The sequence below is a fragment of the Aquarana catesbeiana genome, linkage group LG05, assembly GCF_042186555.1.
Source record: "Aquarana catesbeiana isolate 2022-GZ linkage group LG05, ASM4218655v1, whole genome shotgun sequence".
Classification (NCBI taxonomy): domain Eukaryota; kingdom Metazoa; phylum Chordata; class Amphibia; order Anura; family Ranidae; genus Aquarana; species Aquarana catesbeiana.
In genome coordinates, this window is record NC_133328.1 from 171,969,545 (window position 1) to 172,257,902 (window position 288,358).

At 43.9% G+C, this 288,358-nt stretch overlaps 2 protein-coding genes across 4 annotated transcripts; one reads left to right on the forward strand and one right to left on the reverse strand.

Annotated features, from left to right (window-relative positions):
• Positions 1-18,704: 18,704 nt before the first annotated feature.
• Positions 18,705-116,039, forward strand: LOC141144557 (prostatic acid phosphatase-like). 2 transcript variants are annotated; one of them, XM_073630344.1, is made up of 11 exons: positions 18,705-18,892; positions 44,396-44,491; positions 49,280-49,366; positions 59,441-59,593; positions 67,174-67,272; positions 80,058-80,165; positions 82,735-82,867; positions 90,024-90,106; positions 96,293-96,399; positions 99,511-99,686; positions 115,612-116,039. In XM_073630344.1, exons 1-11 carry the CDS (start codon positions 18,764-18,766, stop codon positions 115,722-115,724), a joined length of 1,284 nt encoding a protein of 427 aa, XP_073486445.1. In that variant the 5' UTR covers positions 18,705-18,763; the 3' UTR covers positions 115,725-116,039. The 2 variants fall into 2 exon arrangements, with proteins under 2 accessions (XP_073486445.1, XP_073486446.1); XM_073630345.1 differs by lacking the exons at positions 18,705-18,892; positions 44,396-44,491 and adding an exon at positions 47,290-47,331.
• A 34,978-nt stretch (positions 116,040-151,017) lies between these two features.
• Positions 151,018-212,311, reverse strand: LOC141144559 (serine/threonine-protein kinase ULK4-like). 2 transcript variants are annotated; one of them, XM_073630349.1, is made up of 4 exons: positions 211,857-212,311; positions 162,739-162,911; positions 154,104-154,203; positions 151,018-152,746 (listed from the first exon to the last, which is right to left on the reverse strand). In XM_073630349.1, exons 2-4 carry the CDS (start codon positions 162,874-162,876, stop codon positions 152,484-152,486), a joined length of 501 nt encoding a protein of 166 aa, XP_073486450.1. In that variant the 5' UTR covers positions 162,877-162,911; positions 211,857-212,311; the 3' UTR covers positions 151,018-152,483. The 2 variants fall into 2 exon arrangements, with proteins under 2 accessions (XP_073486450.1, XP_073486449.1); XM_073630348.1 differs by lacking the exon at positions 211,857-212,311 and adding an exon at positions 181,615-181,976.
• Positions 212,312-288,358: the final 76,047 nt, after the last annotated feature.

Genomic DNA, 288,358 nt, shown 5'->3' on the forward strand with positions numbered 1-288,358 from the left:
GGCATGGGTGGGACTGCAAAGCTTGGAGGCAAATGTACAGGAGGCTTCCGCAAGCGCTCCTTAAAAGAGAGTCTTTCTCTGAGTCTGGAATCAATGAGGATGGCAAACGTGATCAACCTCTCCAGCTCAGTGGGTATATCTCGGGCTGCTATCTCATCCTTGATGGAATCCGAGAGACCATGAGAAAAAGCAGCCACGAGGGCCTCATTGTTCCAAGCAACCTCTGCTGCCAGAGTACGGAATTCAATGGCGTAGTCGGCAACAGTTCTCGTACTCTGTTTGATGGACATGAGGCACTTGGCAGCAGAAGCGGAGTGTGAGGGAACGTCAAATACCCTTTTAAAGGAAGCCATAAACTCAGGGTAGGTCATGACAATGGGTTTTTGTATCTCTCATAGAGGGTTTGCCCAGGCCAAAGCTCTATCAGAAAGCAAAGAAATAATGAAGCCTACTTTGCTTCTGTCCGTGGGGAACACCTGGTGCAGCATCTCAAAGTATATCCCAACCTGGTTGAGAAATCCTCTGCATTGAACTGGATCGCTCCCAAATCGCTGGGGGAGTGGACCGGAACCAGACATACCTCTTACAGAGGTAATATTCGAGGCGGGTGCCTGCACTGAGACTGAAGCAGCAGCACAGGTTGTACCAGAACAGCCACAGTGGGTGGATCCAGGTGAGCAGTGCAAATCAGGAGCGTCTGTAACACTATAGCAAACTGATCCATGCGATGACCCTGCTCATTCAACCTGGAAAAAATATTACCACTAGGTGGATTGCCTGCATCTTCTGAATTCATGGCCTTCGCCTACTGTCAGGAACCATGAATTAGAGAGAGACAGAAGATGCAGTAAAAATCATACCTTTTAATAAAATGGTAAAAATGCTACAAATAGTAAACATAGTCAAAACAGAGCCAGGGATCGGTAGCCAAATCGGATAGTCAGAACAAGCCAGTAAATCAGGAAGCCAGAGATCAGCGTATATTAACTACTTTAAGACCAGGCCTATTTTTCAAACTTGTTGTTTACAAATTAAAATCATTTTTTTTTTTTTTTGCTAGAAAATTACTTAGAACCCCCAAACATTTATATATATTTTTTTCTAACACCATAGAGAATAAAATGGCGGTCGTTACTTTTTGTCACACCGTATTTGCGCACTTTTTTTGGAAAACATTAACTTTTTTTAATTAAAAAATAGGACAACAGTAAAGTTAGCCCAATTTTTTTTTTATATTGTGAAAGATGTTACATCGAGTAAATTGATACCCAACATTTCACGCTTGAAAGTTACACCTGCTCGTGGAATGGTGACAAACTTTTACCGTTAAAAATCTCCATATGTGACGTTTAAAAATGTTTACAGGACCGGGACATCCGAACCACCACCGCGAGGAGGCGGATACCGGCAGCGTGAAAGAGAACCGAGCGGGACCCTCCCTCCCCATCCCGGATCCTCCCGCAGTCTGACGCCACTCCTGGGCCTATCCACCGGCCATCCTGGACTCTGTGAGTACCTGGGCTGTTGCCCGAGCCTTCTCCTGCTCCTGCTCTGCAGTATCTGGCCCCAGAGTCCCCGTTTTTGAGCCTCTAGAGTCCGAGAGAGGACTCCCCCCCCCCGGCCGGCCTCAGCCTTCAGGACAGACTGCGGCTTCGGCCTAGTCCTGGAAGTCGGCGGCCATCTTGGTACTCCTAGTACCCCCACAACACATTCCCTGCAGTTGAATCACCTATTGACTGCCTGTAGACACTATATCCTGCCTCACACCTGCAAACCTTACAGCTGTCATCTCAACACCCCCTGATTCTTAATGTGACCACCTCCAGACCGGCGTGCAGGGAAGCAGACATGTAAGAGGAGTCCTTTGATCCCCGTCTCTTTAAGAGATGCTCCTACAAAACTAACAGTTCCCTATCAATCGCAGGAGCGATATCATAACAAGACATCAGACCCTCCCTAACACTGCATGGGGAAGATTGGTTTCCAGAAGGCAATTTACAGAGGTTTTATCCCACCGCCAACGTCGCAGATCCCTAATACCATGGAGCGCTTCTTATATAAACAGAGATCCCCGATCTCCAGTGAACAACCGAGATCCTCGGACACTGCTGACCCACATTCTCTGCCGGAAGGCATGACCCAAGATGATAACAGATCTCAATCCTCCCTACATTCTCTTCCACCCGATCACCCCGTGGATGTGGTGACAGTAGCTGTCCTAGACACAAAGTTGAACTCATTACTACACGAATTAACCCGCAGCATCGCTAAAGAAGTGAGCAAAATAGCACATGAGTTACGGGGTGAAATCGACCAATTAGGTGAACGCACCAACACATTGGAGAACAAATTTGATGAACTGACCCAATATGTACATGTTCTCGAAGAGGACAACTCCAACCTGAAACATACAGTCTCCCTACTTCAACTCCAACAGGAAGACCTGGAAAACCGTGAAAGACGCCAGAATCTGAGGATAAGGGGAATCCCTGAGACGGTGAGTGACAAGGAAATACGTCCCTACCTTCTAGGCCTATTCGTCACTTTAGCCCCACATATTCCAGACATAGACTGGCGTATGGACAGGGCGCATAGATCTCTGGCCCCAAAACCTCCTCCTACTGCCAACCCCAGAGATATTATTGTCCGCTTCCACTTCTACGAGAGCAAAGAAGCCCTCACACTTGCAACGCGTAACAAGTCACGGATCGACTATAAACAACACAAAATCCAGATATTTAACGATCTGTCTCCAATCACTTTGGCCAAAAGACGCAGTTTCCGTCCTGTCACTACCCACCTACAAAACCATCAAGTTCCATACCGCTGGGGATTCCCCTTCCGTCTAAACGTTTCCAAAGATGGTGTTCAACATTCCCTGAGAGATCTTTACGAAAGTGAAGCCTTTATCCGCAACCTAGGTCTTCCCCCACTGCCTGAAGAAGATTCTATACCCCAAGCTCCAAACCCCAGACCACTTACCACACCAGCCAAAATTTGGACCCCAGTCCAACGAAGATCCCAGAAGAACTTCTCTACCCCACAACGAGCCAATCATCACAGATATCCAACCTGATGTGACTTATTATTTTTTTTTCTTATTTTCTTTTTTCTCAATATTTTTGCTCTTTTTTCCATGGCCAGGAAATATTTACCATGGATATCCTAGTGACCTCATAGTGCTTGGGTCACTTTGTTGAGAGGTCACACCTCCTATTGATGTCTCTGTTAGATGCCTTCTTGGGGTTTTTTTTTTTTTCTGCCCCCCTTAACTTTTCTTTATTTGCTTATATTTACCTCTCTGTCACATACCAGTTTGTCTTAAGATTTATCTACATGTTCATAGTATCATGCCAAACACCCTTGCTCCTCCTGTCTGTTTGTTCTTTTTTGGTTTTACAAAAAACAGAGACGAGGATCTACACACCTCCCCCCTCCTCTAATAATCCCTGCAGGCTAACATGCCCCCCCTCATGACCCAAGGCTTCTGCCTGGGCAGCCTGAAATTTTTTCTCAGGCTTTTCAAAAATTCTTTTTTCTTTTTTCTTTTTTAACATTTTTCGTCTTCCTATGCAATTTAGTTCCTAATTTTTTTGTCTCCTTTGGAGATTTCATATGCAGGTCTTTTTTCTTTTTTTTTCCTTTTGACCTATATATGTTTTTTCAATGTTGTACTTACATTATTATATCAATTGTAAGAAATGTTTGTTTTCAAATGTTCCTTTTTAAGGATGCTCAGATACATGCTCCCAGTCTTTATACTGCATTAGCACTTTTTTGTTTAACCGAATATGGCCCTCAAAGTCTATTCTTGTAATGTTAAGGGATTAAATTCCATAGGCAAAAGGTGGCAGGCCTTAAAAGAATTTAAATCATCCAAAGCAGAGGTGATTATGGTTCAGGAAACCCATTTTAAGCCCAGTGGCTCCTTCAAGTTTGCTTCTAGACACTTTCCCATAGCATATACTGCCTCTGACCCCTCTGGAAAAGCGGGAGTGGCAATTCTTATTAAACGCACAAGCCCAATAAAAATACTTTCCTCCTACCTAGATCCTCACGGTAGGTTCATATTCCTGAAGTGTAGTCACCTATCTACCTCTTTTTCCTTAATTAACATTTATGCACCAAATGTAGGACAGATCGGTTTCCTTGAAAAAGTTTTTGAGAAACTACAACCCTTCTCCCAGCCGTTCATGATCATGGGAGGCGACTTCAACGTGTGCATGTCCCCGACCAGGGACAGGAAAACTCTATTTCAAACCACCTCACAATCTTCCTCTAAGAAATTATCAACATCCTTTCGCAAACTAGTTAGATCCCATAATCTATTTGATTCTTGGAGGATAAAACACCCGACCCAAAAACACTATACATTTTATTCTCATCCCCACAAGTCTTATTCTAGACTAGATTACTTCCTTATTACAGGTCCCCTATTGCCCTATGTAGTATCTTCTGAAATAAATCCTATTACCTGGTCGGATCATGCACCTATTGAACTCGATGTATTACTGGCGAAGTCTTTTACTAAAACCTGCCACTGGCGCCTCAATGAATCCCTGCTTAAAAATCCTTTATCTCAAACTCAACTACAGCAGAAACTAACTGAGTTTTTCCAGCTTAATGATGGCTCTGTCCCAGAGATTTCCACCCTGTGGGAGGCCCATAAAGCCTTTTTTAGAGGTGAATGCATAGCTATAGGCTCACGCCTAAAGAAAGATTCTGTACAACTTAAAAAGGATCTTATTACCCAACTACAAACAGCGGAAAGAATTCTGCTGGCCTCCCCCACGGTGGAAAAATTGAGAAATGTCATCTCAATCCGAGATCGGATCAAGTCTTTCGATATGAATCAAATTTCCAAATCCATGTTATGGGCTAAGCAAAAATTTTACGACTATGCAAACAAACCACATAGGATGCTAGTGAACAAATTAAAACCTCGGCCCCTTCTATCTATACCCGACCACTTGATACAATCTGATGGCACCCCCACATACTGTCCGAAAACTATGTCAAAGGTCTTTGGTGATTTTTATAAGCGACTTTATAACTGTTTAGGCCCCGATTCACACCCTCAATTCTCGCAATCAGAGTTTGATAAATTTATAAATTCCTTCCCACTACCAAAGATCTCTGCTGACCATCTATCCTCCCTTAACGCTCCGATTACTGGAGAGGAAATAGGAGAGGTGATTAAAAATCTTCCAACCCACAAATCTCCGGGCCCTGATGGTCTCCCTTACATCTACTATAAAACCTTTACGCATATTTTAACCCCCTATCTACAATCCCTATTCTCCTCCTTTTTTAAGGGATCCATCCCACATTCACAATTCTTACATGCCAATATAACAGTAATCCCTAAACCAGGTAAGGATCCTGCACTACCTGACAACTACCGCCCAATTGCTTTATTAAACTCAGACTATAAAATCTTCACCAAGATACTAGCCAATAGATTATCCCCACTATTAACGTTCCTGATTCACAGAGACCAAGTAGGATTTGTTCCCTCGAGACATGCTGGAGATAATACAAGAAGAACCATAGATCTGATAGACCTAGTAACTAGAACTAAACGCCCCACCATAGTCCTGAGCTTAGATGCTCAAAAAGCTTTCGATCGATTAAGCTGGCCCTTCATGTTCGCAGTCTTAACCCGATTTGGATTCTCAGGCCTCTTTATACGAGCCCTACATACCCTATACTCCCTCCCCACGTCTCAAGTCCAGCTGTCCTCTTATACCTCGCAACGATTTACTCTCAGTAATGGTACGAGACAAGGCTGCCCTTTGTCGCCCCTACTATTTATATTAAGCCTAGAACCTTTAGCAGCGGCTATCAGATCTCATCCTAATATTAGAGGAATCCCACTACGACATCAGGACTACAAACTTTCTCTTTTCGCAGACGACATTCTGCTAACCATCACACACCCCGAGATTTCATTACCCTTCTTACACGAAACCCTCTCCACATTTGGGTCCTTATCAGGATTTTGTATTAACCAGACCAAAACAGAAGCTCTCCCCATCAATATACCCTCAGATATACTCAGCTCCTTACAAAACAGGTTTAAATACAGATGGTGCCAGACTTCACTAAAATATTTAGGAATTCATCTTACTCCTTCATACCATTCTCTGTATCAAGCCAATTTCCCCCCTATGTTCGCAGAAATTGCTAAACTCCTACAACACTGGTCTTCCATCCCAATTTCCCTTCTTGGTAGGATTAACATTCTCAAAATGTCGGTCTTGCCCAAACTACTGTACCTTTTTCAAACACTTCCGGTCCCGGTCCCTATGTCGCAGTTGAGAAATCTCCAGAGAAAGTGCCTTAACTTTGTTTGGAACAATGCATCCCATAGAATTGCTCAATCGGTAGTCCTTTCTCCTAGAACTAGAGGAGGACTAGCCTCCCCCGATTTTATTAAATATTACTATGCCTCTCATCTTAGAGTATTGACAACATGGACCTCAAGGAAGGCTGCAAATAGATGGCCGAAATTGAAATGGGGATTACTGCCCCTGTACATCTATGCTATCTATTATGGCCTTCCTCTCAGAAATTCATACCCCAACTACGGTCTCTGTGTCTCTCCCCGATGCTTTTTACGCTATCAATCTGGAAAAGGTGCAGAGACAAATTTAATCTCTCCTCACCTTGTTCCCCTCTCCAGAATTTCCTTTTTAACCCAGAAATCCCGGACGGATTATCATATCTGCGAACAATTTCGTGGACACACACGGGGATGTTTCAGCTGCGACATTTAGTTCACCCAGTAACACACAAACTTTTACCTTTCTCAGTCCTTAAAGAAAAACACGCCCTACCGAAATCTACAGAATACTTTTACCTACAAGTTAAACATTTTTTCCAATCTTGCTTCCCCTCCTTATCCTTAGAAAATCCTACTGCTTTTGAATTACTATGTACAAATGGCCCTTACGAACCAAACCTAATCTCATCCATATATAAAATACTCCAGACAACACCCCCCTTAAATGACTCCATACATAGATACATGACTAAATGGTCCAAGATGCTAAACAGATCAATTTCACTATTGGACTGGGGTAAAATCTGGGAGTCGGCTTTTAAAGTTTCCAGATGCGTGGCACAAAAGGAGACCGCTATTAAGATAATATTTCTTTGGTACAAAACTCCTGAGTTGCTACATGCCCAAAATGCGTCTCTTTCTGATTTGTGCTGGAGATGTGGGCAGTCCGTAGGTACACACCTTCACATTTTCTGGGATTGTCATGTCCTAGGTACATATTGGATTGAGATACGAAATATATTGCAATCACTTTTCGCCACGTCTATTCAATTAAATGCCATACATTTCCTATTAGGTCTACCCTTCCCGGGTATCCCTAAATCACTACAGAGACTAGGGTCCTTTGTACTTTTGGCAGCAAAAAGAGCCATCCCTAGACTTTGGCTCTCTACCAACGTTCCCACCTTACACCACGTTCTTTCCATTGTTGCAGATATACGTAAAATGGAACATTTAACAGCAAAAATTGAAGGTAAAATTCCCCAATTCGAAAAAATTTGGAAACCTTGGGATGATTCAAAATATTGTTCGGTACCTTCCATTTCTGCTCCTTTCTGATTCCAAATTACATGTCCTCTTGAGCATCCTTGTGTTTTGAACATGTTATTGAGATAGCAACATAGATACTGTATGGAATTACTTCTTTCTTACTATATATGTCCCAATTCGGGAAGAAGCTGACTCCTATCTATACAGATATCCTCACCATGTTTCTTCTCTTTACAATGTTTGCACTACTTATATTGTGATTGTTTCTATGCAAACTGTCATGACTTTTTGTTATGCTGATATATATTTGTTACAAAAACTTATTGAAAATAAAAAATTATAAAAAAAAAAAATGTTTACAGGTTGCATGTTTTGACTTTTAAAGGAAGTCTAGGGCTAGAATTATTGCTCTCGCTCTAATGATCGCGGTGATACCTCACATGTGTGGTTTGAACACCGTTTTCATATGCGGGCGCTACTCACTTATGCGTTTGCTTATGCACGCGAGTTCGGCGGGACGGGGCGCGTTTAAAACATTTTTTTTAATTTATTTTACCTTTTATTTTTAATTTTTACACTGTTCTTTTAAAAAAAATGTGTCACTTTTATTGCTATTACAAGGAATGTAAACACCTCTTGTAATAGAAAAAAAGCATCTCATATTTACACTACAATGCTATAAAATAAATAAATGCCATTTGAAAAAAATAAATAAATAAGAATGTTTGTTTAAGAGCATTGGGTGGAAGTGACGTTCTGTGTAGCATTTGTGAGGGAACAGGATCCAGAGGGCAGGTGGTAAGGTGGACATTAGCAAGTAGTTTAGCAACTTCGTCTGTAGTGGTGGGGTTGAAAGAGGGAAATGGAGGGTGTCTGCACAGTAGAGATCTCAGCACGAATAGTATCAATCTTCTGTTTGAAGTGATTGGCGATCTCCTGTGCAGTGAGTGAGTTGGCGGGTGGAGGCGGTGGAGGACGAAGTAGAGAGTTGAAGGTGGAGAAGAGTTGACGGGGACAGGATGATAAGTTGCTAATGAGAGTGGTAAAATAGGTCTGCTTGGCAGAGAGGAGGCTGGAGTTGTATTTTTGGAGGGCAGATTTATATTGGTAGAAATCTCTCTGGGACTTAGTCTTACGCCACAGGCGCTCCAGAGCACGACTACGTTTTTTCAGACTTCTAGTATCATCTGTTTGCCAAGGTTGAAGGGGTCTGGACTTGATTCTGTGTGTAGTGAGGGGGGCAAGTGAGTTCAGTGAGGCTAGAAGTGAAGCGTTGTACACAGAAGTGGCTAGGTTGGTGCAGAATAGGGGAGAGATTTTGTTGTAGAGGTTGTTGATGGCAGAGTAGAGAAGAGAAGGGTTGAGATGACGTAGGTTTCTGCGGGTAACTTTAAGGTGGTTGAAAGGAGAGGAGGTGAAGGAGAGGGAGAGAGTGAAACTAATAAGGTGGTGATCAGAGAGAGGGGATGGATAGTTAGAGAGGTTGCATGGAGTGCAAAGGTGAGAGAACACGAGGTCAAGGATATTGCCTTCTGAGTGAGTTGGAGCATGTATCCACTGCTTCAGGTCAAAGGAGGATGTTAGGCTGAGAAGTTTGGAAGTGGAAGGAGTGTTAGTATTAATAGGGATGTTGAAGTCCCTGAGAATGATAGTGGGGATTTCAGAAGAAAGAAAGTAGGGTAGCCAGGCAGAGAAGTCTTCAAGAAAGGTTGATACTGGTCCAGGGGGCCTGTAGATCACAGCTATCCTTAGAGAAATTGGAGTGAAAAGGCGAATACAGTGTGCTTCGAAAGAGGAGAGTGACAGAGAGGGAGGTGGCTGAAGTACCTGAAAGGTGCTATGTGGGGCTAGCAGGATTCCGACACCTCCTCCTTTACGTCCGCGGGATCTGGGGGAGTGAGTCCAGAGAAGACCACCATGGGATAGGGCAGCAGAAGATGCAGTGTCGGATTCGTGGAGCCAGGTTTCGGTAATGGCGAGTAGGTTAAATGAGTTGGCAATAAAGAGGTCATGGAGAGAGGTGAGCTTGTTGCAGACAGAGCGCGAGTTCCAAAGGGCACAAGAGAAAGGGAGTCTGGATTTGGGAAGAATAGAAATGGGAATTAAATTGTGTTGATTGCGGCGGCTGCTGCCAGTGGGTGCAGGGTGATGGGCGCATGGGGTACAGTTAAATGATGGAGGCCCAGGGTTTGGGGATACATCTCCAGAGGTTAGGAGAAGCAAGAGGGTGAGGGAGGTAATATGGGAGTGGGATTTATATGAAGTGACATGCCCCAGGGTCTTGGAGATTTTTAGTGTATGTGGATTTAGAATTAGCAGGAGTTGGTGGGTGCAGTAATAAGGACAGGACAGGAGTGAGGGTGATATATATATATGCTGTGGGGGGGAGAAGAGGGGTGAAGGAGAGATAGTTTTAGGATGGAGGACAGAGTTGTCAAAAGCAGTGGTAGAGAAAGCATGTTCCAAGGAAAAAGAGCTAAAGGAGTAAACAAGTTCACCTGATGTCTGTGTGCTGGTTTTCAAAGTGTTTATCTTGTGTCCTTTCGCTTTGTGCCTTCGCTGAAGTGCTGTGAGAGCTATGATTGGTCAAAGGCAGGGTGCCTTTGGCCAATCATGGCTCAGGGGCTACAGTGCAGTCAGTGTAGAATATATACTACAGTGCAGTCAGTGTAGAATATATATTACAGTGAGTCAGTGCATTTGTCAGGTAGGTGGGTCAGTGTACGTGTCAGGTAGGTGGGTCAGTGTATGTGTCAGGTAGGTGGGTCAGTGTATGTGTCAGGTAGGTGGGTCAGTGTAGGTGTCAAGTAAGTCAGTGTAGGTGTCAGGTAGGTCAGTGTAATGGTAAGGTGGGTCAGGTAGGTCAGTGTAATGATCAGGTAGGTCAGTTTACGGGTCAGTGTAATGGTCAGGTAGGTCAGTGTAGGGGTCAGGTAGGTCAGTGTAATGGTAAAGTGGGTCAGGTAAGTCAGTGTAATGGTCAGGTAGGTCAGTATAGGGGTCAGTTAGGTCAGTGTAATGGTCAGGTAGGTCATTTTAATGGTCATGTAGGTCAGTGTAGGGGTCAGGTAGGTCAGTGTAGGGGTCAGGTGATCAGCATATCCTCGGAGTTACCATAAACTGGGTGTTTGTCCTCAGCAGTAATATCTCTAACCATAAAGGTGCCAAAGAATGGGCAAGAAAAGGCAACTCGAAACAAGAGAGCCCTAAATGCAAAAACAGACAGAGGGCAAAATGGAAAGGATGTCGGTTAAGTTGTGCACAGAAAACAGGTGCAGAGAATAAGGGAAGCAAGTCAGATGTTTCCAGCCATTTTCCTTCAAAATCCTCTAAATAAGAAAACTTTGGAGACGTCCTCCTAGCTGAATAGTCTGAACCAAACAATACATCAGAGGGAGAGGTACCCACTGTCGAACCTGCCACAACTATATCCTGCGGGAAGTGGAGGTAGGAGAAAATATCTAGGTGCCCGACCCCCAGGGGGAAAAGGGAGATTTTGTCGACAGGTGGAGGCACCCATTCGTCTGAAAGTTGTTGACAGGTTACCTGGGAGTTCAGGGAGAGGAGGTACAGAAGGGGAGGGGGTGAGTCAGAAACGAGACAGCATGTCATATGCACCCATATGTCCCTTGGTGAATCTTGATCTTCTTACACCTGGAAATGAGTCTGTCTTTATGGTCCGAATGAGTTCACAACACGGTTTGACTTGTCTTCAGGAGGGATGACCTAAAGGGAGGACATGACGTGGTGAGCTGTAGTAATCGCCGGTCGGCCTGGGATCCTCTGTGTCTGGTATGTGGGCTGAACTTTGGGGTGTCTCATCTCAGCGAGGAAGATGTGGTCATCTGCTTGGGCTCTGTTCACTCGTCCAATCAGGCAACAGAAGCACCTCATCCTGGCATATAGAAGGAATAGAAACAAAAACAACATGAGTATATATACCCCTACTTCCTTCAACCATGATCCGATGGAAATTAAAAAATCCCCAAAGTTTCCCAAACCCTTAAACGGATTCCAACCTTCACTAGCTATAGATCTGGCTTTGCCTTGCAGGGATCTAACCTTATCCATGTGGGCCTGAACTTTGTCACTAGTATCCTCGATCCAGGTACAACAATCTTTTCCTATGAATTCACAGAAACCCCCCTTGGATGCCAACAGATAATCAAGGGCCATCTTTTCCTGTAATAGAAGAATCTTCATGTCATTGTTCCTGTGAGATCTCCCTTAAAGCTTCAACGGTTTCATTGAACATCCCATCCACAATGAATGAGAAATTGTTCAATCGTTTCATAAGTTCAATCCCCCACTCTGTCCAAGCAGGAAACCATGCCCAGATCTGGTCTGAGTTGGTGAACAATTCCCTTATAGCTCTCCCTGCCAATCTTACCTTCTCTCACGCCATCAGATCCTCACGATCATCCGCAATGTAAGATGCTGGGACAAGTTTCACCAGGAAGCATGAACCTCTTGCATTAGCTGAAGTACGCTATAAGACGTAGTAGGGGCCAGTCAGAGTTGCACAGGGGGAATAACTCTGATGGTCACGTGCATTGAGTAACTCTGAATGTCACACTCTTCCTTCCAACAGATGTAATCTGGTCTATTGGTGTTATTAAAAAGGCTGGGGGTTTCATTGGGTAGATTAACTGTTATACCTTCCTTACAGGTGGTGGACCCTAAGAAGTTATCCCCTTTACCGAAACCAAAGTTGAAGCACACCTGTGGACTACCTAGTTGTCCCGATACCCATACTGGTTTTGTGAGGGAGGGGCAAAAGCCAGGGCTAATGTTAAAAATATAACACATTTTACCCTCTGGAAATGTATCGTTAAGTTCTATTGACAAGAGTCTGTTTGGAGTTTTTACTAGTTTTTCAAAATTCCTCATACCAATATGAACATCATATATAACATATACCACCATCATCACTAGGGGTACTAAAGCTCATTGGAGATTTAGAGCAGACCCAGCAATTGGCCCTGTTCGCTTTCTTAGCTAGTTGGAGGTGCACTTTAAACAATAAGTTGGGATGCTTTTCATTGTCACCCTTGCTAAAATACACTAAGCTAAAAACATAAATAAACAAAGATGCTCCTCATTATTTGGTGTAGTTGAGCAGCTTCTGGCAGTGGCTGGCAAGGAACTAGTTGTCCCATTCCTCAAGCTTCTTTACAACGACTCAGTCACCTGGTTAGATAGAATGTAAACCGGTTATCGAATCAGGGTCTGGGAGGAACCCATGAACCCTGTGGTGGACTTTTTGAAGTTCACGTTGCAGTGACTGCATCTATTCCATCAGCTGAGACAGCTGCTGAGGAAAGTACTACCCTGTTTTTGGTTGACCTCCGAGATAACCCAGACATGTGGGAACTCAATGAACCCTTTTGCCCTTTTCACCGACTGTGGTCACTGCATAACCTGTGTGTGGCTTACCATCTGGGGTGTAATACCTGGAACCATTGACAAAAGGTTCTTAGCATCTGGGATGGCAGCCTCCTTCACCAGACTGATGGTTGCTGATTCAAGTTCCATCAAAGAAAAATAGTCGTGGAACATGTTGTCCTACTAGGTTACAAACTTGGTTAGAATTAGCGAATTAGAGAGGTTAATTTTTGCTAGTTTGAAAATTGTCATTCTTACTATTATCAAAGTTGTCATTCTTACCATTATCTCCCCCCCTTTTCTTCCTCATTACAATAGGAAGAAGAGACGCAGGGTTTAGAATGGTGCAGAAAAAAAAACCCCAAAAAAACAATGAAACAGGAGCCTATTATACTTTTACCTTCTCTTAGGCATGTGTATTTATGCATGTGTACAGCTATCTACATACACCTGCTTTATATGTACATACACTTTCAGAATCTCACTGGACCTGAAAAAGATTCTTATAAACAAGAGTTATTACTCTATCCTTTATCTTTAACCTACAAAAAAAGGCAAACCATACATTTGTGTACATTAGTAAATGGTCACTGACATCACTTAACTGACAACAACAAAACAATCTGTAAAAGTCCAGCTGTCCTCCTATATTTCACAACGATTTACTCTCAGTAATGGTACGAGACAAGGCTGCCCTTTGTCGCCCCTATTATTTATACTAAGTCTAGAACCTTTAGCAGCAGCTATTAGATCCCATCCTAATATCAGAGGAATTCCATTACGACATCAGGACTACAAACTCTCTCTTTTTGCATACGACATTCTGTTAACCATCACGCATCCTGAGATTTCATTACCCTCCTTACACGAAACTCTCTCCACATTTGGGTCCTTATCAGGTTTTTGTATTAATCAGACTAAAACAGAAGCTCTCCCCATCAATATACCCTCAGATATACTCAGCTCCTTACAAAACAGATTTAAGTATAGATGGTGCCAGACTTCACTGAAATATTTAGGAATTCATCTTACCCCTTCATATCACTCCCTTTATCAAGCTAATTTCCCTCCTTTGTTCGCAGAAATTGCTAAACTTCTACAACATTGGTCTTCCATCCCAATTTCCCTTCTTGGTAGGATTAACGTTCTTAAAATGTCAGTTTTGCCCAAATTATTGTATCTTTTTGAAACACTCCCGGTTCCAGTCCCTATGTCGCAGTTGAAAAATCTCCAGAGAAAGTGCCTTAACTTTGTTTGGAACAATGCATCCCATAGAATTGCTCAATCGGTAGTCCTTTCTCCTAGAGCTAAAGGTGGATTAGCCGCCCCCGACTTTATTAAATATTACTATGCCTCTCATCTTAGAGTATTGACAGCATGGACCTCAAGGAAGGGTGCAAATAGATGGGCCGAAATCGAAATGGGGATTACTGCCCCTGTACATCCATGCTATCTATTATGGCCTTCCTCTAAGAAATACATTCCCCAACTACGGTCTCTGTGTCTTTCCCCGATGCTTTTTACGCTATCAATCTGGAAAAGATGAAGGGACAAATTTCATCTCTCCTTACCTTGCTCCCCTCTCCAGAATTTCCTTTTTAACCCAGAAATTCCGGACGGACTATCATACTTGCGAACAATTTCGTGGACACATGCAGGTATATTTCAACTGTGACATTTAGTTCATCCAGTAACACATAAGCTTTTACCTTTCTCAGTCCTCAAAGAAAAACACGCCCTACCGAAATCTACAGAATACTTCTACCTACAAATTAAACATTTTTTCCAATCCTACTTCCCCTCATTATCTTTAGAAAAACCCACTGCTTTTGAATTACTGTGTACAAATGGCCCATACGAACCAAACCTAATCTCATCCATATATAAAATACTCCAGACAACACCCCCTTTAAATGACTCCATACATACATACATGACAAAATGGTCCAAAATGCTAGATAGATCAATTTCATTAATAGATTGGGGTAAAATCTGGGAGTCGGCTTTTAAAGTTTCCAGATGTGTGGCACAAAAGGAGACCGCTATTAAGATAATATTTCTTTGGTACAAAACTCCTGAGTTGCTACATGCCCAAAATGCATCTCTTTTTGATCTGTGCTGGAGATGTGGACGGTCCGTAGGTACGCACCTTCACATTTTTTGGGACTGTCGTATCTTAGGTACATATTGGACTGAGATACAAAATTTATTGCAATCACTTTTCGCAACATCTATTCCATTAAATCCCATACATTTTCTGTATGGTCTGCCTTTCCCGGGTATTCCTAAACCACTACAGAGATTAGGGTCTTTTGTACTTTTGGCAGCAAAAAGAGCCATCCCTAGACTTTGGCTCTCTACCAACGTTCCCACTTTACACCACGTCCTTTCCATTGTTACAGATATGCGTAAAATGCAACATTTAACAGCAAAAATTGAAGGTAAAATTCCCCAATTTGAAAAAATTTGGAAACCTTGGGATGATTCAAAATTTTCTTCTGAACCTCCCATTTCTGCTCCTTTTTGATTCCAATTTGCACGTTCTTTTGAGCATCCTTGTGTTTGAACATGCAGTTGAGATAGAAGCATGGATACTGTATGGAACTCTTTTTCTCTTGATGTATGACCCAATTCGGGAAGAAGCTGACTTCTATCTGTACAGATATCCTCACCAAGCTTATTTATAATGTTTGCACTAATCTTTTGATTACTTCTATGTAAAATTGTCATAACTTTTCCTTATACCTTTTGTTATGCTGATTTATATTTGTTGAAAAATGTATTCAAAAATAAAAAATTTATAAAAAAAAAACCAAAACAATCTGTAACTCTTATGCCCTGTACACACGGTCGGATTTTTTGACGGAGAAAGTGCGATTGGATTGTGTTATCGGAAATTCCGATCGTGTGTGGGCTCCATCGGAATTTCCGACACACAGTTTGAGAGCAGGCTATAAAATTTTCCCACAACAAAATCCAATCCTTTACCAATCGTGTGTAGACAAATCTGACGCACAAAGTGCCACTCATCCTCAGAATAAATTAAGAGACTAAAGCTATTGGCTATTGCCCCATTTATAGACCCGACGTACGTGTTTTACATCACTGTGTTCAGAATGATCAGATTTTCCGACAACTTTGTGCGACCATGTGTATGCAAGACAAGTTTGAGCCAACATCTGTCGGAAAAAATCTGATGGATTTTGTTGTCGGAATGTCCGTTCAATGTCCGATCGTGTGTACAGAGCATAAGTTTCAAGTTCCTACAAAAATACAATGGCCGCGACGCGTAGGAGGGCCGCCGCGGTGGGCTCTAACATATTACTACATACAAAGAATGAGAAGACTAAAACATAAGACAAACATTTAGATACAAATGAGAGGGAGATATTTCAAAGTTTTCATGCTACTTAACAAAACCAAAAAAACTAAAATAAAAACCAGACGGAATGCTGCCTTCACTCCTTTAAACAATAGAAAAAATACAATAAGAAAAACACAAGAGCAGCTCCAATCCTTGCATGGGCCAGCCACACAAATTTGAGAAACAGGCGGGAGAATGTTTCTGAACCAGACAAGCATGTACTACACATCCAACCCACTCATCATTACAGATTTCTGAAGCCACAGCTGAGCTACTTCTAAAGTATTTTTATTCTGAAGTCTTGTACCTCCAGACATCAAAAGTACCTTCCAAAGGAATACACCTTGCTGTACCCTCTGACCATATATGCCAATTTTTAAGGGGTCTCATGTCCAGAGCCCCAAACTCAGACCTCATGTACTATGCAGCTGTCTGACTGGTGGGGAGCCTAATTTTTTTTCCTCCCAAGCATGGACGGTAAATATTACCTATGAGGACTCGAATTGCTTATGATGTGTCCCTGCGTCCAGGGCACCCTGGCACTAACTTTCAGAGCAGTACTGCCTAGTGCACATTTTTACAGTACTGGCACCCGGCTGTCCGATTATTTTACACGAGCTCCCAGTATGCTAGAATCTACTCCTCACATTTATATGCTATACAACCGTGTATCAGCAGCCCTATAAATGTGTTCGCCAGACAACTACAAAGCACAATGAAATCCTCTGCTATTCAAAATTAAAATGTGGCTTCTTTCTATCTGTATCTAGATGTTACAGCAACAATGGGTATGCCTCCTTCTGTCTACTCACAGAATGTTGACTGTCTCTACACATATAATAACTCAAAATAACACGGCTTAAACATACACTCCTGTCGCCAAATACAAACAATACTTAGCTCTGAAAGTTGGAAGGTCAACAGATACACAGGGCCATCAGCAATGCTGGTTGCACACCCCCCCCCTCCAGCCACATGGACAATTGCATATGAGGCAGCCATTTTAAAACACGGTGTCAACCTGCAAACTCATGCACACAACATACAGTTACTTATCAGCCTGCAAACTCACACACAGCATACACTTTAGGTTTGTATTAAATGGGACCTATAGAGGATTTAAATATTCCCTCCCAATTAATAGACCTATCTACAAAAATATAACCTACAATTAAAGTCCCGCCATTATACAGAAAGAGACTAAAAAACAAATTGTTCTTTTGCCTAGCAGAATTTACCTTATACAGCGGACAGAGAATCAAGATCCCGAACACAGAACAGCAAAAATGTTAAAAAATCTTGAAGTATGTTTGTCTTACCAAAGGCCAGCTTTTGCTGGTCTGGTTATAGATCATTTTTCCCCCTCGAGGTCATCTGTAGTGGATTTCAGCGAGTTATAATTTTGTACAGTTATGCTATTGTTCCCATGTACGCAGATCTGTTTGCTAGGAGCGTAGATGCTAGGGTTGCCACCTCATCCCAACACATATTAATTACACAGGTTCTGTGGCTGATTAAGGTGGTAAACTCACTCGGTGCCTTATCCGCATTAAATTAGCCTCAGAACCTGTGTAATTCATATGTGTTCGGGTTTAAAGGGATGAGGTGGCAACCCTAGTAGATGCAGTTGCCATGAGGTGGCCAGTCTCTTGGTGAGGCATAAGCTGACATCCCTTAAAGGGCAAACAGATCTGCCGTGTCCACGGGAAGGTTTCCGCAACCAACTGTCCTCCACCGACGTCTGTAAGTGCGAATACGCTCGCATGAGCATATTGCAGCAAAACTGACACTGGGGGACATCTGATAACATACATTAATAAATCTACATAATACATTAATGAAAATTTCCACAACAGGCATGAAAAAAAACAGCATGTTCAGGAGAGGAGTTTTTGGGCAGAAAAAAACTCTACACGCAGTTGTAGCACTTGAGTATTCATTAATTCGAGTGGCCAGAATAAATAAATATCCTGGCCAATTGAATTCATTAACGCTTAAACGCATGTGCAAAACACCACTTCAGGTGTGTTTTTTAAGCAGCTTTTCTACTGCCAGGAGAAAAGGAGTTCATGGGAACTGTGCATGCTCAGTATGCATGAAGCTTTAATCCTCCCTTACTCTATCCAAATAAAATAAAAATAATTTTGCATTCAGTTCTACTTTAAGTTTCTATTATAAAGTAGTTTGTTGTATCTACTGCACTGTATTATTGTTTATTTCTCCACAGAGTGGAAATTAAAATGTTTTAATAAAGTTACACATTATCAACCATCCTCAAAACAATTTATTTCTTTGTTCTTTCAGCCGAGCATTCTAAATGAGGTGACATGTATAAACATTATAGTGTTAACTTTTATTCTCATTTGGTAATATAACGCTTTGCTCCACCCTACCACTTATACATATGCAGTGCATGTCTAAAGGTTGCCAGGTGAACTTGTTCTACAAGACTGATAACAATGCCTTCCACTCTCCCAGCTGCAAGACACTCATTGTATTTTTTATTAAGTTGTTTTATTTTCCTGAATGTATGCTTTCCTATTCTGGGGCAGTCTGATGCGGAGAAGAAACTTACACTTGTGATTGTGGTGAGTGATCTGCATTACAGATGTTTGTAGAGGAACAGATGTTACTTGTGCTATTCTACATTTACTACTTGTAGGTAACTTTCAGTACATAGCATAATGAATTTCTTAGGCCTTATGCACACGTACGTTTTTACAGCCGCTTTTTTGAGCGTTTTTTTGCAGCTGCTAAACGCTAAAAAAAACTAATAAACGCTAAAAAAAGCTATTGCAAAAACGTTGAAAAAAGCTGAAAAAAGTTAAAAAAAAAAACTCACTGCAAAGCTACTGGCGTTTTCATAACATTATTTTAACGTCCCGTGTGCATGAGGCCTTATTGTTCAAGTTTCCACAAAGTATGTTCATAGACGCTTTACTTACTCTTGTGAATGTTTCAGGACTTTCAGTTTCATGTACTGTAAGATTTGTTTTTCGATATGCGTACACTAGCGGTTTCCTGTTATGGTCATTTCGGATGCCTGAGACACATGTTTGAGGGTCTGCGCTATGACTGCTGTTTATAACATTGCTCTGTTTCCTGCTTTCCTGGCTGCTTTGTTTTCCTGTGATCTAGGGGCTCATTTACACCGGAACGTGGTGCAGAAAACGCGCGTTCTGTGTGCATTTCTTGCTCCGTGTTCAAAACACACTGAGTGTGCGATCTGCTGAGGATGTCAATTTACTCCTACCATAATGTCAATATTTCCATCGCACACGTTCTTGGATCAGACTCAAAGGTAGCTGGGGTTGCAGCAATATCCAGCTGGAAACTGAAACAATCATAGATCAACGTTCATATTTGTCAGTGTTCCACCAGAATCAGCGATCCGTCGGATTAGGTTCCGTCAGCTGAATACTTACTGCGCGTGTGCAGCAGGTTTGCTAATCTGACAGAACACCTGCAGTCAGAAGGCGGCAGCGGACATCTTACTACATTCAGCTAGGTCTTGAATTTCACAGTCATTTTAACTACGTCAGCCCCGGAAGATTTGCCTACTTAACGCCATTTTTTGCAATGCACTGCGTCGCTTTAACTGAAATTACGCGGTCCTGCGATGCTGTACCCAAACAAAATTGACGTCCTTTTTTTCCCACAAATAAAGCTTTCTTTTGGTGGTATTTGATCACCGGTGTTTATTTTTTGCGCTATAAACAAAAAAAAGCGACAATTTTGATAAAAACACAATATTTTATACTTTTGCTATAATAAATATCCCCAATTTTTTTTAAAAAAAAGGAATTTTTTTCCTCAGTTTAGGCTGATATGTATTCTTCTATATATTTTTGGTAATAAAAATCGCAATAAGCGTATATTTGCTTTGCGCAAAAGTTATAGCGTCTACAAACTATGGGGAAGATTTATTTCATTTTTATGGCATTATTATTATTATTGACACATTTTTGGGACCATTGACATTTATACAGCGATAAGTGCTATAAAAATGCCCTGATTATTGTGTAAATGTCACTGGCAGGGAAGGGGTTAACACTAGAGGGTGATTAAGGGGTTAACTGTGTTCCCTTGTGTGTTCTAACTGTAGGGGGATGGCAGATCGTTGTTCCTAGCTAGTAGGAACACGCAATCTATTTCTCCTCTACTCACAGAACAGGGATTTGTTTGTTTACACACACGTTTCTGTTCTGGCTCTCGTGCCCGCAATCGCGCGTGTCCACGCACATCAGTTTCCCTGCAGTGCAGCGGGCGCACGCCTGCTATCCCTGCTTAAAGGGCCGATGTACAGCTATGACGGCTCGCGGGAAAGTGCTGACCTGCCGGCTGGTCGGCAAGCGGTGAACAATAAACTGATATAAATAAATATAGTATTTTGAAGTCTGTGATGCTGTTTTAATGTTACATTTTGAAAGAAGCCGTACTAGGAAGGTGACGCGGAGGTCATCTTGGTACACCCCGCACTGCTCAGCCATAAACCTTTTATGTTTTGAAAATGTAACATAAAAACAGCATGACAGATCTGAATATATTATGTTTATTTATATACGCTCCCTTCATTGGTAAAATTACTGTGAAATTCAAGACGTAGCTGGGTGTAGTAAGATGTCCGCTGGTGTTTGTTGACTGCAGGTGTTCTGTCAGATTAGCAAACCTGCGCATGTGCAGTAAGTATTCAGCTAACGGAATGTCACTTCCGTTACCTAATCTGAGGGGTCGGCTATTCTGACGGAACACCAGCACACCACAGATCACAAATGTCGTCCGACCAAACCACGTCGCATGAACCCGCAATTGTCAGTTAAAGAACAGAAGGGGGTAAATTCTTCCGGGGCTGAAGCGGTTAAGGAGATTCTCCCTCTCTATTTGTTCTGTTTACCATTGTCATCAAAAGTGAAAGTAAAAGAAAATCCCAAATTTTGTGTTGTCCCCAAAACAGGAATAGAGGGGAAATCTTCCAATGTGGACACTAGTTTTGCTGACAATCAGGGATTTTCTCACCTCTTGTTGTGGCTATGGGACAAGAAGTAACCAAAAATCTCCCTGGTGGGACACAGATGCCAAAAAAAAAAAAAAAAAATGAACAGGGGTTATAAACTCTCCTGTACACTAAACCAAATGAAAAAAAAATACTTTAATTTCTACTTTAATTATTAAAACAAATTATTTTTGAGAAATCAGACAACTTTTTTTCAAGGTTCACTTCACTGTTTTTCTTCTGTTTTTGGTAAATGCTGGAGCTCCCGGACCTCTCCTTTTTCCTCTCACATCCATTTGTTTGGAGTTAGTAGTGTACGTTACTTGTGCCCTGCTCTATACACACTACTAATCCCTATAGTCCCTAGTCCATTTTGGGAGCAAGCAACAGAAAATGCCCATGTTCCTACATACTGTGGGGCCATGGAGAACAAACGCAACCACCTTCTAGGGAAGTGAGATCACACAGCAAATAAAGAGGAGGAATTTGGAGATATGAGAACAATAGAAGGTACTTTTTAAGTTAAGAATATACTTATATAATTTTATTTTTTTTAAACCAGAATTTAGTGTTACTTTAACTTCCTCAGCTCTAACATTGCAGTATATTGAAGTCCTGATGGCCTTTATGTCCTCCCCTCCATTCAGAAAAGTCCTTATATTGTTTTCACAGAACGCAACATGTTCTATGAATGGGGGAGAGTATAGATTCAGTAACATTTTTTTTTTGTTTCATAAAGATTTTATCAAAGGTTTCCACGCACAATACAGTAAATTATTCTATTGACATCACTGGAAGTAAACCAATACATACAAATACAGAACAAAACATGGTATACAGAACTAACTCCACCCATAGCCTGTCTGATATTTAAGAACAAGGTATATATGAGCACCATTGGTTAGGTCGCTTGAGGTATCCAAAAGGGGTGTGGGAGCAAATATCAGTCAACACTTGTTACTAGTCCCACTGTGCCCTTTTACATCTATTATGCTATCAGGGGTAGGAGGAAAAGGGAGAGGGGAGAGAAAAAAAAAGGGTGGGGGGGAGAATATAGAGGATAAAGGGAGGAGAGGGGGTGGGGCCACCACCAACTACCCTCTCCGTCTCATACCTTGTGGCACATGAAAAGCGGTAAGGAGGATCATTTGCTGCCAAGTCCCCTTCTCACTTCTCACTTGCTATGTCGTATCAGCTCTTGGTAGGTCTGAGATTCTCGGTACGTATACCCAGCTGCCCGTGTGGCTGGGTATTCAGATATTTTGTTGAGAGTGGTATAGATCAGCTCCTCCACCCCTGCATAGAGGGAGGAGACGCGGACACCAGGGAACCTGTACAAGAATCCTAGCAGCGTTGAACATGTGCATAGCTACCGACTAGAAATAGAGTTTTTTCTTGGGATTTGTGAATGATGGAGTAAATATTGTGCCAGTGTGAACTGTAGCGGGAGCGAAGTGATCAGGGTTGTCGTGTAATGGACCTTGCGCCAATACGGCTGAATCAGGGGGCACGTCCACCAGATACAAAGAAGCGTGCCCTTCTCCACTCCACACCTCCAATAGCGTTCCGATATCGACGGTACAAATTTATGTAGAATATCTGGCGTTTTGTACCACCTAGTTTTGATTTTGTAGCCATTTTCTTGCGTAGCCAGATTTAGGGAGTCCTTATGAATATAAAGGTGTATTCGATCCCAGGAAGCCTCGTCTAATTCTGTTTCCAGTGTAGATTCCCAAAAAGCGTGGCCGGTGCGTAAAGTGGTGTAAAGCTCCCCAAACATCGAGGCGTATAGCGCCGATATCACATGGCTTTGGGGGGAGGTTCTAGTGCAGAGAGACTCAAAAACCGCAGGATCCCTAGTAAACCTCCCTCTACGGGCTGCATCATCTAGGTAATGTTTCAGTTGCAGGTATGACCAGAAAGGGAACTATGCGGTATTTGATAGTTCAGCCACTTCCTTGTGCTTTTTGAACCGCCCTCTGCAGAAAAAGTGTCTTGCCTGCATTTCCCTGTGTGGCCATTCTGCTGCCAGGAAATTCCTGGCTAGGCCTGAAACAAAAGTAGGGTTGCCCCTAAGTGGGGTGAGCAAGCATTCCTTGGAGTTAAATGCATACGTAGTACATGCCCTGTCGAAAGCGTGATATGTGTTCTTTTTGAAACCATGGTACAACACGCAGCTCAGCACCAGAGGCTAGATGTTCGAGACCCACCCAACCTTTACACCTTTCATGGATCTTCCAGAAGACCGCCCTAGTCAGGTGAACTGCCCAGTAGTAGCGTTGTGCATCTGGGATTCCAATCCCCCCCCCTAGGCTTTGGCAACACTAACTTAGCCCATTTGATTCATGCGGGTTTGTTTCCCCATAGAAAGGACCTACACATAGTCCTATATGCCGCAAAATATGAGGATGGCAGCCGGATTGGAATCGTTTGCATTTTGCAAAGCATGCGTGGAAGGATCGTCATTTTTAAAATGGAAGCAAACCCAAACCAAGAGATGGAGGGCACGTCCCATTTTTGGAGACCCGACGCATGTTCTCCATTTCCGCCCAAAAACTTCTAGTATAGAGCTCCGATAAATTGACAGGGAGTTGTATGCCTAGGTATGTGACAAATTTCCCATTCCGATGGAAAGTTACGCTAACTGGTATTGTCGCATTAGGTCTGGAGATAGAGAAACATTCAGTGCGAATGACTATGAATAATTGATTTTCAAGTTTGAGATGTGTTTGAACTGTTCAAGAACTGACAAGAGATTTGGCAAGGACGTTAGTGGGGAAGAGAGAAATAGCAACACGTCTTCTGCAAAGGCTGCTGTTTTAAATTCTCGGCCATGTACCTGTATCCCCTTAATATCCGAGTGTTCCCTAATACAACGAAGGAGGGGTTCCAGGGTGAGGATGTAAAGTAAAGGCGATAGGGGACAGCCCTGTCTCGTTCCAGCATGGATAGAGAAGGCCCTCGACAAGTGGCCATTGACTCTGACTCTAGCTCTCGGGTTGACATATAAGGATAAGATAAGCGCACGCATTTTGGCACCAATACCCAGAGCTCTCAAGACTTCACCCATATAGTCTCAGGCCACTTGATCAAACGCTTTCTCCGCATCCATCGCTAGGAAAAAGCCTTCACCTTGGTTAGAAGTTAGCCATTGGTGGAGGTTCAGGGCTACGATAGTGTTTTTCCTAGCCTCTCTGCCTGGAACAAAGCCTACTTGGTCTAGTCCCACCCAGTTTGGCACATGTTGGGATAGTCGGGTTGCTAGGATTTTCGAAAACAGCTTACTGTCCACATTGTGTAAAGAAATTGGATGGCAGTTAGCAACATTGGCTGGGTCCTTATTATCTTTCGGGATCACAGTGATATACGCTTCCAATAAGCTGTTTGGGGAAAGGGGAGCTGCGGACAATGAGTTGAAAGCTTTAAGAAAGCCTAGGGCAAGAAGGTCAGAAAAGCACTTATAATACTGGGCAGAGAATCCATCGGGCCCTGGGCTTTTACTCGGTTTTGTAGCCTTCAATGCCACCCCCCCATTCTTCTAGAGACAGAGGAGCTTCCAGTTCCTGTACATCATCACAGGTTAAAGGAGAGGGACTGTATCGACTTAAGAATTCTCGGATCACTTTTACCGTATTGTTCCCTCCCACAGGATCTGGTTGGTCGGAGCTAAGATTGTACAGTTTACTGTAAAATCTTTGAAATTGAGAGGCTATTTCGTCATTTTTGGACTGGGTGTTCCCGGAAGTGTCAGTCACATGGTGAACTGTAGAAGCTAGCGTCCGGTTCTGCGTGGCGTTTTTGCGTGCTCTTTTATAAAGAGTTCTTCCAGTAAGAGAGCATGAGTCTCCACCAGTTTCTGTGCCATTTGGATTGCCAGCAAGCATTTATGTTGGGCTTCTAAGTTCTGTATTTTGTCAGACAGTTCCTTTATCAAAGTTTGACATTCCCTTTTTTTCCGTGCTGCGATGGAAAGCATGTGTCCCCGTATGACACACTTGTGCGCCTCCCACTGAGTCAGAGGAGAGACGTCAGGTGTGTCGTTATGGCGAAGGAATTCCTTAATATGTTGTCTGATATTGGCCAGATCCCCAGGGTCTGCAAGAAGTGATGCATCATTTCTCCAGATCTTGGAGGAGACCTCCCTGTCAGGGAAGACCAAGGTCACTGTGACCGGGTGGTGGTCCGAAAGCACCATCTGCTCTATGGTGGCGTTGTGTAGATAAGAAAGGTCAAATTGGTGTACGAAGAGATAATCCAATCTTAAATAGCGATTGTATGGTGAGGAGAAGAAAGTGTAGTCCCGCTCACTAGGGTTTAAGGTTTGCCATGTGTCATGAGGCGTAAGAGAGGCCAGTTGGCGCTTTACTTGGCGTAGGGCCGAGAAAGGGAGAGAGGAAGTAAGGATCAAGAGACCTGATTGAAAAGTCTCTAGTTTAAGCAGAGTCTCCCAGAGGAAGGGTACTTGCTTAGAATTGGGGCAATAAATATTCGCCAGTGTCACCGACCTATTCTTCCATGTCCCTTTCAAGAACATAAATCTGCCCTCTGGATCCAGCAACTGGTCAGTAAGGATAAATGACAAAAGAGAGCAAAATCGAGCTCCCTTAGATTTGGATTTGGCACAGGCTGCATGAAAGACCGTGGAAAAGCAACGGTTAAATAGTCGCGGGATGACACCTAATTTAAAATGCATCTCTTGCAAAAAAACAATTTGCGCTTTCTGTCAGTGTGCCTCTGCTAGAACGCTGCTATATTTTTCAGGCATGTTGAGGCCTTTAATGTTTAAAGAGTACACTTTGAGTGAGAGAGGCGCTGAGAAATTTTTAGTAACAGCATATTGAAATATTTCTGTTGAGGATTGACGGAGAGAATCTGTGGTGGCGTTTGAAAGGAAAGATGAGGAGAAAATAAAGGGAAAAAAACAGGTTCGTAAGTGAACCTAATCTATGTGCTCTGTCAACAGGAGGAATGAAAACGCAGCCTTCTAAAAACCAGGTGTGGAGGACGTGTCTAAATGTCACCAGAGGTGGTGTCAGGCCTGATAACCCACCTAAGAGGGAGGTTGGGGTACAATATGGGGGGGGGGAGAATCCGGCTGGATTCAATAGGGGGACTTGCCTCTCTCAGGTGGGGAAGGGGTCAAACACCGAAGGGCGAGTCTGGACACGTGCATTCAGAGCCTCCACAGTATAATCAGTGTAAAGAAGGGAGAATGTAATCACAACTATGAGGACCAGAGGGCCCCGGAGTAGTCCCATCTATTGCTAGATGAGCCCTACTTCCAGAATTCCCCAGGCCTCAACTTAGAGTCAAATAGGAGATCAAGTGCAGCTTCTACCTCAGCAACTCGGGGGGGGGAATACATAAGGTGTCCATTCTCCTGTGAGAAGCAGCACGCACCTCAGGGCCCACCATATCCATACGTGGGTCTCCAAGTCAGGTGTTCCTTCCCACAACCAGGTTCCATTTGCCATGCCCTCCCCGAGCGCTGAAAAAAAAATGCAGTTTTTAGATGAACCTGACCATCAATCAGAATTATCAAACTATAGGGAGATGGATTAAACAGATAACAACAACCAGTACCCCACCATATATCAGTGAGTAACATTGGCCTTTGCCCATCCGGAGGACTCTAGATGAAGAGTACCTCTGGAGTGGCAAGGTAGGAGAGTCCAACAGCCTCCATGACAAAGCCAAGATTACTTTTTTACTTTTTTTACTTGTTTTATGCCATTATCGTTTTGATAAGATTACTGGGGGCCCTTAAATTTACACTGAGGACAGCATGTCTAGCGGTAATTTCAACATCTCAGCAGTTAAAGTCTCTCTGCCCTTGCTGCATGCTAGTTTCCTATGCATTGGAAGAGCATCCGTGTACAGCACCCATTTACTCCAATGTCCGCTAACCCTCAGTGCACCCAATACACCCTTATCCTCTGTATTACACACTGTTGAGCTTAGATGTAACATTTACCGCTGTTCAGGAAACAATGAGGCACCTTGTTGGTTGTTGCACCATTTGGAGGCCAGTACATAGTCCCAGACCTGAACTGTAGGGGGAAACCCCTATAGCAAATTCCCCTGCAGCTCAAGGTAAAGGGATTGCCCACATATGGATAAGAAGTAAAGCCACAAACTCTCGTCAGGCATATCTGGAGCTTGTATTAAGGTCTCAGTCCCCGTCTGCAAAGGGAGCATTGTGAGTATGGGAGACCATGCAGTCAGTTCCCTGGTATGTCAGAGATTCCATGAGGGTAGGGCTGTCCCCAGAAGAAAAAAAAAAAAAAGGGCGGGGGCATCTGAGTATACCTGGTGCTGTGAATTACGAGCCCAAAAACAAAGAGAAAAAAATATGAGAGGGCTCAACTAACGTGTCCCATTTGTCGTAGGGCAATGAAGCACTGAAGGGAATATGCACTGATCTTTTCAGTAAGGGCCTGTTAAATGCATAAAAGCAAACGAATAAAAAAAAAAAAAAATGATAAAAGCAAAAATGGGGTTCCAGGGGGAGAGTTCTAACCCTATAGAACTCCAGGAACAGCTCACCCGACCAAGGGGCCTTTGTTCAGCAGCCTCTGTCTGTATCTCTGTGCCCGGGGAGCGTCCTCTGGTTGGGTTGGTATCCAGGGTTCAGGTTGCAAGAAGGAGCCATACTGTCAGAGAACTCACAGTGCTAATGCCCGTCTCCGTGCAGCAGTAGCTAATTCCCATTCCTCTAATACTAATGGACATGGTCAGAGAACTCACAGTGCTAATGCCCGTCTCTGTGCAGCAGTGGCTAATTCCCATTCCGCTAATACCAATGGACATGCGCAGTGTCCCCAACAGGGGCAAATGAGTTCCGGAACAAATGTGGGCACCCATACGACCGTGTGCACGCACTCGCACACCCATGCGAACATGTGTGCGCACTCACATTTACATCCACCAATCCAGGCACATGGCGCCCCATATAAACAGAGTCTCTGCCTGATACCAGTGCTGGATCATCTTCAGCTTGCTCCTGAGTTCCTGATTGCTGTTTGACCTGTTACCTTGCTCCTGACAAACCCGGCTTCCTTGACCATTCTCCTGGATCACCCCTGCCTGTTATCTACCTTTACTGATTATACAGACCTTGGATTCTCTACTACGGCTCTGCTTCCTGATTCTGTACCTCGCTGCCAGCCCATTGCCAACCTCTGCCTGTCCTTGACTAAGAACTTGCCTTCCATTTATGTACCTTGTTGCCAGCCAGTTGCCAACCTTTGCCTGTTTCTGACATTGCAGTTGTTCCTAAATCCATACTTACCTGCCTGGCTTCTGCTGAACAGTTCTGGTGATCAGTCTTCACGCCTTTCTCCAAGAGGATCCTGTATCTCCAAGCTCCAGCCTGCAGGCACCTGCACCCTTTCGTTGCCCCAGCACTCCCTGTCCTCACTACCAGGGGTGTTGGGACCGGAACCATACAAGAGGCCACCCTCAGCATTTCGGACTCCGCTGTAAAGTACGTGACACATACCAGTCAGGCACTTGTATTACTGGGGTGCCCAGGGTATTGCTAAAGGTGTTCAGCTCTGCAGGAACTCTAAGGGATGCAGTACGAGTCCCCGAAGTTGCTTGCAAGCAGAAAGGGAACTTCCATCTGTATGCAATACGCCTGTCCCTTAGAACAGTTAGAAGAGGATACAAGTCTCTTCTATGTTGAAGAGTGATGGTGGCCAGATCCTGAAAAATCTGGATGGGAGCCCCTTGGTGTTCCAGATGATTATGATTCCGTGCTAATCGTAGCATGTCCTTTTTTTGAATGAAACTGACCAGTCAACAGACTGTGTCCCTGGGTGGGTCAGTGTCCCGGTCCCGAGGCCTAAGAGCTCTTTGGCACCTTTCCATTTCCACTAGCGTGTCTGGTGACCTGCCTAATAGATATTGAAAATGGCCCAGACTACCGCCCGCAACTGAGGACCCTCCACTGCTTCTGGTATCCCCCTTACCCGCAGGTCCACGGCCTATGTTGTCCAAAGTCCTCCATATGCCGGTGCATATCAATCAGATGCTGGGTATGTATGCTGGCTGCTCGTTGGACTTGCTGAATAGCTGCACCATGAGAGTCACAGCTTCCATGTGGCCCAGGCATGTGGCAACTCCTCTCAGATTAATCTTCAGGTCAGAAATTGCTGCTGACAGGGTGTTCTTTATGTCTAAGGCCACCATCTGAAGATCTGCTAAGCTGGGCATGGGCGAGGGAGGGGACACCTGCATGTCTGCGATGGATGTCCCAGGGGTGTCTTCTGTCGCGGAGGGACTCCATGTACCGTGATCCGAGGCCTGAGACGGGGCCTGTGAGGCCACCTGTTGTGTGCAGAACATTGTCGGAACACTCCCGCTCAGCTGGGTGGACGGGTCCATCTTCAATCAGGAGGTAGATGTGCCTGTCCCTGTTATTCTCGATCTCCAAATACAGCCGTCTCCTGCTTATCGTAGCTCAAGTTAAGGCTCTGGATGTCGGAAGCCCCCGTACTAAGCTGCCATCACGCTCCGATGCTCAGCCACGCTCCAGATTCAGTAACATTACCTACCTCTAATGAACCATATCCCACATCCTGCTGATTGTTCCTTAGTGTAGAAATGTTATCTGCAATGATGACAGGTCCTCTTTACAGTACTGAGCCTCCTATGCTACATGGGCTAACTTCTTCTGCCTTTGCAGTGCATTTCTAAAAGTCCTGATGGCCACCTGCCCCTTTCTGTCCTCCTCTCCATTCAGAAAAGTCCTTATATTGTTTTTCACAGAATGCAACCTTACCTGGGGTGGGTTGTGCCCCCCCGCCCACCCCACCCCAAAAAAAATATACCACCAGCCGCCACTGATTGCAGGTAGCATTTCTACACTAAGGAGCAATTGGCAGCATGTGGGATATGGTTAATTAGAGATGGGTAATGTTAGTGAACCTTTATCCCAGAAAGACAATTTAACCAAACTTCTGCTTTAAATAAGTTGGCAGCTTGTTATAGCTCTTGCATTATGTTGGAGAGATCTCTGTGCTTGAGTACCTGGATCTGCATACTTCCTCTGGTCATTAAGGAGTCCCATTCTCCTTATCCTATCTATTTATTTATTTAATTTTATAATGAATGCAGCAGGAGGAACTGGAACATGCAGGGCGGGAGCTTCCAAACCTCTTAGGTAAGCATCCCAGAACTGAGAATTATAGCAGAGAGTTATCAATGAACACATTTAAGAAGCCACTGACTGACATGGCTGACAAAACATTCTCCTACTGTTCAATTTAAATATCCCTTTTGGGTGTGTTTACCCCGTAGACCTTTGACTGGATTACCATTTAAATGCCATATTACAGGGACTATAGTAATTTTTAGAAGAGGCTGTTCATGCAAAAAAGAAGTTGACTGGGTTAGAATGAAAGACAAAAATCCATAGGCTTTTACCCATCACTGTGTAATAAAGATGGTTCCCAAAGTGCAAATGGTTTCCAGCACAACAGAGAACACTCTACCCTACTCTTAAAGTGATTGTAAAGGCTCGTTTTTTTCCTATAAAAATAACAAACGTGTTATACTTACCTATAACAGAACAGTGTAAAATTCGGCCTATAGTACACCACTCAGCGCCACAGAACCTCTAACCACATTCATCCAGATCCTTCAGTAGATAAAAGGACATACAAAGGCTATCTACCAGACCCTCTGAAATAAAAATATAAAAACCAAGGGTAAGGAGCAAAAGAAAAGCAGCTGTTTAAAAAAGCAAATAGATGTAAATAGACAGTATATAAGACATACATATGATATTATAGATAGTCATATACTAAAACAGCGCTGTTTTAGTATATGACTATCTATAATATCATATGTATGTCTTATATACTGTCTATTTACATGTTATACTTACCTGCTCTATGTAATGGTTTTGCGCAGGGCAGCCCCGATCCTCTTCTTCTCGGGTCTCTCTTCCAGTGCTCCTGGCCCCTCTCTCCTGGGGGCTATGGGGGCACCCGAGCCGAGCTGAAGCTCCGTGTATCCATTCATACATGGAGCCGTGGTTCGACCCCCGCCCCCTCTCTCTCTCTTCATTGGCTAACTGACTTTGATTGACAGCAGAGGTGTCAATGGCGCCGCTGCAGTGTCTCAGCCAATCAGGAGGGAGAGTCCTGGACGGCCAAGGCACTCGTGGACATCGCTGGATCGAGAGGGGGTTCAGGTATTAGGGGGGCTGCTGCACACAGAAGGGTTTTTATCTTCATGCATAGAATGCATGAAGATAAAAAAAACTTCTGCCTTTACAACCACTTTAACATTAGTTCACCTTTACCAAAAAAAAAACTGCCTATGCAGGTAAGGGGTAACTGAGCAGCTTTGATCAAAGTTAAACAATGCCCTTGATATAAGTGTAGGCTGTTTTAGTACTTCCCAAAGCGTGGACAAAAAACTCCCAGATATGGCGCCTATCATGTCTTGTAGCTAGGTTGTTGCTTAGACACTAGCAGGTAATTCAAACCCTTTTGCATGCATTCTTTCTTCCCTGTTGCAGTAGCTCCGAGTTCGGTGATACTTTGATGGAGGTGATAGTGGACTACACACGTTTGATAGCTCACTCCTATGTGGGGATGTGGGTGATCAGTAACGGCTGGGATAGTTTTACAAATTCCTAGCAACAAGGCAGGACGGAATGATTTTTAGTTTATGTGGAGACTCATGGAATGTCCTGTTCTCCTCCTAGAGTAGATAGTGCCAGGCACCAACCTCCACCAGTTATCAATTTCCTTTAAGCTAGAAAAGACCTTTAATGCTGCGTACACACGAGCGAACATTCCAACAACAAAATCCATGTTTTTTTTCTGACGGATGTTGGCTCAAACTTGTCTTGCATACACACGGTCACACAAATGTTGTCAGAAATTCCGAACGTCAAGAACACGATGACATACAACACGTACGATGAGCCGAGAAAAATGAAGTTCAATAGCCAGCGCGGCTCTTCTGCTTGATTCCGAGCATGCATGGAACTTTGTGCATCGGAATTGCGTACACACGATCGGAATTTACGCAAACGGATTTTGTTGTCGGAAAATTTGAGATCCAGATCTCAGAATTGCGGCAAATTGCAACACATGACACTGTCGCTCCAAACAAATTTATTTTTGAGCAACAAGCCCACGATCATGTGTGAATACAGCCTCAGTATTTAAAAGTTTTATGGTACAAAACGATAACTTCAGTGTTCAGAGGTCCTCCGCTGTTGAAGTGGACTGTGTGACAATTTCAGGGGAGGGGACAGGGCGGTTTGTGAGACAGTGGAGTGTTCTCAGAATGGGAGAGGACACACCAGTACAGCGTCTTTATATTTGTTTGGCTTGTTACAGAGTGGTGCGCTCATAGCACCTATTAAATGTGAGTACCCTAATATAGGGAATATTGTCATTTTAAATAAAACTTTTAAAACGGTAATACACTATCCAGTTTCCTCTGTTTTCCATATGAATATTGTTGCAAGCAACCATCCAAGGATCTGAATGCTGACCATAAGCCCAGGGGTGGTTTAAAAGCGTGTTTTGACTGAGCTTAGGTATTAGGTCACACACTCTAAGATGAGCGCATACATAAAGGGGGGAGCACAAGAGTGGACACAAGCACTTTACTGTTTTATCATCTGTTTTATCAGCTGCAATGAGTACCAGAAGAATGGAGTAGTTATGAATGACACAAGAGCACTTTAAACACGGGTCACTTTATTCCTATATTGATTATTGTATATTGATGCACTTTTTTATAGATTGATGTAAATTACAGATTGTCACTGCAATTATCGCAATTATCGCACAGGGTTGCAAATTTCTCTATTGCATATGAATGCAACATGTGCATATAGAGGTGTGTATGCTACACAGATTGTCATTGGGAGGATCGCATAGGATTACAATTTTTAATTGTTTATGATCGCAACTTTTAATTGCATAAGATGGTGCAATATCTCACCACCACTATTTAACTACAGTCAGCAATATTAGGATTCAGTACGATTACCATATGATTTTATTTGGATAGCGCAGCATTATATTGGTATAAAATTTAAAATGCTAAGCAGATGCGGACTTCCATGGATAGGGAAATCCAAAGTGGAACCTCAAAAACAAGAAGACAGGAAGAGGCATGCATCTATTGCATTACAGCAAAAAAAAAATTTGAGCAAATAAAATGGATAAAAATTGGATACTCACAAAAGGACTACTGGTAAAAACACAGACCACAAGATGCCATATAGTGAAAGGTATGTGTGCTCCAATTGTATCCCACTGTAAAGCCAATCTGACATGTTTCTGGGGCACCCCCCCTTCAGTCTTGTTTTTGTAGTTCCATTTTAAAAGTTTTAACCCTTTTAATGTAAACATTTTAAAGATGTTTGCGCTTAGGGGAGGACCTTTGGCCTGGGAAGAATAATACAAACAAGTGGCCCTTTCATGATAGGAACAGATTTCTTCGGGGGTTAAAAAAAAGTATGTTGCACAGTGTGCCGTGGTGCCACAGCAATTAGGCACTGTGAAAGTTTGATGTTTTTAAAGGACATGGCTTATTGTGAGACATATTTTGAAATCTTCCAGCAAGACTCCTAGTGGCTTCCAGCATTAGGTCACATGCCGTCTATATAATACCCACCAGGTGTCACTGACTGGGGGTCCTGCTCTAATTAAAGCAGAGTTCCACCCAAAAGTGGAACTTCCGCTTATTTGCTTCCCCCCTTCCCTCCGGTGCCACATTTGGCACCTTTCGGGGGGGGAGGGGGAGGGAGGAATGGGGACCTGTTTTTAACAGGTCCCCTTTCCTCACTTTCAGAGACGGCGCCGCAGCGTCGTCCCTTAGAAGTTCGGCCCCCCCCCTCCTTTCTCCATCACCGGGCCAATTAGAAAGCGCAGGGTGCTTCGTGCATGGTTTCCCTTGGAGAGGCTTCACTGTCGGTTTCCCTTAGTGGAGATAGCGGTGGCAGCACCCAGCAGCCAATCTGAAGATCGGCTGGGGTGCCGACATTGTGGGCTCCCTGGACAGGTAAGTGTTCATATATTAAAAGTCAGCAGCTACAGTACTTGTAGCTGCTGAATTTAAATTATTTTCCCCCAGGCTGGAACACATCTTTAATGTCTGCATGGTGACTCGGGGCCACCACCTAGAGGTCATCTGCCCTTTTTCCCCCAGCCAAGTCTACCCCAGTTTGTGCTCTCATTATAGTAGACTCATCTAGAGACTTCTGTACCTAATACTCCCGGTTATCGAATGTAAAATTAAAAACTAGCTATCAGCGCAATCACACTTGTGACCAGAAAAAAATAGTAAAAAAATAATGGATATGCAACCTAAAAATTGATGCAAGCTTGAACACCTCACTGTGATTTCACTTCACATACATAAACCAAAATAAAAAAATAATATTGGTGCAGCGCAACAAACAAAAATCAATACGTTTCCATAAATAGTCCTTTTTGTCTAGAATCCTATGTGTAATGATGGTGGGATCCTAATCCTAAAAATCACCCAGATGTGTTCATATCACATGTAAAATTGGCCGCTCGCCTCCTTATGTGACCTCACTGTTAGATTAAGGTACAAACAGGGGTGTATCTACTGTGAGGCAAACAAGGCGTTTGCCTTGGACGGTATTTTTCAGGGGGGGAGGGGGGCGGCACCTGTCTAATGATTATGTCTGCAGCTGCAGGCATCACCCCAATATAGTTTTTTTTGGAGCCAGTGGTCAGCTCTTTTGTAATAGCAATTGGAGCGCTTACTAGACGCTGGATTGCTATTACAAGCAGCAAGAGGGGGCGTTCTCTCTCCTCTCCCGCCGATTTCCACGGCTCTCTTGGGCTCTACCATCCCACAGGGAGACCCGAGCTACCAACCGGTGCATCTGCCGGCTGGCTGGACTGCCAGGCAAAGCTGGAACCGGCTTTGATCAGCTGTTCGTAACAGTACACCAGAAGCGATGAGATGACATCACTTCCGGTTTACTCGGAAATCATCAGCGCCAGTTTTTAAAAATCGACAGCATTCAAAAACACAGATCTTAGTGTTTTGAATGCTTTTAAGAGCAGATGAGGGATTTAGGGGTCTGTTAGACCCCAGATCTCTCCAAAAAGACTAAAATAAATTAATACATTTTAAAAAATTAAATAAAGTGCCCCCCGTCCTCCCGTGCTTGCACACAAAGGCGAAAGAGCACATTGGTCATGCAAGCACGCAAACAGTGATCTTCCCCCACATGTGAGGTATCACTGCTAACATCAGATCATGGGCAGTAATTCTAGCACCAGACCTCTGTAAATCTAAAGTGGTAACCTGTAAAGGCTTTTAAAGCGTCGCCTATAGATAGTGAAATTCGTTCTTCACTGTTGCACGGGCGTGCTCAATTTTAAAGTGTCTGGGATGGGAGAAATTTAGAGGGGGGGCACCTGATTTTAGTCTTGTCTAGGGCAGCACAAAACCAAAATACACCACTGGGTACAAAAGCAATTTGTGGTGACTTGTTCTGGTATAAACGACTCCCAATGGTTCACATAGCACCAACAATAAACATTGAATATCCCTTGGTACTCTCCTCACACACGATGATGGTATATAAAAAAAAAAGGAAGACAAATAGTGGTCTCTGTATACTCCAAAAACAAAAGGTGGGGAAAGATATCAAACCACTTACATAGAGGCATATAGATACCACATAAGAGCCACAAGCCTGGATACCCCTTTCAGCCATCCAATATGTGAAGATGGCAAGCTCTTGTGCGCACTCCCAACCACGTGCTCAAAAGTGGCTACACACCTTCTCTTATGACCTCACTGAGGTAAAGCATACCTTTATCACATTCTCAATAGTGCCTGCTAACCTTCTCTTATGACCTCACTGATGTAAAGCATACATTTACCACATTCTCAAGAGTGGCCGTTCACCTTAGCCACCTGGACACTCAGAGGTCACATTCCAGGTAAGACTTGCCGGCATCGAGCTCGCAAAGTACAATGCACATTATTACATTATTATTATTAAGTATAAACACATTCCCACAGTAGTTTGCTAGCAGACAATAGGTGAGTTAATTAGCACAATTAACATAACAAACAGTGACCTCACCCCACCTCACACTAGTAGACAACAGGAGACCCAGGGCTTTCCAGATCTCCTTAACCAGCTTTCTTTTCACATACATCTGTCCAGTGAGTCCCAAGCTGGCAGAGACCATCATGGCCTCTTTAATATTGCCCTTTTGCATTACATAACAGGAAATCTTCCCAAATGCTTGTAGCTCCCTCAAATGCCAGGGCCCATAGTCAGTAGGCAAGAGGCTAGCATTCAGTCCCCTCTAAAAGTCTCTGTCCCGGGTGAGTTTGTTGCAATTCTCCCCTTTTCGCCAGGAGACTAACACAGGAGGAGACCCCAGACTGGTTGACTTTAAAGTTAGTCAGTATTTGCAGTCCCCCGATGCCCATACCCACACAGTACCCCCAAACAAATTGTCCTGAACAGAGCATTACTCACCCAGCCCACCTCTGCCTTTATTGTAGAATATACATACCACTGGGGAGAAGTGTGGACTGGCCCTTCTCCCTGGAGTCCTTTAAGCCGCTGAAGAGAAGACCAGGTGGCTGGGCTCACTCAGTCATGCTGTTGGGGATCTGGGCCGACTGCCCAGCATCCCTGGGGTATACAGGTGGAGACTGTAGTCCCATCTACTTTTTCTAGATGAAAATCCCTCAATGCTTGCAGAGCACGGCCGATATCCTCCTGTCTCAATACCAGACATTTTTCTGGGGTTGTGTCAGTGGAGACCATAGTCCCATCCACTTTCACAGGTGATCCATAATTAGTTGGTTGAGGGCAGAGGCCAGTAGAACTCTGCTCTGTTGCCAGCTTTTCTGCTGGGTTGCTGTCAGTGGAGGCTGCAGGCCCATCTACCAACACCCACTCAAGCTGCATTTGTGAGGTGCCAATTGCATTCTCCCTCAGGAACACCTGCAGAGTTGATTATTGTGTGCAGAGGCCAATAGTGTTCTACCCTGTTAGCGCTCGAGCTGGGGACCTCATCTGCTCCGGCTAACTGTTGGGGAGGGAAGACAGTTTCCTCCACTCTGACTGACTGTTGGGGAGGGAGGATGACAACCTCCTCTCCCTTCTCCCCCAGGATCCTGATCTGCTGCTGGGGTTTGCCCCTTTTCACCCTGAGCCTCCGGAACTGCCGCGGGTTTGGGGCAGAGGTCTTGGACCCTCTGTCCGGTTGTCAGTGTTTCAGCTGGAGAAGTTTCTTGTAACTCCACAGATGCTGCTAGCAGGAAATCCCATGTCCCTGTCAGTGTTGTGGGAGAAAGGCCGGCTGCATCTTGCTTCAGGGTGGCTGAAGCTGCTGTTGGTGCTGGGCAGAGCTCAGTAATGTTCGGCCCTGATGCCAGTTGTTCTGCTGGGAAGTAAAGTGAAAAGTCAGTAGCCTTGCACACATCTTCCAGGATCACCAACTGTTGCAGGCAGAGGTCAGCAGCGCTCTGCCTGGATGCGCACTCTTCTGCTGTAGGCTCACTGGATTGTTCCTCCTCAGAAAGCATCCATGCTTTCTGTGATCTGTGGCTGTAGAGATGAGACGACTGCTACATACTCCTGTACATCTCTGCCTGGACCAGCCTGCTTAACTCAGCTTTCCATTCCTTGTGTGGTTGTTTCCCCAAGAACAGTATTCGCACTTTGTACTGCGACTAGCACCTTTCCTGGCTGGAGGGGAGAATTTTTCCCTGGGGTCGCTGCTCAGAGACTAGCGCTTCCTTTCAGAGTTCCTATCGGACAAAATCATACCATTCCAGCAGGACTTGCTCTGACACTAGTCCCCTGTGCTGTATTCGCATCTCTCGTCACCTCCTTCCGAATTAACATTTGCTATGAGTCTGAGTCAGTGTGGAGCAGTCCTTGTTGGTAATGGGCAGCTAGGCCCTAAACAGGGACCCCCCTCAAAACCCAGCTGCTCCAGCGGGGTCTGAGCCAATATCTGATGGTGGAAGATGAAGACAGTGAAGATGAGGAGCTAGTGCCTTACTGGTTGCGGCCCTTAACCCAAAAAACCAACTCTGGGCCCCATGCAGTCAAAGAAGAGAGAAGGAGATCTTTAAGCTCAGGAGTGGAAATTCTGCCTCCACCCGAAAGGGTTGGCGAAGTTAAGGTCGAGCACATTAGCCGGTCCACTGAAGGGGGTGTTGAAGACCTGATCAGTTTCAATGATGGAGATCTACTACAACCTAGATTGGACTGTTCTCTCGAAGGCGAAATCTCGCTATCGGATGTGGAACCTCGTGGAGACCAAACTTACACAAACCCTGATATTGACGTTGCAGATCTTCCCTTCCCTGAGTCAGATTCCCTTAAACCCTCTTTGGAACACTTCAGCTTCATCAGGGCTGCAAATCTGGACACAGACTGTACCGCTGTCCAGGAAGATTTCTCGCCTATTCAACGGCGGAATATAAACCCTCCCAAAAGACTAACCTATGATGTCCTAGGGGAAAACTCAGATAAACCAATACCCACCTTTCAACAGCAGAGGTCAGTGCCAGATTCCCCTACTGTTCTTTGGGTAGGGGGTGACCTTGACTCTCCGACTGACACCACTGGGTGGGCCACAGCAATAGCCCTGGCCTGTAAACAGACAGACAGATTATGAATTTACTGAAGGGGTATATGAATGATTTCAGTAAAACCCTGAAGTATGCACTGTTGTTGGAATTGAGTTATGGCTAATGTTATTTTGTGTTGACTTTGCTGACAATTACTAGTTAAGAAAATACAGTGGGAAGTTTACCTCTTTGGAGGACCAAAGATTTAAAGTGGGGGAGAGGATGTAGCCAGGTGCTGGCTAAATTGCCTGTGTCACTGTGGGACATTCTGTAACATCAACCACAGTGAGTCTGTTCCCCTCTAGTGCTCAGCTTGAGCAGCTTGTGTCATCACTTCCTAAATGCAGAGTGAGCAGAGATCTCACATGAGAGTGAAGGATCTTGGGACCTGTGGTCAGATGAGCCAAGATTTGCACTGGAGTCAGACTGTTGCAGACTACAAGTTCCAACCAATTGGGAGAGAGAACAGAATGCTGGGTAAGGAGATACGTAGCCTGGTCTAGGGAGGTGTCTTCCTCTTGGGACCATGGCCTTCAGCCTCCAGGGGGTGTGTGACGCATCCATCATTCCCAGCTTCCTGTCGGCTGAGTGACAGTTGAGGGTCACTCTCATCGGCATCGGCAGAGACCCTGCTGAATCCCATTGTCCCGCAAGGTGTGTGGTCAGGCACTCTTCTCTGGTTGCAGATTCTTCAGGATCCCCGGGACCTCCTATTCCCTTGAGCCTGGTATTGTCAGGATTGGTGAGCTGGCAGAAGCCCACCCTCGAAACACTCCTAAAGGACACTGCATGCAGACACCTTTTATTCCATTTCCTTTCACCAAAACAAAGCTTCAGCTAGGAGACACTTTGCACTTCTCCCCCCCCCCCCTCAAATTTTTCCCATAAATAGAGCTTTCTTTTGGTGGTATTTGATCACCTCTGCAGTTTTAATTTTTTGTGCTATAAACAAAAAAAGACCGACAATTTTGAAAAAAAAAAATGTTTTACTTTCTGCTATAAAACAAACTCCAATTAAAAAAAATGTAAAATCAAATTTCTTCATCAGTTTAGGCCAATTTTGTATTTGGCTACATATTTTTGGTAAAAAAAAAATCCCAAAAAGCGTATATTGATTGGTTTGCACAAAAGTTATAGCGTCTACAAACTATGGGATAGATTTATGGACTTTTTTTTTTTATTGTTTTTACTAGTAATGACGGCGATCAGCAATTTTTAGTGGGACTATGACATTGTGGCGGATAAATCTGACACTAAATGACATTTTTTGGGGACCAGTGACACCAATACAGTGATCAGTGCTAAAATAAAGTACACTGTCACTGTATAAATGACACTGGCGGGGAAATGGTTAACATCAGGGGCAATCAAAGGGTTAATTGTGCTTACTGGGTGTTCTTTCTTACTGTGTGGAGGATGGACTGACTCGAGGAAGAGAGACATCTGTGTTCCTGATTAGCAGGAATCACAGATCTCTCGCTTCCTGTCTGACAGAAAGACGGTCTGCCTTGTTTACATAGGCAGACCGCTGTTCTGTCTCTCCAGCGAACCATAACGGGTGGCCAGCGGCCATTGGACCCACTGATTGGCTCCTGCTGTGTCCAATCACAGCGGGAGCGCGGCTCCAGCGACGCGCACACCCCAGAGCCGATGTAAGAAATAACGTACAGGTACGTGATTTCACGTTTAAGGGTCGCCTTGCCGCAGTATATGTATGTGGGTGGTCCTTAAGTGGTTAAAGGACTTTGTGCACAATATCTGCACACATTAAGGGGAACTCTTTTCAGAGATTAAGTGTTACATTTCTGGTAATTTGTTGTTCCATAATTGTGTCACAGAGTTTTGACATCAGGAGTTAAGGGAGTAGTCTGATATAAAAGGTTATTCTCCTTCCTTTTTATACCTGCAGTCATAGGCTCTTTCTGGGTCTACTGGTTACTACTTACTGTAATTCTCTATGCATTGCATATCTGTTTTATATGTGCCAAGAGTAAGAGTTTAATACAAAAATATTTGCCTAAGCCATTTTTGTTCTATCTGCTTTAATACCTTTAAGTAAAAATACTTGAATACTTTGTTGCAGTCCGGTGTCTGTGTAATTGCACTGTTATTCTGAAATATGTCCGAACCCATGGTGTCAGAGGTGTTGGGAAGCTTGCAAGGTCAGGGTAACCTTTGTGGTCATCTTCCGGGGCCCTCACGGGGGTGGCGCTACCCATGTCCGCCCTGAATAAGTCATTCATGAAGCCGCAGAATGACTGAAGGCATAGTGTATAACCAGTGGTCTCCTAAAGGGAAACCCTAAATGCTTACTCACTTTCAAAAGTAAAAGAATACGGTGAATTCATTCACATTTTGTGGGATAAATGTAAAAAATTCCCGTAAGCATTATCAAAAACATAGCTTCTTACTAGAATGCTAATAAAACTTACTCAATGTGTTTAAAAGGCACAAATCATAAGAACCTGTCATGGATGAGATACCTTTGTCCTATCATGTTGACATTTACTTAAATACCTTGAATCACGGACTTGGAACAAGCATGTAGATATGAACTTTTGACTATTCTGTTCTTTGTCAACCCAGGGGGTCAGTATACAAGCCAATCAAATATCTTGTTTTTAAAAAGAGCTCAGCAATGTCACCTTCATTTTTCACACTTGACAGGTTTCCTTAAAGCTCTCATTGAGCTCCAGAAGTTGCTATTGTCAAGTTCTCCAAAGATTCATTCTTAACAACACTTCCAGGAACTGAGCCATGACAGCCGGCATCACTAGAATGAAAATGTGTCTGTGACCTTGAGGTCATCTGTACGACTTTGTGAGAACATTACAGTTTAGAGGAAGTACAAATTACAGAAACTTTCCAGCCTGTGGCCTTATACAGAGACTGATTAGGAGAGAAAAGGGCCCCCTAAGCAAGACAGTAGTTTTAACCCCACCCCACACCATATCCAGTTTTCCCCAAATTTACAGGTAGATCACTTGACCTTTATTGGAATATGTTTTGGCAAATATATCTTTTCTTTTACAAGTACGATATTAAATGTGGGTGTTGCTGCTGACATTGTAATTTGATTGATTTATTTTTTTAAGGTGTATTGCTTGGTTAAGAATTATTTTCTTTTTTTCAATGTCTTCCCTCTAATGCAAATAGTTGGACAATAATATTAATCTGTCACTTAAATTGAATATACTGCATCTTGGCTGCTTGTTATAAGGCATTCCAGATCACCGCCTGTTACATAGCAAACTGGTCAGATTAGATTCAAGTTGTTAGCTGAGCTGATTTATAATAACAAATTAAAACCATACAAGGAACAAAACAATCCTGAGCAGTCTCAGATTATTGCTGAACAATACAGATTTGTTTTACCTCTATTGGAAGACTGTGCGGGGGAGGGGGAATTTTACAAAAAGAATAAGAGCTCTTTCAGAAAGGCGGTAAAGCTTTCCACCCTCTGAAAAGCAATCTGTGGTGAACTCTTTTTCAGAGGGCAGCAAAGTAGCGGCTGGCAGAGGTTCTAGAGGTGCTACTGCTGCCTCCTGACTCCAATTTGTTTTTCTTTGTTTGCCAAATAGCAATTTCACATTGCAAGACCACAAGCTCGCAGTTGTGGTGCGACTCCATTGATCTCTGCAGGCTGAGTTAAAATTGCTGCGGCATGTGTATAGCCATGTCAGTGTCAGGCTGGGGGGTGTAAGACCACATCTCAGCCAACTATTTTTTACCACTTTTTGTCTGCCAGCGTAAAAAAGGCATGATTTGGCCTGAAAATATACTCATTTCAAGCAGCTGATTCAGGGGAAATTTCTGTCAACTTTCCTTTTTTTTTTTTCCCTGAACTTGATTATATTTTTAGAACTTATAGGCTTATTTTTGGTCAGATACATATAAGTAGTAAAAGTGTATAATTCAAGTCTACACTCACAACTCACCTGTCTTAAGCCTCGTACACACGGTACGATTGTTGGCCAACTGAGCGTCTGCTTTTTGTCAAAAGGGCGTGTGCCAGGATCTTGTCTTGCATACCAACGATACACAATTGTCATGCCACAAACACAAACTTAGTGACGTACTATGCGGAATTTCAGCTCTTGAGCGCCACCCTTTGGGCCCCTTCTGCTAATTTCATGTTTGGTGAGCATTGATTCTGAGCATGCGTTTGTGTACTTTTGACTTTTGTGTGACAGATTTGTGTACTGACCATACGAAAATCTGATGTCAAACCGTTGTCTGCCGAAAATTTACTAGCCTGTCATCCATGATTTGTTGGCCGAAAGTTTGACAACAATTGTCAAAGTTAGAAGCTCCTGCTCCTTTTTTGGGCCACAAGCTTTACATGATGCAATTTGCCGTGTGATAAATAGGGGTAAAACCGCACTGCGTTTTAGGTGCTATTGAAAATAATGGCACCTGAACCTGCGTTTTGCATTTGTAGTGCGTTTTGAAATCGATTCTGCCCCAGATGCATGCCAAGTGTGAAAAAAGCCTTAGAGAAACCTATTAAATTTATACCAGGTTTACCCAGAAAAGTATTTATTTATTTATTCATTTCAGTAAAGCTAACAAAACTGGCAGCAGGAAACAACTAGTTGCATTAAAGCGGAGGTCCGCCTTTTTTTTTTTTGGTAAAAGTAAGCAGCTACAAAAACTGCAGCTGCTGACCTTTAAAATAGGGACACTTACCTGTCCAGGGCACCCGTGATGTCGGCCCCCGAAGCCGATCTATCCCTCGGCTGTCAGGTGCAGCTGCTGCCATCTTCGGTAAGGGAATCAGGAAGTGAAGCCTTGCGGCTTCACTTCCTGGTTCCCTACTGTGCATGCGCGACTATCCCACTGGTCCTTGCTGCCTTCTGGGACCTGTGTGTCTCCCAGAAGACAGCGGGGGGGGGGCAGAGAAGGCACAGGAAGTGGCGTAGATACCCGCGGGTGGCTCGGGTATCTATGCCCAGATATGGGAGCAAAATACCTGTATTAGACAGATATCTGCTCCCCCCCCCCCCCAAAAGTAGCCAAATGTGACACCGGAGGGGGGAGGAACCGGAGAAGCGGAAGTTCCATTTTTGGGTAGAACTCCGCTTTAAAGAACATTGCTCAATTCCAGTCAGTGTTTATGGGGGAATCCCTCTCGCGGAGCTACTGTGTTCTCCTGGCGAGAGCTATCTCGGCTCGGAGAACATGAAGTGATTATTGCTAGCTGCTAGCAATAATCGCAAGGAAAATTCGACAGGCTGGTTGTACCCAAGTTCATTGGTCAACTTGGGTGCAAGCAGCATGCCCATACATGGTTCAAATTTTGGCCAGTACCTGCTGAACCAGCCAAGATTTGAACCGTTTATGGCCGTCTTAAGTGCTTTATTGAATTCCCCTGACATTTATTTACCAACCCTTGAATGAAGTAAGTCTGTGGACCTTAGTGCTGAGTTTTTTTTTTTTTTTTTTCACATTTTCTCTTTGTTAGGTGTTCCGACATGGTGATAGAAGTTCAGGTGAAACTTATCCTAATGACAAGTATAAGGAAGATTCTTGGCCTGATGGGTACGGACAACTTACACAGGTATGACCCAAACACATTATTTTGTCATTTGTTTTATATCAAATTTGTCACCTACACTATATATATTGGAATAATGTACTAAAAACTGTAAAGTAGTCCAAACATTTGCCTATTGTCTAGAAGGTTTAACCACTTTGAAACAATAAAAGCAACCAAATGAATCATGAACACCTATCATGATACCTAAAATGTAAATAAACATGTAACTATATAATATACTGCATATTGCCTTGTTCTGTTCCATAATTTTTGTAAAAAGCTGGTTAAAACTGCTGGCAAAATTATGAGTATGGCTAGCATAACTGCAGTTCTTTCAGGAATTATATCCTGTGTACAGTACCTAATGGAAACGACTTTTCTGGGAACTCCATATGGGTACTAGTTCTAGGAAGGTAAAGTATCTGTTCCCAGGTGTCTGCCCACAATTAACATGTAATCTAGTGGTTGTAGTAGATGGTTTCTGCAGTCAGCATGTTCCCAGCTGCATGCTTCTCAGCTTTTATGCCCTTTTCACACTGGAGTTGAGCATGTCTGTTTTTCATCCATCCGTTGATGGATGAAAAACGGACATACATGTATCACTATGGGATAGCAGACGTTAGCGGATGATCATCCACTGACATCCGTCTCCATTAAGCTAAGCTAAGCTCCGTTTTTTAAGAAGAAAACCCTATTTTTCTTCCGTTTTAAAAAAAACCAAAAACGGAACGGACGAAAAACGGATGTTAGTGAATGATCCGCTTACATCCGATCTGCTGACATGCGTTTTTCAATCCTTTTTTCCCCCCTCATTAAAAATACTGTATATAACTAATTGCTAAGGAGGGGGCCGGGAAGCCGGCTGCCGCGTCCTTAACAACCGATGAGTCATCAGCTGTTAGCGGGGTTCCCCCCGCAAAAAAGGCAAAATGCAAAAAATAATCGTGACAAATACTGCGTGGGGTCCCCCCCAGGTCCATACCAGGCCCTTCGGGTCTAGTGTAGATTCGGAGGGAACCCCCCCATGCCAAAAATTTTTTTTTAAAATGGTGTGGGGTCCCCCCCAAAATCCATACCAGACACTTATCCGATCATGCGGCCCCCAGATCCGCCCCCCCCTCTCCTATGTGAATGGGTATTGGGTACATCGTACCCCTACTTACCTCCTAAAAAACGGATGTCAGCGGACATGAAAACTGATGTAAAAATTGATATCCGTATCCGTTTTTGATCCGTTTTTTTACAAAAAAAACATGACTGAACTGAACTGAAAAACCGCCCGTGTGAAACCAGCCTAAAACTTAGAGAAAAGTGAAATCTTTTAGTACAATTTTGCAAGCAATGACTTATACCATACCCTTGGCAATACATATTGTGAAAAGAAATGATCTAAATAAGGGACAGTTGGGAGCAATTGGTTATGTATTCTGATTTCCTTTAACGTATATATGCTGACCATTTTAAAACTGAGATTAACATTTACCTTTAGGCCCCTTTCACACAGTCTTTCCTATCAGGTCCGCCCGTCAGTTTTTCAGGCGGACCTGATCGGAGCCTCCATTCACTTCTATGGAGCGGCAGATGTCAGTGGTGACATGTCTGCTGACACACGCTGCTATCCGATCCTGTCCGGGAAATCCAGACGGATGGTGACCCTATTTTCCATCAGTTTGGCAGATTCGATGAAAACTGACATGCGGTCCGTTTTCATCCGATCTCCCCGTAGAGGAGAGTGGAACTCTGGCAGGTCCATCTCAAGACGTACCTGTCATCCGCCTGCTCAAAAACGGAGTCCGCCGGGTGGATCGCCCGTGTGAAAGGACCCTTAGAGAGGAAGGCTTCAAAATGACAGTAGGAAGTCAGAGCAAAAGAGTCATGTCTCACATGTCATATCCCCACATCAAAAACATTATAAACAGCAACATTTCAAAAGAAAAGGGGGGTAATAATACCAGCACAGACATAAAATATCTCCAATTTTCTGTTTCCACAAAAAGCAGATTTATGGCATTGTTTTATTATTTTGATGTAAATTCATAAAACAGATCCATCATTAGAATGTTAGACAGAGAAATTGCGCTATGTAAGACCAAATATGAGATATAAATTCACAATAAATACTGAATAACCTGAATAAAGGAATTCAAATACCTAAATAGAATCGATTAACTTCGCAGTATTCTATCTCTAAAATAGTGCAAATAGTCCCATCATGAGGTAAAAAGGAATCACATCTTAAAACAATAAGAAAGTACATGAGGAGGTTGTTGTTTTCAAAGAAAAGTGAGCTGGTATTGTTGTTAATCAATCAATAATCACAGTATGGGAAAGTCTCTCCTTCATAAAAAATAGTGACTTCAAACTTGAAAAACACCATAGAAAATAGTGATGTAAGATCGGAAAGTCCTTCCACCTGGAAAATTACAGCCTCTTACCAGCTGCCCAGATCTCTTATTAGGAGATCAATTCCGCTTTTAGGCTTATGACCCAGCCACAGTCTCTTGGTGAGCAGGTTAAATAACACTTCTCCTCCTCTCCAGTTTTTCCCAAGTGTCTCTCAGTCAGCCATCAACTGTGTCTGTAGTCTGATCAGTCCTTGGTTTTGTAGTAAGTGTCCTTACAAAAAGTCAGGGATAAGCAGCTATGCTCCTAGTTGCCTCCTCACATGGAGACACACACTCTCTCCCATCATTAGCACCTTAATGCCTTAATGTAATGTATACATCAAAGAATTTTGCATTTGCAGATATTTATTCTATATGTTTCCTGGAATAAAGTCTACTTTTTTCACATGCAGCTCACATGATAAAGATACAACAATCTGCTTTTGCTGACCCCCGCTACCTCCAAGTGCAAAAATGGTGAGGAGGACAATATGAGCTCTGTCCTATGCTAACCTGTACATGGTGGGTGGAAGTGCACAGTTTTTGATCATTTGGACAAGTACTGAACATTTGTTGCTGGAATTTATAAAAGGGCTTATTTTAAAGGTTATAATTTATTGTTCACTATGAATTACGATAAAGAAAAAAGTATCTCTTTTTTTTAGATGTAATTCTTTATATTGACAGGGAGTAAAACACCAATGGTACCTCTCTTTCTTAAAAACAAACAGCTACAATTTGTATACTGCATTTTTTCTGTCATGCTTGGGTGAAAACAATTGGTAAATGCCATAACACCTGATTTTATGTGGAAAAATAAATGCTGGAAATGTTTTTATATATGTGTTGGTTTTCGCATGCCACAAATGTTTCCCTCTTTTTGTGAAATGTTGGTGTTTACACAGTAAGTTCCCATACCTAGAATACACACAGAAAGTGCGGATCAAGGAATGCGTGGCCAAGGGATGGCAAAAAAAGACTGCAAGGGCAAAAACTTGCCTTGAATGGTACTTGAGGCAAGCTATATTCTCCATACTGACTGTCAGCGCAAAGGAGCAGGTTGTCCAAGTAACCAGTCACAGCAATCTCTAGTTGTCTCAGTAATGCCAAGACTGGGGCTAACACCTTGGGGTGTTAAAAGGAAGCAGAAGCCAGACTTAAAAGGAATGCCACAAATTGATAATATGCATCCCTGACCGTAAATCGCAGGAACCGCTGATGTCCCTCACAAATAGGAATGTGCAGGTATGCATCCTTGATGTCTATGGATGCCAAAAAAAAAATCCTTGATGAAGGGAGGCCACCAACAAATGGATGGATACCATCTTGAACATCTGTACCCACACTAAGCGATTCAGGGCCTTGAGGGTCAGGAGTGGGCGAACCCCATCGATCTTCAGGAACCAAAACAGACTGGAGTAGAACCCCCCAAAATGCCCTGATTCCATAACCGGGGCAATCACTACCTGGAGAAATAAAACCTGCACAGCCCCGTACAGGGCCCTTAGGTAGAACGGGGGGAGACGAAGGTTGGACAGAAAGAATCTCTCTGGGGGACAAGAAATAAATAGAGAAATTATATCAATCAGTTAGTGGACCCACTTGTCAGGAACAAGGGAGGTCCACAGGCCTACGAATTAGCAAAGTCTACCCCCCCACCCCCAATATGGATAGGGGCAAACCTTTATGCTGAGGAGAACTTGTCCACAGGTTTGTGGGGCCAGGAACACTTGGTACCATCTGCAGGGGCCTTGAAGGACTTGGAGCCCTTGTCCAAGGAGCAAGGGGAACTAAAAAGCTTCTTGCGAAGGAAGTACCAGGCCTACGATGCAGTTCCTTGCCCTTCTTGGCCTGTGGGAGAAAAGCAGGTAATTGATGATCTCATCCAAGGTACCATTGAATCGACGAACCCCCTGGAAGGGTAAATCCTCCATAGCCTTTTTAGATGTCAAGTCAGCAGCCCAAAATTTAAGCAAAAGTACCTGCTTAAGCACCACCGCCAAAGGCAAAGATGTCACAAAAGTAACATCCATGCTGTTCTAACTCTGATTCAGTAGGGGATCTGCTCACAGATCTCCTAGTGAAGGGAACAGAGCACCTGCATGTGAAAGAAATCGAAGTTATATGGTCGCAATCTTTACCCAGCCTGGGCTGGCTCTGTGACATCAGCCGGCTTCATCCCGCTGTCAGCTGAAAACGGGTCACAGGAGTGGCTGCACTTCTCCTTTTAATAGTTTTATCTCCTTTTTTTTTTTTAAATTTAAACACTACAATCTGGCATTATGGACAGTATTAAATGTCAAAGTGTGACCTTTACCAAGTGATATCAATAAGTCAACAGATTCAAACAGCCTGATGTGAAAATAATAAAATAGCACTCAGAGATTTTTTTTTTTTCATGAAAACTTCTTGTGTATCTCAACAGCTAGGAATGGAGCAACATTTTGAACTGGGACAATACCTGAGAAAGAGATATGCTGGGTTTCTGAATGAAACCTACAACAGACATGAGGTAAACACGTGGTAGCTTACTTTTATCTTTACACTAACTAGAGTTGAAGCCGAATGGAAAAAACATAGATGTATTGTCAGATAGACGTAAAAACATCTCCATTTTCTTGTAACATCAGTGTCTAACAAGTATCTAAATGTGAATACAGTACAACAGGTCCTAGAAAAGACCAATTTCTCTCAGTAATGCAACACACTGTTATTTATAAGGACACTAGTGCTGAGGGGTGTGGCTGTTATTCAGCTCAGCAAGCACAGGGCACTGCAGTGTGAGGGCAGGAAGCATCATTTTTACTGAGCGTAAAAGGTATTTTAATGCCAATTTCAAAGCAAAACAACGAATGTATTGTTTTTCACACAAAAAAAAGATAATAGCACAATTGTAATTTGGCAAAATGTTGGGTGTAACAAGGTTATTGAATGGTTGTCATGTGCAGGCTATAGCATGCTGAGTACAATGAGGCATGGGGTGCTGAATGTAATCGGGTGTAAAATGCAGTGTTCAGTGCATAATGCAGTGTATGATGCAGATTGCTTGCTGTAACTGTTCATGATATAGAATGCTAAGTGTATTTGGGGTGCATGTTGCAGTGTGCTGTCTAAGGCTCGATTCACACCTATGCATGTTGCTTTTGAGCGTTTTTGGAGTTTTTTTTTTTCATGCTTGCCACGTTTTTGAGCAGCGTTTTTGTAGCGTTTGTACAGCGTTTTTGCGTTTTTTTTTTTTTTTTTACAGTTTTTCAAAAAAAAAAAAAAAAACGCCAAAAACGCATCAAAAACGCTGCAAAAAACGGTGCACTTGCCTTTTTGATGCTTGTCCATTGAATTCTATTACATGCAAAACGCTGCATTTTGCATGAAAAAAAATCCCTGACCCTTTCCAAAAATGCAGAGGTACAAAAAGGCATTGATGTGAACATGTTCCAAAGGAACCCATGTTAAAAAATTCCCATGCATTTCTGCAAAATGCAAAATGCATCAAAAAACGAGCTAGTGTGAATGGAGCCTCAGTGGGTACATTATATGAAATGTTGAGTTTATTGTAGTGACGGATGTGGTGTGCTGAGTCTAACGAGTTATATATATTATTATATTATATCAAACTAAATTCACAACTGGCCTGAAAGACACACTATCTATTTCAGACCCAAAGGATAAAAACCTACCACATGTTATTGTACACTAAGATGCTGTTATGCTTTCTAATGGGGGGCACATATTCTGCTGATACTAGCTAATGTTATATAGCTGACTGAGTGTTATACTGTTGCTTTGGGAGGGTTTGTGTGCAGGCATGTAGAGACTGAAAGGTTTATTACTATTTAACAGCACCCTTTAAAAACACACCCATGTTTTTCCTCTCTCATAGTTAATTGGTAACTCCACTTTCTTGGGGAAAAACAGTAGCAAATAAAGAAAAAAATAATAAGGTGTATACAATTGCGACACAAGTCAATATTGTAATTAAATGTTATTAAAAAATTACCTTTCCTTTTTCATCAGCAGCTCTGTAATTTTCTGAAAATGCAATGCAATATGGCTACCTGGATGTGTTATGTACTCAGATTGTGTACAGCATGCCCCCCAGAAACATAATTTTCTGCTTGTGTGATTGGCTTACTGATTGAAGTCAGATTTCAGGTATCCCCTGCAACAAAAATGTCATTTTTGGTGAGATACGCTCGATAGGAAATCACATCTAAAGGGATGCAGGCCCAGCAGCTTTCCTCATTAAAGCCCTGCAGGTACACAGCTGATTGATAATTATAAAACCACTCCCATTAGACTCACTTTCCCACATGGATACAGACAAATACACAGGGATTTCTTCAGAATAAGAAAAGGTAGGAATCTGCAACAAAGTTTGTTACAATCCTTGCAATGTACATAGATCACCCAGAGAGGAATAGATTTTTTCTTAACAAAAGTGGAGTTACGCTTTAACTGTATGAACATTAGACTTCACTTTGCATACATTTAGACCCAGGGTTCTATTTTGACACCCCTCTACCCAACAAAATATGTATTTTATGAAGCCCTGGCTTGGACGTACATGTGAGCAAACGTGCCTCACATCGGCTCCGGTATCCTAATACAATTAATCCTGTTGTGAGCGTATATCCCTGCAGAAATTGACTGGACACTCAGCTACCGGCGTGGAGCTACCCCTACTGCGACTCCCGGTCAAAATCTCCCTAAGGCAGGGATGACTAGAAGGCAGGAGGAAAACCTGCATGCCAAGCGGCAGATCCAGTATGGCGGATCCCCGCCGCGCCAGCGCACGGTAAAGGACCGCTGCAACTGGGCGGTGTCCATGCTGGAAAATTATGTCCACGATCCGGGTGGCCAGAAATCTGTGCAGCAGCCGCATACATCATATGCAACAAAAGCGGCAAAAAACAGCCCCTGTGAAACAGCAGCACATGGAACATGCAGCAGAGAAAATGGCGTCGGCAGCACATGGAATCACAGTAAGTACCCTCTTGTCTCCCCTCCCTCCTCCTGGAATAGCAGACCCCTCTGACCCTGAGCATAGAGAACCCTCTCTGCAAGACATCCTTGCTGCAGTCCATTCCTATGGCTCCTCACTCACTGAATTGTCCAAAGAAGTTAGAAGTGTGAAAGAAGGTATACTGCAAATTAGACATGACATGCAAAAGATAAGAGAAAGGGCCACTGCTTTGGAGGGTAGGGTGCATTCCATAGAGGATGAGCTGCCTCCACTTTTGCAAGATGTTCAAATGACTGCTGCTAAAACGACATGTACGGTGGCCAGAGTGGAAGACATGGAAAACAGGCTGAGACGGAGTACTATCCATATAGTTGGCAGGCCTGAAAAAGCCCAAGGGAAGAACCCTGTTGAAACTTGGTTAGCTGACACGTTTGCTGAAAATAACCTTACTCCATTTTTCTCTGTGGAAAGTGCTCACAGGGTGCCATCTCGCCCACCGCCACCAGGGGGCAATGATAGACCTTTCCCACTGAAACTCTTACACTATAAAGATCGAGATATTATCCTTCGCATTGCTAGACAAAAAGCTAATCTGGAAATACAGGGCACCAAAGTATCCATATATCCGGACTTCTCAGCAGCAGTCCAAAAGCAGAGGGCTAAATTTACTGAAGTGACGAAACACCTGCGAGCAATATCAGTGATGTATTTCATGCTTTACCCGGCCAAACTACGAGTAGTAGCAGATGTTTCAGTACACTTTTTTGAAAACCCGGCTATGGCTGCCAACTGGCTTAATAGTCATGAGCGACACCTGCGAGTGGCTGTTTAAGATGATGGTCCAAGCTAGAATCATGCCTTAACCTGCCTACATATATTCTATTTGCTCACCTTGATAACGATGGAGCCCAAAGAGCAACACTTTGGATTTACTGGTTTATTGCATTTCTTACCAACAACTTGTGTACTTGGCTTCACAGCACGAGGTCCTAGCCCTCTCTTGTCCCCCCTCACATAGCCCTCCAGGGCACAATTGGAAGGCTTTCCAATGGGAACTTACGTTTTCTTGGTTGGAAGACTGTTTATTTCTTTTTTGTTGTTTTTAAGCCCTGGTTGGGTGCAGGGCCATCTTTAAGGCAGGACATAAGGGGCAGCTGCCCTGGGCCCCATCATTGTTGTGGGGCCCAAAGCAGCTGTCTCATACTTGCCATTTGCCAACTATCCCAGTTTAAATTTCCTTGAAGTTTTAGTCACTCTGTGCACACCAGATACTCTAGGGGGGGGTTAGTATATTATTTTCCAGGACTGCCTCAGTCACTAAACTTGATTCCCAAATAGACTCTGAGGGCAGATTTATTTTTCTGATGGCAATGTGGGAATCTCATGCTTGTGTAATTGCTAGTGTTTATGTGCCCCCACCTTTTACGTTGGTAGTGCTACAATGTTTGTCTAGGTTTTTGGCAAGGCATCCCCAGCTCCTAGTGTATGTCTTAGGCAACTAACAGTGAACTGGATACCTCACTTGATGTACACAAGAAATACACAAGAAATACTGCCTGCAGGGCCACAGAACAATTACAGCTACATTTATAGCCGAACTTGGGTTTATGGATGTATGGAGATGCAAGTTTCCTCTCAAGGCCCAATTCTCCTGCTATTCATTGATCCACTCTACGCTATCAGGTATAGATTTTGTGCTGGGGGAATGTCATGACTCGCTGTTATGACCCTGTGGTGACATATCTGGCCAGGGGCCTATCTGACCATTCCGCAGTGCAACTTATGCCCTGTACACCTGGGCGGATTTTTCTGCAACAAAGGTCCGACAGTCTTTCCGACAGACTTTCGACGGACTTCCGATGGACGTTCGAACAAATGGACTTGCCTACACACGATCACACCAAAGTCCGACAGATTCGTACGTGATGACGTACGACCGGACTAAAATAAGGAAGTTGATAGCCGGTAGCCAATAGCTGCCCTAGCGTCGGTTTTGGTCCGTCGGACTAGCATACAGACGAGCGGATTTTTCGACCGGACTCGAGTCCGTCGGACAAATTTGAAACATGTTCCAAATCTAAAGTCGTTAGATTTTCACACAAAAAAGTCCGCTGCAGGTTCAATGGAGCCCACACACGGTCGGATTGTCGTCCGGATTTGGTCCGTCGGATCAGTCCGGTCGAAAAGTCCGCTCGTGTGTACGCGGCATAAGTTTAAATTTCCATAAGGTTAGACTACCTATCCACTGGAAGTTAAACCCATTCTGGCTTCATCTATTTACTGACACTGAATACATGCAGATTCATATTAGAAACTTTTTAGTGGATAATAAGCCTTCAGCCGCATCTGGTGTGGTCTGGGATACCCTGAAGGCTTTCATTAGAGTTATGTGTATTAAAGAGATTGCCACGAATAAGACGTGGTTGCCAGTCTAGCTGTAGATAGAGCTGAAGAAACATTCCTGCAAGCCTCTAAACCTGGCCATGAGAGGCAGTGGATAGATGCACAAAAACTTTACCGTACTATACATCAACAGCAGGCTGGTAATAAGCATTTTTTTACCTCTCAAACATATTTTCAAGAGGGTGATAAAACTGGCCATATGCTGTCTATGATAAGGAAGAAAAGGAATTGATTGCACACTTGAATCCAAAAGATGCTGCTAAAGTTTTCTTTAATGTCATAAGCCAGACAAACTTGCAAAGATTTTATAGTTGAAGCGTTTCACACAAGCACGGTTCTTTCCTGTGAAACGCGTCAACTATAAATCTTTACAAGTTTGTCTGGCTTATGGCAATAAAGAAAACTTCAGCAGCATCTTTTGGATTCAAGTGTGCAATCAATTCCTTTTCTTCCTTATACTACTGATGGTGGTGAGCCAGGATTAGCACCTTGAGCCAGGTGTGTCCATTTTTGTTGCCTGAGGCAGTGCTTGTGCTCTTGTTTGTTTCCTGCTGTCTATGATAGCCAGGTCCCAACAACCTTCCCAGGTCATACACAGATTAGTCATATCGCCCACTTAAGTGGTTACAGACACTCCTTCCATACTAAAGGGGTTTTATACCTTCTTTCAGGATATATACTCCTCAAAGGTGTCTTACCCTGCAGCTGAGTTGTTCGACTTCCTGGATAGCATTCAACTCCCGCAGCTCCAGGGGGAAGATAAAAAACAATGAAATGCTCCTCTCACCCTTGAGGAGCTACAACTCGCATTGGCCACATTTCAGAATTCTAAGGCCCTGGGAAACGATGGCTTACCAACTGAATTATACAAAAAATTTAGAGGAATACTCCTACCGGAGTTACTCCATATAATTACATATCAATTGCTCATTCACTAGATTCTTTGCCGAGTTCTATGTTTGAATCGGTGGTGGTGGTCCTTTTGAAACCAGGGAAAGATCCTGATAAACCTGAATCCTATAGACCCATCTCCCTGCTGAATACGGATTTAAAATTACTGACAAGTCATTGCCATGAGACTCTCAAAGGTGGTGACTAAACTTGTGCACCCAGATCAATCCAGATTCATACCTAATCAATCTACGGCAAACAATCTTTGTCGCCTTTATCTGAATATGCAACTACCTACTGACAACCAGGGTCAGAGAGCTATTCTCTCGCTCAATGACGCTAAGGCATTCAATAGTGTTGAGTGGAATTACTTATGGCGGGTGTTGGAAAAATTCAACCTGGGGGGGGATAATCATTTCATGGATCAAACTATTATATAAAGCACCGAAAGCATGTATCAGAATTAATAACACCTTATCGCCACCCTTTGATCTGTACAGGGTGTGGGGTGATTAGCTCGTGGGGATCATCTTTTCTTGAAATGAAGGTCAGCATACAAGCAGTTTCTTTACAATCTGGCGGGTTGCCAGCTTTATTTACAGGTGGTTTGCAAAGTCATAAAAATAAACAAAACAGTAGCTCTAAACTAAACAGTACAGTGCTCTCTATACGGTGTGGGGCTGGTGCTGTGCTCTCTTTGTGGTCATTTAAAGTCCACCTGAGCATGAACTCAAGTGGACCAGAAGACCCGGACCGGAACCAAGCCTGCCACAGAGGCTGGAAAAATCTGGGCCGGATTCCGGTTCAGTCTCTGACGATAGAACAAATGCGAGGTGAATTATATACCGATATTCGATGACCTCACCTTGCATACCGTCACAAGGGGTACAAGACAGGGTTGTCCCCTGTCCCCTCTGCTATTTGCACTGGCCATAGAGCCCCTGGCTGCAGCCATTAGAGGGAACTCTAACATATGTGGGTTTAAATGAGGTGAGCTAGAAGACAAATTGGCACTATATGCAGACGGTGCGCTCCTCCTTTCTGGGCGACACATTTGCCTCACTGATAAACCTTATGGAATTAATTCATAGATTTGGGACCTTATCTGGGTTCAAAATAAACTGGGACAAATCTACATTATTACCTTGAGATCCTCTTGTGGCACCCCTACCCCGGATAGCAGAACAGATTAAGGTGGCAGATAACTTTCGGTACCTGGGCATAGTTAAACACCCTAACTTAGATCTCTATAATCAAACCCAATATAAACCCATAGATTCAAAAATTTCAAGAAAAAACAGCTAGCTGGATTAAATTACCCCTCTCAGTATTTAGCCTCTGTAACCTGATAAAAATGATTTGGAATCCACAACTCTTGTATGCGCTTCACAATACACCCATCTGGATCCCTATACATGTGTTTAAAAAATACCATTTTCCGCACATTGATATGGAGAAAACAGGTTCCACATATTAAGTTGGAAACTCTGCAAGAAACAAAAGGACTCGGGTGGCCTGGCAGTTCCCAACCCATTTTACTATTTCATAGCAGCTCAATTGCAGCATTTAACGGGCTGACTGTACCCCGAGTCCTCTGATCCTATTAGGAATATTATACAAACACAGCTGTCTGGTGATGGCCTTGTGGAATGCATAGAAGTGGGAGAGCTAGGGGCGTTACCATCTTACCCCACCCTGATACATAGACAGAGTATGGAATAAAGCCAAACAACATTTCCAATATGCAGGATGTACTAAACTGGTCGCATATCTGGAACAGTGGAAACTACCCAGAACTAGGTAAATTACAGGGTTTCTCAGCATGGTCTAGGAGTGGAGTTGTGTATATTCCACAGTTGTACTATGGAGGCCTCTTGCGAGACTTCCAATCACTGTGCGTGGAATTTAATTTGCCAAATACCATATTCTTACAATACTTGCAACTTAGGCACGCTATATCGGTACAAGCTACAATCTCTACTTGGGAACTAACTAGACCCACAAATCTCACACAACTAGTTACATCATCCCGAAAAGGACAATTATCCTTCTTATATGGTTCTCTCATATGTCAAATATCTAAGGCTATGTCATTGAACTGCAGAGCCGGCTGGGGGGATGATATAGGACATCTTTCGGATGAGGAATGGGCCACTATACTTGATTATGTACTTAGAGTGTCACTCTCCTCATCTCAAAAACGTACCCAATTGTTATTATCCACCGCACTTACCGTACACCCAAGAAATTACACAAATGGCATAGAGGGGACAACACATTTTGTCCTCGCTGTCTGGTGGACAATGGCACACTTGTGCACATGCTATGGAAATGCCCAAAATTGCAAAGATATTGGGCCACAGTGATAAGTACTATTAATAGAATATGGAACCTTAAGCTTGAAATTGACCCTAAACTCTGCCTACTTGGCTGGTTAGATGAGGAACAATATACACCCCACACCTATATAGCCATTCTCAGGATGCTATTTGTAGCTAGAAAACTTATTGCCAGAAAATGGCTCTCGGTATCACCTCCTACACACACAAAGAATGGATTACTGCTGTAAATGACTCTTATAAGGGAGCAACTGACGTACAAACATTGAGGTAGCCCAAGGAAGTTTGAAAACATCTGGGATGCTTGGCTAGAAGTTTCTGGCTTGGCTCCCTTACACCTGGTTCAAAATAAAATTCTCGGTGGCAGGACAACAACATCGTCCACTTAACCATAGAAATTGTTATTCAATGGTTATTCAGATGGATGGTGTGTGTGACCGAGGGGAACGGTGCATGTGTAAGTTAAACTGAAGGGATATACTTAATATGGTGGTATCTGGATCTGCAGTGGTTGAATATATTGTTTTGTCTTACCCAACAGTTAATATATATATATATATAAATACTGTGAACCACTCCCCGCTGTTTAGGGGTAAGTGGCACTCTTGCCCCGCTCGTTGGCCCGGCTAAGGGTTGGGAGCAGAGCTGGGAGATAGAATACAATGAGGGGCACACACAATATAAAGTAACTTGAGGACTACAGACTCAGATATACTTTTTCTAGACAATGCTTCTTTATTTTACATGAACTGTTGCATTTTATACAGTGTAAACACATACATTATGTAGCCGGCTGGCCACTAAAATGGATAAATCTGTGTCCTCTCAGTTATGAGTTTGTTGTAAAATGAAAATGTTACTTTTGTTATCAATAAATATGATCTGATTTAAAAAAAAATGTATTGTATATGTCCCACTTCTGGCCTGAGCCCTATATATTGCAAAAATGCCATTTCATAAATAGAAAAATGTTGTCCTGAACATGCTAAGACCATACAGGTCCTTAAGATATTTTTAAAATCTGATGTCGATCACAAGCTTTTCAATTAACACATCTTAAAAATGGGGAAAATCACCTTATTTATTAATATATTTTGCTTTTTTTTGCCTGAAGTTTCCCTTTTAGTGGCTTCTACTTATAGCTGACTCTTGTGTAGGTAGGTCAGTATGACTGTGGTAGCTTCTTTAGGAACTGTATAGTCAACGCTGTATGCTGGCCTAAGCCAACAAGGCCCAGGCCTAGGGCAGCACTTTGCAGGGGGCAGCACGGAAAGAGTCCCCGCTGGCTTGTGCTACACTGTTAGTGTAGCACCAGTCTTATGGGGAGGACTGGGCAGAGAGGCCAACTAGTCTATCGCCCCCATAAAGCAATAAAGCGGCCGCACTGCTTCCGGTATGCGAGCGGCTGGCATTCCGCAACTGGGGGGGCGCTTCTAATTTTGACTGTCCTCTCATCCTGGACCACAAACCTTCCTCAGTGTGCTATATGTTTTTTGCTGCACCATTGGCACGGTTATATCTTCTTAGTCCTCTCCATAAAATTATTAGAAATTTGTGCCTAAAGTAGAACTATAGGCAACATTTTCCATTTTGGCTAGAGTAAGGGAAGGTTTATGTCAGTTTATTTTTTACCATCCCTGTCCCATTGCAGAGATTTCCCTTCACTTCCTGCCCCATAGCCAAACAGGAAGTGAGAGGAAATCTATGCTAAGGGAATCCATTGACCGCCCCCCCCCCCCCCGGCCCTCAGAACTAGTGTCCCCACTTGAAAATTTCAGGGCGGGTCTTAAACAGCAAGGAGTGTGGCCTTGACAGGAAAGGGTGGGCCATATTTAAATTAGGGGGTGCACGAGTTTAGTCCGGCCTAGGGCAACACAAAACCTAAATACACTACTGTGTACAGTCTATAGATTCCTGTATAATATATTTGTGCTATTAAGACAGATGATGATAATAATAACAATACTATTATAAAATGTTTGTACCATAGGTTTTTGTGAGAAGCACAGATGTGGACCGTACATTAATGAGTGCCCAGGCTAATCTTGCTGGTTTGTTCCCACCCACTGGCAGGCAAGTCTGGAATGCTAGTATTGCCTGGCAACCAATACCTGTTCATACAATTCCTCAGTCACAGGATAACGTGAGTAATGTTTTACCTATACTTTTAAAAAATTTTTACTACGTTAATTTTACTGCTTTTGTTAGTGAGCCATTTGCAGAGTATTACCTAGTGTAGAGGAGTTCCCATTTACTCACCATGCTCAGATGCAGGCATATGCCCCTCTAACTTCTTTTTCTACAACTCCTGGAGTTCCTTGACACACTCAGGGAAGATACATTTGTCTGTTTCCCTTACTTAGTCAACAACTGATGAGGCAGAGGGAGCTGGGCAAGTAATCTGCAGTCACTTGCAGTCAGGTGAGATGTCCTTCACTGTCAAAACAGTTGTGCAGGCAGCCAGGCCGGGAGCCTAATAGCACATCTTCTCCAGAAAACATCCAGCTATAGTGGGGAGTACCTCCCTGATTGCTACCAGAGTACTTTAGTTCCAGTGGAAGGTGTTTCTTCCTCAGCCTTTAGATCCCTCCAGCTGTTTGCCTGTGTTACCACAGCTAGCCTGGACTTTACGGTGATGGAGGCTGTCTATGAACACAAATGCATGTAGCTGTGCTCTGTACTGTTTTACTGAAGTAGCGATTCTCAGCTTGAATCTGTTGTTATAGAGCTCCACTGAGTCAATTTTATCCATTAGGTCATCTCTTAATAAAAATGAAAAGTGAATATACTTACCTTTTACAGTGGTCCGTGTCTTGAAAAGTCACTGCTTCTCCTGTCCCCAGCTACTGTAAGTGTTCTGCACTTCCAGATGTGCCAAATATTTGCTCCCCTGCCAACAGCTGTGGTTCCTCCCACTGGCTTGTACATCATTACAGGACACGTGTCGGTGTGAAGAACCACAGCAGCAGGAGAGCGAGTATTCAGCTGGGGAGTCAAGATGTGACAGCTTTTCAATACACAGGCCCACTGGAAAGTTAAGTATGTCTACGTTTCTTTCATTGGTGTCTCATTGAGTTAAAGTGACCCTGTGGTGACAAGGCCACTTGAATATTGGGCATCAGCCAAGAATCTCTATTGGATGACATTGACACCAGTGTCTGACAACTATGTTGGAGGAATATGAGGTCAGGTTTAATAAATATCCTTACTACTTCAGTTCCTCATGATAATCCAGTGCTCACAGCATCCACTCCCCTCTGTTAGGAAAACCATGTATGATTGACAAATCTGAGCATTCAAGTTAATGGAGTAATAATCAACACAATGCAGCTCTTTGGTTGCCCATCTGACTACCAAATAAAGGGGTTTATTTACTAAAGGCAAATCCACTGTTCACTGCAAGTGCACTTAGAAGTGCATTTGGAAGTGCAGTCGCTGTAGATCTGAGGGAAAGTTCTGAAATGAGGTGAAGCTGATTTCTATCATCCAATCATATGCAAGAAAAAATGCTGTTTTTTATTTTCCTTGCATGTCCCCCTGCAGATCTACAGAGACTGCACTTCCATGTGTACTTGCAGTGCACTTGTAGTGCATAGTGGCTTTGCCAGGTGTAGAAAAGTGGAAGAGACTGCCTACTGTACTTACATATTTAGTCCCAACATGGGGCCTCATTCATACTAGGTGTTTAGCATTAAGCTGCGGCTGGAGGGCACAGGTGCACCATCCAGCACTGCTGACATCACCTTGTCAAACTTTAATAGAGTCCGACAGCTGCTGCAGCTGGATGGGGCTGGGGTGTCCACTAAGCTGAATGCACATTTAGGATAGTATGCGCCCCGCGACAAATTCCTGGACCGCAAGCTGCCTGTGTTCGGGGCATTTGTCCCAGGGAGGTGAATACTGCCCTAAATGGAAGTACTAATAAGTACAATGGAGCAGCTCTGCATAGTGACCAATCAACTTCTAGTCTCAGCTTGATCAGTGAAGCTTGAAAAATGAAAGCTAAAAGCTGATTGGTTGCCATGCACAGCTGATCCAGTCCAGGTAAAATATAACATACCGGTTAGTCAGCTGCTAATCCCTTAGAACTAAGGCTACTTTCACACTGGGGCGTCAGGGGCATTGGCGGTAAAGCGCTGCTATTTTTAGCAGCGCTTTACCGTCTTTTTTGCGGCGCTTTTCAGCTGCTAGCAGCCGAAAAAAGGGTTAAAATTGATTTCAATGGGCATGGGCGCTTTAGAAGAGGTGTATACACCGCTCATACAGTGCTGCAAAGATGCGGCTTGCAGGATTTTTTACCGTCCTGCCAGAGCACCGGTGCCTTCTCATGTCCTCTTTTGTCAACTGAGGCAATTCTTGGCTGCGCACTTGGGTCAAATCACAGTAATATCTGGGTACTCCCGCAGGTGTGACTCCCACAGCTTCGGCCCCTATGGCCTCTCAGTGTTTATGCTCTACCCCTTGACACACAGCCGTACTCCCTCCAGGAGTAGATGGACCCAGCTCTTCTGGCCAGCGTTGGTTATATGAGGCCTTCAGGAAAAAGCGTCAGCGTCTCGATTTCCCATACTGGTCGATATTTCATACTAAACCGAAATTCAGACAGAACGGCCAACCACCGATGTCCAGTGGCATCCAGCTTGGCCGTGAACAGTAGGCAAGTCAAGAGGTTGTTATTCTTCACCACTCAGCCCTGTACAATCTTCACACAGCCCCGTACAGATAACCACCTGAGAGCCAAGAACTCCAGTTTTTGTATAGGATAGTTCTTTTAAGGTGGGGTGAGACCGACTTACATAGGCCACCGGGCGGAGTCTCCCCTCTGACTTCTAGTACAACACTCCTCCAAGGCCATCTCTGCTGGCATCCACATGCAATTCATAAGGTTTAGATGGGTCAGCATAGGCCAACACTAGTGCTTCAACAAGGCTCCCCTTCAGTTGTTCAAAAGCCCTTTCACACTTCACTGTCCATTGCCCTTGAATGGATTCACAGGGCTTCCTGGGGCCTCCCTTCTGAGCTTTTTGCTGATCTCCCTCCGCTTCTTTCTGTAAAAGCTCATTCAGCGGCCGGGTAATCTGTGAGAAGTTCTTCACAAATCTTCTATAGTAGGAGCAGAGCTTCATGCTCCTCCAAATTTCTGCCAAACACAAGGATATCATCAAGATACGCTAGCACTTCTACCAAGTTCATATCACCCACAGTGTTCTCCATCAGTCTCTGGAAAGTGGTGGGGCCCCTGTTAGTTTTTGTGGCATTCATTCGAACTCGAAAAACCCTAGAGGACTGATGAAGGCCATCTTTTCTCAGTCATCCGGATGCATGGGTATTTGGTAGTATCCACTCTTTAGATCCAGCATACGGAACCATTTATCCCCTGATAAGCATTGCAAGGACCCTTATATGCAAGGGGTTGTGTACTGATCTGGGATAGTCCTTCGGTTCAAGGTTTGGTAGTCAATACACATCCGAAGGGACCCATTCTTTTTTCTCACTACCACAATTGGGGAAGCATAAGGGCTCCTGGATTCCTTAATGACCCCGACTTCTCCAACTCAGCCAGCTGTTCTCGAAGATCCTCCAGATCACACAAAGGAATTTGCCTGGCTCTTTCACAGAAAGGCTTATCTTCAGTTAGCCGAATTCGGTGTTGAGCACTCTTGGCACAGCCCACATCAAAGTAATTCTTGGAGAACTTCCAAGAAATTTCCTCCCATCGGGCTATATGGGCCTTAAACCTCTCCTCCCAGTCAGAGGGCAGATTTGGGCAGTGGACGGTGGTCTCTCTTTCATCTCTCTTCTTGACTAGTTCGTCCCCCTTCACTGGGGGAGCAGTACTCCCTTTCCCAATCACCATCCATAGCTTTAGACTGATTGGGTGACAAGTGACGTTCCTCACACTGACAGGAATTCGCTCCCGCTTCTCAGCAAGGCCTTAGCGGGTATGATCTCTGGGACCAATTCGATTCCAACCTCCTCCTCTGTTGGTTCAGCTTCCACCACCACATACGGACCCGGATGGTCCAGTGACAGTTTAACCGTGGCCCTTAGACAGGCCCTCTCACCAGGCTTCAACACCCTTTCATGAGTATCCAGCCACCACAATATTCCTACCACTTCCGCGAGGGGGCCTTCTTCTCTTGTAGCACTCTCTGGAAAGCTTGTCGCAGTTGAGGATGGACCTTCCCTACTGGAGCACCTTCCAGGGCCACTGGAGTGAGTAGCCTCCACACCAAATTGGTGTTGGTGCCTATCAACAAGAAATTTCGGCCTGCCCCAGAGGGTCGGGGACAGACAACAGCCAATGCGTCAAAGGTCTCTGGTTTTCCAGCCAGGGCAGTTTCAAAGGTTATCTTGATGGGTATGTATCCATCGTACAGGCACTTCTGGGTGCCTATGCCCCAAATCTCTAACTCCTCCAGTTTGCACAAAGGGATATGCTTCAGGTACTTGTGATAAAAGTCTTGGTACAGCAACCTCACCTGGGCTCCAGTATCTAGTAGGGCTTGAGTGTAGATGCCCTCTACTTGTATCAAGACTATAGGGGAGGACCCCACTAGGTTCTTTGGCAGGTTCCCAGCAGGTGACTCTAGAGCTGGGGCTCCAATCAACCTCTTTGAAGGCAGTGGAGTTGGTCTGACTACTCGCTTAGTAAGGTGTGCATTGATTTCTTTCCCCTGTCTTTCCTTCCCTTGGATTTTGTCTTTTGTTTTCCCTGGAAAGGAAGCTAAAGGGGCAACAGGTGACTTGGGTCCATTTTTCTTCTTGGACCTTTTCTTGATCTTGGAGAGCAGTTTTCCTCCAGTATCAACTAGCTACTTCGAGGTCTCCTGAAGTTTCCCGCCGGCTTTGGGAAGAGTATCTTCTGTAATGCCGCGTACACACGAGTGGACTTTACGGCAGACTTTGCCCGGCGGACGGGATTTCGTCGGACAATTCGATCGTGTGTGGGCTCCAGCGGACTTTGTTTTCTCAAAAGTTGGACGGACTTAGATTTGAAACATGTTTTAAATCAATCCGTCGAACTCCAGTCCGGTCGAAAAGTCCGCTCACCTGTATGCTAGTTCGACGGACAAAAAGCCACGCTAGGGCAGCTATTGGCTACTGGCTATGAACTTCCTTGTTTTAGTCCGGTCGTACGTCATCACGTACGAATTCGACGGACTTTGGTGGATTGTGTGTAGGCAAGCCCGTTCATTCAGAAAGTCCGTCGTAAAGTCCGTCGAAAAGTCCGCCGGGCAAAGTCTGCCGTAAAGTCCGCTCGTGTGTACGTGGCATAAGGTTTTCAGAACTTCCGTGAGTAATTAAGGGCTGATGTTAGTCTTGGGACACTCAGCTCGAAAAAGTGTCCACTTTCTCCACACCTGTAACATCTCTTTTCTTGCCCTTGTGAAAGTTTTGACTCCCCTTGACAAGCCCCTTGTTCTTGAACCTTCGACTGGGTCTCCATCACTCACATTAAAGCATGATACATCCTGGGTTTGGGCCACTTATTGGCTTATTAGTGTCAGGAATGGCCAGTCCCACCGGTTCAGACTCAGTTCCACTATCCTCATCAGAGAAACCCATTTCTGCATGAACAGCTCGAGCCACCACTTTCTCTCTATTTCCAGCAATAGAACTAGATTCTCTCGATCTTTGGCTTTTTTATTCTAATAGAGCCTCCTCTTCTTGTACTTCTCTTATCAATTCAGGGTACGTAGACACCACCTTGGTTCTCTTCAGTAATGACTTCAATACAATAGAATGGTTTGGCTGAGCCCCTTGTAAAACCCAGTCTAGATGAGCTTGGTCAACATCCTTGGGATCAATACCTCTCGAGGATAATTTGATACAGCATTCTGTCTACTCGAGATATGTATTCGGACAGACTCTCCTTTTTTTTGTTGGTGTGTATGGTTGATTTGTACATCAGGTCTGAGGTAGTTTCAACCCTCCCAAAGGCAGCATAGAGAGCGTCTATGTAGTCCATAGCAGCACAAGTTTTCTTTCCCATCCTCAGATTATGGATCACATCAGCTGCCGCACCTCGAAGGCTCTCACTGAGCCATTGCCATTTCACAACCTCTGAAACGCTCCACTTTTGTATGGCCTGAAGGACATGGCTCATCCAGGTTTCAAACTCATCTTCCCCCACAGGAGTTGGCAACTACCCTGAGAAAAACCTGAGTCTCTGATAGCTCTGGTTGGCATTTCCAGCCCCGTTCTTCACCAAGGTGTCAACTAGCCGGCTCACATCCATGTAAAAAGAGAGGGGGGGCATTGGGCTCTTTAGAGTCGGCGCCCAGCGATACGGAGCCCTTCTCCTGAGCCCTGGGCGATGGCTGCCTCTTAGCATGCTCTCCCCCCACTTTGAGAGGGATCACTCTAGCAATCATCCCTTTGGCTAGACGTACCTCTTCCTCCTGAAAGCATACAGGCATCTCTTTCTGCCACTCCAATATCACCCTGACTTGGTCCAGGTCGTACTCAGCTTCCGTTTCCACAATGTAGGCCCAGTGTCCTGGGGCCAGAGCTCTTTTCCACTTTCTAATCTCTTTCTGTGTGTTCACTTCCAGAGATCTCCAGAACAGTGCTCCTTTCCGTTTGAGCTCCCTGACTTTGGCCCCAAACAACCACGGCCACCGAAGCAGATTGTAGCTCTTGTCTAGGTTGACTAGGGCCGGCTGCAGATGGCATTCCAGATGAGCCCCCAAATGTAGAACAACTGCTTAGATTTACCTGCTCATCTGCACCACCATGACCCTGTGAATATTCCAACCCACCTGACACTCTGGGTTCAGACATCTTTGCACCACCCTAAAGTAATAAGTCAAACAACTCTTTGAAATAACTCAAAGAAGATCTTGTTGCACAGAGGAGGTAATAGATCAGCTGAGCTTTGGATAATAATCCTAGCTCAGAGGAAGAATTTCTCTATAATAATACGTTAAAATAGACAATTTGGCAATACAGTATATTATATACACTTATGTACAATGAATTACCACTTGAACATGACCTGAAAAGATAAGCAGGAGTTTAGCATTAATCCTGGCAAGACTTCTAAAGGGGAACCCGAGATCAAGCAAACAAGAATAGTATGAGGGCCCTTTACGTAGTATTGACAGCAATGTCCCAGTTGCAGGCCTGATGGTCTTCACTGGCAGTCGGAGCTCATTAACTGTATCCAATAAGGTGAAGTAACAATGTAATGGTATTCCTTGGAATGGTTGATGCTATAGGTGTATATCTACAGTGTTCAAATAGAAGTGCAATAGTGTTTCCCCAGGGTAAAGCTGTCTGTACACACTCTCCCAATTGGGCAATTGCCCTCTCACCAATGACCAGGCCAATACAATGCCTTCTGGAAAGCGACTTCCAGAGAGGTGTCCTTGCAGAGGATCACTTGTGACAATTGTCTGATGCGAAGTAGGGATCGCGGGTTGTCTGACTGCTGAGGTGGTGCTGGATAGATGATGGACGAACAGCAAGCAGTGCTAGGCCCTTCTCAGCCGGGTTGGGATGTTGTACATCACGTGGTAGGCCGCGACCCCACTCTCCTTGTACGGAGAGGTCCGTCACACACAAGGCCCTGCTTGGCAAAAAATAGTATGCAACAGTTCAGTTCCAAAGTATTCTCTTTGACAACATCTTATCTGTGTAATGTGTTGGGCCTACCAGACATTATTTTCCTTGAATGTTGCAGAGAATCTGAATATTATTTTATTATCTTGATTTCAGATGCTTTTCATATCTACAGACAGCTGCCCACGATTTGCCCAACTTGTAAATGAAACAAGTACATCAGAAATGTTTAATGAACTTAGAAAGCCCTATGTGGTAAGGTTATCTTTCATTAGTAAGAAATTAAACATTATGTGACTGCTTTACTAAACTAGTAGTAGTTTTCATCCAAGTTTGTGTTTCCTTCAAATAGCCATGACAGTAGCCATTCCCGTGTCCTATTTTACATGGTTTTTAATTCCCATAAACCTGATGAACACAGGCAAGAATGAAAATTACGCCTTTAAAAAAAAAAATGTATGTCTAATGTATCCAACAATGTTATGTTTACCTGCAAGTTTAACCCCTTGGAGCCAGCGCCTCCCGGCCCTTAAAGGGGTTTAGGATGCTGGGAGGCAGGGTGGGGTTTATGATCATGTGACCGCCGTGATTAGCTGTCACGGTGGTCACATGATCAGAAAGCTCCCAATCGCAAGCAGCCGTTAACTGTTCTCTTGATACAGCTGTATTCCACCAATTTACGCAAATATGTGGCCGCTTGGTGCCAAGGCCCACCCCTGAGAGGCCGCATGTTTGCGTGCGGAAGGCGACAACAGGTTAGGAGAATTGTATAGTGGATTTGTACATGCTTTTTTCTAGATTTTTTTTTTTCATTTTTCTTTTTCATTTGTGTAATAGTTCACTTTATGCTTTTGAGTCCACAAGTAAAGCTTCAGCTAATTTTTTACTTTTTTTTTTAGGCTCTGTTTGTTTCTTTAATGAAATCTCCTCCTGTTTTTTACCCAGTTCAAAGACTCATCAGCAGTCACTCATCCCAGTGACTCATGCCTTATTGAATTCTATATTAAGGTAGAATTACAGTCAAATACTAACTGTACTTAAACCTGCTCCCATCTCCATTCTAAGCCTATTCTAACTACCCTGTAAAGGAAAAATGTCTATACGTACCTATTCTAAACACGCTTAGGTTCGGTTACATGATCACCTCAGCGGCCGGCTTCAGTGAAGAAGAGAGATCGCCAACAACGACTGCAGAGCCTGGACGAGGACATCACCCATAGGCTTACAATGTTGTATCCATTGTTTGCCGTCTCGCCTCACTGAAGACAACTGGGATCTGATCATGTGATTGAACCAGAGTGCCCTCAGAATAGGTAAGTATAGACATCTTTCATTAACAGGGTAGTTCGAATAGCTTTAGAACAGGGAGGGGGGGCAGGTTTAGGTAAAATTAGTATTTGACTGGAATTCTACTTTAACCACTTGCCGACCGCCACACACACACACACACACACACACACACACACACACACACACATATACATTGGCAGAATGGCTCGTACAGGCAAATGGGCGTACCTATACGTCCCTTTGAATTTGCCGCCTTGCGGGCGCCTGCGCACCCGCCACACGAGCATGCCCGCGGGTCCCGTAAACTTGTTTTTCGCTGGTAGTCCGCGATCGTGAGACGGAGAGGCAGAACGGGGAGATGCCTATGTAAACAAGGCATTTCCCTGTTCTGCCTAGTGACATGACAGTGATCTACTGCTCCCTGTCATCGGGAGCAGTGATCGCTGTCATGTCAGTGGTAGCTCATTCCCCCCACAGTTAGAATCACTCCCTAGGACACATTTAACCCCTTGATCGCCCCCCCTAGTGATCGCCCCCCTAGTGTTTCCCTGCCAGTGTCATTTATACAGTAATTAGTGGCTATTTATAGCACTGATCGCTGTATAAATGACAATGGTCCCAAAATAGTGTCAAAAGTGTCCAATGTGTCGCAGTCCCAATAAAAATCACAGATTGCTGCCATTACTAGTAAAAAAAAAAATAATAAAAAAAATGGCATAAATCTATCCCCTATTTTGTAGACGCTATAACTTTTGTGCAAACCAATCAATATACGCTTATTACGATTTTTTTTTTTTTTTTTTTTTACCAAAAATATGTAGAAGAATACATATCGGCCTAAACTGAGGAAAAAAATATTTTATAGCAAAAAGTAAAAAATATTGCTTTTTTTTTCAAAATTGTCGCTCATTTTTTTGTTTATAGCGCAAAAAATAAAAAGCGCAGAGGTGATCAAATACCACCAAAAGAAAGCTCTATTTGTGGTAAAATAAGGACGTCAATATTGTTTGGGTACAACGTCGCACGACCGCGCAATTGTCAGCTAAAGCAGTGCCGAATCTCAAAAAATGCTCTGGTCAGGAAGGGGGAAAATACTTCCAGGGTTGAAGTGGTTAATATTTCATTTTATGTTTTTGAGCAAGCAGCTAGAGCTTGGGGTAATTTTTTGTAACATTTTTTAGGCTCTTAGTTTGCTTCTTTGAAGGCTCCCGTTTTTTTTACCCAGTTCAAAGACTTATCAACAGCCAACCATCTCAGTGACTCACCCCTTATTGTACTTCATATTAATATTTCACTTTGAGCCAGCAGGTAGAGCTTCGGGTAGTTTTCTTACATCTTTTAAGCTCTCAGTTTGTTTGTTTTATGAAATCCGCTGTTTGTCTACCCAATTCAATAACTCATCAACATTAATTTATCCCAGTGACTCACCTCTATGAAATTGTGCCTCAAAGCAAGCTGCTCTGCTGTGCTGTCTTTTTTTTTTATTTAATCTGTAGCGCTGTGGGAACAATTAGTCATATAATAAATGTTTGATTGTAAAGCAATGATTGTATGTGTGTTATATTTTAAAGTATGGGCTCTATTTACAGAACCACATCGCATGTGGTATTTACAGTATCTCACAAAAGTGAGTACACCCCTCACATTTTAGTAAATATTTTATTATATCTTTTCATGTGACAACACTGAAGAAATGACACTTTTCTACAATGTAAAGTAGTGAGTGTACAGCATGTATAACAGTGTAAATTAGCTGTCCCCTCAAATAACTCACACAGCCATTAATGTCTAAACCGCTGGCAACAAAAGTGAGTACACCCCTAAGTGAAAATGTCTAAATTGGGCCCAATTAGCCATTTTCCCTCCCTGGTGTCATGTGACTCGTTAGTGTTACAAGGTCTCAGGCGTGAATGGGGAGCAGGTGTGTTAAATTTGGTGTTATCGCTCCAACTCTCTCATACTGGTCACTGGAAGTTCAACATGGCCCCTCATGGCAAAGAACTCTCTGAGGATCTGAAAAAAACAATTATTGCTCTACATAAAGATGGCCTAGGCTATAAGAAGATTGTCAAGACCCTGAAACTGCAACATGGTGGCCAAGACCATACAGCGGTTTAACAGGACAGGTTCCACTCAGAACAGGCCGCACCATGGTCGACCAAAGAAGTTGGATGCACGTGCTCAGCATCATATACAGAGGTTGTCTTTGGGAAATAGATGTACGAGTCCTGCGCCATACACCGCACACTGCATCAAATTGGTGTGCATGGATGTCGTCCCAGAAGGAAGCCTTTTCTAAAGATGATGCACGAAAAAGCCCGCATAGAATTTGGATTACTGGAACCATGTTCTGTGGTCTGATGAGATCAAGATAAACTTATTTGGTTCAGATGGTGTCAAACGTGTGTGGCGATAATCAGGTGGGGAGTACAAGGACAAGTGTGTCTTGCCTACAGTCCCGCATTGTGGTGGGAGTGTCATGGTCTGGGGCTGCACAAGTGCTGCCGGCACTGGGGAGCTACAGGTCATTGAAAGAACCATGAATGCCAATATGTACTGTGACATACTAAAGCCGAGCATGATCTCCTCCCTTCAGGGATTGGGCCGCAGGGCAGTATTCCAACATAACGACCCCAAACACACCTCCACTGCCTTGCTAAAGAAGCTGAGGGTAAAAGGTGATGGACTGGCCAAGCATGTTTCCAGACCTAAACCCTATTGAGCATAATCTGTGGGGCATCCTCAAACGGAAAGTGGAGGAGTGCAAGGTCTCTAACACCCACCAGCTCTGTGATATCGTCATGGAGGAGTGGAAGAGGACTCCAGTGGCAACCTGTGAAAAAGAAAAAGAGAGCAGCGCCACTCTAAGTGTAATAAATTCATTAAAAGGCTTTAATTTACCTTAAAATTAAACTCACATTTGAGCAGCTCCGAGGCTGGAGGCACGTTAGCAGGGCACATCGGCAGGAATCGTCAGGTGCTTGAGAACAGGGGACATGACTTGAGCACTCGCGTTCGGAGCATGCGTACTCGTTTGTCAGGGGTGTGATTTGGCCATCATCGGCAAGGTTTATGTAGAGAAAGGGGAAGGGAAGGTGCCAGGAACTGCAAGGTGCAGCAGACCAGCGCTAGATTCAAAGCACGAATCATGCACAGATCAATTTAGCCATCAAATAAAAAAGCTACTTGTGTTTGGTAAGGAATATAAAAAACATATCTATACATATATGTACACAACACAGAAATAAGTGTGGATAAATAAACTGAATTATAGTAAAATTTGATGGGAGTAGAAGTCATTATAGAGAAAAGGCAACTATAAATGTAGAAAAAATAATCTTTTTATAAACATGAGGGTAATAGTAAGTGATAAATAAGGGTAAAATTAGAATTAGAAATGAAAATAGAAGTAGAAATAGAAATAAAAATAGAAATACAGAATATATATATTAAAAATAAAATATAATGTGAGAATAAAAATGGTAATAAAAAAATAAAATAATGTAGAGTGAAGTAGTATAAATAGCATTCATATTGTATATCTATAGGTTTGGAGGGTAAGCATAAATGGGAGGTTGATTAGTTCCTCTGGTATACTTACAAATACAAACACAAGTACCTTTTTTATTTGATGGCTTAATTGATCTGTGCTTTGAATCTAGCGCTGCTCTGCTGCACCTTGCAGTCTTGGCACTGCCCCTTACCCTTCCCTTCCCCTTCCCTTTCTCTACATAAACCTTGCTGATGATGGCCGAATCACACGGCTGACGAAGGAGTGCACATGCTCCGAACGCGCGCGCTCAAGCCACGCCCCCTGTTCTCAAGCACCTGACGATTCCTGCCGACGTGCCCTGCTGACGTGCCTGCTGTGAGAATCTCCAGCCTCTGAGCTATGGACGCCACCAAAGCAGTCGAGGACTGACCCTCCACTGGAACCAAGGGAATATTCAGAACCGCCAAAAGAACCACCAATGCCGGTATAACACTGCTCAAATGTGAGTTTAATTTTAAAGCAAATTAAAGCCTTTTAACTAATTTATTACGCTTAGAGCGGCGCTGCTCTCTTTTCCTTTTTCTCATGCCACAGAGTCTCTTCTGCTCTCCTGAGCTGGCTGCCCGCTCTCATCATCCACCAGAACCTTCAACACAGGTCTGAACCCAGAGGAAAATGGACTAAGTTTCCAAATAAAGACTGGATTTCACTATTTATATTTTGATATATCGCATTAGCAGCTCCTGCCAGCGCTCCATTTTCCCCCCTCCTCCAGTGGCAACCTGTGAAGCTCCGGTGAACTCCATGCCCAAGAGAGTTAGGGCAGTGCTGGAAAATAATGTTGGCCACACAAAATATTGACACTTTGGGCCCATTTGGACATTTTCACTTAGGGGTGTACTCACTTTTGTTGCCAGCGGTTTAGACATTAATGGCTGTGTGTTGAGTTATTTTGAGGGGACAGCAAATTTACACTGTTATACAAGCTGTACGCTCACTACTTTACATTGTAGCAATGTGTCATTTCTTCAGTGTTGTCACATGAAAAGATATAATACAATTTTTACAAAAATGTGAGGGGTGTACTCACATTTGTGAGATACTGTAGGTGTTTTCTCAAATACCACATGTGATCCTGAAAATGTAAATTTACTATTGCTTTATGCAGTATTTACTGCATGAAGCAAAAACGTTTGGTAATTGCGGCACAAAACAGGAGTGAAAGTCAATTCACAAAAGGAAAAAAAAACGTATGCGGTAAATAAGTAGTCCTAGCATGTAATATTTAAGTAACCGACGGCATCCTTCACAACCAATAAACAACAGTAAACGGCCTTAACAATTGATGAGTCATCAACTCTCAACAGGGTTCCCTGCTGACAGTTAATTGTAAAAAAAGAACATGAGCGGGGTGCTTTGGGGTAGGGGGGGCCTTTTCCTCACAACCCTGGCTGGTGTTTGTGAGGGTCTGCAGGCGGGGGTCTTATCGGAATTTGAAAGCCCCCTTTAAGAAGGGGGCCCCCAGATCCCCCCCATGTGAATTAGACCCTTTCACCAAAAAAAAGAAGTGTAGTGTAAAAAAAACACAGTAAGCAGTTTGATAGGTCTGTTATTAAAAAAAAAAAGTCATATAAATAAGAATGAATAGGTCATCCATAATAAGCCAACAATATTCCACAGCAGCACAAACAAATTTTCAAAAATATTGAAGAAACATTTTTTAAATATACAGTAGGGACGGAAAGTATTCAGACCCCTTTACATTTTTCACTCTTTGTTATATTGCAGCCATTTGCTAAAATCATTTAAGTTCATTTTTTTTCCTCATTAATGTACACACTGCACCCCATATTGACAGAAAAACACAGAATTGTTGACATTTTTGCAGATTTATTAAATTAGAAAAACTGAAATATCACATGGTCCTAAGTATTCAGGCCCTTTGCTGTGACACTCATATATTTAACTCAGGTGCTGTCCATTTCTTCTGATTATCCTTGAGATGGTTCTGCACCTTCATTTGAGTCCAGCTGTGTTTGATCACACTGATTGGACTTGATTAGGAAAGCCACACACCTGTCTATATAAGACCTTACAAGCTCACAGTGCATGTCAGAGCAAATGAGAATCATGAGGTCAAAGAAACTGCCTGAGGAGCTTACAGACAGAATTGAATTTCTGCTGCACTTAAGGTTCCTAAGAGCACAGTGGCCTCCATAATCCTTAAATGGAAGATGTTTGGGACGACCAGAACCCTTCCTAGAGCTGGCCGTCCAGCCAAACTGAGCTATTGGGGGAGAAGAGCCTTGGTGAGAGAGGTAAAGAAGAACTCAAAGATCACCGTGGCTGAGCTCCAGAGATGCAGTCAGGAGATGGGAGAAAGTTGTAGAAAGTCAACCATCACTGCAGCCCTCCACCAGTCGGGGCTTTATGGCAGAGTGGCCCGACGGAAGCCTCTTGTCAGGTCACCTTGAGGCTAGGTGACAAATGCACACCGTAGGGATCAGGAGTGCACCGCAAGGTAGTGGACCCTACGGCTGACTATTGCGGATGGAAGTCAGGGTGGTAAGGAAGGTAGGGCCGCTGGAACACCAGCACGGATCCCACCGGAGTTAGAGAGTAAGATTCCCTGGGGCACGGAGTCTAAGAGCCAGCAGGTGTTCACCAGAGCCTCTAGTGGTGAGGATGGACTGGGCTGCAACTGGCTCCAGGTCGCGACCCCCAGGGTCCCCCAGCTCACACCCACAGTAGGAAACAGGAGGATAGGGATAGTAGGGGAATAAGCCAAGGTCGGAGCCACAAGCAGACAAGGACAACAGAGTTCACACCAAGGTTCAGGGTCACAGGCAAACAGGGATAGTCGGGGACACGTCAAAGGTCAGGGTCACGAGCAGACAGGAATAGTCGAGAACAGGCCAAAGTTGGTAACTGGAATCAGACGCAGGAAACACAGCAAGTACACACGAAAGCTAACACACAATGGTTGATCAGCACTGCTGACTTGCAGTGCACAGGTTAATATAGGGTTCCCTGATAGGGCCTGGGGTGGGGCCATGCTTAAAGGAGAGGTTATAAAACCAGTCAGGTGAGAGTCAGCTGGTCTTTAAAGATGAACACATGGAGACAGGTAAGCTGACAGACAAAACTCTATTGCATAACCATGACAGTACCCCCCCTCTTATGAGGCCTCCCCCTCCCTCGCCTGGGCCCTGGCTTAAAGGGAAACTCTGGATGAAACCTCCTCAACAGACGATGCGCAAAGATCTCAGATGCAGTGATCCAAGACCTCTCCTCAGGACCAAACCCTTCCCAATGTACGAGGTACTGAAGAATGCCTCTACGGTGCCGGAAATCGAGAACTTGACTAACCTCGTACTTAAGATTATCCTCAGAGACCAAAACCGAGGTGGGGTGAGGACTTGAGGGCTAAAGGCTTCTTAGGAATGGGTAAAGGCATAAGAAGACCATCAGGAGTCTGAGCAGGGTCCCCTAGACCCTTAAAGATGAGCTGGACATCCAGCACAGGATCATCAGACTGGGCAGAAGTCAGTGGATCCCTGAGACCAGGTTTGTTAGAAAGTGATGTGTCACAGAAGTCAAGCTGGATAGCTTCACTGGGCATAGGCTGAACTGGTGTAGAGGCCGACTGAACAGCACTGCCAGGTGCAGCGACCATTAGAATCGCATCATAGGAACTGGCAGACGAGTCAGCCTGGGTGTGCATCCAAGGGGGTCCAGGAACAGGCAAAGGTAAATGACCATGCAAACTGGAGTGAATGATCGGCTCAAGTTCACAGGTGGGCTCCTCATCCAGAGTGCCACATGACCCAGTGAGTGCCTCTGCCCGACTATTGCAGGAGACATTCCAGAAATCGCTATATGCAGCGGGAAGAGCAGAAGATACTGGGATGGTGGCAACAGGAAGTTTCTCTTTTGGGGTAACCTTGAGTAGGCAGGAAGAGAAACAGGAGGAACCCCAAGCCAGGATCCGTCCAGCAGTCCAGTCAATGTGTGGAGAAGCCTTAGGTAAGACAAGGAAGGATATCCACTCCTGGTGGAGTGTCCCTACCAACATCTTAACAGGGAGGGTCTGGAAGCAGATAGGACCCCCTGGGAGAACAGTGCCATCAATCACCAAGACCACCAATGGCATTGAAAGGGGCAATAGGGTAAGTCTCATGGAAGATGCAGTTTCCCAATCCACGAAATTGCCAGTGGCTCCGGAATCCAGATGTGCCGGGACCGAACGAGAGGAAGCACCGACATGAAGGAACACAGAAAGAAGAAGACGAGAAGGTGAAGGTGATACTTCAGGGTCTAATACTCCACCTTCCAGATGTATTAGCCCCGATCGTTTTTCCGGATGAAGAGAACAAGTGTCACGAAAATGACCTTTGGCCCCACAATAGAGGAACAGGCCCAGAGTTCTGCGCCTAGCGCGTTCTTCAGGGGACAACTTGGTCCAGCCCAGCTGCATAGGTTCCTCAGTGGGCAGGAGGTGCTCCTCGGATCGAAGAGAAGGGACTGGGAGCTCAGGCTGCCTAAGGAACTGGGAGTGCTGGCATCTTTTTTCCAGGGCCCTCTCCTGAAAGCGAATATCGATCTGGTTACACAAGGTGATGACACCGTTCAGATCAGCAGGAAGGGATCTTCCTGCTAATTCATCCTTCACTCTGTCAGAGAGGCCATGTAAAAAGGTTGCAACTAGGGCCTCATTATTCCAGCTCAATTCAGCTGTGAGGATACGGAACTGAAGTGCATACAGTCCCACAGAAGCGGACTCTTGACGGAGAAGTAAAAGAGCGCTAGCCGCTGAGGAGACACGACCCGGTTCCTCGAAGATATTCCGAAAAAGTTTCAAGAAATCAGACAGGCTAGAAACCATTGGATCATTCAGTTCTCACAGAGGGGCAGCCCAAGCTAGCGCCTCGCCGGACAGGAGGGATATAATATAGGCTACTTTCGCCCGATCTGACAGGAAGTTGTGGGGCTGAAGTTCAAAATGAATTGTGCACTGGCTAAGGAACCCCCCTGCAAGCCTTGGAGTCCCCAGAGAAACGGGCCGGAGCTGGCAATTGTAATGAATGTGTGGCTGCAACTGGTGCGATAGATGCAGCAGCAGATAGCGGTTGAGGTTGTTGAACCGGGGGTCCTAATGAGGCCTGAACCTGTTCAAAATGGGATGCCAAATCCTGAAGGAATCGTATCACTTGGGTCTGATGCGATTCCTGGGTCTCAAGTCTGTGAACTAAGCCCTGCAACGGATCATCTGCGGGTAGCGGCACATCAGCTGATTCCATGGCTGATCAAACTGTCAGGTCACCTTGAGGCTAGGTGACAGATGCACACCGTAGGGATCAGGAGTGCACCGCAAGGTAGTGGACCCTACAGCTGACTGCTGCGGATGGAAGTCAGGGTGGTAAGGAAGGCAGGGGCGCTGGAACACCAACACAGATCCCACCGGGGTTAGAGAGTAAGATTCCCTGGGGCACGGAGTCTAAGAGCCAGCAGGTGTTCACCAGAGCCTCTAGTGGTGAGAATGGACTGGGCTGCAACTGGCTCCAGGTCGCAACCCCCAGGGTCCCCCAGCTCACACCCACAGTAGGAAACAGGAGGATAGGGATAGTAAGGGAATAAGCCAAGGTTGGAGCCACAAGCAGACAAGGACAACAGAGTTCACGTCAAGGTTCAGGGTCACAGGCAATTGGGGATAGTTGGGGACACGCCAAAGTTCAGGGTCACGAGCAGACAGGAATAGTCGAGAACAGGCCAAAGTCGGTAACTGGAATCAGACGCAGGAAACACAGCAAGTACACATGAAAGCTAACGCACAATGGTTGATCAGCACTGCTTGCTTGCAGAGCACAGGTTAATATAGGGTTCCCTGATAGGGCCTGGGGTGGGGCCATGCTTAGAGGAGAGGTTATAAAACCAGTCAGGTGAGAGTCAGCTGGTCTTTAGAGATGAACACATGGAGACAGGTAAGCTGACAGACAAAACTCTATTGCATAACCATGACACCTCTCCTCAGTGTAAGGCACATGAAAGCCTGCATGGAGTTCGCTAAAAAACACCTGAAGGACTCCAAGATGGTGAGAAATAAGATTCTCTGGTCTGATGAGACCAAGATAGAACTTTTTGGCCTTAATTCTAAGCGGTATGCGTGAAGAAAACCAGGCACTGCTCATCACCTGTCCAATACAGTCCCAACAGTGAAGCATGGTGGTGGCATCATGCTGTGGGGGTGTTTTTCAGCTGCAGGGACAGGACGACTGGTTGCAATTGAGGGAAAGATGAATGCGGCCAAAAACAGGGATATCCTGGAAGAAAACCTTCTCCAGAGTGATCAGGACCTCAGACTGGGCCGAAGGTTTACCTTCCAACAAGACAATGACCCTAAGCACACAGCTAAAATAACGAAGCAGTGGCTTCACAACAACTCTGTGACTGTTCTTGAATGGCCCAGCCAGAGCCCTGACTTAAACCCAATTGAGCATCTCTGGAGAGACCTAAAAATGGCTGTCCACCAACGTTAACCATTCAACCTGACAGAACTGGAGAGGATCTGCAAGGAGGAATGGCAGAGGATCCCCAAATCCAGGTGTGAAAAACTTTTTGCATCTTTCCCAAAAAGACTCATGGCTGTATTAGATTCTACTAAATACAGAGGAAAGGGTCTGAATACTTAGGACCATGTGATATGTCAGTTTTTCTTTTTTAATAAATCTGCAAAACAATTCTGTGTTTTTCTGTCAATATGGGGTGCTGTGTGTACATTAATGAGGAAAAAAAAATGAACTTAAATGATTTTAGCAAATGGCTGCAATATAACAAAGAGTGAAAAATTTAAGGGGGTCTGAATACTTTTCATTCCCACTGTATGTGCACAAAATTTAGTGTGTATGTAAAAAACAAATAATAAATAAGTTCAAAAGAAAATAAATCTGGGAAAAAGTAAAACTCCGTATGAGTGTCACACACCAGTGTGAAATCTTGTAAGCAACGTAACCAACAGGGTGTAGCTGCACAGCAATCGGGTGTGATGCTCTAACGTCGGGAGAAGAAGTGGCGAGGTTGGACCAGTGGTCACACCAGAGTGGAGGTGGTGAGATTACTATTGGGTTGCTACTGGACTGCCTTTATGCACAATGCTTGCTATAACTGAATAAATAATCTGGTGTTTGAAGTAATACACTATTGGAGGCTTTCTACATATACTTGCTGAGATCTAAAGTTATAAGGAAGGTGGAGTAATGATTTGGAGTTTCTTTAAAGGAGATATGACAACTGTTTTAAGCGCTATTGCCTACTCATGAGAATGGGTGGCAAATTGGTCTGGTGAGTGTTATTCCTAGGCAGAGGGGCTCACAGTATCACTTTGGTGGTGGATTCAAGGTGTTATGTTGGTTACAAGATTTCACACTGGCGTGTGACACTCATACAGACTTACTTTTTTTCTGGATTTATTTTCTTTTGGAGTTATTCATTATGTGTTGTTTTATATACAGATTTTTTTGCTCCAACAACTCATTTTGTGCACATATATTTAAAAATGTTTCTTCACTATTTTTGAAAATTACTGTTTCACTCTTATTTATATGGTTTATGTAGTAGGCAGCGGCACCACTATTATCACCACGTTTAGTAATTAGGGCCTGTGCACAGTGGAACACATTTTATATATTTTTTAAAATGTTGCTGCCACCACCATCCTGCAAAAAAAAAAAAAAAAAAGCTCCTGAGGCTGGCTCTCGCCATCTAACAAGTATCAATCACTTATTCTTATCATTTGGGAACTCTCAATAGCTGGCATAAGTGTATCTCTATGCCTGTAATATTAGTATATTGTATAATAATTGGATTTCCATGGGCATTTCAAGACAAATGTTTATGTATTACTTTGAATCCAGTAGGGAAGAATTAGACCCTTTGTCAGCTTAAATTGCCCCATTGGGGAGATCTCTCCTTATCTTTTGTTGTCACTGTCATAGGACACTCAGCAAGGACACAAACAATAAAAAGGTCCTTTTTGGTAATGCTGGAAAGGCCAGAACCATTATTAGCTTTTAAATCTTCCTAGCTTGGTCACTAAGTCGTCAGAGACAGGAAGTTAGGTGAAATCCCCCCCAGTAAATCTCCTGACAGCAATAATAACCTGAGAGAGTTCAAAACTACGAAAACAAAGTGGATTAGATGAGCAATTGCATAACAGACATAATTCTCAAATGTATGTCTATGGCTGTTATTTTTGATACAGGAGTTTCTGAACACTTTACAAAACGAAACTGGCTACACATATGAACAATTAAATGGACCGGAAGGACCCCGCAATTGGTGGACAATCCACGATGTACTATTTTGTCAGGTAAATAAAAGTACATTGGTCTGACAGCCAGGAGAAGAGAAGGGGAGAGCAGCGGGAGATCAGCTGAGCGGCGCTTCCATGACCCGCTCCAAGCACTGCAGAGGGAGGGGGGCCGAGTTCCCTGACTGACAGCCAGAAGAAGAGAAGGGGAGACCAGCTGGGGATCAGCTGAGCTCTGAGCAGCGCTATAAGAAGGCACCTGATTAAACCAGACCACAGAAACACACACCTTCCATACTATTCAACACTGCAATAGTGAGGATTCTAGCAGTTTACAACCACTTTAAACTAGGACTTATTTTTTTATTTATTTTTCTTAGTTTATATTGCAGCCCTCCCCGAATATTGCAGTAGGATATTTTTATTTTTTTACATTGTTACATTTAATTCTATATGTTTTAGTTATTATTATAATTTGAATTTTTTCACTTGAAGTTCATTTTCCAACACCCTTGCTAAGTCCATATCTTTATGGACCTTGCTTTGTGCACTGATGCGCAGTCATGTTGGAACAGGAAGGGGGCATCCCCAAACTGTTTCCACAAAGTTGGGAGCATGAAATTGTCTAAAATGTCTTGGTATGCTGATGCCTTAAGAGTTCCATTCACTGGAACTAAGGGGCCCAGCCCAACCCCTGAAAAACAACCCCACACCATAATCCCCGCCCTCCACCAAATGATTTGGACCAGTGCACAAAGCAAGGTCCGTAAAGACATGGATGAGCGAGTTTGAGGTGGAGGAACTTGACTGGCCTTCACATTAGAGTGGAGACTGCGAGCCTGGCCTTCTCATCCAACATCAGTGTCTGACCTCACAAATGCGCTTCTGGAAGAATGGTAAAACATTCCCATAGATACACTCCTAAACCTTGTGGACAGCCTTTCCAGAAGAGTCGAAGCTGTTATAGCTGCAAAGGGTGGCCCAACTCAATATTGAACCCTACGGACTAAGACTGGGATACTATTAAAGTTTATGTGCGTGTAAAGGCAGGCGACCCAATACTTTTAGTAATATAGTGTAAATATATATATACATACACGCATGTGTGTTTGAGCTTTGGGGTGCACACCCTAATGCAAAAGACTGTGCATGCCTATGCTGGTGAAAGAAGAAGGTGGAGGAAGGTGGAGTTAGAGCAGTGGCTGCTATTGAAAGAATCTCTGTGTGATGATAGACGCTGTGTGCATCTAAGGAGCCCAAGGCTGTGTACGTTGAAGGGCCTGAAGCTATATATGTCCATGGAGCCCAAAGCTGTGTGCATCCAAGACTGTGGGCCTGTAAGAGCTGATGGTTTGAGGGACCAGTATCTATAGCAGAAGTGCTGCTGAAGAGTAGCTAGGTGGGCTAGCAAGTCCAGTTATGTCTGAATGATGTTTAAACCCCTGCATGGGATTCCTGAATGGACTTTTGTTTTGTATTTTCATTTAATAAACGTGGGCTACCAGGCCCTTAAAGCGGAGTTCCACCCAAAAATGGAACTTCCGCTTTAAGGGAAGGTGACCCCCTGGCATGACACATTTGGCATGTCATTTTTTTTGGGGGGGTGGGGGGGGGGGTGGAAACCCTCTTTTTAGAGGGTTCCAGCTCCCACTTCCTCCTGGGGCACTGTGGCGCTTGAAGTAAGTTCAACTCTCCCCCCTCCCTCTCGGCAATCATCTGGGACACGTTTGCCCCCGGCCAGTCACAGCAGAATTTGTAGCTGCTGTCTTTTAATTTTTTTTTTTTTGTCAGAACTCTGCTTTAACTATAAACGCCTGTCTGATGTGGACTCGCTACACAAAAATGCATCTATCACTGAGCTGAACAATCCCCCATGTCACATTTGGTATATTTATTTTAATTCTAAAACTAGACAAGTGGCTAAAACACAAATCCAGAAGTTGTTTGACCTGGTGTGGAATTTCATTTACCAAATGTATTTAATCAAGAACACATCCCAAGTTTGCTGAATGGACAGTGAAGGAACATCAGCACACTGATGAGGTCATCCTTCTGCTTCTTTTTCCTGTCAATATGTGCAGTGCAGGAGAGCCCAATTGGCGGAGATGGTTGAACCTAACTCTAAAACTGGGTACAGGAGGCAATTTACAGCACACAGTAGTTTTGGTAGCATAATTAAAAATGTGGAATTTGTTCTTTTGTTAAAGAACATTAAGGCTACTTTCACTCTGGGGCTTTGGGGGCATCAGCTTTACCATAGTTTTTGCTGAGCTTTTCGGCCACTAGCGGAGCGCTTTTAACCCCCGCTAGCGGCTGAAAAAGGGTTAAATGTGGCGTTTTGCTGGCTCTTTGGCAGCGCTGCCGGGGGCGCTGTAGGAGCGGTGTATACACTGCTCCTACAGCGCCTCAAAGATGCTGCTTGCAGGACTTTTTTGGGCGTCCTGCCAGCGCACCGCTCCAGTGTGAAAGCACTCAGGCTTTCACACTGGTGTGAGAGGAGAGGCTCTTTACAGGCGATATTTTTGGTGCTATAGCGCCTGTAAACCCCCTTAGTGTGAAAGCAGCCTAATTGTTATCAAAGTGTTATGGGTAAAGTTCTGCTTTAAAACATCTTAAACATTTATTTCAGAAAGTTCACAATTTCACTTTGCCTAATTGGGCAACAGATACTGTACTGGAAAATCTTCTTCGCCTGTCAGAAATATCCATGGCTTCTTACTTTGGCATATACAAACAACATGAAAAGTCTAAACTGATGGGAGGTAAATGAACCTGCTAATTTTATAAATAGGTACTGAGTTAACGACTAGGGTAACAGTGAAAGCTGGCATTTTTTTTATTAATGGAAACATGTTTTAGGAAATATGGAGGTTGTCATTCTATCTTTCAGTTTCCTAGCAGCAGGGCTGGACTGGGACAAAAATTTGGCCCTGGACTTCATCATGACCGGCCCACTTTAATTTTGAGTGTCCCCAACAGCATCCCCCTTACACCAGTGTGTCCCCAACAGCGTCCCCCTTACATCAGAGTGTCCCCAACAGTGTCCCCCTTACATCAGAGGGTCCCCAACAGCGTCCCCCTTCACATCAGAGTGTCCCCACCAGCAGCCCCCTTCACATCAGAGTCCCCACCAGCAGTCCCCTTCACATCAGAGCCCCCACCAGCAGCCCCCTTCACATCAGAGCCCCCACCAGCAGCCCCCTTCACATCAGAGTCCCCACCAGCAGCCCCCTTCACATCAGAGTGTCCCCCATCACCCCCCCCCTCCCACGTGTACTCACACTTTTGAAGGCAGCTTCTCGTTCCTCTCTCCAGTCATGTGATAACAAGAGATAAGGGGAGAGAGGAAGGAAAGTGTGCTGGCTGTCTATCTCCCCCTGCAGGCTGGAGGGAGCAGAAAGCCTAATGCTCTCTCCAGCAAGTGACGGAAGCTGCTCCTCCTTACAGGAGTGAAATCGCGATCACTCGCTGTCAGAGAGAAGCGGCTGCAGGACTGCACATGACTGGCCCACTGAACCATCGGCCCACCGGGAAACTCCCGGTAGTCCCGATGGCCAGTACATGCCTGCCTAGCGGTCTATGGCTTCAACAGGTTCTAAAAAATTGGCTATACCTAGTAGATTTTCAAACAAACATTTGTACAAATATTTGTATGAAAATGCCTTCGTATGACTAGATGAATGTCATTTGAAAGTACCTAAAAATGTTGTTTGTTTTTAACCCCTTCACGCCTAAGGGTAAAACAAATCTTAATTCCCAAGCACAATTTTGCAACTTTGACATGTTAGTAAAACTGAACATATCACCACAACTACTTTGTGCATCCAGGTGGATTACACCAGGACAAATTGGGCTTTCATTTGGTGGTAAATGGTAATGGATATCTCCCAGTTTTTTTTTTTATTTTTTTTTTTGTTAAAGGAAAACTGGCCCAAAATAGTAAAAAAAAAAAAAAAAAAAATTAACTTGGCTGTATACTTCTTGCTACTTAACTTTCTCATAACGTTCCACCTAAGAACAGCCTGATGATTGCAGTGATACCACATAGGTGTATGTTAGTTGTTGTTTGTACCCGTAGTACAGCCCAGAAACAATAGTGAGCATTTTGCTTTTTTTATCCTACCTAAAACACACTGACACTGGTGCTAATTTAAAAAAAAAAAATTCTGTCCAAAAAATATACTGACCTGACCTTGACCCAAACACTAACCCGGGTACTGACCTAGATCAAACCTTGATCTAGGTATTTTTTTATTTTTTTTTAATTTTTTTTTTTGCACACACTATTTTTTTCCTCTCTTCGCAAAGAAAAAGAAAAAACATGGGGGCGGGCTTCACAGTGACCACTGTGGTAGCCAATCAGAGACTATCACAGTGATCAGGTGACCCAGGGAGTTCCGTGTCCGGATCGCTGGTATTGGGCCGGGGCTCTTGATGAGACCCTGGTCTCTGTGCTGGGAGCACACAGAGCAGCACACTCCCAGCACAAAGAGATATGCAAACTTGCGGCCCCACGGAAAAAAGCCCAGTGTTGTGGGGCCACATACGTGTGTGAGGTTGGCATCAAGGAGTTAACATTTGATTTTGTAGTGAATGTAATTTCCTGAACAAAAACCATGTACTCTGTTAGAAATTTGCTTGTTTGAGAAAAGTTTTCTTTTCTGCTCTTTCAAATTTTCTCGTCACTGTGGTCAAAAATGAATGCTGATTTCAACTGATTCTTCTTAAAATCAAAAATTGTGAACAAAATTCTAGTAGTGTATGTATATTTTAATTATTCTGCGCTCACCAGACTAGTAATGTGATCAATATTATAAAAAATAAAAATTATTGTGAAAAAATACAATTCATATGTGAAAAAAATGTGAATATGTATGCTGCTATCTCAAAGAATTTAAATACTTAATTCACCAACATATATAGAAAAAAAGAGATAAATAATAAACAATCATGCAAAAAAACACATGTGAGTGAATAAATCACTATGGATCAATTATTCTCGTATAGAAAAAACTCCCAACAAACAAAAGGATTACATTTTAAGACAAAAAATCCATAAAGACGACTTATAATTAGTGTGTTAAAAGTGATTGTAAACCCTTACAACACACTTTTACCTACAGGTAAGCCTATATTAAGGCTTACCTGCAGGTGCTGTAAATATCTCCTAAACCTACACGGTTTAGGAGATATTTACAATTCCCCCGTACAAGGATTTCTTCTGTGCGTGTGCCAACCTATTCGGTGCATGCACACTTTAGAAATCTCACGCTGTGCCGTTCCAATAGAAGGTCATGCCGTGACTGGCGGCTCCCGCGCGCAAGCGCGGGAGTGACGTCACACGACTCCGGCCAGTCACAGAGCCGGAGTCCGCGATCCCGGAAGGAAGATGGACGCTTCCAGCCGGCGAGGAAATCGGGGACATTGCAGGCTCCTGTGTCAGGTGATGGAAAGTAGCCCATTATGCTTTACCTTTGCGGGGAAACAAAGAGGAAGTAAACCCATCAGGGTTTACTTCCTCTTTAAAAAGTCCCCCAAAAAAACGGACACAATGAATTAGAAATAGAATGAAGGCCACTTGTGATGCAGCCCCTGGAAATCTTCAATGGTGACTCTTCAATGTTTAATATCCAAATGGAGAAGTAAGCTAAAAAAAAGCCAGATGGCCTCTTACCGGACACAATGGACCCCAAATTATAGGGGTCAAACTCGCCTGATATCCACAGTTTCAGCTGTGATGTTCCACCCGGTCTGCTCCAAAAAGAAATAGCCGCTCTCTTTCATCTGGGACAGCGAGATGGTTTAATACCTTTCCAGCCTTCCAGTCACTCTGTTCGATACTCCTCCAATAAGTTCAATGGGATTTAGAAGAAAAAGAGGAACTTCATGATACAGTAAATAATGGTAGTTTATTCCAAAATTTTCCTTAAGCACAGCGAAGAAATACAATGCAACACACAGCTACAAGCTATCAGACTGCCAGCTGGTACATGGTGACGTCACAAGATTCTCTCCAACCGATGCCTTTCCCTGTAACAAGCATCGGCTGCAAACAGAGATGTCTCTGGGACGTCAAACACCATGTAATTTATACTAGGCAGGGGAGACACCGGAGGTGTATAATTCATCTGTTCCTACCAGGTGTCACACATTACATAGTTTCTTATGCGGCAAACTTGTTTCAAAATACATATTTAAAAAGCAATGATATTCATAAAATTACTAAAAAAAAGGTTCCTTATGAGCCGCTACATTACACGTTACAATACATTTTAAAAAACTAAAAATGTAACAATTTGTAAAAAATGCAGTTCTTTTAATGCGTTTTCCTAAGTTTCTATTGTACATATGGTTACCACAAAATAGAAACATCACCCTGGATCCTGCATTAGAAAGATATTAATAAGACACATCTTAAACCAGTCAGATTTGCAATTCACCAAAATATTATCCTAAAAATAGCAAAATTCATCTGGCAAGCAGTATTTTAACAGGGTGATGTTAGTAATACACAGTAATCTAATCAGAACTATGATAAAAAATTGATAATAATAACAATAATTAATGAGAATAGGAAACTTCACAAACTAAAAAAAGGCTGAATTTCAAATACATCAGAACAATATGTTCATTCTAAATCATCATTAATTAATACCCATGTATAAAAAAATGTATCAATACTACCAATCTAGCTATATACCTGTCCCATCCCACAGCCCCTAAAGACGGGATCAGCACCACCTATGCCATAAAAAATATAATTTATGGAACAGATTATATATTCAACTGTTTTTAATGTAAAAGTTGATATCCCATTCTATATTGAGCCCCCATAGGATTGTAAGAGCAAAGGTCAGAAATCCATCAAGTTTCTCTTCTGGAAATCTGTCTTTTCAAATTACTACCTCTCCAGTCGGGAGAATATTTTTCTATAACTATGACTTTCAATTCGGAGGGGTCCCTCCTGTGACATTCGCGAAAATGTCTAGAAACATTATGGCCAATAAATCCTTTACGGATATTTGTCAAATGTTCCCCGATTCTAACTTTTAAAGCTTGTGTGGTTCTCCCCACATATTGGAGCCCACATGGACAACTTAACAGGTAGATAACTGTTACTGTCCCACAGGTGATAAAATCGTCAATCTCATACACCTTAAACGTAACATTAGAGGAAAAAGAGGAAGTTCTCATGGTTCTAGATGTTCTATACATTTTGCACTTTTTACACGGATAGAAGCCTTTCAGGTTTCCAAACATTCCCATTTTGGGCTCAGGCAGATTTATACTGCTTGGTGCCAAAGTATCTTTAACCACTTGCCGCCCGCCCACCATAAAATGATGGCGCAACCCCGATCTATGTAAAGAGCCGCGGCCGCCTTTAACCAATCGTCTTTGTCCAATCACAGCCGGTCACATGTAAACACGGAGATGATGGTAATCGGCACTCCTCTTCTCACACTATTAGTGTGAGGAGAGGAGAGCCGATCAGCGGCATCTCCTCACAGGGGACAGCTAGGTATGTAATCAGGGCACTGATCATCAGTGCCCCGATTACAATTAAGTGCCCACCAGTGCCAGCAATGATTGCCCACCACTGGCAGCAATCAGTGCCCACAAGTGCCCAGGGGCGGATCCAGAGCCTAGTCTCGGGAGGGGCACTGCCAGAAAATATATTTTTTTGGGGTACATCTATCGGGGAAATGGCTGGTGTTGGCGCTTCAATCATCACGGCACCATGGTTGTTATGGTGTCAGGATGATTGAAGCGCATTATTACTATAATTACATTGTTATAAAAAATTAAATAGTTTAACTCACCATAATGCAGAATCAGTGGGAGCCCCGAGTGTGTCACTTGCCATGTCACCTGTCACCAGATGCAGATTGTCACTTGCCACGTCGCCTGCCACATGTTGCGGATTGTCACTTGCCATGTCACCTGTCACCAGATGCAGATTGTCACTTGCCACGTCGCCTGCCACATTGCGGATTGTCACTTGCCATGTCACTTGCCACGTTGCGGATTGTCACTTGCCATGTCACTTGCCACGTTGCGGATTGTCACTTGCCACGTCGCCTGCCACATGTTGCGGATTGTCACTTGCCACGTCACCTGTCACCAGATGCAGATTGTCACTTGCCACGTCGCCTGCCACATATTGTGGATTGTCACTTGCCACGTCGCCTGTCACCAGATGCAGATTGTCACTTGCCACGTTGCCTGCCACCAGATGAAGATTGTCACTTGCCACGTCGCTTGCCACATGTTGTGGATTGTCACTTGCCACGTCGCCTGCCACATGTTGCGGATTGTCACTTGCCACGTCGCCTGTCACTTGCCACCTGCTAAGGTGGTCTCTTGTGTCCCAGAGACAGGCAGCAGAGAGATGATGTAATCTCTCTGCTGCCGCAGCTGCCTGCATGGAGGGGGGGAAGTTGAACTGCAGGGATGCAGGGCGGGCGCCGGGCGGTGAGAGATGATGTCATCTCTCTGCTCCCCTGCCCGCCGGCTCCCTGATTGGCCAGCAGGCAGCAGCCCGCCCACATTGAGCGGCACATGTCAGCAGCGGCTCTCTCTCCTATGGAGCCGCCCAGCGGCTCCCTCAGTCACGGAGCCGCCCAGCGGCTCCCTCAGTCACGGAGCCGCCCAGCGGCTCCCTCAGTCACGGAGCCGCCCGGCTCCTCTTTCATTCACGGAGCCTCCCGGCTCCTCTTTCATTCACGGAGCCGCCCGGCAGCTCTCTCACTCATGGAGCCGCCAGGCGGCTCTTTCACTCACGGAGTTGCCCAGCGGCTCTGTCACTCACTCACGGAGCCGCCTGGCGGCTCTCTCACTTACAGAGCCGCCCGCCGGCGGGCTCTCTCTCACACCCTGCTCTCTGTCACCTGCATTTCTCTGAGTGCCAGCAATCAGTGGCCAATAGTGATGCCAGTCAGTGCTGCCCATGAATGCCCATCACTGCTGCCCATCAATGCTCATCGCTGACACCCATAAATGCCCATTTTTTTTAAGTTTTCTTTAGCTACACTTTGGATACATGTTCCACTGTTACATTAAAACGACATATCTAGTAGTACCCTTTAGTCACCAGGTGCATATTTGTAAAGCAGTGAATGTGACTTTCACCAAGCATTCACTGAGGCTGGGTTCACAGTATTGTGAATTGGATGCAGGTTTCCCGGCATCCAATTCGCATGTCTCAATGGAGCCAGTTCACACTGCTCCTGGACAGATGTTGAGCGAATTGCACAGGAGTCCTGTGCATCTTCTGGTTTGTTTCAGGTCCGAATTCAGCCACAAATTCAGACCGAAATCGGACCTGAAACGGTGAACAGGGATGCATCGGACCCCTGGGGTGAGCCACTCTGCAAGGCAGTGTGAACCTATCCTTAGCCCCGGTTCACACAGGGGCGGCACGACATGCAGGTCGCCTCACCGAGGCGACCTGCACACGACTGCCACGGCGACTTGCAAAACGACTTCTGTATAGAAGTCTATGCAAGTCGCCCCCAAAGTAGTACAGGAACCTTTTTCTAAGTCGGAGCGACTTGCGTCGTTACTATTAGGACGGTTCCCTTGTACAGAATGGGAGGCGACTTGTCAGGCGGCTAGGTCGCCTGACAAGTCGCCCCTGTGTGAACTGGCACTTAGAGTGAATTAATCATGGTCATGTAAAACACATGCAACTGGAAGATTCACCTGCAGTGAATATTTGGAAAATGTATTGTAGATTTACAGACAGCTAGCTAAACAATTGTCAGCTAATGTGAGAACTCATGTAGCCATGAAGTAAACAACCAAAATGTATTTATATACTTATCAGTGAATAAGGTAAAGGTGTTAAAGCCAAAAATTGCACAGCTGGTGTTCTTTGACCTTTTGCAATTAATTGAAAGCATTTCATCTTGTTTTCAGGTGTTCTCGTGAAAGCCATTTTAGAAAATATCACACAAGCTCTCACGCCATCTAGCAAACAAAAGCTGATAATGTACTCTGCGGTATGTATTTGGCTTTCCTAGCAGTATTTCTTCATTATTTTTAAAAGGGTGTCTTATGTAAGAAAATATAGCACAACAGAAATAGACCTCTAACTTGGATTCGGACATTGGTTGTAGAGAATCTTAATGCACCCCATTACAAAAAAAAAAAAATATATACAGGGGGTAAAGAAAAGAATCTCCCTCTTTAAAATAATCACATTTTGTTGCTTTGCAGCCTGAATGAAGACAGACACAGTTATTGTTTTATTCAGCTGTATTTACTAGTGCAACTAAAAACATCCAAGTGAAAGACGTATCACCAACATGTCAGAATAAAATAAAAAAAAAAATCAAAAACAGAATCAAAGAGTTGGAAAAAGGACACCCTGATGTCAGTATTTTGTTGAATCACCTTTTGCTTAACCACTTCAATACAGGGCACTTGCACACCTTCCCGCCCAGACCAATTTTCAGCTTTCAGCGCTGTTGCACTTTGAATGACAATTGCGCGGTCATGCTACACTGTACCCAAACTATTTTTTTATAATTTTATTCCCACAAATAGAGCTTTCTTTTGGTGGTATTTGATCACCTCTGGGGTTTTTATTTTCTGCTAAACAAATATAAAAAAAAAAGACCAAAAACTTTGAAAAGTTTTTTTGTTTCTGTTACAAAACTTTGTAAATAAGTAAGTTTTCTCCTTCACTGATGGCACTGATGGGGCTGCACTGATGGGTACTGATAAGGCGGCACCGATGGGGTGGCACTGATGGGCACTAATATGCGGCACTGATGGGGCACCGACAGGTGGCACTGATATGCAGCACTGATGGGTACACATAGGTGGCACTGATGGGCACTGATAGGCAGCACAGATGAGCACTGATAGGCAGCACAGATGGGCATGGATTGGCACAGATAGATGGCACTGATGTAAACGAATAGACGATACTGATGGATGCCAATCAGTGCCAAACAATGCCTGCCAATCCATGATGCCCATTGTGGGCACTGATTGGCATCCATTGTGGGCACTGATTGGCAACCATTGTGGGCACTGATTGGCATCCCTGGTGGTCTAGGGTGGCATACCTGGTGGCGACATCCCTGGTGGTCCTGGTGGCATCCCTGGTGGTCCAGTGTGGGCATCCTCAGGGGGGCTGCACTGATAATCAGCACAGACCCCCCCCCCCGTCAGAGGAGCAGCCGATCGGCTCTCCTCTACTTGCGTCTGACAGACGCGAGTGGGGAAAAGCCGATCAACAGCTCTTCCTGTTTACATCATGATCAGCTGTGATTGGACACGGCTGATCACGTGGTAAAGAGTCTCCGTCAGAGACTCTTCACCTAGATCGGTGTTGCAGTGTGTCAGACTGACACACTGCAACAACGATCGCCGCAAGGCGCGCCCCCGGGGGGCGATGTCATATGACGTGCGGTCAGCATATCAAAACCGGGTTGCCGCCATCATTTTGCTGTATGGCGGGTGGCAAGTGGTTAAATCACAGCCTTTAGTCTGTTGGGATATGTCTCTACTAAGTTTGCACATCTAGACTTTGCAATATTTGCCCACTCTTCTTTGCAGAGCTGCTCGTTCAGTTAAATTTGATGGTGACCGTTTGTGGATTGCAGTCTTATGCCCCGTACACACGGTCGGACTTTGTTCGGACATTCCGACAACAAAATCCTAGGATTTTTTCCGACGGATGTTGGCTCAAACTTGTCTTGCATACACACGGTCACACAAAGTTGTCGGAAAATCCGATCGTTCTATACGCGGTGACGTAAAACACGTACGTCGGGACTATAAACGGGGCAGTGGCCAATAGCTTTCATCTCTTTATTTATTCTGAGCATGCGTGGCACTTTGTCCGTCGGATTTGTGTACACACGATAGGAATTTCCGACAACGGATTTTGTTGTCGGAAAATTTTATCTCCTGCTCTCCAACTTTGTGTGTCGGAAAATCCGATGGAAAATGTCCGATGGAGCCCACACACGGTAGGAATTTCCGACAACACGCTCCGATCGGACATTTTCCATCGGAAAATCCGACCGTGTGTACGGGGCATTAAAGTCATTCCACAGATTTTCAATAGGGTTCAAGTCTGGGCTTTTACTAAGCCATGCATAGACATTCAGCTTTTTCTCCTTCAACCACTGTGTGGTCATTATTGCTGTGTGCTTTGGGTCATTGTCATGTTGGAAGGTAAACCTTCTGCCCATTGACAACTTTGTGACATAGGGCAGCAGATTTTCCTCAAAAATGTGATGGTATTTTGCCCCATCTATTTTCCCTTCTATCCTGACAAGTGCTCCAGTCCCTGCTGCAGAGAAACACCCCCATAACAGGATAATGCCACCTCCATGCTTTACTGTAGGAATGGTGTTATTTGGATGGTAAGCTGTATTGGACTTCCCCCAGACATATTGTTTGGCATTGAGGCCAAATAATTCAATTTTAGTCTCATCTGACCACCTTAAACGCACCTTGCAGATTCTGACGCCACATGGAAAAAGGTGTTATGGTCAGATGAGACTAAAATGGAATGATCAGGGTGGGGGAATGTCCTGATCTCTTGGCCCAGGACAGTGACAGCTTTCTGGTGCGCTTGCTCAGGTAAGTTCAGACTAGGATCCAAATATGCCTGAGCTCATCACTAGCCCCTACTAATCTCTCCACTTATTTTCTCTGGGGACAAAATTTTACTGATGTAGCTTGGCATAGTATTTTTTTATTCTAGTAAAAATTCATGGAATGCCATGACCATATGCAGTTGCATTGACTAACATGGTTAACTACTAAATCTGGAGACATTGTAACTAGCGGGGGGGAGTTCCCTGAGTTCCCCTAAGTTTGGCCACCAGAACACAAAGACACAGCAGGGGAGATTGCCACACCTAGCATCGTTTTTTTCCATTTTGCCCACTGGGTTTAACAAAAAAACTTGTACCTGTCATGAATGTCACGTCTACCCCAACGCCGGTGGTCAGATACTATAGCTGTCTACTGTGTGCTTCACATATAGCAGCCCCCTTTCCCTTAAGATAAGCAGGCCTATCGATACTTGCCCCTAGGACTTATACACAATGCTATAGAGTCTGGCCACCAGGGCAGATGCGAACTGAGCAAAGCAAACAGGTACTTGCAGTTTAGCAGACAGATAGCGTGGTTCAAAGGCAGTTCAGGGGATAATCCAGTATCCGTTCCAAGTAAAAGGCAGGCTGAGTTCAGGGGATAGTCCAGTATCCAATCCGGGTCATACACAGGAGATCCAACAGCAAGCAAGACTAACAGGAGGCAAGATCTAGATCAATGCAGGTAAGTCTGTCTCTAGAGTGTTCGGTTTGCTTATATCAGGTGACTGATCAGATCAATCATCTTGCAGGTGAACACAGACAGGGGGAAAGCAACAGCCAACACCCGGGTTTTGGAATAAGGAACAGGGGCACTAAGTGATCATGACAGTACCCAGCTTAAGGCGTTAATTAGGGATGATTAGAGGTGATTAGTGATAAGGGATAATAAGGGGTTAAACAGAGGAACATTTTATTTTTAAAAAAAAGAACACACGTTCCGAATATCGTACGACCGATCGTACGACCGTTCTCACTTAATAGTCGCAAGTAGGAATTGAATAGCTAAATAAAGTCACAAAAATTCTCGTACGACAGACAAAAAAAATCGGAAGTGATGTCATATTGGACGACAACTATACTGTCATGAAAAGGTACACCCGCTGGTGGACATTGGTACTGCGATCCAGGAGACCGATAGCGCCACCAATGGGTGAACCTTTTCATGACATATACTGACTAAACGAAAATCGTACGATCTGGAATCGTACGAGGAAAATTTTCGTGTTTGTCCGATCGAATAATATCGGATGAACGGTCGTGATCGGCTTTCGAAAGTAGCACCTAGCTTCTGCTCTCCTCCCATGCCTTGAGCTCTGGTCGGTGGAGTCTCGGCATCATCATGCACAATACAGGAACGTTATTTTTACATAATAATGAAAACAATGGGGGGATTACCAAAGACTTATGTAAACCAATGTAGCAATAGCTATATGCCTGTATAATTATTGCTTCCTGTGACAAATTAATAACTGAGGGGGGTCTATACTGATAGAGGGGGTCTGCACTGAGGGGGGGTCTATACTGATAGAGGGGGTCTGCACTGAGGGGGGTCTTTACTGATAGAGGGGGTCTGCACTGAGGGGGGTCTATACTGATGGAGGGGGGTCTGTACTGAGGGGGGTCTATACTGATGCAGGGAGTCTATACTGATAGAGGGGATCTACACTGAGGGGGGTCTATACTGATAAAGGGGTTTTGCACTGGGGGGGGTCTATACTGATACAGGGGGTCTACACTGGAGGGGTCTACACTGATGGGGTCTATACTGATAGAGGGGGTCTGCACTGAGGTGGGTCTATACTGATAGAGGGGGTCTACACTGGAAGGGGTCTACACTGATAGAGGGGGTTTACACTGAGGGGGTCTATACTGATAGAGGGAGTCTGCACTGAGGGGGTCTATACTGATAGACACCAACCCTAGTGACGTCACTGCCCCGTCACTCTCCTGTGTGTGCCCAGCGGGAAGTCAAGTGTGAGCTAACAAGTTCACACTTCCCGCGGTACACATACAGGAGGAGAGAGCCAGGGGGTGAATGAGCAGACCAGCTCTGTCTCATCCCATGTGAGAGAGGAAAGAGGGGGGACTCGGTATGGAGGATGGGAGGCAGTATTCGATAGGACACCAGCTCTGAGCTGTATGAGAGAGATGCTCTCAGCTCAGAGCCGTGCTGAGGAGACAGGGGGCATTCATGAGCACTGATAGGTGGGATTGATGAACACTGGTGGGCGCTGATAGGTGGGATTGAGGAGAGCTGATGGGCACTGATAGGCAGCACTTGTAAGCTGCACTGGTAGGCGGCATTTATGAGCATTGATAGGTGGCATTCATGAGCACTAATAGGAAGTACTGATAGGCGGCACTGATGGGCATTAAGCACTGATAGGCAGCACTGATAGGTGGCACTGATAGATAACATTGAGGTGGCACTGATAGGCAGCACTGATGGACATCATTGATGAGCGATGATAGGTGGCACCGATAGGTGGAATTGATGGGCGGCATTGATGAGCACTGATAGTTGGCACTGATAGACTATACTGATGATCAGGGCACTAATTATCAGTGTAAACAATTTACTGACATTGTTACCTCTCCTTTCCTCACACAGACTCAGCGTGGGAAGAAAGGGCTGCAGATAACAAGCAAGTCTGTTTACATGTGATCAGTTGATCACATTTTAAAGAGCTGCTGTGATTGCTCTGGATGCACGTCCCAGGGGACATGTGGGAGGCAGGGTTCTAGTAGGATGACCAAAGCCCGGGGCTCAGATGGGGGGGGGGGGGGTCAGGGGGGCCCTGAGGGTTCTAGTTATGCCTCTGCTGGTTGTCCTTACACATCCCCGTATCCTTGCTGCAATGCTGATGATTTCTGTTCACCCCTCCTCACTGCAGAATTTACACCACTCTGGGAGTAGTGTATGTTTTAGAACATTGGAACAAGTGCTTCATTAATTTGCTGCACAGGACTGGACATTTATAGAGACTGTCAGTTTTACCATGGTTTGGCACGTGCAAAACCACATAAAATATGTCTGAAAACACTGTTAATTTGGTATACAAAAAAAAAAGCACCAATATTTACACCACAAAACTGATGTATTTGTCTTTGTGAATTCCTTCCAATGTTTTGGGAAATTAGCTAATAAACAGAAGATTCATGTATAACAATTATGAGGAAAACTATTACTTTATCATACTACAGTTAGTCCCCTACATATGAACTTTCAAAGATACGAATGTGTTTGTATGTCCAATTATGTGAGTTAGTTCACATTTCTGGCACACATTCCTATGGGTGCATACTCTACAAGTGGTTGTGCTTCCTCTGTACTTTACTGTATACAGTACTGTATCTTTATTTCAACCTTTTTTCCATGTATTATTTGTGTGAAATTTTTTATAAAACTATTACAGTAATTTATTGGGCCGATTGTGTTGGGTACTTTGTTGGACTTACAAACGTTACTCCTGGAACAAAACTCATTTGAATGTAGGGGACTTACTGTATATTTGGGCTAAACCTGATCTGTAACACTTGCTATGGTCTGTTTATCTCTTGCAGCACGATGCAACTATAGCTGCTCTGCAAACAGCACTAAATGTGGCCAATGGAAAGATCCCTCCTTATGCCTCTTGTCATTTTTTTGAGATTTACCAGGTTGGCATTGAGTAAGTATCTAAACCAGGGGTGTCAAACTGGCGGCCCTCCAGCTGTTGCAAAACTACAAGTCCCGTGAGGCATTGCAAGGCTGATAGTTACTGGCATGGCTCCCTCAGGCAGAGGCATGATGGGACTTGTAGTTTTGCAACAGCTGGAGGGCCGCAAGTTTGAGACCCCTGATCTAAACAATAGATTACTGTTGGATTATAGTTTTATAGTTTTCTCTTTTATATATATATATATATATATATATATATATATATATATTTATTTATATTTATTTATTTTACATAAAAAACATTCAATAATGAAGAGGTTTTCATATTACATGTATACTGTATAATAGTTCTTGCAGCACACAGATGGTCATGCCAGTGCACTTTAAAATCACTTAAGCTGTCCATACACCAGTAGGATTTTTTTTTTTTTTAATTTAAATTTTCAGAATGTTTGTTGATTTTCTTATAATTTGTAATAATTGGGAAATTCCATTCATTCTAAAATGTTAAATTCTAATAAAATTTTAAAAGTACTTTTAGAATATCATTCGCCAAGTTTCTGATGTCATTGTCAAATGTATTGACAAGATCTTTCAAATTAACACTTTTTTGTAAATCTACCAGTGTATGGTCAGCTTTACCTTTACTAACTATTCGTGATAGCCTGTAGGTCACCTAATTCGTATAAGAACTATTGATTAGCTATTGACAAAAGCCTTGCAGTCTATGTATCAAGTGCTTATACAAATTTTTTGGTTAATCGTGTTCAATGTAGAGTAGGCCAGGAGACAATATTTTTCCTATCTACTGTGATTTTCACAAGCAAAGGCAGACACTGAGATTGCTAAGAGTGCCTCCTTCAGTCCTGCATCTACACCACTGGCCGCACATATTAGTGAATGGTCAGACCAGCAGGCACAATCCAGCTGTCTGGAAATGTCTTCTGGGCCATTTGCCCCCCTTAACAGTAATGTCCTAGCCTGAACAATTATGTTTAAGGCAAAGGAGGAGGCAGGCTGACCTGGGTGTAATCACAGCACCAAGGAAAACAATAATCTGGTCGGGTTTTCTAACTTCCTGGATCACATTAATGATAAATGCTTATTTGGGCTGCTTTATGCTGTCTTGTAGATATTGGATCATCTTCTGATCCAACTAAAAAAAGGCCAGATCAGAGAGTATATGGGCTGCAAAAATGGTATTTGCAGCCCATATAATTTGTGCCAAGGCTATGGGCATTTAGTTATTCACACATTCTTAAGAAAAGAGTATATGAGCTTTAAAAGAAATCCCTCACTGACCTCTGTAGCTACAGGGACTTTGGAGCAATTCATCCTCTAAGGTGATAGCAAAAGCACCGAAGTTGTTAAGGTCATTGTCTAGGATAGCTCAACTTCCACGAAACTGTATTTCTAGTCAGAACCTTTATTTGTGGTTTTGGATCAAGCAATCAATGGATAAAAGCCTTTTCTGCTGTCTGTTTCCTTTTTGGAATATTGCCCTTTACTTCCTGTTTTGGAGACACAGCAGTTAGGAGGCTGAGTCCACCTTTGAAAACAGACTGAAATATTATTTTGTAGGCTATGAGCAAAGCCCATAGATATTTGATTTTCTTTCCTTCCAAAATAGCTCAATTTCCCATCACCACAGTCATTTAGATGGGGGGAATGCCTGCCTCAACACCATGGTGTTCTGCTGGTGGAGACGTAGGGAGCCTTACCGGCTGGCAGAACACAATGATTACTGCTAGTGGCTCTAGCCACCGGCAGTAATCACATGTAAAATATCCCACAGCCTGGTTGTACCCAAGTCAATTGATGGATCAGCCAGCCTATAGATGGATTGAATCTCAGCCAGTCCCTGCTGAACCAGCCAAATTTTGATCCATGTATGGCTGGCTTTAGAGGTGGTAAAATCTGGGGCAGGAAGTGGTAGCATTAGGGACTGTTTTGATGGCATGACAGATAGATGTCAAATTGATGCCATCAGCACAAGCCCATAGCCTATTGACACAGACATTAACTTTGATTGGCGGCTATATGCAACAGTTCCTCATACCTTTGCTACAGCCCTAAAACTCAAAGCATCCCAGCTGCTCACACCAACAATGCAAATCATTTCCATCTTTATATTTTACCTGCACTCTAATGTCAGCCAGAATATTATTGCTTTCCATATGAAACAGATGTTTCTAGCCCTTGTGTACAATGTAGATTTTCAACCATTTAAAGCATACCTATGGTCAATATGTAAAATCATATATGCATTTCTACACTGATTTTCAATTATTTCTTGCCTACATCTATTAATCTGAACACTCTTTGTAAACTTGAAGATCCTCACACATTTATTTTCTTGAATTTTTTGACACATATTCACTATGCTCTGTGAATAGGCACTGCTGTGTCACATATTCCACAGGGCCTGTCTTCTAAAATACAGAGGTGTCAAAAGGAGGAGTCATTATAGGAATCACAGCTTGCAGGCAGAAAATTATCATGGGATATGTAGTCTTTAGAAATTCAAAGTAAACAGCAGAGGGAATCCTCGGCATGCAGGGAGTCCAGGAAGTTGTGGAAAGATATGATCAGCAGAGACAGCACTCGGAACGTGAAAGGAAATTTTATAAGTAAGCTTGTCAATAGAAAGTATTATTTGTATTGCTATTACAATGCTGAAAAGTGTATGTTGTGACTCTTTTAACACTAAGCCCTCGTTCACATTGACTGCTGCTTGAAATTGCATGATTTCAAAGCTGCATGTCAGTGCGACTTCAGGTGCGACTTGGAAGATATCTGTATGGCTTCATGCACAGATATCTATGCAAGTCGCATCCGAAATTGACAAAAGTAGTGCAGGAACTACTTTTTCAAATCGATGCGACACTGCAAATTTGGCGTCGCAACGATTTAAACAGTGCGGTCGCCGAAAATAGGGTGTGATCTGTCATGCGAATGACAAGTTTCTCCAATGTGAACAAGGGCTTACACACACACTATCTAAAACATTTTTTAAATATCACATATTTACTATTTATTGAGATACAGTCAAAAATTATACATATCATTTTACATAATATGATTAAAAAAATATTTTAACTATTCTATATTCAAATAATAGGAGCTATACTATTGAGATGTACTATAAGAATGATTCTTCGGCTGAGCCGTACCCAATTGCTTTACCAGAATGTTCCCAGTCTTGTAGTCTGAAGCGTTTTACTGACCTGACATCCTCAATCATTCCGGGAGACTGGAGAAAAGAATGTGGATTTGAAGATGAGAATAATAGCTCAGGTATGGTTACAGTTATATTTTTATATAACCAAGGTGTCAAATGTTATACTGAAAGGATTGAACCCTTTACTATACAATTAGACAATATGTTTTATTTCACATTGTTCAAATTTTCATGAAACAAACTTTTGTTGGCAAACATATACAGTACATACTATGACCAACCTAAAGTAGAATTCCAGCTTAACACCAACTAGTCTTAAAAATGTCCCCTTCCCCCTCCTGATACCTATACCTCTATTATCGCATGTAAAAAAAAAAAGGTATGTATACTTACCCATTTTAAAGGCCCGTACACACAATACGAAAATCAGATGGGAAAACTTGTAAGACGAGCTGTCTGCGGATTTTCGGATCGTTAGTACGGTGCTTTCAACAGCTGATTTCACTTTTTAATCAGACAAAAGCTGGATGTGCATGGCTATAAAATTTTTGTCGGATGTGAACTCAACATCTGATTTTCGGATGGCCAGTACAGAAAGCGCCACACAAAAGTCGAAAGTACAAACGCGCATGATTAGAATCAGGGAACAACCGGGAAGAGTTCGGTCTTGTAAACTACTGTTATAAACTACGCAATCTAGAATTTACATTAGTGACGCGGCAATTGATGAAATGTCAAAATGCAGCGCACATTCTCATCTTATTTAATGGGATAATAATGAAGCTGCTTTGCTGGTGATACTGATGTAGTTATGCCAAACGTATTTTTAAAAGGCATTTGTTTTGTAGTGATAGAAATAATATTAATATTATGGTTGTTGTTTGATTTTTTGGGGAAGTTACCACAACACCATGACCCTGAGTTTTTAAAGTGATTGTAAAGCTTCGAGTTTTAAAAAAAAATAAATAAACATGTCATACTTACCTCCACTGTGCAGTTCATTTTGCACAGAGTGGCCCCGATCATCCTCTTCTGGGGTCCCCCGGCAGCGCTGGTAGTTCCTCCCCGCATCTTATAACCCCCTAGGAGAAGCGCTCTCCTCAAGGGGTTACCTTGTGGGCGCGCTCCCGAGTCCAGCATTTGTGTCCATAGACGCAGAATGCCGGACTCAACCCCACCCCCCGGCGCCGCATCATTGAATTTGATTGACAGTAGTGGGAGCCAATGACTGCGCTGCTATCAATCTATCCAATCAAGAGCCGAGAATCCCCGGCAGAGGAAGAGCGCGTCTCCGCTGTGGAAAATTCCAGGGCTTAGGTAAGTAAAACGGGGGGCTGGGGGTCGGTCACTGCCAGGTGTTTTTTCACCTTTACAACCCCTTTAAGATCAAAGATACAACTATGTTGGTGGCCCATGTTAATTTTCCATTGTGTTGTTTTTAATGTAACTGCCTACTCCCAAACTATCATTTGAAGAAAAACACATAGCCAAGTTTTATTCTACACAATTTTTTTATTGTGCAGAAAAAAAAAAAAAAAACAGAAATTAAATTAGAGATGCTCCCATCCAAACAAAAATAACAAAAAAGTGTGAATCAACGCTCACCAAACTTCTACTAACATGAAATTAGTAGAAGGGGCCCAAAGGGTGGCACTTGAGATATTAACTTCCCCTTTATACTCTCATAGTACTTCACTGCGTTTGTGTTTTTCGAACGACAATTTGCGGATAGTTAGTATGCTAGACAAAATCCTCCACATGTGCTTTTGACAAAAATCAGACGCTCGGTCGCACAATCAACCGTGTGTATGAGGCTTTAGTCCTCTACTGTCTGTTCACGTGATTCCTGTGTCAGTGAGCGCCGGCTGCAGGGGAAAGGATGAAACATTCAACAATGGCTGGGAATTCCAGGAGCCGTGACATTGCTTGTAGGTATGTCCCAGCCATTGCCAGTACAACATCCTCTCTCCTGCAGCCACTGCTGACTGACACAAGGAAGCCAAAGTTGAAGATTATGTGACCGGAGTGGACTAAAAATAGGTATGTGTACAAATCTTTTTTTTACAGAGGTTAGTCAGCATAGGTAGCAGGAGGTGGGAGGGAACATATTATAAGTTGTGTTAAGACTTTAATGTGGAACACTGGTGTTGCACATATGATGAATAAATACATTCCAAAGTGCGATAGGGGTGGTGCAATTGGGGTGTTTAATAGATGGTAGCTGCAAGACACATGGGACATACATTACTCTGGGGAAACAGGGTGCAACTGAAGGAAGTTCCCACCAGAAACAAGTTAGTGTATATTCCTTCCCACCTGCTGTACAGGCAGTGTTCTAGGAAACCATCGGATCTTCCTTTTGTGCTTTTCTTATTGTCTCTTTGGGAATTTGAGCTACTTTCTTTAATGCACCATGATCTGTTTTTGATGTTGCATTGGCAATCGTCATCGGGCACAGCCAAGGCATTCTTTCTTCCTGGTGTACTTGAATAGCTTGGGTTATGCTACAGATGATCTTAGGATTTTCATGTGAACATTGTTGCATGTACTGTTCAGGACTCAAGGGCATAAAAGAAAGTACATCTGCATCAGTATTTCTTTTCCCAGGACGGTACTTAATGGTAAAGGTAAAGTCGGACAATTCTGCAACCCATCTATGGCCCGTTGCATTCAACTTTGCTGTTGTAAGGACATAAGTTAGAGGGTTATTGTCAGTGTATACCACAAATGATGGACAGTAATATAGGTCATCTCGAAATCTGTCCCAAATTGCCCATTTCATTGCTAGAAACTCTAGCTTTCCTGAGTGCATGTAGTAATTCTTCTCAGCAAGTGTAAGAGTTCTAGATCCATAAGCAATTACCTTTTAATGTCCCCTCCTGTTCTTGGTATAATACAGAACCTAGTCCTTCTTGAGAAGCATCACAGTGAAGTACAAATGACTTAGAATAGACTAGATAACCCATAACTGGAGGATGAGTTAATACTTAAATACTTCAATCTATTGGATGATGGGAGGGAAGTTGACCTTTCAATTTTGGCATGGGTTTCTTTTTCTTTCTGGTCTGGTTAGCAGGTGCCGAAGTCAGAGCAGGTTTTGAGTCTACTGACAGTAAGTTGTAGAGAGGCTTTGCAATTCTGGAGACGTTTTGTATGTGGGGGCGGTAGTAGGAGATGAACCCCAATAAATTTCTCCGACAGTCTCTGGTCTCTTATTTCTCAATGCAAGCACAGGTGCATTCTCAGCTGGATCCATGGAATGAACATCTTTTGACACAATTTTTCCCAGGAATCTGACTTTGTCTTTAAAAAGCTCACATTTTCTGGCTGTTTAACTCCATGTTAGCATTGTATCCTTAACATCTTTTGCACTACTTGCTGTTCCTCATTAGTGAAATGTTCTAGAGGCACTGGCAGAACCCATAACTCTTGATCAGTATGGCTTTCAAGAGAATCAACCTTGTTGATATTGTCCAACCGGTCTTTTGATCTTGTAGATGCATGTGAATCATGACTTACTGAGTGAGTAGATACAGCCACCACTTGTTTCAGCTTCACTTGTGCTGGATATGCTGTCTTTATAGGCTCAATGCATCCAAGCTTGGTTCGGCCTGGTAAAACAATGTCTTGTTTGGCTGTATTCTAAAATTGAATTGTCAGTTTGGAGAACTGTCCTCTCTGAATTGTCACTAATGTTTCACTGATATACAACCCATCAGACAAATGATGAATGCCACCAGTTATAAACAGAATGTTCTGAGTTTGCAGTGAGGGTCCTGTGTGAGCACTACACCTGATGGGGGTTACACTATTTGCAGGAATTCTTTGGCTCTTGGTACTAGTCTTTAGTAGAGCACCACGGTTTTCCCTACAATTGGCTTGTAACAAGTTTACAAGGACCTCTGTTTTATTTGTTGACAAATCTAAAGCTGTTCTTAGTACATCCACAAAACCTGGAATAGATTTTTCTCTCAGCAGATGTTTCTTTGAATGTTTCTTCAATTACGTTATAACCAATGATTGGCTTCTCTGCTACTTTATTATCCTCTGATACTACAAGTGGCACTAATATCTGCTTTGTGTTATTATGACTTGATGTTAGCTGGAAAGTTACCTCAACCCATCCAGAGAAGGGAATAACAGTCTCATTGGCTGCTCTTTCATGTAAAACCCCTGGTCCGAGTAATTCTTCAAATGATCTGAGCACTGTATGTGGCAACAATCTTTGTCTCCAGCCCTCATTGATTATGCTAACCTGAGAGCCTGTATCCCATAAAGCATAGACAGGAATTTTGTCTATCTTACAGTTCACATAGCATCTTTTCCCAATGAGATTCAGCAACTTACTATGGTGTTTCGAGGTAATACAGTCCATTGTTGCTGATCAGCAGTCTGGGATGGTTGCTGGGTAGTGCAGCTCTGTGTTCTCTGCGAAAGGTCTGAATTTAAACTTTTAGTGAGGGTACTCATTGCTGTGTGGGAATTTGCCTTAGTAGTTTCTTTGGTATCAGGAAGTGTGGGACTTTGGGATACGTGTACGGCGTAGGTTACTGTCTGTCCCTCAACAGCAACCTTTTTCCGTTTAACTGGTTCTGTTTTATTGCTCTGCATCCTTTTGCCAAATGTCCACATTGACCACATTTGAAACAATGGTCACATGTGGTTCCCCGATCAGTCTTTTCACAATACTCACAATCCTTTATTCTTGGCCCTTTAAATACACGGTTATGTCTACCTCCTGAACTTTGAAGAAGCTTTTTCATTTCTAATATTTCTTTTTGCATCTGCAGTATCATCTCAGGTTTAGTATTCAAGGTTTGCTGAGATATTTGACTACTCACTTGTGGTTGAGGCAATGGTACTGTGCAAGCTGTGCTAGTAATAGCAACTGGTTCTTGAGTACAACGTAGAGTATTGGACTGGCACTCGCTGAGATTCATCGGTTTGCTGGCCTGAGATTTCTTTTGCTTTTTGTTCTCTTTTAATCTCCATGTTGGCTGCTTCATTCATTTTTTCTATGAGCAACTCATCTGAAACAGAAGGATCATCTAAATATTGCTTAAGTTGAAACTTGATATGGTCACTTCTCAGTTCAGTACCTACTGACCTTAGGAATTTTTTTTTTTCAGCTCAGTCCCAGAGCGTTCATCTGAACCTTCTCCTTGTGAAACAAACAAAAAGGCGATCTTTCAATTCAATGGCTCTAAACAGAAAGTTCTGAGGAGTCTCTTTGCTGTTTTGTAAGATGTTATTCAGCCGTTGGTACAAATCTGAAGCATTTTCTTCCTTGTGGTGAATTTTTAGGATTCTTTTCAGTTGCACTAGAGTCAGCTCATTCTTCATTTCCAGCATGCCTCTAAGACTTAAACCAGGACGTATGGCCTTGACTACAGCTTCCACAATCTCAGATTCTGAATACCCTTTCTGTAGTCCAGTGTCAAACTGGTGAATGAGGTTAGTATAAGATAGTTTGTCTTTCTGTCCCCTTTCACCTATCTGACCGGCAATTTTAAAGTCCTTTCTTATTGTAACTTCTGACAAGTTACTATGGTGAGGCGTCTTAGCAGCTAAAACAGGTTCTGATTGTGAATGGCTTGCTCTTGAATTTGTATTTGTAATACTGAATACTTTAATCTGCTCTTGCATCATTTTAGCTGTTTCTTGGATTTTTTCCTGCATAATGTGGTACTGTCGCTTTAAATGTTCTAATTGTGGTTGTTCAGTTGGGGAATCTTTATCACTATCACTTGGTGCTTCAGCATTATTTTCTGTAACTCAGAGATTAATTTCCTAGTTAACTGTAGAAATTCCATAACAGACTCTGCATTCTCAGTCTCTACCTGTTCATCTAGCAAGAAAAAGACAATTCCATAGCTCAACTCACCAACCAGTCTGCTGACCAACCAAATTAGCCTGTCTAACCGTCTGGTAAAAGCAGGGGTTTAGTTAGCACACATTTGCAAACGCATGTGAAAGCTGCAAGGCCTCGTCAAGGCACCCTGTATTACTTGCAGTCCTAACACTACAAAATTTATAAGTGTCTCCACAGTGGAAGCACATGCATTGAATGGATAGGTGTGAGAAAGGTGAGCCAGGAGGCCGCCCTAGCCCCCTTAAAGGGACAGGAGCACACTGGACACCCAGCAAGAGCACAATGGCAGCAAAGGTGTCCAGTGTGTCCCCGCCCCACATATACTAACAGTAACAAAATAATGGCCACCGCCCGCACCCATAACTGGCCTTCACAGTAAGGAGCACATGGAGGGCATATACATGTAAGAAAAAGACAATTCCATAGCTCAACTCACCAACCAGTCTGCTGACCAACCAAATTAGCCTGTCTAACCGTCTGTTAAAAGCAGGGGTTTAGTTAGCACACATTTGCAAACGCATGTGAAAGCTGCAAGGCCTCGTCAAGGCACCCTGTATTACTTGCAGTCCTAACACTACAAAATTTATAAGTGTCTCCACAGTGGAAGCACAAGCATTGAATGGATAGGTGTGAGACAGGTGAGCCAGGAGGCCGCCCTAGCCCCCTTAAAGATACAGGAGCACACTGGAAACCCAGCAAGAGCACAATGGCAGCAAAGGTGTCCAGTGTGTCCCCGCCCCACATATACTAACAGTAACAAAATAATGGCCACCGCCCGCACCCATAACTGGCCTTCACAGTAAGGAGCACATGTTCATCTAGCACCTCATTAATATCCACATGTAATGGCGATGGGTTTTGCCTCTTGCCATACTTTCTTCTGTTGCTTTGATAAACTGACAGGTTTCAATCAGCTCACGGACTGTCATCTGAGTTAGAGATCAGCTGATCTCATTTCGTACACTCTCCATATCAATTTGTAAATGTGATATTTCTGGCACGACAAGGGTTAATTTATCATATATTCTTCACAACACCATAGGCTGTCTTTATTCCTTGTTTCTGTTCCCCTTTGCAGACAAGCTGTCTCCTCTCTGGGCTCTATCACAGGAATTGCAGCAGTTTTCTTTCACTCACTGTTTTCATATGCATTGATCACTTCTGTGACTTTTCTGCGTTCTATTCACCCACGCCCCACGTTGGGCGCCAGTTTTGTTGCACATATGACAAAGAAATAAATTCCAAAGTGCTATAGGGGCGGGTGAAATTGGGGTGTTTAATAGATGGTAGCTGCAAGACACATGGGACATTACTCTGGGGAAACAGGGTGCAACTGAAGGAAGTTCCCACCAGAAACAAGTTACTGTATTTCCCCACCTGCTGTACAGGCAGTGTTCTTGGAAATGTGTCCTCTTTTCAGAGCAGGATTTTGGTTCCAGGCTGCTGCAGCTGGACCTATCATATAAACTATATAACAAACTTTATTTTTGAGGGGTGTCTATTTTTATACATCCATTGCACTGGGCAAACAGTTAAATACACATTTTAAAACTGAAAACTAGGTATCCATAAGACACAAATTAATAATATATACATTATTTTGTAAATGCTTGCAGTTTACGTACACAAATTTGACCTGGTATCAGTCTCTTACTGTCATTGTACAGCATTGCTGGAGTGTGAATAGAAGAAGCAGCACACAGAGCCAATCAGTTCATATGCTGACAAAAAGCATGCTGATAGGAAGAGGAAGCAGAGTGACAGAGAGGCTCAGAGGAAGTGGGTTGAATAATACTGGCCATCAGACTGAGGACATTATTTTTGTCTGGAAGTCTGCTTTAAATACATATCTGTTTAACCTTCCAAATAAATAATAATTTTAGCCAGCAGTTCTTGTGATATACACACACCATTCCTTGTCAGCTACATTCTGGATTAGCATTACTCTTACTTAGGTCAGCTTGGTCATCGGATAGAAGTGGTGATACTGATTTATTGTACAGTGATCAGATGAGGAGGTAACATAGGAAGCTGCATTGCTGACACTGGAAATAAGTGTTTCATCAAACAGGCAGTGCAGTGTGGCAATCACACTACTGGCTGTGCAGAATTACAAACCTTTTGGTAAGTAGAACAATAAACATACAGCATGTGCATTGCTTCTTCGGCTATATGCCTGGTGTTCCTCTTTATTCAAATTAAAAGATAACTTATGCATGTTTTTTGACTAAAGGAGAGAGATTTTAGTTGTAGCGCTGAATTTTAAATGGTGGGAAGTAAGCTAATAGCTGGGCTACAGAATTAGCAAAGTTGTACCCAGCTGTTCCACTTTTCTGCATTATAAAGCAGCCCAAATCTGTAAGTATATCACATCTCTTAGCAGGGACTATGTACATGGCCTGACTGACTATCTTACCTTATAAATCTTTGAACCTCATATCAATACAGATAACATTACAATAAACTTCTACTATCCCTTTTAGCAGATGGAGCTGTCTTAGAACACTAGCTACTGTATATAGAGGACTGCTTTCCAAATAGGGCTCTTGCAGAGGGGCAGTTTTCTCCTTACAGCATAAACATGCTACATGTTTTGGTGCCCCATTCCTGATACAGTGGCCCACAGACCTAAACGGATGTAGGTGACAGTATGCAGGTATGAACCACTACTTGTTTAAATTAGGGATTGCAGACAGTGTGCGTTCTGGACCTCATGTTCATATGCATGCGTTGTAGCAGCACATACAGTTACCTACAACATTTATTCATGCCTACGAGTGGCTGTACACTGCAATGGGGGTTCCCAGGCACCAAAATATGCAGCGTTGCACTCAAGGACAGCCCATCCCCCCCCCCCCCAATCCATGCGTCCAGCCCCTTGCAGGACGCCAGATGCATAAATTACAATGGCGAGGAGGGGCATTTTTTGAAGCACCTGATTAGAGCCAGAGGCTCTAATAGGCTTCAAAATAGGATGGGCTCTGTTCGCATTCCCTGCGCCCCGAGCCCACCCTATTTTGAAGCCTATTAGACAGGTGTGTTACAACAGCGACTTAATATTTGCTATTGTAACACTGATCCTCCTCCCGGCCAATCAGCAAGCGGGTCTTGAGACCCATCACCCGATTGGCTGAAAGGACAGGTGATCCTATTGGACGCCTAGGAAGAGGGGAGGAGTCACACACTAGAAGCCGCCATGATGGAAGAGAGGACACAGTAGGTGCTGCCCGGCTGTGTATTGAAAAACACAAAATACACCTAGAATATGCAAACTGCAACCTGCATAGGTGTGAACCAGGCCTAAAGCTCAACTCAGAGCACAACAAAAAAAACACTAGCTGTATTTACAACTACTATACATAGGGTATATATAGGTAATATGTGATTTTTTTTTTTCTGTATTTTTGCTGAATCCAACTGAAGGCAAAACTTTTTCATTTTGGATAGCTTAAGGGAGGATTATAACCCCTGTCAGGTATTTTTTGCCTTCTGTGTCCCATTGGGGAGATTCCCTTTCATTTCTTGTCCCATATTAAAAACAGAGAGTGAGAGGAAGTCCCTCCAAAGTAAAGGAAATTGCTAGTAGTCACCAGGGTTACCAGAACAAGTGTCCCCATTGGAAAATTTCCCCTTTGTTTCTTTTCTGGTAACTTAAAATTAGTGATTTTCTTTCACTTTACCTGTCGGTGATATCAGTCACTATGACAAATAGAGAGGGTGAAGGTCCCTAAAGGGGTACAGACAGGAATAAAAACTGACAGGTGTTCTAATCCCTGCCCAGTCTATCCAAAGCTAAAAAAAAAAAAAACGATGGTTACTTACCGATAACGGTGTTTCTACAAAACCTTCCAGGGCAGCAACACATGAGAGATGAAACATAATCAAATCACAGCTGTTTATAGGGGCCCAACCTTACCCCTTTTCCCTCAGTTGCTGTAAAGTAATTCTCCCAACCGATTCACAAGGGTTATTCCAACATTTAGCCACTTACCACCTAGTGTGTACATTCTCCTTCACCCTTAACAGGGCGGGAAGTAGGCCTGCCTTCCTGGAAGGTTTCATATAAACACCGTTATCGGTAAGTAACCGTCGCTTTCCTCACCTTCCAGGATGGCAACACAACTGCCTGTAACACCTTTCGGCCAAAGGCTAGGTCTTGCTGCGAAAGAACCTCCACTCAGTAGTGCTTCAGGAAGATGTCTTGACTGGACTAGGTGGCTGCACTACGAACTTGCTCCCAGGAGACTCCTGCTTTTTTGGCCCAGGGTTCTAGTGGAGTGTGATTTCAACTTTGCTGGTGCAGGTATGCCTGAGCTTTAGTGTGCTATAGTAATGGCTTGCCTTATCCACCTAGAGACTGAAGATTTTGAGGCTTGAAGTCCCTTTCTAGGTCCAGAGAAGAGGATTAAAAGGTGATTAGATCTCCTAAATTTTTTTACCCTCTGTAGATAAGTAAGGAGGCATCTCCTGACATCTAAACAATGACATTTCTTTTCCTTCTCATACTTAGGGTTCTCCATAGGACTTAGGGAGTCCTATGGAAGGCTGAAGACACCTTAGGCAGATACAATTGATCTGGCTTGGGGATGATTTTATCTGGTAGGGTCAACAAAAAGGGTTCCTTAATGGAAAGACCCTGTAAGTCCCCTACCCTCCTAGTTGTGGTAATTGCTAGGAGAAAGGCTAGTTTTATTGTCAAAAACTTAAATGAAACTTCTAAAGGCTTAAAAGGGTGTCTAGATAATGCCTCTAGAACCCTCATTAGGTCCCAAGGTGGGAACCTATCTTTCGTGACAGGGGTAGCCCTATCCCTGGCTACCAAAAATCTTTTGATTAAAAGTTACTTCGCTACTCTAGTGTCAAGAAAAACCGAGAGAGCTGCCACTTGCACTCGAAGAGTGTTGACAGCCACTCCCTACTCTATCCCATCCTGGAGGAATTCCAGGATTACTGGAATAGAAGTGGAAACTATTTGTTTTTGTTTACACCAAGTACAAAAGGCTTTCCAAACCTTAAAGTAAATTTTTCCTGCTCAAGAGAAGAGTGTCTATCACTCTGTCTGAGCAACCTTTGCCCTTAAGGATCTGGCGCTCACTAACCAGGCCGTCAGATGAAAAAATCCCGGTCTGAAGAGGCACTGGACCCTGCGAGAGAAGGTCCGGAATGTCTGGGAGCTTCCGGGGAGGCACTACTGATAGTGCCTTCAAGGTTGCAAAGTAAGCCCTCCTTGGCCACCATGGGGCCACTAGGAGGACACAGCCTGAAACCTGGCTGAGTTTCTGAATGACTCGCAGAATCAGTGCCAGAGGAGGGAAGGCGTAAGCCAACTGGAAAGTCCAGTTTTGTGCTAGAGCATCCAAGCCCTCTGACTTTCTTTCCTGAGAGAGAGAGAAGAACTTCTTTACCTTCCTGTTCTTTTGATTGGCAAAGAGGTCTATCTCTGGGCAGCCACATTTTTGAACTAGCATTAGAAATACTTTCGGGTTCAGTTCCCATTTTCCCTGTCTGACAGGTTGGCAACAGAGGAAGTCTGCTTCCTGGTTGTCTGTGCCCCTTATGTGGACCGCTGACAACTAGACTGCCCTTTGCTCGGCCAAGGTCAGGATCTCCTTTGCTAAGGCTAGAAGGGTTTGGGATCTGGTTCCCCCCTGATGGTTCAGATAGGCTACAGCCGTAGCATTGTCTGAGCAAACCAGGACTTCTTTCCCTGTGACTGTCTTTTCAAAGGCTTTTAGGGCTTCGCCCACCGCTCAGTTCCCAGAGATTGGAAGAAGATCTGGCTACTTCCTTCTCCCAGGAGCCCTGTGTTTTGGCTTTTCCTAGGTGGGCTCCCCATCTATGGGCACTTGCATCTGTGGTGACCTTTAGTGGATCCCACTGACCCCTGGGTCTGCCATTTTCCAAATTGCTTGTGACTGAACACCACACAAGGGAGGATTTTACCTGGCGGGTAATGATTAGACTTTCGTCTAGGGAGTCATTCTTTTTGTCCAAAGAGGAAAGATGGAAGGACTGCAGATTCCTTGAGTGCAGTTGCGCCCAGACGACTACTGGAATGCTGGCTGACATGAGACCCAGGACCCTGAGGATCTCCCTCCTGGAACACACAGGGGCTCCTATCAGCCTTTTGACAACTGTGACCACTTTCTCCACCTTTTCCCTTGGTAGGAAGCGCTTTTGAGCCCGAGAGTCCACCCGGAGACCCAGGTAGGTCTGGACCTGAGCTGGTTCCAGGTAGGATTTTTCCAAGTTTACCAGCCAGCCCAGTTTTTCCAGGACAGAGATCACCTTTTGGGTATCTGAAAATGGCTAATTGGGTTCAATTTGGACATTTTCACTTAGGGGGTGTACTCACTTTTGTTGCTAGCAGTTTAGACATTAATGGCTGTGTGTTAAGTTATTTTGGGGGGACAGCAAATTTACACTGTTATCCATGCTGTACACTAACTACTTTACGTTGCAGCAAAGTGTAATTTCTTCAGTGTTGTCACATGAAAAGATATAATAAAATATTTATAAAAATGTGAGGGGTGTACTCACACTTGAAGAAACGCAGCCACAGGCTGGGCATCCACACTACGCAGTTATAATAAATTTAAATCTGCAACTTGGGTTTAAGGCACGCTATGAATGAAAGTCAAATGCAGAAAAGCAATGCCCTTTTACGCAAGAGCGAAACTGAGCATATGGTAAAAATAAATATTATCAGGTTATGATCAACAATAACTTTGCTGCTAGACTGCAACTGACCTTTAACAAGTAAAGAGAGGTAAATCTACTCAGTGCTGGTATAGTTTACCTAACCTAAAGGATATTTCTTTCGCACCATGCTCTATTTCCCCCCCCCCCCCTAGCATTTCTGGCTGTGGCCATCTTGAGTAAGGGCAAATGATTCATTTAACATTCACTTCCTGGAATCCATCTGCCGTTAGTTCAGACATGCAGGCAGGAAGGTGTGCTTAGTTGAGAAAAGCTGAGAAAATCCCCCTCCCAGATAGCAAGGATAACTTGCCACACATTTGTGACAGTGTCTAATTGTAAGTCTTGTTAACTTGCTGCACATATGCACTGGAAAGTTGTACACTTGCAGAGCACTTCAAGTTCTAGTTGACACTTTTCAAATTTGTAGCAAATTTGCGTGTCAAGTCTCTAGCATGAGCAAAGGTGCAATGGTAAGTCTACAACAAGAGCTCTGCAAGTTTACAGCATGAACATTCAGCCACAGCGATCCCTGTGGTGGGATAATTATTGCACAACATAACTGAACCAGAACTTGCAGCAGACTTGCAGAATGTTTGCAAAGAAAGTTGATCTGGAGTCATGCAATGTGGACTTGCTGCAATTGTGCAACAAACTTGTGAAGCCTGGTAAGTCTAGCAATAGCTTAGCAAGTTATTTTTAGCAGCACAATTGCTTGCTATCTGGGCTCCTGAAGACTCCTGATATGTATGACATCATTTGCCTAGGCCTGGAAACCAGGAAGCAACTGAAGAAATGTAAAAAATGTTATAAAACAAGTTAATATGATATCTTTTTCTATCTATTTACTAATGCAAGCAAGGATTAAAAATAGTCAATGTTGATTGAGAGAGTGAAGTTCTGCTTTAAAATGGACAGAGGAAAAAAAAGTTATTTCTACGGCAGGTTAAAGCACTTATAGCCATTCTATAATAACAGCCTATATGATCTACCCTGACATTGATCATGACCACAAGCATGTTTATATATTTTAATGGAGTCAAGGCATCAGACAGTTCCAAATCAGTGGTCTTGCTATCAGTTTTTTTGGTTGGATATTCAACAGAGAAAAATGATTTTTTAGTATAGATTGCAATTGCAATTGGTTGACCTGACAGCAGAGATGAATAGCAGTATTTTTTTTAAATAATCACAGCTAATAATTGCTAATTAATTAATAATTAAGAATGACTAGTGTGTACTCAGCATCAGTCTGCTATTTCAAATATTTTAACCATTGATGGATGTACAGTTGGCCGAAAGCAATCTATAAAATTAAACTTCTCCCATGATTACATGGATTCTTCTTCCTGCTTTTTACTTAAAGTGTTTGTTAAGCCACTAACTGATCATTATACCATCCCCCTGTCACATAAAAAGCTGTATCCTAGTGCCTGTGCTTTATAAAAAAAAAAAAAAAAAAATTCTACCTGTTTTAACAGTGTCTTCCAGTGATTACATGACTCCAGGCTCTCTGCTCTACCCATGTGATATCTCCAGCGGGCAGGGCCGATATTCCCCTGCTGACGTCAGCTGGGGAGGAGAGGAGCAGAGAGCCTGGAGTCATGTGATCACTGGAAGACACTGTTAAAACAGGTAGACATATGCTTTTTTTTTTATAAAGCACAGGCACTAGGACTCAGCTTTTTATGTGACAGAGGGGCATATAAAGATGAGATCGTTTTAAAGCAGCGGAGAGAGGAGCAGAGCAGCGCTAGTGAGAGCTGACAGGCAGGTAGGGGAAGGGGAAGGAGGACAGAGGGAGACACAGGGAGAGCTTCAGATAGTACACAGACCACAGTGTCAGGGCTCAGCAGCCCTGATATATCGTGGTCAGTGTACAGAGGAGAGGGTAGAAACTGGCAGGATCAGCCAGGTATTTCAGGTGATACAAGGGGCCAAATTACACAGCACATGCACTGTGCTGTATAACACATTTTAAGGGAACAGGATCCTTTTTTTTTTTTGGGTTAACAAATGCTTTAACCACTTCCCGCCCGGCCCATAGAAGATGACGGCCGGGAGGTGGTTCAGTTATCCTGACTGGGCCTCATATGACGTCCAGCAGGATAATATGCCGCTGCCGCACACACACGGGGGCACGCATCGCGGTGATCGGTGGAGCGGTGTGTTAGTCTGACACACCGCTACACCGATCTTGGTAAAGAGCCTCCAGCGGAGGCTCTTTACCACGTGATCAGCCGTGTCCAATCACGATGTCAATAGGAAGAGCCGTTGATCGGCTTTTCCTCACTCGCGTCTGACAGAGTAGAGGAGTAGAGGAGAGCCGATCAGGCGGCTCTCCTGATAGGGGGGGTCTGCGCTGATTGTTTATCAGCGCAGCCCCCCCTCAGATGACCACACTAGACCACCAGGGATCACCACTAGGACCACCAGGGAAAGGGGCAACATATGGATGGCCAGTGTACCCCATGGCCATCCACATGTGCCCAATCAGTGCCAATCAGTGCCCACAAATGGGCACTGATTGGCACCATTATGTTTCAGTTCTGCCCAGCAATGCCACCAATCAGTTTTATCAGTGCCACCAATCAGTGTCATCAGTGCCACCTGTCAGTGCTCATCTGTGCCCATCAATGCCCACCTATCAGTGCCACCCATAAGTACCCATCAGTGCCACCCATAAGTACCAATCAATGCCACCTACGAGAACCCATCGGTGCCACCTATGAGCGCCCATCGGTGCCACCTATGAGCGCCCATCGGTGCCACCTATGAGCGCCCATCGGTGCCACCTATGAGCGCCCATCAGTGCCGCATACCAGTGCCGCCTATCAGTGCCCATCAGTGCCGCCTATCAGTGCCCATCAGTGCCGCCTATCAGTGCCCATCATCAGTGCCTGTCAGTACAGCCATATTAGTGCCCTCATTAAAGAAGAAAACGTACTTATTTACAAAAAAGTTTAACAGAAACAAAGAAAAACTTGTTTTTTTTCAAAATTTTCGGTCTTTTTTTATTTGTTGCGCAAAAAATATAAACCGCAGAGGTGATCAAATGCCACCAAAAGAAAGCTTTATTTATGGGAACAAAATGATAAAAAATTTGTTTGGGTACAGTGTAGCATGACCGCGCAATTGTCATTCAAATTGCCACAGCGCTGAAAGCTGAAAATTGGCCTGGGCGGGAAGGTGTCTAAGTGCCTGGTATTGAAGTGGTTAAACTGCTTTTTAGAGTAAAGTCAATGTAAACAATTGAGAAATGAATGTGTGATCTTACAATTCAACAAAAGGTGGTGCTGTGAGCAAAATATCTGAGATGACAGCTAATAGCCGGCTCAGAGTAGAGGAAATTATAGAGTGCAGGGATCTGAACTAGCTGCAAAATTTTCCTGCAATAAATATATTGTATGTTGATGGTAATTTTTGTGTGGTGTTTAATTTTAAAATGTTTTTTTTTTTTTCTTCCCCAGGCAAGGTTACTGGATTGACCATTGCTGTGGTTATCCTGGCCATAGCATTACTTGGTCTTGTGGTCTTGTTTCTTATCTGTAGAAAACGGTTGATGGCATATGAGACAGTATGAGAAAATCATTGGAGAAACGCTCAGTTGTATGCCGTTAAAAATGATGTTATATTAAAATGACCGTGTGTAAAAACAAGAGAACTGGCTACTAAACATCTGGCACAAAGGCAGATGAAAAAGAAATATCACTGCTGTTATCTCATCAAGAGGTCACCCAAATATGCAACAAAACAGTATGAAGTGGAATCAGAGGATGTGCAAGTTTTTGGATGATGCTTTAGAGGGAAAAAGTGAGTGAGCTTTGCTAAGTGTACAGATTACAAAAATCACTTCTGTTCTTGAATATAAAGTAGGAAATACACAAGGTGAATGAAACAGATTTGCTCTGATGAGATTTCTTGGTAAGAAAGTGTTTAATACATATATATATTACATAGCAATAATAAAACTTTTATATATTTTAGCAATGTTTACATTCTTTGTTGATGGAATGGCCCTCCTCATCACAGCGAGAAATATATGTGATGCATACTTGCCAACTGTCCTGGATTTCCCGGGTCATTCCCGGGACTTGGACGCCATTCCTGAATTTCTGGTGTCCCGGGAAATGTCCCGAGAAATCCGGTTCCTCACGATTCGCCGCCGCTAGAGGTCCGCGGCCGGCTGAGACAATGTCTCAGCCGGCCGCCATTTTGATGAAGTTCAGGAAGACAGCTGGGGGGGCTAGACGGAGCTCCTGCGTCGCCGCCCACCCCCCGCCTACCCCCCCGCCCCTTTCCATATTAGACTGGCAGCGGGGCGGGGGGGTAGGCGGAGCGGAGGGTGGGCGGTGACGCAGGAGCTTCGTCTAGCCCCCCCCCAGCCATCTTCCTGTCTGATATGGAAAGGGGCGGGGGTTCATGCTACTACTAGGACACCTCTGAGGTGGGGGGGTGCGCACCGCCGTGGGACTCCTGATGTGAGGGGGGGGCTCCTTTGGGGACACAACTGATGCAAGGGGGGCTCCACTGGGGACACACCTGATGCAAGGGGGGCTCCACTGGGGATACCTGATGCAAGGGGGGCTCCACTGGGGACACCTGATGTGAGGGGGGGCTCTGCCGGGGACACCTGATGCAAGGGGGGCTCCGCAGGGGACACCTGATGTGAGGGGGGGCTCCGCCGGGGACACCTGATGTGAGGGGGAGCTCCGCCGGGGACACCTGATGCAAGGGGGGCTCCGCAGGGGACACCTGATGTGAGGGGGAGCTCCGCCGGGGACACCTGATGTGAGGGGGAGCTCCGCCGGGGACACCTGATGCAAGGGGGGCTCCGCAGGGGACACCTGATGTGAGGGGGAGCTCCGCTGGGGACACCTGATGTGAGGGGGAGCTCCGCTGGGGACACCTGATGTGAGGGGGAGCTCCGCTGGGGACACCTGATGTGAGGGGGAGCTCCGCCGGGGACACCTGATGTGAGGGGGGTTCCACCGGGGACACCTGATGTGAGGGGGAGCTCCACTGGGGACACCTGATGTGAGGGGGAGCTCCGCCGGGGACACCTGATGTGAGGGGGGCTCCGCAGGGGACACCTGATGTGAGGGGGAGCTCCGCCGGGGACACCTGATGTGAGGGGGGCTCCGCAGGGGACACCTGATGTGAGGGGGGGCTCCGCCGGGGACACCTGATGTGAGGGGGAGCTCCGCCGGGGACACCTGATGTGAGGGGGAGCTCCGATGGGGACACCTGATGTGAGGGGGAGCTCTGCTGGGGAATCCTGGTGTGAGGGGGGGCTCCGCTGGGGACATCTGATGTAAGGGGGGCTCCGCTGGGGGCACCTGATGCAAGGACGGACTCTGCTAGGACATCTGACGCAAGGACGGACGGCTGGTGGCAGGCGACGTGGCTAGTGACACGCTCAGGGATCCCACTGATTCTGCATTATGGTGAGTTGAATGATTTCATTTTATATTACAATGTAATAATAGAAATAATGCACTTCAATCATCCTGACACCATAACAACCATGGTGCCGGGATGATTGAAGTGCTAACACCAGGTGTTTGGAGTATCTTTATCTGCTGATTGTTAAACTTTCTAGAATACACATATTTCTATTGTTGTGTAGGATCTGGGGCTGCTGTCCCATCATTTCCCTCTCCCCCTCTCCCCCCTAATCCCTCTCCCCCTCTCTCCCTCTCCATCCCTCATTCATCTCAGACTCTAACCACACCCTCTTGAGCCACGGCCATTTAAGCCACGCCCACTATGTCGCGTAAACCACGCCCATTTTCCGCCGCAGCGCACTTCGCGCACAGCACTTGTATATTTTTCCTGGGCCACGCCTACAAAATGAATGCCCCGCCCCCCCAATTATTGTATGGCTCCACCTACAGCCACAAAAGTGTCCCACATTTTTTTTTTACAATGTTGGCAACTATGTATATGCAATCTCCTGGTTGCTAGTATATTATAGTTTGCCTTATCTAACCTGTAACTTCAAAGACTTCAATAAACACCCAATGAAACAGAAACATGGAGTATCTGATTAGCTGCTACAGGTAACAAGTATGCACTTCCTTAAGGCACTTTTCTGCATGATTTCTCACATTTAAATGCTTTCTACAGTTAACAATTGTGAATCAACCAAATTATTTACCCTAATGTAAAGTAACTGGTTCGTTTTGAGATCCATTGATAAGCATTAAAAAAATTAAATAAGCTAAATACATTTTTTCAGCAACATCAATGTACAGGCTGTTTTTATGATACTCTCTAAGACTTTGTATTCCTATTTGTTGAAACAAGCTTATGGAAAGCTCAAATTGTTTGAAAGCAGCAAGCCTTTACAAAGACTTCATAGCCAACTGTAGACAGACAAGACAAGCAGCACAATTTGACCGTGTTAATACACTGGATGCTTCAAAAGCCTCATCATAAAAAGGTGTTTAAAAACATCAATTGCACTGTTAACATAATTTACAGCTATGATCATCTACTGTATTACGTGTCACATTCAAATGTATTAGTATATAGAGAAAATCAGACAAATTTAATTTAAATACAGGCCCATAGAGTTACATTTAAATACCTGTACTTGCTTCTCCAAGTAAATGTAAAATAATACCGTCTTTATTCCTTCATTTACAGCTTCTCTGCTCCTCCTCTGACAGAAGCCCAATCTGTAGGCTTTACCAACATCAAGCTCAGGCAGAGATCATATGCCACTGAACCCTGTTTAGTGACCCCTCCAGGGGGAGAGGGAATATTGGTTAAAGGGCTCCCACCCAGTTTCCCGGCTCCACTTCCTCAATCTTTTTATTTGTTGCTAGGATGCAAGTGGCCCCTGATGCCTAGAATCTTTGGTTACTAGGATGCAGGCGGCCCCTGCCGGTTAGTGTCCTTAGCTGTTAGAATAGAAGGCAGGTAGACCCTTCAGTCTAGTGCCCTTGATTGCCAGGATGCAATCAGTTGGATTGCACTATATTATTGTTGTTATAATGCAGGAACAGAAACTGCACAGGCCACAGCTCCTGCATCACCCCCTGATCTGATGTAAATCCAAGGAAGAGCTAGGAAAGCTGTTAAGCTTAGGTTAGGAAAATATATATCATTTTTTAACCTTCAGAAACCCAGGTTTGTCCAGCCTTTCTTGGCTAGAAAGCTCTTTTCTGTAGGTGTCAGTGGTTGGTTTAATTAGAAACTGGTGGCATGATGTCCTTGACTTCTGGGCTAGGCTCTGCTTCATGGCCTGCATCCTTACCAATTAGGTGTGCTTTTAAACAAACACTGTCATGTTATTATTTGGGGTAAGATGACAATGCCTCCCCTCAGTCCCCACCCCCAGCTCTATTGTTCTAATGAACAGGGTTTTCGGGTGCTGTGCTAGCCAATCACCAGGCCCAAACTCTGTGGGGGCAGTGATGTCATACCCTCTGCTAAGCTCCAATACCACTTAGGTGGACTCCTGTAACTGGATGGCACCAAGCTCAAAAGTTAGGGAAGTCCATGCTTTAGGAAGAAAAGGAAACCAAAATCCTAGATACCAAAAAAAAAAGTGAGACTAAATTTAAGACTAGATTTATCTGCTTAATAAAGTAAAAGCAGGCACCTTGGAGGTGCCTGTTTTTAAGCAGGATTTTGTACAATTGCTGACAGGTATGCTTATAAGGAGCAAGCCCCATTACGATCAACAGTAGATGTCTTCACAGTAACAGAATATTCACATAACAAATATAGTAATGTTATCAGTAGTACTTTACCCTGAGGTGGAGGAAAGTCTTTATTCACAATCATCTCTGTCAATTCTGAGAAACTTTCTGAGAAAAATGGGGGTTGCCCTGATCAAAATAGAAACAAACGTGGACATGTCAATTGAAGTCTGACTGCTTTCAAGTTCACCTTTTATTTAACTGTAGTGCTATTGTTCTCCGTTTAGACTTTACGGACTGGTAAGTCTTCACATACAATAATTCCAATTTCTGCAATGAACTCAAAAAATGAGGGTTTATTACTCAGGATAAAATGCTGAAAAGGTCGCTATCTTTTTTTAAAGGGCAACTTGGGGAATAAAATGTTCACTTTAGCAAACGTCTACTGCCCGAATAAAAACCCAACTGTATTTCTAAAGCAGGTATTAGACAAACTGACCGGGTTTAAGACGGAGGAGGTGGTATTGGCAGGGGACTTTAATTTTTGTATAGATCCCTCTTTGGATAGTACGTCCCGGGCACAGGGGACAAGTAAGGTCCAACTAAAGGCGATCAGGCGCAAACTGCATCAATGCCATATAATGGACGTGTAGAGAGTGCAGCATGCCAAAGTAAACGATTACACCTTCTTCTCCCCCGTGCACGGGACATACTCAAGACTGGATTACATCATGACTGACCATAGCCTTTTGCACTTCGTGGAGGAAACCAGAATAGAAATTACCACACTTTCTGACCACTCTCCAATCTCAATGAGGATTAGGATTCCGGAGGCTACAAAGACATCCATTCTCATGGAAGTTAAACGAAAACTTACTAAATGACAAGAAAGTGTTAGAAAAGGTGCAGAAAGAAATCAAATTCTTTTTCAGGGTCAACGACACAGGGGAAGTCGCATCTTCTATTATTTGGGAGGCGCACAAAGCGTATGTCAGGGGGGTCCTCATTTCCATTGGGGCGGGGGTTAAAAAAAATGAGAAAAGAAAAAAGGGAAAAACTTATAGAGGAGATATATACACTAGAACAAAAACATAAAAAAATTAAAGGGGCAACACCAGGACAGTCTCCACCAGCTTGTCATCAAGAGGGAGGAGTTAAGGGACAACATGGAACAGGACTCGAGAAGGGCTTTAAGCAAAATAACAAGAGACAGATATTTCTGGGGTAACAAAATAAGCAAGCATCTTGCGAGGATACTGAAAAAGAAAAAAGAGACCTAAATCTTATCGAGAAAATACAAAATAAAAAAGGGGAGGTAGTCTCTACAACTAAAAAGATAGCGGAAGAATTTAGGAACTACTATGAAGCCCTGTACACAGTAGGATTAAAGGAAGCACCGGGACAATTAGAGGACAGGAAGGTGGAAGAATTTTTGAGCGGAGCAGGGGTGGCAGGGCTGTCTGAGGATGAGAGAATGGTATTGGATAGACCTATAACCGAAGATGAGATATATGCCGCATTAAAGGACTCGCCCTTAGAAAAAAGCCCGGGCCCAGACGGATTTACTACTCTTTGCTTCAAACAATATAAAAGTATATTGGTACCTAGGCTCTGCCATTATTGGAATGACCTGGGTGCCAACTGTACAATGGGGGGAGACGCTTTGTCTGCAACCATTACTTTGATACTAAAAGAGAGAGAGAATGACATGTTGTGTTCTAGTTACAGACCCATCGCCCTTTTAAACGTGGACACCAAGCTATATGCCAAGGTTCTAGTGGGTAGGTTGAAGGATAAAATGACTACCCTGGTACATCCAGACAAGGTGGGTTTTATACCAGGGAGAGAAGGCAGGGATAACGGAGTGTGATCTCTACTCCTCTTAGAGTCCATTAAAGCTGGTGGGCCCCCAGCTCTATTCCTGTCGATGGATGCCGAAAAAGCATTCGACAGGGTAGACTGGGGGCTCATGATAAAAACACTGGAAGCAATGGGAGTCGGTCCAAGATTCATTTCATGGGTGAAAGTTCAATATAATCACCCCCGGCATTTGTGAAAGTCAACTGGGTCCTCTCGAGCTTCTTCAGGATGGAGAATGGAACCAGGCAGGGGTGCCCATTGTCCCCCCTGCTATTCGTATTGACCCTGGAACCTTTGCTGGCTTCTATTTGGAAAAACTCAGACTGTAGCGGTGTAAAGATAGGAACAGAGGAACATAAACTAGCGGCGTTTGCAGATGATGTTTTTTTTTTATATTTCTAACCCCAGGATTACAATTCCGAATTTGCTGCAGATTTTAAAAAGGTATGGGGATATTTCAAATTTCAAGATAAATCTCAGTAAATCGGAATTTCTAAATATCAATATTGATAAGCAGGAAGAAGAAAGACTTTCAAGGGAATTCCACTTTCCCTGGAGAAAGGATATAAAATATTTGGGAGTTAAACTGTCTAATTCTATGAAGAAAATGTATTTTATCAACTACTTGCCACTCTTAGATGAAATTAAGAAAGAGATAAAAAGAATATTGATGCGTCCCCTCTCCTGGCTTGGCCGCATTAATACAGAAAAAATGGTGTTGGCTCCGAAAATACTCTATAAATTCCAGATGCTTCCGCTTCCACTCTCACAGGCATACATGAGAGCCCTCCGAGGCCTAATTGCGAGGTTTGTCTGGTGTGGCAAAAAGCCACGAATTGCACATTCAGTTATGATTAGAGGGAGAAAACAAGGAGGACTAGCTCTTCCAGATTTCAATAGATATTATATATCAGTAACACTCTCACGGGTTATGGAATGGGCAAGTGAGGCCTCAGGAAAAAAGATGGGTCAACACTGAAAATAGCATGAGTAACACACACTTAGGTCACATTATATGGAACCCTCCAAAATATAGAATATTCAGCACAAAAACATCGATTTTAACACGAAACACTTTCAAATTTTGGGATCAGATTCACACACAAAATAAATGGCTTTATAATTCACCTTTGATTTATTTAAAGGATAATATATTTTTTGAACCGGGGATGAGGGAGGTGGGAGGGAATTGAATAAAGAATGGTAAAACTCAAGTAAAGGATTTAATTAGAGATGGGAAAATGCACACGTATCACGATCTGAAATCTGAGACAGATCTCATGGTGATTGATACATGGCGGTACATCCAGCTGAAGCTTTTTGAGAAACTTCCAAAGCCGATTAGAGGTGAAGAAGAATACAGGCCGTTAGAGCAGCTCTGTTGCAGAGAAAAATCAAGAAATACTATATCTCAACTCTATAAAATTTTAGTGTCCAAAGAGGAACTGGATGTGCCCCCCTATATCAAAAAATGGGAAAGGGAATTAGGGACACAATGTAGTAAACACAGGCTAGGAAAAATTTTGAAAATGGTACATGTTTCGTCAGTTGATATTAAGAGGACAGAAACAAATTTTAAATGCTTAGCAGGGTGGTATGCTACACCAGACAAAATTAGCAAATTCCAACCGGAAAATCTACGAGATGTTGGAGAGGGTGTACAAATATAGGAACGATGGCTCATATATGGTGGGAGTGTCCCATCATCAAAATATATTGGAAGAAAATTATTCAATTGATTAAGGAAATTACTAATAAAACCATATCGGATGACCCATGGACATGCCTATTCCATGGGACAGAGGAGCCAATGAAGCAATATCAAGCATCGTTCCTATATTATTGGACATCGCTAAGTGCCAGATCCCGATAAAATGGTTGGAACCTGAGAGCCCTAAAACGCGTGAGTGGCTCTTCTTTGTAAATTAAATCTATAATATTGAGTGTTTGTACGGCTATGGACTGGAACTAGATGGGGGGACTGGGCGACCAGACAAATGGACAGGGTGGCAGAGTTTTAAAAATACGTGGAGCTATGTTGAGGAGGTCACTAGCTAAAGCCCATAGGGCTACAATGTATGTAATTTGCAAAGGAAAATTGTCTCTTCCGCATGTATATTCAAAGACAAAACAGTCAGCGCAAAAACCATCAGATAAGCAAAGCTGCTGAACACTAAAGGCAAATATATAAGTCCTTTCATATAATTCAGTAACAAATATAGTGCAGCGCTGAAGTTACTAATCAATTATCATAAATGTCCATAGATGAATGAAAAATCGAAGAGTATAAACGGTGATGCAGGGTGCTTCATGCAAATCCAAAGTGCTCTTAAATACGTGCTCCCCTCTCTTGCCAGTCAAACCGCTCACCTTTTTGCTGTGACCCCTGAACTAACAGGAAGGTCTCATAAGCATTCGCCACTTAATAGTGGTCGGGTAGTATCTTGACTGGAAAGCCGGAAACCTCTTCCTTAATATGGCTTAAAAGATTTCATCCGAATTTGCATGAAATAAATAAAGAAATAATATAGTGCTCTCTGTATAACTAAAACGATTCCTTTTATTATAAGACAGGTACTCACATCTGTAGCACTACACCCAGTGCTAGGAAATAAAGCGCATGTAATTTACAGGTGACAGTGAATGATAAGGCAGCTGCAGCAACGTCTAAATGGGATAAAACCAATCCGCACTTGTATCGTCCAGCAGGACTTCCTCAGCGGTCTTAGGGTCCCTTACGTCTAATCAGTGATTTAGCCCCCTGTTTCACTCATCTGTTGCCAATCAATTCCCGAGCGGTGACCGTCCAATCAGAACGCACCGCTTGGGAATAGGAAGTATAAGAAGCTTAGTGTTTGTGCAGGTTGCCATAGTGATCGACGTCGTGATGACACGACGTCGGAACACCCGACCTCCTACATCACAGAGAGCCTCCCTCCCGAGTTACAGGCAGGGCATCAAGCCGCTGCAATAGGCTGACACTCGGGCTTAGGGAGTGACTCGACACAGGCCCCAGACGTGATCCCGTCCTCACGATGACGCAACGTCGGGTCACATGACGGACTACGTCAGTGGCTGCCTCCTTCCCTAGACCAAGATGGAGCTGGATTAACTGTGATAGGGTGACACTCGGTCACCAGATCCTACCGGCCTCACGTCATCTATATGAAACGTAAACAGAGGAGGAGGGCAGAGAGCACAAACCCTCTACATAACCCTGGGTACTAAGAGACGGGACGCTTAATAGGACTGACAACCCAGTACTAATCTATCTCAGCAAGCATACTTATATAGTGGCAATACTATGCCTGATTGGTCAAAATAATACCGGGAAGAGAATTCTAAAAAGGCAGCCAGAAATTAAGATTAAAAAATAAAATTAAAATAATAAAAACTATTACTAAGAATAATATAATTAATATAAGACCCTTCACTGGAGCCACCTTTCACAATACAGTAATCATCCATTATTCCAATAAATGGTTAACATTACCATAGCCAACAGACTAAAAAATATAAAATATATAAAAAGCTGTTAACGATCAGAAATAAAACAGTTCAAATCAAACTCGACATTGAGCCCTGTGGGTACTCCCACATGTGTCTCATACACCCAGAAAGACTCACGGTGGCTCAATTGTCTTATAAAATTACCCCCTCTCCAGTGGGGTGTGACCTTTTCAACTCCCCAGAACTTTAATTTGGCAGGACTACGTTTATGACATATTTTAAAATGTTTAGAGACATTATGTGAGTCTAACCCTTTTTTAACATTAGTAATATGTTCTCCAATGCGGACATGCAGGGGTCGGGACGTTCTCCCCACATATTGTAAGCCGCATTCGCATTCCATAATGTATACCACCCCTGCCGTGGAACATGTAATGAAGTCTTTAATCTGGTAGACCTTCTTGGTAGCTGTAGCAATAAACTCTTTGCGTTTTTTAATATTCCCCCTAGCTTGTTTGCATGGTGGGCAACGTCCACATGCGTAGAAACCTGTCAGGATGTTGGATATCCTATTTTCAAACGCGAGAGGTGGTTCAATGACCCCTGGAGCTAACTTGTCTCTTAGGGATGGTGCCCTTTTGTACACAAACTGAGGACGTTCGGGGAGAACAGGACCAAGTGTTTTATCCTGTTTCAAAATAGGCCAGTACTTGGGAATGATCTTTTCGAATTTTTTATTTTGAACATTGTAGTCCAAAATAATTCTTATATTCCCTGATTTGTCCTGTTTAACCCTAGGCCCATTGGAAACTAGTGTCGTTCTATCCATTGCACGAACGGTCTTGATGTGTTTGGTAATGTCAGATTTATTTTATCCCTTTTGCACAAAATGAGCTGATAGAACTTCAGACTGTGCAAGGTATTCCTGCTCATATGTGCAATTCCGCCTAATGCGTACAAACTGTCCCTTAGGGATGTTGTACAACCACTGTAAATGGTGGCAACTTCCAAGGGGAATGTACGCATTGCGGTCCGTGGGTTTAAAATTATTTTTTAATTCTAACTGATTATCTTTTATATAAATATCAAGATCCAGGTACATGACATGATCATTACCCACATTCCAAGAGAGGACAATATTTCTATTGTTCTCATCCAATTTTTTTATGAAAACATCTAGATTAAATCTGTCACCCTCCAAAATCATAATGATCTAATCGATGTACCGTTGGTAACAGATGAGTTCAGGGGGTGTGTTCTTATAGATCACCTCTTCCTCCCAGTGCGCCATGAATAAGTTGGCGACACTGGGAGCAAAGCGGGCCCCCATCGCCACACCCCTTGTTTGGAGAAAAAAAACGTCTATTGTACCAAAAATAGTTTTTAGCCAAACAGAATCTTAGGCAGTCTAAAATATAATTCTTATGTCTTCTGGTTAGATCTGATGATCCAAAAGCCCACTGCACCGAAGTTAGTGCATCTTCGTGGCTAATGATCGTATATAAAGAACTAACATCCGCCGTAATTAGCACACACGAAGATGAGAGGGGGAGAGACTCTAGAATATGAATGATATGTTTAGTATCTTTTACAAAAGATCGAGTTTTCATAACCATAGGCTGGAGGAAAAAGTCAATGTATTGACCCAGTCTAGAAGTGACTGAGTCGATCCCATTGACTATGGGGCGGCCAGGAGGATGGGTACTATTTTTATGAATTTTGGGCAAAAAATATATAATTGGAGTGCGACAAAAGAAAGGATCTAAATAAGAGGCTTCTTTTAACCCTTTCATGACTAAGCCTATTTTTGAAATTTGGTGTTTACAAGTTAAAATCCGTATTTTTTGCTAGAAAATTACTTAGAACCCCCAAACATTATATATATTTTTTTAGAAGAGAGTCTAAAGAATAAAATGGCGATTGTTGCAATATTTTTTATCACACGGTATTTGTGCAGTGGTGTTTTAAACGCAAATTTTTGGAAAAGTGACACTTTCATGAATTTTAAAAAATCCAAACAGTAAAGTTACCCCAATTTTTTTGTATAATGTGAAAGATGATGTTACGCCGAGTAAATAGATACCAAACATGTCACCCTTTATAATTGCACGCACTCGTGGAATGGCGACGAACTACGGTACCTATGAATTTCCATAGGCGACGCTTTAAAAATTTTTCACGGTTACCAGGTTTGAGCTACAGAGGAGGTCTAGGGCTAGAATTATTGCTCTCGCTCTGACGATCGCGGCGATACCTCACATGTGTGGTTTGAACACCGTTTACATATGCGGGCGCGACTTCCGTATGCGTTTTCTTCGCTGCGCGAGCTCGCGGGGACGGGGGCGCTTTAAAAAAATTTTTTTTATTTATTTATTTATTTTATTTATTTTTGTACTTTTATAAATTGTGTTTAAAAATTTTTTTTTTTTTTTTACTTTTATTGCTGTCACAAGCAATGTAAACATCCCTTGTGACAGTAATATGTGGTGACAGGTACTCTTTATGGAGGGATGGGGGGTCTAAAAGACCCCCCATCCCTCCTTTACACTTCAAAGTATTCAGATCGCCGAAAACGGCGATTCTGAATACTGTGTACTTTTTTAAATTCGGCGCCATTGGCAGCCGAGTAAACGGGAAGTGACGTCATGACGTCGCTTCCGCGTTTACAATTAGAAGGCTGGAACGAAGCCGCTCACAGCTTCGTTCCAGCCCGCCCCCAGCCGCCGGAGATTCCCGAATGGACACCGGGCCTCCCGATCGCACGGGAGGCCCGGTAACAGCGGCGGGAGGCGGCGGGAGGGGGGGGATGTCCCCTCCCGCTCCTCCGGTATAACAGCCGAGCGGCTTTTAGCCGCATCGGTTGTTATATTCGGGTAGCCGATCGCCCGCTGAAAACAACGGTACCGGGATGATGCCTGAAGCTGCGGGCATCATCCCGGTATAACCCCGGAAAGCCGAGGACGCATATGTGCGTTCGGTCGGCGGGAAGGGGTTAAGCTAAGGACTCCAATGTGTTTTCCTCTTTCAATAAGATAGTGTAACTCCTCTTTAAATTGAAGCATCGGGTCCTTAGTGAGTAAAACATACGTATTGTAATCACCCAACATATTTTCCATTTCATTATTATAGTACGTTTTACTCAAGACAACCAAGCCACCGCCTTTGTCAGCTGGACGTATTACCAGATCTTTTCGTTCTATCAGAGACTCAATACCTCTTTCAATATATACTGGATCGTTGACTTTGCGGATATTTAATGTATCAAAATCTTTACTAACCATATTCCTGAACACTTCCACATGTTTGGAATCTCAATTGGGGGGGTTAAAAAACGATTTATTACGGAGAGTTGAGTGCATAGACGGAGGTTTCTGGATACTAGATGAATTACGTATTATAGTATTAGAAAGATGGTATTTCTTAATATTTAGAGTCCTGATAAACTTTTGCAAACTGATGTAGGTTTGAAATTTATTTAAGTTACGAATGGGGGCGTACTTAAGGCCCTTATCTAAAACCTTAATCTCATCCTCACTCAATGGTGAGCCGCTAAGGTTATAGATACCAGCTCCTACTGTGGCTTGACTCTTTTGAGTTCGCCTACCTCCTCTCCTTCCTCTCTGATTTTTTTTTTTCTTGGCCCACTGTCTGGGTTTGCAAGGGGTGTGGCCACATTCGACCCCCCCCCCCCGGATTGGGTGGAATGAATGGAATACCCCTCCCCATCCCTCTTGGGGACCTGAAAAAATCCCCTTCCCTCCTAGGTCCGGGATTTTGTAAAGGACCAAACCTGTTCTGGGTGGGAATAGGATTTCTATAAGGTTGAAACCCTCTTCCTCTATTAGAGGGGATACTATGAGGTTTAGAAAAATACTGGTTATCATTAGTAGAACCATTATTATAACCCCAATTATGCTCATTATCAGGGAAATAAGTATCATGATGGTAAGATACATCATTTGTGTGTGGGGGGTTCCAAGGATATTGCCTATACGGTGACTCATATACATCCCTCCTTGTCCCCCTTCCTTTCTTATTCTTCCCCCTTTTGTTATGTACAACTTTATATTGATTGATATTAACAGGAGTAGCTGGGTTACTGTAATCAAACTGATCACAATTACCTCCATCCTCCTGTTGAATGGGTAAAGGAGTATATGGGGGTTCTCTGTTGGTGGGTGCTAGTGATGAAGGAGCAGTTACTGAATCTCCTGGTTTACTCTGCCATTTGTATATGTTCTCTTTCCCAAAATCCTCCAAATCTCTTATATATTTTTTCTTCTTTTTATTTTGGGTCTCATAATCCCATTTAACTAGCTTGTTTTTCAACTCAGCTGGGAGTCTGAGAAATTCTTCAGACTCCTTTTGAGACTCGATGGAACTTTTAAGTTCAGCAATCTGGGTTTCCAGAAGGGTCATCTTACGTCGTTTACGTGCTAGTAAAAACTCGATCAGTTCAAGACCTTTGTCGGTAAAAAAATTTTCCCATTCTTTCATCGAATGATCATCCAAGAGACCATCATTGGGAGGTACCTCCCATCTGAGTCTCCTAGGGATCAGCTTGGCTGTAAGATATTGTTCAAATGAAACTATGTCCCACCATGTTTTGATTTTTTTTTCTCAAATAAGTACCCAAGTTTCCTAAAACCCAAGGATAAAACATTAATTTCCTCAGAACTATAGTTACTGGAAAAAATTTCTCCTAATTTGATCTCTCTCCAACATCCTGACAGGTTTCTATGCATGTGGACGTTGCCCACCATGCAAACAAGCTAGGGGGAATATTAAAAAACGCAGAGTTTATTGCTACAGCTACCAAGAAGGTCTACCAGATTAAAGACTTCATTACATGTTCCACGGCAGGGGTGGTATACATTATGGAATGCGAATGCGGCTTACAATATGTGGGGAGAAGGTCCCGACCCCTGCATGTCCGCATTGGAGAACATATTACTAATATTAAAAAAGGGTTAGACTCACATAATGTCTCTAAACATTTTAAAATATGTCATAAACGTAGTCCTGCCAAATTAAAGTTCTGGGGAGTTGAAAAGGTCACACCCCACTGGAGAGGGGGTAATTTTATAAGACAATTGAGCCGCCATGAGTCTTTCTGGGTGTATGAGACACATGTGGGAGTACCCACGGGGCTCAATGTCGAGTTTGATTTGAACTGTTTTATTTCTGATTGTTAACAGCTTTTTATATATTTTATATTTTTTAGTCTGTTGGCTATGGTAATGTTAACCATTTATTGGAATAATGGATGATGACTGTATTGTGAAAGGTGGCTGCAGTGAAGGGTCTTATATTAATTATATTTATTCTTAGTAATAGTTTTATTTTTTTAATTTTATTTTTTAATCTTAATTTCTGGCTGCCTTTTTAGAATTCTCTTCCTGGTATTATTTTGACCAATCAGGCATAGTATTGCCACTATATAAGTATGCTTGCTGAGATAGATTAGTACTGGGTTTTCAGTCCTATTAAGCGTCCCGTCTCTTAGTACCCAGGGTTATGTAGAGGGTTTGTGCTCTCTGCCCTCCTCCTCTGTTTACGTTTCATATAGATGACGTGAGGCCGGTAGGATCTGGTGACCGAGTGTCACCCTATCACAGTTAATCCAGCTCCATCTTGGTCTAGGGAAGGAGGCAGCCACTGACGTAGTCTGTCACGTGACCCGGCGTCGCATCATTGTGACGATGGGATCACGTCTGGGGCCTGTGTCGAGTTACTCCCTAAGCCCGAGTGTCAGCCTATTGCAGCGGCTTGATGCCCTGCCTGTAACTCGGGAGGGAGGCGCTCTGTGATGTAGGAGGTCAGGTGTTCCGACGTCATGTCATCACGACGTCGATCACTATGGCAACCTGCACAAACACTAAGCTTCTTATACTTCCTATTCCCAAGCGGTGCGTTCTGATGGGACGGTCACCGCTCGGGAATTGATTGGCAACAGATGAGTGAAACATGGGGCTAAATCAGGAAGTCCTGCTGGACGATACGCGTGCGGATTGGTTTTATCCCGTTTAGACGTCGCTGCAGCTGCCTTATCATTCACTGTCACCTGTAAATTACATGCGCTTTATTTCCTAGCACTGGGTGTAGTGCTACAGATGTGAGTACCTGTCTTATAATAAAAGGAATCGTTTTAGTTATACAGAGAGCACTATATTATTTCTTTATTTATTTCATGCAAATTCGGATGAAATCTTTTAAGCCATATTAAGGAAGAGGTTTCCGGCTTTCCAGGCAAGATACTATCCCGACCACTATTAAGTGGCGAATGCTTATGAGACCTTCCTGCTAGTTCAGGGGTCACAGCAAAAAGGTGAGCGGTTTGACTGGCAAGAGAGGGGAGCACGTATTTAAGAGAACTTTGGATTTGCATGAAGCACCCTGCATCACCGTTTATACTGTTCGATTTTTCATTCATCTATGGACATTTATGATAATTGATTAGTAACTTCAGCGCTGCACTATATTTGTTACTGGACTCTTCCGCATGTATAGCGGAAACCCGTGCAGGATGGGGGGGGGGGGGGGGGTGGATTATTTGTGTAAGGGGCTTTTTCTTTTTTTGTTGAAGTACTTATACAGAATGTATTCTAATGTACATTTTCAGTCTTTGTATCTGTAAAAAACATAAAGAATTAAAAAAAAAATGCTGAAAAGTTAATTAGCGCTTACCAGTAAACATTTCATATAACACACATCCCAATGACCAAAGATCACTAGAAATTGAGAAATCTGCTCCTCTGATTACTTCTGGGGCAGCATAAACTAGTGATCCTGCAAAATGTTTTACAAAATCATATATAAAATAAATATCTTCATTATATAATTCAATATATAAATAAATAAAAAATAAACACATACTGAAAGGTTAACATCTCAATTACAAATTACATCTGGAAAAAATAAAACTGTAAAAAAAAGGTAGATATGTTTTCTAGTTTAAAGCAGAACTCCTATACAGAGCTCTGGACATGTGTTTAAGTTTTGCATAGAAGGGAGAAAGGTTATATACTATCATGCTTTTGATTGCTCCACTGCCCAACTTAGGCTATTTCCCTTTACCTCCTTTCGTTTTACCAGGAAGGCAAGTGAAGGGACACAGAAGCAATAAAAGTACGACAGCTTTTATAGTCTATTCAAAACTAAAAAGAAAAAAAAAAACGTATAAATTAACATTTTATTTTTACACCAATTCTTTACGATACTTCAAACATTTCTGATTAATCCACTAGGGGATTACAATTTTATAGGATAATCCACCGGAGTGACTCCAAAAAACAGTGCTAGCTACTTTGATAAAACACAAAAAATGAATCCTAAAGTGCACTTATAAATACAATTCATGTAAAAAAAAAGTCCAAAAAAAATGTGAAATTTCTTTTGCAAACAAAAATAGTGAAATCCACTAGAAATAAGTCCTCTCAGGTGTAAAGACGTTCTAGTAATGATGAACGGTAGTGGCTATAGTGCTATTATATTATATTTAAATTTATCCACATGCACAGTGCACTTTAGGATTCGTTTTTTGTGTTTTATCAAAGTAGCTAGCACTGAGGTTTATCTTATAAATTTGGAGTCATCCTAGTGGATCACTTAACACGTTACTTACTTGTTTGTATGCCACAGCAGCTGTCACTTTAGCACTTTAGATTGAACTTTTATTTATTGGCGCGAGTGTATATATTTTTTGTATATTTTCACATTTCTGAGTAATGACTAAATTATTCACATCCACCCACAACTTGTTTGAAGGGCTCATACACACAGGCATACAATTTGCTACATACAGATCTGTGGATGGAGGAATACATATCACTATTGTATGCTATGGGGCCCATGTACATAGGTCCACAGGGTTTTGCTGCATAACCGAAAACTAGACGTCTACATCTCCCCATGAATGAGTCAATCATGTGGTGAAAGTGCATGCTTAGGATGACCTCAACCTTCAGTCATTAAAATTCAGTTGGACTCATCTAGGGCATGTGCCACATGAACAAATCATTCATTCAGTCAATTATTCAGGGGGAGATATAAACATCAATGGTGTTCAAGGCAACACCATTGGCTACACATGGTGGATAGTTACCTGTTGGCCCTGAGCGCAAACCTTACATGCATAAAGACAACAACCCATGTGCGTGAGACCTAAACATGTATATAACCCTTCACCTCCAGGCAAACTGCCACTTCCTAAAATAAATAAACCAAAGAACAAAAATGTAATATAACTGCAGCCTACATGCCCTTAGATGTGATGAGTTACTTATTATTATTTATATTATTATTGTTTTAGGCTTTACCTCCCTTAATTTCATCTAGTGATCCTGCCAGTAACACACTTCTGAGAACATGAATGTTCCTTTTACACAGGTGGTCCACTCAGGGGGCTCAGCTTTGCTCAACGGGGATTCGCTCTGCTGATCCCCGCTGAGCAGGCGGATGACAGGTCCGTCTCCGCTCACAGTGCAGAGACGGACCTGTCAGAGTCCCACTCTCCTCTATGGGAAGATCGGATGAAAACGGACCGCCTGTCCATTTTCATCTGATCCCATCTGCCAGACGGATGGAAAATGGGGTCACCGTCCAACTGGATTTGGCTGACACCATCTGATAGCAACGGGTGTCAGCGGACATGTCACCGCTGACATGCGCTGCTCCATAGGGGTGAATGGACCATCCGATCAGGTCTGCCTGAAAAACTGACAGGCGGACCTAATCGGAAAGTCCATGTGAAAAGGCCCTTACACAATGTGCTTTATCTATAGAACATCATTGTCACCCTAAACTGCTCCCTCTTGCTGTGGACTACAGAAAACCTTCCCCTTTCCTCATTTATTCTGGCCCCCCTAAAGTCTAAAGGACAGTAAACCTGCCCTTTGTTTAGAAAGTTCAGGAACCCCTGCTTTAGTGTTCAAGGCATTAGAACAATTCAAATGACCTTTTATATGGTTTCTCTGGTTACGTCGTGGTGTAGACTCTCCTGTATCTCCTGAATTCTCAGCTGATCCTACCAAGGCAAACAATTCTTCTAGGTTTTCTCCTTCAGCTTTCGAAAAGCTAAAGTTTGTTAACTTTAAAGTGCCCGGTCCATTAAGAAGAATCTATTAAAAAAAGTGGAACATATTGGAGAAATCAAACTGTAAGAATGTTCTATGCATCAAAACATTACCAAAATGTTGGTTCAAATCCAGCCAAAACCTTTCATTTAATTTTGCATAACGCGCAGAAGGGTTAGAACCTCAGTTTAGTTTTTATTGCAGTCCAGTGTCCATTCTGAGGAAATTTCACTTCACTTCCTGTCTCCCAGCAAGTATTGGGAAATGGGTACAAAACAGTAATAACATCAAATATTTTTGATACAGTGAAATGTTAGAGCCTTGCTCAAGTTGTTATTGCTGTGTGTGTTTTCCTGTCCTGGGACTCACTTACCTCTAATTTATTGACCATTTGTAATGGGACATGTTAAGATATCTCTTCAATACAGTCACAGACAGCAATACACATGAGAGGTTCTAAGCCTTCCTCACTCTATTGAAAGGAGTACTAAAGTCACATTTAATATAGAATATATATTAATAATGAGCATTAATCACCAACACAAAATGTTGCATTAGTATTGTTGAAACTTTTTTTTTTTTTTTTTTTTTACTTTGAAAATATATGCATATTATCACTCCATCCCTATAGCTGTGTTTTTGCCTTTTCATTACAGCCAGTAGGGGGGGTGATAAATAAACTTCTTGTTGATTGCCAAAGTAAAAAAACATATACCTGGGTGACCCTTAGATATGCATGTTCCTGGGAGGGAGGGACCTTTAGCTACATACAGTATAATTTGCTTTGTTACTGCACTGGGATGGAAACATAATCAAGTCAGGCTAAACACTGCTCAGCCATTCACAGGAGGCTTTGTATTTTTTTTAATGAATACAAAGCTTCCTCTGACTGGCTGAGTTGAGGATTGTGACATCATCCGTCCACCCTTTCACCTCAGCCAAAGGAGGCCTTATATTCACTCAGAAAATACAAAGCTTCCTGTGACTCAATTTTGTTCCAGGAGTGGGATAGGAAGTTCCCGTCTCACTGCCAAAACATGGCACAATATACCATATGTAGCTGAGGCTACATGCGGTTAATGCAGCACTAAAAGCCGCTGTATTTGTTAGTCAAGGAAATTTTTATCTGGACCTGCTTGAGCCAAAACTATTTAAAAAGTTCACTAAAGAATTGAGTTAGGCTTTAATACTACTTTAGGACAAAAGAAAAAAAAAAAAAAAACTTTCAACATAAATAAAAAATGTTTCCTTTTAGTGAATACAGTTCCCAAGAGAGCTATGGAAGATGTGTGTAACAGTATTAGTGAACCCTGTTGTGTTTTGCCAATGGTACTCCCCTGGGATTACTTAGACTCCTGTTCCCATGCACAGCACCAATACTAGATAGCTATCTTCCAGCTGCTGCCTCGGTGATATAAGACTATCAGATTGCTGTTTGCTAGACGACAACAAAGACAATTGTAGACAATTCTAACAGTATGCATTTCGGTGCAAGCCATGCCTCAAATTTAGGAAGCCTGAATATCAGTAAAGAAAGGTGAGAATTTAACTATGTATTACAAATGGAGTTCCCAGGAAACACATTTTTAAACCCCATAAACACCGTTTAGTACACTGACATACTGTGTAACATGGTGTAATTACATAATACATTAGAGTACTGTAAACTACATACAATGATGTAATAAAAAATAAATAAATAACATCCTGCTCGTTTTTTTCATTAGTGTTATTTAGGCCGCACACAAGCAGAAAAAAAAAACACTGCTTTATTGGCATTTTTTTCTGTTCTTTTTTTTTTTTCTAGGCCTCTCAACACAGTTCTATTTTAGCCAATGTGCCCGTGCACATTGTGGCACTTACATTTGTATTTTAGAACAGCGTTTAGGGGCATAAAATTGTGCCCCAAACTTGCTTTTCGATGTGTGTAAATGCATTCTACTGGCTAGCCAATAGAATGAATTTACATGCCTACGGCTCTAAATGCTATAGCCTGTAAATGCACATAAAAGTGCGTGCGTAATTATGTGGCAAAAATAGGATTTTTTATAACAGCTTACCTGTAAAATCCTTTTCTTTCGATGGACATCACGGGACACAGAGCCTCAGTAATAAGTGATGGGTTATATAGGTATCACTAGGTGATTGGACACTGGCACACCATAACCAGGAAGTTAAACCCCCTATATAATCCCTCCCCTTGCAGGGATACCTCAGTTTTGTAGCCAAGCAATATAGTGTATTAGAAGAGGGGCGGGACCTCTGTGTCTCGTGATGTCCATCGAAAGAAAAGGATTTTACAGGTAAGCTGTTATAAAAAATCCTATTTTCTTTCTCGAACATCACGGGACACAGAGCCTCAGTAATAACTGATGGGATGTCCCAGAGCAATGCTATCTGAGGGGGGGAACCACAACCAAGTAGGGTGCAATCAGACCTGAGGACCCTGTACCGCTGCCTGCAGCACACTACACCCAAAGGCGATATCCTCATGCCTTCTCACATCCACCTGATAGAATCTGGTGAATGTATGGACTGAAGACCAGGTTGCGGCCTTGCAGATTTGAGCCATAGAGGCCCGGTGATGCATTGCCCAAGAAGCGCCAATAGCCCTTGTGGAATGTGCCCTGATCTGAAACGGAGGAATCTTCTGTTTCAAACCGTAAGCTTGAATAATCAATTGTCGAATCCATTTAGAAATGGTAGCCTTTGACGCTGCCTGTCCTCTACTGGGACCCTCTGGCAGCACAAACAAAACATCCGTTTTGCAAATCTGAGCAGTTGCTTCCAGATAGGCCTTGACTGCTCTTACTACATCCAAAGAATGTAGTGATCTTTCTTCCGGAGAACAGGGATCTGGAAAAAAAGGAAGGCAGAACAATGTCTTGGTTTAGATGAAAATCTGAAACCACCTTCGGTAAAAAACTAGGATGAGAGCGCAGTACCACTCTATCCTTGTGTACAATCAAATAAGGCTCTTTACAGGAAAGAGCTGCTAATTCTGATACTCTTCTAGCAGAAGAAATAGCTACCAGAAAAATGAACTTCCTTGTCAACAAGACCAAAGGAATCTGACGTATTGGTTCAAAAGGCTGTTTCTGTAACACAGACAGAACCAAGTTAAAGTCCCAGGGATTTAGGGACGCCTTAACTGGAAGATTAAGACGTGTCACCCATTGCATAAAGTTTCAGACCAAAGAATGCGAAGCAAGTGGCCGTTGAAATAATACTGATAAGGCCGAGACCTGGCCTTTGATGGTACTCAAGGCCAGCTTCATCTCTAATCCCAATTGTAGAAAATCCAGAATTCTACCAATCCTATATTTTCTGGGATGCCAACCCCTGGATTCACACCAGGATACATAAGCTTTCCAGACTCTATGATAAATCATTCTGGAAGCTGGATCCTGACCGAGCAACCCTGTAGCCTGATAGTCCAGGCCTTTAGGGCTAGATATACTGCACGGATCTCCAGAATGTTGATGGGTAAGGTCCTCTCGGTTTTGGACCAAACCCCCTGAACCGCAGACTGTTCCAGAACTGCTCCCCAACCCGACAGACTGGCATCTGTTGTTACCACCGTCCAGGTAACCGGTAGAAAGGACTTCCCCTTCTGCAGGTTTTCGGGTATTAGCTACCAACTGAGGCTCTGACGCACCGCATAAGATAGGTGCATCGGAAAGTCCAATGCCTGAACCTTCTTGTTCCAGGTGTACAGAATACTGTGTTGCAGCAGTCTTGAATGAAACTGAGCATAGGGAACTGCTTCGAATGAAGACACCATCTTTCCTAGCAGCCTCATACAAAGGCGGACAGAAGGACCCCTCTTGGTCCTGACTGCCAGAATCAGCTCCCTTAAGGCAGAGATCTTTGCCTGAGGTAGAAATACTTTCTCCTGGCTTGTATCTATGATCAGACTCAAATACTCCAGTCTTGTTACTGGTTTTAGGAAAGATTTTTGTAGGTTGAGGATCCAACCTAGGTGCTCCAGATACTTGACTGTGGTCCTCAAGTTCCCATTCAAGGAGGCTACCGACCGGTCTATCAAGAGCAGGTCGTCTAGGTATGCTATGACAGCTATACCCTGAGCCCTTAATCTGGCCAGGGGAGGAGCCAAGACCTTTGTGAACACTCGAGGTGCAGTGGCTATCCCAAAAGGCAGTGCCACAAACTGGAAATGGTGCCCTCCTATCTCGAAGCGCAGAAACTTCTGATGAGCAGGAAAAATGGGCACATGCAGATATGCATCTCTGATGTCTATCGATGCCAGAAATTCTCCTCCCTGCAGGGTGGAGACTACTGTCCGAATTGATTCCATGCTGAAGAACTGAATCCTTAGGAATCGGTTGAGCCCTTAAATCCAGAATGGGTCTGACATCCCCATTTGGTTTTTGGACCGTAAAAAGGTTAGAATAGAAACCCAATCCCTGATCCTTCGCGGGAACCACCATAATGACCTCCTGCGACAAAAGTCGCTCTAACGCTAGAAGGAGCGACTGCTTTTTCTCTGGATCTCTGGGGACACCAATCTGAGGAAACGAGGAGAGGGGAATTTTTGAAACTCCAGCTTGTACCCTAAGGTTACCGTGGAGATTACCCATCTGTCCTGGAAGTCCTCCTGCCAGAGCCTTGAGAACTGTCACAGTCTTCCCCCCACTTGAATGAGCGGGGGCGCCCCTTCATAAAGAGGTCTTAGCGTTTTGCCTCGTAGGCTTCTTCCCCCAGGACTTCTTTTGTCCCTGAGGTTGACTCTTGTCTCTTGACCCAGAGGGAGGAGGCCGTCGAGACTGCCTGGAGGCTGAAGCCCCAGGCGCTGGGGAAAGTGTCCGTTTGAAAGAGGGACGCTTACTCTTCTTCTTTACAGTTAAGAGAGTGCTTTTCCTACAAGAAATTCTCTTGATATAATTATCCAAGTCCTCGCCAAACAACCTAGCACCACGAAATGGAAACGCAGCCAGCAGCTTCTTACATGGTGCTTTGGCTGACCAATTTTTCAACCATAGGATTCTACGTATATGCACCAACCCCAGTGAAAGACGAGAGGTTTGCATGATAGAATCCCTAATGGCGACAACAGCAAAACATAAGGCCGCTGGAAGGTTAGCCAACCCCTGGGCCTGCTGTTCAGGCAAAACTTTGATGACCTGCTTAACATGGTCTCTCAAGTATTGACAGACTCCAATCGCTGCTACTGCAGGTTGAGCCACTGAGCCTGCTAAGGCGAAAACATCTTTCAACAGGGATTCCATCTTTTTATCCACAGGATCCCTGAACATCTGAGCATTGTCTACCGGACAAGTCAGGCTTTTATTTACGGAGGAAATGGCAGCATCAACGGCTGGTATTCCCCACATCTTAATAAACTTTTCTTCCATACGATAAAATGTTGAAAACTTTTTCGGTGGAAAAAAACGTTTATCTGGGTGATCCTACTGAGAATAAAGGAGCTTTTCAAGTAAATTATGAACTGGAAAAGCATGTGTTTGAGGAGGTTTCAGTGACCCCAATGAAGAAAAGGGTTCTTTAACTGATTCAGATACGGGCAACTTAAATGTGGAGCCGACCAATACAGTAAGGATCTGCACTAAGACTTTCTCATCCTGAGAAGCTGCAGAGGGCCCTTCTCCACCTGATTCCTCTGAAGAGGAATCATCCGTCCCATCCCGATCCTCAAAAAGGGATTCTTCTCCTCTATCCCACAGCTCCTCAGCCTGAGGGTCCTGAGTAGCAGAGGAAGGCCTAGCGCGTTTTCTTCCACTGAGTGAAGATGTAATCACAGCCATTAATCTTTCCTCTAATCCATTAATGGCTGAGGAAAAAACCTCCTGTGTAATGTATACAGGGGCTGAAGCGCCAAAAGCAGGTGTAGCCCCTGACCCCAGCGGCTCTCCCTGGCTAGCCGTCCCTGGCCCCTTGGGGGGGGAGGATGCTGCAGAAAGGGGGTCCTCAGAACCTGAACGAGATCCCCTAGAGTCTCTGGTTCTTGGGGTACTTGAACCTCTTCTACCCATAGTGCAAAGCAACAAGGTGGAGGTATCACAAAATGAACACTGACTGCTGAGCGATGTAGTCTGGCAAAAGCCTTGCTACCAAATGCCCAGTCTGGTGTTACCTTAGTAAATGCTGCCTAGGAGAATGCCTGTGTCCCACCTTACATGCGACCTGTCAGCTCTGTGTCCCTCCAAAAAGGCTCAGTGCACCTGTAATCAGTGCCTTTAATCACCTGCAGCCGGCCCTGTGGGCGTCTGAGCATGCTGTGCTGACGCCCCGCCCCCCCCCTTACTGTCCTCCTTCGTTTTTCGAAAACCGCACGCTTCCAGCGCGGGGAGGGCAGGCTGGGGGAGGGGGGAGAAAGGAGAGAGGCCGGTAGAGATGGGGCCTGCACATGGCAAAATGGCGGCGGCGGTGAAATTGCAGTGTATAACCGCCTCACAACCCATCCACGGCCTCCCCCTAGTCTGGGGGGAGATATCCCTAAGGAGAGCCCCCCATCCCATCCTACCTGAGCCGGCTGGAGGAGCTTGTGCAGCGTGGAAACACTGAGACAGACATCAGCATGAGAAGGTATGTGCTCTTGGCAGCCCCCGGTGGCGACAATAGGCATAGCATGCATTTACCTTAAAGGAGAAACCTACTAGAATAAAAAAATTCTGTGGAATCTTCCTTCCCTTATCCAGCCGCAGGGTTCTGTTACACAGACCCAATCTTCGCCTCTCACGGTGGGCTCTGTTTGAAAAAACCTTCAGAGACTGGGGCCCCCTACGAATAGGGGGATCCACTGATAAGGAGATTTTTATACCTACCTCACTTATATGGAGTGATTAAACCTTTTCCTATATAAGAATTAAAAACGAACGATAACAGTGCGAAAAGATAAACAATTACATTTATTTATACAGAAAAGGAACGTTAGAGATTACCAAATACAAAGTGGAGGATACAACCGTAAAACAGGGACCAATGATACAAAATATTGCTATAATGGTCATACACATGCTAGCTAGAGATTAATAATATATTAAGGCAAAATCCTACAGTAGAAAAGATTACAGAAAAGAAAAGAGACAGAAGATAATGGAGATACATTGTATAGAGAAGTCTTACGTAACCATCCTTCATCTAGACCGTCAGCACAAGAGAATGGGCAGTGATCTGTGCTGCAATATATAGACTTGTAAACTCCCCCCCCCCTTCCTTCCATATGCCAAAACTGCTACATTGAGTCAATGGGGGTGGGGGGCTCTCTTACCAGCTACCATATCATGACCAGGTTATTCCTGTTCCCTTCACACCTCACACCTCCTTTGAAGTGACACTGTACTATCAAATGGTCAGATAGCCACTCCAGATAACATTCCACAGCAGGGCAAGATGTCTTTGTTAATTCCAAACTAGGGTTCTCAAACTATAGTCATTGAAAAGTCAATGCAAGTAACATTAATAATAAAGTCCATCACCTTCAGGGCCCAAATCTCCACCACAGTCCCCCCTGAAGTTCATTCTTGAACTTATGTCCTCCTTCAATGATTCTGTACCCACCCACAACAGCCCAGAAGCCCCGACCCTTCCCCACCACCACTGCAGCCTCCTCTTCCTTTCTTGAACACGCCGGAACTCCTCAAGGTAGGCTTAAGATAGCAAAGAAATTCTGGTGCCTTTGAGACTTCACATCCAAACCATGAGTGTCTGTACTGCAATGTTTCATCGCCCCTCTGCCTTGGAAGAGCGGAACTCCAACATTGATGGCGGGATCCTGGCATGTCTAGTCCTGTAACTTTGTAAGACCATGTAATGGTTGCACCAATTGGATCGGACCGCGAGACAGCACTTTTCAGCATGGTGAAGGAAAGTTCAGGAAAGTCTTATTCGTGACATATTTATCTCAAGAAATAAATTGGTTGTCGTTGCTTCTTCAGGTGGGGGTCGGGCGGGCCTCCAGACAGTCGTGCATGAATACAAAAAGAGAGAGGAGAACGTTAGTGTACAGATATTGGAGGAATGCCGGACAGGAGCAGAGTGTTGGCCATTAAGACTAAATACTTATAAGGGGTGTAATGTGGACGAGTATCCCCACAGGGTACAGAGTCTGAGCAATAGCCAGTATCATCCATGGCCCTTGATGGTAGGGATAGTTAACACTGCCTGTTATTGCCAGGTCCCTGGGTTCACCACACCTGCTCACGGGGCTCAGATTAAAGCAGTAGGTAGACTAGGGGAGGTGGAATTACATTAAGACATAAAAACTGGATGTCCAGGGATACTTTAGTTAAAATATGATACTTGCGGGCAGGCAAAGTCGTTTTTAAACAAAATGATGTGTCATTATCTTGAGAAGATAGATGATAGAAAGAAGGAAAAAGAACGGAAGAGAGGTGAGTAATGAAAATGAACAGGAAAAATAGTGGGAATAATAATGAAAAACACAAAAAAACGAAAAAAACTACAGATTGAACGCTGCTCCAACCAAGACTGTTAAAGAGCCTTGAATCTGTATTAAAAAACAAATGCATCGGTTGAAAAAAATAATAACACAAAAAAATAAATAAATAAATAAAAAACAAAAACAAATGTTTTTCTTAAAAAAAAAACCTCCTCTCCCATTAACAGTATTTTTGCAGGTCAGGTACACAGATATTAACAACAAATGGGAGAGAAAAAAATAATAATAATAATAATAAAAAATGATTACAACTTTTAGAATTTAGGTAAACCTGACTGCACTTTATTACTAAAAATTAAAGAGGCTTATCCCTGGAACAAGAAAAATATAGTTCTAGAGTCCTCTCTTAAATGCGCAACTTCTTTGTACTGATCTGGATTGGATCTGGCTTCCTCAGAGATTTGTTTCTGAGGTAGTGGCCTTTCTGTTCCTTGAGAGAAGATACCTTGTTGGGATACACATTCTCATAGCTTTGGCGTTCATTCTCCTGATAGTAATGCACATTATTACCTGCATCAGGAAAAGCAATTAGGCTGCACAGATTAGGACAGCAACAGGGTGGAGCAAAATGTTTAGGAAAGCTGTAGCGTTCGGACTATACCCAAATAAACTTTCCCACCAGGAAATCTTAGCGTCTGCGTCTAAAGCATGGGATACTTGGATCAATCTATTTTGATCATGGGTGAGTCGTATGGTGGCTTGTTTCTCAGCATCTCTTAGTACATTTAATATTTCATCCTCTTGTCCGAAATCCATCAGCCAAGCTTTTAACTCAGCCCCAAATCCCAGAGGAAGTTTCTGTAGGTGTAAGGGGATGTCAGGTTTGCTATAAAACCTTTCTTCAGGGTGTTCCTGCTATATCCATGCCACGAGCCAGAGGAGGTGTACCATAGACTCCCCGACGTAGTGTACCCTGCTGAGTACCATTTAACCTGATGCTGAAAACAGTGCATCATTAGACATGTGATACTAGCACCAGTACCCTGGTCTCCAGTCTCAAGTAGTTCTAACTTTGTTTAGGACCAGTTGGGACACTACCCCGGCATCCATTAGACATGACCCCCTCCTGTGCCAGCATTGTTGCCTTTTCCAATAGCACAACCCCTACCTTCCTCTAGCACTCATCAGTACCAGTCATCTGAGGCTGTCCATACTCAAACCATCAGAACAAGATGGACTCCAGGGTGCAACCCAGTAGAGTCTGATAGGATAGTACCCAGATTGACCGTGATATCTGCACAATGTTCCATCTCTGCCATTAGGGATGAGAACGGTGCAAGTAAGATTTTTTGACGATCCTGGAACTGAGTCATCCACCAATCTATTACGACTCATAGACAACCTGGATACTACCCCCCCCCTGTCTGTCCTTGCAAAGTGATGCTGGACAGAGCAAGTTGGCTTTCCTAACCCCTTCCCTGATTTGTAGCACGAGACCCCCTCAATGTGATCCTGAATATCTCCAGCTCCATAGTGCTTTAAGGTACCCAGTGCCCCACCTCCAGCTCCAAAGACAGTCTCCATTAAGCCTCTCTTTCCTAAGGATGGGAAATAGTCAGAATACCCGGATTGAAAACCACCTGCCACCAGGTACACTTGTCTCTTCATAGAGGCTGCACACCTTATGGGGCACTGGTCTTCCTGTCATGCAGGACACAGACCACTAGCTAAGGTACGCAAGGAGTCTAGGATAGAAAGGACACCTATGGGTATCCACTGAGGAGAATACAGCGTGCCCACACAACTCCATCCCTGTGCCTGGATTTCAGAGACCATGCCCAGGGTATACAATGCACCTCTACCTATGGTTAGGTTCAAGGAACCCTCTAGTTCCATGACTAATGTTACGTCGGTATTCTTAAGCACTGGCTGGGTGTGTAACTTAATACCATAACCGCAGGGGGGTTAAGCAGTCTTAAACAAATCTACACAAGTTAGCATAGCCACTGATTTTCTAGAATTGGATCAGAACATACAACACTTAGGTAGTCAAAAACACCACCGAATGGGCTGACAAATAGAAGCATCAACTAGATAATGGTGCTAAAACCAGGAAAAAAATTGTCTATGGAGGCTGTGATCTTCTTTGTTCGGAAAGCCGTGAAACCCAATTATCGAATCTGAGGGATAAAACACCGATAAAATTTAGTAATAAACATTCAATTTTTCGCCTAGAAACAACGAATCAATGGTTATACCTGTAACAAGACATTAGCATATGAAACACAAATATACATTACATTACATAAACGGTGCACTTTTTTCTTAAAAATACCAAAAATTGTTGAGCTCAACTTATCATTAATATGTATTACTTAATACACATTAATACCACGTGGATTTTTTGTTTTATGGTATACCAATAATTCCCCAAAAAAAATGTATTCACCATGGTTGAAAAAAAAATTAGCAATCCGTAAAAAACCTTTTAGCAGTACCATTTGTCAACAGATCATAATACCTCACCACAAAGAACCTCTTCAGTACTGTTTTCCTGGAAAACAAACTCATTTTAGTACATGTATCTTTCAATTCACTAGTACAGATAATTATCTTAGCTCAGGTCATTTGCATGTCAATACAGTTCGCTGTACCTTTTCACAGACCTGGTGAGAAAGAAGGGGGGTCATTTGGGTGGGCTGTCAGCAGCTGAGAACAAACGTCACACAACACGACATATATTGCATACTCCACACATACCCTCACACCATTGGCTAGGTTAAAGATGACCTCTAGACAGCACACATATCAGCATGTTTTCTATAATAACCTGTACTTCTTCTTAAACCCATAACATCTGTTTGGTAAGGTTGAAATTCTTACAGCGATCCATCCCATTTTGTTAGCCCCTTTTCAGCCTGTATGGACGCCTTCTCAGGAGTTTGGAATGGGATCCCTGACCCAGGTGGTCCATACTTCCTACACCTAGGCCATGTGGCGAAGCGTGCAGAGTACACTTCAAAATCACGTCTTGTGGTCCTATATGGATTATGCTTACCGACTTTTTGACTGGAACTGAATAGACAGAATCTCGCGATGTGACCCAGTAAACCGCATAAGTGGCATTTTATCTTAGTTAAAGTGGTACAACATCTCTTAACAAAAGGCTTTGTTTTAGACGACTGAGAATATGGGATGGCCTCTTCTGGATTAGTAGTTTTTACCTGCGGCTTACAAAATATAGGGGCAATTTTTAAAGAGCTCTTACCTTCCTGGGATTTATTCTTGTTGATACATACCTTAGGTGTGGAGGACGTCCCCCTAAATTCAGACCTATCCAAATCAGTTACCTTGTTATCTTCTCTATCTGAAAACTGATCCAATGGCTCCTGGCAGCTGACAGATAATGGTTTCACCCCACCTTCTGCATCCTTCAGCCTTTTTCCCAACTGATGAACGTCCTCCTGTAATCTTTTGTTTTCTAGTACTAATTGCTGGTGGGTAGCCTCAGAATTTAACATAGAAGCTTCTAAAGTACGGATGGTACCTTTGGTTATTTCTAGCGCTTCTTTCAGGGATGTAATTTGCACTTTCAAATGTTCATACTGATTAGCTAACCACCTGGCCACAAAGATTTGAGGCGTTTTTTCCGTGCGCTTACTTAAGCTTCTTTCAGTGAAATTTAATTCCACATCCTCTCCCGTCAGCGGGACAGAAAGTGTCCCTTCTGACTGGAAACTTTCCTCCCTTAATGCCAGCATGGCCATTTCCTCTCCATGTCGTGGTGGCCTACTCTGTCTTGGAGCTGTACACTCCCTCTTGAAGTGTCCGGGTCTGTGGCAGTTGAAGCAAACTGGTTTCCCTTTTGGTTTTTGGCCGAGATCTGCACTGTTCAACTGATCAGTGACAATGCAGATCCTTTGAGGTTTCTGTGACTCCCAATCTGCTATATTGCTTTCAATCGCAGTTGCAAGTGACAACAAAGAGGAGAGGGGTTTATCTCTCCAGTCTGGATTTGCAGTCATCAATTTTTCTCTGATGTTTCCTCTCAACCCGGTCATGAAGCTATGTATCAATACGGGTGATAGGGCACTGTTAGTAATGTCCTCACCAGCTGATTCCATGGCTTGTTTAAAGTGATTGTAGTATGTCATACAATCTTCCTTTGGACCTTGGATCACTCCTGACACCTTGGTCCAAGACTGGGGAGGGTAGACTGTTTTAATCAACTGTGCTAATTGTTTAGTGAGTATATCTCCTTGATGGCTGGAGTCCACATACAGGGTTCGTGGAATATTGGTTTTACTAAGGATTTCATCCAAGTCCCCATCTCCACAAACCCTCTTCATTATTTGAAGCATATCACTCCAGTTTGCATGGTAGCTTGTTTGGATGTCCAGCAGCTCTTTGGCAAATTTATTGGGATCTGTTCTTGGATGGGGGATAACACTCAGAAACCCTTTCATCTCAGAGGGAGTCCACGGCACGTGATGTGTCATCTTTCCCGTGGATCTCCCACTGTTGTCATAAACCACCTGTTCTCTTACAGGATAGACAGATACGTCATCTGAGAAAGATATCAGTTGTGGATTGGTCTTTTGGGATTCTATCACAGAATCCCAATAAGACTGTGGAAGATTGTTGCTGCCAGGTGGGGGCACTTTATCCAACTGCAAAGTACCCTGAAGGGTGGCATTAACAGTCCCATGGTACACCGGTGTGCCCACATTGGGTGATATCCTTTCACCCTTAGAGTGACACCACACAGGTCCTTGCTGTGGGGTGCTAGTTACTTGGGGGTATAGAGGTACATAGGCCGTGTACTCAGTAGCAGAACTGCCCATATTGCTTACAGCAGCAGAATGGCTAGTTAACTGACGTCTAGGGGAGAATGCTGGCTTGCAGTCAGTAATATGGTCTCTGGAACTGGGGAGACTTTTCTCCCATGATTCCAGCATTCCCTTCCCCTGGCTTGATTCGCTATCTCTTTCCTTTTGTTTCAATTCTTCACATGAAGAGTTTTTCTGTGATTCATTGGGGGTTTTAAATGGGGTGTTAAACTTGGCAGCAAGTTGTGGCTTCCCCTTTTTGTCATCTGTTGATAGATGACAATTACTATCAGCTTCTGAGTATTTTGCCAACAAGGACCGAGCAATTGTATAAGGCCCCAATCCTGACAATTCCTCATCGTCCCCCTGTTTATCACTGTCACTATTCTGGGGATGTGGGTCTAGTGGCTGTCCCTGCTTGTTCCTACTACTCAGCATCATTTGGTGTGTTTTCTCCTTAACTCCCACTGTAAAAACATTAATTTCCTCCGTCTTATTCACCGACTCAAGCATCCATATAGCCCAAGTATCTTTTTCATATGGCCGTGTCATCTTTTTGTGATGAGCACGGTACAGACTTTCCCATACTTTTGGCTTAAAAGTACCTCTCTTAGAATACTTCTTCCCAGTCCAGCGATCCCAATTTTGAATATATTTCACAACCCAAGGTCCATATTTATCTATCATCTCTTCCCTTGAGGTCATTTGACTCCATTCAGACCCCCTCTTTGAAGCGATTTGATTACCCATTCTTACGGACACTGGACCTCGAACTGATTCCCCAACCTTTTTACAGGTTGCCTTTACTCCAGAGGTAGCTACTCTCTGGCCAAGAATTGGGGTGACAGGTCCCGCCCCTGTCAATGTTGCCGCTTTTTATTCACTACTTGCCAGACCAATTCCCTGTCCTGGCTATAGTCCTTCAAAACATTAGCCTGGAGATTTCCCAAACTAAATAATAGTTTAATCCCCCCCCCATGGACTTTTCTGAAGTACTCTAAAAGAAATGCTTAACGAAAGGCTTTTACTTCTGTTATATCAAGAATTATTAGCACGAACTTGGATAATCAGGACCCTATGCGTGCTTGTAGTACAGGAGGCAGTTAACTGATGCACCCCTAATTGCAATATGATTTGTATATGTTACATTATAGCCACCGTTCCCAGGTTAACTTACAAAGCTTACAATCCCCAGTTAGTAATTGTAAAGAAGAAAGATTCATACCTAAGATCGTTCAGTGTGATTTAGTCTCCGTTTCCACTGATGCAATTTTTTTTCCCCATGCGACTTTGGACACAAAGTCGCATTACAAGTCGCAGCCCATTGATTTCAATAGCACCCGTTCCAATCTATGCTACTCAATGCTGCAGCAACTCTGAGAGGGGACCTGCACCACTCTGATGCGACTCTGGATCAAAGTTGCATTCAAAGCCACACCACAGTCGCATTAAAGTCGTACCTCAGTCACACTCAATCATGTGAACTTAGAGTTGCATTAGTGGAAACGTAGCTCTATGCCCACTGTGCGTTTCAATCACAATGATTGGCCTAATCTCATTCAAAGGGTCAAATGAAATTGCTTTTTGGCAGAGAGCACATATCCTTTTCCTCTCATTATTCGCACTTACAATTTCATTATATATATATATATATATATATATATATATATATATATATATATACAATACTCAAAATCAGTCTCATCAAAATATTTACATAGACAAAAGGTAAAAAAAAGGAAAGATCTGAGAAGTTTTTTTTAGTCTGGGTATTCAGATGGGAGACAGGTAAACACAACACCAGCTCTGTCTTCCATACAAATCGCATTCACCCCAACATTAAACTTCCTCACACAAGGAGGCACCATCTGATAAGGAGATTTTTATACCTACCTCACTTATATGGAATGATTAAACCTTTTCCTATATAAGAATTAAAAACGAACGATAACAGTGCGAAAAGATAAACAATTACATTTATTTATACAGAAAAGGAACGTTAGAGATTACCAAATACAAAGTGGAGGATACAACCGTAAAACAGGGACCAATGATACAAAATATTGCTATAATGGTCATACACATGCTAGCTAGAGATTAATAATATATTAAGGCAAAATCCTACAGTAGAAAAGATTACAGAAAAGAAAAGAGACAGAAGATAATGGAGATACATTGTATAGAGAAGTCTTACGTAACCATCCTTCATCTAGAGTAGACTGTCAGCACAAGAGAATGGGCAGTGATCTGTGCTGCAATATATAGACTTGTAAACTCCCCCCCCCCCTTCCTTCCATATGCCAAAACTGCTACATTGAGTCAATGGGGGTGGGGGGCTCTCTTACCAGCTACCATATCATGACCAGGTTATTCCTGTTCCCTTCACACCTCACACCTCCTTTGAAGTGACACTGTACTATCAAATGGTCAGATAGCCACTCCAGATAACATTCCACAGCAGGGCAAGATGTCTTTGTTAATTCCAAACTAGGGTTCTCAAACTATAGTCATTGAAAAGTCAATGCAAGTAACATTAATAATAAAGTCCATCACCTTCAGGGCCCAAATCTCCACCACACCACAGTTCTGGCCTGTAAAGCACCTGGCCAGAAATAAGGATAGAAAACCATTTCCTGATATGCGGGGTCCAGCTCTCTAAAAAGAGAAGCGTTACAGGTAAAACCTCGTTTCTTCGGACACGAGGCCCGGGTACCATCCAATTCGGCCTAGAAAAGACACTTTGGAATGGATCCGGTTCACCTGGCTTGCCCCAGTCTAGGATATAGGATAATCCCTTTAGCACAGGACATCTTTACACGTCCATCACCTAAGACACTGGCGTAAAAACTGAGGTATCCCTGCAAGGGGAGGGATTATATAGGGGGTTGAACTTCCTGGTTAGGGTGTGCCAGTGTCCAATCACCTAGTGATACCTATATAGCCCATCAGTTATTACTGAGGCTCTGTGTCCCGTGATGTTTGAGAAAGAAACAAGCATTTTTTAGGTTGGAAAGATGCAACGTACATTGAAGTATTTTAATATGAAAAATAGGATAAAAAATTGCGCTAAGATAAATGTTGAATGGGGCTATATCCGAAGCACAGCCCCCCAAAAGCTGCAATTCTAATGTAAACATAAATACAAGGAAAACAATCGGAAAAAAAACAGAATCGCGCTTTTTTAAATTTCATGGGATTTTTCATGAACTGTTGACTCATATCTATATTTGTGTACCACGATTTATCTACAAAGCACGTATTTCGGTTTATTATTTTGTATATGCACATGTAGATGTTTGGGTTTTTATTTAAATGCACCCTTGGCATTCATTATCAATGGATGTATGCATTAGATTTATTTTGAGTATTTATTTTGAGTATTGATATCAAATTTTGTTAGCACGATTCTGTTTTTTTTCCAAGTATTTTAATATGTCTGTGTGCACAAAGCCCTAATTACTATCATAAAATGTATGAATGTCGCACAATAATGCAATCCCTAAGGTAACATAAACTTGCAGGGAAGCATCCCTGAAATGCCCAAAAGAGAAAACTGTAGGAAAAAAAAAAAACTTTGGAAAATGCCTGAACATAAAGTTCTGAACAACTCAAATGAACATGAGCTGCAAGGTAGGGGCCCAGGGTGGGTGGGGGTGAGAGTGATGAGAGGAAAGGGTGGTAGACAAGGAGGCATGGCATGGAGGGGTGGCAAAGTGTTAAGAAAGCGGGCCAGAGTGGTAAGAGTAGGGGTGCTGTCAAGTGGTGAGAAAGTTAGAGAACAGTGAGAGCACAGGTGGGTGGTGAGAGGGTGGGTCAGAGTGGTAAGGATGATCATGTGGTAGAGTGGTATTGGAGGGGGGCGGGATAGAGGTGATAAACTGAAGACATTTTCCCTCTTTATAGGTCCTGCGCATGCCTGCTACTTTAAAGTACAGACCAATGTTAACATCATATTGTGATGCCAGAAATGTGGCAGCAAGATTCCACACATGTACCCTAGTGACCAGCGTCTTGTGCCTCTACCATGCACGGGATATGGGATCTAGCTGTCATATTTTTGACATCAAAATAGCAAGGAGAGATCCTGCGGTAGTAGCAGTACAGGCTGGTCTTGTGTTTGGTAGGGGGTTTGAAATGGGACTAGGAGAACTTTTGGGTGCTATAATGTGGGGGCTGCATAGTGGTGAGTGTGGGAGCTACTAAGGGGTGAGAAGGGTGGCTGCAGAGTGGTAAGGGGGCCAGGGAGGATTGGCAAGAGCAGAAGTTGCTGGGTGGGTGGGCATTCATCAGAATGGTGGTAGTACTAATCAGAAAAAGTTATCCTCTGCATAGATCCTGCACATTCCCTGTAGTTAATGGTCTGTGCTTCCGCTACCTTGCGTGCGCTGGACCTTGCAGCTAAATTGTGATGTCGGAATAATGACAGGGAGATCACACACATGCAGGGTAGTGGCAGCACAGACTTGTCACTATTGAGCATGCGCAGGACAATATGGAGGTGAGATCTCGCACAAGCTTTATAATGCCAGTACTGAGTGTTGATCACCACGCATGCATGGGATCTCACTGTCATATTGATGGAAGCATTGCAAAGTACATGAGGATTGGGGGAGACAACATGCTCATAACACTGTGTGTGCTTGGGCATATTTCAGAGAATATGATGTGCGGGCTGACATAAGCATCATCCCACGTCTCAGCAAATCCTGATGACGAAACTGCACGCCATGTTGAACCCGCACGGAACCCTGACCGAATCCCGACCCCTCCTGGTGAAGTGGGGGGTGAGCTTTTTCTTTACAATTTTAATTAAATGTACTTGTAAACCCTTACATCCACCAAGTGAAGTGACTAGACTCAGGTGATACAAAGAGATGAAACCAATCGTCCTACATAAGTTGTACCGGTTTATCTGCAGTATTCTCTTCTCTACGGTTATCCAAAGTTCCAAAATGTATACAGCTGGTCTGAACTTTCAGAAAGCAGGGGGAGGGGAGCTGAAGTTACACTTAGTGAGGACTCAGTGAGGAGAGCTGAGAGGAGATTGGATGGAAGGTACATACACCCCTTCACACAATACACAGAAAATATAAAAGTTTATAAATGAGTATTCATCAGGAGTAGTACAAATTGGAAATGTACCCAGTCCTCCTGTTTGGATAAATATAGTCCATAAGCCACAAAAACAACAACAAAACATCCATTATACTGAGGTCTTACCTTCCGGGGAGTCAGATCACAGAAAAGAATTCCAAGTTCATGGATATGATGAAGTCCAGAAATAATATCAACACCAAATTCTCTTATTGTGTCTTCAGGCAAGTGCTCATCCTGGGCAATGACAGTCTCCAAGGAGCCTCCTGTAATGCATTAAACTCCATTATAGGAGAAAGCAGTGAAAGCTAAAATCACCTGTAAAACTATACAATATCCTCTTATCTCTGCTTCACAGGTTCTTGACTAAAGCCGACCATAGATTACGCTAAGCAAATTTCTTTCCTGCAGCCACGGGAGCTACTGTGTTCTCCTGGCGGGAAGGGGTGGGGGAAGTCGTCCCTGCCGGGAGAACACAGTGATTACTGCGAGTGGCTATAGCCGCTGGCAATAATCCCATCAACAATACGACAGGCTGGTTGCACATGCATGAGATCACACAATGCAGGGAGACTGGTACTGCAAATTGACGTTATTCCAGGAGATGGGGTGCGGGGGGGGTCAACTCCAATTTTTCCCCGTTAAAATCCATACCAGACCCAAATGCATTTGAGAGAGAACCTATGCCCATTTGTTTTTTACCTGGCTGCCATCACTGACTATGTATACTAATAATCATGACCTCAGCTGCTTTATTTTTTTTTCCCCCATTTAAAATGTCACTTTTGCTATAGTACGTTTCAATATTGCACCAGTTCACAGACACATTTAATGCACTCCCCAAGCATGGTATTTAATGGAATTGTTAAAAGTTTCACTTTAAAACCAGCTCCGCTAAAAAATCTTTTGCAATGATACAGGTCTATGGCAGTGCCCAGTTTTCCATGCCCTTTGTTTGATAATCCCTTGCCTATTAGCTTTAAAAATGGCCAGAATTGATTTTAGATATTCATCTTGACTTATGAAGGGTTTGCATTAACCTTCACAATTAACGAATATTATGATAAATTCACCAAATATCCTGCAAATGAACAAGGACATTCACCAATCACTTCCCTTAACCTGAGCCAAACTCAAATCTAAGATTAAATTTAAAGGTTAGGGTGGTATTAGTGGTAAAATACTCATGCAAAAGTCACGCAGTAAATGACTTGACATCTATTTACAATGTGTTTAATTATCAGCTCAGAGAAAAACATCTAAGTCAAATTGATGCTACATATTTGCTATATCAGCGTCAAACTGTCAGCTGGACTACGTTTTTTTTTATTAAGTTCATATGAAGTAAATGCTACCCACTGAACTCAAACAAGATCATTCCGGGAGCTGCATTATTTCAGACAAAGGGGATTTGAGGAAAGCAAATTTACTTAACAAAGCAAAACAGGGCCTACTGTAGAACTCAAGTACTTACAAATAATTGATCTTGTTTATGGTCTGTTAATGGACATGGATGAAGGGAAGTAATCCATGGCCATTCAGCCACTGTAAAACAACAAGCCCAAACAGACAAAGCCATGGGATATTTACCCCTGTTTAAGATTATAGGGTAAAAGATCTTACCTGTGCATAACTCAACGACAAGCCACAGATGGTTACTCGTCTCATACCATTCATAAAACGTCACTAAATTTCTGTGCTTAACATGGTGAGTTAAACGGACCTGGACAAAAATGTATATTGAATTTACATAAGATATTTCCTCTTAATGGTAAGTCAAGAGAAACACATTGCAGAACACACAACCTCCTTCATTTAAAACTGCAATCATATTTCAATTTACTCATTTAGCAGTGTCCAACGACACATTCAATTCCCAGCAATTTTCATATTTATGTGTGCTAGGGGTGCCAACTGTATTATGTTCAATTTGGAAGAAAGGTGTTAGAATATTTGATCCAGCATTGTAGTTTTTTTTCAATCTACCATTGAATAAGCACTAACGGGAACGTATATATAAGATTTGTATATCATTTTTTTGTTTCTTTACTATAGGTACCGTAGGACTAAAAACGTAAAACAATTATGAAAATAAAGCTAAACATGAAATGTTGTCACATTTACTTGTATACTCTTTGTTGAAATAAACCCTTTATTTAAGAAAGGGTAACTAAGAGCAGACGAGTAAACGTGACAACATTTCACATTTAGCGTGATTTTCATAATTGTATTACGTTTTTAGTCCTACGGTACCTATAGTAAAGAAACAAAAAAAAAATTATATACATATCTTATATACGTTCCCATAAATGACGATTCAGTGGGAGATTCAAAAACCTCTTGCACGATACAGGATCAAATATTCTAACACCTTTCTTTGAAATTGAACATAATACAGCTGGCACCCCCAGCAGACTTGAAATGAAAATAGCTGGGAATTGAATGTGTTGGTGGATACTGCTAAATGGGTAAATTCAGCTTAAGTAACTGAGGTCTGTAAACAGGGTGTTTGCGGACCTCAGTTGCTTAAGCTGAATATTCACATGCACACACCCCCTGTTCCTTGCAGATCTCTATTCTCAAGCTCTAATTAACATAAACTGAAAGAGTCAGAGCAGTAACACACCGCCCCCTGCCCACTTCTGCCTTGTAAGACAGAATCATACTGAGTTTTAAGACAGAAAGAGCCTGAAGGCAAGCAGCTTCTGTTCATTTAGAAAACTTGCAGGAGTTGATTTACGACAGTAAAAGCTGTTCACTTTGCAAAGGAACTGCCTGAGAGCTTAGTGAATGAGGTAAAGCTCTGCTGACTTCCATCATCCAATCATGTGCAAGCAAAAATACAGGTTTTTGTTTTTTTTCCCAATCTTCCTTGTACAGAATTGGTTCTTTGCAAATTGAAATGTCAGTACATTCCTTACGCTCCCTTGAAAAGTTTCTTTGCAAAGTCAATAGCTTACTTGCCTATAAAAAAATCAATCACATAACATGAACTCTATGTCATTGGTACACTCTGTTACATTTCATTTATAAAACTATTTTATATGAGCTCTAAAAATTATATAAAAAGTATAAAATGTATAAATGTGAAAAAAATAATAAATACAACTATAAACCATTTATTTCTATCTAGGTTGCTCCAGCGCTGCACAGAAATGATTGAGGACATTTTCAAGGATAGAGATCCCCTGTACTTCTTCCCTGCACTTGCTGTGTGACTGCCCCATCGTTTGGAGTCACACAGTGAGATCTTCTATGGTTGTTCTAAACTCTGCTCTGCCATGGAATATTTCATATTTTTCCTGCTGCAACAGAAGTATCAATACTCATTCTCCATTTTTTTTGTATTGTAAGATAAATAAAAGGTCTGGCAAACAGAATAATAACCTAAACAAAGGTGCTGGCAATTGAACAAGGATGAAGACAGTTTCCTGTCGAAATGCCCACAAAATATAAAAAAAATCACCAAGTATCTATCTAAAATAAATTGTTTGGCTTTTGTGGAGTTTTTAAAATATTCAATTACACAATGGATTGAAAACAATTAAAAAATGACTGACAGAAGATGTATTTTCTCCTCTTAAGGGATAAGTGCACTCTAGAGATAAAATTAAATATTAATAATATTATAATGCTGCTTTCTACAATAGGGCAATTCATTGTCAGCAGCAGAAAATAATAATTTAAAAAAAAGTGAATGCATTGAGTAGAGTATAAATAGGGGTCAATTCATCAACAAATGCAAATAGAAATGAAGCTGCAGAAAAAAAGAGATCCTCAGCTACCTTCAGATGTGACCTTCGACAGCCAAAGGGATCCTAATATGCCTTGTTTTTTTTTTTGTTTTGTTTTTTTTATTCTTTTTTGTTGACGTTTTAAACATAGTACAATCATGACACTTGTAAAGTGGCAACAATAAATAAAAAAGTAAGAAAAACCATAGAGAGTCATACAACAGCACACGTGGCTAGCATGGCCCTGACTAACAGTAGAGGGCTCTCTCAGGAGAAAAGCCAACTACATTTCCACATAAAGAATTTTTTTCTTTTCATACAGTGAGCAAAAAAAGTATTTCATCCCCTGCTGATTTTGTACATTTGCCCACTGACAAAGAAATGATCAGTCTATAATTTTAATGGTAGGTTTATTTTAACAGTGAGAGACAGAATAACAACAAAAAAATCCAGAAAAAAGCATTTAAAAAAAAAGTTATACATTGATTTGCATTTTAATGAGTGAAATAAGTATTTGATTCCCTATCAATCAGCAAGATTACTGGCTCCCAGGTGTCTTCTATACAGGTAATAAACTGAGATTAAGAGCAATCTCTTAAAAGGGAGTGCTCATAATCTCAGCTTGTTACTTGTATAAAAGATACCTGTCCACAAAAGCAATCAATCAGATTCCATTCTCTCCACCATGACCAAGACCAAAGAGCTGTCCAAGGAAGTCAGGGACAAAATTGCAGACCTACACAAGGCTGGAATGGGCTACAAGACCATCGCCAAGCAGTTTGGTGAGAGGGTGACAACAGTTGGTGTAATTTTTCGCAAACGGAAGAAACACAAAATAACTGTCAATCTCTGTCGGTCTGGGGCTACATGCAAGATCACACCTCGTGGAGTTTCAATGATCATGATAACAGTGAGGAATCCGCCCAGAACTACATGGGGAGAATCTTGTCACTGATCTTAAGGCAGCTGGGACCATAGTCACCAAGAAAACAATTGGTAACACACTACGCCGTAAAGGACTGAAAGTTCGCAAGGTCCCCCTGTTTAAGAAAGCACATGTACAGGCCTGTCTGAAGTTTGCTAATGAACATCTGAATGATTCAGAGGAGAACTGGGTGAATGTGTTGTTGTCAGATGAAATCAAAACCCCAAAAACACCATCCCCACCGTCAAACATGGAGGTGGAAACATTATGCTTTGGGGATGCTTCTCTGCTAAGGGGACAGGACAACTTCACCGCATCAAAGGGACGATGGACAGGCCATGTACCGTCAAATCTTGGGTGAAAACCTCCACCCCCTCAGCCAGGGCATTAAAAATGGGTAGTGGATGGGTCTTCCAGCATGACAATGACCCAAAACACATGGCAACAAAGGAGTGGCTCAAGAAGCACATTAAAGTGGTAGTAAACCCACTGTTTTCTTTTTTTTTTCTCTACACCTGTAAGGGAAAAGGCATAATGAGCTAGTATGCACCGCATACAAGCTCATTATGAGATACTTACCTTAGAACGAGGTGCCGGCATCTCACCCTGTCCACGCCGAGGGAGCTGACATTTCCCCTCGGCGTGTCTCCGGGTATCGCGGCTCCGGCGCTGTAAGTGGCCGGAGCCGCGATGTCGTCACTCCCGCGCCTGCGCGCGGGAGACTTCTGTCCGGCAAGTTTCGGAGTTTGCCGGGCTGTCAGCCGAGAATCCCCTGTGCGCATGTGCTGCTGCAGTCAGCGGCTCATTGGGAGGGGAATATCTCCTAAACCGTACAGGTTTAGAAGATATTTTTTTTACCTACAGGTAAGCCTTATTATAGGCTTACCTGTAGGTAAAAGTTTAAAAAAAAAGGTATACAACCGCTTTAAGGTCCTGAAGTGGCCTAGCTAGTATCCAGACCTTAATCCCATAGAAAAATTGTGGAGGGAGCTGAAGGTTTGAGTTATCAAACGTCAGCCTCAAAACCTTAATGACTTGGAGAGGATCTGCAAAGAAGAGCGGGACAAAATCGCTCCTGAGATGTGAGCAAAACTGGTGGCCAACTACAAGAAACAAGGGTTTTGCCACAAGTACTAAGTCATGTTTTGCGAAGGGGTCAAATACTTGGTTCACTCATTAAAATGCAAATAAATTGATAACTTTTTTGAAATGCGTTTTTCTGGATATTTTTGTTGTTATTCTGTCTCTCACTGTTAAAACAAACCTACCATTAAAATTATAAACTGATTTTTTCTTTGTCAGTGGGCAAACGTACAAAATCAGCAGGGGGTTTTCCCCTCACTATAATAGTATTATATGCAACTGACTATGGCATTCAGATATACAATCAACTCTTCACAGATAAATCCCACATGTAATACTGACTGATGCCCATCCTCAATCAAATTATAAACCTGAAGCACTACATGCAGTTTTATGGTATTGATAAACAACTGAACCGCATATTCAAAGAGAGACAGTGCTCACTCCGATGCAGCAGATGCATCACACCTCCCGACACTTTGTCATATTTTGCCGGTACCCCTCTACTGGCATATGTAGCCTTATAAAGATGTAGGGCTTTGTTTATTAGAGCCTTCCAGGCCGTGATGGTTGGAGCATTAGATTTTTTTCCAAGAAAGAATAAGGGCTCTTTCACACGGACGATCCGTATGTCCGTTTTTCATCCTTCCGTTTTCGGATGAAAAACGGACATACATTCATCCCTATGGAGCGTCGGATGTCAGCGGTGACATGTCCGCTGACATCCGTCCTGCTCCGATCCGAAAAGTGTAACGGAGGAAAAACCTACTTTTCCATCCGTTTTTGGATCGGGTGACGACGGACACTATGGTCCGTCATCATCCGATCCCTCCATAGGGGAGAGCGGCGCTCTGACAGGTCCGCCGCTGCACAGCATGCAGCGATGGACCTGTCATCTTTCTGCTTAGCGGGGATCGGCGGAGCGATCCCCGCTGAGCAAGCGGGTGTTCACGGGGCGGATCATGACTGATATGCCCCGTGTGAAAGAGCCCTAATGCTTTTTCTGGCATACAGTGCCTTGAAAAAGTATTTATATCCCTTGAAATTTCCACATTTTGTAGTATTCATACCCCTTGACATTTCGACATTTTGTCATGTTGCAACCAAAAACTTAAATGTATTTATTGGGATTTTATGTGATAGACCAACACAAAGTGACACATAATTGTGAACTTTAAGGAAAATGATAAATGGTTTTCAGTGTGGAAAATTTCAAGGGGTGTGAATACTTTTTCAAGGCACTGTAATAGAAAAACAAGGTTAGGAGAGTTTGTGGGGGCTCTCTTTGGGAGGTAAGGGGTCATCCAATCCCAGCAAGCAAATCTCCACAGTAGAGATTATATTTAATGTTGTGACAGAATTCACACATTGCACTACATTGAAACAGAATTGTTGTATTTCCGTACAATTCCAAAATACATGGATGAAATCTGAATGGTAGGAATAACATCGCCAACAACTAGGTGACTGAGAAGGAAATATTTTAACCAATCTAGCAGGAGTTAAATAAATTTAGTGCAAAAATATAGATTGGATTAGTTGGTCTCTCGCAGACACCAGTCTAGTGAACGAGGAGTCCTAAATATAGTCCCAGTCATCCTCATCCATGCTAGGGAAATTAGCCAACCAAGCATTATGACAGGGTAGAAGAAGCCTGGCAGTATCAACAGTTGCTTATATATGGATAGCTCCTTTTTAAGGGTATCATCCCTTAGTAAGGTCTTTAGGTCCCCCACAAGCACTACTAAACCAGATATGCTTTGTTTAATACCAGATGACTGTCATCCTAATTTTTGGTAGATGGTTAAAGAGAACCTGTGGTTTGCCCACAAAGGGAAAAAAACAAGGTTCCCTTTAATCTACTCTTCCCCATCAACATAAAGTCCAGTGTAAGCTGGAAGGTCCTGAAGTGGTAGCTTACATTGAGCCGTGGACTGATGCATGGAGTAGGTCACGTGCTAACAGGTTTTCCCTTGGGTCTCCAGTTTGGAACAGAAGTGCAGAGGAGCAAAGGAAAGGTAAGTATATGCTGTGGGGAGAGGCATTTTTCAAAGCCAGAATGGAGAAGAGAAGCTGCACTGTGTGAAGGTTCAATCCAACAATAGCTTGTAGGTATCAAATAAATTATTAAATGAGTAACAGTTCAAATGGATCCAGACAAACACCCAAGTGAGTCCAAACCACGAATAAGTGCCACCACCTTATGAAAAACTTGCTTACCAGATGGCAAGCAAAACCAAACAGGCGGCTAAAGCCCAGCCAATGCCTTTGCTTGTGTGGAAAGATCGTCTGGACAAGTTGGATAAGATTGGTGCCTATATACTCCAAACACCCTGATGCCGTGGAACTCCGATAGACCTCAGTATCTCAGCGGGGTATAAGAGAAAAGACCAACCATAATGCAATATTGCTTCAACAGGTTTAATAAAAAACAGTATTGGACTTACATTAAAACGAAGTAAAAACGCACTTAGTTAACAGAGCCGGCCGGCTGCAAAACAAATCCCATCCTCCTAGTGAGACAGCGTGGTGACGTCAGCACGTAGTTCCGAACAACTGGAGGGCCATAACTTGGAGATCCCCTGCTCAACCTGCGGCCCTCCAGCTGTTGCGGAACTACAAGTCCCATGAGGCATTGCAAGGCTGACAGTTACAAGCATGACTCCCAAATGCAGAGGCATGATGGGACTTGTAGTTTTGCAACAGCTGGAGGGCTACAGGTTGAGCACCCATGGTAGATGTAATAAAGCAGTTATTGAGGTTGTTTACTAAAACTGAGGAGTGTAAAATCTGGTGCAGATCTGCACAGAAACCAATCAGCTTCCAGATTTTTTTTTTGTCAAAGCTGAAGTTAGAAGCTGATTGGCTATACCATGCACAGCTGCACCAGATTTTACACTCTACAGTTTTAGTAAATCAACCCCAATGTGTTTTAGAAACACGCGTGCTGTTTAAGAAACCCAAGATACTGTAAATGCATGACTTTATCCTGAATAGTTGGGATATGTTTAAACGAATTATCAACGAAATTGGTCAAACTTTTCAGGATAAGTCTGCAGACATCCAAGGTTCATATGCATTCTAGCTATTCCTAAATAATAAAATCTAACAAGTGTGACGTGTCCGTAATTAAAATGTCATCTTCCATGGGTGTAATTTACTTGGTTCTATGAAATAAAAAATGGAGTCATTCAGTACAAAGTTACCCCCCTTTATATTTGTAAGCAGGATAAATAACTAGAAAGTGGATATACACAGGGACAATTTATTATAGGATACACGTGGGCCAATGTTTAGGGAGGCACAGAAGATATAAATATACAGATTTAATTTTTTTCTATGCAGTCATTGTAAACAATACAGAGCTGTGTTCATGAACAGGGGATCTTGCTGTATTTTCATTCCCTGATAAGCAGGAAATAAAAACAACAAGATCTGTATTAAAAGCAGCACACATTACACATGTTAATTCCTTCCTACCCAGTGTCATTATTACAGTGACAGTGAATTTTATTAGCACTGATAACTGTATTAATGTCACTGGTGATGTCAGTGGCAGTTAGTCAGTTCCCCCCCGCCCAGCTTAAGTTAGTGCCAGATTGTCTATAGTATTCCTGTTATAAGTCGCTGATCACAGCCATTAGTAGCATAAAAAATAATAATAATAAAAATTCCAGTAATATATACCATAGTTTGTAGACACACAAACCAATTAATAAAAACTTATTGAGATTTTTTTTTTTTTTTACCAAAGACATACCAAATATATTTTGGCCATTTTTTTTTTTTTTTAAATATTGGATATGTTTTATAGCAGAAAGTAAAAAATACTGGTTTTCTTTTTCAAAATTATCTGTCTTTTTTGCTTATAATCACAAACCAATAAAAAACCCAGAGGTGATCAAATACCACCAAAAGAAATCTCTATTTGTGGAAAAAAATGATACAAAATTTTCACTTGGATACAGCATTGCAATCACCAGTTAAAGTAAACGGAGTGCCGAATAGCAAAAAATTACTTGGTCATGAAGGGGGTAAAATCTTCCAGAGAGCAAGTGGTTAAATTAAAATAATCTGAGACCTTAGAACCACTCTAAGAAGATTCACAAACGTCTGTATAGCTCATACTGTCTCTTTATTCCCCGCAGATTCATACTGTAAAGTCAAATGGAAGAATTGCATATAAAGTTGTCAGTATGGTATCTCCAACAGTGCATCAAAGTATAACTAAAAGGAAAAACTTTTTTATTTTTTTTTTTATGTAGTTCATGCTCTCTTCCTGTCAGATTTTATCTGCTTGCCTGTTCGGGATGTATGAGCACACAGATACACTGGCAGATCTGTTGGAGACCTACATGGCACCAGTGATCTTCTGACAGCTAGTGCAATGCTTTACAGGCTCAAAAAAAGTAACAAATGCACATTTTTTTTTTACCTGAAAAAACAAAAAAAATGTGCGTTCATAATTTTTTTCTAAAAAGTGCACTTACACTTTAAACATGAGACACGCACTTACCCAGTTTGTAATTTCTGCTCTTTTACTCTTGTCTATGCAGAGTATAGCAACAAAATTGATGGTGCCCTTTCTTCTCCCTTTGTACACTAAAGACTTGCTTCCCTTTCCAACTTCTTCATATAAGATGTAATTCTCCATCCTTACAAACTTTTTCAAGGTAAAGAAAATAAAACCTGAAAAATGTTAAGACAAAAAAATTTTCAGGTAAAACTGAACGTTTGCAGGTAATACAGAGAGGTATGAGGCACTGCATGTAATAGAAGGATATACATCCCAGCATGTAATAAGGCACTAGTATAAGCGCAAGTATAAGGCAATTTATGTGACATGGACCTTAAGTCCCGATTCACACTATTGCAGTGCGGGAAACCGCATGTGATTCAGACAGGAATTGCACCGCATCACACAGTGCGGTGTAGAAAATGCACAGGAACTGCTGTGAATCCGGCATTACATCGTTGTGAACTGCCACTAAGGCTCCATTCACACTTGTGCAACGTCATGCTACTTTGGAGATAAAAGTTGCATGACAAGTCGTACTCCATGTTTTCCAATTATAACCATTTATATATGTGCGACTTAAAGTCACAGCGACTTCAAAGTAGTTCCTGCACTACTTTGGTCTGACTTTCATGCAACTTGAGGGCCATAGGCTTCAATGTTAACCCTCAAAAGTTGCATGAATGTCGTTCCTGAATGTTTTACATGCAACAGCGGGTCTGACTTTGCAAACGGACAAGTCACATGTAAGATGCATGCATCCAAAAATCGCACGTCTTTGGAGTCGTACGAGTGTGAATGGAGCCTGTGAGAACGCATTTTGTACAATGTTCATAAAGGTGCATACATGTGTCCTGAACTCTATCCCGACCCAGATTCTGTTTCAGATGTTCACAGAATCCAGCCAAGCCATTGGGTGTTGAACAAAGAAGACATCTGAAAGCCGCTGGAACTGGGTGCTGTTGACAACAGCCACCTCCATCAAGTTGGAAGGAAAGCGCACCTGGTTATATGCAAGTCACTGCGAGAAATTCTTAAAATGATGACATCCCTAAAAATAAAAATGTTTACTTTTCTGGTGTTTGTGAGAATTGAGATATGAGAAAATAATCCTTTTATCTAATTGTTGAAACTCTATGCAACCCATAGCAACACTAGTGACTGCTCGGTACTGAAGTAGAAAAATGACGTATTGAACCAGGCAGGACCTTCAATGATGTAGGTTTAACCACTTAGAGTGGATGTAAACCCACTACCATCATTTGCAAGATATTAACATAGGTAATATCTATAATGATATACATGCCTCCTGCTTGTATCCGTTTGTTTTATTACTCACCCCCTCAGCTGTAATTTGCCCTGCAATATCGCCGAATTGGTGGGCGTTTCTCATTCCCGGCACTCGGTGAGTTGTGACATCAGAGGACTCCTCCGCCCACCGCTACACTCCCCTGGCCAGGTCGGCGTTGCGAGCTATATGTGTAATATAGCTGTGTCCAGCAGCAAACCCCCCCCCATCAGACCAGTGGAGTGTCTGCAGCCAGGGCTGAGATTATGCTGAGGTGTGGAACATCCAATCCTGGCAGAGCAGCAGAAGAAAGGAGTGGGGGAGGGAATTAAAAAGGAATGCATGTCTCTTAGGCTAGTGCAGGAGATGTAAATCACCTGTCACTCACAGCAAGGGGGAGGATTTGACAAAGTTTCTCTCTCTTTGTCAAGATTAATCTCACTGAACAATAAAAAGAGGATTGTTCAGAGATGGATTAACTCTGTGTGGCAAGACTGGGCTCAAATGATAGGAAATCTTATACTCTACATTATGACACACATTAAAAAAAAAAATTGGGGGTTTACATCCATTTTAAAGACTAGCCTCGTTTTGGATTTTAGATGTTTACATGTTAAAAACAGTTTTTTTTTCTAGAAAATTACTTAGAACCCCCAAACATTATATATTGCTTTTTTTCTAACACCCTAGAGAATAAAATGGCAGTCATTGCAATACTTTTTTTTGCACCGTATTTGCGCAGCGGTCTTATAAGCGCATTTTTTTTTGGGAAAAAATTGACTTTTTTTAATAAAAAAATAAGACAACAGTAAAGTTAGCCCATTTTTTTTTTATATTGTAAAATATGATGCTACACCAAGTAAATTGATACCCAACATGTCACGCTTCAAAATTGCGCCCGCTCCTGGAATGGCGTCAAACTTTTACCCTTAAAAATCTCCATAGGCGACGTTTAAAAATTTCTACAGGTTGCATGTTTTACGTTACAGAGGAGGTCTAGGGCTAGAATTATTGCTCTTGCTCTACTGGTCGCAGCGACACCTTACATGTGTGGTTTGACCACCGTTTTCATATGCGGGCGCTACTCACGTATGCATTTGCTTCTGCGCACGAGCTCGTCGGGACAGGGCGCTTTAAAAAAATGTTTTTTTTTCTTATTTATTTTACTTTATTTTATTTATTTTTTCACTGTTTAAAAAAAAAAAAAATTGGATCACTTTTATTCCTATTACAAGGAATGTAAACATCCATTGTAATAGAAAAAAGCATGACAGGTCCTCTTAAATATGAGATCTGGGGTCAAAAAGTCCTCAGATCTCATATTTGGACTTTAATGAAAAAAAAAAAAAAGTTTGAAAAAATGACAAAAAAAATAAAAATAAAATGTGCCTTTAACAAATGGGCAGAGCTGACGTTATGACGTCGCTTCCGCCCTCCTATGGTAGGGAGACGGGTGGGGGCCATCTTAGTCTCCATACCTAAGAAGTGAAAGGACCCGATCGCCTCCGCCGCTACCGACGGCACCGGTAAGCGGCGGAGGGCGCGGGAGAGCGGCAGGAGGGGGGTGGCACCTCTCCCGCCGCGGATAACGGTGATCTCGTATAAAGAACCACCTGCCCTAAAGATGGATACCTCGGTTGTGGCAGCAGCTGCTGCCGTTACCGAGATATCCATCTTCAAAGTAATGATGTATATATGCAGTGGCCGGTCGGTAAGTGGTTAACACTGGGAACAGACAAGATCATGTTCAAAACATAGGAGCATCAAGCTTTATTTATACAGTTTCTTACAAGGTAAGCAGGCAAGGTACAATATGATTGGTTCCCAAGATCTTCGTCATTGTAACTAACCATAAATCTGAAACCTGTCATACAACCAAATATACCTATTAATTCCCACAATTCTTATATGTTTATTAAAAATTATTTGTAACAGTCATTGCCTATACTTTCACCCAAATAAAATCCTTCTCTACAGATAGTATAACACGCAGCGTGTTCATCATTAAGGCCTGGTTCACACCTATGTATTTTTTTAGTGCATTTTCAGTTTTGCAGAAACACACTACAGTACATTTAACATGGTTTCCTATGGATGTAGTTCACATCTGTGCATTTTATGGAAAGGGCCAGGGATTTTGTTTGGTTTTTGGTTCCATAGACTTCAATGGATCAAAAACATGTATTGAAAAATGCAAAATGCACCTGGAATATGCAAACTGCAACCTGCATAGGTGTGAACCAGGCCTAAATCAAACTCTTTGTGTCTTGATAAGACTTCTCCATCTGAAGCACAATAATATATTTACATCTTAAACTTACAAAATGAACTCTCTAATTCACTCCACTCTATGTGTTAAATGTCTTATAAGTGTTTAACTATACAATTCATTCGATATACTGTATGTATTCAAATATTTGTTTATATATATATATATATATATATATATATATATATATATATATATATATATATATATTTTAATATAGGCTGGGAGGGAAGTGGTTAAAAAAGCATGTCCAAAGCCATGTTTTCAAGCAAGTGTAAACAAGCCCTTAAAGTGGCTGTAAAGGCTGAAGATTATTTACCTTCATGCATTCCATCCCTCAGCAATACTCTGCAATGCCCTGTGCAATACTCTGCAATGCCCCGCAATACCATGAAATACCCAGTTATACTCTGCAATACTCGGTGATACCCAGCCATACTTTGCCATGCTCGGCCATACTCGGCCTCTGTATGTGGCCAGACTGTGGAAGTCTCACACATGTGATATCGCCGTACTCAGGAGAAGTAGGAGAATCTATTTTCAGGTGTCATTTTTGGTATGTACATGCTATGTGTTAGAAATATTGTATAAATGGACAACTTTGTGTTAAAAAAAAAATGTGTTTTAACCACTTTTCACCCGCCATACGACGTCCTTGACTTTGTGCGGGGATATCTGAATGATGGGTGCAGCTGCAGGCATCATTCAGATATCAGCTTTTTCAGCCGGCGATTCCCTACACCATAAGAATGATCATAGCGGCTGTTACACTGCTTGATCGTTCTTACGGGAGGCAAGAGGGGACGTCCCCCCCCTCAGGTGCTTCTACCGACTCACCGCTACGATCGAAGCCAGGATTGTTTTTTTTTTTTTTTTTTATTTCAGGCTTCCCAGCCTAGAGGTGAGATGTGGGGTCATATTGTCTCACTGTAAAGAGGACCTGTCATGCCATATTCCTATTATAAGGGATGTTTACATTCCTTATAATAGGAATAAAAGTGATTAAAAAATGTATTTTTTGGAAAAAAGCGTTAAACTAAAATAAATAAATTAAAATGAACAATAAAAAAAAAAAAAAAAAATGTTTTCCTGTGTCCCCGTGTGCTCGCATGCAGAAACAAACGCATACATATGTCCCGCCCACATATGAAAATGGTGTTCAAAGCATACATGTGAGGTATCGCTGCGATCGGTAGAGCAAGAGCAATAATTTTGGCCCTAGACCTCCTCTGTAACTCAAAACATGTAGCCAGTAAAATATTTTAAAGCGTCGCCTATGGGGATTTTTAAGTATCGAAGTTTGGCGCCATTCCACGAGCGTGTGCAATTTTGAAGGGTGACATGTTAGGTATCTATTTACTCGGCATAACTTCATCTTTCACATAAAAAAAACAAAACAGTAAAGTTAGCCCAATGTTTTTGCATAAAACTGCGCAAATACTGTTCGAGATAAAAAGTTGCAACGGCTGCCATTGTATTCTCTAGGGTCTTTGATTAAAAAAATATAATGTTTTGGGGTTCTATGGAATTTTCTAGCAAATAAATGATGATTTTTACATGTAGGAGAGAAATGTCAGAATTGGCCTGGGTGCTCCAGAACTCCTGAAGGTGTTCCATGCATGTTGGGCCTCTGTATGTGGCCATGCTGTGTAAGCCCCCGTTCACACCTATGCGAATTAGATGCGGCTTACACTGCATCCAATTTGCAGGACATTTTAAAATACATTCATTTGAATGTATCTGGTTCACATATGTGCGTTGCATTCGCACTGCGCATTGCACAAAAAACGTGTGCGTTTTTTGGGCATTGCGGTACGAATTACAAGCCCATTATCTCCTATGGGAACGCATCTGATTCGCAGATGCATTGCGTTCTGAACAAGGATTTTCTCCTTCTCCTCACTACACCTCCCCCCTCTCCCTGCTCACTGATCCGCAGCTACAACACAGAGAAACCTTTGAACAACAGATTTTTATCTTCCCAGTGAAACCTGAGCTTCAATTCGCACCGCACATGTGTGAACCCAGGCTAAAAGTCTCACACATGTGGTATCACCGTACTCGGGAGTAATAGCAGAATGTGTTTTGGGGTGTAATTTGTGGTATGCATATGCTGTGTGTGAGAAATAACCTGCTAATATGACAATTTTGTGAAAAAAAAAAAAAAAAAAAAGAAAAAAAATCTTGATTTTGCAAAGAATTGTGGAAAAAAAATGACAACTTCAAAAAACTCATCATTCTAAATACCTTGGAATGTCTTCTTTCCAAAAAGGGGTCATTTTGGGGGGTATTTGTACTTTTCTGGCATGTTAGGGTCTCAAGAAATTAGATAGGCCGTCAGTACTTCAGGTGTGATCAATTTTCAAATATTGGCACCATAGCTTTTGGACTCTATAACTTTCAAAAAGGCCAAAATATATACACCGATTTGGGTTATTTTTGTCAAAGATATGTAGCGGTATAAATTTTGGCCAAAATATATGAAGAAAAATTACTAAATTTGCAAAATTTTATAAAAGAAACAAAGAAAAATGCATTTTTTTTTTTACAGAATTTTCGGTCTTTTTTCTTTTATAGCGCAAAAAATAAAGAACCCAGTGGTGATTAAATACCAACAAAAGAAAGCTCTATTAGTGTGAAAAAAAGGACAAAAATTTCATATAGGTACAGTGTTGCATGACTGAGTAATTGTCATTTAAAATGTGAGAGCAAATAAAAAGTGTATAAAGTGTAGCGCTATATGTGTAAATATTATAGATGAAAAAACATAGTGAACTAAGCCCAAACCATTTCTGGAGGGCCCACGAAAAAAATTAAAAATAATATAATTCAAAATTACATATAAATGACTAAACACAATCAAAAATGTACTGAGTGCCACACACTGTCATATAAATTGATTCTAATAGACCAGTGGAAAAACAATGTGAAAAATAGTATAAAAGTGAAGAAATAACAAAATGTCCATAAATGTTGAAAATTATGATCCTAATAAAATTCAACACCCGCCACCAAAAGTCTTTGAGGGTTGAATACTGAAAGCAACAATGGAAAGCTTCTGGCAAGTGGATAGATAGAACACCAAATAAATGAGACGTTTAAATGAGTGTCAGGACCACCACCGGAGCATCAGAGGAGGCTTACCGGAACCAGGTGACTTGAGAAGACATACGTCTTACAAGTCTCAAAAAGCTTGTTTAGCCACCCAGGCTGGCAAGATGGATCCTCAGGTGTCCTCAACTTCAAATGGGGGGGGGGGAATAGAGATCCCGTCACAGCTTCAGCCGTCCAGACTTTTCAACAGGCCAACCGGATATATTTACATACCACGGGAGAAATAAAGCTCACATGGCATGATATCGTTTAAAAACAAGGATTTATTAAAACAATAAAAAGGAACACTCACATGTTAGGAGATCGGAATAAGCTCAAAACTGTATATCAATCGCGGTGATCATAGGGAGTCCACCCAACATGTTTCGGCTAACAAGCCTTCATCTGGGGTGTGGAGCCCCCCCACCTCACCGCTATTTAAACTAGAAATGACCCCCACTGGGAGTGTCACAGCACAGGAAGTGCCCCACTGATGTCACTTCCGGTTTAGTAGATTGGTATAAATAGTAAGAAATATATGTAAATTTTGGGATTCTAGTAAGTGGTATTATGCCACTAGCACCAGTTAATAGAGTTTAAAAATAAGACCAAAGGAGCGTCTATAATATTCATATGGCCAGCCGACCCGGAAGTGCTCGGAATTCAACCAAGCCTCAGTGTCAGCATGGCCAGATAGGCAGATCAGAGCGCCTACACGCTCCGCCCGCCGGACATGTCCAGGTAGCAGGGCCGTGCGCAATAGCGGAAGTCACAGGGGGAAGTCCGCCTGCGCACCAGGCCTCGCTCTCAGTTGGCGAATCCATAGGCCGGAACGCCATCATGCTCCGCCCCTCAGACTCCGCATCGAATGTGTAGACAGGGCCCGCCTCCGTCGAATGCGGCGCGCGCGCATTCGACGCTCGGGACCTAGCTTCATCACCACGCTGACAGTTCCCGCACTTCCTGTATGTAGGGAGGAGGGCCCCAATAGGCTGGAGAAGGCCGGAACTACATCCCGGCGATCTCATAACACAAGCCAAGTGTCAGCAAAGGTGGAAGCGATAGAAACCTGGAACGCATCCAATATATAAACATCAACAAGCTAGAAGTGAAAATGAAAAATTAAGGAATTAAAAGATTAAGTGCTTTTAGTTATATGGGGGCAATGGCCACAACCATAGAGTATTAAAAAGGGAATTAAAAGATTAAGTACTTTTAGTTATATGGGGGCAATGGCCACAACCATAGAGTATTAAAAAGTGACACTACCAATGGGGGACATCCCAAAGGATCCATGTAATGCACCATATGCAAGGGGGACTACCAATAACAGTAATACCGTTAAAAAGGGGACATCCACCAAGATACACAAATACAAAAAGTAATTGTATAATGTCACAATATAAAAGATATTAGTGGTCAAGAACTGCCTGGCATTGATATGAGAATTTAATTAAAACATATACACCAGAAAAGAAATGTATAAAAATATATAAGAATGGAAATAAAAATGAGAGAGATCATAAGTAGCTATGCCTGATTAATAAACGAATTGATGTCCCACTCCACATTAATACCTTGCGGGAAGTGGGAACCCAATTCGTAAATCCAGTAAGTCTCACGGCGGGAGACCCCCCTAAGGGTTGATCCACCCCGCCAGGGAGCCACATATTTGTCGATGATGAGAAACTGGGTACCTTCAGGGTTTCGATCGTGGAATTCCCTATAGTGACGAGGTACAGTGTGTTTGGTGCTACCTGCCTTAATAAGGTTGATGTGCTCAGAGACTCTGGTAGTAAATGACCTGATAGTTCGTCCCACATACTGTTTGCCACATGGGCAGGTCAAAAGGTAAACTACCCCTGTGGTCGCGCAGGTGCAGAACTGCTTGATCTTGTAGGAACGGCCAGTCACCGTAGAGGAAAAAGTGTGACTAGCTCTCCTACCATTGATATTATATTGACAGACCAAGCATTTTTTACAGGGGTGAAAACCGGTCCAGTTGTGAAAAAAGGAAGGTTTGTTTGGGGGATTAACCACATTAGGTGCCAACCTATTACGAAGGGACGGAGCGCCCTTGAAGACCACCTTAGGGGTTCCGGGCAACATAGGGCCCAAAATCTTGTCTGTTTTTAAAACGTCCCAATGGTGTTCAAAAATTCTTCTAATGTGTTTATGTTGGATGGAGAAAGATGTCATGAAAGACCATTTAAAGTCCTCATTTACCTGTCTAGGTTTGTCCTCTAAAAGTGTTTGACGATCAACAAGACAGGCATTGTCTATCTCCATATCCAAATCTGAGGGTTTATAACCCTTCTCCAAAAACCTATTTTTAAGAGACGCTGCTTGGGTCTTAAAGGTGTTGAGATCACTGCAGTTCCTGCGTAATCGCAGGAACTGGCTTTTAGGGACTGATCTGATCCAAGGGGCATGGTGGCAGCTATCGGTAGGAATATATCCATTCCGATCGGTGGATTTAAAATAGGTACTGAATACAAATTGGCCTTCCCTTCTCTCAATAACCAGGTCCAAAAAATGGACAGAGGATACGCTTGCTTCAAAAGACAAGACAATATTCATGTTGTTATCATTAAGGGTCGCAAAAAAATCAACCAAATCTTCCGAAGTCCCAGTCCATAGGAGGAGGATGTCATCTATGTACCGAGCCCACAACAAAAGGTGTGGGCTCTGCATAGCATAGACGACATCCTCCTCCCATTTGGCCATAAATAAATTGGCCAGACTGGGAGCGAACTTCGCTCCCATTGCGACACCTTTGTGTTGCCGGTAGAATCTACCATCGAACCAGAAGTAATTGTGCTGTGTTGCAAACTCAATTAGTTCGATAATGTAGTCCACCTGGGGTGTGGCAAGGGTAGCGTCTCTGTCAAGAAAGCATTTGACCGCATCAATGCCCCTCTAGGAATGTGGCCAGAGCGGCAACATCTGGCACTGTTCACTCAGGTTTATCCAACCCCTCTCTTTTCAGCCCTCCAACACAGCTTCCACCAGCTATTAATCTGTTCAAGGAACTAGTGTTGAGAGATTTAGCCAACATTCCGTTGAAACGCAAATTCCCCAACCCCTTACCTTCAACAGGCCTAAAACACTTTGTGACAACAAAAATTTAGTTATCCGCCCCGCCGACAAGGGCAGTGGCATTGTCTTATTGAACAAATCTGACTATATCCACGAAATGCATCGCATTTTGGGAGATCACGAGACATACATCGAACTACCGAGTAACCCCACACATAAGTAAAAGAAAGAGTTACAAAGACTGGTATCCAAAGGTTACAATTCTTATATTTTAAACAAGAAAGAGAGATCATTTTTAGTCCCACTTGCTCCGCGCATACCTGTTATGTATTACCTGCCTAAGGTTCATAAGGACCCCCTACATCCCCCTGGTCGGCCAATAATTAGTGGCATCGACTCGGTCACCTCTAAAATTGGGAAATATATTGATTTTTTCCTCCAGCCATCAGTCACTAAGATGTCGTCCTTTTTGAAGGACACCAAAGATGTGATCAAATTACTTTCTAATGTTTCCTACTCAGGTGATCTCATCATGGCAACTGCGGATGTTGCATCACTTTACACCTGCATCCCACAAGACAGGGGCATTGATGCGGTCAAATGCTTTCTTGACAGAGACGCTACCCTTGCCACACCCCAGGTGGACTACATTATCAAACTAATTGAGTTTGCAACACAGCACAATTACTTCTGGTTCGATGGTAGATTCTACCGGCAACACAAAGGTCACGCAATGGGAGCGAAGTTCGCTCCCAGTCTGGCCAATTTATTTATGGCCAAATGGGAGGAGGATGTCGTCTATGCTATGCAGAGCCCGCACCTTTTGTTGTGGGCTCGGTACATAGATGACATCCTCCTCCTATGGACTGGGACTTCGGAAGATTTGGTTGATTTTTTTGCGACCCTTAATGATAACAACATGAATATTGTCTTGTCTTTTGAAGCAAGCGTATCCTCTGTCCATTTTTTGGACCTGGTTATTGAGAGAAGGGAAGGCCAATTTGTATTCAGTACCTATTTTAAATCCACCGATCGGAATAGATATATTCCTACCGATAGTTGCCACCATGCCCCTTGGATCAGATCAGTCCCTAAAAGCCAGTTCCTGCGATTACGCAGGAACTGCAGTGATCTCAACACCTTTAAGACCCAAGCAGCGTCTCTTAAAAATAGGTTTTTGGAGAAGGGTTATAAACCCTCAGATTTGGATATGGAGATAGACAATGCCTGTCTTGTTGATCGTCAAACACTTTTAGAGGGCAAACCTAGACAGGTAAATGAGGACTTTAAATGGTCTTTCATGACATCTTTCTCCATCCAACATAAACACATTAGAAGAATTTTTGAACACCATTGGGACGTTTTAAAAACAGACAAGATTTTGGGCCCTATGTTGCCCGGAACCCTTAAGGTGGTCTTCAAGGGCGCTCCGTCCCTTCGTAATAGGTTGGCACCTAATGTGGTTAATCCCCCAAACAAACCTTCCTTTTTTCACAACTGGACCAGTTTTCACCCCTGTAAAAAATGCTTGGTCTGTCAATATAATATCAATGGTAGGAGAGCTAGTCACACTTTTTCCTCTACAGTGACTGGCCGTTCCTACAAGATCAAGCAGTTCTGCACCTGCGCGACCACAGGGGTAGTTTACCTTTTGACCTGCCCATGTGGCAAACAGTATGTGGGACGAACTATCAGGTCATTTACTACCAGAGTCTCTGAGCACATCAACCTTATTAAGGCAGGTAGCACCAAACACACTGTACCTCGTCACTATAGGGAATTCCACGATCGAAACCCTGAAGGTACCCAGTTTCTCATCATCGACAAATATGTGGCTCCCTGGCGGGGTGGATCAACCCTTAGGGGGGTCTCCCGCCGTGAGACTTACTGGATTTACGAATTGGGTTCCCACTTCCCGCAAGGTATTAACGTGGAGTGGGACATCAATTCGTTTATTAATCAGGCATAGCTACTTATGATCTCTCTCATTTTTATTTCCATTCTTATATATTTTTATACATTTCTTTTCTGGTGTATATGTTTTAATTAAATTCTCATATCAATACCAGGCAGTTCTTGACCACTAATATCTTTTATATTGTGACATTATACAATTACTTTTTGTATTTGTGTATCTTGGTGGATGTCCCCTTTTTAACGGTATTACTGTTATTGGTAGTCCCCCTTGCATATGGTGCATTACATGGATCCTTTGGGATGTCCCCCATTGGTAGTGTCACTTTTTAATACTCTATGGTTGTGGCCATTGCCCCCATATAACTAAAAGTACTTAATCTTTTAATTCCCTTTTTAATACTCTATGGTTGTGGCCATTGCCCCCATATAACTAAAAGCACTTAATCTTTTAATTCCTTAATTTTTCATTATCACTTCTAGCTTGTTGACGTTTATATATTGGATGCGTTCCAGGTTTCTATCGCTTCCACCTTTGCTGACACTTGGCTTGTGTTATGAGATCGCCGGGATGTAGTTCCGGCCTTCTCCAGCCTATTGGGGCCCTCCTCCCTACATACAGGAAGTGCGGGAACTGTCAGCGTGGTGATGAAGCTAGGTCCCGAGCGTCGAATGCGCGCGCGCCGCATTCGACGGAGGCGGGCCCTGTCTACACATTCGATGCGGAGTCCGAGGGGCGGAGCATGATGGCGTTCCGGCCTATGGATTCGCCAACTGAGAGCGAGGCCTGGTGCGCAGGCGGACTTCCCCCTGTGACTTCCGCTATTGCGCACGGCCCTGCTACCTGGACATGTCCGGCGGGCGGAGCGTGTAGGCGCTCTGATCTGCCTATCTGGCCATGCTGACACCGAGGCTTGGTTGAATTCCGAGCACTTCCGGGTCGGCTGGCCATATGAATATTATAGACGCTCCTTTGGTCTTAGTTTTAAACTCTATTAACTGGTGCTAGTGGCATAATACCACTTACTAGAATCCCAAAATTTACATATATTTCTTACTATTTATACCAATCTACTAAACCGGAAGTGACATCAGTGGGGCACTTCCTGTGCTGTGACACTCCCAGTGGGGGTCATTTCTAGTTTAAATAGCGGTGAGGTGGGGGGGGCTCCACACCCCAGATGAAGGCTTGTTAGCCGAAACATGTTGGGTGGACTCCCTATGATCACCGCGATTGATATACAGTTTTGAGCTTATTCCGATCTCCTAACATGTGAGTGTTCCTTTTTATTGTTTTAATAAATCCATGTTTTTAAACGATATCATGCCATGTGAGCTTTATTTCTCCCATGGTATGTAAATATATCCGGTTGGCCTGTTGAAAAGTCTGGACGGCTGAAGCTGTGACTGGATCTCTATTCCCCGCCCCCCCCCCACTTGAAGTTGAGGACACCTGAGGATCCATCATGCCAGCCTTGGTGGCTAAACAAGCTTTTTGAGACTTGTAAGACGTATGTCTTCTCAAGTCACCTGGTTCCGGTAAGCCTCCTCTGATGCTCCGGTGGTGGTCCTGACACTCATTTAGACGTCTCATTTATTTGGTGTTCTATCTATCCACTTGCCAGAAGCTTTCCATTGTTGTTTTCAGTATTCAACCCTCAAAGACTTTTGGTGGCGGGTGTTGAATTTTATTAGGATCATCATTTTCAACATTTATGGACATTTTGTTATTTCTTCACTTTTATACTATTTTTCACATTGTTTTTCCACTGGTCTATTAGAATCAATTTATATGACAGTGTGTGGCACTCAGTACATTTTTGATTGTGTTTAGTCATTTATATGTAATTTTGAATTATATTATTTTTAATTTTTTTCGTGGGCCCTCCAGAAATGGTTTGGGCTTAGTTCACTATGTTTTTTCATCTATAATATTTACACATATAGCGCTACACTTTATACACTTTTTATTTCTATTTTACCTTTGTCTAAGAGGTGTGTCAGCTGCTTACTGTGTAACCATCCTCTATTAATATTGGTGCAGCGCTGTACTCATCTCCCATTGGTTCCAAAATGTGAGAGCACCAAAAGCTGAAAATTGGTCTGGTTATTAAGGGGGGTTTAAGTGCCCAGTGGTGAAGTGGTTAATGCATTATTTGCTCTAACAATTCGGGGTACTTTGTCGCAGTAAGTGGGATTAGCACTATATGACCATATAGTGTGACCAAACCCCCATATTTTTTTGAATATGTTCAGGTGTTTTTAACTAGCCTTGCAGGAAATGTCATTCTTGTATGTGTGCGCTGTAAAATATTTTGTACTGTTTGTAGGTCTTATAGCAGCACCATCTTGAATTTAAACGCATTGTATGGTGTGCCCCCCCAAATATGTACTTGTATATTGAAATAGACCCTGACCAGGTTTTTTGGGCTGGAGCACCCCTCCCCCTCCTCAGTACCTCTTATTTAGTGGCCACCAGTGTATAGGATGTATCCCCTTCAGTTCTCCCACATAGAGGAGTTTAGCTCCCATGGTTGAGACAAAGGATCTTTCATTCTATTACTAGAGTAGGACCCACTAATTCGGGGTACTTTGTCACAGTAAGTGGGCTTAGCACTATATGACCATATAGTGTGACCAAACCCCCGTATTTTTTGAATATGTTCAGGTGTTTTTAACTAGCCTTGCAGGAAATGTCATTCTTGTATGTGTGCGCTGTAAAATATTTTGCATTCTTTGCTCTGCTGGAGGAGGAGAGAGCGGGGGGAGTGCAAGCTCTTTGTGTTTTATGGACATATAGAGCAGCGAATCGGGAACGAGCATGCAGCAAAAGGGGTTGTAAAGTCTCGAGGTTTGTCACTTTAATGCATTCTATGCATTAAGGTGAAAAACCTGTGCTGCAGCTTCCCCCCAGAGCCCCCCTTTTACTTACCTGAACCCGTTTGTTCCAGCGTCGAGGACGAGCCCAGCAGCTCCAACCACTGTCTTGGGTACTCACTGGATAGATTGATAGCAGTGGGAGCCATTGGCTCCCACTGCTGTCAATCAAATGCAGTGACACGGGAGCAGGGGGGGGTAGGCCGAGTCCTGCTGTGTGTGTCAATGGACGCAGCATCAGGACTCGGGAGCGCATCAGGCCTGGAATGTGGATCTCTGTGGGGGCACTCGATGAAGAGGAGGAGCCAGAAGCACCACCCGGGCACCCCAGAAGAGGAGGATCTGGACCACTCTGTGCAAAACCCTTGACAGAGGAGGCAAGTATGACATGTTTGTTATTTTTAGAGGTCGACCGATATATCGGCCGATATTTGGTGTTTTTTACTTAATCGGCCGATTGTGCTGATAAAAAAGGCCGATATAACTTCAGCGCGACTTGCAAATGACTTCTGTAATAGAAGTCAATACAAGTTGCCTGAAGTCTTCTGTGAAGTGACTTCTCTCCTCTCTGGGCAGCCTGCCAAGTCTGATAAAAAGAAACTGAAGAGATACAATGTTTACACTTATGAATTGACTGAACTCTGTGTGTAGAAGCTCTCAGTTTAACCATTTAAAGACTAAATCTTTTCTGACATTTGTTGCTTACAAGTAAAAATCCTGTATTTTCTGCTAGAAAATCACTTAGAACCCCCAAACATTATATATATTTTTTAGCAGAGACCCTAGGGAATAAAATAGCAATATTTTATGTCACACAGTATTTGCACAGCGGTCTTTCAAACACAATTTTTTTTAAAAAAATACACTAATACATTTTTAAAAAAACTAAGCAGTAAAGTTAGCCCATTTTTTTTTTGTCCAAAAGTTTTGATTACCTGTTTTTGTGTATTTAATATTTAAGGTATAGTTTTTTTTTATTTTTTTTAATCTAAATTCTACATACAAGTGAACTGATTGGAGGTTTGTTTTGTTTAATAAATGTTTAAATGTAAAAGATTTTCTGTATCACTTAAGGTTGCTCTCACACTGGAGCGGGCATGCGTTGACGGTAAAACGCTGCTAGTTTTAGCGGAGCTTTACTGTCATTTTAGCGGCGATATTCGGCTGCTAGCGGGGCGCTTATAACCCAGCTAGCAGCCGAGGAAGGGGTTAAATGCGCCCCTGAAGCGCCGCTGCCGAAACGCTTTGCAGGCGCTTCGGCAGCGGTGCGCATTCATTTCAATGGGCAGGAGTGGTGGTATACACCGCTCCAAAGATGCTGCTTGCAGGACTTTTTTTTAACATCCTGCCAGCGCATCGCCTCAGTGTGAAAGCACTCGGGCTTTCACACTGAGACTGCAGGGGAGCCATTTTACAGGCACTTTACAGGCACTATTTTTAGCCCAAAAGCGCCTGAAAAACGCCCCAGTGTGAAAGGAGTCTAACCGTTAGATTTTATGAGATGAAGGGAAAAAAAAAAAAATCAGCATCACATATCGGCCATCGGCCACCGCGATTTCTAAATATCGGCATCGGCCCGAGAAAAAAACATATCGGTCGACCTCTAGTTATTTTTATTTACATTTTTTAAATGAACCTTTTCAAATCACTTTAACTGTCCCCAATCCATTTCCTGATAGAACAGAGCCTTGGGGACACTCTGCACATGATCAGTTTGGTGTGTATTTCTAAAAAGGATAAGCTCCCGGCGCGTTCGAAGCTTCACATGCTAGTCTCATATAGAAAACAAATAGGTTACTAGAGTTGTGTAAATTCTCGTAACACAGGGTACAACTTCCCACGATGATGTAATGTATTCTCTCGTTTCCAAGCACGTACGGTCTTGGTCACTGGATTCTTTACAGAGAAATACTATACTGATTAAACAAAAGTCGTTTGTTCTGAAATTGTATGAGAAAAATGCTCATGTTTTTCCCTTCGGATAATTTTGTATGAACGGTCGCGATCTGCTCGCGAAAGTTTCGCACTAATAATCAGAAGGGGCGATCAGATTATTTTATGATCGCTCCCATAGCGGTATTAGTCATCCGATTTTCTCATTGGGGTAGATTTATTAAGGCTGGTGCACTCAGATCTCTGGTGCAGCTGTGCATGGTAGCCAATCAGCTTCTAACCTCAGCTTGTTCAAGTAAGATTTGGCAATAAAACCTGGAAGCTGATTGGTTTCTATGTAGAAGTGAGCCTGATTTTGCACTCTCCAGCTTTAGTAAATAAACCCCATTGTGTGTACCAGGCATTAGGATTGCTTGGTGATGAAGGGGTTAAAGCATATGTACTAAACGTTTTGCTATATATGTAGATGTGACTTCCCTAATTTTGGAACTTCCTGGAAATAATTGGGCAGACTTCAGAGATGACACAGTAAGCAGCAGAAGCACTACAAGTGACAGCAGAGCATGCCTGTAGCATAGTTGCCAACAGTCCCAATTTTCCCGGGACAATCTCGATTTTGGGACCCTCGTCCCGATTGGAGAGTGTCCCGAATCGGGATTTTCCATAAGGAAAATCGGGAATGTTGTTTTTTTTTTTTTGTTTTTTTTGGAGCAGCGGGCTCCAGCAAAATGGCGGCCGGCGCCGCCGCTCTATCTGCCTCTAGTGTTGAGTGGAGAGGGGAAGGAGGCTCGATCCGTGCAGCCAATGAAGCGGCTTCTTTGGATGCACGGCCCCTCCCCTCTCCACTGAAGCGAGCAGAAGACACGGCGCCGGCGCCGGGTCTTGCTGAAAGTTCCCCAGCCCCGTACTGCGCAAGTGCTGCGCCTGCGCAGTACAGGGGGTCCGCCATTGCCGAGGGGAACACCGGCCGCTCCTCCACTGAGCGGGGGCCGAGCTGCATTGAGGGGGGGAGGCTGCACTGAGGGGGGGCTGCACTAACTGGGGGGGCTGTACTAACTGAGTGGGGGCTGCACTGAGGGGGGCTGCAATAACAGAGGGGGGCTGCACTGAGGGGGGGGCTGCACTAACTGAGGGGGGCTGCACTGAGGGGGGGCTGCACTAACTGAGGGGGGCTGCACTGAGGGGGGGCTGCACTGAGGGGGGCTGCACTAACTGAGGGGGGGCTGCACTGAGGGGGGCTGCACTAACTGAGGGGGGCTGCACTGAGGGGGGGGGCTGCACTAACTGAGGGGGGACTGCACTGAGGGGGGGAGGCTGCACTAACTGAGGGGGGCTGCACTAACTGAGGGGGGGGCTGCACTGAGGGGGGGAGGCTGCACTAACTGAGGGGGGCTGCACTGAGGGGGGCTGCACTGAGGGGGGGCTGCACTAACTGAGGGGGGCTGCACTGAGGGGGGGCTGCACTAACTGAGGGGGGGCTGCACTGAGGGGGGGGGCTGCACTAACTGAGGGGGGGCTGCACTGAGGGGGGGGAGGCTGCACTAACTGAGGGGGGCTGCACTGAGGGGGGGCTGCACTAACTGAGGGGGGCTGCACTGAGGGGGGCTGCACTAACTGAGGGGGGGCTGCATTAACTGAGGGGGGCTGCACTAACTGAGGGGGGCTGCACTGAGGGGGGGCTGCACTGAGGGGGGGAGGCTGCACTAACTGGGGGGGAGGCTGCACTAACTGGGGGGGGGGCTGCACTGGCGGGGGCACCTGATGCAAGGACAGACTCTGGCGGGGGCACCTGATGCAAGGACAGACTCTGCCGGGGGCACCTGATGCAAGGACAGACTCTGCTGGTGGCAGGCGACGTGGCTAGTGACACGCTAAGGATTCCCACTGATTCGGCATTATGGTGAGTTGAATTATTTAATTTTATATTACAATGTAATAATAGAAATAATGCGCTTCAATCATCCTGACACCATAACAATCATGGTGCCGGGATGATTGAAGTGCTAACACCAGGTGTTTGGAGTATCTTTATTTGCTGATTGTTAAACTTTCTAGAATACACATATTTCTATTGTTGTGTAGGATCTGGGGCTGCTGTCCCGTCATTCCTCTCTCCCCCTCTCCCTCTCCCCCTTTCCCTCTCCCTCTCCATCCCTCATTCATCTCAGACTCTAACCACACCCTCTTGAGCCACGCCAATTTAAGCCACGTCCACTTTCACATAAGCCACGCCCATTTTTCATGCAAACCATGCCCACTTTTCATGCAAGCCATGCCCCTTTCCGCGTAAGCCACACCCATTTTTCACCGCAGCGCGCTTTTATTTTTTACTAGGCCACACCTACAAACGAATGCCCCGCCCCCTAATTATTGATCGGCTCCGCCTACAGCCAAAAAAGTGTCCCACATTTTTTTTTTTTCAATGTTGGCAACTATGCTGTAGGGTAGAGCCCAGCACACAGACAGCACAGGGGGAGATCACACCTGATCTATGCTCGCTCACCTCGGCTCTCTCACCATCTCCTTCCTCCAGATAATGTCACAAATCCCATCCAACTACCGGACTAGTCCATGCTTCTAATCCCAGAGCAACTGCAGAGACCCCGGACTACAGTCTGTCCGAGGGGAACTTCATCATTACCACGTGGTGGGAATGAGACATAAACAAACCGCTGTGGTGTCTTGTACACACCTGTGCAGTGATCGCTATTTATTCTTACCTCTTCTAATATCTGGAATCATATTCATTGTAAAGCAAGTAAAAATTATATTTTTTTTCCACATCACCACCCCTATTTTTAGTGTTTAATGGATTGCTCCGTTACCCTAGCAACAGGGAGGCAAGGAATGGACGCTTCACAGGGACTGCTGATGATTGGACGGATCAGAAACTGCCTGCTTGGTAATGAGAAGCCCTAGCCTATAGCAGAGGCGCTTCGTTACCACGTGACCTATAGGCGTTCTCTGTACAATTTGTCAAAACAGAAATAAAGTTTGGTCGTTTAAAATTGTGTTCTGTTTCTCTTCCTTATTGTAGCTGGAGATATACATGTATTATGAAGCCGTGCTGCTGTCCCCACAGCCTTGATCGGAAAATGTGGGGGGAGGAGCAGGAGTACACAGGCCACGCCTACTGACCAATGGCAGAGCCGCGAGCTCAAAGCTGTGGGATTGCAGGATTGAGTGGGCAGAACCTGCTCCGGAGACAGCCAATTAAGTGCGAGCGCGCGGTGAGAGGGCGTTAGTGTAGTGCGTCACTCGGAGGAAGGATCAATTTGCGACTGATCATCTCTAGAGGAGGAGCACGATTCGTCAGTTCTCCGTCACGCCCACCTCAATGTCTTCCTGCAGAAGCACAGCTGGATACTAAAAGGGCGGAGACTATCACTATGGGATTTAGAGAGAGGAGGCGGGCATTTACTGAAGCCGAGTCAGACAATTTTACTACGCCACCCACAGATGTCACCAATGTAAGAAATAAAAAACGCCATGTGTCACTAAAAGCGGAGAATGTGGGGGAGGAGCCGGGGCACCAAAGCTGTGAAGCAGGAGTACACAGGCCACGCCTACTGACCAATGGCAGAGCCGCGAGCTCAAAGCTGTTAGACCATAGGATTGAGGGGGCGGAGCCTGCTCCGGAGAACAGTTAGAGAGACAGCCAATGAAGTGCGAGCGCGCGGCGAAGGGCTTTACCTTACATGCGTCACTCGGAGGGAGCATCAGTCTGCGATTGACCACCTAGAGGAGGAGCACAATTCGGCTATTCTGTCACTCCCACTTCCATGTCTTCCTACAGCTTCACAGTTGGACGCTAAGAGGGCGGAGACTATCACTAGGGGATTTGGAGAATGGGGGGGGGGGGCGAGCATTTATTGAAGCCGAGTCGGACATTTTTACTGCAGGATTGGAGGAAACCATGGGCGGGTTTAGGCCGGCTACGTCACCCACCGATGTTATCAGTGTAAGAAAAACAAACGCCATGTGTCGCTGACAGTGAAGAGAGGTAAATCACCCAATCTGATCATTTACATTTTCACTATGAAAGAGACCCTGTCATTATCTGTATTCTCTATTAATAATGATAGATATAAGACTAGCTCATAACAAATGATAATAATAGAAGCTATTGTTAGATAATAATGGAAGCGAATAATAATAGATTATAATGATGTATTTATACTATTATTAGTATCCATCTACTATTATCATTATTAGCTTCTTCCAGTTGTCAACATGCTACTGTATATTAACCACTTGCTTACTGGGCACCTAAACCTCCCTCCTGCCCAGACCAATTTTCAGCTTTTAGCGCTGTCACTCTTTGAATGACAATTGCGCAGTCATACAACACTGTACCCAAATAAAAGTTTTATCCTTTTTTTCCCACAAATAGAGCTTTCTTTTGATGGCATTTGATCACCTCTGGGTTTTTTATTTTTTATTAAAAAAATTTAATAAGACCGATTTAAAAAAAAAAATACAAGACTGTTTTATATTTTGTTAATACATTTTGCAAACAGGTCATTTTTCTCCTTCATTGATGTACGCTGATGAGGCGGCACTGATGGGCACTAATAGGCGGCACTGGTGGGCGCTGATGAGGTGGCACTGGTGGACACTGATAGGTGGCATTGGTGGGCACTGATGGGTGGAACTGAAGGGCATTGATAGGTGGCAGTGATGGGCACTGGTAGGTGAAAATGATAGGCAGCACTGCTAGGTGGCACTGAGGCACTGATTGGCATCACTGGTGGGTATTAATAGGTGGCACTTGTGGGCACTGACTGCTGGCACTTACTACTGTGGGCACTGATTGCTGGCACTTACTACTGTGGGCACTGATTGGTGGCACTGGCAGACGATACTTTTGGGCACTTATGAGGCGGCTTCGCCTCTTCGGGACCGATGTCCCTTCAAACAGAAGCCGGCAATCGGCTTTGACAGCGTGAGAAGAAAAAAAACTGATTACCGATCCTCTGTTTACATCATGTGACCAGCTGTCATTGGCTGACAGCTGATCACATAGTAAGGGGCCGGCGTCGGCCTCTTACTCGGATCTATGATCACCCAAGTCTCATTGACTCGGGTAATCATAGCGCGCGCCACACGCCCAGCTTGCAAAGGGGAGGACGTCAATAGATGGCCTCCAGGCAAAGCAGATCCGCGCTGTAGCTATCATTCAGCTATAGCGCGGATCTGAACAAGTTAAAGCCCCAATTTTTAAACCCCCTCTAACGTTCACTGACAGTCTATTTTCCTTTATACCCTGTGAAGTCCCCCATTCAGATTTCCTATTGCTGCCAGTTTTGGTACAGGGGGGGACTAATCCAGTGCTTCAATGGCACCCCAACACCTCTGGTCCCTTACCACCCCCCTGTAATGATGTCAGTCCTCTTCTCACTCCTGAGTAGTGTGATGTGTCCAAAATCCTTCACCTGCACAGTAGCCACTGTCAGTGTCTCTACACCCTCACCTTCCCTGTCTGTGTGGGCAGGGGGGGCTCTACCCTGTGAGTCAGTGTGTGTGCATCTATATATGTGAGAAATGAGGGGAGATGTGCTAAAGTTAGACAGTGCAAAATCTGATGCAGATCTGCATAGAAACCAATCAGCTTGCAGGTTTTATTGTCAAACCTTAATTGAACAAGCTGAAGTTAGAAGTTGAATGGCTGCACCAGATTCTGAGTGCACCAGTTTTAGTAAATTTCCCCCAAGGTCTTTAGACTGTAAGCTCTCTCAAGGATAAGCTCAGCTTTGGTACCATGTTACTAAGGGCCCTTTTACACGGGCTTTCCAAAGAGGTAAATCCGTCAGTTTTTCAGGCGGACCTGATCAGACACTCCATTCACCCCTATGGGGCAGCGGATAACAGCGGTGACATGTCTGGTGACATCCACTGCTATCTGATCTGATCCTGTCTGCCAAATCCAGACGAATGGTGACCCTATTTTCCATCCGTCTGGTGGATGAGATTGGATGAAAACGGACAGGCAGTTCGTTTTCATCCAATCGCCCTATAGAGGAGAGTGGAACTCTGACAGGTCCGTCTCTGCACAGTAAGTGGAGACGAACCTGTGATCCGTCTGCTCAGTGGGGATCAATGGAGCGATCTCCCACCGCAAGCGGAGTCTGTCAAACAGGCAAGCCTGTGTGAAAGGAGCCTCATGGCACTTTCACACTAACAGCGCCCGGGCATCGGCAGTAAAACGCTGCTATTTTTAGTGGTGTTATACTGTCGTTTTAGTGACGCTTTTTGGCTGCTAGTGGGGGGTTAAAAGCGCTGGCAAAGGGTTAAAGGGAGGGTTAAAAGCGCCACTGCGGCAGCACTGCCCATTGATTTCAATGGGCAGGGGCGCTTTAGGAATGGTGTACACAGCTCCTAAAGCTCATCAAAGAAGCTGCTTGCAGGATGTTTTTTTTAATGTCCCGCCAGCGCACCGCTCCAGTGTGAAAGACCTCTGGCTTTCGCATTGGAGTGGCAAAAGATGTGGCAAATAATTTCACGCTACCCCCAAAAATTAGCAGCTGACACACCAAATTGGATAAATGGCAAACATGAACAAAAACGAAAACAAAAAGTGTAGCACTAAAAAGTGATGTGCCAAAAGCAATATGGGCTGTGGGCCCAAATGGCACCAAAAAACTTCAAACAATGGGTTGGAATGAAGGATTAGTGTTAGCACACATAAAAAATGACACAATTAAAGTCCACACAGCTAGTAGTGCAAAAACTCAATATATATATATATATATATATATATATATATATATATATATATATATATATATATATATACAGGGCCGATCCTAGGGTCACAGGCGCCTGGGTGCAGAAATATTTCTGGCGCCCCCACATGGGCGTGGTCATTTTAGTAACTCCTCCCCTTTATAAATATTTCTATGGCAACGACTCAACCACAGAGATGCTTCACCACAAAGTCTTCATTACCCTGGGATCCTCACAGGTACAATAAACAAAATACAGGAAGAGAACTGCAGACATAGTACAGGAGATGGTCAGAGACCGCAGACATAGTACAGGAGATGGTCAGAGACTGCAGACATATTACAGGAGATGGTCAGAGACTGCAGACATAGTACAGGAGATGGTCAGAGACTGCAGACATAGTACAGGAGACGATTAGAGACTGCAGACATAGTACAGGAGATGGTCAGAGACTGCAGACATAGTACAGGAGATGGTCAGAGACTGCAGACATGGTACAGGAGATGGTCAGAGACTGCAGACATGGTACAGGAGATGGTCAGAGACTGCAGACATAGTACAGGAGATGATCAGAGACTGCAGACATAATACAGGAGATGGTCAGAGACTGCAGGCATGGTACAGGAGATGGTCAGAGACTGCAGACATAGTACAGGAGATGATCAGAGACTGCAGACATAGTACAGGAGATGGTCAGAGACTGCAGACATAGTACAGGAGATGGTCAGAGACTGCAGACATGATATAGGAGACAGAGACTGCAGACATAATGCAGGAGATGATCAGAGACTGCGGACATAGTACAGGAGATAGTCAGAGACTGCAGACATACTACAGGAGATGATCCGAGACTGCAGACTAAGGATGATCTCCGGCGTGTTCGCAAGCTGCACGTGCCGAGCCCGCCAGGAAGTCGGCAATGCGCTGCGCTAATCACAAGCAGTGAGACATTTCCCGATCTCTGCAGCCGCACATTGGGAAATGTCTCACTGCTTGTGATTAGCGCTGTGCAGTGTCGAGTTCCTGGCAGGCTTGGCACGTGCAGCTTGCGAACACGCCGGAGATCATCCTTACTGCAGACACAGTACAGGAGATGGTCCATTAGACCCCTTTCACACTGGAGACGTTTTTCAGGTGCTTTAGTGTTAAAAATAGCGCCTGGAAAAAGCCTTATCTGCAATCCCAGTGTGAGAGCTCGAATGCTGTCACACTGGAGCAGAGCACTGGCACGACATTCAAAAAATTCCTGCAAGTAGCTTCTTTGAGGCGCCTTAGGAGCGGTGTATACACCGCTCCTAAAGCGCCCTTGCTCACTGAAACCAATGGGCAGTGCCTGCAAAGCGCCTCCACGGTTGCGCCTTTGAACCCTTTAGTGGGGGTTAAATGTACCTCTAAAGTGACGGTAAAGCGCCACTAAAAGTAGCAGCGCATTACTGCCGATGCCCCTGCACTGTCAGTGTGAAAGGGCTCTTAGTACATCTCATTATACATCACATCTGTAGATGGACTACTTAGGTGCAGGAAGGGACAGGGCCTGTGTATCCTATGTAATCTATCATGCCAAAAAACATCTCCTAGTAGGGGCAGCCCAGAGCACATCTAAAGGTGTGCTGGGGATGCCATTCCTACACACAGCACACTGACTCACCTCAGTTCTCTCTCCGTGCAGCCTAAGATAGAGATGGGAGGGGGAGGCATTCCAACTGGAGTTGGTAGAGACAGTGCGGGATCCCAGTGTGAGGAATTCATTCCCGTGTCAGGAAGAGAAGCGCCCCTCCCCCGAGCACTGCCAGGCTGGACGGCTGCCCTACGCTCACACTGGAGTTCTGGATGGACATTTACAAGGAGAGAAGGAGGGAGGGGAGAAGTCTGGCTCTTCGGCGCCCCCACCACTGCAGGCGCCTGGGTGCAAAGCACCCTTCGCACCCTGGGTAGGATCGGCCCTGTATATATATATATATATATATAGTCCCAGTCTATATGGTTAAAGTTGTAAAACTCATCAGTGGAAAACTCCAATGTGGGGAAATGTGTCCAAATGCTGGGATATATGATTGTGAAGAAACCACCACCATATGAAGATGAGGCTTACCAGAATGTTTGGGCGTGCCAGAACATATGTTCTGCGTGCCAAACAGGCTTGTGTTAAGGTGGATAAACTCTGGAGCTGTCGATTTCCTAGACCAGAGATTCACAATTCTCTATCAGGTGGGAACGTATGGAAAGTAACCTCTCATGCGGAACAATGCTCAGAAATCATGGCAGGTTCCTGCTCTGTGCGGGCTGAGACTTGGCTTCCGGGACCATGATAACGGATCACACTGACACGCACACTGCGCTCCTCTGCTATAAAACACACTGTCAAATCCCAGGCTCCAGCGTGCTGGGTCAGGAGGTGGGGCTTCAGTTTTGCGCGAAACTGAAGCCCTGCCTCCTGACCCAGCGCGCTGGAGCCTGGGATTTGACAGTGCGTTGTATAGCGGAGAAGCGCAGTGTGTGTGTCAGTGTGATCCGTTATCATGGTGCCGGAAGCCAAGTCTCAGCCCGCACAGAGCAGGAACCTGCCATGATTTCTGAGCATTGTTCCGCATGAGAGGTTACTTTCCATACGTTCCCACCTGATAGAGAATTGTGAATCTCTGGTCTAGGAAATCGACAGCTCCAGAGTTTATCCACCTTAACACAAGCCTGTTTGGCACGCAGAACATATGTTCTGGCGTGTCCAAACATTCTGGTAAGCCTCCTCTTCATATGGTGGTGGTTTCTTCACAATCACATATCCCAGCATTTGGACACATTTTCCCACATTGGAGTTTTCCACTGATGAGTTTTACAAATTTAACCATATAGATTGGGACTATATATATATTGAGTTTTTGCACTACTATCTGTGTGGACTTTAAATGTGTCCCTTTTATGTGTGCTAACACTAATCCTTCATTCCAACCCATTGTTTGATTTTTTTTGGTGCCATTTGGGCCCACAGCCCATATTGCTTTTGGCACATTACTTTTTAGCGCTACACTTTTTGTTTTCGTTTTTTTTCACATTGGAGTGACAGGAGAGGCGCTTCGCACCTGTGCACCTTTCACACTGAGGCTCTTTGCACCTGTAAAGCGCCTCGGTGTGAAAGGCGGTCTAAAGGTGCATATGGAGTACAGGCAGCCAGCTGTCATTCGTGTCTGCAGAAGCCTGACATTGCACCTGTGATCCATTGATCATGGGTGTAATACTTTGCAGGCTCCAAAGTAAGAAAATAACAAATGCACATTGTTTAACCCGCAAAATCATGTGCATTTATTTTTATTTTTTTACTACAGGTAAACTTAGCCTTTAAAGGAGAAGTGTAGGAATAGCCATAAAACAAACTTCTATACACGCCTCCCTACTGTGACATCAGTGGGATGCTACAGCTGCCTCCTAAGCTGGAGAACTAAGTGATCACATGACAGCTAACGGTTCTCTGTTTTCTCTGAGCACAGAGCAGTGACTGAGCTCACTGGGGAGGGGGCGGGAGTGGCTGGCTCAGGCTTTCATCGATGCACAGAGAGGCTGAGCCATCTGGCAATCAGGCATCTGTGTGGATCCCGACATTACTGTTGGGATCCTTCCAGAGCCTGGTGTGGCTCTGTGAGGTCAAGTAAGTGCACTCCTGTGACCAGCAAGAGAAGTGGGGCCAAGATATCTTTGGCCATACTTATCTTTTAAAGGTATGGACTGATGTGAATGAGTAGTATTTCCCTCGTACGTGTTACTTTTAAAGCCGGCCAGGATTTACGTAAGCGAATGTAGCATTCACCAAACTACTGTACCATGGTCTAAAGATAGCTGGCTAAGGCTAAAGGACCTCTTCAAAGTGACACTAAATTTGGGTTCAAGAAGAAAAAACACCTACCGACGTTTATTAGAACTCTTTGCTCTAACACTCTGCTCTGCTTGCCCTGGGGTCACTCATGTGTGCTTGCATAGCTGCCTGTGTGTGTCTATGGGACACACAGAGCATGGCTTAGCCCCACCCCTCTTCTCACTGGCTGTGATTCACCGCAGTGGGAGCCAATGGCTGCTGTGTCTGAGGCATTGAGGAGAAAGACTCGGGAGAGCCTCCGCTCTCGTGCACATCGCTGGATCGGGCTCAGGTATTAGGGGGCGGGGCTGTACTCTGAAGGTTTTTTCCTCAGCCTTTTCAACTACTTGAAGGCTAATAACAGATCACATACCTAAGCACTTATAGACCTTTTTCTAATCAAGAGGTCCTTCATTTTTGGTAAGTCATTCTAACCTAGGGGGGAAATGAGCATTTGGCACTTTATCATGTCGAGCACTTCAATATTGGTGAAGAGGAGTGCAATTAGTATATTATTTGCCTGAAGGACTGTCTTTTGAAGATAATCAGTTTGCATTAAATCTTTGGTACATTTGCACATTATTTTATCATCTGGAGGATATTAAAGAACAAATAACACAGAGACTGTTATTTTTGTTGCATGGTTGCACTTTATATATAGGACGCAGCACTTGTTTTTTTCATGTTGTATCTTACTTGAAGGAAAATATGTAGTTTTATTGATAATTTTCACACATTGACAAAGAGATTTTTTTTTTCTTAATTTTACCATTATAAACATGTCTATACTTACCTGTTCGGAGTGGCTGCAAACCTCCTCTTCTCGGGTCCCCTGCCGGCGCTCCTGGCCCCTCCCCTCTGTCCAGTGCCCCCATGGGAAGCAGCTTCCCTTATGGTCACTAATGGATGCTCGCCTCCGAGCCCTGCTACTGCGTCCACTGACACAGACAGCAAGACTCGGCCCTGTCCCTCATCACTGGCTTTTATTGACAGCAGCGGAAGCCAATGGCTCCCAGTGCCACTGCAAAGCCATAGAGACTCAGAAGTGAGGGGAGAGAAGAGCTGCAGACATGCACAGCGCTGGATCAAATGAGGACTCAAGTAAAAGGAGGGTGAGGGGAAAACTTGGGTAGGAAATTTCTGATTTTTTTTTTTGTTCAGTGTCCATTCACATTAAGGTGGCAGCATGACTCAAGCAGACAGGAATACAGCGCTGCGGTCTCCTGGAGCCCCCCACTGGCCCCAGACGTTTTTGGCTGGTTGGCTTCCAAGTTTTATTGGCCTTAATCCTGCGCATGCGCAGGAGTTCATTCATCTTGGCATTGCTGAAATGATACACTGAGCTGTGTGTGTGCAGTCCAGTGTACAGGCAGGTAAAGAACTTTAATGCAAAAGCAATATAGTAGGTCTCTTCTCCATTAAAAATCCTGTCTGCCATTTTTTACCTAAAGTTCCACTTCAAGAAACATATCCACAGAATGAAAGCAGGCAGATTCTTACGATGCAGGTCCTCGGTAGATTCCTCCCCAGCAAGGACCGTGCACAGTAGTGACATTACCAGATCTCACTCCAAATCTGGTGAGACTGTGGGGTTGATTTACTAATGGCAAAAAGACTGTGCACTTTGGAAAGTGCAGTTGCACACGGCAAGTGCAGTTGCTCCAGAGTTTAATAAATGAGCAGAAGCTCTGCTGACTTTCATCAACCAATCATGTGCAAGCAAAAATGCTGTTTTTTTTAAATTTTCCTTGCATGTGATTGGGTATTCTTTACAAAGTGAAGCTTTACCTCATTTACTAAGCTCTGGAGCAACTACACTTGCAGAGTGCAATTGCACTTTCCAAGGTGCACAGTGTATTGGCCTTTAGTAAATCAACCCCTATATGTATCCTGGCAACAGTGTGAAAAGAGAGTGCAGGAATTTGCAATGCTGTAAGATTTGCCCCGCAAGGCTCTAAGCCTGAGAACTGAGCAAACATGTGACTGCTGATAGCTCAGTTCTTGGGATTTATCTAAGCAGACCACTGTCAGTCGTCACTCTCTCCCTGGAGTGTTGGGCTGGGGAGGGGGTGGAAGAGGTTGCGATCTTTCCAAAGTCTAGAGTGGCTCTGTGACTGCTTTAGCCTGCTGTCGGCTGAATCTGGGTCACAGGATAACAGAACTAATTGCACTCCTGTGATCCACATGAGAAGTATGACCAAAAAATATTTTGGCTATACTTCTCTAAAAATATATTTATCGTAATATTTGAGTAAAAGTCCATGTGTGACTTGTCCCAGTTTTTATTTTGGAGTCATTTGATCCACTAGTGATCAGTCTCCAAACGTATGCCTTTTCACTAACAGCCCTCTTTAGTAACTAAAAAAATATTCCCTCCCCGATGTCATGTGACTCATTAGTGTTACAAGGTCTCAGGTTTGAATGGGGAGCAGGTGTGTTAGATTTGGTGTTATCACTCTCACTCTCTCATACTGGTCACTGGAAGTTCAACATGGCACATCATGGCAAAGAACTCTCTGAGGATCTGAAAAAAAGAATTGTTGCTCTACATAAAGATGGCCTAGGCTATAAGAAGATTGCCAAGACCCTGAAACTGAGCTACAGCATGGTGGCCAAGACCATACAGCGGTTTAACAGGACAGGTTCCACTCAGAACAGGCCTCACCATGGTCGACCAAAGAAGTTGAGTGCATATGCTCAGCGTCATATCCAGAGGTTGTGTTTGGGAAATAGACGTATGAGTGCTGCCAGCATTGCTGCAGAGGTTGAAGGGGTGCGGGGTCAGCCTGTCAGTGCTCAGACCGTACACCGCACACTGTATCAGTTGGTCTGCATGGCTGTCGTTCCAGAAGGAAGATGATGCACAAGAAAGCCTGCAAACAGTTTGCTGAAGACAAGCAGGCTAAGGACATAGATTACTGGAACCATGTCCTGTGGTCTTATGAGACCAAGATAAACTTATTTGGTTCAGATGGTGTCAAGCGTGTGTGGCGGCAACCAGGTGAGGAGTACAAAGACAAGTGTGTCTTGCCTACATTCAAGCATGGTGGTGGGAGTGTGATGGTCTGGGGCTGCATGAGTGCTTCCGGCACTGGGGAGCTACAGTTCATTGAGGCAACCTTGAATGCCAGCATGTACTGTGACATACTGAAGCAGATCATGATCCTCTCCTTTCAGAGACTGGACTTCAGGGCAGTATTCCAACATAACGACCTCAAACACACCTCCAAGACGACCACTGTCTTTCTAAAGAAGCTGAGGGTAAAGGTGAGGGACTGGCCAAGCATGTCTCCAGACCTAAACCCTATTGAGCATCTGTGGGGCATCCTCAAATGGAAGGTGGAGGAGAGCAAGGTCTCTAACATCCACCAGCTCCGTGGTGTCATCATGGAGGAGTGGAAGAGGACTCCAGTGGCAACCTGTGAAGCTCTGGTGATCTCCATGCCCAAGAGGGTTAAGGCAGTGCTGGAAAATAATAGTGGCCACACAACATATTGACACTTTGGGCCCAATTTGGACATTTTCACTTAGGGTTGTACTCACTTTTGTTGCCAGCGGTTTAGACATTAATGGCTGTGTGTTAGAGCTGCACGATTCTGGCCAAAATGAGAATCACGATTTTTTTGCTTAGGATAAAAAGATCACGATTCTCTCACGATTCTCGCGACGTAAAATCTTTCACATTATACAAAAAAAAAATGGGCTAACTTTACTGGTTAGATTTTTTTTAATTAATTAATTTTCATTTAATTCATTAAAGTAATTTTTTTTCTTGCATTTGAAAGACCGCTGCGCAAATCGGTGTGACATAAAATATTGCAACAACCACAATTTTATTCTCTAGGGTGTCTACTAAAAAATATATATGTTTGGGGGTTCTAAGTAATTTTCTAGCAAAAAAAAAAAAATATTTTAACTTGAAACCAACAAATGTCAGAAAAAGGTTTAGTGTTTAAGTGGTTAAACTTTTTTCACTTACACAGGAAGTCTATTCCATTGACAAATTGTTACAATGTTTATACTTAAGTTCAACTGATAAAGAATTTTTGATTCTTGGCAGACTGCCCGGTTTTTCTCTTCCTTTCTTTTGAGGGCTGTGGCTTCAGAAGAGCAGAGAGAATTCTTTGCGTAGAAAGAATTGTGAAACACTTTAGTCAAGATCGCGATAACGATTCTTGACGATTAATAAAGATAACGATTCTTGACGATTAATTGTGCAGCTCTACTGTGTGTTGAGTTATTTTGTGGGGACAGAAAATTTACACTGTTATACAAGCTGTACACTCACTACTTTACATTGTAACAAAGTGTCATTTCTTCAGTTTTGTCACATGAAAAGATATAATAAAATATTTACAAAAATGTGAGTGGTGTATGATGATCCGGGGTGATTAAGCTCTAGTGATGCATGCGAGTTGAAGAATTTGTGTCAGTCCTGACTGCATTTTCAAGGGCATGGCAGCCCATTTTTTTTCAAAAGAAACAGAAAGTTCAAAAATAAACAGCAGATTACCTTGCAGGGGTATTTAGCATTACATCCCTGCTTCAAAACAAACAGCATTCAGCCTTCCTGGCTAAAAACGCAGCACTCCTGTTCAGGCCTTACACCTTAGGCATTGGTCTGTCTTCCCCAGACCTGACGCTCAGCACATTTGTGCTGCACTGGCTCCCTTCTGACTCCTAGGCCAGAACTCCTTTCTATCTATCTATCTAAATAACTTATCTACCACTTTAACGCAGGCTGTATATATGCAGCGGTGTGATAGTGATCTTTGCATTATGAATGAATGGCCTTCTCATGATGGCTGCAAAGGGTTAAAGTAAAACTTTGGGGTAATACTAACTAAACCTAAACCTGCTCCCACCACCCTTCTAACACCTATAAACTACCTTGTAAAAGGAAGATGCATATACTAATCTATTCTCAGCCCGGTCACTAGCTACAGGGGAGAGGAGAGAGCGATCGGACAATAGCTGAATGTCTGTTTGGTGACGTCACCCATAGAATAGCTCCCAATTGTTCCTGATTTCGAGGGTCCCTCTGTCCTGCTTTCCTCCTCATTTGACCCTCATTTTGGTCTGATCTATATAGTTGCGTATAAAATGCACTAATTATCTATCAAAAAGTGTTTTATAGTGCTAAACCTTTCATCCAGTTTCTAAATTGCTACATTTCTAAACTCCAAAGGCCAGTATAAAGTAATGGTAGTGGTAAAAAAATGCACTTGTGGGTTTAACCAATCCTTTTTTATTTTTATTTTTTTGTACAATTCTCCTTTAAGGGGGCGTGGCAGGTGGCGTGTCCTATGCCTACATACTTTTGCTAATAGGTTTCCCTCATTCCCATCTTAGAATGTTGGGAGGTATGTCCATAGGCTTACTGTGGGCCATCCAATGTTGGCGCACCCTCCTCTCCCCTCAAGCCACTGCTAGCTGAGAAAGAAGAGCCAATAGACGGACCAGACTAGAGCACTCTGAAAATAGGTTAGTATATGAATCTGCCTTTTACAGGGTATAGGTATAGGTGTTAGAGGGGGTGGATGCAGTTTTAAGCTTAGTATTACCCTGGAATTCTACTTTAATAGGAAGTTAAAAGGAAAATGAGATTTTGGATTGCATACAAAAGAAGTTCTGTTCTCTTCTCTCACAAGACACCCCTTACCTGTCAGGAATGGCAGAGGCTCAGACCCCTTTCACACTGAAGGCGCTTTTCAGGCGTTTTAGCGCAAAAAATAGTGCCTTAAAAGCGCCTCTCAATGCTCCGCAGTGTGAATGCCTGAGTGCTTTCACACTGGGGCGGTGCGCTTGCAGTACCGAAAAAAAAAGTCCTGCAGGCAGCATCTTTGGGGCAGTGCAGGAGCGGTGAGACGGCCACGCCAGCAGTATGAAAGGGGTCTTAGTCCAGATCCTTTCTACACCTAATGCAATAGTGGAGAATTTCTTTATACTGTTCAGATGAAGCTGAATGCTTTAAGAACCTCCAATGTGACTACAGGGGACACTTTGTTTCTTTGAGATCTTTTTAGAAGCAGTGAGACCCTGTCACCAACATATGCAAGTAAAAGCACCAAAAATCAAGTATTGTAAATGTTTATACTTTTCATTAATAATTTTTAGTCATTTGCAGTGTTCAGTGTTAGCACGCTAACATTTTTGACAAATACAGAGAGTTAATCCCTACCACAGCTCTTCCCTCCTTGCAAGGCATTCTTTGGGAGGGTCTAACTATTGCCTGTGCTGGCCCAGCTCCCCCACCCCTCACCTCCCCACATAACCCTTTATGTAGCAGCCAGGAGAGGAGCAAAGGGGAATATTATATATCCCTGGTGCCCAACCTGTGGCCCTTTTTGTGTAGCCCTCAGGGCCCCTGCAGACACTGATCTCTGTTTTCCCATTGCCCTGTTTTGACAGAGATTTCTAGCAGTCTCGTGTAATATGTCTCCAGTCTATTGTCTCCTGAAGCATGTCCACAGTTCTTCAACGGCTCAGTAGCAAGTTCACAGTCTGACAGTCTAGTGCTGCATATTCAAAGTCTCTGACCATCTCTTGTGCCATGTCCACGGTCTCTAACCAGCTCTTGTGCCATGTCCACAGTCTCTAACCAGGTCTTGTGCCATGTCCACAGTCTCTAACCGGCTCTTGTGCCATGTCCACAGTCTCTAACCAGCTCTTGTGCCATGTCCACAGTCTCTAACCCGGCTCTTGTGCCATGTCCACAGTCTCTAACCGGCTCTTGTGCCATGTCCACAGTCTCTAACCAGCTCTTGTGCCATGTCCACAGTCTCTAAACGGCTCTTGTGCCATGTCCACAGTCTCTAACCGGCTCTTGTGCCATGTCCACAGTCTCTAACCGGCTCTTGTGCCATGTCCACAGTCTCTAACCGGCTCTTGTGCCATGTCCACAGTCTCTAACCGGCTCTTGTGCCATGTCCACAGTCTCTAACCGGCTCTTGTGCCATGTCCACAGTCTCTAACCGGCTCTTGTGCCATGTCCACAGTCTCTAACCGGCTCTTGTGCCATGTCCACAGTCTCTAACCGGCTCTTGTGCCATGTCCACAGTCTCTAACCAGATCTTGTGTCATGTCCGCAGTCTCTAACCAGCTCTTGTGTCATGTCCGCAGTGTCTGACCAAATCCTATATCATGTCTCAAATCTTTGATCATCTCTTGTACCATGCCCGTAGTCTCTGACTATATCTTGTTGTGTCTTTTGTCTCTGACACCGAATATTCATTGAATTGTATGTGCTGTCCTTTGGCATTGTCAAGGGCTGCATTTGAGGCCCCTCCATATCAAGAAGGTTGACAACCACTGCTATAGGTCACTAGAATGACAGCGCTAAATCAGCTGGGGCTGCTGACACCGTGTCCAACATGTCGGCAACCAGCAGTCTCAGGGTTTTTGGACGTATACACAAGGAAAAATTTGACAGGTAAATAATATGAATAAATAATGTTAAATGTACATATAATCTTTTGGGTTAATTGTTGCTGCAATGAACAGTGTGGTGACAGGGTCTCCTTAGGATATCATAGAATTACTGCAGTAAAAATCTGACAGGCATTCTAATGCTTACCCATTCCATACAAAATAATTTAAAAAATTTTTAAAAATTAAAAGATTTTGACTGGACGACCCATCTATTTTTTCATTAAAAATAACAAACATGTTACAGTTACCTGCTCTGTGCAGTGGTTTGGCACAAAGCAGCCCAGATCCTCCTCTTCTTGGATCCCTTGCCAGCGCTCCTGGCCCCTCCCTCCTGTTGAGTGCCCCCCACAGGAGTACCACCCACAGTAGCCAGCCAGCAACAGAGGACGCTTGAGCCAGCCAGGCACCCAGCCACCCACAGCAGGGAGCCAGCCAGCCACCCACAGCTGGGAGCCAGCCAGCTACCCACAGAATCCAGCTACAGAGGATGCGGGAGCTAGCCAGGCACCCAGCCACAGCAGGGAGTCGGCCAGCCAGCCACAGAGGATGTGGGAGCAGCCAGAGCTACAGTACCCATAGGTAAGGTAAGAGGAGCGCTACACAGCTCCAATTTTATTTCTACTTTGTGAGAGTCATGGCACAAGGAGAGGGTCCCCTGAGGACCAGAGTCAATGAAGGTGTTTACTGTACACTCTGTTAGAAACAGGCCCCCTCCAAGTCCCATTAGACTCCTCTGTAGTCTCTCATGGGGCCTAGAGGGGGCTCTTTCTAACAGAGACTCTCTAATGGACACTGAAAGGGGCACCTCTGTTTTAGAGACTCCCCTTCAGGTCTCATTATAGTCCTTTGTAGTCTTAATGGGTTCTGAAGGGGGGTCTCTCTCTAATGGAGACTCTCCAATGGACACTGTTAGAGAGAGACCCCCCTCCAGGTCCCATTAGACTCTGTTGTAGTCTCTAATGGGGCCTGGAGGGGAAACTTTCTAAAGGACTCTCTAATGGACACAGAGAGGGCCTCTGTTAGATAGAGACCCCCCATCCAGGTCCCATTAGAGTTGTCTGCATCACTTCCTGTATTTTGGTTATTGTTGAATGTGAAAATGTAGGGGCGGGTCATGGGCGAGGCCTGACAAGGGGCTCTTGCTTTGTTTGGTCTGGGGGCCCTGAGTGTTGTCAGTCCGCCCCTGGATGGGGGGGGGGGGGGGGGGCTATCTTTCTCAGGATTAAAAAGTAAGCCTCTTTCCCCTCCAGTAGCATTCAGTATGGGCCCTTACACTTTAAACTATGAAAAATAGAGGCATTAACATATATGGGGGAGGGGGGAGTCACAGTATACGTTCAGCCCCCCTAGCCCTGCAGAGTGGGGTCCCCTTATCCCTCAGGTATACAGGGTGATGGCTCTTTACTGTACAATGCTAGGAGTCATAACTACTACAAGGTAAGAGCTCACAAACTAAGCACTGTGAGGGGCCCCTCCACCTCAGGCCTCTGCTTTACTGCACACTGTCAGGGGCCCCTCGTCTTTAGTCTTAAAGAATAGGGGCCCCTCCACCTCAGACCTGCAGACTGAGGGTCCCTTTACTGTCAGAGGCAATACACATTATAAGCGCAGGGTAAATGGTCCTATTTATAATGACAACTTGAAGGGCCCCTTAACCTCAGATTTCCAGGGCAAGGCCCTCTTTACTGTCAGGGGTCCCTTTCTCTTAGGCATAGAAGGTAAATGGCCCCCATTAGCACTCAGTATGGGGCCCTTCAACTTTACGTCTGCACAAGAGGTGGGGGGGGCTCAATGTATACTTTCAGAGGCCCCTCCTCGGGCATACAGGGTGATGAGCCCTTCTCTTTGCTCTTACAGGGTGATGGTGATAAGGCCTTCCACCTCAGGCCTGCTGGGCAAAAGCTCAATTTACTGCTGAGGAGGTCATACTTTTCAAACCTACAAAGGGAGGGGCCCCTTCACCTCAGATCTGCACTGCCCCCAGCAGGCTGTAGTAGTCTCAATATCCCGCACCCCTCCCTCTCATGGTCACAGAGGAGTGTGGATGGTATGACAGTGGGCAGTATGTACAGGAGAGGAGAGTGGAGGGTATGACAGTGGGCAGTATGTAGAGGAGAGGAGTATGGAGGGTATGACAGTGGGCAGTATATACAGGAGAGGACCGTGGAGGGTATGACAGTGGGCAGTATGTACAGGAGAAGAGTGTGGAGGGTATTACAGTGGGCAGTATATACAGGAGAGGACTGTGGAGGGTATGACAGTGAGCAGTATGTACAGGAGAGGAGAGTGTAGGGTATGAAAGTGGGCAGTATATACAGGAGAGGAAAACTAAAACTACACACTCCTCCACCCTGTCTGGACAGATGTGTGTAGTTTTATTGTGTGTATGGTTCGCCTCACCACCGGTAGACCTGTTTGAGAACCATCACGGGCCAACCTATATATATTTAATTGAACACTGGCTGAGATTCTTGGAAGTTAATATTGCTGAGTAAGGATGAGCTCAGGCGTGTTCGCAACCCGCACGTGCAGAGCCCGCCAGGAAGTTGGCACTGCACAGCGCTAATCACAAGCAGTGAGACATTGTCCCGATGCGCGGCTGCAGAAATCGGGAAATGTCTCACTGCCTGTGATTAGCGCTGTGCAGTGCCGACTTCCTGGCGGGCTCTGCACGTGCGGTTTGCGAACACGCCTGAGCTCATCCTTACTGCTGAGGCTGAATGTGGATGAAACCCCCTCCCTCCTTATAACTACGGGGTCTTGTGGAAATTTTAAAAAGCGAATCAGATCTCTATAATTTAAAATAAAAAATCTCTGGTAAGAGGCGTGACTTTATGTGGGGACGGCCTCTCTAGGAGCACCTTTTCATGCTGGGTCTGTTGATTCTATACACAGATTAATCACTGGGATATTTAATATTCAATTGAACTGTCATTCGTGGATTTATGTATATGAATCCTCATGAAGGACATTTTAAAGATTATTGACTGACATTGAACTTTATATACACAGTTTTTTCTTACCATTTTATTACTGTTGGATATATATTTGTTGCTATCTTTTACTCACTTAGAGAAGCGCAGCAAGTCACTTTTAAATCTTTTTCTGAGTCTTGTTTTCGGACCTACTGGGCTGCGGCTCTCACAACTGTTCATTTTTTTTATTTTTCTGATCAATGATTTGATTCATTTTAATTTTTATTTTTTTTTTGCACATTTGTTTGAAGGTGGGATAAGCGCAGGATTTTTGTTAGATAAGATTTATACAATTGTACTGCTATGTAAATAACAGAAAACCCAGCGCTGTGCTCTGGTAATTTGTATATAGAAGGTTTAGGTTAGACTTTGTAGAAAGTTTGGATAACACAGGGTGACATGGAATGGTGATAAGGTGACATGATGTGGACATACACAGAGTGCTGGGGGAGGATTATATTGTGATGTGTGCCAGCTTTGGAGAGATGTGTTAGGTGTGAGGAAGGCTACACACTCAGCTGACTCCCCACACACTCCCTGCTCTTCCCATCCTCATTAGCTGATCCCTTGTTATGTCCTGTAAACCAATCCTACGGAGTCCTGATATAAAAGTTTCAGCTCACCTCCCCAGACCTTCCACTGATCATCACCTCCCTCCCTCCTCCCTGTACACAAGCCATGCTCCTCCCACTCTGGGTCTCTTAGCACGGCAATGGAAGAGCGGAGTGAATGAGACTCTGAGGCTCTGTATACACAGCTGGGCGATACATGTATTATATGAAGTCGTGCTGCTAAAAGCTAATCATTGGAAGCACCCCTGTCAGTGTTAAATGGATAGTCTCAACCCTCCCAACTGCTACATTTGCAGGACAGCTTGTTCTTTTGAAAAGCAACAGACTTACTAGCCAGTTTACCACATGAAAATAAAGGAAAGAAAGCCAAAGAAAAAAAAAAAGAAAACTAATGCAGCCATCACATCTCATAATTGATAAGCTGCAATATAATAAATATTTGATTTTGGATTTATTACAGCCTTAAAGCGGAGCTCCACCCAGAAATGTAACTTCCGCTTATTGGATCCCCCCCCCCCCCCCCCCCCCCCGGTGTCATATTTGGCACCTTTCAGGGGGGAGCAGATGCCTGTCAAATCCAGGTATTTGCTCCCACCTCCGGGCATAGATCGTTGCACATTCTGCGGCGAACTACGCCATGTCCACCCCCCCGCTGTCTTCTGGGAGACACACAGGTCCCAGAAGACAGCAGGGACCATTCATAATACTGCGTGCGCAGTAGGGAACCAGGAGTGAATCTGAAAGTCTTCACTTCCTGATTCCCTCACCAGGAATGGCGGCGGTAGCACCTGTGAGTCGATCTGAAGATCAGGTGAGGACATCGTGGGCTCCCTGGACAGGTAAGTGTCCATATATTAAAAGTCAGCAGCTACAGTATTTGCTGCTGACTTTTAATTTTTTTCCCCAGGTGGAACTCCATTTTAAGCCTCTCTTACTTTTAAGCATAATTTAATCACTTTAGGTCATGAATCTATCTATGGTCGCCGCTGCCGCCCCCTATTCAGGTGTCGATGCACACTGGCAGCATTTGATGGGGCACAGTGGCGGCAATTGATGGGGCACATGATGGGGCACAGTGGCGGCAATTGATGGGGCACAGTGGCGGCAATTGATGGGGCACAGTGGCGGCAATTGATGGGGCACAGTGGCGGCAATTTATGGGGCACAGTGGCGGCAATTGATGGGGCACAGTGGCAGCAATTGATGGGGCACAGTGGCAGCAATTGATGGGGCACAGTGGCAGCAATTGATAGGTACAGTAGCTGCATTTGATGGCATAGTGTCGGCAACTGATGGGCACAGTGGCAGAAATTGATGGGTACAGTAGCTGTGTTTGGCACAGTGGCGGCAATTTATGGGTACAATTGATGGGTACAGTAGCTGCGTTTGATGGCACAGTGGTGGTGCTTTATGGGCACAGTGGAGCTGTGATTGGACACCTGATAGAGAGGACCGGAGACATCGAGGAGCGTGGAGGATGCCACCATGACCCGCTGCGAGACAGGCAAGTACCGACTCCCGGGCGATGCACACTGGCAGCATTTGATGGGGCACAGTGGCGGCAATTGATGGGGCACAGTGGCGGCAATTGATGGGGCACAGTGGCAGCAATTGATGGGTTCAGTAGCTGCGTTTGATGGCATAGTGTCGGCAATTGATGGGCACAGTGGCAGAAATTGATGGGTACAGTAGCTGTGTTTGATGGCACAGTGGTGGCAATTTATGGGTACAATTGATGGGTACAGTAGCTGCGTTTGATGGCACAGTGGTGGTGCTTCATGGGTACAGTGGCGCTGTGATTGGACGCCTGACAGAGAGGACCGGAGACATCGAGGCGCGTGGAGGACGTCACCGTGACCCGCTGTGAGACAGGTAAGTCCCGACTCCCGGACGATGCACACTGGAAGCATTTGATGGGGCACAGTGGCGGCAATTGATGGGGCACAGTGGCGGCAATTGATGGGGCACAGTGGCAGCAATTGATGGGGTACAGTAGCTGCATTTGATGGCATAGTGTCGGCAATTGATGGGCACAGTGGCAGAAATTGATGGGTACAGTAGCTGTGTTTGGCACAGTGGCAGCAATTGATGGGTACAGTAGCTGTGTTTGATGGCACAGTGGCGGCAATTTATGGGCACAGTGGCTGCGTTTGATGGGCACCGTTCCCTAGACGATGTCTTCCTGGTAAGCGTACAGTACATATGGTGGTGGATCTCCTCACATGTTGGTGTCTCTGTGATCGACTAACCTCATGTTTTATTTGTTTCAAACACTTTTGGATGGTTTTATTCACGGACTTTTCATTATTACATCCACATTTTTTATTGTTGGGACTAATTTTTACCACCCCTTTATGTTTTTTGGCACTTATATTGTTAATTTTGTATATCTCTTTGGGTCCATCATGGATCCTTTGACCGTATTTATTCACTTATTTTTTTTATATATGTTATTCACTTTTTGTAGCGCTGTTTAAGTTTTTTTCTATTATATGATATATCTAAAAAACAAAAATTGTATAATTGATGAATTAATTAATTGATTAAATAGTTAGATAGTTGGCAATGGATGGGCATATGCATGTAGAGCAGTTTGTGGTGAGAGAGCACCCACACATGCGAAACGGACCTCGAAAAGTGGGTGCATGTACACATATGTACACACTACCGAGAGCCACAGTACACACTAATAAAAAGCACCTCAAAGAAGTAATTGCCTATACTTTCACCCAATTGAAATCCTTCTCTACAGACAGTATGACACCCAGCGTGTTCATCATTAAGGCCTGGTTCACACCTGTGCATTTTCAGTTTTGCAGAAACACACTACAGTCCATTTAACATGGTTTCTTATGGATGTAGTTCACATCTGTGCATTTTATGGAAAGGGCCAGGGATTTTTTTTGGTTCCATAGACTTTAATGGATCAAAAACGTGTATTGAAAAATACAAAAATGCACCTGGAATATGCAAACTGCAACCTGCATAGGTGTGAACCAGGCCTTAATCAAACTCTTTGTGTCTTGATAAGACTTCTCCATCCGAAGCACAATAATATATTTACAACTTGAACTTAAAAAATTAACTCTCTAATTCACTCCACTCTATGTGTTAAATGTCTTATAAGTGTTTAACCATACAATTCATTCTATATACTGCATCTATTCAAATATTGGTTACATAAATATACATTATATTAAATATAATTAAAATCTACACACACACACACACTTGTCAAAAGTATTGGGACACCTGCCTTTACTTGCACATGAACTTTAATGGCATCCCCGTCTTATTCTGTAGGGTTCAATGTTGAGTTGGCCCACCCTTTGCAGCTATAAAAGCTTCAACTCTTCTGGGAAAGCTGTCCACAAGGTTTAGGAGTGTGTCTATGGGAATGTTTGACCATTCTTCCAGAAGCACATTTGTTAGGTCAGGCACTGATGTTGGACGAGAAGGCCTGGCTCGCAGTCTCCGCTCTAATTCATCCCAAAGATATTCTATTGGGTTGAGGTCAGGACTGTGTGCAGGCCAGTCAAGTTCCTCCACCCCAAATTCGCTCATCCATGTCTTTATGGACCTTGCTTTGTGCACTGGTGAGTAGTCATGTTGGAACAGGAAGGGGTTGTGACAGACTCACCCGGGACAGAGGCTATTGGAGGGGACTGAACGCAAGCCTCTTGCCCACCGATTATGGGCCCTAGCATTTGGGGGAATGGTGCTCTCTGTGAGCTGTATGCCTGGGGACCCTGGGGTTGGTGTTACTTTGGATTCAGCTCCATGTCCCCCCAAAACACACAGACTCTGGAACCCGTTATATGCCATATTAGAATGATAAGACTGAATTATACTGTTGGGACACATCCTGTGAGGAGATGCTAATGTCATCAACTCCACTCACCTGTCTGATGTCAGCTATAATGTGTTTAATGTAAATATGTTTAGTCTAGGTTCTAAGGGTATTCAACTCATTGTTGTTTGTTCTAATTAACCCTGTGTTGATGTTTATGGTAATGTATGTTAATTGAATGAGCTGATCACATTGTCCTCTATACAATGTAGGAGACGGGACGACTCCTATTGGAGCTCATGTTAATTAGATTAATTAGGTTTTGTTTGTATTGTTAATTGTAATTAGCTCCAGCTATTGTGTTTATACTACTGTGTGAAGCTCGGCGCCCACAAGTCTGTCATCTGGTCTGGGTAAATGTTTTAGTAAATTAGCTCATGTTAATTAGGTTAGCTTTGAGTCAGCCTGGTGTATAAATGTGTGTGAGATCTCAAATAAAGAGTTAGTCCTGATGTAGTGCAAGACTGGTGTTGTCTAGTTCTTGGGGGTTCCTATAGCCAGATCCATTGGACTCGTGTTCCAGAACTTAGGAAGCGGTATACTGACGGAAGCACTCAAGCGGAGTGAGGGACGTTCCGTGACATTGGTGGCAAGCAGCGGGAAAGCTTCCTGCACTCAAGCGGAGTGAGGGACGTTCCGTGACAGGGGTCATCCCCAAACTGTTCCCACAAAGATGGGAACATGAGATTGTCCAAAGCGAGCTTAGTCATAGACTTCTATGGAGGCTTTGAAGCACCACTAAAGCGATATGGGACATAATTTTTAAAGTGAAGCAAACGCAATATGTAAACAGGACTGTAAGCTAACTATTTTATTTAGTGACAGGGGCTTTGACTGGTGTTCAGAGAGCTTTAAAAAAGCGTGTCCAAAGCCATGTTTTGAATCAAGTTCAAACAAGCCCTTAAAGTGGCTGTAAACGCTGAAGGTTTTTTTACCTTCATGCATTCTATGCATGACAGTAAAAATCCTTAAGCCCCCCTCAGCCCCCTAATACTTACCTAAGCCCGATCTTGATCCAGCAATGTGCATGAGACCCAAGGCTATCCCAGGTCTCTCCCTAGTGATTGGCTGAGATGCAGCAGCAGGAGCCATTGGTTGTCAATCACAGCCAGTGAGGGGGGGGGGCGGGGCTGAGCCATGCTCTCTGTCTCTTATGGACACAAAGAGCAAGCATGAGTGCCCCCACAGCAAGCGGCTTGCTATGAAGCACTCGACAAGGGGGAGTGGCCCACAGAGCGCCAGAGGGAGGATCAGGGCTGCTCTGTGCAAAAAGACTGCACAGAGCAGTTAAAGTGGTTGTAAACCCTCCCTTACTACTTTAGCTCATCTTAATCTATATAGCACAGGCTGCCTGTGAAAGTGCACGCACAGTTTTGGTTTCGATATAAATCGTCCTTCTATGTGCTGTGACGTGTCCCGAGATTGCGCACTGTGTATATCCTTTAACGGCACACAATGTGTGCCGTTTCTGTCTCCTCTGCTTGCTGGGTCATTAGCTGACAACCAGAACGGCAATGAGAGCTGACAATGAGAAGTCTCGCAACGCTGCAGTATGAGCCTTGGTTCAGACGATATGGCGCATGCGCGAGATTTCCACAGGGAAACGAACTAAGGGCGGAAATGACGTCCACAAAAGCTTCAGCATACAGGAGGATGAATGGCGCGGGCGATACCCGGAAGAGCCTAAATAATAAAACTGATAAAAGCGGTATTTACAAAGCTCGTTTAGGACAAATTTAAATATGTATGGCTTAGCAATGTTTAACACCATTTATAAATTAAAAAAAAACTAGATAAGTTACGGGGTTTACTTCCTCTTTAAGTATAACATGTTTATTTATTCTTTTAATACAATCTATAATCACTTTAAAGCGGTAATAAACCCAAAACTAAAAATGTAATATATTGCAGCTTACCAGTCATTAGATGTGGTGGCTGCATTTGTTTTCTTGTTTATGTTTCTTTTCCCTCTGTTTTTACCTAATGATCTGGCCAGTAACACACTTCATGTATAACAGACACCACTCTGGATAAAAGAGCACAGAGCGTGAGGGGAGTGTTAAGCCTAGTACACACGTTACGTTTTTTTGTCCATCCTAGCGGGCTAAACAAAAAAAAAAAAAAACTAAGGAGTTAACCAGGAGGCCGCTGTACTAACGATGCAATGTTAGTACAGCGATCTCCCCGCTGAACTTTTCTGTTCTGACAGGGGACCGCTCCCCCACCAGAACACACCGGTCAGCACTCACAGCCATTGCCTGAGGGCGCTGATCGGATGCCAATCGGCTGCTGGTTTTCCAGCAAGCTCATTTGACAGAAGCCAGCCGAGAGACCAGCTTCTATTAAACAAGGAGCCGTACACACAGGCCGAATGTCATCCAGTATCTACTGTACCGGCTATTTTCAGCCAATATTTGGCCCATATGTACCAGGGTTTAGTCATACTAGCAGATTTAGATACACTAACAAATTGAAACCAAACTCCAGCTCACACTGCATTTATACAATCAGTTACAACAACAGTTTTTTTTTTTTTTTCATTTTGGGATAAAGGTTTTAAATTAATAAATAAAAGCTAATCATTGTAAGCACCCCTGTCAGTGTTAAATGGTTAGTCTCCAAGCTCCCACCTGCTACATTTGCAGGACAGCTTGTTCTTTTGAAAAACAACAGACTTACTGGCCAGATGAAAATAAAGGAAAGAAAGCCAAAGAAAAAAAAAAGAAGAAAATTAATGCAGCCATCACATCTCAGAATTGGTAAGCTGCAATATAATAAATGTTTGCTTTTGGATTTATTACAATCCTGCTGTGTGTATCAATGGACGCAGCACCAGGACTCGGGAGTGCATCAGGACTGGAATGTGGCTCTCTGTGGGGGCACTCGATGAGGAGGAGGAGCCAGGAGCACCACCTGGGTACCCCAGAAGAGGAGGATTGGGACCACTCTGTGCAAAACCATTGCGCAGAGGAGGCAAGTATGACATGTTTGTTATTTATTTTTTTAAATTAACCTTTACAAATCACTTTAACTGTCCCCAATCCATCTCCTGATAGAACAGAGCCTTGAGGACACTCTGCACATGCTCAGTTTGGTGTGTATTTCTAATAAGGATAAGCTCAGGCATGTTCGCAGCTCCACGTGCCCGAGCCCGCCAGGAAGCTGACAGCGTAGCGCTAATCACAGGTACTGAGACATTTTCCCGGTCAGCAGCTGCAGAGATTGGAAATGTCTCAGAGCCTGTGATTGACGCTGTCAGCTTCCTGGCAGGCTCTGGCACGTGGAGCTGCGAACACGCCCGAGCTCATCCTTAATTTCTAGTTTTTTTTCCTGAGAGGGTGCATGTGATCAGCACAGGGCCAATCAGCACTTTCCAGACAGAGGATCAGGAGTCCTGCAGCTTCATAAGACAATCAAGGGAGAATGAAAACTCCTACAGGCTTTAACCAGGCACTGATAGAAGTCACAAGAGTGCTAGATACTGCTGATGAGAAAAGGTATTTATCAGTTTATATTTACTAAAAATAATTGCATTTCCAACCCAAAGGGAAATAAGGGGGTGGAGACGCAACCGCAGTTGCTGCTACTGTCAATTATCGTCTCGACCCCCCCCCCAAAAAAGAGGAGGAGTGGGACTATTCCGGTACTCAGTATCAATGTACAGTGATAGATATAAAAATGAGTTAAAGGCTTATAAAACGTCAATTTTTAATGGTAAAAAGTAAAAATACAGTTACAATTACAATTGCAATTACAGACAACATCACTACATACAGTCATAAAAATAAGTGGGATATACCACTCTGACTAAGCAAGTGGATTCCACAAAATTTTAGATGAGGAGTGTATGTAAAGCTTTAAGTCTGTCTGTTACTAGGCTGGTGGGCACATCACATTGGGGCCAATCCAGCTAGGGGCAAACATATAAGTATCTAGATTAACCAATAACATCAATATAAGAAGGAAGTAATCAATAGGGTCAGGTGTAGGAAAAAGAGATGCTGCAAAAATCGGTCTCATGTCAAACAGAGACTGTTGGGGTATGGATGGGAATTGAATAGTAAAAAACAGGCAGTGAGGGTGTAGGTGACAGCGCCCTTACAAGACTGCAAGGGCGCATATATAGGAAATTACAGGGTTAAACACCTATACAGATAAGCCTCCGCGCCTAGTAAGGTGCGGGTCAGTATTCACACAGAAAACGATAGGGTAGGCGCTGGGCAGCGCTAGTACACAAACAAAAGGAAAAAACGAGGGAGTAAGAAAAACAGTAATGCAGCAAGGGAAGGGAGAGTGATGAAGTCTGACCTTTTAGTAAGCAATCCATGCATAGCTCAGCGTTTGGAGGCTGTCAGGCTCACATAGCAGCCAAAAGTGGCCGCTATATGGGCTCCCCAACCCGGAAGTCAGGGCACGCCAACGTGGGCGGCCTCTGACGTCACCGGGTCTGTTTGCCCGCACTGCGCAGGTGCATGGTTACGTGCTACTGCGCAAGCGCGTGCTAGTGTCAAAGGGAATCGTGTTCCCAGACACAAAGTCACAAGCAGCCTGAAGGGCTGCCAGGGCAAACATGTGTCCGCCGCGGGGAGAAAAACCGGGACCCAGCAAAACACCAACACCACCTGAGGGAAGGGGGGGAGGTTGTCCTTGTACAGCAAAAATTAAGGAATTACAATAACAAAAAATTCAATAACAAAGCAAGTTGCGTGTTCAATACCATATATGATGATTAAACATTGTCACCTAGGGCAAGTATTTGTCCCAACAGCATTAAGGGTAGTCACAGATCGAAAGACATGCTATGATGAATAAATCTTAGATTAAGAATTGATAATAAGACACATAAGGAAAAGGGGAGAGGGGGGGAAGGGGGAGGGAAGGAAAAGGGGAGGGGGGGGAGGAGGGAAAAGGGGGGAGGGGAGGAGAGGAGGGAGAGGGGGATGGGGAGGGGTGCAAAAAAAAAAAAAGGGGGGGGAGGGAAAGAAGGGAGGGGAGGAGGATAATTGGAAGGGGACCCAGAGCATCACAAAAAGGCCTTATATGATACTGACTCATTGAGGCCCGGAGGGAGGGTGGCATTGAGCCGCTCGATCCAAAGGGATTCCCTCTGAAGAATCGAGCGGTCCCAATCGCCACCCCTGGGATTGGGCTGAACTACCTCAAGAACCAGAAACTTGACAACCGAGTTGTCGAATCTGTGGTGCAAGCCAATATGTCGGCCAATGGTAGTTAATTTCCTGTTCTCCGAGTCATAAAGATGGTCACCAATTCTTTGAATTCTCGGATCGTTTTTCCCACATAAAATGCTTTGCAAGTGCAATACATTAAATAAATCACCCCTTTGGTACCGCAATTAGCAAAGGTATGTGGGACCAGAGTCTCCCCATTGGGTAGGGTGAAATATTTGCCCTCATGGACCCAGGGGCACCGGGGACAATCCCCGCATTTGAATGTGCCGTTCGGTCCAGTCCTCAGGGGTTTGGTAAAGGTGTAATGACTGGAAGTCAATTTATCCCGCAAGGACTGAGCCCTACGGAACACCACTTCCGGGGTGGATCGTACATATTTGGCCAGTGTATGATGCTCAGCCAAAAGATGCCAATTTTTTGTTAAAATATTGTGGAGCAAATTGTGATGTGCAGAGTACGTCGTAATAAATCTCACGGTATCTTTGGGGGAGGAAGGTTCCTTACGCTTGAAAAGTAGGGAGGTCTGAGAATGTGACACTGCTTTGTTATATGCTTTACGAAGGTTAGTGGGGGAATATCCACGTAGTGCCTCATATGGGTCCACATTATCCTTTTTACCTACGCCTTCCATAATCCGATATCCTGCATCAACTACAGCTCATGCGTTTTATACTACTCTAATTTACAGTTGGTGAGTGCCAGCCCTTGTTACTGTCAGTGTGCAGTTTTTTAATTTAATTAACCTTCATAGCCTTTAGCACCTCTATGGGTGGTGGTTTTCTTGGTCTCCCCTTCTTTTTTCCTTTACCCCCCCCCCCCCTTCCTCTTTCTCTTTCCTTTCCTTCCTCCCTTTCCTCTTGTTCCTCCCCCTCCTCCCCCCTCCCTTTTCTCTCATTCTTCCCCCTCTTTCCCTCACTCTATTCTCCTGGAACTGTCGCCTATGCTGGCAAAATCCAATGGGGTACACCTGGGAAATCGCTCCAATCCACAGTTGCTCAGAAAAGATAAAGCGAGCAGGACCATAGCATAATAACGTTTTATTAAAAAGTACAAATATAAAACAGCTAGCCAAATGGCCTCTTACTTTAAAAAGTGCCTTGCCTCGGCACTGAAGGGAAAATGCATATAGAACCAGGTGGGTTGTGAGCCAGCTGTACCGCTCGCGCTGTATGGAGTCGGCATGTGTTCTACCACCTGGGACTGTACCCGGTCACGTTTCTACTTCCGGTTTCTACAGTCCCAGGTGGTAGAACACATGCCAACTCCATACAGCGCGAGCGGTACGGCTGGCTCACAACCCACCTGGTTCTATATGCATTTTCCCTTCAGTGCCGAGGCAAGGCACTTTTTAAAGTAAGAGGCCATTTGGCTAGCTGTTTTACATTTGTACTTTTTAATAAAACGTTATTATGCTATGGTCCTGCTCGCTTTATCTTTTCTGAGCAACTGTGGATTGGAGCGATTTCCCAGGTGTACCCCATCGGATTTTGCCAGCATAGGCGACAGTTCCTTAATCTGTCAAAGTTCCATCTGACCTGCCTTTTTAAATAAAGGGGTCATGGTGTTTTGGTGAGTAGACTACTTGTCATATATCCACCGGGTGTCGTTTTGCTTTTCAGTATCGTTCCTAGTGGTGACGGTTTCGAGATTCAACTTGCCCCAGTGCTATGGACATTTTTGTTATTTCACTCATTTGAACTTTTTGCGATCACTTCGCACTTTATGTATTTTGCTGTTTAATATCGCACTTTTTGTTTATATGCATTTTGGTATTGAATTACAAATGTCATATATGTATTATAACACACTTTATTTGTCATGTTTTTTAAAAATTGTGTTTTTACATTAGCGCCCCCTTATCACATATAACCCACATTTCACAAAGTTAGCTAATTGCACTTTGAGGGGTGCAGCTTATTTATTATTCATATTGTTTATTTAGTCACAGCGCGGGATTCTTTTCTATTTTTCACGTTTTGCTATATATGTAGATGTGACTTCCTTAATTTTGGAACTTCCAGGAAATAATTGGGCAGACTTCAGAGATGACACAGTAAGCAGCAGAAGCACTACAAGTGACAGCAGAGCATGCCTGTAGGGTAGAGCCCAGCACACAGACAGCACAGGGGGAGATCACACCTGATCTATGCTCGCTCACCTCGGCTCTCTCACCATCTCCTTCCTCCAGATAATGTCATAAATCCCATCCAACTACCGGACTAGTCCATGCTTCTAATCCCAGAGCAACTGCAGAGACCCCGGACTACAGTCTGTCCGAGGGGAACTTCATCATTACCACGTGGTGGGAATGAGACATAAACAAACCGCTGTGGTGTCTTGTACACACCTGTGCAGTGATCGCTATTTATTCTTACCTCTAATAATATCTGGAATCATATTCATTTTAAAGCAAGTGAAAATTATATTTTTTTCCACATCACCGCCCCTATTTTTAGTGTTTAATGGATTGCTCCGTTACCCTAGTAACAGGGAGGCAAGGAACGGACGCTTCACAGGGACTGCTGATGATTGGGCGGATCAGAAACTGCCTGCTTGGTAATGAGACGCCTTAGCCTATAGCAGAGACGCTTCGTTACCACGTGACCTATAGGGGTTTTCTGTACAATTTGTCAAAACAGAAAAAAAGTTTGGTCGTTTAAAATTGTGTTCTGTTTCTCTTCCTTATTGTAGCTGGAGATATACATGTATTATGAAGCCGTGCTGCTGTCCTCACAGACCTGATCGCAAAATGTGGGGGGGGGGGGAGCAGGAGTACACAGGCCACGCCCACTGACAGCGCCGAGAGCGCAAAGCTTTTAGATAGTAGGACTGAGGGGGCGGAGCCTGCTTTTGAGACAGCCAATTAAGTGCGAGCGCGCGGCAAGAGGGCTTTACCTTACTGCGTCACTCGGATGAAGGATCAGTTTGTGACTGATTATCTCTAGAGGAGGAGCACGATTCGTCAGTTCTCCGTCACGCCCACCTCAATGTCTTCCTGCAGAACCACAGCTGGATACTAAGAGGAGACTATCACTATGGAATTTAGAGAGAGAGAGGGGGCGGGCATTTACTGAAGCCGAGTCGGACATTTTTACTAAGGATCGGAGAAAACCATGGGCGGGTCTAGGCCGGCTACGCCACCTACCAATGTCACCAGCGTAAGAACTAAAAAACGCCATGTGTCACTAAAAGCGCAGAATGAGGGGGAGGAGCCGAGAGCACCAAAGCTGTCAAGCAAGAGTACACAGGCCACGCCTACTGACCAATGGCAGAGCTGTGAGCTCAAAGCTGTTAGACAGCAGAATTGAGGGGCGGAGCCTGCTTCGGAGACAGCCAATTAAGTGCGAGCGCGCGGCGAGAGGGCGTTACTATAGTGCGTCACTCGGGAGGAAGGATCAGTTTGTGACTGATCATCTCTAGAGGAGCACGATTCGTCAGTTCTCCGTCACGCCCACCTCAATGTCTTCCTGCAGAAGCACAGCTGGATACTAAAAGGGCGGAGACTATCACTATAGGATTTAGAGAGAGAGAGGGGACGGGCATTTACTGAAGCAGAGTCGGACATTTTTACTAATAGATCGGAGAAAACCATAGGCGGGTCTAGGCCGGCTACGCCACCCACCGATGTCACCAGTGAGAACTAAAAAACGCCATGTGTCACTAAAAGCGGAGAATGAGGGGGAGGAGCCGAGGGCACCAAAGCTGTCAAGCAGGAGTACACAGGCCACGCCCACTGACCAATGGCAGAGCCGCGAGCTCAAAGCTGTTAGACGGTAGGATTGAGGGGGCGGAGCCTGCTCCGGAGAACAGTTAGAGATACAGCTAATCAAGTGCGAGCGCGCGGCGAGAGGGCTTTACCTTACTGCGTCACTCGGAGGGAGGATCAGTCTGCGATTGACCACCTAGAGGAGGAGCACAATTCGGCTATTCTGTCACTCCCTCCTCCATGTCTTCCTACAGCATCACAGTTGCACGCTAAGAGGGCGGAGGCTATCACTAGGGGAGTTAAAGAGAGGGGGCGGGCATTTACTGAAGCCGAGTCGGACATATTTACTACAGGATCGGAGGAAACCATGGGCGGGTCTATGCCGGCTACGTCACCCACCGATGTCATCAGTGTAAGAAAAACAAACGCCATGTGTCACTGACAGTGAAGAGAGGTAAATCCCCAATCTGATCATTTACATATTCACTATGAAAGAGACCCTGTCATTATCTGTATTATCTATTAATAATGATAGATATAAGACTAGCTCATAACAAACGATGATAATAATTGAAGCTATTGATAGATAATAATGGAAGCGAAAAATAATAGATTATAATGATGTTTTTTATTACTATTAGTATCCATCTACTATGTGAAAGTGGAAACTCCTGCGCTGTCGGGGGGGGGGCTATGCTAAAAGGACACTGCTGCAACACCTAAGTACTGATCCAAGGCAGGACAAATGGGACAAAAGTGGGGGAAGATGGTAGTTGCGCTGTGATGAAGGGGGGGGGGAGGGAAGCTACAAAGATGACTAAAGTGGCAAAGTGAACTAAAAAAGCAGAAACGGGCCAATGCATGAATAGATCCTACATGCTAAAAGAACATGGTGGGGATGCAGTGCAGTGCAACGTAGCTGATCAACATGACATGTTGCGGGTAGACAAAGCCTAATATATAAAGGTAATCGTGAAACAGTGACTGCTTGAATATAGCAAAACAAAAATGCATATACCAACACAAATAGGGTGAATAATGACACAATGCCAAAAAAAAAAAAAAAAAAAAAAAAAATTATATATATATATATATATATATATATATATATATATATAATGCAAGAAAAATATATGTGGGCTAGTGCCCCATTAGCAAAAACGTGCCAGATCCTGGTGAACTACAAGTGACAAATCCCTAGGACAAACATGAATATTCTATCATCCAGTCCAAAAAGCAAAAACACGTGATGAGAAACACAAAACAAGTCCAATCGTGAAGGGAGGGGGGATCTTCAGTGAGGACACCTCCGTGTTTGCAAGCCGCTTACCTTACAGCTGTAAGGTGTACAGCCTGTGTTGCAAATGACCCGCAGGTGTAGACGTTCCGTGTATACAGGCAGTGACAATGATGAACATGCCAAGCGAAATATAAAAAATAAAAAGTATACAGCATGTAAAATAACTCTGCAACGACCACAGTGGAGGGGGGGCAAGACACACACAGGGGGAGGTTGCACTCACTTTCATGAAGTGAGTGTGGGCATCAATCCACGAGCGCCGAGCTTGTATGCCTCCAGGAGTGTCACCAATCTGGAATCTGTCACCGTGCCTGGAAACTGGAATATGTCCCCGTGCCTCTCTCCTCAGTGTTCGTCAGGTAGAGTAGTGATGTACAGTGTGAGGGGGAAAGAGACGCACATAGCGTGATCCCATATAAAAGGTATATTTATTTAATAAAACAAGTCCAATCAACTTACATTTAAAACAATGCTGCAGTGTGTAGTAACTACGAGCGCCAAGCTCGTCTCCTGTTGTTTGTCTATGGCAGCGTCCCGTGCTCCAATCCTAATGCATATCGTCACGTGTCTTCTTCTACTATTATTAGCTTCTTCCAATCGTCAACATGCTACTGTATATTAACCACTTGCTTACTGGGCACCTAAACCCCCCTCCTGCCCAGACCAATTTTCAGCTTTTAGCACTGTCACTCTTTGAATGACAATTGCGCAGTCATACAACACTGTACCCAAATAAAAGTTTTATCTTTTTTTCCCCCACAAATAGAGCTTTGTTTTGGTGGTATCTGATCACCTCTGGGTTTTTTATTTTTTGTTAAAAAAAAATTAAAAAGACTGATTTAAAAAAAAAAAAAAAAAGTTTTATATATTTTTTTTTAATAAATTTTGCAAACAGGTAATATTTCTCCTTCATTGATGTACATTGATGAGGCTACACTGATGGGCACTAATAGGCGGCACTGATGTGTGGCACTAAAGGGCATTGATGTGGCACTGATAGCTGGCATGATGGGTGGCAGTGATGGGCACTGGTAGGTGACACTGATAGGCAGCACTGCTAGATGGCACTGATTGGCATGACTGGTGGGCATTGATAGGTGCAACTGATTGCTGGCACTACTGTGGGCACTGATTCGTGGCACTGGCAGGCGGTACTTTAGGGAACACATGAGGCGGCTTCGCCTCTTCGGGACCAATGTCCCTTCAAACAGAAGCCGGCGATCAGCTTTTTTTCTTCTCACGCAAAAAACTGATTACTGATCCTCTGTTTACATCATGTGATCAGCTGTCATTGGCTGACAGCTGATCACATGGTAAGGGGCTGGCATTGGCCCCTTTCTCTGATCTGTGATTACCCAAGTCTCATTGACTCGGGTAATCATAGCGCGCGCCACACGCCCAGCTTGCAAAGGGGAGGACGTCAATAGACGGCCTCCCGGCAAAGCAGATCCGCGCTGTAGCCATCATTCAGCTATAGCGTGGATCTGAACAAGTTAAAGCCCCAATTTTTAAACCCCCTCTAACGTGCACTGACAGTCTATTGTCCTTTATACCCTGTGAAGTCCTCCATTCAGGTTCCTTATTGCTGCCAGTTTTGGTACGGGGGGCACTAATCCAGTTCTTCAATGGCACCCCAACACCTCCGGTCCCTTACCACCCCCCTGTAATGATGTCAGTCCTCTTCTCACTCCTGAGTAGTGTGATGGCAGCTCCAAAATTCTTCACCTGCACAGTAACCACTGTGTCTCTACACCCTCACCTTCCCTGTCTGTGTGGGCAGGTGGGACTCTACCCTGTGAGTCAGTGTGTGCGCATGTATATGTGTGAGACATGGGGGGGGGGGAGGTACTAAAGCTAGACAGTGCAAAATCTGATGCAGATCTGCATAGAAACCAATCAGCTCGCAGGTTTTATTGTCAAACCTTAGCCGAACAAGTTGAAGTTAGAAGCTGAATGGCAACCATGCACAGCTGCAGCAGATTCTGAGTGCACCAGTTTTAGTAAATCTCCCCTAAGGTCTTTAGACTGTAAGCTCTCTCAAGGATAAGCTTAGCTTTGGTACCATGTTACTAAGGGTCCTTTCACACAGGCTTTCCGATCAGGTCCATCTGTCAGTTCTTCAGGCGGACCTGATTAGACACTCCATTCACCCCTATGGGGCAGCGGATGTCAGCGGTGACATGTCTGCTGACATCCACTGCTATCTGATCTGATCCTGTCTGCCAAATCCAGATGGATGGTGACCCTATTTTCCATCTGTCTGGCGGATCGGATTGGATGAAAACGGACAGGCGGTTAATTTTTATCTAATCTCCCCATAGAGGAGAGCGGGACTCTGACAGGCCCGTCTCTGCACAGTAAGTGGAGATGGACCTGTGATCCGTCTGCTCAGTGGGGATCAATAGAGCGATCTCCCACTGAACAAGTGGAGTCCATCAAACAGGCAAGCCTATGTGAAAGGAGCCTCAGGGCACTTTCACACTCACAGCGCCCGGGTGTCGGTGGTAAAGCACCGCTATTTTTAGCAGTGCTCTCCTGTCGTTTTAGTGATGATTTTCAGCTGCTGTCAGGCACTTTTAACCCCCGCTAGCGGCCAAAAAAGGGTTAAAAGCGCCGCTGTGGCAGCGTTGCCCATTGATTTCAATGGGCAGGGGCGCTTTAGGAGCGGTGTATACACCGCTCCTAAAGCGCCTCAAAGAAGCTGCTAGCAGGACTTTTTTTTTTTTTTTTTTACATCCTGTCAGCGCACCGCTCCAGTGTGAAAGGTCCGGGCTTTCACATTGGAGTGACAGGAGAGGCGCTATTTTAAGCTCTATAGTGCCTGTAAAGTCCCTCAGTGTGCAAGGGGTCTAAAGGTGCATATGAAGTACAGGCAGCCAGCTGTCATTAGTGTCTGCAGAAGCCTGACATTGCACCTGTAATCCACTGATCATGGGTGCAATACTTTGCAGGCTCCAAAGTAAGAAAATAATAAATACACATTGTTTAACCCGCAAAATCATGTGCATTTATTTTATTTTTATTCAGGTGAACTTTGCCTTTAACCACTTGAGCCCCGGACCATTATGCTGCCTAAGGACCAGAGGTCTTTTTCCAATTTGGCACTGCGTCGCTTTAACTGCTAATTGCGCGGTCATGCAATGCTGTACCCAAACGAAATTTGCGTCCTTTTCTTCCCACAAATAGAGCTTTCTTTTGATGGTATTTGATCACCTCTGCAGTTTTTATTTTTTGCGCTATAAACGGAAAAAGACCGAAAATTTTGAAAAAAAATGATATTTTCTACTTTTTGTTATAAAAAAAATCCAATAAACTAAATTCTAGTCATACATTTAGGCCAAAATGTATTCGGCCACATGTCTTTGGTAAAAAAAATGTCAATAAGCATATATTTATTGGTTTGCGCAAAAGTTATAGCGTCTACAAACTAGGGTACATTTTCTGTAATTTACACAGCCTTTAGTTTATGACTGCCTATGTCATTTCTTGAGGTGCTAAAATGGCAGGGCAGTACAAAACCCCCCCAAATGACCCCATTTTGGAAAGTAGACACCCCAAGGAAATTGCTGAGAGGCATGTTGAACCCATTGAATATTTATTTTTTTTGTCCCAAGTGATTGAATAATGACAAAAAAAAAAAAAAAATATTTACAAAAAGTTGTCACTAAATGATATATTGCTCACACAGGCCATGGGCCTATGTGGAATTGCACCCCAAAATACATTCAGCTGCTTCTCCTGAGTACGGGGATACCACATGTGTGGGACTTTTTGGGAGCCTAGCCACGTACGGGGCCCCGAAAACCAAGCACCGCCTTCAGGATTTCTAAGGGTGTAAATTTTTGATTTCACTCTTCACTGCCTATCACAGTTTCGGAGGCCATGGAATGCCCAGGTGGCACAAAACCCCCCCCAAATGACCCCATTTTGGAAAGTAGACACCCCAAGCTATTTGCTGAGAGGCATATTGAGTCCATGGAATATTTTATATTTTGACACAAGTTGCGGGAAAGTGACACTTTTTTTTTTTTTTTTGCACAAAGTTGTCACTAAATGATATATTGCTCACACAGGCCATGGGCCTATGTGGAATTGCACCCCAAAATACATTCAGCTGCTTCTCCTGAGTATGGGGATACCACATGTGTGGGAATTTTTGGGAGCCTAGCCGCGTACGGGGCCCCGAAATCCAATCACCGCCTTCAGGATTTCTAAGGGTGAAAATTTTTGATTTCACTCTTCACTGCCTATCACAGTTTCGGAGGCCATGGAATGCCCAGGTGGCACAAAACCCCCCCAAATGACCCAATTTTGGAAAGTAGACACCCCAAGCTATTTGCTGAGAGGCATGGTGAGTATTTTGCAGCTTTCATTTGTTTTTGAAAATGAAGAAAGACAAGAAAAAACATTTTTTTTTTTTTCTTTTTTCAATTTTCAAAACTTTGTGACAAAAAGTGAGGTCTGCAAACTACTCACTATACCTCTCAGCAAATAGCTTTGGGTGTCTACTTTCCAAAATGGGGTCATTTGGGGGGGTTTTGTGCCACCTGGGCTTTCCATGCCCTCCGAAACTGTGATAGGCAGTGAAGAGTGAAATCAAAAATTCACGCCCTTAGAAAGCCTGAAGGCGGTGCTTGGTTTTCGGGGTCCCGTACGCGGCTAGGCTCCCAAAAAGTCTCACACATGTGGTATCCCCGTACTCAGGAGAAGCAGCAGAATGTATTTTGGGGTGTAATTTCACATATTCCCATGGCATGTTTGAGCAATATATCATTTAGTGACAACTTTGTGCAAAAAAAAAAAAAAAAAAAAAATTGTCTCTTTCCCGCAACTTGTGTCGCAATATAAAATATTCCATGGACTCGACATGCCTCTCAGCAAAAAGCTTGGGGTGTCTACTTTCCAAAATAGGGTCATTTGGGGGGGTTTTGAACTGTCCTGGCATTTTATGCACAACATTTAGAAGCTTATGTCACACATCACTCACTCTTCTAACCACTTGAAGACAAAGCCCTTTCTGACACTCATTGTTTACATGAAAAAGTTATTTTTTTTTGCAAAAAAATTACTTTGAACCCCCAAACATTATATATTTTTTTAAAGCAAATGCCCTACAGATTAAAATGGTGGGTGTTTCATTTTTTTTTTTTCACACAGTATTTGCGCAGCGATTTTTCAAACGCATTTTTTGGGGAAAAAACACACGTTTTAAAATTTTAATGCACTAAAACACACTATATTGCCCAAATGTTTGATGAAATAAAAAAAGATGATCTTAGGCCGAGTACATGGATACCAAACATGACATGCTTTAAAATTGCGCACAAATGTGCAGTGGCAACAAAATAAATACATTTTTAAAAGCCTTTAAAAGCCTTTACAGGTTACCACTTTAGATTTACAGAGGAGGTCTACTGCAAAAATTACTGCCCTCGATCTGACCTTCGCGGCGATACCTCACATGCATGGTGCAATTGCTGTTTACGTTTGACGACAGACCGCCGCTTGCGTTCGCCTTAGCGCGAGAGCAGGGGGCGACAGGAGTGCTTTTTTTTTTTTTTTTTTTCTTTATTATTTTTTTGCTTTTTTATCTTATTTTTAAACTGTTCCTTTCATTTTTTTTTTTTTTTAATCATTTTTATTGTTAACTCAGGGAATGTAAATATCCCCTATGATAGCAATAGGTAGTGACAGGTACTCTTTTTTGAAAAAAATTGGGGTCTATTAGACCCTAGATCTCTCCTCTGCCCTCAAAGCATCTGACGACACCAAGATCGGTGTGATAAAATGCTTCCCCAATTTCCCAATGGCGCTATTTACATCCGGCGAAATCTAAGTCATAAAATGCTTGTAGCTTCCGGTTTCTTAGGCCATAGAGATGTTTGGAGCCACTCTGGTCTCTGATCAGCTCTATGGTCAGCTGGCTGAATCACCGGCTGCATTCTCAGGTTCCCTGTTGAGACAGGAGAGCCAGAGAAAAACACGGAAGACGGTGGGGGGCATTCCCTCCCACGGCTTGTAAAAGCAGTCTAGAGGCTAATTAGCCGCTAGGATTGCTTTTACATGAAAGCCGACCGCTGGCTGAAAAGAATGATACCTAAACCTGCAGGCATCATTCTGGTATAACCATTCAAAGTCGTGAATGGCGTACCTGAAGACAAAAAAATGGTTAACAATAAAGCACAGTAAACGGTAAAGTATAAAAAATTGCATACCTGAAAAGCAAACATGGTAAAACATAATAACAATAAAACATTGCAGAATAGAATACAGTAAAAAAGAGCAGAACAATAGAGAGAGAGAATAGAGAGAGAGAGAGAGAACAATGAAACGACAACTATTTTTTTTTATTTTATATATTTTTTTTTTTTTTTTTACACTTTTTTTGTAACTAACTTTTATAACGGTAACCGGTTCCAGGTTTGGGTCTCTCAAAATGCGATGGCATCTTGGGAGACCCTGTGAAAGTGTGCCTAGTCTGTGCAATGCTGTACCCTACGCTAATACTCAACTAGTGAATGGTAGCGTTCAAAACATTCACCAATGCAAAGACCAGCATTGTCAGGACAGGAGGGACAATAATAGCGGGTGTCACGCCTATATCCGCGCTTGCTGCAGACACAACATCTTTTTTGGGGGGGTTCGTTGGGTAGGGGTACTCGGGAGGACATAAAGAAAATGCCTCTCATGCAGCCGACTGCATTTGGTTGGGGATGTGAATGGGGGAAGTACGGGCGCTGCAGAAGCGGTGGGTTCCCAATTAGGATTGGCGAATGCAGCAGGAAGGGCATTATGGGCACGACGGGCCTGTGTTTGTCTTCTTGGTGGCAGCGGGACACTACTTGTGCTTGCCACCTCACCAGCTTGAACTGCACTTATGGGACTCGCCACGTCACCAAGTGTTACTGCAGTGCTGGTTTGACTACGACCGGGGTGTACTAGGCCGCTGGCGCTTGCCAGTTCAATAAAAAGCTACCAAAAAACTGTTAGCGATCGCAGGGATCAGGCCTGACTCTGCGAACGCTGCAGATATGCGTTAAGTGTTTTGTAAGTGACAGTGATCGATCGATACTGCACTTGGGTGGGCTGGGCCGGGCGGAGGGGCAAAATGCAGGTGCTAGCAGGTATCTGGGCTGATCCCGCTAACACTGCGTTTTTGGGAACCCTAAACTGCTGGGGACGCCAGTATAGATCTGATCGGATCAGATATTGATCCATTCAGATACTATACCACTAAGGGAGACGAATGCTGCGTGCGTGGGTGTTAGCGGTACTGGCGCTAATCTGACGCTGCTTGGGGCTGGTGCTTGCCAGTTCACCAAAATACTACCAAAAAAACTGTTAGCGATCGCAGGGATCAGGCCTGACTCTGCGAACGCTGCAGTTATGCATTTAGTGTTTTGTAAGTGTCAGTGATCGATCGATCGATACTGCACTTGGGTGGGCTGGGCTGGGCCGGGCGGAGGGGCAAAACGCAGGTGCTAGCAGGTATCTGGGCTGATCCCGCTAACACTGCGTTTTTGGGAACCCTAAACTGCTGGGGACGCTAGTATAGATCTGATCGGACCAGATATTGATCCGTTCAGATACTATACCACTAAGGGAGGTGTACGGTGCGTGCGTGGGTGTTAGCGCTACTGGCGCTAACCTGACGCTGCCTGGGGCTGGTGCTTGCCAGTTCACCAAAATGCTACCAAAAAAACTGTTAGCGATCGCAGGGATCAGGCCTGACTCTGCGAACGCTGCAGTTATGCGTTTAGTGCTTTGTAAGTGACAGTGATCGATCGATACTGCACTTGGGTGGGCTGGGCTGGGCCGGGCGGAGGGGCAAAACGCAGGTGCTAGCAGGTATCTGGGCTGATCCCGCTAACACTGCGTTTTTGGGAACCCTAAACTGCTGAGGATGCTAGTATAGATCTGATCGGATCAGATATTGATCCGATCAGATACTATACCACTAAGGGAGGCGTATGCTGTGTGCGTGGGTGTTAGCGGTACTGGCGCTAATCTGACGCTGCCTGGGGCGATGCATATCACTGCCGGGCGATCAGGGGGCTAAACCTTTATTCGGTAATAAACGGCGGGTGCCCTGACACTATAAAAAATAAACAAACTAACCAGCGTCAACCGTAACAGTTATACGGTGATCAGTGGTGAAAGGGTTAACTAGGGGGCCATCAAGGGGTTAAAACATTTATTCGGTAGTATATGGGGGTCCCTGTCCCTATAAAACGCTGACGGCGAACCTAAATATTTACGTCCCTAACTAGCGTCACCAGCGACACTAATACAGCGATCAGAAAAATGATCGCTTAGCGACACTGGTGGCAGGGGGTGATCAAGGGGTTAAAACTTTATTAGGGGGGGTTAGGGGTGTATCCTAGACCTACAGGGGGCTAATACTAACTGTCCCAACACTGTAACTGTCACAAACTCACACCAATGCAGTAATCAGAAAAAAAAAAAAAAAACTGCTGGTGTCAGTTTGTGACAGGGGGGGGGGGGGTGATTGGGGGGGCGATCGGGGGGGGGATCGGGGTGTTTTGTGTGCCTGGCATGTTCTACTGTGTGTGTGTTGTGCACTCACATACCTGTCTTTTCTCCTCGGGCCGGAACGGAAATTACCGAGCCGAGGAGAGATGACATCATTTCCTTTGCTGCTGTTTAGCATACAGCAGCAAAGGAATGATTCGATTGGCCGGCGGCGATCGCGAGGGGGGGGCCATGAACGGATGGCCTCCCCCTCACCTCCGATCACCGTGGGACAAAAGACGACCGCCTCGGGCACCGGGGGGGGTCCGATCGGACCCCCCACCCACGGAAGGCAAATCACGTACATGTACGTGATTTTGCCTGTCCGTGCCGCCTTGCCGACGTACATCGGCGTGAGGCGGTCGTCAAGTGGTTAAAGGAGAAGTATAGAAATAGCAAAAAAAAAAAAAAACCCAAACATCTATACTCGCCTCCCTGCTGTGACATCAGTGGGATGCTACAGCTGCCTCCTAAGCTCGAGAACTAAGTGATCACATGACAGCTAGCTGTTCGGTTCTCGGTTTTCTCTGAGCACAGAGCAGTGACCTGAGCTCACTGGGGAGGGGGTGGGGGCGGGAGTGGCTGGCTCAGGCTTTCATCGATGCGCAGAGAGGCTGAGCCATCTGGCAATCAGGCATCTGTGTGGATCCCGACATTACTGTTGGGATCCGTCCAGAGCCTGGAGTGGTTCTGTGAGGTCAAGTAAGTGCACTCCTGTGACCAGCAAGAGAAGTGGGGCCAAGATATCTTTGGCCATACTTATCTTTTAAAGGTATGGACTGATGTGAATGAGTAGTATTTCCCTCGTACGTGTTACTTTTAAAGCCGGCCAGGATTTACGTAAGCAAATGTAGCGTTCACCAAACTACAGTACTATGGTCTAAAGATAGCTGGCTCAGACTAAATGACCTCTTTAAAGTGACACAAAATTTTGATGCAAGAAAAAAAAACACCCACCGACTTTCATTAGAAGTCTTTGCTCTAACACTCATGTGTGCTCGCATAGCTGCCTGTGTATGTGTGTCTATGGGACAAAGTATTTACAAAAAAATTTTACAGCGCACACATACAAGAATGACATTTCCTGCAAGGCTAGTTAAAAACACCTGAACATATTCAAAAAATACGGGGGTTTGGTCACACTATATGGTCATATAGTGCTAAGCCCACTTACTGCGACAAAGTACCCCGAATTAGTGGGTCCTACTCTAGTAATAGAATGGAAGATCCTTTGTCTCAACCATGGGAGCTAAACTCCTCTATGTGGGAGAACTGAAGGGGAAAAAAAAACACCCACCGAATTTCATTAGAACTCTTTGCTCTAACACTCTGCTGTGCTTGCCTTGGGGTCACTCATGTGTGCTCGCATAGCTGCCTGTGTATGTGTGTCTATGGGACACACAGAGCATGGCTTAGCCCCGCCCCCTTCTCACTGGTCACGATTGACAGCAATGGGGGCCAATGGCTCCTGCTGCTGTGTCTGAGTCAATCAGGAGAAAGACTCGGGAGATCCTCCGCTCTCGTGCACATCGCTGGATCAGGCTCAGGTAAGTATTAGGGGGCGGGGCTGCACTCTGAAGGTTTTTTCTTCAGCCTTTAGAACTACTTTGAAGGCTAATAACAGATCACATACCTAAGCACTTATAGACCTTTTTCTAATCAAAAGGTCCTTCATTTTTGGTAAGTCATTCTAGCCTAGGGGGAAAATGAGCACTTGGCACTTTATCGTGTCGAGCACTTCAATATTGGTGAAGAGGAGTGCAATTAGTATTTTTAATTGCCTGAAGGAGTATCTTTTGAAGATAATCATTTTGCACTAAATCTTTTGTACATTTGCACATTATTTATCATCTGGAGGATATTAAAGAACAAAAGACACAGAGACTGTTAATTTACACGCACATGAACTTTAATGGTATCCCAGTCAGTCCGTAGGGTTCAATAATGAGTTGGCCCACCCTGTACAGCTATAACAGCTTCAACTCTACTGGGAAGGCTGTCCACAAGGTTTAGGAGCGTGTCTATGGGAATGTTTGACCATTCTTCCAGAAGAGCATTCGTAAGGTCAGGCACTGATGTGGACGAGAAGGCCTGTCTCGCAGTCTCTGCTCTAATTCATCCCAAAGGTATTCTGTCGGGTTGAGGTCAGAACTCTGTGCACGCCAGTTAAGTTCCTCCACCCCAAACTAGTTCATCCATGCCTTTATGGACCTTGCTTTGTGCACTGGTGCGTAGTCATGTTGGAACAGGAAGGGGTCATCCCCAAACTGTTCCCACAAAGATGGGAACATGAAATTGTCCAAAATTCAAAAATGTCCAAAGCAAGCTTTGTCATAGACTTCTATGGAGGCTTTGAAGACACTTTGAAGCACCACTAAAGCGACATGGGACATCATTTTTGAAGCAAAGCAAATGCAAGGTGTAAACAGGGCTGTAAGCTAACTATTTTATTTAGTGACAGGGGCTTTGACTGGTGTTCACTAGGGGTGCAACGGATCGTCACCGATCCGTGATCCGAACGGGTCAACCTGTTCGGATCGGCACACATGCGCTCCGCGGAGCGCTCCGCTGCCTCGGCCTTAGGAAAGGCTGCGGCTTCGGCCTAGCTCCGGAGCAGCGGCCATCTTGGTACACCCGGCGGCAGCGGTGCGCGCTGACGTCATCACCCCTCAACTCGTGGATCTGATCTGGCCGGCTTGGCGGCTTCTATTCTGTAAGGTAAGACTAAACAACACTAGTCTTCCTTCCTATACTCATACTGTATACAGTGGGGGAGTCTGTGGATATTACAGTGGGGGAGATTGTAGATATTACAGCAGTGGGGGAGATTGTGGATATTACAGTGGGGGAGATTGTGAATATTATTACAGTGGGGGAGATTGTGAATGTTATTACAGTGGGGCAGATTGTGGATATTACAGCAGTGGGGCAGATTGTGGATATTACAGTAGGGGAGATGACGTGGATAATACAGTGGGGGAGATGACGTGGATAATATATTACAGCAGTGGGGGAGATTGTGGATATTACAGTGGGGACTATATGGTGGTGGAATTTTCACAGGTTTTTGTAAATTCAATTATTTTTTTTTTTTGTTGATCCGAAAATGCTCCGATCCGTGACTCCTGATCCGAGGAACGGTCCGAACCGTGAGTTTTTTCATCCGTTGCACCCCTAATGTTCACAGAGATTTAGCCACTTCAATACTGGGCACTTACACCCCCTTCCTGCCCAGGCCAATTTTCAGCTTTCAGCACTGTCGCACTTTGAATGACAACTGCGCAGTCATGCTACACTGTACCCAAACTAATTTTTTATCATTTTGATCCCACAAGTAGAGCTTTCTTTTGGTGGTATTTGATCACTGCTGGATTTTTTTATTTTTTGCGCAACAAATAAAAAATGACCGAAAAGTTTGTAAAAAAAAAAAAAAGTTTTTCTTTGTTTCTCTTATAAAATTTTGTAAATAGTAAAGTTTTCTCCTTCACTGATGGGCACTGATAAGGCTGCACTGACGGGCACTGATAAGGCGGCACTGATGAGGTGGTACCAATGAGGTGGCACTGATGGGCAAAGATAGGTGGCACTGGTATGCAGCACTGACGGGCATTGATAGGCGGCACTGATGGGCACTCAAATGGCAGCACTGATGGGTACTGACAGACAGCACTGACAGGTGGCACTGCTGGGAATCACTGATGAGGACACATCTGGCAGTCAATAATAGTTGGCACTGACTGGCAAGATGTGCAGACACTTACTGGCACCCCTGGTGGTCCAGTGTGGGCATCCACGGGTCAGCCAGACCCCCCCCCCCCCCCGTCAGGAGAGCCGCCGATCGGCTCTGCTCTACTCACATCTGTCAGACGCAAGTAAGGAAAAGCCGATAAATGGCTCTTCCTGTTTACACCATGATTGGACACGGCTGATCACGTGGTAAAGAGCCTCCGGCCGAGGCTATTTACCGAGATTGGTGTAGCGGTGTGTCAGAGTGACACACTGCACCACCGATCGCGACACTGTGCGCCCCCACGTGCGCGTGATCGCAGCTTATCCTACTGGACGTCATATGACGTCCAGTCAGGATAACTGAACCACCGCCCGGCCGTCATTTTGCTATAAGCCGGGAGGGAAGTGGTTAAAAAAGCGTGTCCAAAGCCATGTGTAAACAAGCCCTTAAAGTGGCTAGAAAGGCTGAAGGTTTTTTTTACCTTCATGCATTCTATGCATGACGGTAAAAATCCTCCAGTGTGCAGCAGCCCCCCTCATCCCCCTAATACTTACCTAAGCCGATCTTAATCCAGCAATGTGCATGAGACCCAAGGCTATCCCAGGTCTCTCCCTAGTGACCGGCTGAGATGCAGCAGCAGGAGCCATTGGTTGTCAATCACAGCCAGTGAGGCGAGAGCGGGGGGCGGGGCTGAGCCATGCTCTCTGTGGACACAGAGAGCAAGCATGAGTGCCCCCACAGCAAGCGGCTTGCTGTGGAAGAACTCGACAAGGGGGAGTGGCCCACAGAGCGCCAGCGGGAGGATCAGGGCTGCTCTGTGCAAAACCACTGCACAGAGCAGTTAAGAATAACATGTTTATTTATTTTTTAATAAAATTTTTCCCTACAATAACTTTAAAGTGGTAACAAAACTAAAAATGTAATATATTGCAGCTTACCAGTCATTAGATGTGGTGGCTGCATTTGTTTTATGGTGTTTTTCCCCTCTATTTTCACCTAATGATCTGGCCAGTAACACACTTCATGTATAACAGACACCACTCTGGATAAAAGAGAACAGAGCGTGAGGGGAGTGTTAAGCCTGGTACACACGTTAAGTTTTTTTGTCCATCCCAGCGGGCTAAACGAAAAAAAAAAACTGAGGAGCTAACCAGGAGGCCGCTGTACTAACGATGCAATGTTAGTACAGCGATCTCCCCGCTGAACTTTTCTGTTCTGACAGGGGACCGCTCCCCCACCAGCACACACCGGTCAGGGCGCTGATCGGATGCCAATCGGCTGCTGGTTTTACAGCAAGCTCATTTGACAGAAGCCAGCCGAAAGACCAGCTTCTATCAAACAAGGAGCTGTAGACATGGACCGAATGTCATCCAGTATCTACTGTACCGGCTGATTTCAGCCAATATTTGGCCCATGTGTACCGGGGTTTACTCATACTAACAGATTTAGATACACTAACAAATTGAAGCCAAACTCCAGCTCACACTGCATTTATACAGTTACAACAGTTATACAACAACAGTTTTTTTTTTTCATTTTAGGATAAAGGTTTTACATCAATAAATAAAAGCTAATCATTGGAAGCACCACTGTCAGTGTTAAATAGTTAGTCTCAAAGCTCCCACCTGCTATACTTGCAGGACAGCTTGTTCTTTTGAAAAACAACAGACTTACTGGCCAGATCACCAGATGAAAATAAAGGAAAGAAAGCCAAAGGAAAAAAAAAAAAGAAAACGAATGCAGCCATCACATCTCAGAATTGGTAAGCTGCAATATAATAAATGTTTGCTTTTGGTATTTGCTCCCACCTCCCGGCATAGATCGCCCCAAATTATGCGGCGAATTATGCCATGTCCGGCTCCACCCCCCCCACCCCCCCCCCGCGCATGTGCAGTAGGGAACCAGGAGTGAAGCCGAAAGTCTTTACTTCCTGATTCCCTTACCAGGAATAGTAGCACCTGTGAGTCGATCCGAAGATCGGGTGAGGACATCGCTGGCTCCCTGGACAGGTGAGTGTCCATATACTAAAAGTCAGCAGCTACAGCATTTGTAGCTGCTGACTTTTAATTTAATTTTTTTTGCCTCTCTTACTTTTAAGCATAATTTAATCACTTTAGTCAAAAACATTAACGTGGTTCTAAAGCTTTAGACCCCTTTCACACTGAGTCGTTTTTCAGGCGCTTTAGCGCTAAAAATAACGCCTGAAAGAAGCCTCAGCTGCAAACCCAGTGTGAGGGCGAATGCTTTCACACTGGGGCGCTTCGCTGGCAGGACGTCAGAAAAAGTTCTGCAAGCAGCTTCTTTGCAACGCATTAGGAGCGGTGAACTCACCACTCCTAAAGCGCCCCTGTCCATTGAAAACAATGGGGCAGTGCTGCGATACCACTGGAAAAACGCCGCTGCAGTGGCGTTTTGTGGGCAGATTTAACCCCTTTTCAGCCGCTAGCGGGGCGGTTTTAACCCGAATAGCGCCGCTAAAACGACAGTAAAGCAGTGCTAAAAATAACAGCGCTTTACCGCTGACGCCCGGGGCAGCACAGTGTGAAAGTGCTCAATGTTTTCTACCTTAATGCATTCTATGCTCTACTGGAGGAGGAGAGAGCGGGGGGAGTGCAAGCTCTTTGTGTCTTATGGACGCATAGAGCAGCGGCTCAGGAACAAGCATGCGGCAAAAGGGGTTGTAATGTCTCGAGGTTTTTCACTTTAATGCATTCTATACATTAAGGTGAAAAATCTGCGCTGCAGCTTCCCCTTTTACTTACCTGAACCCGTTCGTTCCAGCGTTGAGGGCGCTGTCTCAGGTCCTCGGATAGATTGATAGCAGCAGGAGCCATTGGCTCCCGCTGCTGTCAATCAAATATAGTGACATGGGAGCAGGGGGAGGTGGGGCCGAGTCCTGCTGTGCGTGTGTCAATGGCCGCAGCATCAGAACTCGGGAGTGCATCAGGCATCAGGACTGGAATGCGGCTCTCCATGGGGGCACTCGAGGAGGAGCCAAGAGCGCCACCTGGGCACCCCAGAAGAGGAGGATCGGGACCACTCTGTGCAAAACCCTTGACAGAGGAGGCAAGTATGACATGTTTGTCTTTTTTTTTTTTTTTAATGAACCTTTACAAATCTTTTTAACTGTCCCCAATCCATCTCCTGATAGAACAGAGCCTTGGGGACACTCTGCACATCAATCACAATCACAGGTACTGAGACGTTTTCCTGGTCTGCAGCTGCAGAGATCGGGAAATGTCTCAGAGCCTGCGATTGGCGCTGTCAGCTTCCTGGCGGGCTCTGGCAGGTGGAGCTGCGAACAAGCCAAGCTCATCCTTAATTTCTATTTTTTGGGTTTTTTTTCTTGAGAGGGTGAATGTGATCAGCACAGGGCCAATCAGCGCTGTCCAGGCAGAGGCTGGTCAGGGGTCCTGCAGCCTTTTAGGACAATCGAGGGAGAATGAAAACTCCTCCTACAGGCTTTAACTAGGCACTGATAGAAGTCACAAGACTGCTAAAAACTGCTGATCCGAAAAGGTATTTAGCAGTTTATATTTACTAAAATAATTGCATTTCCATGTTCTGGGTTTAGCAACAGTCTGGTACACATGGTGAGAATATCAGACAAATGATTGACTGTTTTTTTGTTTGTTTTCAGCATGCTAGTCTCATATCGAAAACAAATAGGTTACTAGAGTTGTGAAAATTCTCGTAACACAGGGTACAACTTCCCTCTCGATGATGTAATGTATTCTTTCATTTCCAAGCATGTACGGTCTTGGTCACTCGGTTCTTTACAGAGAAATACTATACTGATTAACCATTTTCCGCCCGCCATATGGCAGAATGACGGCGGCAAAGTGGTTTCAATAACCTAACTGGGCGTCATATGACGTCCTCAGGATATTAAGCCGCACCGGGGGCGCGCACCGCGGCGATTGTTGTTGCGGTGTGTCAATGTGACACACCGCAACTCCGATCTAGGTAAAGAGCCTCTGACGGAGACTCTTTACCACGTGATCAGCCATGTCCAATCACGGCTGATCACAATGTAAATAGGAAGAGCCAGTGATCGGCTTTTCATCAATCGCATCTGACAGACACGAGTAGAGGAGAGCCGATCGGCTGCTCTCCTGACAGGGGGGCTCTGTGCTGATTGTTTATCAGCACAGCCCCCCCCTCGGATCCCACCCAGGACCACCATCATGCCGCCCAGGACCACCGGGATGGCCATCCACACTAGACCGCCAGGTATGCCCCCCTAGACCCCCCAGGGAAAGGGCCTATCAGTGCCTCGTATCAATGCCCATCAGTGCCGCCTATCAGTCCCACCCATAAGAACCCATCTTTGCAGCCTTTCAGTGCCACCCATGAGTGCCGTCTATCAATGCCCATCAGTGCTGCATAACAGTGCTCATCGTCAGTGCCCACTCATTGGTGCCACCTCATCGGTGCCGCCTTATCAGTGCCCATCAGTGAAAGAGAAAAAAACGTACTTATTTACAAAATTTTATAACAGAAACAAAAGCAAAACTTTAATTTTTTTCAAAATTTTTGGTCTTTTGTATATGTTTAGCAAAAAATAAAAACCGCAGAGGTGATCAAATACCACCAAAAGAAAGCTCTATTTGTGGGAACAAAATGATAACAATTTAGTTTGGGTACAGTGTACCATGACCGCGCAATTGTCATTCAAACTGCGACAGGGCTGAAAGCTGAAAATTGGTCTGGGCAGGAAGGTGTCTAAGTGCCTGGTATTGAAGTGGTTAAACAAAAGTTGTTTGTTCTGGTATTGTATGAGAAAGATGCTTGTGTTTTTCAGCGATCGGCTCTCGAAAGCTGCGTACTAATAATCAGAAGGGACGATCAGATTATTCTACGATCGCTCCCATAGCGGTATTAGTCGTCCGATTTTCTCATTGTGTGTACCAGGCATTAGGATTGCTTGGTGATGAAGGGGTTAAAGCATATGTACTAAACGTTATGCTATATATGTAGATGTGACTTCCCTAATTTTGGAACTTCCTGGAAATAATTGGGCAGACTTCAGAGATGACACAGTAAGCAGCAGAAGCACTACAAGTGACAGCAGAGCATGCCTGTAGGGTAGAGCCCAGCACACAGACAGCACAGGGGGAGATCACACCTGATCTATGCTCGCTCACCTCGGCTCTCTCACCATCTCCTTCCTCCAGATAATGTCATAAATCCCATCCAACTATCAGACTAGTCCATGCTTCTAATCCCAGAGCAACCGCAGAGACCCCGGACTACAGTCTGTCCGAGGGGAACTTCATCATTACCACGTGGTGGGAATGAGACATAAACAGTGGTGTGGTGTCTTGTACACACCTGTGCAGTGATCGCTATTTATTCTTACCTCTTCTAATATCTGGAATCATATTCATTTTAAAGCAAGTGAAAATTATATTATTTTCCACATCACCACCCCTATTTTTAGTGTTTAATGGATTGCTCCGTTACCCTAGTAACAGGGAGGCAAGACGCTTCACAGGGACTGCTGATGATTGGACGGATCAGAAACTGCCTGCTTGGTAATGAGAAGCCCTAGCCTATAGCAGAAGCGCTTCGTTACCACGTGACCTAAAGGGGTTCTCTGTACAATTTGTCAAAACAGAAAAAAAGTTTGGTTGTTTAAAATTGTGTTCTGTTCCTCTTCCTTATTGTAGCTGGAGATATACATGTATTATGAAGCCGTGCTGCTGTCCTCACAGACCTGATCGGAAAATGTGGGGGGAGGAGCAGGAGTACATAGGCCACGCCCACTGACCAATGACAGCGCCGAGAGCTCAAAGCTTTTAGAGCGTAGGATTGAGGGGGCGGAGCCTGCTTCTGAGACAGCCAATTAAGTGCGAGAGCGCGGCGAGAGGGCTTTACCTTACTGCGTCACTCGGAAGAAGGATCAGTTTGTGATTGATTATCTCTAGAGGAGCACGATTCGTCAGTTCTCTGTCACGCCCACCTCAATGTCTTCCTGCAGAACCACAGCTGGATACTGAGAGGGCGGAGACTATCACTATGGAATTTAGAGAGAGAGAGGGGGCGGGCATTTACTGAAGCCGAGTCGGACATTTTTACTAAGGATCGGAGAAAACCATGGGCGGGTCTAGGCCGGCTACGCCACCTACCAATGTCACCAGTGTAAGAAATAAAAAAAGCCATGTGTCACTAAAAGCGCAGAATGAGGGGGAGGAGCCGAGAGCACCAAGGCTGTCAAGCAGGAGTACGCAGGCCACGCCTACTGACCAATGGCAGAGCTGTGAGCTCAAAGCTGTTAAACAGCAAGATTGAGGGGGCGGAGCCTGCTCCGGAGAACAGTTAGAGAGACAGCCAATCAAGTGTGAGCGCGCGGCGGAAGGGCTTTACCTTACTGCGTCACTAGGAGGGAGGAATCAATTAGAGGAGGAGCACGATTCGGCTGTTCTCCGTCACTCCCACCTCCATGTCCTCCTACCTATAGCATCATAGCTGGACGCTAAGAGGGCGGAGACTATTACTAGCGGATTTAGAGAGAGAGGGGGCGGGCATTTTCTGAAGCCGAGTCGGACATTTTTACTAATGGGTTGGAGTAAGCCATGGGCGGGTCTAGACCGGCTACACCACCCACCGATGTCAACAGTGTAAGAAAAATAAAACGCCATGTGTCGCTGACAGTGAAGAGGTAAATCCCCCAATCTGATCATTTATATTTTCACTATGAAAGAGACCCTGTCATTATCTGTATTCTCTATTAATAATGATAGATATAAGACTAGCTCATAAAAATGATAATAATAGAAGCTATTGATAGATAATAATGGAAGCGAATAATAATAGATTATAATGATGTATTTATACTATTATTAGACTGAAGTCAAGCCATCAGACAGTTGCAAATCAGTGGTCATGCTATCAGACGAGTATTTTTTGGTTGGATTTTAAACACACAAAAACTAAATATAACATAATGGATGTGTGATAGCTCTGTATAATCATTATATTATATGTTACATCACCCTCTCTAACATTTACAATGCGGTATGAGTTTACTGTTGAAATTTAAAGATACAGAGCCCCAAATACCAACCCATTGGCTACATAGTGACATAATTGCAAATTGGGTTCAAAACCAATTCTCCCATTGGACCAATACGTTTACAATGCAGATGTGTCATACACACCCCTCTCTATGATATCTTACAATATAGTTAAATTTTACTGTGGAAATTTAAAGATACAGAGCCCCAAATATCAACCCATTGGCTACATAGTGACATTTTTCCAATACTTCTAAATGGGTTCAAAAAAAATTATCCCATTGGACCAATACGTTTACAATGCAGATGTGTCATACACACCCCCCTCTATGATATCTTACAATTTGGTATGATTTTACTGTGGAAATTTAAAGATACAGAGCCCCAAATACCAACCCATTGGCTACATAGTGACATAATTGCAAATTGGGTTCAAAACCAATTCTCCCATTGGACCAATATGTTTACAATGCAGATGTGTCATACACACCCCCCTCTATGATATCTTACAATACGGTAAAATTTTACTGTGGAAATTTAAAGATACAGAGCCCCAAATATCAACCCATTGGCTACATAGTGACATTTTTCCAATACTTCTAAATGGGTTAAAAAAAAATTCTCCCATTGGACCAATATGTTTACAATGCAGATGTGTCATACACACCCCCCTCTATGATATCTTACAATACGGTAAAATTTTACTGTGGAGATTTAAAGATACAGAGCCCCAAATATCAACCCATTGGCTACATAGTGACATTTTTCCAATACTTCTAAATGGGTTCAAAAAAAATTCTCCCATTGGACCAATACGTTTACAATGCAGATGTGTCATACACACCCCCCTCTATGATATCTTACAATACGGTAAAATTTTACTGTGGAGATTTAAAGATACAGAGCCCCAAATATCAACCCATTGGCTACATAGTGACATTTTTCCAATACTTCTAAATGGGTTCAAAAAAAATTCTCCCATTGGACCAATACGTTTACAATGCAGATGTGTCATACACACCCCCCTCTATGATATCTTACAATACGGTAAGATTTTACTGTGGAAATTTAAAGATACAGAGCCCCAAATACCAACCCATTGGTTACATAGTGACATTTTTGCAATATTGCAAATTGGGTTCAAAAAAATTTCTCCCATTGGACCAATACGTTTACAATGCAGATGTGTCATACACACCCCCCTCTATGATATCTTACAATACGGTAAGATTTTACTGTGGAAATTTAAAGATACAGAGCCCCAAATACCAACCCATTGGTTACATAGTGACATTTTTGCAATATTGCAAATTGGGTTAAAAAAAAATTCTTCCATTGGACCAATACATTTACAATGCAGATGTGTCATGCACACCCCTCTCTATGATATCTTACAATACGGTTAAATTTTACTGTGGAAATTTAAAGATACAGAGCCCCAAATACCAAACCATTGGCTACATATTGACATTTTTGCAATATTTCAAATTGGGTTCAAAACCAATTCTCCCATTGGACCAATACGTTTACAATGCAGATGTGTCATACACACCCCCCTCTATGATATCTTACAATACGGTAACATTTTACTGTGGAAATTTAAAGATACAGAGCCCCAAATACCAATCCATTGGCTACATAGTGACATAATTGCAAATTGGGTTCAAAACCAATTCTCCCATTGGACCAATACGTTTACAATGCAGATGTGTCATACACACCCCCCTCTATGATATCTTACAATACGGTATGATTTTACTGTGGAAATTTAAAGATACAGAGCCCCAAATATCAACCCATTGGTTACATAGTGACATTTTTGCAATATTGCAAATTGGGTTCAAAAAAATTTCTCCCATTGGACCAATACGTTTACAATGCAGATGTGTCATACACACCCCCCTCTATGATATCTTACAATTTGGTATGATTTTACTGTGGAAATTTAAAGATACAGAGCCCCAAATATCAACCCATTGGCTATATAGTGACATTTTTCCAATACTTCTAAATGGGTTCAAAAAAATTCTCCCATTGGACCAATACGTTTACAATGCAGATGTGTCATACACACCCCCCTCTATGATATCTTACAATACGGTAACATTTTACTGTGGAAATTTAAAGATACAGAGCCCCAAATACCAATCCATTGGCTACATAGTGACATAATTGCAAATTGGGTTCAAAACCAATTCTCCCATTGGACCAATACGTTTACAATGCAGATGTGTCATACACACCCCCCTCTATGATATCTTACAATACGGTAAAATTTTACTGTGGAAATTTAAAGATACAGAGCCCCAAATACCAACCCATTGGCTACATAGTGACATTTTTCCAATACTTCTAAATGGGTTCAAAAAAAATTCTCCCATTGGACCAATACGTTTACAATGCAGATGTGTCATACACACCCCCCTCTATGATATCTTACAATTTGGTATGATTTTACTGTGGAAATGTAAAGATACAGAGCCCCAAATACCAACCCATTGGCTACATAGTGACATAATTGCAAATTGGGTTCAAAACCAATTCTCCCATTGGACCAATACGTTTACAATGCAGATGTGTCATGCACACCCCTCTCTATGATATCTTACAATACGGTTAAATTTTACTGTGGAAATTTAAAGATACAGAGCCCCAAATACCAAACCATTGGCTACATATTGACATTTTTGCAATATTTCAAATTGGGTTCAAAACCAATTCTCCCATTGGACCAATACATTTACAATGCAGATATAAACACCCAAATATCTGTACATTGGCTAGTTACAATCAATATATGCCCTAAATATTAGCCCATTCATCGAAATTGATGTTTTCATAAATATATATATATATATATATATATATATATATATATATATATAAAAAGAGTCCAAAGGGTTGCTGCACTTAAAAACTTTCGGTTGCTTTATTTCATGTAGTCACATGGAAAAATTACAAAGCAAGTACAATCTTTCCAGACGCAATCATGACATTAAATGCTTATATAATGCAGATATGGATGGATTACGTTTCGGGCTAGTATGCTTGCGCCCTTCCTAAGATCCGTCAGAGCATATCTAACAGGTTTACTGCAATCAATCCTTTAAATACAAATTAGTGGTATACATCACATGTGGAAACAATATGGTTGATTGATTCAATTCATAGTATATTCATCACCTGTGCAGATACGTGTTTTTTACACCATAGACACAAGATCTAACAATTAGCGGCCGATATCCTTATCTCATCATTCTCATTCTCCAAATGTGTTATATGAACCTATGAAAAATACATACATAGATAGAATGAGCATACCCATATACAGACCTCCCTATTTCGGAACACATTTCTATGTTTTTTTCATTTTTATTATCACTTATAAATCAATACTGTTAAATAAACAAAGATCCAAATAAACATTTAAGGCCTCTTTCACACGGGGCAGATCAGTCATGATCCGCCCCGTGAACATCCGCTTGCTCAGCGGGGATAGCTCCGCCGATCCCCGCTGAGCAGGAAGATGACAGGTGCATCGCTGCACACTGTGCAGCGACGGACCTGTCAGAGCGCCGCTCTCCCCTATGGGGGGATCGGATGATGACGGTCCGTAGTGTCCGTCGTCATCCGATCCGATCCGAAAACGGAGGAAAAAGTAGGTTTTTCCTCCGTTACACTTTTCGGATCGGAGCGGGTCGGATGTCAGCGGACATGTCACCGCTGACATCCGACGCTCCATAGGGATGACTGTATGTCCGTTTTTCATCCGAAAACGGATGGATGAAAAACGGACATACGGATCATCCGTGTGAAAGAGGCCTAAACCATATGGAGCAATAGTATTTAGAAAATGTATCCAATAAACTTCTCTTTTTCTCAGGGTTATTTCACGGTTACCCCCCCTCCTATTTTTCTCTATTCCCTCTAGGACCATATACTTTAATTGTGATGTATTATGTCCATATTCCACAAAATGTCTGGCTAATGGTAGTTGTGTTAGTTTGTCACGTATTGAATATTTGTGTCTTGCTATCCTGTCTTTTACTTTTTGTGTAGTTTCTCCAACATACACTAAACCGCATGGGCACTTAATGGCATATATGACATATGATGATTGGCAAGTGTAATACCCATGTATAGGGATATTGAAGCCCCTATGTGGATGTGCAAAAACGTTTCCTTTTATCATGGAGTTGCATTGTATGCATGACAAACACGGATACAATCCAAGGTTTTTTTGTCCTAAAAAAGTTGGTTTAATAAATGTGGATGTGGGTTGGTCCGATTTTATTAATTAGTCGGTCCCGTATTGTTCTACCTTTCCTCTATGAGGACATGGGGGGATTCCAGAATTCCTGTTTTTAAGTGCAGCAACCCTTTGGACTCTTTTTCTATATATAAGGTCGGTGGGAAGACCTGATTCCTGGCAGTGAATCGTAAGCTGGGTGCGGCTCTCCTCTACGATTTGAATATATTCTTCCCTTGAGAACGAGCACCAGCTATTTTGTGTGGAATTATCACAAGGATGGCAACGAGTGGCTTATACTCTTTCTCTGAAACTGAGGCCTCAAGGATCTTCGAAGACACTATGGGATCCAGAGATTTCCTGACCCAGTCATCCCCAATACAACTAATCAAGAAAATGGAGAAGCTTACACAGAGAGCTATTACAATGGATTTACACGAGGTAACACTAGCGGAATACTATAAGATGCAAATGATCCCCAGAGGATTAAGAGTTAATTTAATTCCAACTTTATTTTCACAAAATATGGACTTCAAAACCAAGTTTGCACAAATTCTAAATAAATGTTCCTTTGATATCATGACATTAACTGTACAATTTTTGCAACAAGAAAGAACTCTTGTACAGCAGGAGATTGTCCAATTAGAAGAACAACTACAACAATGTTCAAATTAGGAGGAACTAATGGAATTTAAGAAAACTAACAAAGATAAATTGGAGAAATTTCATACTAATGTCCAGCTTCGCAAACATACACAACTTGAGCGGGAATAAGAATGATGAGATAAGGATATCGGCCGCTAATTGTTAGATCTTGTGTCTATGGTGTAAAAAACACGTATCTGCATAGGTGATGAATATACTATGAATTGAATCAATCAACCATATTGTTTCCACATGTGATGTATACCACTAATTTGTATTTAAAGGATTGATTGCAGTAAACCTGTTAGATATGCTCTGACGGATCTTAGGAAGGGCGCAAGCATACTAGCCCGAAACATAATCCATCCATATCTGAATTATATAGGCATTTAATGTCATGATTACGTCTTTAAAGATTGTACTTGCTTTGTAATTTTTCCATGTGACTACATGAAATAAAGCAACCGAAAGTTTTTAAGTGCAGCAACCCTTTGGACTCATATATATATATATATATATATATATATATATATATATATATATATATATATATATATATATATATATATATATATATATATATATATATATATATATATATATATATATAAAAATTATGAAAACATCAATTTCGATGAATGGGCTAATATTTAGGGCATATATTGATTGTAACTAGCCAATGTACAGATATTTGGGTGTTTATATCTGCATTGTAAACGTATTGGTCCAATGGGAGAATTGGTTTTGAACCCAATTTGAAATATTGAAAAAATGTCACTATGTAGCCAATGGGTTGGTATTTGGGGCTCTATATCTTTAAATTTCCACAGTAAAATTTAACCGTATTGTAAGATATCATAGAGGGGGGTGTGTATGTCACATCTGCATTGTAAACGTATTGGTCCAATGGGAGAATTGGTTTTGAACCCAATTTGCAATTATGTCACTATGTAGCCAATGGGTTGGTATTTGGGGCTCTGTATCTTTACATTTCCACAGTAAAATCATACCGTATTGTAAGATATCATAGAGGGGGGTGTGTATGACACATCTGCATTGTAAACGTATTGGTCCAATGGGAGAATTATTTTTGAACCCATTTAGAAGTATTGGAAAAATGTCACTATGTAGCCAATGGGTTGGTATTTGGGGCTCTGTATCTTTAAATTTCCACAGTAAAATTTAACCGTATTGTAAGATATCATAGAGGGGGGTGTGTATGTCACATCTGCATTGTAAACGTATTGGTCCAATGGGAGAATTGGTTTTGAACCCAATTTGCAATTATGTCACTATGTAGCCAATGGGTTGGTATTTGGGGCTCTGTATCTTTACATTTCCACAGTAAAATCATACCGTATTGTAAGATATCATAGAGGGGGGTGTGTATGACACATCTGCATTGTAAACGTATTGGTCCAATGGGAGAATTATTTTTGAACCCATTTAGAAGTATTGGAAAAATGTCACTATGTAGCCAATGGGTTGATATTTGGGGCTCTGTATCTTTAAATTTCCACAGTAAAATTTTACCGTATTGTAAGATATCATAGAGGGGGGTGTGTATGACACATCTACATTGTAAACGTATTGGTCCAATGGGAGACATTTTTTTTAACCCAATTTGCAATTATGCAAAAATGTCACTATGTAACCAATGGGTTGATATTTGGGGCTCTGTATCTTTAAATTTCCACAGTAAAATCAATCCGTATTGTAAGATATCATACAGGGGGGTGTGTATGACACATCTGCATTGTAAACGTATCGGTCCAATGGGAGAATTGGTTTTGAACCCAATTTGAAATATTGCAATTATGTCACTATGTAACCAATGGGTTGATATTTGGGGCGCTGTATCTTTAAATTTCCACAGTAAATTCATACCGTATTGTAAGATATCATAGAGGGGGGTGTGTATGACACATCTGCATTGTAAACGTATTGGTCCAATGGAAGAATTTTTTTTTAACCCATTTAAAAGTATTGGAAAAATGTTACTATGTAGCCAATGGGTTGGTATTTGGGGCTCTGTATCTTTAAATTTCCACAGTAAAATCATACCCTATTGTAAGATATCATAGAGGGAGGTGTGTATGACACATCTGCATTGTAAACGTATTGGTCCAATGGAAGAATTTTTTTTTAACCCATTTAGAAGTATTGGAAAAATGTCACTATGTAGCCAATGGATTGGTATTTGGGGCTCTGTATCTTTAAATATCCACAGTAAAATCATACCGTATTGTAAGATATCATAGAGGGGGGTGTGTATGACACATCTGCATTGTAAACGTATTGGTCCAATGGGAGAAATTTTTTTTAACCCAATTTGCAATATTGCAAAAATGTCACTATATAACCAATGGGTTGATATTTGGGGCTCTGTATCTTTAAATTTTCACAGTAAAATCTCACCGTATTGTAAGATATCATAGAGGGGGGTGTGTATGACACATCTGCATTGTAAACGTATTGGTCCAATGGAAGAATTTTTTTTTAACCCATTTAGAAGTATTGGGAAAATGTCACTATGTAGCCAATGGGTTGGTATTTGGGGCTCTGTATCTTTAAATTTCCACAGTAAAATCATACCATATTGTAAGATATCATAGAGGGGGGTGTGTATGACACATCTGCATTGTAAATGTATTGGTCCAATGGAAGAAATTTTTTTTAACCCAATTTGAAATATTGCAAAAATGTCACTTTGTAAGCAATGGGTTGGTATTTGGGGTTCTGTATCTTTAAACATCCACAGTATAATCTTACCGTATTGTAAATGTTAGAGAGGGTGTATGTGTGACAACTCTGTGTAATCATTATTTTATATATTACATTACGTTATATTTAGTTTTTCTGTGTTGAATATCCAACCAAAAAAACTTGTCTGATAGCATGACCACTGATTTGCAACTGTCTGATGGCTTGACTCCAGTCCTAAACCTCCCTCCTGCCCAGACCAATTTTCAGCTTTTAGCGCTGTCACTCTTTGAATGACAAGTGCGCGGTCATACAACACTGTACCCAAATAAAAGTTTTATCAATTTTTCCCACAAATAGAGCTTTCTTTTGGTGGTATGTGATCACCTCTGGGTTTTTTTTTGTTAAAATTTTTTTTAAAAAGACCGATTTTTTTTTTTTTTTTTTTTTAATACAAAACTGTTTTATATTTTGTTAATACATTTTGCAAACAGGTAATTTTTCTCCTTCATTGATGTACGCTGATGAGGCTACACTGATGGGCACTGATAGGCTGCACTGATGAGGTGGCACTGGTGGGCACTGATGGGCGGCACTGAATGACACTGATAGGTGGCACTGAATGGCACTGATAGCTGGCACTGATGGGTGGCACTGAAGGGCACTAATAGGTGGCACTGAATGGCACTAATAGGTGCCACTGATAGCTGGCACTGATGGGTGGCAGTGATGGGCACTGATGGGTGGCAGTGATGGGCACTGATCGGCACTGGTAGGTGACACTGATAGGCAGCACTGCCAGGTGGCAATGATTGGCACCACTGGTGGGCATTGATAGGTGGCACTTGTGGGCACTGATAGGTGGCACTGATTGCTGGCACTTACTACTGTGGGCACTGATTGCTGGCACTGATTTGTGGCACTGGCAGGTGGTACTTTTGGGCACATATGAGGCAGCTTCGGTACCGATGTCCCTTCAAACAGAAGCCGGCGATTGGCTGTCAGCGCAAGAAGAAAAGAAAAAAAAAAAAAAGATTACCGATCCTCTGTTTACATCATGTGATCAGCTGTCATTGACTGACAGCTGATCACATGGTAAGGGGCCGGGATCGACCCCTTACTTGGATCTGTGATCACCCGAGTCTCATTGACTCTAGTGATCACAGCATGCGCCGTGTGCCCTCTTCAGGGGGCCGTGGCCAGCTTTCAAAGGGGAGAATGTCAATAGACGGCCTCCTGGCAAAGCAGATCCATGCTGTAGCCGTCATTTGGCTATATCGCGGATCTGAACAAGTTAAAGCCCCAGTTTTTAAACTCCCTGACAGTCACTGACAGTCTATTGTCCTTTATACCCTGTGAAGTCCTCCATTCAGGTTTCTTATTGCTGCCAGTTTTGGTACAGTGAGGCACTAATCCAGTTCTCCAGTGGCACCCCAACACCTCCGGTCCCTTACCATCCCCCTGTAATGATATCATTCCTCTTCTCACTCCTGAGTAGTGTGATGGCAGCTCCAAAATCCTTTACCTGCACAGTAGCCGCTGTCAGTGTCTCTACACCCTCACCTTCCCTGCCTGTGTGGGCAGGTAGGGCTCTACCCTGTGAGTCAGTGTGTGGGCATGTATATATGTGAGAAATGGGGGGAGATGTACTAAAGCTAGACAATGTAAAATCTGATGCAGATCTGCATAGAAACCAATCAGCTTGCAGGTTTTATTGTCAAACCTTCATTAAACAAGCTGAAGTTAAAAGCTGAATGGCTACCATGCACAGCTGCTCCAGATTCTGAGTGCACCAGTTTTAGTAAATCTCCCCCAAGGTCTTTAGACTGTAAGCTCTCTCAAGGATAAGCTCAGCTTTGGTACCATGTTACTAAGGGTCCTTTCACACGGGCCTTCCGATCAGGTCCATCTGTCAGTTTTTCAGGCAGACCTGATCAGACACTCCATTCACCCCTATGGGGCAGCGGATGTCAGCGGTGACATGTCTGCTGACATCCACTGCTATCTGATCTGATCCTGTCTGCCAAATCCAGACGGATAGTGACCCTATTTTCCATCCGTCTTGCGGATGAGATTGGATGAAAATGGACAGGCGGTTCGTTTTTATCTGATCTCCCCATAGAGGAGTGGAGACAGACCTGTAAACCGCCTGCTCAGCGGGGATCAAGTGGAGTCCGTCAAACAGGCAAGCCCATGTGAAAGGAACCTCAGGGCACTTTCACACTCACAGCGCCCGGGCGTCGGCGGTAAAGCGCTGCTATTTTTAGCAGCACTTTAATGTTGTTTAAGCGACGCTTTTCGGCCACTAACGGGGCGCTTTTAACCCTGCTAGCGGCCGAAAAAGGGTTAAAAGCGCTGATTTCAATGGGCAGGGGCGCTTTAGGAGCAGTGTATGCACCACTCCTAAAGCACCTCAAAGAAGCTGCTAGCAGGGCTTTTTTTTTTTTATGTCCTGCCAGCGCACCGCTCCAGTGTGAAAGGCCCGGGCTTTCACATTGGAGTGACAGGAGAGGCGCTATTTTCAGCTCTATAGTGCCTGTAAAGTGCCTCAGTGTGCAAGGGGTCTAAAGGTGCATATGAAGTACAGGCAGCCAGCTGTCATTAGTGTCTGCAGAAGCCTGACATTGCACCTGTAATCCACTGATCATGGGTGCAATACTTTGCAGGCTCCAAAGTAAGAAAATAATAGATGCACATTGTTTAACCCGCATTTATTTTTTATTCAGGGGAACTTAGCCTTTAAAGGAGAAGTATAGAAATAGCAAAAAAACAAACATTTATACTCGCCTCCCCGCTGTGACATCAGTGGGATGCTACAGCTGCCTCCTCGATCCGCCACTTCCAGCGGCTAGAGACAGACTGGCACGAATCCGGAAACGGCTTTGTTCCAGTCTCCTGAATGTAAACATGGAAGCGACGTCACAACGTCACTTTGTGTTTACTCGGCTGCCAATGGCGCCGGATTTAAAAAATATACAGTATTCAGAATCGCTGTTTTCGGCGATCTGGAATACTTTGAAGTGCAAAGGAGGGATTGGAGATCTTTTAGACCCCCGATCCCTCCATAAAGAGTACCTGTCACCAGCTATTACTGTCATAAGGGATGTTTACATTTCTTGTGACAGCAATAAAAGTGATCAAATTTTTTATTTTTATTTTTTTTAAACACAATTGAATAATATAAAAAGAAATAAGAAAAATTTTTTTAGAGTGCCCATGTCCCCGCCAGCTCGCGCAGCAAAGAAAACGCATACGGAAGTCGCGCCCGCATATGTAAACGGTGTTCAAATCAAATCGCCGTGATCGTAATAATTCTAACTCTAACCTGGTAACCGTAGAAAAAATTTAAAGCATCGCCTATGGAGATTTTTAGGTACCGTAGTTTGTCGCCATTCCACGAGTGTGTGCAATTATAAAGCGTGACATGTTTGGTATCTATTTACTTGGCGTAACATCATCTTTCACATTATACAAAAAAAATTGGGCTAACTTTACTGTTTCGTTTTTTAAAATTTCATGAAAGTGTCCCTTTTCCCAAAAAGTTGTGTTTATACCATGTGACATAAAATATTGAAACAATCGCCATTTTATTCTCTAGAGTCTCTGCTAAAAAAAAATATATATATATATATATATATATATATATATGATGGTTGGGGGTTTTCTAGCAAAAAATACAATTTTAACTTGTAAGCACCAAATGTCAGAAATAGGCTTAGTCGTGAAAGGGATAACAGAAACAGCACTCTGGATAAAAGAGCACAGAGCATGAGGGGAGTGTTAAACCTGGTACACACGTTACGTTTTTTTTGTCCATTCCAGCAGGCTAAACGGAAAAAATAAAAACTGAGGAGCTAACCAGGTGGTCGCTGTACTAACGATGCAATGTTAGTACAGCGATCTCCCCGCTGAACTTTTCTGTTCTGACAGGGGACCGCTCCCCCACCAGAACACACCGGTCAGCACTCAGCCATTGGCTGAGGGCGCTGAACGGATGCCAATCGGCTGCTGGTTTTCCAGCAAGCTCATTTGACAGAAGCCAGCCGAAAGACCAGCTTCTATCAAACAAGGAGCCGTAGACATGGACCGAATGTCATCCAGTATCTACTGTACCGGCTGATTTCAGCCAATATTTGGCCCATGTGTACCGGGGTTTACTCATACTAGCAGATTTAGATACACTAACAAATTGAAGCCAAACTCCAGCTCACACTGCATTTATACTGTTACAACAACAGTTTTTTTTTTTTCATTTTAGGATAAAGGTTTTACATTAATAAATAAAAGCTAATCATTGGAAGCACCCCTGTCAGTGTTAAATAGTTAGTCTCAAAGCTCCCACCTGCTATACTTGCAGGACAGCTTGTTCTTTTGAAAAACAACAGACTTACTGGCCAGATCACCAGATGAAAATAAAGGAAAGAAAGCCAAAGGAAAAAAAAAAAAAAAAAGAAAACGAATGCAGCCATCACATCTCAGAATTGGTAAGCTGCAATATAATAAATGTTTGCTTTTGGTATTTGCTCCCACCTCCGGGCATAGATCGCTGCAAAATATGCGGCGAACTATGCCATATCCGCCCCCCCCCCCCCTCGCGCATGCGCAGTAGGGAACCAGGAATGAAGCCGAAAGTCTTCACTTCCTGATTCCCTTACCAGGAATAGTAGCACCTGTGAGTCGATCCGAAGATCGGGTGAGGACATCGCTGGCTCCCTGGACAGGTGAGTGTCCATATACTAAAAGTCAGCAGCTAAAGCATTTGTAGCTGCTGACTTTTAATTTAATTTTTTTTGCCCAGGCAGAACTCCGCTTTAAGCCTCTCTTACTTTTAAGCATAATTTAATAACTTTAGTCAAAAACATTAACGTGGTTCTAAAGCTTTAGACCCCTTTCACACTGAGTCGTTTTTCAGGCGCTTTAGCGCTAAAAATAACGCCTGAAAGAAGCCTCAGCTGCAAACCCAGTGTGAGGGCGAATGCTTTCACACTGGGGCGCTGCGCTGGCTGGATGTCAGAAAAAGTCCTGCAAGCAGCTTCTTTGCAGCGCATTAGGAGCGGTGAACTCACCACTCCTAAAGCACCACTGTCCATTGAAAACAATGGGGCAGTGCTGCTATACCACTGGAAAAACGCCGCTGCAGTGACATTTTGCGGGCGGATTTAACCCCTTTTCAGCCGCTGGCGGGGCGGTTTGAACCCGCTAAAACGGTGCTAAAAATAGCAGCGCTTTACCGCTGACGCCCGGGGCGGCACAGTGTGAAAGTGCTCAATGTTTTCTACCTTAATGCATTCTATGCTCTACTGGAGGAGGAGAGAGCGGGGGGAGTGCAAGCTCTTTGTGTCTTATGGACGCATAGAGCAGCGGCTCAGGAACGAGCATGCGGCAAAAGGGGTTGTAATGTCTCGAGGTTTTTCACTTTAATGCATTCTATACATTAAGGTGAAAAACCTGCGCTGCAGCTTCCCCTTTTACTTACCTGAACCCGTTCGTTCCAGCGTTGAGGGCGAGCCCAGCAGCTCCAACCGCTGTCTCAGGTCCTCGGATAGATTGATAGCAGCAGGAGCCATTGGCTCCTGCTGCTGTCAATCACATATAGTGACACGGGAGCAGGGGAGGTGGGGCCGAGTCCTGCTGTGCATGTGTCAATGGCCGCAGCATCAGAACTCGGGAGTGCATCAGGACTGGAATGCGGCTCTCCATGGGGGCACTCGATGAGGAGGAGGAGCTAAGAGCGCCACCCGGGCACCCCAGAAGAGGAGGATCGGGACCACTCTGTGCAAAACCCTTGACAGAGGAGGCAAGTATGACATGTTTGTCTTTTTTTTTTTTTTTATGAACCTTTACAAATCTTTTCAACTGTCCCCAATCCATCTCCTGATAGAACAGAGCCTTGGAGACACTCTGCACATGCTCAGTTTGGTGTGTATTTCTAATAAGGATAAGCTTGGGCGTGTTCGCAGCTCCTTGTGCCCGAGCCCCCCTGGAAGCTGACAGCGTAGCGCTAATCATAGGTACTGAGACGTTTTCCTGGTCTACAGCTGCAGAGATCGGGAAATGTCTCAGAGCCTGCGATTGGCGCTGTCAGCTTCCTGGCGGGCTCTGGCAGGTGGAGCTGCAAACACGCCAAGCTCATCCTTAATTTCTATTTTTTGGGGTTTTTTTCTTGAGAGGGTGCATGTGATCAGCACAGGGCCAATCAGCGCTGTCCAGGCAGAGGCTGGTCAGGGGTCCTGCAGCCTTTTAGGACAATCGAGGAAGAATGAAAACTCCTCCTACAGGCTTTAACTAGGCATTAATAGAAGTCACAAGACTGCTAAAAACTGCTGATCCAAAAAGGTATTTAGCAGTTTATATTTACTAAAATAATTGCATTTCCATGTTCTGGGTTTAGCAACAGTCTGGTACACATGGTGAGAATATCAGACAAATGATTGACTGTTTTTTTGTTTGTTTTCAGCATGCTAGTCTCATATCGAAAACAAATAGGTTACTAAAGTTGTGAAAATTCTCGTAACACAGGGTACAACTTCCCTCTCGATGATGTAATGTATTCTTTCATTTCCAAGCATGTACGGTCTTGGTCACTCAGTTCTTTACAGAGAAATACTATACTGATTAACCACTTGCCGCCCGCCATATGGCAGAATGACGGCGGCAAAGTGGTTTCAATATCCTGACTGGGCGTCATATGACGTCCTCAGGATATTAAGCCGCTGCGCACCCCCGGGGGCGCGCACCGCGGCGATCATTGTTGCGGTGTTTCAGTGTGACACACCGCAACTCCGATCTAGGTAAAGAGCCTCTGACGGAGACTCTTTACCACGTGATCAGCCGTGTCCAATCACGGCTGATCACAATGTAAATAGGAAGAGCCGGTGATCGGCTTTTCATCACTCGCATCTGACAGACACAAGTAGAGGAGAGCCGATCGGCTGCTCTCCTGACAGGGGGGGTCTGTGCTGATTGTTTATCAGCACAGCCCCCCCCCCTCGGATCCCACCATCATGACGCCCAGGACGGCCATCCACACTAGACCACCAGGTATGCCCTCCTAGACCCCCAGGGAAAGGGCCTATCAGTGCCACGTATCAATGCCCATCAGTGCCACCTATCAGTCCCACCCATAAGAACCCATCTTTGCAGCCATTCAGTGTCACCCATGAGTGCCGCCTATCAATGCCCATCAGTGCTGCATATCAGTGCTCATCGTCAGTGCCCGCTCATTGGTGCCACCTCATAGGTGCCGCCTTATCAGTGCCCATCAGTGAAAGAGAAAAAACTTACTTATTTACAAAACAAACAGAAACAAAAGCAAAACTTTAATTTTTTTCAAAATTTTTGGTCTTTTTTATTTGTTTAGCTAAACAAATAAAAAACTCGGAGGTGATCAAATACCACCAAAAGAACGCTCTATTTGTGGGAACAAAATGATAACAATTTAGTTTGGGTACAGTGTACCATGACCGCGCAATTGTCATTCAAACTGCGACAGGGCTGAAAGCTGAAAATTGGTCTGGGCAGGAAGGTGTCTAAGTGCCTGGTATTGAAGTGGTTAAACAAAAGTTGTTTGTTCTGGTATTGTATGAGAAAGATGCTTGTGTTTTTCAGCGATCGGCTCTCGAAAGCTGCGTACTAATAATCAGAAGGGACGATCAGATTATTCTACGATCGCTCCCATAGCGGTATTAGTCGTCCGATTTTCTCATTGTGTGTACCAGGCATTAGGATTGCTTGGTGATGAAGGGGTTAAAGCATATGTACTAAACGTTATGCTATATATGTAGATGTGACTTCCCTAATTTTGGAACTTCCTGGAAATAATTGGGCAGACTTCAGAGATGACACAGTAAGCAGCAGAAGCACTACAAGTGACAGCAGAGCATGCCTGTAGGGTAGAGCCCAGCACACAGACAGCACAGGGGGAGATCACACCTGATCTATGCTCGCTCACCTCGGCTCTCTCACCATCTCCTTCCTCCAGATAATGTCATAAATATCAGACTAGTCCATGCTTCTAATCCCAGAGCAACCGCAGAGACCCCGGACTACAGTCTGTCCGAGGGGAACTTCATCATTACCACGTGGTGGGAATGAGACATAAACAGTGGTGTGGTGTCTTGTACACACCTGTGCAGTGATCGCTATTTATTCTTACCTCTTCTAATATCTGGAATCATATTCATTTTAAAGCAAGTGAAAATTATATTATTTTCCACATCACCACCCCTATTTTTAGTGTTTAATGGATTGCTCCGTTACCCTAGTAACAGGGAGGCAAGGAACGGACGCTTCACAGAGACTGCCTGCTTGGTAATGAGAAGCCCTAGCCTAGCCTATAGCAGAGGCGCTTCGTTACCACGTGACCTATAGGGGTTCTCTGTACAATTTGTCAAAACAGAAAAAAAGTTTGGTCGTTTAAAATTGTGTTCTGTTCCTCTTCCTTATTGTAGCTGGAGATATACATGTATTATGAAGCCGTGCTGCTGTCCTCACAACCCAGATCGGAAAATGTGGGGGTAGGAGCAGGAGTACGTAGGCCACGCCCACTGACCAATGACCGCGCCGAGAGCTCAAAGCTTTTAGATAGTAGGATTGAGGGGGCGGAGCCTGCTTCTGAGACAGCCAATTAAGTGCGAGAGCGCGGCGAGAGGGCTTTACCTTACTGCGTCACTCGGAAGAAGGATCAGTTTGTGATTGATTATCTCTAGAGGAGGAGCACGATTCGTCAGTTCTCCGTCACGCCCACCTCAATGTCTTCCTGCAGAACCACATCTGAATACCAAGAGGGCGGAGACTATCACTATGGAATTTAGAGAGAGAGAGGCGGCGGGTATTTACTGAAGCCGAGTCGGACATTTTTACTAAGGATCGGAGAAAACCATGGGCAGGTCTAGGCCGGCTACGCCACCTACCAATGTCACCAGTGTAAGAAATAAAAAAAAGCCATGTGTCACTAAAAGCGCAGAATGAGGGGGAGGAGCCAAGAGCACCAAAGCTGTCAAGCAGGAGTACACAGGCCACGCCTACTGACCAATGGCAGAGCTGTGAGCTCAAAGCTGTTAGCAGGATTGAGGGGCGGAGCCTGCTTCGGAGACAGCCAATTAAGTGCGAGCGCGCGGCGAGAGGGCGTTACTTTAGTGCGTCACTCGGAGGAAGGATCAGTTTATGACTGATCATCTCTAGAGGAGCACGATTCGTCAGTTCTCCGTCACGCCCATCTCAATGTCTTCCTGCAGAAGCACAGCTGGATACTAAGAGGGTGGAGACTATCACTATGGGATTTAGAGAGAGTGAGGCGGCGGGTATTTACTGAAGCCGAGTCGGACATTTTTACTAAGGATCGGAGAAAACCATGGGCAGGTCTAGGCCGGCTACGCCACCTACCAATGTCACCAGTGTAAGAAATAAAAAAAAGCCATGTGTCACTAAAAGCGCAGAATGAGGGGGAGGAGCCAAGAGCACCAAAGCTGTCAAGCAGGAGTACACAGGCCACGCCTACTGACCAATGGCAGAGCTGTGAGCTCAAAGCTGTTAGCAGGATTGAGGGGCGGAGCCTGCTTCGGAGACAGCCAATTAAGTGCGAGCGCGCGGCGAGAGGGCGTTACTTTAGTGCGTCACTCGGAGGAAGGATCAGTTTGTGACTGATCATCTCTAGAGGAGCACGATTCGTCAGTTCTCCGTCACGCCCATCTCAATGTCTTCCTGCAGAAGCACAGCTGGATACTCAGAGGGTGGAGACTATCACTATGGGATTTAGAGAGAGTGAGGGGGCGGGCATTTACTGAAGCCGAGTCGGACATTTTTACTAAGGATCGGAGAAAACCATGGGCGGGTCTAGGCCGGCTACGCCACCCACCAATGTCACCAGTGTAAGAAATAAAAAACGCCATGTGTCACTAAAAAGTGGAGAATGAGGGGGAAGAGCCGAAAGCACCAAAGCTGTCAAGCAGGAGTAAACAGGCCACGCCTACTGACCAATGGCAGAGCTGTGGGCTCAAAGCTGTTAGACGGTAGGACTGAGGGGCGGAGCCTGCTCCGGAGAACAGTTAGAGAGGCAGCCAATCAAGTGTGAGCGCGCGGCGGAAGGGCTTTACCTTACTGCGTCACTAGGAGGGAGGAATCAATTAGAGGAGGAGCACGATTCGGCTGTTCTCCGTCACTCCCACCTCCATGTCCTCCTACCTATAGCATCATAGCTGGACGCTAAGAGGGCGGAGACTATTACTAGCGGATTTAGAGAGAGAGGGGGCGGGCATTTTCTGAAGCCGAGTCGGACATTTTTACTAATGGGTTGGAGTAAGCCATGGGCGGGTCTAGACCGGCTACACCACCCACCGATGTCAACAGTGTAAGAAAAATAAAACGCCATGTGTCGCTGACAGTGAAGAGGTAAATCCCCCAATCTGATCATTTATATTTTCACTATGAAAGAGACCCTGTCATTATCTGTATTCTCTATTAATAATGATAGATATAAGACTAGCTCATAAAAAATGATAATAATAGAAGCTATTGATAATAATGGAAGCGAATAATAATAAATTATAATGATGTATTTATACTATTATTGGTATCCATCTACTATTATCATTATTAGCTTATTCCAATCGTCAACATGCTACTGTATATTAACCACTTGCTTACTGGGCACCTAAACCTCCCTCCTGCCCAGACCAATTTTCAGCTTTTAGCGCTGTCACTCTTTGAATGACAAGTGCGCGGTCATACAACACTGTACCCAAATAAAAGTTTTATCAATTTTTCCCACAAATAGAGCTTTCTTTTGGTGGTATGTGATCACCTCTGGGTTTTTTATTTTTTGTTAAAAAAATTTAAAAAGACCGATTTTTTTTTTTTTTAATACAAAACTGTTTTATATTTTGTTAATACATTTTGCAGACAGGTAATTTTTCTCCTTCATTGATGTACGCTGATGAGGCTACACTGATGGGCACTGATAGGCTGCACTGATGGGCACCGATAGGCTGCACTGATGGGCACTGATGGGCGGCACTGAATGACACTGATAGGTGGCACTGAATGGCACTAATAGCTGGCACTGATAGCTGGCACTGATGGGTGGCACTGAAGGGCACTGATAGGTGGCACTGAATGGCACTAATAGGTGCCACTGATAGCTGGCACTGATGGGTGGCAGTGATGGGCACTGATTGGCACTGGTAGGTGACACTGATAGGCAGCACTGCCAGGTGGCAATGATTGGCACCACTGGTGGGTATTGATAGGTGGCACTTGTGGGCACTGATAGGTGGCACTGATTGCTGGCACTTACTACTGTGGGCACTGATTGGTGGCACTGATTTGTGGCACTGGCAGGTGGTACGTTTGGGCACATATGAGGCAGCTTCGGGACCGATGTCCCTTCAAACAGAAGCCGGCGATTGGCTGTCAGCGCAAGAAGAAAAAAAAAAAAACGATTACCGATCCTCTGTTTACATCATGTGATCAGCTGTCATTGACTGACAGCTGATCACATGGTAAGGGGCCGGGATCGACCCCTTACTCGGATCTGTGATCACCCGAGTCTCATTGACTCTAGTGATCACAGCATGCGCCGTGTGCCCTCTTCAGGGGGCCGTGGCCAGCTTTCAAAGGGGAGAATGTCAATAGACGGCCTCCTGGCAAAGCAGATCCATGCTGTAGCCGTCATTTGGCTATATCGCGGATCTGAACAAGTTAAAGCCCCAGTTTTTAAACTCCCTGACAGTCACTGACAGTCTATTGTCCTTTATACCCTGTGAAGTCCTCCATTCAGGTTTCTTATTGCTGCCAGTTTTGGTACAGTGAGGCACTAATCCAGTTCTCCAGTGGCACCCCAACACCTCCGGTCCCTTACCATCCCCCTGTAATGATATCATTCCTCTTCTCACTCCTGAGTAGTGTGATGGCAGCTCCAAAATCCTTTACCTGCACAGTAGCCGCTGTCAGTGTCTGTACACCCTCACCTTCCCTGCCTGTGTGGGCAGGTAGGGCTCTACCCTGTGAGTCAGTGTGTGGGCATGTATATATGTGAGAAATGGGGGGAGATGTACTAAAGCTAGACAATGTAAAATCTGATGCAGATCTGCATAGAAACCAATCAGTTTGCAGGTTTTATTGTCAAACCTTCATTAAACAAGCTGAAGTTAAAAGCTGAATGGCTACCATGCACAGCTGCTCCAGATTCTGAGTGCACCAGTTTTAGTAAATCTCCCCCAAGGTCTTTAGACTGTAAGCTCTCTCAAGGATAAGCTCAGCTTTGGTACCATGTTACTAAGGGTCCTTTCACACGGGCCTTCCGATCAGGTCCATCTGTCAGTTTTTCAGGCAGACCTGATCAGACACTCCATTCACCCCTATGGGGCAGCGGATGTCAGCGGTGACATGTCTGCTGACATCCACTGCTATCTGATCTGATCCTGTCTGCCAAATCCAGACGGATGGTGACCCTATTTTCCATCCGCCTGGCGGATGAGATTGGATGAAAATGGACAGGCGGTTCGTTTTTATCCGATCTCCCCATAGAGGAGTGGAGACAGACCTGTAATCTGCCTGCTCAGCGGGGATCAAGTGGAGTCCGTCAAACAGGCAAGCCCATGTGAAAGGAACCTCAGGGCACTTTCACACTCACAGCGCCCGGGCGTCGGCGGTAAAGCGCCGCTATTTTTAGCAGCACTTTAATGTTGTTTAAGCGACGCTTTTCGGCCACTAACGGGGCGCTTTTAACCCTGCTAGCGGCCGAAAAAGGGTTAAAAGCGCTGATTTCAATGGGCAGGGGCGCTTTAGGAGCAGTGTATGCACCACTCCTAAAGTGCCTCAAAGAAGCTGCTAGCAGGACTTTTTTTTTTCTTATGTCCTGCCAGCGCACCGCTCCAGTGTGAAAGGCCCGGGCTTTCTCATTGGAGTGACAGGAGAGGCACTATTTTCAGCTCTATAGTGCTTGTAAAGTGCCTCAGTGTGCAAGGGGTCTAAAGGTGCATATGAAGTACAGGCAGCCAGCTGTCATTAGTGTCTGCAGAAGCCTGACATTGCACCTGTAATCCACTGATCATGGGTGCAATACTTTGCAGGCTCCAAAGTAAGAAAATAATAGATGCACATTGTTTAACCTGCATTTATTTTTTATTCAGGTGAACTTAGCCTTTAAAGGAGAAGTATAGGAATAGCAAAAAAACAAACATTTATACTCGCCTCCCCGCTGTGACATCAGTGGGATGCTACAGCTGCCTCCTCGATCCGCCACTTCCAGCGGCTAGAGACAGACTGGCACGAATCCGGAAACGGCTTTGTTCCAGTCTCCTGAATGTAAACATGGAAGCGACGTCACAACGTCACTTTGTGTTTACTCGGCTGCCAATGGCGCCGGATTTAAAAAATATACAGTATTCAGAATCGCTGTTTTCGGCGATCTGGAATACTTTGAAGTGCAAAGGAGGGATTGGAGATCTTTTAGACCCCCGATCCCTCCATAAAGAGTACCTGTCACCAGCTATTACTGTCATAAGGGATGTTTACATTCCTTGTGACAGCAATAAAAGTGATCACATTTTTTATTTTTATTTTTTTTAAATACAATTTAATAATATAAAAATAAATAAAAGAAATAAGAAAAATTTTTCTAGAGTGCCCATGTCCCCGCCAGCTCGCGCAGCAAAGAAAACGCATACGGAAGTCGCGCCCGCATATGTAAACGGTGTTCAAATCACACATGTGAGGTATCGGCGTGATCGTAATAATTCTAACTCTAACCTGGTAACCGTAGAAAAAATTTAAAGCATCGCCTATGGAGATTTTTAGGTACCGTAGTTTGTCGCCATTCCACGAGTGCATGCAATTATAAAGCGTGACATGTTTGGTATCTATTTACTTGGCGTAACATCATCTTTCACATTATACAAAAAAATTGGGCTAACTTTACTGTTTCGTTTTTTAAAATTTCAAGAAAGTGTCCCTTTTCCCAAAAAGTTGTGTTTATACCATGTGACATAAAATATTGAAACAATCGCCATTTTATTCTCTAGATTCCCTGCTAAATATATATATATATATATATATATATATATATATATATATATAATGGTTGGGGGTTTTCTAGCAAAAAATACGGATTTTAACTTGTTAACACCAAATGTCAGAAATAGGCTTAGTCGTGAAAGGGATAACAGAGACAGCACTCTGGATAAAAGAGCACAGAGCATGAGGGGAGTGTTAAGCCTGGTACACACGTTACGTTTTTTTTGTCCATTCCAGCGGGCTCAACGGAAAGTATAAAAACTGAGGAGCTAACCAGGTGGTTGCTGTACTAACGATGCAATGTTAGTACAGCGATCTCCCCGCTGAACTTTTCTGTTCTGACAGGGGACCGCTCCCCCACCAGAACACAAAGGTCAGCACTCACAGCCATTGGCTGAGGGGCTCTGATCGGATGCCAATCGGCTGCTGGTTTTCCAGCAAGATTGTTTGACAGAAGCCAGCCGAGAGACCAGCTTCTATCAAACAAGGAGCCATACACACGGGCCGAATGTCATCCAGTATCTACTGTACCGGCTATTTTCAGCCAATATTTATCCCATGTGTACCGGGGTTTACTCATACTAGCAGATTTAGATACACTAACAAATTGAAGCCAAACTCCAACTCACACTGCATTTATACAATCAGTTACAACAACAGATTTTTAAAAATTTTTTTTTTAATTTTAGGATAAAGGTTTTACATTAATAAATAAAAGCTAATCATTGTAAGCACCAGTGTCAGTGTTAAATGGTTAGTCTCAACCCTCCCAACTGCTACATTTGCAGGACAGCTTGTTCTTTTGAAAAGCAACAGATTTACTGGCCAGATCACCAAATGAAAATAAAAAAGTATCGGTAATCGGTATCGGCGAGTACTTGAAAAAAAGTATCGGTACTTGTACTCGGTCCTAAAAAAGTGGTATCGGGACAACCCTAGTTGTAATGTCTCGAGGTTTTTCACTTTAATGCATTCTATACCTTGAGGTAAAAAACCTGTGCTGTAGATACCCCCCGGAGCCCCCCTTTTACGTACCTGAACGTTCCAGCATCGAGGACGAGCCCAGCAGCTCCAGCCGCTGTCTCGGGTCCTCATTGGATAGATTTATAGCAGCGGGAGCCATTGGAGCGCCACCCGGGCACCCCAGAAGAGGAGGATCGGGACCACTCTGTGCAAAACCCTTGCGCAGAGGAGGCAAGTATGACATGTTTGTTATATATATATATATATATATATATATATATATATATATATATATATATATATATAATTTTTTAAATTAACCTTTACAAATCACTTTAACTGTCCCCAATCCATCTCCTGATAGAACAGAGCCTTGAGGACACTGCACATGCTCAGTTTGGTGTGTATTGCTAATAAGGATAAGCTCTGGCGTCTTCAAAGCTCCACGTGCCCGAGCCTGCCAGAAAGCGGACAGCGTGTAGCGCTAATCACAGGTACTGAGACATTTTTCCGGTCCACGGCTGCAGAGATCGGGAAATGTCTCAGAGCCTGCGATTGGCGCTGTCAGCTTCCTGGCGGGCTCTGGCACGTGGAGCTGCGAACATGCCTGAGCTCATCCTTAATTTCTATTTTTTTGTTTTTTTTCTTGAGAGGGTGCATGTGATCAGCACAGGGCCAATCAGCACTGTCCAGACAGAGGATCAGGGGTCCTGCAGCCTCATAGGACAATCGAGGGAGAATGAAAACTCCTCCTACAGGCTTTAACTAGGCACTGATAGAAGTCACAGGACTGATAAATACTCTGATAAAAAAAGGTATTTAGCTGTTTATATTTACTAAAATAATTGCATTTCCATGTTCTGTGTGCTGTGGGAAACCCGATATAGTGAATGCAGAGTCCTGGGCTTAGCAACAGTCTGGTACACATGATGAGAATATCAGACAAATGATTGACAATTTTTTTGTTTGTTTTCAGCATGCTAGTCTCATATCGAAAACAAATAGGTTACTAGAGTTGTGAAAATTCTCGTAACACAGGGTACAACTTCCTGCGATGATGTAATGTATTCTTTCATTTCCAAGCATGTATGGTCTTGGTCACTCGGTTCTTTACAGAGAAATACTATACTGATTAACCACTTGACGACCGCCTCACGCCGATGTACGTCGGCAAAGTGGCACGGACAGGCAAAATCACGTACAGGGTACGTGATTTGCCTCCCGCGGGTGGGGGGTCCGATCGGACCCCCCCCCCGGTGCCCGAGGCGGTCGTCTTTTGTCCAGCGGCGATCGGTGATGAGGGGGAGACCATCCGTTCGTGGCCCCCCCCTCGCGATCGCCGCCGGCCAATGAAAACACTCCTTTGCTGCTGTATGCTAAACAGCAGCAAAGGAAGTGATGTCATCTCCCCTCGGGTCGGTATTTTCCGTTCCGGCCCGAGGAGAGAAGACATCTATGTGAGTGCACCAACACACACACACACAGTAGAACATGCCAGGCACACAAAACACCCCGATCCCCCCCCCCGATCGCCCCCCCGATCCCCCCCCAATCACCCCCCCCCCCCCCTGTCACAAACTGACACCAGCAGTTTTTTTTTTTTTTTTTTTTTTTCTGATTACTGCATAGTGTCAGTTTGTGACAGTTACAGTGTTGGGACAGTTAGTATTACCCCCCTTTAGGTCTAGGGTACCCCCCTAACCCCCCCTAATAAAGTTTTAACCCCTTGATCACCCCCTGTCACCAGTGTCACTAAGCGATCATTTTTCTGATCGCTGTATTAGTGTCGCTGGTGACGCTAGTTAGTGAGGTAAATATTTAGGTTCGCCGTCAGCGTTTTATAGTGACAGGGACCCCCATATACTACCTAATAAATGTTTTAACCCCTTGATTGCCCCCTAGTTAACCCTTTCACCACTGATCACCGTATAACCGTTACGGATGACGCTGGTTAGTTCGTTTATTTTTTATAGTGTCAGGGCACCCGCCGTTTATTACCAAATAAAGGTTTAGCCCCCCGATCGCCCGGCGGTGATATGCGTCGCCCCAGGCAGCGTCAGATTAGCGCCAGTACCGCTAACACCCACGCACGCAGCATACGCCTCCCTTAGTGGTATAGTATCTGAACGGATCAATATCTGATCCGATCAGATCTATACTAGCGTCCCCAGCAGTTTAGGGTTCCCAAAAACGCAGTGTTAGCGGGATCAGCCCAGATACCTGCTAGCACCTGCGTTTTGCCCCTCCGCCCAGCCCACCTAAGTGCAGTATCGATCGATCACTGTCACTTACAAAACACTAAACGCATAACTGCAGCGTTCGCAGAGTCAGGCCTGATCCCTGCGATCGCTAACAGTTTTTTTGGTAGCATTTTGGTGAACTGGCAAGCACCAGCCCCAGGCGTCAGGTTAGCGCCAGTACCGCTAACACCCACGCACGCAGCATACGCCTCCCTTAGTGGTATAGTATCTGAACGGATCAATATCTGATCCGATCAGATCTATACTAGCGTCCCCAGCAGTTTAGGGTTCCCAAAAACGCAGTGTTAGCGGAATCAGCCCAGATGCCTGCTAGCACCTGCGTTTTGCCCCTCCGCCCGGCCCAGCCCAGCCCACCCAAGTGCAGTATCGATCGATCACTGACACTTACAAAACACTAAACGCATAACTGCAGCGTTCGCAGAGTCAGGCCTGATCCCTGCGATCGCTAACAGTTTTTTTTGTAGCGTTTTGGTGAACTGGCAAGCACCAGCCCCAGGCAGCGTCAGATTAGCGCCAGTACCGCTAACACCCACGCACGCACCGTACACCTCCCTTAGTGGTATAGTATCTGATCGCATCAATATCTGATCCGATCAGATCTATACTAGCGTCACCAGCAGTTTAGGGTTCCCAAAAACGCAGTGTTAGCGGGATCAGCCCAGATACCTGCTAGCACCTGCGTTTTGCCCCTCCGCCCGGCCCGGCCCAGCCCACCCAAGTGCATTATCGATCGATCACTGACACTTACAAAACACTAAACGCATAACTGCAGCGTTCGCAGAGTCAGGCCTGATCCCTGCGATCGCTAACGTTTTTTGGTAGCGTTTTGGTGAACTGGCAAGCGCCAGCGGCCTAGTACACCCCGGTCGTAGTCAAACCAGCACTGCAGTAACACGTGGTGACGTGGCGAGTCCCATAAGTGCAGTTGAAGCTGGTGAGGTGGCAAGCACAAGTAGTGTCCCGCTGCCACCAAAAAGACAAACACAGGCCCGTCCTGCCCATAGTGCCCTTCCTGCTGCATTCGCCAATCCTAATTGGGAACCCACCGCTTCTGCAGCGCCCGTACTTCCCCCATTCACATCCCCAACCAAATGCAGTCGGCTGCATGAGAGGCATTTTTATGTCCTCCCGAGTACCCCTACCCAACGAACCCCCCCAAAAAAGATGTCGTGTCTGCAGCAAGCGCGGATATAGGCGTGACACCCGCTATTATTGTCCCTCCTGTCCTGACAATCCTGGTCTTTGCATTGGTGAATGTTTTGAACGCTACCATGCACTAGTTGAGTATTAGCATAGGGTACAGCATTGCACAGACTAGGCACACTTTCACAGGGTCTCCCAAGATGCCATCGCATTTTGAGAGACCCGAACCTGGAACCGGTTACCGTTATAAAAGTTAGTTACAAAAAAAGTGTAAAAAAAAAAAAAAATATGAAATAAAAAAAAATAGTTGTTGTTTTATTGTTCTCTCTCTCTCTATTCTCTCTCTCTATTGTTCTGCTCTTTTTTACTGTATTCTATTCTGCAATGTTTTATTGTTATTGTTATTGTTATTATGTTTTATCATGTTTGTTTTTCAGGTGTGTAATTATTTACACTTTACTGTGCTTTATTGTTAACCATTGTTAACCATTTTTTTGTCTTCAGGTACGCCATTCACGACTTTGAGTGGTTATACCAGAATGATGCCTGCAGGTTTAGGTATCATCTTGGTATCATTCTTTTCAGCCAGCGGTCGGCTTTCATGTAAAAGCAATCCTAGCGGCTAATTAGCCTCTAGACTGCTTTTACAAGCCGTGGGAGGGAATGCCCCCCCCCCCCCCACCGTCTTCCGTGTTTTTCTCTGGCTCTCCTGTCTCAACAGGGAACCTGAGAATGCAGCCGGTGATTCAGCCAGCTGACCATAGAGCTGATCAGAGACCAGAGTGGCTCCAAACATCTCTATGGCCTAAGAAACCGGAAGCTACGAGTATTTCATGACTTAGATTTCGCCGGATGTAAATAGCGCCATTGGGAAATTGGGGAAGCATTTTATCACACCGATCTTGGTGTGGTCAGATGCTTTGAGGGCAGAGGAGAGATCTAGGGTCTAATAGACCACAATTTTTTCAAAAAAGAGTACCTGTCACTACCTATTGCTATCATAGGGGATATTTACATTCCCCGAGATAACAATAAAAATGATTAAAAAAAAAAATATGAAAGGAACAGTTTAAAAGTAAGATTAAAAAAGCAAAAAAATAATAAAGAAAAAAAAAAAAAAAAAAAAAAACACCCCTGTCGCCCCCTGCTCTCGCGCTAAGGCGAACGCAAGCGGCGGTCTGTCGTCAAACATAAACAGCAATTGCACCATGCATGTGAGGTATCACCGCGAAGGCCAGATCGAGTGCAGTAATTTTTCCAGTAGACCTCCTCTGTAAATCTAAAGTGGTAACCTGTAAAGGCTTTTGAAGGCTTTTAAACATGTATTTATTTTGTTGCCACTGCACGTTTGTGCGCAATTTTAAAGCATGTCATGTTTGGTATCCATGTACTCGGCCTAAGATCATCTTTTTTATTTCATCAAACATTTGGGCAATATAGCGTGTTTTAGTGCATTAAAATTAAAAAAAGTGTGTTTTTTCCCCAAAAAATGCGTTTGAAAAATCGCTGCGCAATTACTGTGTGAAAAAAAAAAATGAAACACCCACCATTTTAATCTGTAGGGCATTTGCTTTAAAAAAATATATAATGTTTGGGGGTTCAAAGTAATTTTTTTGCAAAAAAAAAAAACTTTTTCATGTAAACAATAAGTGTCAGAAAGGGCTTTGTCTTCAAGTGGTTAGAAGAGTGGGTGATGTGTGACATAAGCTTCTAAATGTTGTGCATAAAATGCCAGGACAGTTCAAAACCCCCCCAAATGACCCCATTTTGGAAAGTAGACACCCCAAGCTATTTGCTGAGAGGCATGTCGAGTCCATGGAATATTTTATATTGCGACACAAGTTGCGGGAAAGAGACAAATTTTTTTTTTTTTTTTTTTTTTTTTGCACAAAGTTGTCACTAAATGATATATTGCTCAAACATGCCATGGAAATATGTGAAATTACACCCCAAAATACATTCTGCTGCTTCTCCTGAGTACGGGGATACCACATGTGTGAGACTTTTTGGGAGCCTAGCCGCGTACGGGACCCCGAAAACCAAGCACCGCCTTCAGGCTTTCTAAGGGCGTGAATTTTTGATTTCACTCTTCACTGCCTATCACAGTTTCGGAGGCCATGGAATGCCCAGGTGGCACAAAACCCCCCCAAATGACCCCATTTTGGAAAGTAGACACCCCAAGCTATTTGCTGAGAGGTATAGTGAGTATTTTGCAGACCTCACTTTTTGTCACAAAGTTTTGAAAATTGAAAAAAGAAAAAAAAAAAATGTTTTTTCTTGTCTTTCTTCATTTTCAAAAACAAATGAGAGCTGCAAAATACTCACCATGCCTTTCAGCAAATAGCTTGGGGTGTCTACTTTCCAAAATGGGGTCATTTGGGGGGGTTTTGTGCCACCTGGGCATTCCATGGCCTCCGAAACTGTGATAGGCAGTAAAGAGTGAAATCAAAAATTTTCACCCTTAGAAATCCTGAAGGCAGTGATTGGTTTTCGGGGTCCCGTACGCGGCTAGGCTCCCAAAAAGTCCCACACATGTGGTATCCCCATACTCAGGAGAAGCAGCTAAATGTATTTTGGGGTGCAATTCCACATATGCCCATGGCCTGTGTGAGCAATATATCATTTAGTGACGACTTTTTGTAAATATTTTTTTTTTTTTTTTTTTTGTCATTTTTCAATCACTTGGGACAAAAAAAATAAATATTCAATGGGTTCAACATGCCTCTCAGCAATTTCCTTGGGGTGTCTACTTTCCAAAATGGGGTCATTTGGGGGGGTTTTGTACTGCCCTGCCATTTTAGCACCTCAAGAAATGACATAGGCAGTCATAAACTAAAAGCTGTGTAAATGCCAGAAAATGTACCCTAGTTTGTAGACGCTATAACTTTTGCGCAAACCAATAAATATACGCTTATTGACATTTTTTTTACCAAAGACATGTGGCCGAATACATTTTGGCCTAAATGTATGACTAAAATTTAGTTTATTGGATTTTTTTTATAACAAAAAGTAGAAAATATCATTTTTTTTCAAAATTTTCGGTCTTTTTCCGTTTATAGCGCAAAAAATAAAAACCGCAGAGGTGATCAAATACCATCAAAAGAAAGCTCTATTTGTGGGAAGAAAAGGACGCAAATTTCGTTTGGGTACAGCATTGCATGACCGCGCAATTAGCAGTTAAAGCGACGCAGTGCCAAATTGGAAAAAGACCTCTGGTCCTTAGGCAGCATAATGGTCCGGGGCTCAAGTGGTTAAACAAGAAAAATGCTTGTGTTTTTCCCTTCGGATAATTTTGCATGAACGGTCACGATTGGCTCTCGAAAGCTGTGTACTAATAATCAGAAGGGATGATAAAATTATTCTATGATCGCTCTGAAAGCGGAATTAGTCCGATTTTCTGTACCGGGCATTAGGTTTGCATGGTGATGAAGGGGTTAAAGCATATGACTAAATGTTTTGCTATATATGTAGATCTGACTAATTTTGGAACTTCCTGGAAATAATTGGGCAGACTTCAGAGATGACACAGTAAGCAGCAGAAGCACTAGAAGTGACAGCAGAGCACACCTACACGAGTAGGCTCTGCCTACCATATCCATCCATCACTTGTTGCAGACAGTGTGCTGCTGTTGATATCCCATACACTTCCACACTCGGCATGCTCCAAACAGTGCAGCTTCACTTCTGATGCTAATACTGGCTATATAATGTGGAAGGCTGGTGGACGATTGGAGGGACCTAAGGAGCTGGGGGGGGGGTTCCCAAGATAGATCTATTTCTCTCCAACAACAGTATATTGTATATTATAGTGTAGAGCCGATCGTATTGACACTCCTCTACGTGGCACACACGCCCAGCCGAAACAAGGAAGTGCGGGTGGATTTGCGTTCCACCTGTCACTTCCAGTCACAGCCCGCGTCACATCCTCTCTCCGGGAAACAGGAAGCTCCCGAGGGACAAGATAGGCAGTCGACACCAGGAAGTGCGGGTGGATTTGCTTTCTATCCTGACATCGCATCCGCCCTCCGGGGGGTGAAACCTCCAGAGTGGTATCGTATCCTACGGGATGGTTTTGGAAGGGCAGACTTGGGCAATTTAGTGCTCAAGGGGGGCAGTGGCGGTGCGTCCATAAAGGGCGCAGGAGCGCCGCCCCCTCTCTCCTGTCAGCTTTGCATTGCATGAATCTACTGTATCTATGGTTGCCGCTGCTGTCCCCTATTCAGGTGTCCAGCCCCTTGTCGGGCACCTGAATTACAGCAGCGGGTTTTCTTTCTAAGCGCTTCCAAAATGGTAAACAGCGGGCGCAATGCTGTACGGTCGCTGTTTACTCAGTGTTGTGTTAGGAAAGCGAATAAATCGCTTTCCCAACACTGACCCGCCTCTCCGCCAATCAGGTTCTCGGGTCTGGTTACCTGTTACCTGATTGGCTGAAACAACAGGCACTGTGATTGGACGCCTGATAGAGAGGACCGGAGACATCGAGGACCGGAGACATCGAGGAGCGTGGAGGATGCCACTGTGAATCGCTGCGAGACAGGTAAGTCCCGACTCCTGGGCGATGCACACTGGCAGCAATTGATGGGGCACAGTAGCGGCAGTTGATGGCAGTTGATATTGGCATCAGAAGTTAAGCTGCACTGTTTGGAGCATGCCGAGTGTGGTGAGTGTACTCTTTATACAACTAAAAATATATATTAAACATATGGCAATAAAATTCCGGTATTGTATGGGGACACAGCAGATGACTTGTGCGTGAGATGACAGCTGTATGCAAGCCATGCTATGCTGTAATGTCATGCCCAGGGAAGGTGATGGGATATCGACAGCAGCACACTGTCTGCAACATGTGATGGATGGATATGGTAGGCGGAGCCTACTCGTGTAGGTGTGGTAGGCTCTGGTGGGCGTGCACCCATGCATGTGACTGTGGGTACATTAAGGGGATACCAGAGGTGGTCAAACTACCATTGTTATGGCTCTGAGGAAGAGGGCTCGCCCTCATAATGCGTAAGCCGCTTGTGATGCCATCTGGTTCCTCCAAATAGCTGGTCCAGGCTGCGTCTAGAGATACTGCTCGCTATTATTGGAGCATTGATAAGCCTTGTTTTAAAGCTCGTTTGTGAGTATATTCTTTTGTTATTTTATTAATAAATGTTATCTTTGGTAATTCACAAGGTCAGTGCGCCCTCCTGTTCTTTTTGTATGTTTCAGCTATAAAGAATACCCATTATTCTGAGTAGGGCAGCAAGACCTGCGACATTCCACTTACTTTGCTAAAGGGGTTGACTGCTCCACTTACTCAGCTTACCGGGCACCCGAGCGAGTGCAGGAGATTGCTTTGTGTTGTAAGAAAAAAAAATGCCATGTGTCACTGACAGTAAGGAGAGGTAAATCCCCAATCTGATCATTTATATATTCAGCATGAAAGAGACCCTGTCATTATCTGTATTCTCTATTAATAATGATAGATATAAGACTAGCTCATAACAAATGACAATAATAGAAGCTATTGATAGATAATAATGAAAGCGAATAATAATAGATTATAATGAGTTATTTATACTATTATTAGTATCCATCTACTATTATCATTATTATTAGCTTATTCCAATCGTCAACATGCTACTGTATATTAAAGCCCCAATTTTTAAACCCTCTCTAATGTGCACTGACAGTCTATTGTCCTTTATACCCTGTGAAGTCCTCCATTTAGGTTCCTATTTATTGCCAGTTTTGGTAAGGGGGCACTATTCCAGTGCTCCAATGTCACCCCCAACACCTCCCGTCCCTTACCACCCCCCTGTAATGATGTCAGTCCTCTTCTCACTCCTGAGTAGTGTGATGGCAGCTCCAAAATCCTTCACCTGCAGAGTAGCCGCTGTCAGTGTCTCTACACCCTCACCTTCCCTGCCTGTGTGGGCAGGTGGGGCTCTACCCTGTGAGTCAGTGTGTGGGTATCTATATATGTGAGAAATGGGGGGAGATGTACTAAAGCTAGACAGAGAGTGCAAAATCTGATGCAGATCTGCGTAGAACCAATCAGCTTCCAGGTTTTATTGTCAAACCTTAATTGAACAAGCTGAAGTTAGAAGCTGATTGGCACAGCTGCACCAGATTCTGAGTGCACCAGTTTTAGTAAATCTCCCCCAAGGTCTTTAGACTGTAAGCTCTCTCATGGATAAGCTCAGCTTTGGTACCATGTTACTAAGGGCCCTTTCCCACAGGCTTTCCAATCAGGTCTGTCTTTCAATTTTTCAGACGGACCTGATCAGACACTCCATTCACCCCTATGGGGCAGCAAATGTCAGCGGTGACGTCTGCTGACATCCACTGCTATCCGATCTGATCCTGTCTGCCAAATCCAGACGTATAGTGCCCCTATTTTCCATCTGTCTGGAAGATTGGATTGGATGAAAAATTTATGCCCCTAGAACACCTGATGGTGTTCCCTGCATGTTGGGCCTCTGTATGTGGCCAGGCTGTGGAAAAGTCCCCTACATGTGGTATCACTATTCTCAGGAGGAGACGGAGAATCTATTTTGGGGGTGTAATTTTTGGTATGTACATGCTGTGTTAGAAATATTGTATAAATGGACAACTTTGTGTAAAAAAAAAAAAAAAAATCTTGATTTTGCAAAGAAATGTGGGAAAAAATTACAACCTCAAAAACTCACCATGCCTCTTACTAAATGCCTTGGAATGTCTACTTTTCAAAAAGGGGTTATTTGGGGGGTAAATAAAAAATGTGAACTGTGCTAAAAACAAATTAAATTGATGTGACAATAATATGAAAATAATAAGACAAATATCCTTGAAGGATAAATAAGTAACACTGAAGTGATCAAAAAACATAAAATCAAAATAGAAATTAGTCCCAGTTGAAAAATAAAAGTCCAAAAGAACCCAAATAATATCCAATAATAGGTGCAATAGGACTCATCAAATACACCCTGTGAGGAATCCACCACCAGAAGGATTACACGCTTACCAAAAGCAAGCTTTAAATCAGCTTGTAATGGAATCAGATGTCCATTTGATGAAGGCGTCCTGATCAGACCTCACCATGGGGGGGGGACAGGCAGGATGGCTCCGTCCAGTGGGTAAATGGATAATCAGCAAAGAGGACCCAAAAAGATTAAAAAATGGATCTGTGCATGATGAAGGAAAACCTTCATCATGCACAGATCCATTTTTTAATCTATTTTCCATTTACTTATTTGTGTAAGCCTCACAAATTGGAACTGCAGCTTTTGGTGTTTCTATTTGTTTGTGAAGCGCGGTAATCTGTTTTTTCTGTTACATATTGCTTATTTGGGGGGTATTTGTACTTTCCTGACTTGTTAGGGTTTCAAGAAATGAGATAGGCCGTACTTCTGGTGTGATCAATTTTTAGAGATTGGCACCATAGATTGTAGACTCTATAACTTTCACACAGACCCAATTAATATACACCCATTTGTTTTTGTTTTTTTACCAAAGATATGTAGCAGTATACATTTTAGCCAAAATTTATGAATAAAAATGACTAATTTGCAAAATTTTATAACAGACACAAAGAAAAATGCATTTTTTTACAGAATTTTTGGGCTTTTTTAATTTATAGCGCAAAAAAATAAAAAAAAACCCAACGGTGATTAAATACCACCAAAAAAAAGCTCTATTTGTGTGAAAAAGAGGACAAAAATTTCATATGGGCAAAGTGTTCCATGACTGAGTAATTGTCATTCAAAATGTGAGAGCACCGAAAGCTGAAAATCAGTCTGGTTAGGAAGGGGGTTTAAGTGCCCAGTGGTTAAGGGGGTTTGTTTTTTTTTTGTTTTTTTTAGTTATTCTATTTTTTAATTTAATTTTTCATGTTATATGTATACATGTGTTTAAGGTTATATGTGAACGGGATATAATAAGAAATGTATATGATTGAGAAGTCATGATTCTATTTTTATTCTTGGAGTAATATGTTCGGGTATTCATGACTCGTATATGTGAATATGTCAACTTTCAAATGTTCATTGTATATTTTTTCATATGTGACAAAAAAATGGTTTAACCACTTCCGGACCGCCGAACGCAGATATATACGTCCTCACTTTGAGGACGTATATCGTTGTTATGGCAGCAGCTAGCTGCCATAACCCCGGTATCCTCGTGTTTGGCTGGCGGTCCACTACAAGATGAGAGTGGTCTCTGCGGCGAATTCGCCTCAAGATCACTTTTATCGGTAGCAGTAAAGAGGTCCCCCCCCTCCCGCCGCACTCCGGTGCCCTCCGCCGCTTACCGGAGCCGTCGGCAGCGGTGGAGACGATCCGGTCCTCTCTGTGGCTGTGCATGGAGACGAGTGAAGGGAAGATGGCCCCCACCCTTCTCCATGACATTGCAGGGCGGAAGTGACGTCAAAACGTCACTTCCGCCCATAGCTCTTAAAGGTCCATTTTTTTAAAATAATTGTTTTAAATGACAATTTTTTTTTATTTATTGCATTTTAGTGTAAATATGAGATCTGAGGTCTTTTTGACCCCAGATCTCATATTTAAGAGGTCCTGTCATGCTTTTTTTCTATTACAAGGGATGCTTACATTCCTTGTAATAGGAATAAAAGTGACACAATTTTTTTTTTAAAAAACAGTGTAAAAATAAAAAATTAAAGGTAAAATAAAAAAAAAAAAAATTTAAACGCGCCCCGTCCTGCCAAGCTCACGTGCAGAAGCAAAAGCATACGTAAATAGCGCCCGCATATGAAAACGGTGTTCAAACCACACATGTGAGGTATCGCCGCGATCGGTAGAAGCGAGAGCAATAATTCTAGCCCTAGACCTCCTCTGTAATTCAAAACATGCAACCTGTAGAATTTTTTTAAACGTCGCCTATGGAGATTTTTAAGGGTAAAAGTTTGTCGCCATTCCACGAGCGGGCGCAATTTTGAAGCGTGACATGTTGGGTATCAATTTATTCGGCGTAACATTATCTTTCACAATATAAAAAAAATTGGGCTAATTTTACTGTTGTCTTATTTTTAAATTCAAAAAAGTGTATTTTTTAAAAATAAGACCGCTGTGCAAATACAGTGTGACAAAAATTATTGCAACGACCGCCATTTTTTCTTTAGGGTGTTAGGAAAAAAAAAATTTATGTTTGGGGGTTTAAGTAGATGTTTTTAACTTGCCAACAACACATCTAAAAAAGAGGCCTGGTTCTTAAGGCCCCTTTCACACTGGGGCGGTTTGCAGGCGCTATTGTGCTTTAAGCCTGAGCTGCCACACATATGCGTACAGCAGGCACCACCTATTTGTGCTGTGTACACCAGAATAGAGACTTGGCTATCACAGACAGCTCCTGGTCATGATCTGAAGCAGGTGGAGTGGGCTTTTGATCACATCATTGCGAGAATCACAGTGATAACCTGACTGGGAAGCCCATGTAATGCCACTCGCATTATACATATGAATGTTTAAAAGGCCTTCTCATGATGGCTGCAAAGGGTTAAAGTAAAACTTTGGGGTAATACTAACTAAGCCTAAACCTGCTCCCACCACCCTTCTAACACCTATAAACTACCTTGTGAAAGGAAGATGCATATACTAATCTATTCTCAGCCCGGTCACTAGCTACAGGGGAGAGAGCGATTGGACAATAGCTGAAAATCTGTTTGGTGACGTCACCCATAGCATAGCTCCCAACTGTTCCTAATTTCGAGGGTCCCTCTGTTCCTCTTTCCTCCTCATTTGACCCTCATTTTGGTCTGATCTATATAGCTGTGTATATAAAATGCACTAATTATCAAAAAGTGTTTTATAGTGCTAAAGCTTTCATCCAGTTTCTAAATTGCTACATTTCTAAATTCCAAAGGCCAGTATAAAGTAATGGTAGTGGTAAAAAAATGCACTTGTGGGTTTAACCAATCCTTTTTTTTGTACAATTCTCCTTTAAGGGGGCGTGGCAGGTGGCGTGTTTTATGCCTACATAATACTTTTGCTAATAGGTTTCCCTCATTCCCATCTCAGAATGTTGGGAGGTATGTCCATAGGCTTACTGTGGGCCATCCAATGTTGGCGCACCCTCCTCTCCCCTCAAGCCACTGCTAGCTGAGAAAGAAGAGCCAATAGAGGGACCAGACTAGAGCACTCTGAAAATAGGTTAGTATACGAATCTGCCTTTTACAGGGTATAGGTATAGGTGTTTAGAGGGGGTGGATGCAGTTTTAAGCTTAGTATTACCCTGGAATTCTACTTTAATAGGAAGTTAAAAAGAAAATGACATTTTGGATTGCATACAAAAGAAGTTCTGTTCTCTTCTCTCACAAGACACCCCTTACCTGTCAGGAATGGCAGAGGCTCAGACCCCTTTCACACTGAAGGTGCTTTTCAGGCGTTTTAGCGCAAAAAATAGCGCGTGAAAAGCGCCTCTCAATGCTCCGCAGTGTGAAAGCCAATGCTTTCACACTGGGGCGGTGCGCTTGCAGGACCAAAAAAAAAGTCCTGCAAGCAGCGTCTTTGGGGCAGTGCGGGAGCGGTGTATACACCACTCCTAAACCGCCCCTGCCATTGAAATTAATGGCCAGCGCTGCCAAAGTGCCTGCAAAGCGCTTTGCAGGCACTTTTAACCCTTTCCTCGGCCGCTAGCAGAGTTAAACGGTAAAGCGCCGCTAAAACTAGCAGCGCTTTACTGTTGAGACGGCCACGCCAGTAGTATAAAAGGGGTCTTACTGCAGGTTCTTTCTACACCCAATGCAATAGTGGAGAACTTCTTTATACTGTTCAGATGAAGCTGAATACTTTAAGAACCTCGAATGTGACTACAGGGGACACTTTGTTTTTAGAGATCTTTTTTAGAAGCGGTGAGACCCTGTCACCAACATATGCAGGTAAAAGCACCAAAATCAAGTATTGTAAATGTTTATTTGCAGCGTTTATACTTTTTATTAATAACTTGCATTCATTTGCCTCTGAGCACGCTAACATTTTTGACAAATGCAGAGAGTTAATCCCTACCACAGCTCTTCCCTCCTTGCAAGGCATTCTTTGGGAGCGTCTAATTATTGCCTGTGCTGGTCCAGCTCCCCCACCCCTCCCCTCACCTCCCTACACCTCCCCACATAACCCTTTACACAGCAGCCAGGAGAGGAGCGAAGGTGAATACTATATATCCCTGGTGCCCAACCTGTGGCCCTTTGGCACTTTTTGTGCAGCCCTCAGGGCCCCTGCAGACACTGATCTGTTTTCCCATTGCCCTGTTTTAGCAGAGATTTCTAGCAGTCTCGTATAATATGTCTCCAGTCTATTATTGTCTCCTGAAGCATGTCCACAGTCTTCAACGGCTCAGTAGAAAGTTCGCAGTCTGACAGTCTAGTGGTGCATATTCAACGTCTCTGACCATCTCTTATGCCATGTCCACAGTCTCTAACCAGCTCTTGTGCCATGTCCACAGTCTCTAACCAGCTCTTGTGCCATGTCCACAGTCTCTAACCAGCTCTTGTGCCATGTCCACAGTCTCTAACCGGCTTCTTGTGCCATGTCCACAGTCTCTAACCGGCTTCTTGTGCCATGTCCACAGTCTCTAACCGGCTTCTTGTGCCATGTCCACAGTCTCTAACCGGCTTCTTGTGCCATGTCCACAGTCTCTAACCGGCTTCTTGTGCCATGTCCACAGTCTCTAACCGGCTTCTTGTGCCATGTCCACAGTCTCTAACCGGCTCTTGTGCCATGTCCACAGTCTCTAACCGGCTCTTGTGCCATGTCCACAGTGTCTGACCGGCTCTTGTGCCATGTCCACAGTGTCTGACCGGCTCTTGTGCCATGTCCACAGTGTCTGACCGGCTCTTGTGCCATGTCCACAGTGTCTGACCAAATCTTGTGCCATGTCCACAGTGTCTGACCAAATCTTGTATCATGCCCATAGTCTCTGACTATATCTTGTTGTGTCTGTTGTCTCTGAACAAATATTCATTGAATTGTATGTGCTGTCCTTTGGCATTGTCAAGGGCTGCGTTTGAGGCCCCTCCACATCAAGAAGGTTAAAAACCACTGCTATAGGTCACTAGAATAACCGCGCTAAATCAGCTGGGGCTGCTAAATGATCAAGAAACTCCTGCGCTGTCAGAAATACCTATGCTAAGGGGCACTGCTGCAACACCTAAATGGCTGATCCAAACAGACAAAAGTGGTATGAATAAAGTGAGTGATGTTTGCGCTGTGATAAAATGGGGAAGGGGGGAAGAGGAAGGGGAAGGGGCTAGCTCAAATGTATAGAGAGGTGAGTGAAAAAATTTTAAAAATATAATAAGCATGAGGGCTAGTATCATACTAGCACATGAAAAATATTGTATATACTGAAACAAAAGAAAAGAAAGTTTTCAGTGCAAAAGGGCTAGTATCATACTATCACATATGTGGTAACTCAGCAAATACTTATTGGTGACTCCAAGTAAATAAATAAATGGTGAACAATCCCACCACCTAGTAGTACAAAGTGCTCAAACAATGAGTCATCAGTTCCAAAAAGGCAAAATGAAAAAATTATACAAAATATAACAGTATAATGAAATGTAATAAAGTGCGGTCTCATGGGCACTAAATCCAAGACTGAGGAAACAAAATTGCCTAAAACGTATAAAAAGCTATAAAATGAGTGACAAATATAGTGTGGGTACAATATATATATATATATATATATATATATATATATATATATATATATATATATATATATATATATATATATATATATATATATATATATATATATATATATATATATATATATATATAGAACCAAATAAAAATATATAAATCAAAAAAAGTCCATGTGCATGAGGGCTAGTATCATACTAGCACATATGTGGTAACTCAGCAAATTCTTATTAGTGACTCCAAGTAAATAAATGGTGAACAGTCCCACCACCTTGTAGTACAAAGTGCTCAAACAATGAGTCATCAGTTCCAAAAAGGCAAGTCCACAAGCCACAGGAAAGGGAAAAAAAGTCTTCAGTGGGGACACCTCTGTGCTCGCAAGCAGCTCACCTTACTGCTGCAAGACAACAGCTTGTAATCCAAAAACAAATCCCCAGCAGGCAAGGGTCCCATCCAGTAGTTCAGGCGATTCGGGTGGTGGGTGTGCAGGATGGTTTTGTAAAATGAGTGTGGGCGTCAATCCAACGAACTCTGAGTTCGTATACCTCAAAAGGGTGTCTTCAAACCGTCCCCATTTCCTCAATGCTTGTCACAATGGGATGAATATATGTGGAGTGTTGGAAGAGAGTGCACATAGCGTGACCCCGTATATAAATCAGTTTATTAGGTTAAAAACAACATGGTACACTTACATTTAGCAGAAGGCTATAGTAAAAAACATCCACGAGCACCGAGCTCGTATCCTATCGTCAGTCTGTGACAGTTCCCGTGCTCCAATCCTGACGCGTATCATCACGTGACTTCATCAGAGGATGACAGTGTCTAACATGTCGGCAACCAGCAGCAGTCTCAGGGTTTTTGGAAGTCTACACAAGGAAAAATTTGACAGGTAAATAATATGAATAAATGTACATATAATCTTTTGGGTTAATTGTTGCTGCAATGAACAGTCTGGTGACCGGGTCTCCTTAGGATATCATAGAATTACTGCAGTAAAAATCTGACAGGCATTCTAATGCTTCCCTATTCCATACAAAATAATAAAAAATAAAAAAACTTAAAAGATTTTGACTGGACGCCCCATCTATGACACCAGAGTGTTTCTTCCATCATAAAAAAGCTTAGCATGCAAATTAAAGTGATACTAAAGTCTTGTTTTTCTTTTTTTTTTCTTTAAAATTAACAAACAGGTTATGCTTACCTGCTCTGTGCAGTGGTTTAGCACAAAGAAGCCTGGATCCTCCTCTTCTTGGATCCCTTGCCGGCGCTCTTGGCCCCTCCCTCCTGTTGAGTGCCCCCCACAAGGGTGCCACCCACAGGAGCCAGCCAGCCACAGAGGATGCAGGAGCCAGCCAGGCACCCACAGCAGGGAGCCAGCCACCCACAGGATCCAGCTACAGAGGATGCGGGAGCTAGCCAGGCACCCAGTCACAGCAGGGTGCCAGCCACCCACCCACAGCAGGGAGTCTGCCAGCCACCCACAAGAGCCAGCCACAGAGGATGCAGGAGCAGCCACAGCTACAGTACCCATAGGTAAGGTAAGAGGAGCGCTACACAGCTCCAATTTTATTTCTACTTTGTGAGAGGTTGGGGCAGGGGTGAGAATCATGGCACATGGTGGGGGTCCCCTGAGGACCAGAGTCAATGAAGGTGTTTACTGTACACTCTGTTAGAAAGAGGCCCCCTCCAAGTCCCATTAGACTCCTTTTGTAGTCTCTCATGGGGCCTGGAGGGGGCTCTTTCTAACAGAGACTCTCTAATGGACACTGAAAGGGGCACTAAAATAATTTTTATAACAAAAGACAGAAACAGCAAAAAAATGTATCAAAAGTAAAAATAAAGATATAATAATGATTTGATAATAATATAAACAATAACTAGCATGTCAAAAAGTGTGCTTCCCCCCCCTAAAGGCAATCAAACAGAAGGCATGTGATCATAAATTTAAAAACGGGATATCCCCCTAATGGGGCTTTAAAACAGCCAGTGGTATAAGATAAACAAAATACAAAAGGAATAGTAATGAATATTTTATTAATACAATAAATACTGACACCAAAAAGTTGGGACGTAAGCTGGAATCCAAAAGTAAACAAAATAAGAAAACAATACCATTAACAGAGGGCAGTGTGTGATAAGGTTACACCATAGGCAACAGTAATACAATTACACAAAGATGTTGGTTGTGTAAGATCCTGATGCGTTTCGACCCCAATGGGTCTTCTTCAGAGGATAAATATAGAAAAACTGTAAAGATGTAAACGTGTCAAATAATTTAAAGCCAAGAAAAAAATATATTAACAATTCCATATAGTGCGTCTTTACCAGTCACAGTGTACTCAATGGTTACAGGTGGCCATAGTATGAAGGAGTTTCCCTCTTATTGTATCCCCGACCTCCTAGCGGGTGGGCCAGTCACAAGGGGAGCAAGTGCCACACACACATGCCTTGCAGGGAATCACACACTAGATGTCACCAAAAAATTGAGGTAAAAGAGGGGGTGTGCACTGCACCTGTGGTAAAATCACAATGTGCGTTAAGTAACGGGTTCCAAAATAGAGTTTATAAAGGCAAAAAAGACAAAAAGGAAAATGTATCTGTGTATAGCTGTTTGAATTCTAGTTGGGTTGAAACTAAATGTTGGCGGACGTGACGGGAGAGCGGGTCCATACAAGAAGGCGTAAAAGAAAGACATGAAATAGCGAAAGGTGAGGGAAAAAAGGGAGAGGAAGGGAGGTGAGGGGAAGGAAAGAAGGGGAGGAGAAGGAGATAGGACATGAAATCACCTTTCGCCATTTCATGTCTTTCTTTTACGCCTTCTTGTATGGACCCGCTCTCCCGTCACGTCCGCCAACATTTAGTTTCAGCCCAACTAGAATTCAAACAGCTATACACAGATACATTTTCCTTTTTGTCTTTTTTGCCTTTATAAACTCTTATCTGTGTATAGCTGTTTGAATTCTAGTTGGGTTGAAACTAAATGTTGGCGGACGTGACGGGAGAGCGGGTCCATACAAGAAGGCGTAAAAGAAAGACATGAAATGGCGAAAGGTGATTTCATGTCCTATCTCCTTCTCCTCCCCTTCTTTCCTTCCCCTCACCTCCCTTCCTCTCCCTTTTTTCCCTCACCTTTCGCTATTTCATGTCTTTCTTTTGCGCCTTCTTGTATGGACCCGCTCTCCCGTCACGTCCGCCAACATTTAGTTTCAACCCAACTAGACTTCAAACAGCTATACACAGATACATTTTTCCTTTTTGTCCATAAATGATTAATTGAGACAACAAACAATCCAGTATTAGATCCGGACAACCCAAACTATAATTTTTTTAGGTCATTATATAACACATATCTGAGACGTTTTTCACCCTGATACAGGGCAGCAATAGAGATAACCAAATGAAAACAAACATAGTATCACCATACCAGAGTCAATCTAGAAATTGTCATATAGTGTATCGTATAGTATATCTCGGCAGGGACCAGCAGGTTAAAGTTGAATATGGTTTTTATCGATTTCCAAAAGGAAAAAACGAGAGCAAAAGGGGGTACAGAATGAAGTAAAAAAGGGAGGGGGGATAGTGGTATACATATACCGCACAACATACCAAACATTGTAAACAGTTGTATAAGTGCTTGAACCAGTTCTTAATAACACAATGCAACATCTATATTACTTTGGTTACAGGTAATAATATATAACTCATGAGCTAACAGTCGAAGGGGGGTATAGGAGAAGGAAAAGAAGGGGGTAGGACAGGGGAGAGAGGGGGAGGAGAACTTAGCAGTATATATAAGGTGAATTCCTGATATCAGGTATCTCAAACCTTGGGAAGGTGACGTAGCTCTCAGAATTGGGGACCCGAGTGCATTGGATGGTCCTAGTGGAGGGTAATCAATATTATATACTATGTATCTGTATGAAATCGGGCTTGCTCCCTAAGCAGAAATCCTGTTAAGGAAGGGGTCAGAGGATGAGGGGGAAGCCAGATGTACTATAATTTCATTTGCTTGTCCCAAGTATCCCCATCTTTGCCTGCAGCTCCTCCATAAGCATGGTGTCATTTGCAATGTCTATTAATCTACCGATGGGATCCTGTTTTCCAATGCTGCGTTATGCCATGGCGAGCTGCAGATAGAAAGAATCTGAGAAGGCACTTTTTATGGGAGTTGATTGGACCTGGTAGGATGGATAGGAGGGCCACCTTAGGGGAGGGAACGAGAGAGCTATTATATATATATTATTGTATATGTCAGAGAAAATTGAGTACTGTCCGTGATACTTTTTTTTTTTATTTGCACTAACATACAATTTTTAAGGACAAGCTTTCGGGGTATGTCCCCTTCTTGAAAGTCCAAGCAGTACTGCTTGGACTTTCAAGAAGGGGACATACCCCAAAACCTTGTCCTGAAAAATTGTATGTTAGTGCAAATAAAAAAAGTATCACGGACAGTACTCAATTTTCTCTGTCACAATTGCACTAATACGGCTACAATCAAATCAAGTATTGTATATGTCAAAAACCTGGTTCCAGAAAGGGCGAACTCAGTCGCATTCCCACCACACATAGAGGTAGGAGCCATTTCCTCTGTGACAGCGCCAGAAAACGCCTGAGGTATTGGGATACATTTTGTGTACCGTGACTGGATCCCTGTACCACCGAGATAGAAGTTTGTGGTTCTTCTCTTGTGTAAACCCGGAGATAGATGATTTGTGTGTGAGTGAATGAGGTGTGTCATTGTTATTTCTTTGTAAATTAGAGAGAGGGGGTGTTTGGGGGTCTGAGAGAGACTACACATATCCTCAAAAGGTGTGAGTGGTCTGCGGATCTGTCCAGAGAGATGTAGAGTTTTGCTACGTTGTGACAGAGACAGCATGGATAACCAGTCAGTCGAGGTGGGGGATTGTGGGTCTTGTTGCGGACGAAATTGGCCTGTGGTGGGGTGGACGAATTGTCGTGCGGTGGGCCACTGTGTTCTCACATAGTAGCCACAGTGTCCCTGTGCGTTGTAGGCTAGGAGCGCCGGGTTATCAAATAGGGGGGATAGTGGAGTAGGGTCTGTGGACAGAGCGTAGGTGGTTTGTTTACCATACCATAGGGAGAGTGCCGCCAGTGTCAAGGGGGAGATCTAGGTCATTGTAAAGAGGCCCTTAACTAAGCACTGTAAGAGGCCCCTTCACCTCAGGCCTCCACTTTACTGTACACTGTCAGGGGCCCCTCCTCTTTAGTCCTATAGGTGAAGGGCCCTTTCACTTAGGCCTGCAGACCGAGGTCCCCTTTACCGTCAGGGGCTAATACACATTAAGTGTACAAGGTAATGGCCCCCTTCTCATATTGCCACTGTGAGCGGCCCATTAACCTCAGGCCTTCAGGGAAAGGCCCCCTTTACTGTCAGGGTTCCCTCTTTCTCAGGCATAGAAGGTAAGCCCTCCTCAGCTGACCGGGCACCTGAGCGCAAGAGATTGCTTTGTGTTGTAAGAAAAAAAATGCCATGTGTCACTGACAGTAAAGAGAGGTAAATCCCCAATCTGATCATTTATATTTATATATTCACCATGAAAGAGACCCTGTCATTATCTGTATTCTCTATTAATAATGATAGATATAAGACTAGCTCATAACAAATGATAATAATAGAAGCTATTGATAGATAATAATGGAAGGGAATAATAATAGATTATAATGAGTTATTTATACTATTATTAGTATCCATCTACTATTATCATTATTATTATTATTATTATTATTATTAGCTTGTTCCAATCGTCAACATGCTACTGTATATTAAAGCCCCAATTTTTAATCCCCCCTCTAACATGCACTGACAGTCTATTGTCCTTTATACCCTGTGAAGTCCTCCATTCAGGTTCCTTATTGCTGCCAGTTTTGGTACATGGGGGCACTAATTCAGTGCTCCAATGTCACCCCCAACATCTCCGGTCCCTTACCACCCCCCTGTAATGATGTCAGTCCTCTTCTCACTGCTAAGTAGTGTGATGGCAGCTCCAAAATCCTTCAATTGCAGAGTAGCCGCTGTCAGTGTCTCTACACCCTCACCTTCCCTTACTGTGTGGGCAGGTGGGGCTCTACCCTGTGAGTCAGTGTGTGGGCATGTATATATGTGTGACATAGGGGGGGGGATTTACGTGAGACATGGTGGGGGGAGATATATGTGAGACATGGGGAGATTTACTAAAGCTAGAGAGTGCAAAATCTGATGCAGATCTGCGTAGAACCAATCAGCTTCCAGGTTTTATTGTCAAACCTTAATTGAACAAGCTGAAGTTAGAAGCTGATTGGCTACCATGCACAGCTGCACCGGATTCTGAGTGCACTAGTTTTAGTAAATCTCCCCCAAGGTCTTTAGACTGTAAGCTCGCTCAAGGATAAGCTCAGCTTCGGAACCATGTTACTAAGGGCCCTTTCACACGGGCTTTCCGATCAGGTTTGTCTTTCAGTTTTTCAGGCAGACCTGATCAGACACTCCATTCACCCCTATGGGCCAGCGAATGTCAGCGCTGACATGTCTGCTGACATCCACTGCTAGCCGATCTGATCCTGTCTGCCAAATCCAGACATATAGTGACCCTATTTTCCATCTGTCTGGCAGATTGGATTGGATGAAAAATGTATGCCCCCTAGAACACCTGATGGTGCTCCCTGCATGTTGGGCCTCTGTATGTGGCCAGGCTGTGGAAAAGTCCCCTACATGTGGTATCACTATTCTCAGGAGGAGACGGAGAATCTATTTTGGGGGTGTAATTTTTGGTATGTACATGCTATGTGTTAGAAATATTGTATAAATGGACAACTTTGTGTTTAAAAAAAAAAATCTTAATTTTGCAAAGAATTGTGGGAAAAAATTACAACTTCAAAAACTCACCATGCCTCTTAGTAAATACCTTGGAATGTCTACTTTTTAAAAAGGGGTCATTTGGGGGGTATTTGTACTTTCCTGGCTTGTTAGGGTCTCAAGAAATGAGATAGGCCATCAGTACTTCAGGTATGATCAATTTTTAGAGATTGGCACCATAGACTGTAGACTCTATAACTTTAACACAGACCAAATAATATACACCAATTTGTTTTGTTTTTTTACCAAAGATATGTAGCAGTATAAATTTTGGCCAAAATTTATGAATAAAATTTACTAATTTGCAAAATTTTATAACAGAAACAAAGAAAAATGCACTTTTCCCCATTCCATCTTTCAGGACAGCACCTTAGAGAGACCTTGGCTCCTCCCTTCCCAGGAAACACTGCCTTAAACTTTAAGATTTAAGTCCCACCGTACCGCCCCTCAGTTATGGTGTTTCCTCCGGTGGGGAGACACCGCTAGGAGCCAGGGGCTAAGACAGCCAGGGAGGCTGAGCCTTTCCTAGGGAGGGGGGAGGGGGGGGACCAAGGTCTCTCTCTCTCCCTTTCTCTCCTTCATTTTTTGTGCAGCCCATGAGGCTAGGGAGCCCGGGTACCTTAAGGAGCTGCACATCGCGCTCCCCCAGCTTCTCCTGGCGAGGCAGCAAGCTGGAGGGGTCCGTTTTTCTGAGTCCAGGGGCGGCACAGGGCGGAGGTGCTAAGGACCACCCTGCATGAAGCAGCAGCGTGTGAGCTCAGAGCGCTGGGTTGGAGGGCGGGTGACGCCATTTCCGGCGGGAGGTCAGCGCTTTCGCCTGACCCGCAACTTCCAGTTCCGGCTGCGAGGTAGAAAAGCGGACCGTGCGCTGGCTGGTGCTGCCTCATCTCTGCTGTGGGGACAGCACACAGAGGCAGGGAGACCACACCGATCCTCAGCAGGATGTCGGAAGCGGAGGCTTCACGAACTGCACCTGGAGAAGCCTGCACCAGCCACTCTAAGGTAAGAGGAACCCTGGGGTGGCGTTCCCTTACCGTCTTTCCTGTAAGCTCCACAGGTGTCTTTTTCTCCCCTGGTGGTGGGGGGAAGGGGGGTAGCTGGGACCCTGGTGGTGGTTTGGTCCTGGGAAACGCACCCCTGGTGGCCCTCTGGGTTAGGTGCTGGTGGAAGGGCTTGCTGACTGCTCTTTTTTGTATTCTGTTTTAGAGCAAGTCTATGGAAATAGTCAAGTTGCCCCATACTTCTAAGAAAAGATGTCCTTCATGCAGAGCCACGATGGGGGAGTCTTGGTCTAAACCACTCTGCAGGGAGTGTATAGAGGGGTTAGTGAGGGAACAGGCAGCAGAACAATCCATGGAGTTAGCAGCGTCCGTCAAAGAGCTTTCTGGCACTATGCATTCCTTCAAGGCTATTTTTGCTAATTTCCAGCTGCCTCAGCCCCAAGCTAATCCTCCACCAGCACAACAGAGTATTGCCCCAAGCTTAATGGATGCTCCCTCTGGAAGTCGAGAGAATCCAGGCGGCTCCAGAGGAGATCGAGGAGCCTGATAGCGTTTCCTCAAACTCCCAAGGGGAGTCGGAGGGGGAGGAAGTGGATGGGGATTCCACAAAAACCTCTCGCTACAAACTCTCCCTGGAAGAGGTGGAGGAGCTCTTGGGAGCTATCCATACCACTTTTTGCCCTCCTGAACAGCCCAAGAAGTCAAAGTGACAGAACCACAGTGGGAGGGAGATTGGGGGGCTTCCTCCCACAGTGGGAGATATTCACCTCCAGCCAGTTCGTATTGGGGGTTAAAAGAAGAGGGTACCGGTTGGAGTTTGCAAAACCTCCACCTCTCAAACTCCTTGTCACCGAGCTGCCAAAATGCGCAGAAAGATCATCAGCTGTTCTTTCCTCCTTACAGGAGTTGGAGGAACAGCAGGTAGTGGTACGAGTTCCAAAGGGAGACAGGCAGAGGCTTCTATTCCCACATCTTTGTGGTCCGCAAACCGTCGGGAAAATTCAGGCTCATCCTGAATCTGAAGCCTCTGAATGTCTCGATCACTTACAGAAGGTTCCGAATGGACTCAATATACTCGGTGAAAGCCCTGCTTCCCCCGAACTGTTTCATGGCATCGGTAGACTTGAAAGATGCATACCTGCACATTCCCATTGCGGAAGGATACCAGAAGTTCCTCAGGTTGGCGATAAATACCGGGGCAGTTCACTTTCAGTTCAGGGCCCTCCCCTTCGGGCTATCCTCCTCCCCCCGCATTTTTACCAAAGTAATGGTGGAAGTCCTGGCCTTTTTGCGACTCAGAGGCATCTCAGTAGTCGCATACCTGGACAATCTGCTCCTGTTTGCCTCTTCTCAGGAACAGTTGTCGCAGGACCTGCGGCTAACAAGAGACATCCTGGAAAACCTAGGATGGCTCTTGAACCTGGAGAAATCCAATTTAGTCCCATGTCAAAGAGTAATTTTTCTGGGCTACAGCTTGGACTCAACAGTGCAAAGAGTCTTCCTTCCCCTAGAAAAAATCCAGAAGGTAGACAGGGCAATGTTGTTACTCCAGGGCAGCCATCAGATATTGGTAAGAAGGGCTATGTCTGCCTTGGGGTTACTGACAGCTTCGCTTCCAGCAGTGCAGTGGGCAGGATTGCATTTTCGCCCTTTGCAACTGTTCATCCTGGGGGAATGGGACCACAGTCAGGGGTCCTTGGACTCCCTGATAAAGGTGCCGAGTGTAGACCTCTTTGCTTCGAGAGAAAACAGAAGGACGCCTCTTTTCTTCTCCCTGAACAAATGGGATGGGGCGCTTGGAGTGGACGCTTTGGCTCGGAAATGGTCTTTCCCCAGGTGTTATGCCTCCCCCCCCCGGTACTGATCCCAGCAGTGCTGAGAAAGTTCCGGGTGGAGAGCACGACTCTGATTCTGATTGCGCCTCATTGGCCCAGGAGGCCTTGGTTTTCCATCCTAATGAGCCTAGCGGTGGAACCGCCCTGGATCCTGCCAGTCCAGGAGAACCTTCTTTCTCAGGGGCCGGTCTGTTGTCCTCAGGTGGAGCGCTGGAACCTCGCAGCCTGGCTACTAAGGAGGAACTGCTGAGGGGCAGGGGGTTTTCGGATCGTTTAATTAAAACCCTCCTAAGTTGCAGGAAAAAGGAAACGCAAGTTATCTACCGGAAAGTGTGGAAGCGTTCTGATAGCTGGTGCTCAGAAAGTTCCTTTGATGTACGCAGCTCCGTAGCGTTATTAGAATTTCTTCAAGCAGGGGCGGACAAAGGGTTAGCCCTTAGCACCTTGAAAGGACAGGTATCCGCCTTGAGCGTTTTTCTGGAAAAACAGCTAGCTACGGATCCGTGGATAGTCAGGTTCTTTAAAGCTTTAAGCAGGCGGAGACCTGTTAGAGTCTCCCCCTTCCCGATATGGGATCTTTCTTTAGTGTTACAGGCCCTCACGGTGGAACCCTTTGAGCCGTTTGAGTCCTGCACGTTAAAATGGATCATCCTCAAAACGGTGTTTTTGGTGGCGATCACTACGGCAAGGAGAGTGAGTGAACTAGAGGCCCTCTCTATTAGGACACCTTTTTTTCAGGTGTTTCCGGACCGTGTGGTTTTTAGAACCGATCTGGCCTTTTTGCCAAAGGTGGCCTCGGGGTTCCATAGAGGCCAAGAGATTATTTTGCCTACCTTCTGTTTGAATCCTGTGAGGGAACAGGAACATATTTTTCATAAATTGGACGTTAGAAGGTGCGTCCTTCAGTACTTAGATATTACAAAACCGTTTAGGAAGTCTGATTCCTTTTTTGTATTATTTTCCGGGGCTAAGAAAGGTGGCAAAGCCTCTAGGTGTACAATAGCCAGATGGTTAAGGTCAGCCATTACTCAGGCTTACGTAGTCAGGGGGTTAGACCCCCCGGAGGGTATTAAGGCCCATTCCACCAATGGCAACTTCCCAGGCAGAGTGGGCTGGTGCGTCTCCAGAGCAGATCTGTAGGGCTGCAACGTGGTCCAGGTTTGACACATTCGTGAAGCACTACAGATTGGATCTTCTGTCTGCAAAGGACCAAGCTTTTGGTCGTAAGGTGCTGCAGGCAGTAGTCCCACCCTAAGGTAAGGTGCTCGCTTATCCTCTCTAAGGTGCTGTCCTGAAAGACGGAATGAGGAAAAACTGAGTTACTTACCGGTAACATCCTTTTCCAGGAGTCTTTCAGGACAGCGCAGATACCCACCCAATTTGTTGGACTTTACTTAAGAGTTCATCGCAGGAGAACGTCAGGTAAGATAGAGATTATTATGACATGTTCTTGTGTCTCCCCAGCTGACCGGAGGTACTCTTGAAGAACTGAGGGGCTGGCGGGACGGAGGGACTTAAATCTTAAAGTTTAAGGCGGTGTTTCCTGGGAAGGGAGGAGCCAAGGTCTCTCTAAGGTGCTGTCCTGAAAGACTCCTGGAAAAGGATGTTACCGGTAAGTAATTCCGTTTTTTTACAGAATTTTCTGGCTTTTTTAATTTATAGTGCAAAAAAATTTAAAAAACCAACGGTGATTAAATACCACCAAAAAGCTCTATTTGTGTGAAAAAAGGACAAAAATGTCATATGGGTACAGTGTTGCATGACTGAGTAATTGTCATTCAAAATGTGAGAGCACCAAAAGCTGAAAATTGGTCTGGTTAGGAAGGGGGTTTAAGTGCCCAGTGGTTAATGGGGTTTTTTTTTTTTAATTATTCTTTTTTTATATTTTATTTTCCATGTTATATGTATACATGTTTTTAAGGTCATATGTGAATGGGATATAATAAGTAATGTATTTGATTGAGAAATCATGATTCTATTTCTATTTTTGGAGTAACATGTTCGGGTATTCGTGAATCGTATGTGTTAATGTGTCAACTTTCAAATGTTCATTGTATACTTTTTCATATGTGACAATAAACATTGTTTAACCACTTCCGGACTACCGAACGCAGATATATACGTCCTCACTTTGAGGACGGATATCGTTGTTCGGCTGGCGGTCCGCTACAAGATGAAAGTGGTCTCTGCGGCGGAATCGCCACAAGATCACTTTTATCGGTGGCGGGAAAGGGGTCCCCACCCCCCGGAGGCGATCCGGTCCTCTCTGTGGCTGTGCATGGAGACAAGTGAGGGGAAAATGGCCCCCACCCGTCTCCATGACATTGCAGGGCGGAAGTGACGTCAAAACGTCACTGCCGCCCATAGCTCTTAAAGGGACATTTCTTTTAAACAAATAATTAATATATATAATTAATATAATTTTTTAAATAATTGTTTTAAATGACCAATTTTTTTAATTGCATTTTAATGTAAATATGAGGTCTTTTTGACCCCAGATCTCATATTTAAGAGGTCATGTCTTGCTTTTTTACATTCCTTGTAATAGGAATAAAAGTGACACCATTTTTTTTTTTAAAAAAACAGTGTAAATATAAAAGGTAAAATAAATAATAATAATTAAAAAAAAAATTAAACGCGCCCTGTCCCGCCAAGCTCGCGTGCAGAAGCGAACGCATACGTGAGTTGTGCCCGCATATGAAAACGGTGTTCAAACCACACATGTGAGGTATCGCCGTGATTGGTAGAGTGAGAGCAATAATTCTAGCCCTCCTCTGTAATTCAAAACAAGCAACCTGTAGAATTTTTGTTAAACGTCGCCTATGGAGATTTTTAAGGGTAAAAGTTTGTTGCCATTCCACAAGCGGGGGCAATATAAAAAAAAAAAATTGGGCTAATTTTACTGTTGTCTTATTTTTTAATTCAAAAAAGTGTATTTTTTTTTTTTTTAAAAGTGCGCGTGTAAGACCGCTGCGCAAATACGTTGTGACAAAAAGTATTGCAACGACCGCCATTTTATTCTCTAGGGTGTTAGAAAAAAATGTATGTTTGGGGGTTCTAAGTAATTTTCTAGTAAACAACACATCTAAAAAAGAGGCCTGGTCCTTAAAGCGGAGCTCCGCCGAAATTTTTTTTTTTTAAAGTCAGCAGCTACAAATACTGCAGCTGCTGACTTTTAAAACATGGACACTTACCTGTCCAGGGTTCCCGCGATGTCGGCACCTGAGGCCAAACCGTCTCTCGGTGCTCAGGTGCTGCCGCCTCCATCTTCGGTAAGGGAATCAGGAAGTGAAGGCTTGCGGCTTCACTTCCCGGTTCCCTACTGCGCATGCGCGAGTCGCGCAGCGCAATACGAATGGTCCCTGCAGTCTCTGGGACCCGTGTGTTTCCCAGCAGACAGCGGGGGGGGGCAGGAAGTGGCGTAAATAACCGCAGATTCTGCGGCTATCTATGCCGGAAGTGGGTACAGATACCTGTAATATACAGGTATCTGCACCCCCCTCCCCCCTGAAAGGTGCCAACTGTGACACCGGAGGGGGGGAGGAATCCGATGAGTGGAAGTTCCACTTTTGGGTGGAACTTCACTTTAAGTGGTTAAAAATGTACCTGGCTGCTTCTCTTTTAAGCAGAAAAGCCTAAAATGATATACTGTCTTCTAGCACCTACCTAGGAGGGTGCCTTATTTATATATATATATATATATATATATATATATATATCTATCTCTATATATATGCTTAATTACCGCAGACTGTATATGTGCAGCGGTGCGATAGTGATCTTTAACCCTGAGCTGCCACACATATGCGTACAGCAGGCACCACCTGTTTGTGCTGTGTACACCAGAATAGTCATTTGGCTATCACAGACAGCTCCTGGTCCTGATCTGAAGCAGGTGAGGTGGGCTTTTGATCACATCATTGTGGGAATCACAGTGAGATAGCATGACTGGGAAGCCCATGTAATGCCACTCGCATTATGAATGTTTAAAAGGCCTGCTCCTGATGGCTGGAAAGGGTTAAAGTAAAACTTTGGGGTAATACTAACTAAGCCTAAACCTGCTCCCACCACCCTTCTAACACCTATAAACTACCCTCAAGCCACTGCTAGCCTGAGAAAGAAGAGCCAATAGAGGGACCAGACTAGAGCACCCTGAAAATAGGTTAGTATATGAATCTGCCTTTTACAGGGTATAGGTGTTGGAGGGGTTGGATGCAGTTTTAAGCTTAGTATTACCCTGGAATTCTACTTTAATAGGATGTTAAAAAGAAAATGAGATTTTGGATTGCATAAAAAAGAAGTTCTGTTCTCTTCTCTCACAAGACACCCCTTACCTGTCAGGAATGGCAGAGGCTCAGACCCCTTTCACACTGAAGGCGCTTTTCAGGTGTTTTAGCGCTAAAAATAGCGCCTGAAAAGTGCTTTTCAATGCTCCGCAGTGTGAAAGCCTGAGTGCTTTCACACTGGGACAGTGCACTTGCAGGACTGAAAAAAAAGTCCTGCAAGCAGTGTCTTTGTAGCTGTGCGGGAGCGGTGTATATACCACTCCTAAGCCGCCCCTGCCATTGAAATCAATGGCCAGCGCTGCAAAAGTGCCTGCAAAGCGCTTCGCGGGCACTTTTAAGCCTTTCCTCGGCTGCTAGCAGAGTTAAAAAACGGTAAAGCGCCATTAAAACTAGCATCGCTTTACCGCTGAGATGGGCGCGCCAGCAGTATAAAAGGGGTCTTACTGCAGGTTCTTTCTACACCCAATGCAATGGTGGAGATCTTCTTTATACTGTTCAGATGAAGCTGAATACCTTAAGAACCTTGAATGTGACTACAGGGGACACTTTGTTTCTTCAAGATCTTTTTAGAAGCGGTGAGACCCTGTCACCAACATATGCAAGTAAAAGCACCAAAAATCAAGTATTGTAAATGTTTACTTGCAGCATTTATACTTTTCATTAATAACTTTCATTCATTTGCAATGTGCCTCTGAGCACACTAACATTTTTGACAAATGCAGAGAGTCAATCCCTACCACAGCTCTTCCCTCCTTGCAAGGCATTCTTTGGGAGGGTCTAATTATTGCCTGTGCTGGCCCAGCTCCCCCACCCCTCCCCTCATCTCCCCACATAACCCTTTATGTAGCAGCCAGGAGAGGAGCGAAGGGGAATACTATATATCCCTGATGCCAAACCTGTGGTCCTTGGCACTTTTTGTGTAGCCCTCAGGGCCCCTGCAGACACTGATCTCTGTTTTCCCATTGCCCTGTTTTAGCAGAGATCTCTAGCAGTCTCGTGTAATATATCTCCAGTCTATTATTGTCTCCTGAAGCATGTCCACAGTCTTCAATGGCTCAGTAGCAAGTTCAGTCTGACAGTCTAGAGCTGCATATTCAAAGTCTCTGACCATCTCTTGTGCCATGTCCACAGTCTCTAACCGGCTCTTGTGCCATGTCCACAGTCTCTAACCGGCTCTTGTGCCATGTCCACAGTCTCTAACCGGCTCTTGTGCCATGTCCGCAGTCTCTAACCGGCTCTTGTGCCATGTCCGCAGTCTCTAACCGGCTCTTGTGCCATGTCCGCAGTCTCTAACCGGCTCTTGTGCCATGTCCGCAGTCTCTAACCGGCTCTTGTGCCATGTCTGCAGTGTCTGACCAAATCCTATATCATGTCTTAAGTCTTTGATCAACTCTTGTATCATGCCCATATCTTGTTTTGTCTGTTGTCTCTGACACAGAATATTCATTGAATTGTGGAAAAAAATGAAATTAGAGAAAATTGGTAGGTGAATAACCTGCCTCCAGAAAAGGAAGGAGGTACCTATCCTATCGGGGCTAGGTATGTATATGTATATGTATATGTATATCCGTCAGTGATGGATATAAAAGTGTAGTACAACAAAAATCGTGCTTGATCATAAATGCATATGTGACAAATGAAGATTGTGTAGTGGGTCAAGCAAAACTTGTCCTAGACATAACCATAACAGATATGTGTAAAAATATATATATATATTATGTCCCATCCAAATTGTGTGTCAAAAATCAAAAAATAAAATAAAAATAGAAGTCCCAGCAGATGATGATAAAAAGAGTGT

Coding starts and splice junctions, on each gene's coding strand:
- LOC141144557 (XM_073630344.1), top strand. CDS start 18,764: ATGCCTTCCACTCTCCCAGCTGCAAGACACTCATTGTATTTTTTATTA. Junction 49,367..59,440: donor AAACCTACAACAGACATGAG/GTAAACACGTGG, acceptor TTTGTACCATAG/GTTTTTGTGAGAAGCACAGA. Junction 96,400..99,510: donor ATTTACCAGGTTGGCATTGA/GTAAGTATCTAA, acceptor TTCAAATAATAG/GAGCTATACTATTGAGATGT.
- LOC141144559 (XM_073630349.1), bottom strand. CDS start 162,876: ATGGAGAATTACATCTTATATGAAGAAGTTGGAAAGGGAAGCAAGTCT. Junction 154,204..162,738: donor GAGCAGAAATTACAAACTGG/GTAAGTGCGTGT, acceptor ATTTTTGTCCAG/GTCCGTTTAACTCACCATGT. Junction 152,747..154,103: donor TGTCGTTGAGTTATGCACAG/GTAAGATCTTTT, acceptor AATGCATTACAG/GAGGCTCCTTGGAGACTGTC.